This window comes from Dama dama, chromosome 18 (genome assembly GCF_033118175.1).
Source record: "Dama dama isolate Ldn47 chromosome 18, ASM3311817v1, whole genome shotgun sequence".
Taxonomy (NCBI): Eukaryota; Metazoa; Chordata; class Mammalia; order Artiodactyla; family Cervidae; genus Dama; species Dama dama.
The window spans coordinates 29,794,848-30,083,205 of NC_083698.1; the positions used below are offsets into that span (position 1 = coordinate 29,794,848).

The 288,358-nt window shown below is 38.3% G+C and overlaps 4 protein-coding genes, 1 long non-coding RNA gene, 1 other non-coding gene and 2 pseudogenes across 18 annotated transcripts; 4 read left to right on the plus strand and 4 right to left on the minus strand.

The window, feature by feature from the left end:
- Window positions 1–3,841: 3,841 nt before the first annotated feature.
- HYCC1 (hyccin PI4KA lipid kinase complex subunit 1) lies at window positions 3,842–91,390 on the minus strand. Of its 2 annotated transcripts, XM_061165059.1 has the most exons (12): window positions 91,193–91,390; window positions 51,833–51,911; window positions 46,227–46,328; window positions 41,782–41,961; window positions 40,796–40,876; window positions 40,154–40,269; window positions 39,680–39,775; window positions 27,580–27,696; window positions 24,543–24,630; window positions 23,913–24,072; window positions 9,477–9,772; window positions 8,543–8,680 (listed from the first exon to the last, which is right to left on the minus strand). In XM_061165059.1, the coding sequence occupies exons 2-11, from the start codon at window positions 51,881–51,883 to the stop codon at window positions 9,504–9,506; spliced, it is 1,260 nt and encodes a 419-aa protein (XP_061021042.1). In that variant the 5' UTR covers window positions 51,884–51,911; window positions 91,193–91,390; the 3' UTR covers window positions 8,543–8,680; window positions 9,477–9,503. The 2 variants fall into 2 exon arrangements, with proteins under 2 accessions (XP_061021041.1, XP_061021042.1); XM_061165058.1 differs by lacking the exon at window positions 9,477–9,772 and having other exon boundaries at window positions 3,842–8,680.
- A 7,025-nt stretch (window positions 91,391–98,415) lies between these two features.
- Window positions 98,416–99,075, plus strand: LOC133073013 (COP9 signalosome complex subunit 8-like; annotated as a pseudogene).
- Window positions 99,076–140,802: 41,727 nt separating this feature from the next.
- LOC133073014 (large ribosomal subunit protein uL18-like) lies at window positions 140,803–148,667 on the minus strand (annotated as a pseudogene).
- Window positions 148,668–168,448: 19,781 nt separating this feature from the next.
- Window positions 168,449–227,946, plus strand: KLHL7 (kelch like family member 7). 8 transcript variants are annotated; one of them, XM_061165063.1, is made up of 13 exons: window positions 176,714–176,886; window positions 177,293–177,387; window positions 183,964–184,094; window positions 188,603–188,705; window positions 189,596–189,689; window positions 189,962–190,086; window positions 193,405–193,580; window positions 195,599–195,773; window positions 203,967–204,109; window positions 218,826–219,066; window positions 221,299–221,500; window positions 225,148–225,245; window positions 226,534–227,946. In XM_061165063.1, exons 4-13 carry the CDS (start codon window positions 188,627–188,629, stop codon window positions 226,815–226,817), a joined length of 1,617 nt encoding a protein of 538 aa, XP_061021046.1. In that variant the 5' UTR covers window positions 176,714–176,886; window positions 177,293–177,387; window positions 183,964–184,094; window positions 188,603–188,626; the 3' UTR covers window positions 226,818–227,946. The 8 variants fall into 8 exon arrangements, with proteins under 8 accessions (XP_061021043.1, XP_061021045.1, XP_061021049.1 ...); XM_061165062.1 differs by lacking the exons at window positions 176,714–176,886; window positions 183,964–184,094 and adding an exon at window positions 171,458–171,564; XM_061165066.1 differs by lacking the exons at window positions 176,714–176,886; window positions 177,293–177,387 and adding an exon at window positions 171,459–171,564.
- LOC133072146 (uncharacterized) lies at window positions 209,561–233,438 on the minus strand. Of its 3 annotated transcripts, none has more exons than XR_009696644.1 (3): window positions 233,303–233,438; window positions 214,501–214,618; window positions 209,561–211,905 (listed from the first exon to the last, which is right to left on the minus strand). It is a non-coding gene; the product is annotated as an uncharacterized LOC133072146 (long non-coding RNA). The 3 variants fall into 3 exon arrangements; XR_009696646.1 differs by having other exon boundaries at window positions 214,501–216,173; window positions 233,303–233,431; XR_009696645.1 differs by having other exon boundaries at window positions 232,886–233,339.
- NUP42 (nucleoporin 42) lies at window positions 233,394–259,540 on the plus strand. 3 transcript variants are annotated; one of them, XM_061165069.1, is made up of 7 exons: window positions 233,394–233,524; window positions 235,966–236,194; window positions 237,553–237,647; window positions 242,912–242,988; window positions 243,731–243,817; window positions 253,142–253,211; window positions 253,852–259,538. In XM_061165069.1, exons 1-7 carry the CDS (start codon window positions 233,413–233,415, stop codon window positions 254,427–254,429), a joined length of 1,248 nt encoding a protein of 415 aa, XP_061021052.1. In that variant the 5' UTR covers window positions 233,394–233,412; the 3' UTR covers window positions 254,430–259,538. The 3 variants fall into 3 exon arrangements, with proteins under 3 accessions (XP_061021052.1, XP_061021051.1, XP_061021053.1); XM_061165068.1 differs by having other exon boundaries at window positions 253,127–253,211; window positions 253,852–259,537; XM_061165070.1 differs by lacking the exons at window positions 233,394–233,524; window positions 242,912–242,988 and having other exon boundaries at window positions 236,165–236,194; window positions 253,127–253,211; window positions 253,852–259,540.
- On the minus strand, window positions 255,973–256,077 carry LOC133073205 (small nucleolar RNA U13). Its single transcript, XR_009696911.1, has one exon. It is a non-coding gene; the product is annotated as a small nucleolar RNA U13 (small nucleolar RNA).
- Window positions 259,541–262,881: 3,341 nt separating the features above from the next.
- Window positions 262,882–263,523, plus strand: LOC133072147 (large ribosomal subunit protein uL22-like). The gene has a single exon (XM_061165072.1). The coding sequence runs from the start codon at window positions 262,916–262,918 to the stop codon at window positions 263,468–263,470; it is 555 nt and encodes a 184-aa protein (XP_061021055.1). The 5' UTR covers window positions 262,882–262,915; the 3' UTR covers window positions 263,471–263,523.
- Window positions 263,524–288,358: the final 24,835 nt, after the last annotated feature.

Consider the following 288,358-nt stretch of genomic DNA (forward strand, 5'->3'; position numbering starts at 1 on the left):
CAATATGCTGTATTCACAGTACTGACTTACAGTCTTTGAACGGGCAGAGGTAAACAGACCTGAAACCATCAGTGTCAATATGGCTTAGATAAGACTATAGCCCATCTAGTCAATATGAGTTAATTGTTTATTCCAATAAACCTTTGCCCAGGAAAGGTGATAAACAAAACAAACCAAAAGACAGAAACAATCTAATTTTTTGTTTACGTAAGTAAGTTCCTATGGGATGGAGATAATGATCTGCCTACGTGGTAAAGGGCTGGGGTATCAAACAACAGTTTTACTTATGAAGACTCATCAAGGCCCTTGTTTGCTGTGTCCACCAATCCTAAACCATTTCGTTAACTTTACCAAATCCAATCAATTCCCTGTTTTGACAGATATGCCTTAAACCATTTGTGCACAGGTCCCAAAGCAATCAAATCACTTTGGGAAATAAAATATATCACTACATTTTCCTGTTGCTTTCCTAGCCGACTAATTTTAGCTAACATCTAGTGAGTTACTATAACAAAATATTTCAGAGGTATGCCTATTCTCTCTGACGTATGTTCACTCAGGAAAAAATCTGCAAAAGTCAACAGAAATTATGTTGCTCTCATTTTTTCATGTTAGTATTTATATTTTATCATGTTAAAGTAGCTACTCAATTAGGGCTTACCTGTTTAGACTTCACTTTTGAGTACCTGAGTTTTAATTTAATCAAAGACTACACCTGATAACTTTTCATGGCAAAGCTAAAGTGTTAATAGTAAGCGTGCAAAGTGCGTTGTTTACATGGGTTTGGGCTTCAGGAACAGAGAGGGAGAATTTCATGACTCTTTGGCTTTTTAGGATGGCATGTGTGCTAAGTTGCTTCAGTCGTATTCATCTCTTTGTGACCCACAGGCTGCAGGCCACCAGGCTCCTCTGTCCATGGGGATCCCAAAACTCAACAAATGGCTAATTTTTTGGTTCTGAGACACAGGTAAGCTTATGAAGGTGATGGGCACGTCGTCTTACTACAATAAGTTTTAGTACTTAATTTTGTTTTATTAGGTCATCGGATGATAGAGTTCAACAATAACAAAATTTATTTTTGTTTTTAAGGATGTCTCATTTAATTGGCATGTACTATACAAAAGAATCATTTCTCTGTGTCAAGCCAATTTACTTTTCACTAACAGGTCTATATTAATGATGTTAATCAATTTTAACTGGCTTTATCTTAGGGGAAGCCTCATTTAGAACACAAGATCTGTTCAAGAAATTTGTCCTTCCTGAAACAACCTAAGTGTCCATCAACAGATGAATGGATAAAGAAAATGAGGTATATACTATACACACACACGTGTACATAGGAATATTATCCAGTCATAGAAAAGCTGAAGAACTTGTCATTTGTGATAACATGGTTGGATATTAAGGGCATGATATTAAGTGAAGTAAGTCAGAGGCAGGGGTGGAGAGGTGGTAAAATACGTGAAGGAAGTCAAAAGGTATAAGCTTGCAGTTATAAAAGTCATGAGGATGTAATGTACAGGATGATCACCATAGTTAATACTGCATTGCTTATTTGAAAATTGCTAAGAGAGTAAATCTTAAAAGTTCTCATCACGAAAGAAAAAACCATGTATTGTGATGAATGTTAACTACAGTTACCTTTGGTGATCATTTTGCAGTATATACAAATATTGAACCATTATGTTGTATACCTGAAACTAATTTAACATTATGTGTAAACTACACCTCAATTTAACAATTAACTTTTTAAAATATTTGTTTTTCCTAACTACAGACTACTACCAGAAAGATAATCAACTCACTGCTGTTAGCTACTAGACCAAATGTTAAGGTTACATAAGAATCAACTGAGGAACTTGTTACAAATAAAGGTTTCCATGCTTCACTCCATGATTCTGATTTAGAGGGTTCAGCACAAGGTCTCAGAATCTCTATTTTTAGAAGCACCGTTTTTTCCCTGATGCAGGCTACCACGAGATCACACTTAGAGAAATAAGTATTTTCTCCCCACATACCAGCAAACGCACATGTGCTGTATATATGCACATGTATGTATGTATAAATACATATATATCCATATTAAATGTTTTACACAAGTCTTATAAAAATGAAATTGTTCTATGACATGTTTTTTTTTCAGGGAACATTATAATTAAATAACCTTTCTGAATCATCACCTACAAACCTGCATTTTTTTCCACAGCTGCATCATTTTCCACTATAGGTATGTATGCACCATAATTTATCCAGCCCTCTATTAATGGTTATTTAGACTGCTGCTTTTTTTTTGTATTACAAGCAATGCTGCAACGAATATCTTTGCACATTTATACTAAAATTTCCAAAAAATATAGAGAGTGGAATAAACACAGAAGAGTAGGGTTGCTAGCTCAGAAGACGTATGCACTTTAAAGTTTGATAGATCCTGCTGAGTTGCTCATTAATTTAGTTGTACCAATTTAAGTCCTGCCAATGGACTTAAATTTCCCAACACCTATACCAATACTAGTTTCAATCTTTTAAATCCTTATCCGACAGATAAAAAAATAAACCAAATCTTAATGTATATTTTACCATGTTTTTAATATCTGACTGACTAGGATTCAGTTTACCATTGAATGGAACACAATTACCTAAAGTTCTACAAAAAGTATCATAATTTATTTTTAGAAAACTTTTATTTTCACCTTAAAACTTAACTGTCACTTATGGAATGAATGAATATCAAATATATAATGCAGTATCACTTAGTATCCTCTTTTACCAGGTGATGGAGAAAAAAAATGAGAGTCACAAGACCTAGCTAGCTTTCCACCCAGCAGCTCTGTGACTTTGGGCAAGTCTTCTGCCCTTTTGAGAGCTTCCGTTTCCTCTTTTTAAAATGGGGATTCTAATCATTTTATAGGACTGTTTTGAAGGTTAAATGAGATCACAATTTTAGTTAAAAATATTAGCTGTTACTGCTACCACAGTAACAACACAAGGGAAATTACCAAGTGACTAGAATTATCTGTCAAAGCCTTTCTTAATAATTATGCTGGCATTACAAATTCTATGAAGTGAGTCAACTATTTATGGGGATTGTTAAAAGTCACTAGAGGAGTTTCTCTTCCATAGGGCTAACATGTGATTTACAAAAATCACTTCTCTTGTTCTCTGTGAGGGCTCCTCTAATAGTAGTTTAGGAAATATTTCCAAAATTACTCAGTTCCTTAGATGAAGTGGAATTATCCAAATATATAATCAACTATACAACAGGATTTGTTTTTCAAGTTTCTAAGAGAGTTTTGTTTCTAAGCACACACAGTAATCCTCTTCAAGGTAATGTCATGGAGATTTCCTAGAGTCAGTAAATGGAATTTTAAAATTTTACTGCAATATAATACATTGGGGAGCTTATCCTTGATTCTTTCCCAGCACTAACATCAACCTAACTCACACATTCATTTAGTGTTATCAATATCTACAATGCACCAAGTCCTATCCAAGAGGCATATAATCTCTGCATTCAAGAGATAAAGACTCATACAACAGATGAAAGGGCAAAGCATTGTTATCTAAAGTTGCCTGTACTCTTGGTATGACAAATGTCAGTGGTGCATGACTCATGGAGTTCATCTTCTTTTTGATGAATACTAATGAATTTGTCACACATCTTATCCATAGGCCATGTAAAACATAAAGCCAAGAATGAAATGTCATTGTCCTATGGCTTACTCCCAAAAGCTCTCAATGACTCAACTCACCTAAGTTTTCCTTCTTTAATTTCTTCCTCCACATCATGACTTTTGCAAAATTTTATGATGGTTTTTTAATGAGTAAAGTGATCTGGAAAAAATATTTTTTCTGTTTTTATTTCAATAAAACAGGCAGCACTGTTGTAAAAAGTATTATATATGGAGAACAATTACACAAATATACAAAACGTCAAAAAACTAAACTCCAGTTTATTTCCATAACCTTAAAAAGGTAGGGAGCACATAAAAATATCCAAAGTCATAATTTATTCTTTAGGAATGTAAACTCTAGGAATACAATTAGAAACAAATATATTTACTATGAAAAGATTAGTATCACTATGTAATTAGAAGTAAAGATTAGAGGTACACAACAGTATGTGAAACAAGATCTTGGGTTTACTAGTAGAAACTTTATATCAAGACATTAATACTCTAGAACTCTACTATTAAAAAATACAAAAGCATCTTCTAAAATGTTCACTGCTAGTCTCTTAAGATATGCACAAGTTACAAAATACAGAAGACAACATACTTATATTCTCTGATGAAGAATTTATCAATATTAAATATAAATGTGAATAACTCAAAGCATTATATATAATTTTACTAGGCAATTAATCTAAAAGTATAAATTCATGCTAATCAAAGGACTAGAGAGTTAATTTTTTCATCCAAAGATTGGGAAGACACTATTAATACACTAATTTTTATCTACAATGCTTAAGTACTCATCAAATTATTCTTTTTAAATGGCTTTTCAAAAAAATTTTTTTCAGTTACATTATTTAACATACATATTTTCTTGATGTGCTTCCCTTTAATAAAGTGTAGACTTACAGTGCCTATAGACTCAAATGTTAAATAGCCTTATTTTAAATATTTGCTGAAAATTAAGTCTGAGTGTATTTTTCTTTATAATTTAAATGTAAAGGTTTCAACACTTTCATTTTATTCTTCCAAACAGGCAAAATCCCCTGAAAATGGGATCATTTTTATCTATTTTGGTTTAAAATTTTTATTTCCCTTTATTTCAACTCTTTTGTCTTTAAATGAATAATTTTTGCTAAGCAGTTACTTCATAATTGAAGAGAACAATGAAATATTGCTTTTTCAAAACCACTGAAATCATTTAAGGACCGAAAATTTCTACTCTTTAAATCTACAGAGTTGCCTTTAAAAGCTCCATGGTGGTATAACAAGGGATTCCAGGGTGCTCACCTGCCCTAGGACACTCCCTTTAAGTCTTTGTTTCTCTCTCCACTTGGATTCCAAAAGGCAAAATCTGGCATCCAGCTTCACTAGAATATCCTAGGTAGTTGGGTATTTGAAGAGTGAGAGGTTGGGTAATTCCAAGAATCTTTCAGAGGTTTAAAATGTGGAATGGGACTACAGGGTCTACTCAGATCCTCTGAGCTATGGGGTACAAGGCCCCAGTTTTGTGCTGAATCCTTCTTGCAATAAAAGATATTACTCTGAATATATAGAGGTGTGTGACCAAATGGTCACATCAGCATCTTCAGAAGAAAATGACCTACAAAAGCCACCCCAACTTTCAAATTTGGAAAAATAAGTGGGACAAGAATAGTAGAGACAATCACAATTGTTACAATAAGTTAGCATTACCCAGTATTTATAATTGCTATAAAAATTTTCAAATGTATAATCCTTATTTGAAATAGCATCAAAGATACTACAAAAGAATTTTCTTGTTAACACAACTCCACATAATTCCAGGTTCCAGAAAATCAACTGGTGCAAATTACTTGGAGCAAAAATTCAGAACCATTCCTTTGGGTAATCCTTCAGGGTTTTTAAAAGAATAAACACATGCAGATTTGCTGTGCACTGTATAAAAGGGTGGTACCCCTTTCATACTTAAAACTGTAGAGCTCTGATTCCATTTTTAGTTATAAAAAAATACAAAATATTAACCATTTTTACTGTAAAAACAAATGAGATTCATTAAAGATTTAGAATTAGGGGACATAAGTGAGTTGACACTGTAAAAAATTAATTAGCTGTTAAAAACAGTGAGGATTATAGTATCCAACATATTTGATCTAGGGTTGTGAGACCACTGAGAATTCTAAATATTAGCTAAGTGATTTGTTTGCACTTTGATACTGTCTTAAACTTTAATGTGCATAATAATCATTTGAGATCTTATTAAAAGACAGGTTATGATTCAGTAGATCTAAGGTGGCTCTGAAATTCTGCCAGGTGACGCCAATGCTCCTTACTGCTCCTCAGACCACAATGATCTAGAATAATACCAAAATGAGGTTCCATCACAACAGCTGAACATTAAAACCTGATCTCTTTTTGTATGCTGGCTAATGTGTCCTCAAACTAATGTTTCCCAAAAACCATCTACAACATTTCCTAAGCACCTTAACTTGCTTCCAATGCCAATCTTTTAAATTAGTTCTTAAGACTCTTAAAGACTATTAAGATTGTTAGCAGCTATGCTTAGGAAAAATTCTTTGTTAAAGAACTACAAAAAGACAATAGGAAATTCACAGTGATTGTACACAGGATTTAAATTGAACACAGGATTCTTAGTACATTAATACTTTGTCAACTTTCACTGTCCAGTTGACTTGCCTTTTTTTTTTTAAGCTATAATGTATGCCAATAGATCTTATTTCATTTCTACCAGTGGAACTAAAAATATCAAGTTCATTTATGTTAAAAACCACATTTTATTCAGGATTACTCAATGAAAACTAGTTAATGATTTTTGAAAAATTAGATTTAAAACAACAGCCAAAGTAGTTACAGTCAAAACTGCATTCATAATGTAAATTTTTTAGCAGTCTTCAAGACATACAACTTTTTCACATATTTGAGCTCTGCATAAACAGGTACAAGATGAAAACTAGCATTTTCTCTGTGTGGCCACAGCTAAGGACTCTGAATAAGGAAAACACTGTGTACTAACCACTGAAAAGGGGACAGCTCCCTAGGCCTTCCTCCCCAGTCAACTTACTGTGTCATTCTCAACCCTGCTTTTTTCTCTCTTACCCTAGATTATTACTAAGCACTTGCTTTAAAAGGAACCTCACCATAGCTGAAATTACCACCACTAGCAGATACCAAATTTTTACATCCATTTGGAAGTCACATGATCCTCTATAGCTACATGCACGTTTGTTCAGCTTCTGTTAAATTAGCTTTCTATTTTTATTTTTTTTGGCTGGGGGCAACTCCACTGATTATTCTTCATATCTTAACAAGAACATTTAAAATAGGCCTGTTCACAAAACAAGAAACACATTCAATACTTTTCATATTTAAAAATTTAAATTTAAGAACACAAACATAAATAACCTAAATTAGTTAATATATAAATGTCTTTTGTCCATATTTCACTATTTTTATTTTCTTTCAATGATATTTAATAGATGAAAAATTTACCTAATTTCCTTCATTTGTAGACAAACCATTCAACATGGTGAACACTGGTATCTTTAGAGCTGAGGTACAAAATTTACAGTGAAGTCTTCAATGATGTGTGCTCTGAATTACGGGAATCCAAACTAAGCAGTATTTCCGAAGTCCAACAGCAGAGTAAGCCAGCTTTATGGCCTATTACATCTTAGGAACTGAAAAGGATTTTCACCTGCTAAATCCAGATCAAACACTTCAAAACAACACATCTACTTGCAACCTGACTTTTGATATAAAATGTTCCAAATAAACGACGGCAACCCCTCTTCCCATTCTGTGGAATCATATAATATTTTAGGGTACTGAGTTAAGAGGCATTTTCCAGTGCTTTATGTAAACTGTTCTACTAATCTTCAAGACGATCTGGCTACAAACATTTTTATCAGGCACTTTTCATACGTGTCATTTTTGTTTTCTCACATGCCTGTTTTTCAGAGTGGCTTGCTAAATAGCCGGCTGTAGAATTCCTGGAGTTGTACCTAGACTCATCCTTGAAAAAACGGTTTCCATACACGGATTCCCTTTACATTGAAGGCCAAACATATATAGCTACCAAAATAGGAGTTATTAAAGAAAAAGATTCACAACCTTACAGGAGATGTAACCAATCTGATCACACAACCTGTCAAAATGTACTATCACAATGTCAATCTTAGGGCAACAGAAACAAGATTAAAAAAAAAAAAAAGACTCAAGCCAAGGGGAAAAAATATAACCCAAGAAATAGCAAAACCATATTTCAACTTACTACAACCTAGACATTATTCCCTTCATAAAGTCAAGGTAGCCATCAGAATTTAAGACATCAGGGCTCCCATTAGGAGCAGGGATGAACGACGACCCTGGGAACTTGCATGAAGAAGCCAAGTTGTATTTCCAGATTAACTGCTTACGTGAGGAAACCCTTACAAACTAATCTGTGGACAAAGTAATGCTAATACTAGGAGGTCTCTGCTGACCTGCTTGATGCTTCACTGGAAGTTCAGTCCTTTCAGAAGTGTATATCAGCTTTTCTTCTTGGAGACTACAAGCAGAAAACCTATTGGCATCTGTCCCAGCCCCACAGCCGACAGCAGATGACGGGTTATGCAGGGCCGAGACCCCACTGACTTGTTCAAAGGATTTACTGAAAACACTGGTGGCAGTCTTAGCCAAACCATGACTACAAGGTTTAGGCAGAGACTGGCTGGTTGTCAGTGTAAGTCTCTTCAAGGAGAGAAGCTCAAGATTCTCACTTTGGGCTCTCTGCGTTTGTTTCCGAACAAAGTGATCTTTGCAAGACTCCCCTGTAGTTTCTTTCTCTTTTCCTCCAGTTTTGTTTCCTCCTGACCGTCTCTGAGTCTTTCCTGTACTTGTCTTGTTACTACAATTTTGACTAATGTTTGATAAACCCGACTGGCTGGTACTAGAGGCAGCCCTGGAATAAAATCCCTCGTCAACTTCGGATATATCCATCAGTTCTTCTTGACCTGTTAATTCTGTATCTCCTAAACAAAGAAATAACAAGGATTAATTAACATTAAACATTTTAAGTAATTCTTTTTTTCATGATTAGTACCAAATCAAATATACTTTAATAAATTTTAGAACAATTTTAGCATAATATGTAAAGCAATAGACTACTGACCAAAATCAAAGGATAAATCAAAACATTGTATAAAATGTCAACAATAGTTTATCATTAAAATTAGAATAATTTAGAGTAAATTAAATAAAAAAGCATGCCCCACACCCCATTGTGTTTTTAGAAAAGTGTTCTTACTTTTCATGCAAGAGATCAGAGACAAGTAGAAAAATACCACACAGTAAAACTAGGGGGTAAACTCTCCCCTAGTAGCAAAGCAGTGTAAAGTCAAAGATCATACCAAGGAACTTAAAAAAAAATATTATTAAAGTATTTTAAAGATTTTTTTTTAAGGTTGCACTCCACATTCTAGATTTTCTTACTAAAAGAAAAATATATAGACCATAAATATCATAACCACAAACTTGTTAAAATTCTTTATATATTATTTTCCATATCAAAGATGGCAAAAATACAAGGATAAAAAAGTAATTTTAGATCTCAAAACACAAGCAGTAAATTATTCTGGAAACCATTTTCTGCCTCATTTTCCTAACAATTTACTCAGAGACAGTAGATATGACCATTCCAAAGAGCATTAAGTCATTGAGAAACTGTAGCACACAATTCATGCATTTTGATTAGATGACATGCAAAATTTTTGTGGCTGTGCAACAGTTGCTTAAAACATGCAGCAGTGACCCTTTGCCATGAGATACCTTGGAGTGCAGCTATAAAGTGCTCTGCTAAAACTGCACTCTGCCAGGTGAGTTTATTCCATCCTCCATCATTTTTCTTACAGATTTTTGCCTCCTGATCTCTGGCAAGCCTTTGCTCTCAGTTCTAGGATCTGTGGCTGTCTCCTGTACACCCTGTATATGCTGGGCATCAATCTCTCCTAGTGTTCTGCCTTTTTCCCCATTCCCGGTTCTCTCTCCGGCCACATTTGTGACACTAATCTCAGGAATGACAAGGATGCCCAATTCAGTAGTATCATTACTGTTGTCAGGTTGCTCTAGAATTGAAGATGATAAGACAAAATGATGGCTGAAAACAAAACAAAACAAAAATGCAAAACAAGAAAAGCAAACGATCCACAACAAAAACTGGATGACTGAATGTTAGGTATTAAGCCAAATATATGCCCTGATGGAATTCCCATAATTTACAATACTCTGACAGTACTGGAGAAACAGGGTCATGTTCTTTAATTTCAAATGACAATGAAAAAACTCAGAACATCATTTTATGTTCTGTATTTTTTCATACACATATTTGACATGGACTGTGAAACAAATTTTTTTATAACTTAAAATAGAATTTTTACTATTTTTAAGATAATACTGTGACCATTTGAACTTATGTCAAGCCTTAGGCAAGTTTTCAAGGATTTACAGCCAAAACTAGTTCCTTCCTGTCAACATGAGGAACCCAAGCCATTTAGGAATTCTTCTTGCATAATTATTTTTAATTAGATTACACTAAGTCTGCCTTAATGAACCATGACGTTGGAAAAATGGTTATTCACTTATATCACGGTTAGTACTATAGGTATGGTTTTTGTTTCACACACCAATCATCTTGTATATTAGTAAATATTAATGCAGCTGTGATATAATTAAACAGTCTATTCCCTCAGACATACTAATTCCATAAATTTAGGCTCACTTGTAACAATTCATTACTAAACTGGAAATAAATAAAAATGGATTTGGAAAATCAAAGTGGCTTGTTGGTCCCTTATTCTGAAAATGGTAATTTGTAATTAAAACAATGAAACTCCTAAATAGTTAAAACTTGTAGACATTGTTTTGTGTCTCAAATCACAAAGCCATGGTTCATTTAAAGTTGTCAGGGAAATATCTGTAACAGATGGAAAAAAATAACATGAATATATCTACCATGGGCTGGTAACGAAAGTTAAAGTTCAAAACAACATAAGACTATGTAAAACAGTATGCAGTCTTTAAAGATGTAGAACACAAATCTGAGTGAGTGATGTTACCCAACACTTTCAAATATTTTTTTTTTTTTTCAAATATTTTTCATGATAGAACATCAAGCTCTACTGAATGGAGCTACAGCATGTGAAACAATAATAGGCAGAAGAATGGAGGCCAGAGACACATATTCCCACGGGTCACCACTTTGCTGAGCATCTTGAAGAACTACTGATGCCTGGCTCTCACCCTCAACATTCTGATTTAAATAGTAAGAGCTATGACCTGGGCATTAGGATTTTATAAATTTCCCACATGACCAATGTGTGGCAAATTCTGAAAGATGGATGCCCTTCGTACTCCGTTACCGAGCAGCAACATGCACCTCCAAAGGTCTTCAAAGCTTCATGTTGCCCTGGGCTGGTAGGTCAATATGTTGGCATATTAATTTTTCAATTACCTAGTGCTTCATGAACTTTTGACTGCATATACCCTAAATGAAATCCTTTCCTAGACTGGCCAAAGGATATTGGTGAGGTATTAGTGTTTAATACACTGCTGCTTCACCTTCCCTAACAGAATTCCTAAACAAGCCCATTCACCATTGCTAATAGCTGTCTTCAAAGCGAGGGCAAGTAAAATCTAACCGAAGTAAATGCCAGAGGCCACTGCAACTGAGAGTAAAATCAGCATGGCACTTGGTCACTTGGGTGAAACCAAGACTTGTCCATTTTCGTTGTAGAAGCAGTTTCACAGAAGATCTATTGACAGGATCATTAGTCCAAAATAATTATAAATTGCTTTGTTATCCAAATTTTAACAAAGCCAATGATTACTAAAATTTAACAAAACTTTAAAAGATAAGCATAAATGGCCTAACAGAATAGAAAACAATGCTACCACACTGATTGGCACTTAATAGTTTTCTTGAAAGCGTTCACATGTATTATTCAATTATATTCTCAAAACAATGTGTTGGTGTACCCCTGGAAGCAGGCAATTTGATTCCCATTTACAGACAAGGAAACTGAAGATCAGAAACAGTTACAACAACTACTGTTTGGGGGACCTAAATAGTAGAATCTTTTGTTGACATCAAAATGTCCATTCTAACATACCACAAATACTAACTCTTCAATTCATTAAAGTCAATTTGAGTTAAATCTTCTCTGACAGACATTTTTTAATTAAAAAAAAATCTTATGTGCCTAGATTCCTGGTCATTTCATAGAAAGCAAACAATTTACTTTGAATACACAGCAAGATCAAATAAATCTCTAAGAAAACCTAAATAAGTTAAAATCTTCAAGGTTAATTTATATTTTAAATTGGGTTAATTTTTTAAAATATATCAATGAAAATGCTGCTGCAACGGTGAAAATTTAGAATTTTGCAAGAAAAACTAGAAATGACAAGAATATTATATAAAATAGCACTAGGCAGTTGGATTACTAATCACATTTACTGGGGAAATGGTAAAGATCTACAGCCCAAGAAACAGTAACACTAATTTTTAAAAATCATCTAATTAAATGGCAAGTGGTAAATGACATATGTTCTTCCACAGGCAAAAATCTTTAATAAATTTATGTGTGCTTAGTCACACAGTCATGTCTAACTCTGCAGCCTCATGGACTGTAGCCTGCCAGGCTTCTCTGTCCTTGGAATTTTCCAGACAGGAATACTGGAAAATTTCCTACTCTAGGAGATCTCCCTGACCCAGGGATCGAAACCCATGTCTCTTGCATCTCCTGCACTGTTTGGCGGATTCTTTACCACTAGTGTCACCTGGGAAACCCCAATTTATGTATATTATCACTCAAAAATGGTAAAAACCACAAAATTTCTAAACTGTTTATTAAATTCACAGAAAGAAAACCTGGAAATAAAAGAAGTATATTTCTCAGGAAAATTACAGGATAAAGAAAGATAATTAGAAAAAAACCAAACATCTGTTACATGATCTTTCTCTTATTTCTCCAACTTCTTCCCTATATAATTGTGACCCACCCCTCCTACACACAACTACTTACTGGTTTTCTTATTCCCTAGGCCTGGAACGCTCTTCCCCACATAGCTACATAGTTCACCTTCTTACTTCCTTCAGGTCTTTTTTCAAAACTTTCCTTCTCAATGAAATCTCCCCTGATCATCCCATCAAGCTTCAATATTACCCATGTTTCATATACTGTCTTTCCTACTTTGTTTCTTTTCCTTCTCAGCGCTTCATCACCTTCCAACCTACAATTATTTATTTACCGTATCTACCAGATGTAAGCTCCAAGAGGTCAGGGATTCTTGTTTGGTCACTGCTGTATACCTCATTCCTAGGAAAGTACCTTGCATTAAGTAAGTGCCCAATAATATTTGTTTGATAAGTTGAACGAGTCTCCAGTTATGCGATGAAATTATTATTAGAATAAAGGTGTGGTGGTGGTGGTTTAGTCACTAAGTCGTGTCTGACTCTTGCGACCTCATGGACTGTAGCCCGCCAAGCTCCTCTGTCCATGGGATCTCCAGGCAAGAAACCAGCTGGAGTGGGTTGCCATTTCCTTCTCCAGGGGATCTTCCTAACCCAGGGATCGAATCCACACCCACATCTCCTACACTGCAGGCAGATTCTTTACCACTGAGCCACTAGGGAAGCCCTAAATAAAGTTGAAAGAACACAGAAAAGACATGAGAAACGTAAGCTGAGAATGTGTTACTTGACTTGATAAAACAAAAAAATAACACACAGCTTAAAAGAATTTTTAGATGCAAAGAAAAACACAGGCTCTTTGTTTTAGAAAAGTGCTGTATCTGCCTCTAAATGTAGGTTTAGTAAAATGATTGTTCACATCAGAAAGAGTTATTTTTAAGTCTATAGTTTTAAGTCTACCCAGAAGATAACATAGTTAAGAATTTCTCTTTTTTGAAAAAGACGATAAAAGAGATGTTTTAAGGGAATACAAATGCATAAGAAAACAGAATCTGCTTAAAAGCCCAGATTAAAAATTTTATGTAAAATGTGTCATGATTGTTCTATACCTATAAAAAACAATACTTATATTTGACTTCAAATAATTCAAAAAGTTCAAAAAACATCCAAATAAAAACTTCTCAGAGAATATTTTATTTGTATAACCTCTATAAATAGGTCACCTTCTCTCCATATACAGAAATGAGGAGAGTTAAGGGCATTGTTTCTCCCTACAAAATGTCTTCTGGCTTTGAGAGGAAAAAAAAAGGTAAAACAAATTGCAAATATCATTAAAGCTGATTATGAAAAGTTGTGATATCTCTCATATATAGTTTTAGAATCTCAAATATCTATTCTATTATGTTGCTCATGAAACTCTTCATTTGAGCTTAAGCTTTTATTTTTTTTCACAGTTGCCCTTTTTACTGAAAGTGATAATTTAAATAAATGAACTATTTATTATTCACAGAATTTACACAAATCTATACTCAGACCGATTCGCAAGTCTAAAGGAATCTGGAAAAAAAAAAAAAAAGAATCTGGTTATGCCCTAAGGCACTTGCAAATTTATTTGCAAAATCAATCAAAATCTGTACCTCAAATATCTGTATCATACAATTATTAACATCAATAAAGACAAGTATTTTAGAGTAGACCCCAGAAGAACGTTATACACATTCTGTTATAAGATATATTTTAAAAGTCATAAAATACCTGAACAATTTCATACTATCATGTCAGTTTAAAGTTTAAAATGTATTCTATTCAATGGAAGACAAATGTTTTCTATATTCATTAAGCTATTCATTGCAGTGTTATCTATAATAGCAAAAAGTTAGAAACAAATTATTTAGCATATTAAGGAAACGGTTAAGTAAATGATGGAATATCAGCTCAATGTAATATTATGTAGCCATTAAAAAATGGACTCACTAGGAGAACTTGGGAAAATATTTGACAAGCCTAACTGAACAAAAGCAAAACATAAAAAATAATTTAAATAGAGTATAACTATGAAAAATACATATACATATGGAAAAAAAACTGCAAAATGTTAATTTTTTGAGTACCAGGATTATAACTGAATGTTCCTCTACCCAGTTTACTATTATGTTATTGCACTGTTTTTCAAGGAAAAAAGAAACTGCTCAGTCTACAGTATAAACTTATCATTTATTCACTCATTCATGCATTCAACTATTTACTGAGCCCCTATTTTGTACCAGACACTGTTTTAGACTTTGGGGATACAATGGCCAACCAGACAGAGACACTGACCTTACAAATGGGAATTAAGCAAACAAGAGAATTTTAGATAGTGGAAAATACAGTGAAGACAAGAATAATGGAAAAGAGTAAACAGGGTAGTAAAGAAGAACGTCTACTTCAGATGGATAGTCTGAGAAGACCTTTTTGAGGAAGGGATATTTGAGCTGAGATCTGAATGATAAAAAGCACTGGCTACACAATAATCTTGGTGCTAGCAGTAAAAAACCTGTCTGCCAACACAGGAGACGTAAGAGATGCAGGTTCGATCCCTGGATCGGGAGGATTCCCTGAAGGAGGGCATGGCAACCCATTCCAGTATTCAATTTGCCTGGAGAATCGCAAGGACAGAGGAGCCTGGCGGGCTATAGTCCATAGGGTGGCAGAGTCAGATACAACCGAAGAGACTTAGCACGCACACAACAATCTGGAGGAAGAGAGTTTAAGCTGACTCTTTTTAAAATCTTCAAAGCTCAGCTCAAACGTCCCCAATTGGTCCTACAAAGCCCCCAAGGTAGAAATGTCTTAGAGGGTTGAAAGGTTAGAAGGAAAGGTGAGAGTGGTCTGCAAGTGAGGTCACAGTGGTAGATAAGGCGTCACTAGGGCCACCTATGCCGTAATGTTAGAGCTTAAACTTTGTTCTGACTGCAGTAGATAGCCATTGACAAGTATAGAGATAAATTACTTGGGTACTCTATTAGTAATCTTTATCAAAGAAGTCACATTTTACACAAAATGTTATGCCCAAAGTGTGTCCTGGTTTAGAAAAAACAGCAATGTAAAAATCCATAGCCTGGGCCAGTAATTTGCAAGGCAGATTAGAAGAAAGGAGCACTGACAGAGAACCACAGAATAAGGTCCTGGCAGTTAAGAAGGTGCTGCACTCTGAACAAGGACGTGAATGAAGACTGAGGTTTAGTCATCTTAGTCCTGAAGCCAGAAGAACTTCCAGGTAAGAGAAGAGCAGCCTGGGTTACACAGAAAAACACAGTCTCAACCACAACAATTTATTTATGGACACACTGGTTAGGAAATACTACCCAATTCCTTAAGTAAAGAACAGTCAAATCTTTAACTTGTTTTTATAATTCTCCTTATTGAGGTTTTTAAATCACTCTCAGTGAGGTGATTCAATCACTCTCAGTAACTTCTTCTGTAATCTTTACTAAGTCTCAAGTATTAAAAAAAAAAATCTCTTGTGAGAAATGCAATACTGCTGCTGGATCAGGTGAATCCTTCATGATTAAAGTTCCTCATAACCAGACAGGCCAAAAACAGATAAGGAATATCTACTACAAAACTACCCATAAAAGCTAATTTCTTCCTCCATGTACATTGTGTAACAAATGCTACTTAAAAGGTGGGGGGAAGAGGTACAGCTCAATAATAAATAACAAAATAAAAAATAAGTTCTTCAACTACGAGAAGAATTATATAAGGCCTCCTTAGTAAAAAAATATAGAACATAATCATTTATTTACAAACAACCGTTTCTGTCTCATAAAACCAATAATTTTAAATACTCTGCTTCTCTGTATAGAAAATTATTTTACTTTATTTTATCTAGAAATAAATTAAGATTTTTTGTTTTCATCTAAAGTTGGCCAGGATTCTAAGACTACTATCTTTCTCTTTAAGTCTAATTTCACATATGTCAATTGTATTTCAGTTCTCTGGTTAATATGTCCTTTTTCCTTGTGTCATCTAATATTTCCTAATATGTTACTTTGTCTTCCATGAATAAAAGGCCAATATAAAAAATGTCGGTTAAAATTCATGCAATGCTGTTTGGTCAGAAGGAAATGCTTATTTTTGGTCCAAATGTTTTATCATCTATATCAGGAAAGGAAAGTTTGCTCCTCAAATAGCATTTTAGAATCTAAAAATAATGGAGTTTCTCAAAATGATTTCTTTTCTAAATTTCTTTAGTAAGTATAAGAAACTTTAAAAATAAAAACATAAGTATTATAAATATCTAACTGCAAATGCAGAATTCCAATAGCCAATTCTTTAAAGTTTGCTACTTTTTAATTTAAAATTACCATTTCTGCATTTTTCAAAATGCTTTTATAATTATTGGCAAATTTGTTTTCCCCCAAATGATTTACTCATAAAATCATAAAATCTGATTCACAAAATAAATGTTTCATTCCAAGATTTATGGCATTTACCTTCTGCACTATCTAGAAAGATCAGCTTAAATGTTTTAAATAATTTTTAAAGATCTTTAACTAAAGTGAAAGTGAAAGTAAAGTTGCTCAGTCATGTCCGATTCTTTGCGACCCCACGGACCATAGCCTACCAGGTTCCTCCGTCCATGGGATTTTCCAAAGCATACCTTTTATAATTATTCAGATTTGTTCATTAGAAAGTTATTACTACCCTATTTTATCAATATATTATATAATAGAAATTTATTAACATTTTAAAAATCAATAACCAGGTTTTAAAAATAACTGGTTTTAAATAAACTATTTTCCAACATGAACTGCATCTTTTCTATTGTTCCATTTCTTTTCTCATCTAATAAGTTAGTACTAAACCGCTGAGCAAATTGAAATCAATCACATTTTTTGGTCATTTAAAAAAACATAATCACAGGTTATCTTTGAATTCTGTCATAATAATTTAAACTCATTTATATACCTTAACATCCTTTAAACAGAAACTTAATGCTGGAAACACAATAAAGCAGCTGTAACAACATGAAACTTCACTTTCTTTAGATCCAATCTATGTGAACTGTATTGTGCTTCATTTTTCACATAAACATTCCATACAATTGACTAAATACTCTAAAATTCTCAGGGTACTGATTTGATATTACTAAGAAGACTTAAAAACATATATAATTCTTTCAAGTTTTTTTGATATGGACCATTTTTAAAGTCTTTATTGAATTTGTTTCAATAGCTTCTGTTTTATGTTTTGGAGGATTTCTTTTGGCCACAAGGCATTTGCGATCTTAGCTCCCTGAACAGGGCTTGAACCTGCAGCCCCTGCATTGGAAGGTGAAGTCTTATCTACTGGACCACCAGGGAAGTCCCTCAATTCTTTTTAACTATCTAAAGCTTTGTACTCTTGGATCTCCTAAGTCAAAATAATGAAATTCAATATTATAAAAATAAATCATTTAACATGTGCCAGGACCAAAAGTAGGGCAAAACTGAAAGAATCTAGACTATAAATATCACTTTTATTGTTATACCTACTTGTTGCAAACAGCTGTAATCATACATAAATGAGAATATAAGTTCAATTCATTCTATTTACATGTGAATTTGGAATGCAGACAGCAGGTATTAAAACAACATTCTAAAAAATCCTTACTGTAATGGTGATATATTTCTGTAATGGTGATATAAATGTCAGATAGTAGAGTTAGAGAGTACTAAACTTCAGGGTTGTAGAAATTTTAAAAATACCACTAAACTGATTATTACTATTGTATCACATATGTATCACACATTGTATCATGTATGTCTCACATATTTTTTGTCTGATATACTCAAACTCAACATGTTTGTCTCAAATTGAGGAAAGTCAATGAAAGAGTTAATCACAGGATCATTTAAATAGCAAGCTTGCTAATAAAAGCTTATCAAGAATACTATTGTTCAGTTAATAAAATGAAGCAAACAGTTTTTAATTAATAAACAATCAGGCTTTATGTAGTGTTTTAAAACATACCAAAATGCTTTTCACTGACTTGTCTCACTTATCTCACAAATGCACTAGCGGAAAAATGGTAGGAAGTAATAAAAAATTAGGGTTTCACTAGATAAGACTTTAGCAGATAACAAGCTGGTAAAAATTATAAGTACACATTATTTGCAACTATAACTTAGGGGACTTCTATGGAATGGGTATTTCAATACCATTTTAAAAGAAAGGAGGAAAGTTGACTGCATTGTTCTAAGTATAGATAATTTGAAAAAGTGGAAGAGTGAGTCATAATGGTGGTGGTGGTGGTGGGGAAACAGACAAAAAAAAAAAGAAATTAAATTTGCTCTGCAAGAGAAGGAATGGAAAAGTGAAAGGAAATAAATAAGTATAGATTGTGGAGAATTATTCAGGAATTTAAGAAATAGGACTCATAGCTGAAATGGTAGATAATGAAAAAAGCTTTAGAAGCAACATTTAAGAATAACTATAGAAAAGAAGCATTATTATAAAGAAATACCTTCTGCTTTTCTTTTAGCTCTGTTTTTTAAAAGTAATAAATATTTAAGAAAATAAAATTGCATTTTTATTATTAATTTTAAAAATTGATTATTTCACAGTTTTACCTTTATTACTGGAATTTTCATTTTGACTCTTATTATGGTCATAATCTACTCACATTCTTCTCTTACCTTACTTAGTGCTTTGAAAAATCTTTTTTCTATTATTATCATTCTCTAATTGCATTTTACTTTCAAATTATGACTTCTAAATAGCCCTCAATCTGTAAGTGGCTTGAAAATATAGGTTTAAAAAATATACACTAAATGAAATACAGTATGTTTGAAAGAATTAATAATATATATAAATAAAGCTATTAATTATGAAACTATGACCCTTGAAAGTCAAAAGCAGCAATTCTACATTATAATTTTAGTTTCTGAACATATATATTGACATGGAATTATAAATTCATTAAAACTTTCTCAAAAATTTATACACAGAATTTCAAAAGTCTGAAAACACAACATTAAGTTATGCCTCATCAGTACAATATCAAAGAAACTAAATGAAAAGTGGGGAAAATCAGGCAAAGACGCCAATGGTCAAACATGTCTCTCCAAAATAATACATCAGCAGAAACTAACTTTTCTTTAAAAATCATTCTCTTTAATCACTGTCTCATCAAAATTAGAATGACAGGGCCTTGCAACATCTCTCTTGCTTGGGGTGTTGACTGTTGGGAGGATAAAGAATGATAAAGGGTAGTGGTCAGAGGGTATCCAGGAACCCGTACTTTCCACTCAATTTTGTTGTGAACCTAAAACTGCTCTTGAAAAAATAAAGTCTATTAATAATAATAATAATTTAAAAATTGAACTTGCCAAAATATCTCTAGAAATTTGGGTTGTTATTTAACAATAATAAGGTCATGGCAAGGGATCTATGTTCTGAAATGTGTGGAAATGCTAAAGCTAAAGCAATTTTTTGTGTTCCAAAAGAATGCTTTCCATTAATATATAAATTATAGATAAATTCTTAACTTTAACAAAAGAATGGCAGATCTGGGAAGCTTCAGAGAATACTGAAATACATTCAAAAAGAGTTCAGAAAAAAATTTTTGAATGCAAATGACTAAAAGTATTCAAAATTAGTTTCATACTAAAATATGAATTGGTTTTGGCTGTAAAGATAGTTTTTTTTTTGTTGTTACAAATAAGAAAAAGAAAACATGTGATTAAGTGTTCCAATTTAATGTATTTGTTTGCATGTGCAATTTTTGGTGACTCAGCTATGCAAAAAAACAAATACATTTATATGGCTTAATTATCTATATTTCTTAATGAAATAGGGAGATGTAAAGAAAAAAAAGTCAAAAAAAACAAAACAAAATTCTGACTGACTGCTTCAGTAACCTTATTTACTCCTGCCCCTTTCCTCCCCAGCTAGGATGGAAAATGGAGAAATAAGAAGAAAGGCAATAAAGAAAGACATAAATATGGAAGCAACCTAAACAGCCATCCACAAATGAATAAATAATAAAAATGTGATAGGTTATTTATTCATAAAAAAGAAGGGACTCCTGTCATTTGCAACTATATGGATAGACCTTAAGGGCATTATGCTAAGAAATTAAGTCAGAGAGAGAAAGACAAATAACATGTGAGCTTCCTAATATGTGAAATCTAAAAAACAAACAAAAACTCTGAACTAGATACAGAGAACAGAGAACAGAGGTGGGAAATGGTAGTGGGTGAAATGGGTCAAAGTGATCAACAGATACAAACTTCAAGTTATAAAAACATAAATCATGGGATGTAATGTACAGCATGGTGATTATTCGTTAATAATAATACTGTATGGTGTATTTTAAAAGTTGCTTAGAGAGTAGATCTTAAAAATTCTCATTATGAGGGGGCAAAAAGGTAATTATGTGTGGAAATGCATATTAACTAGATTTACTTTACTGATCAGTTCACAATGTATTCATATATTGATGCCTGTCTATACACCTGAAACTAATGTTACATGTCAATTATATCTCATTTTTAAAATAAGAAGAAAAAGGGAAGAGATCCAAGAAAAGAAAAAAAAGAACAACTGCTTTCTTCTTTCCCAGCACTGGCAGTAACAAGGGAAGAAGCAAGGAGAAAAAAAAAGAATATTCCTTAACATTCATGTTTTATGTCCCTTCTCCTATCCCAACCCTCATCATCACTGAGTTCAAGTTGCATATTCCATGTTCCTACCATGTGATACAGTTCAGGGTCTGAGAAGAAATCCTTCCTTCTGGGAGGGTTGGTGTTGGAAGGGAATGATAAGAGAGATAGGTCGAACACAAAATGCATTTAGCGTTCCACCAAACAAAGAAACTGAATGTGTTTTCACATAGTCATAAACTAACCTTACATTCTACAGTGCTATGCTTTAGAAACATTATGAGAGTAAGTCTGTTGTGGATCACCCTGGAATCCACAAGCCCTTTAACATTGTTTCTGCAAAAATTAATGTATAAATTAAATTCATTTATAATTTATATATAATTCATATGTGAATATAATAAACATAATCTATATAAACACATTTAATTTAAAAATTCATTTACAAATTGAGAATTATCTAAATATTTACGAACTATAGTAAAGATACTTATCTTCCCCACAAGAAGCCAGTGTCAGCTAGAGCCAGAACAATGATAAGGTGTTCAGATAGGAATCAGGACCATGGTGATGGAAAACAGAAAAGCTTTCAGTTCAGCAAAACAATGAAAAATACTGCTCTAGGAAGGAAAGCCAAGATTGCTCTATAAAAGGAGAATGTAGTCTACCTGTGGAGATAAACAAGGATCTTGGCCTAGGAATATTTTAGAGTCCACTGGATAAAGAGAATTCACACTGCAGATGAATGGTCAAGACTAAGCTACATTCTGTTTCTGCTACATGCATCTGACTTGCTTTTCATAGTGCATTCTCTTCTAAATCCTCATCCTTGATTTTTTTATTATCATAAATAGGAGTTGCCCAAGTGCCAGAGTTTTGAAGGTTGAATAAATGTAGTGAGAAAGGCTGGAGCCTATGAGGCTGGAGCCTTAAGATACTGTGCCAACCCTTCAAGTGGTAGCCAAAATAAAATCTGGAAGATATGTAAAAATCTATACCAATACAGCATACTCAAGTAGTCTTTTCTTGTTTTGGTAATTTACTGCTATACAATATTTCTGCAAAATGGTTTCTATTTTATTGCTGGATACACATCTTATCTTGGTAAATGCATTTATGAACACATATCCAAACCTCCTCTTTCACATGTACATATATACAAATACAATTAAGCATTAAAATTTCAATATTTCACATTTTTAACTACAAGACCTATATTTTTCCCCCTAGTTCCCAATACGTCCACCTATATAGAAAGAAGCAACAGTGGAAAAGGAATTAAAATTCATTGCTGCATTTCCTGTAGTGGTAGTTTTTGAGCAATTATGGCCATAATGGACCCATACAATCTGATTCATCACCTCTGTGCCTATTTTCACCTATTAGTGCCCAAACAAAAAACTGACCTCTAGGGCAACATGGTGATATCTAATTAAATGACTTTCTGTCTGTAATCTAGTCAAACTGTAACATAAATTTCACTGAAGAAACTGATGTATGTTTAGTTTAGACCCTATATTTTAAACAATAGCATAATTTGCCTTGATAATGGCAAACATATTTCCACTTTTTTGTGCCTTCCTAAAGGACTTTCAGGAATTTATTACACCACTTTAAAAAAAGACAAGACTGAAAATGATCATTGGTTAAGTTGGAGAATACCATCATCTTTTTTTTTTGGACATACAGCCTTCTAGATTCCCTGCGAGGAACAATGGCAACTGCTATCAACTTTCTATTTCACAGTGAATCATCGCACTTTTGCATTTTCTCTATAGACATCATAGAGACAACTGGAACTATCAAATATACTAAAGGAGCTACCATTTTCATTGCAGTTTGTAGGAAGAAGAAAACAGAGAGTGGATTTTGTTTTACACCAATACATATGCTTGCTTGGGGCAAAGAAGCAGCTTTTTGTTTCCCATTCTGTGGTTAACTTCTAGAAAGGTGATAGTAGTCTTCTTACATAGATGTGCGCCCACTACAACAACTTCTAGGTAGGAGGAGGGTTATAAAAAGAACAAGAAATCAAATAAAAAATAAGGTATGAGAGAAAGTAGAGTGATGGAAAAAACTGAGAAGGTCATGGTAAGTAAAATTAACTTCCAGTAGAATTTTTAAAGAATAAAATGAAGCAATCAAGGAGGAATAATAAAACAAATAATCTTGCAAGAAAATTAACTTCCAGAATATAGAAATATCTAGAGTTGGATCAATACTATAGGATTCTTTACTAAGACTTTCAGAAGAAAATGTTTAAGTCCCTATATTATAGTTGTCCTATTCTTGTATGCAAGTATACCTGCTAAAGAGTTCAAAAATCAAGAACATTAAGGAATATTTGGAAGCAGTTGTGAATAGAAACACAAAATGTATTAATAATCGAAACATGTATTTCCTACTGTCCTATTGTGTTGAAATAAAATTTAAAGCCAATTCAACATTTAAATAAATTTTCATCCATATGTGTAACATAAGGGCTCTGTTTTCCTATTGACTGCCATTCATGGATAGTAAATGAAAAGCTAAAGGTGATCCAACAGCTCTTTATTCCATGCCACTATAATATTATTTACTAAATTTAGAAGTTACAGCACCTTAAGTATAAAGAAGGGGACAGCACTAACAATCCTCTAATCTGAAGAGTGTTTTGTTTCTTACCGTGTCTTTTCCACCTGTGACCTCTTATTGACATGCTGGTTACTGCATTTCTTGATATTCTAGAGGAAGTTGGTGTGATCTCAACTTGAATGCACCTTGTACCCTCCTTACTAGATCTCATGGCACCGTGAGGCAATGAAGCTTGTATTGCATTGGCAACCTAAGAAGGAAAAATATAGTTTAAGATTGTCATTGAATAGATGTATTATTACTCAGATAAAACAAGATGCTAAATTTTAACAGGTTTTTAAAAAGAATAATTCCTCCAAGATATATCATAAGATGATACATAAATCCTCTAAATTAAGAACAAAATTCACAGTTAAAAATATATGTGATGAAATTTAGAATTCCAAAATATTAAATTATATTTCCTAATGCTGATTAATAAATGCAGCTCTAGCATGTTAATGAGAACATTCTTACATATGAAAAGGACTATAAGGCTAAGAAGTTAGCTTAATGAAAATTTCAAATTATGTATACCTTTTTCAAGTATAAAAGTTTTCTATTACAACAGGAGCATGAATCACTGAGTATTAATAATATATTAATGCACTCCAAATGGCTTCTTAATTTATAGTTTTAAGCTGAGAAATTTTAATTTACATAAATAAGTGAGGCACCTACCAGCAATGGCTCTGGATATAATTCTAGCTGGGCTCTGTATATAATATCATCCAATGCTTTTTGAGCTAGATCCCATTCTCCATTGTAACTGTAAAATTAAGTACAATTATTTTAAATTAATTCTATATAAATTAAATAAGATATAATGAGAAACTGTTTATCTTTAATGAGGAAAATAATCGATCATATTAGCACACTTCTTAGCATTCTACCCTCATTAAAAATGTATTTTTAAATCTTTGAATTCCTTTCAATTATATCTGAAAGTCTATTAACAGAAAATTTTATAGATATGCATTTCTTCTCTAAAGAACATGTCTATTTATAAAACATGTACCCAAAAAGCTAGGCAATTTCAAAGCATTTTACTTTCAAAGCAAGTCAGAGCATAATAAATTATATACCTTGGAATAATGTTCAGAACACTTTATGGTCAAATTACTCTGTAACTCCCACAGTTTTTAATGAAAATCTACAACTACTGTGGCTTGCAGCATCCTAAGTAGTTATTTCTTTGCATTCACATAGTCAGTTAGAAGTGTATATGATATATGCTACACATAGCACAGAGATATTAGAGGAAAAAGTGTGTGTGGACTAACTTTCAAAGATATGGCCAAACCATTCCTAAAAATTGGCTCAATGATGGAATGGACAGAGAAATAATGGCTTTCTCATAAGACAACAAAATAAAGGAGTGTGAATTACATCAAGAGTACAAGTGAGGCCTAAAAAATGGAAAGAGCATTGCTCTCACCCTAAACACAAGATAAAGCCAAGTAATCTAAAAAATCATAACTTCTCACGAAAGCAACAAGGAGCTATGGTCACAGGGCAACCAAGTAGCCCAACACTCAACAGCAGTCAAGTGCCCTTGAGGAGACTCAGGCCACAATGCAGGTGGGTAAGAGAAATTCAGCTAAACTTTTCAACAAATTCCTAAAAGCCAAGTGTGGGCCAGACAAGAGTACAGACACTCTGGAAGTAGACAGAAGGGGATTCATACCCACTCATTAGCTCTTCTTCACAAGCCACATTTAGGCACTCATAAGAAAGGCTAAGCACAAAGCAGGGGACCAGAGAAAGCTGCTCTTGGCAGCGCAGGCCTGAAGGAAGAGTGGCCGCCACAGCCAAAAAGGCACCAAGGTCCAGCCAGACCCTTCCAGCAGAACAGAAGTTTAAAGCCTTTGGGGAAAGACCAGCAAACCATTTCACCCCGAGGGCAGAGGCAAAGACCAACTCTGGCTGTGAGGGGGAGAAAAAGAAAAAACCTCTACCTGCAGGGAAGAGTCAAGACCACTGAGGAACTCCTACCCTGATAAGCAAGGACACAGGGCCTGCTTAGAAATGAGACTAGACCAGAACAACAGAAAATACCACTTCCTCCTCCCCACCATCCCGAACCAGGCTAGTACATATCAGAAACATGCAACAGCACTCTACTGCTAGAGGAGAGGGAAGAACATGGAGAGAGACCCTCTCTGAGGTACAGACACACCGGGAAAGCTGAAAGCTGAGGATAGAGCAAGAATATTGAGGAGAAACTCTCCAGCTGTAAGTACCAGGTAACATAAAAGGAATCTGAAGTAGGTGGTGCAATATAGGTAACCATAGCAACAATGAAATCCAGTCCCAGCTCACTCCTCTCTATAATAACTCTACTAGTATACTAGAAAAGAGGCATATCCATCTCTAGGCATAAATAATATTTACCTCAATCTCTACTGTCCTACTCGTGAACAAAATGATGGTCAAATATTACAAAGCACACAAAAAGCAAAAGGCAAAACAACCCACTGTCAAGAGACAAAGAAAAACAGAACCAAATTCAAATGCTACAGTCACTGGGGAAAATAAAATAACTAAGATTAATATATTAAAGTCTCTAGTGGAAAAGAGGGGCAACATGCATGAATAGATGGATAGTTCAGCAGAGATAGGGACTATAAGAAAAAGCCAAATGAAAAGGCTAAAAATAAAGAATGCTCTCAGTGCGCTTATTAGTAGACTTAACACAGTCAAGGAAAGAATCAAGGAACATGAAGACAGATCAACAGAAATTACTCAATCAGAAACACAGCAAAAAAGAGAAAAAGCAAAATAGATCAGAACATCCAAGAGCTTTGGAGCAATATTACTGGTCTAACACGAGTCAACAAAATTTTTCTTAAAGGGTGAGATAATAAATGTTTTAGGTTCGTGGGGTCAGCTCTGTCACTGTAACACAAAAGCAGCCACAGACAATATATAAATGAATGTCACTGCATTTCAATAAAACTTTTTTTATTTTTTAAAGGGAGCAGATCAGATTTGGTCCAAAGATCATAAATTCTTCCTTCAGTTAAGAAGCTCATAATCAGGACTTCCCTGGCAGCCCAGTGGTTAAGACTCCATGCTTCCCCAATGCAGGGGATGTGGGTTGGATTCCTGGTCAGGGAACTAAGGTTCCATAAGCTGTGTGGTGTGGCCAAAAGGAAAAAAAAAAAGGGAAGAAGTTTATAATCTACTGGGGAAAATTAGGGTATCAAGTGAATATAATATATATAGTAAGAGAATTAGAAAGTAAAAGATCGGGTTCAAGGAAAAGTATTAACACCTAAAGCAACAAACAAGATATCATTGTTTTAGAAATTAGTAGTATATTCATAATAAACTTTGTGATGAAAGAGACTTTAAGATGTTTTTCAATAATTAAAATTTCTGGAAATGGAAAAAAGATACTCATTAGGGAAAAATGCTATTTGGAAATTACAGCAAAAAAATAAAAATAAGTAATGACAAAAGAAACTGTGAGTGTATTTACATATCAATAATTTTCATTCTGTCTTTCAATTAAAGATGACAAAGTGTTTTAGTTGGTTATATATTCTTTAGAATATTAAAAGATTTATTTTAAATAATAAAACTTATTAGGATATTGATTCATATTTTCACAAAAATATGTTATTATACTGCATTTATAATGCAGTAACAATAAAATAAGACTATAATTTTCCAAAGAGATCAAAGGTTAAGTTTGTATATGAAATAAACTTACAAGGCAAAATAAATTCCTGTTAACATTTGCACCATGAATCCTGAAGAAACTGGTACCCTGCTACTTATACCTTTATATTTTCTTACTTGTTGTCGAGGATATCCACAAACACAGATTCTAGAAAGACCAAAATAAATATATTTGCAAAATTAGTAAAAATACAGATAATATATTTTGTAACATCTGTAAGTTAACAATACACAAGGTATGCTCTCATTACAAACCAAATAGCAATGAAACAAGGAATCTTTCAAAACAGAACATTTGTCTGTAACATTTTCCTGAGTAAGTTAGACTGGAAAAATATGTAGAAAGCTAGAGGTATGTTAAAATATAATAAGTGAACCAGATTCTCAGAGTTAGTTCACTAATTCTGTTCAATCATTATCATTGATTGTATTATTAATGATTTTTGGTTATCATAAAAAACTTGAAACTCAGTGTTATTTAGCATGAATAGATCACAGTGATATGATCCTCTATTCCTGACAAAGTTCTTGACATAAACTGCAGGCTCCAAAAAAATATTCTAAAATTATACTCAAACTTCATACAGTACATTTAATAAATTTCAGACAGACTGAAAAATTTATTAAAATACCATAAATAAAAAATAAAATACTAGTCTTCACATGTCTAAACACGACACCAAAGGTAGAATCTTACAGACCAATAGATTTTACTAACATTTTTAAAAGAAACTATAAGAAGTATTAATCTTAGTAAAGAATACTTAAAGAGTATTTAGTTTAGTAAATACAAAGCCACTTCAAAGTCTAACCCTGGGGACCAATTATATATATCATTCAGAGAATAATATGAAATAAACATGTTTTGAAAGTCAATTTAAATGACAGGGAAAAAATTATAAACCCATGTATCCTATCCCATTTTATAACAAACAAGTAGGTGAAAGGCATATCACTGTAAAATAATCATATACAAGGACACAGAGTTTTCTATTTTCTTCTCTACATTTATATGTATTTTCTAAATTTTCTATGACCCACATGCACTGCTTTTAAATAAACACTAAGCTTCTATCTCTAATAAAATTGGAAACCAGTTGTTTTCTCATAATATGGTGTGACTGATACAACACAGCCCTCACTTTTTTTTTGCTTTATTATCTGATTTAATATTTACTTTATTATTCTTTCTTGAGATATAGCCATATTATTTTAAAGATATACCATAAAATGTTTGGATGTTTGTATATATGGCATAATGATCACATAATAAGTCTAGTTAACATCCATCACACACAGTTACAAATTTTTTCCTTGTGGTAAGAACTTTAAAGATTTATTTTCTTTGCAACTTTTAAATATGCAGTACAGTACTAACTGCAGTCACTATGATGTATATTACACCCCAGACTTACTCATTTCATAACTGGAAGTTTCTGCACTTCCACTCCCTTCACTCATTTTGCCCACCTCTCACCACCACCCACATCACCTCTTACCAGCACAACCTTCACTTAATATGGTACTAGAAAACAGCCTGTAATTTACCCCTCCATTCAATTACTACTTGGAACTTAATATTCCGTCTACTCAATGAACCTAAGCCTTCACTTAAACATGTCCGGGTATGCCACAGACAATTCCAAAAAATATCCCCTTGAGGATATCATTTATTCAAAGCAACTTTAAAGAATAAATATAAACTCATTCGATATTGACAGGATCTTAAAATTCTTTAGAACCAAGAGTAAGAGGGAGCAGGGATACTTAAAAACGGAATGTTTCCTTTCCCTCAAAATTTGTATGTTGAAGCCCTAATTCCCCAATATGATGGTTTTGAATGTGGGACACCCTGAGGGTAACTAGGTCATGAGGGTGGGGACCATTACTGGATTAGTGACCTTATACAAAGAGGAAGAGAGGCCAGAGGATGCTCAGCTATCTGAAGGTGGTCAGTCACCTGTAAGGTAGGAACAGGGCCTTTGCTTAGAACTAAGTCTGGCATCTTCACCTTGGATTTCCCAGCCTCCAGAACTATTGTTTAAGCCACTCAATCTACAGTATTTTGTTATAGCAGCCTGAGAGAAGCTCAGAAAAATCAGCTCTACATGAAATAAAAACTCAAATTTTGTTTTATATTATAAAAACTTATACGCAAATAAGAAAAGAGACTCCTCTTATTACCTAAAGAAGCAAACTTAGAACAATTTCTTCTTACACTTTACACCTTTATAATAGGGATGATAGTAAATAACTGAGAACCATTATATGAAAGATAAGATTTCTCAATTCATTTATTCATTCAATAAATACTTATTAAGGATTTATATTGTGTCAGACACTAGGGATATAGATAAAAGATATAGGTCCCACAGGGATTCATAATCAAATCAAAAAGACTGTAGTCAACAAATATTTGCAATAACTAAGATGACAGAGGTAGCAAAAGGAGAGAGAAGTAAATGCTAGTGGAAGAAGGAGAGGGCCAGAGCAAGTTTCCCAGAAAGAGATATCTTTAAACTACGTGTGTTCTTAGTCGCTTAGTCACGTCCAGCTCTTTGCGAACCCATGGACTGCAGCCCACCAGGCTCCTCTGTCCATGGGGATTCTCCAGGCAAGAATACCGGACAGGTTGCCATGCCCTCCTCCAGGGGATCTTCCCAACTCAGGGATTGAACCCAAGGCTCCCACTGCAGGCGGAATCTTTATCGTCTGAGCCACGAGGGAAGCCCCTTGAAGAAAAAGCGGTGTTTGGATTTCCCAGGAAAGAATACCGAAGTGGGTTGCCATTTCCTTCTCCAGGGGATCTTCCCAACCCAGGGACTGAACCCACGTCTCTGGCATTGGAGGCAGATTCTTTACCACTGAGCCACCAGGGAAGCCCTAGGTGAAAATATAGTAAAGGGCAAAACCAGAGAAAGATGAAACAGTGTGATATTGAGGAGAGTGGTAGGATTTTAGTAGGAATAGAATGCTAGGACACTAAAAAGTAAGAGAAGCTAGCTAGTTAGGAGTCAGAGCATTTTATAACCTGCTATGCTTTATCATGAAGGCAATGGGGAGCAACTAAGATTTTTGTTTTGTTGTTTTAAGCAAGGGTTTGACATGATCAGATTGGTCTTTTGATATCACTCAGGTTCTCTTGGGAGACTAGAGAGGAGAGTGTCCAAATATCCCATGAGTGAGAGGAAGGGAGCCTGAACTAAAGAAGTAATTGTGGGGAGAAGGAGAATCCATGGGACTGGAGTCACATCAATTAAGTATCAACAGGGACTGAGAAGGAAAGAATAAGAGAAGTGTGTAATTAGCCCTACATTTAGTTTGGACAGCTGACTGGCTGGCAGCCATTAAATCAATTTGGACAAATATTATATACTGTTTCGAAAAGATGCTAAGTTTCAGATGTGTTTATTTTTAGGTATATGATACAGGTGTTACTTTTGTCTGTCATGCTCTCTCTTCCACCTCCGATATCTTCCATTAATATCCCTCTATCCCTCTTACCTGTAGGAACTAGTCTTCCCCTATAAAATCAAGTACAGCCATGTGATTATGGTGAGGCTGCCAATAAAACTGCCTGTGACAAGAGATCACTACTCTCAGATCTATTTTTCCCTTCTTCCTTCTAATAATGTATATAAAGGCACACACCCCTCCACACTTCCCAACCAGCTCTAGCTAGAACAATGGCCTCCTGATGGAGCCTATATTCTCTAGCCTTCCTAGCATAAGTCTGATCATGTGACTAGTTCTAGACAACGGTTTGTTAACTGAAGTGGTGCGACTTCTGAGTTGTACCCTTAAAAAGCAGCTGCTTGCCTTCCACTCTCTCCCTACTTTCAGGATAGAAGGCAGATGTAATAGCAGTGATCCATCATCATACAGACACCGAAGAGGGACACCGAAGAGAATGCAGAATCCCAAGAAAGAAGTAGCATGAACACTTTAGAAACAGAGCCAATCTGCCCTCAGGCCATCTATTAACTTGGGATTTTATGTGAAAGAAAGTGAATAGCTACTTCCTTTAAGTTACCGTTATTTCTGTTAAAACAGTCCAACCAATATTTAAACTGATACATACAGTATTCTTCCAATAATACTGCTACACAACTTGGCCCTAGAAGGGTTTATTCAAGCCTCAGACAGCATGATCAGAAACTTTGGCTGGACTGTTTTTCACAGTGAACCTGGGAGAGACGTTCTTTTTTCTGAGTTCACTAAAGGTAGACAATGTCAGTTTTTAGCTGCCTGTGGTCACTGCTCTCACCACATGAAAGAAGCCTATTGTCAGAAAAAAAATGTACAACGCCAAGAGTTGATAACCTAACATCATTTGAGCCTGGATCTAGCTGACCCTGAGGTCAGTTCCATCTCTGCTTTTCCCAAGTTGTTGTTGTTCAGTCCCCGAGTCATGTCTGACTCATTGCAATCTCATGGACGGCAGCACGCCAGGCCTCCCTGTCCCTCACCATCTCCCGAAGTTTGCCCAAGTTCATGTCCCTTACATCGGTGATGCCATCCAGCCATCTCATCCTCTGATGCCCTTTTCTCCTCCTGCCTTCAATGTTTCCCAGCATCAGGGTCTTTTCCAAAACATCAGCTGTTCTCATCAGATGACCAAAATACTGAAGCTTCAGCTTCAGCATCAGTCCTTCCAACAAATATTCAGGGTTGATTTCCCTTAAGATTGACTGGTTTGATCTCCTTGCTGTCCAAGGGACTTTCAGAAGTCTTCTCTAAATACTAGGAGCCAAAAATTTTCCCAATGATATAATCCAGTTTTATGCAGATATCAGTCAGTTATAAGAGAAAGAATTCTAACTTTCATAAGATATTTATGGGACATTTCAGTGAAGATGTTTACTGAATCGGATACATAGGTTTAGAAATCAGGAAGGAAAGTATATGGTTTAGAAAAGAAAATATGGTCAGAAACCATTTACTGTTATTATTACACAGTTTGGTGTTTTTTTTTTAAACAACCTTGCCTTGGGTCTAGGATGGTCAATCAACTGTTAAATTTACTTTAGGTAAGAACTAAAGAGCCAGAGCTCTTAATTTACACAAGATATAGGAATCTAGGTCCTCTCATTTTCTCTACTAGCTACCTAAGGAGATAAGCAGTCATGTATTACAGGGTTTATTTACTTCTTTATTCAGAAATGCAGACAGTTAGTGTCTTAGTCCATTTGGGCTACTATAACAAAATACAACGGACTGAGTACCTTATGAACAACAGAAATTCATTTCTCATAGTTCTGGAGGCTAAAATCACAAGATCAGGGTGCCAGCATGGTCAGGTGAGGGCCCTCTTCAAGGCTGCAGACTTCTTGCCATATCCTCACATGACAGAAGGGGAGGGGGAGGCCAGTAGTATCTCTTGGCTAAGAACATTAACCCCACTCATGAGGAATCCTCATGAATGACCGGGGTACCTCTCAAAGGCCCAACCTCCTAGTACCATCACATTGGACTTTAAGATTTCAACATAAGAATCTGGGGGTGGGTGGGAACACAAACATGCAGATCATAGCCATTAGGGGTTTTTGTTTGTTTTTTAGCTGATAGTTTTTAATAGCTACTAAAACTTTACACCAACTGCCGCAAGTGACTTCAAGAATTTTTCATTTATCAATGAAAGATTTTGAAAAAACTAAAACTTAATTATTTCCTTTAATTGTAACTGTACTTATTGGATCACAAATCTCAAGTGAAAGAGATCATCTTTCATTCATTTACTGAACAAATAGTTACTAAGTTTACTGTATGCCAGACCTTTCTCTTGAGGAGACTCTGAGCAGACAGCAGTGGAAAAAAATCAAAGTTCCTGACTTCATGATAGTCCAGCAGTTGACAGGATATACCAAATGAACAAACAGGGTAATAACAGTGTTATAAGCACTAAAAGGAAATAAACTGGGGTGGGTGGGAAAGTGCTACTATAGAAAAGATGATAATGGAAGACCTCTCCAAGGAGGCGACATTGAGCCACATCCAAAATAATCTAGTCTTAATAGCTACAGCATTAACTGATAATGGCATCTCTTTACCTTCTCTTCTCCATTCTTTTTTTTTTTAATACTTAAGAATTCTGATTTACTACTCTTCAGTACTCTGATTGCTCTCTTCAAAGATATTCTTTTTGCACAGATTTTATTTTCACTGAATTTACATTAAGATATATAACAAAGCAAAAACCAACAATAAAGCTACATGTCACATGAGTGCTTGACTCCTCTAATCACTAGAGGTTTATCCTGAAGTTATCGGATTTCCCTTTACAAATCCAAAACATAAGAACTCGACCTTACAAAAGAGCAGCTGAGTGACCTAACCCCTACTGCAGTATTAAACTTACTCTATGGTCACATCTTGAGAAATCTGTATGCAAGTCAGGAAGCAACAGTTAGAACTGGACATGGAACAACAGACTGGTTCCAAACAGGAAAAGGAGTACATCAAGGCTGTATATTGTCACTCTGCTTATTTAACTTATCTGCAGAGTACATCATGAGAAACGCTGGGCTGGAGGAAGCACAAGCTGGAATCAAGATTGCTGGGAGAAGTATCAATAACCTCAGATATGCAGATGACACCACCCTTATGGCAGAAACTGAAGAGGAACTAAAAAGCCTCTTGATGAAAGTGAAAGAGGAGAGTGAAAAAGTTGGCTTAAAACTCAACATTCAGAAAACTAAGATCATGGCATCTGGTCCCATCACCTCATGGGAAATAGATGGGAGGACAGTGGAAACAGTGTCAGACTTTATTTCTTTGGGCTCCAAAATCACTGCAGATGGTGAATGCAGCCATGAAATTAAAAGACGCTTACTCCTTGGAAGGAAAGTTATGACCAATCTAGATAGCATATTAAAAAGCAGAGACATTACTTTGCCAACAAAGGTCCGTCTGGTCAAGGCTATGATTTTTCCAGTGGTCATGTATGGATGTGAGAGTTGGACTGTGAAGAAAGCTGAGCGCCAAAAAATTGATGCTTTTGAACTATGGTGTTGGAGAAGACTCTTGAGAGTCCCTTGGACTGCAAGGAGATCCAACCAGTCCATCCTGAAGGAGATAAGTCCTTGGTGTTCATTGGAAGGACTGATGCTGAAGCTGAAACTCCAATCCTTTGGCCACCTCATGCGAAGAGTTGACTCGTTGGAAAAGACCCTGATGCTGGGAGGGATTGGGGGCAGGAGGAGAAGGGGATGACAGAGGATGAGATGGCTGGATGGCATCACCAACTCGATGGGCATGAGTTTGAGTAAACTCCAGGAGTTGGTGATGGACAGGGAGGCCTGGCGTGCCGCGATTCATGAGGTCGCAAAGAGTCAGACATGACTGAGCAACTGAACTGAACTGATGGTCACATATGGGCTTCCCTGGTCGTTCAATGGTAAAGAATCCACCTGCCTGGTGGGCTACAGTCCACAGGGTTGCAAAAGGTGGATGCGACTGAGCGACTAAACAACAACATGGTCACATATAGATACCTCCCAAATTCATAATAAACCATGAAAAAATTAAATTCCTTTTGGAAGGCATATTTTGTCAACATATTTTGGGGAGAAGATCTAAGTATCAATTTGTAAGTGAGGAAAATTACTGTCATGATTCTCATTCTCTGTTGAGAGACACTACTATCTCATTCTTAGACTGAAAGAAAACCTGTGAGATTGTTGTCAATGTACTGAATTACAAACCACAAAATGATTAGAAAGTCCAATTCCAGTGGGACTGACTGGAGAGACTATTTATTTAGAACTTAAAGTAGGAAAAAAAATATATTACTACCATCATTAGCTCATAAGACCAGTGAGTAGAAATTAGTTAGAAAAAAAGGGAAACAATAATTTTTCTATTTTTTTAACTTGAGAAATATTTAAAATTCTGTCCAGTTCTATTCCATATCTATTTGGATAAAGCATATACCATGACATAAAACTAACCAATTTCAAAACCTCTTCCTTTTCTGCTCTGCTTTTTAAATAGTGAGAAGAGTGAGAAGGCCAGGAGAGCAGAAAAGTGGAAGAATAAGGGAGAAAAGAGAAAATGGAAGAATTACCTATATAGCAATGAGCACTTTTCTTTTCTCATGCTTCTGCTCTTTGAAATTAGGAGCCTAGTAAAGGCTGCATCTTCTCTCATTTTCCTAAAGAGAGTACCATATACAAAACTAGTACTGAAGTTGTTGGAGGAAAGATTATTTCAAATGGGTTGTAAAGGAATGATTTATAAAGATAGGACGGTTTACAAATTAAATAATAAGCCATGAAAAGTCAATGGTAGGTTCCTTCAACAAGGAATGACCTAGTATAAGGTATGCTCTAGAACGGATTTTAACTTCAAACAGGTGGGGGGAAAAAGAAAGAGCGTCTGTGCATCTATAGTGAAAATGCGTGTTCATTACTGGGGCACAATACAAAATAGCTGTCCTTTACTGAATGATAACAAAGAGGCATACACTGTGCTAGGAGCCTATTCACCCCCTCTCTTTTTATCAGTCACAAAAATTAATCCACAGGATGGTGTCTTTGCACAAAGGTGTCCTTAATAGACAGAAAACAAGAAGAAATCTATTAGATGATCAGAAGGCTGACTCAGAAACGAGGCATGTTCATACAGGAAAAAACACACAGATCAAGAATCCCTAGCAGTACATATTCAAGTTACTCAGTGAGGTGTCTCAGCAAGTGAACAACACCAGGACAGTTGCTTGGACAACAGGGGAGAGTTTAACTTACAGCTTAGTATAGTTTCATATTTAATATTGATATTCAACATCAAAAGGCAAGGTACGCCATTTATTAAACACACTCGTATTAAAAGAGATGCTCAAAGAAAAAATATTTTCACAAATTTACAAGAATAAAACTTATCTGTAGAATTGGTGGCTATGTTGCTTTTAGAGGGTCATATGTACTATTTGGGCTTCCCTGGTGGCTCAGTGGTAAAGAACTCTCCTGCAATGCAGGAGATATAGTTTAGATCCCTGGGTTGGGAAGATCCCCTGGAGAAGGACATGGCAACTTACTCTAGTATCCTTGCCTGGGAAATTGATGGACAGAGGAACCTGGTGGACTATAACCCATAGGGTCGCAAAAGAGCCAGACATGACTTAGCAACTAAACAACAACAATGTAATATTTAGTACTAGTAGAAGATAAAAACTTGTTGACTAAAATTCAATCAATCTAGCCTCCTTTCAGATCTCCCCTTCCAGTGGTCTGTGCACACTACGTATGAGGAAAACACAAGCATCAAACTGGCCATCAATCTGAATTAAGAAGCAAAGCTTATAGTTAACTGAACAGATTTTTGCCCAGTAGAATAGATAAGTGGAGGGTGGGAAGTGTCCAGGATTGTTTTAATTCCACAACTCATTATAATCAGAAGGTTAAAAATAGAATGGAACACATCTGTCACTGAACCTAGCTCATATATTCCAAGAAATTTTTATGTTATGAATCTGTCCTCCTAGATAGACTAGTCAATCATTTTGCATAATCATTAACAACAACCAAATGAAGCAGCAACCTGAAACAACTGCCACAGGGCCGAGACAACCTGATTAGCCATAGCACAGTGTGATCACTTTATTTTATTCTTCAGGAAAACCTGCATCAGGACTGAGGTCAACAGGAAGCTCTTATACTTTAACTATATAATCACTTAAAACTTGTATCACCTCAGTTCTACAACCAATTTCCCTTCCCTAGCTACAGACTAGGCTTTGCTTGATTGGATACTGTGTGCTTAGTCACTCAGTTGTGTCTGACTTAGCAATGCCATGGACTGTAGCCTGTCAGGCTCCTCTATCCATGGGGATTCTCCAGGCAAGAATACTGGAATGGGTTTCCATGCCCTCCTCCAAGGGATCTTCCCAACCCAGGGATCGAACCCAGGTCTCCTGCATTGCAGGTGGATTCTTGACTGTCTGAGCCACCAGGGAAGCCCATCCTAGTGCTTTCCAACTTTTATCTATACATCTTTAGAAAATGTACACCTTAATTAGAATATCTGATAAATGACTAAGGAAATGAGGAATTAAGAGAAGTAGATTTGAAATCATACAATAATAGAGACTCTAAAACAAAAACAAAAGCAAACTAAAAAAGATGGAAATGATAAGTCTGATAGAGATCCTATTATGAATGTTCTGTGCCATAAGAGTTAGCATTGTTAAATAGTTTTAAGTCTTTTGAATTACATAAATCTCTTCCCTCCTTCATTTTCTTATAGCTGGTGAATATACATCTGAGTTTTCTTGTGGCACAGAGTTAACCTAATACGTTTCTACTAAACTATTCTTTGGCCAGTATCCTGTAGACAGTTTTAAAGTAATCTGTGTTTCTCTTTGTTTTCAAAATCAGCCCCTACTTGTATTCTTAAAAACGGTTATCTAATTTCCTGCTTCAGTAAACTTGATATACTAGCTATTTTCTACCCAGAAGATAAAAGTAATTTTTTAGAAAACAGTCCATTGGAGTTAAACAGGACCAGCAACACATTTTTTCCCCTAACTTTGTCATCAGTAATTTCGGTAAAATATCAACAGTGGATCTCATTTAGCTGGATGTAGTAGAACATCTGTATGCACACACACACATGCACACACACACACATCCCTGGGTCCTGCCACCTAAGACCCTGCTTTAGAGTAGTGTGTTTTAAGTTCCACAAGTGAAAGTTCCAGCATCGAGTTACTCCTTAAGCCAATGTTTCTGAAGTGTTGGTTCTTACACTCATCTTATTGTGTAACATTTTCACTGGGCCATACTGAAATGAGAAATGAAAAGTGCTAAACTTCCCACTTTTAACTTATAAACTGTTGTCCTAGCCTTCCACTCTACCCCTTTTGGGTGTAAAAATATTCTCCTTTCATTAAATGATGTTGATGGAAGATATTTATACCACAATGACTTGACAAAAGAAAAAGTTAGCAACACCATGTAAATACCCACTTCAATTTTTCTGAAATTTTATAGATCTGTGAAATTCAAAAACCCTGGGCACTTCCGCCTTTAAAATATTTAAAACAAGAAACATATTAGGAAGAGTCAGTAATTGAGAGTGATGGCACACTGGTACCATCCTCCAAGGGGCAGGCAATGAAATTATGCTTCTCTATGCAACCTCCCTCTTATTAACTGCCCAAAGCTACATTTTCTAAGTAAGTTTGCCAAATATAAAATTATTTTACAAGTTCCTGAATTCTACATTTTCCCTTATTTACTTGAATTACAAAGGGGATTTTCTCTGTCTTGTTTTTCTTTTGTTTTTCTTAAAAAAAAAAAAAAAGGGCAGGGTTTTCCCAGTGGTTCAGTGGTTAGGACTCGGTACTTTCACTGCTGACGGCCTGGGTTCAGTGCTGAATGGGGAACTAAGATCTCACAAGCCTCACAGCACAGCCAAAAAAAAGGTAACATGTTCAACACAGAAAATTTAGAGAATGACAGAAAAATCACACAGGAAAAAAATTAAACTATAATTCCACCAAGTAGACATAGCTACTGTTAATACTCTGGTCATAGTCAGTCAATGTTGAAATCACACCATATATACTATCATTAAATACTCTTTTAAATCAGAATTCTTAAATATTTGCATATATTAATACCCAACAATCATCATAATTTAACATAATCAAGAACTTAACCAAGTTCTTGCCTCAATTTTTTTTTAACAAGAAAAGTTTAAAAAGCAGTATCTCAAAAAAAGATAAAAAATAATAAAAAATAAAAAACCTGTATCTCCTACTTATTTCTTGGTACCAAATTAGAACACAATAAAAATAACTAACTAGATAAGATAGACAAATAAAAAGCAAACAAAACAGAAACCATGTCAAAAACTGAAAGGTCATAACAGTTCCATACTTTTAACTGTACAGTATAAGCCTTTTCTCATCAAAATTTTCCATTGAATCGTTATTCAGTTTTATCCTTTTTGTTGTGTTTTTTATGACTTCATTGTGTCTTTAGAGAGTTTTCTGTATGTTGACTAGGTGCAGCTTCATATTAACTTATTTAGTGTTTCAAACAAATGAATAAACAAAAAATAACGTAGATATGTAACAAACAAGCAATACTAGATTCATATACTTCAACACTAAAAACATTTGAATTTACCTTGAACAAATTTGACACAGTGATTGAAGAGAAACACGGGGCATATAGGTTAAGGCAGCATTGTAACACAACAAAAGGAATGTCAACACTTCAAACCTAAAAACAAACCAAAAGAGTTATTTACAAATCTTGAGAATTCCAAGAAGTCAGTTATAATTAAGCAAGCACTGGGGAGGGATATTGTGTTACAGAACAGACCTGTCCAATATAATCATACCAACAAGAATACAAAACCAAAAGGAAAAAGAAGTAACAGTCATATGAAAATTACCTTAAAAATTCAATGCGCCAGATGACATCTAAAACAAAATTTAAGTGACAAATAGGGAAGATGGGGTGTCTCTCTTGTATGAAATGACTCAACATTTTAAAACTTGTTATACACAACTCATTAAACATTATTTATAAATCTACTGACATAATTTCTTTAGAAGTCTGCATGGTAGAATAGTAGGTTATGTCTCCACAGTATACCTATTCTGTGCTGTCAGCATCTCTCTTTGGGGGTGAGGTCCACTGTACACAACTTTTGACAAACCATGCTGGGATAGGGCACTCTCCGTCAGAGCCATGGACCCAATGCTGGAAGGCTAAAGACAAGACACGTGAATAAAGAAAAAGCCATTCTGTTTAAGGTGTGGTATTTAGAATATATATACTAATATATATATTTAGAATGACTGCTATAAACATCATATATCTCAGAAATATTCAGATTGCCTACTAAGCATTCTGCTCAAAGATTTAACAAATGACTAAAAACAAACCACAAATAGAAATATAAAATAGTTTAACTTCAAACATTCTACCCCAGAAATACATAATTCACACACACACACACACATAAAATCTAATCTTATTCGTCAGATAAAGGGAAAAATATTCAAAATTAATACTTTTAATAGATCTTTTACAATCAGGTTTTAGTTTAAACTTTAATGATTTTGATTTCCCATTTACTTTGGGAATAGCAAAATACTTTGTGTGAAATTTTATACTTTTTAAGGTACTAGCAAACTGATCAAATTTTTTGCCTCAATAACCAACCAAACCCTAATTTGCAGCAACTGCAAATCTTAGGACTAATAAACTTACTTTGATGAAAATGTAACTTACTTCATGATATACAGATGGTTTGGATAAAGATGGAATCGTAAAACTCAATACTTTACTATGTCCCTGTTTGTCAACTATTTCCTACAAACAAAAGAAAGTGAAAGAAAATGTCTCATAATATTTATTTTTTACACATAAATTTAAATATTTTTTACACATAAATTGTTAGTGAAAAAAAAAAAAAGACCTAAAAAGAAAGGAATTTTAAAGTCAACTAAAATCTTAAACTATGATAATCCATTATTCATAAACATTAGGAGTTAACCTTCTCCTTAAAATGTAAGTAACATAGTTTTAAGGCTGAAATGCAGATGCCTTGTCTTATTATCATTGATTTTCCTCATGTAAAAAGTTCCATTTTCTAAATCAATTAACACAGTCCTGAAACATATTACAAAATGATCCTTAAATTATTTTTCCATTTAAAAAAGTACAAACCTTGAGTATGTATCTAGAATATTTAATATAATATTAATATTATATATGAACATTATCAGTAATGCAAACTATATATTAAATCCATGGTGTGAGCTTTGGAGACAGTCCAGATTTTATATAATTATTAGTGGTAGATCTTAATTTAAATCTTTTCTCCAAACTTTTTGTGAAAGTCACAATAATTTATAGACAGTAGCTTTTAAAAAAGTTTAAAAAACTAAAAATTTAACACTGATATTTTCAAATATTTCCATAAAAGAATTTAAATGGTCTGATTTTTAAATGGTCTCCAATCAGTAAAAATGTGTATTTACATAATTGTATGTCTGGCCATACAGCCTTTAGCCTCCGTAAGGTTATTTTGGGGAGAATGAGCAATGAGTCATCTGATGTAATAAAAAAAAAAACAAACATTAGCTCTACTAAAATGAAAAATAGTTGCTATTATGTATTCATTTTTGCTGATATTTGGCTTTTATTTATTTTTTTTTTTAATTTTTCTGATATTTGGCTTTTAAAACGTTTTGTTAACTCCATTAAATACAAACCAAATTGTAAACCCCTAGAAGAAGAGCTTCAATGCATCCACTGCTGTGCACATTTCTGCTGGCGGAGACGGCGAGGTAGCACCAAATCAGTTCTGGAAGAAACTGCAGTGTAAATCGAAGCAACTGCTCCTCTCCACTGCGATAGAACTCAAAGAGCTGGTGACAGACAGGTTCCAACAACTGGAAGAAAGACAAAACATTAACTGAAGGATTGGACTGTATTTGAATGACACTGATATATAAAACATAAAGCATTTTCCTGATTGGTAATTACTGAAATATGCAACCATTTCCATTTTTGGCAGCAAGACTATTCACAGCTAACCTAGTTAGTAAACCAGGAATTTTAGTGGAAGGCCAAACTGCAAAGTTAAGTGTATACACAAGTACTCTGTAAAGTTTAAAACATTCTGTAACTCTCAAGTAGCATTGTTATTAAAACTGTATCTTTTTAACGTCCTAAAATAAATAAATTTTCTTCCTTAATGTCCTTTCTTCCAGATAAAACATGCCAATATACAAATGACTGGCTACTGAGTTGGAGAAATTGAAATGGGAATCTTAGGTAGTTACTGTCACCTGGCCTTCCTGAGCTTATAATTAGGTAGCATCTGACTCTAATGACTGGTATGTAGAGTAGCTGAATATAATATAAAGCCCCTAGATCTAGTTTCTTACTGTAACTATGATTAATTGCCCCGAGATAATCTAAACACCTCTGTCATTTTGTTTTAGACGTCATTTGGACTTACTGATAACCATTTTTCTCCCAACACCCCCACAGGTATTCATTTAATAGAGATGAGTGTATCTTTAAAGCATATACAATAATCACACACAGGTCACTCACAAATATGTCAAGAGATTCACAGGGCTATTTTTCAAACAGGCTATTATTATACTTTCAGTGAACAGGAGTTCATTCACTTCCTCAACTTAGGCAATAGATTTAGATCAACTTAGGAAACAGATTTTCTACTGCAAATAATTGGAATGAACAAAAACTGATTTAAAGTGGATGCCTTGATTTCAAAAAAGTTCAATATGTAAAGTAAACTTGATAAAATTAAAGTCAGAATTAGTTATGCAAGGTAAAGAAAAAGTTGTACTTCAATAAACATCAACAAAAAAAATAAACATTGACAAAACTGGTCTTTCCTACTGAAATACTATCTTCTTACAGTTCAAGAACATTTTTCCATCCTCAAAATGGTTGTTAGAGGGCAAGAGGTGTCCACTGTGGCACGGCAAAGGTAACGGGAAACAGAAGGGTCGGAGGCAAAGTAACGCCACTCAAAGACTGCGCGAAAAGTTTTTAGGGTAGGAATTAATTTAGAAGAATGAAGAGGTGGGTAGTGGAAGAAAGACTGCTATGGGAATGTTTAGCTTTCAGAATGGAATTTTTTAAATTTCTTTGTGGACCAGTCCCAATAATCTTGTAAATTATGGTGTGACATCGCTCATCTCTAAATACCCAGGGAATCTTTAATTAAATCAATTAATATAGTCTAACAAATATTTGCAAACTTATAAAACTTTATGCTGAAAATTTATTCAATAGTCTGCATGAGCACTCTAAACTGTCTTTTAAATTCCTTTAACATCTAAAACAGAGTTTTGATTTATGAAAGCAGAACCAAACGAAGGTAGATTCAAAATGGATGTAGCAGTTACACACTGCAGTAAGATTAGATGAAATTAAGTACGTCAAACCATTAGAGATAAATACCAATATTTATGCAGGGTTTTACACTTGCAAAGTATTTCCATATATGTAAACCCATTCAATTCCCACAATATTATAGGGTGCAATGTCTTTACCCTGACAATGTATTCTTTCTACTTAAGCAAATTGAGACAAAGAAGCTACCAAAACCAAAAATAATCACACAGTTCAGGAAGGTCAGACTGAAGCCAAGACTTTTTAACTACTTTATAAACATACCTGAAAAATGTCAGAAAAGAATAAGACAACATACACAGGCAGGATTGAACTTATCTAACCTGATTATATTTGAGACAAATAATGGGGCATTAGAATATGCTGCATTCCTAGTGTCTTGCTCAAATTTTTTAATGTATTTTCTCAAGGAAACATTACTAAACTTGATTAGGTAGGTTTCATAGTACTATTAAGAGAGAATTGTACTTCAAGTATTAATAATTTTGATATGCTAAATGGCCTTCTATAGTCTAATCATCATGTACCTTCTTTCCCTTCTAAAATACATTATAAATTCCATAACAACTGAGTTATAAATGAATTTTTACAATCATCCATTCATAAGTAAGAATCTCTATCTTAAGAGAATTTTAATGGTAATAAGAAATGTATCATAAAATGCCTTTAAATGACTAAAGAAGATGGGAAAAAGCTAACTTTGGGTAAATTTACAAGAGAATTTTCCAAACTTTTTTTTTCATTGAACAATTACTGAAAATATATGGGTAAGACAAAGATACAGAGAAGTTGGAGGGGACTACTATTTAGGTGCCAGCAGCCAGTGAACCGACTTCTCACTCTGGGCTCCCTATGTTTAGAACACCAAAAAGATTTCATGTGGCTCCTTCAAAAAAAAAACAAAAAACAAAAAAACAGCTGGCTTCCTAACAAACCTAAGCATTTTTAGCCTCTAATCCTATGCCTATCTTAAAGCTACAGTCAATTAAAAGCAGCAGTCAAGGAAACTTCACTGCATCCATAAACTGCCTCCTTACAGTTTCTTAAGCCTGACGCACACGCTTACCTCAGGGCCTCTGTGCTGTTTCCTCTCCGGAAAGCTCTTGCCCCCAGTTTTATTTTCTTGCTCTAATTCATTCAGACCTTCATTCAACCATCACCTCCTCAGTCCCAACATATACTTCCCCTACTCTGCTTTCTTATCTTCATAGTTTTACCACTGACATTTTATTATACATTTAGGTGTTTGTTTAATGTTTATCTTACCTACCAGAATATAAGTTCTAATCTATAAGATAAAGAATTTATTCTACTTTGTACATTTCTAAGTGATTTCTGATACATTATATGTGTTCAATGAATATTTATCAAATGAATTTAACCACATAATGAAAAGGTACTATTTTCAAAAATCGAAATATCAAATTTCCCAGATTTCAAATAAAGTAGAATCAATATTTCAAATGTGCCAAAAGACAATGATATCAACTTTTCAGGAATACTGTATCTCCACATTAAGATACAAAATATTCTAAAGAGCAAAAGGAGACTCTTTGTGACCCCCATGGACTACACAGTCCATGGAATTCTCCAGGCCAGAATATTGGAGTGGGTAGCCGTTCCCTTCTCTAGAGGATCTTCCCAACCCAGGGATCGAACCTAGGTCTCCCACATTGCAGGCGGATTCTTTACCAGCTGAGCCACCAGGGAAGCCCGAAAAGTAGATCATACTGTTATATCTGAGAAATACTTCTGAGTACATTTTAAGACTGAGTTTTCTCTTTAAGAATACAGGATACACACTGTCTTTACAACATTTATCAGGCTAAAAACTAGATTATTTGCTTTTATCCACATGCCATACATTTTGACTTTCCTCACCATTTCCAATCCTTATCTACTTCTACTATGAATGGTAGGATTTATAAGGACCAGAATCTGGGAGTAGAGTTCACTTTATCACTTTCAAACTAAATTTGCTATCTAAAAATGCAAAGGAAATGCAGGAGAGGGGAAGGCAGAGAAAAGCAGCAAGGGCTGGGAAAAACTTACCACCAGAACCAAACTACTAGCTACTCAGATTTCGTGCATTTTCTCAGTCCTCCATATGCTATTCCCTTCAGCTTGCAATGTCCTTTTACTTTCTACTTTCTACACCTGGGAAACGTGTGCAAATCCATCCAGACTCAGTTAAGCATTGCGCTGAAAGTATGTATTTACTTATTTTCTCCCTTTCCTCTTTTGGGACACAGGCCATGTGCTACTCATCTTTGATGAGTTTTCTGTTTGAGTTTTCTGTTTTCTGAGTTTTCTGTTGCCTAGCACTGTAGCTAACACATAATGGACACACAAATATTTGCTGAATGAATAAATGAATGCAGTGACCCAGGTTCTCCAAGATTATCCCCACAGATGGAGAGACAGACAGACACATACATAATACATAGAAAGATGAGCACTAACATGTTCAGAGATGGCTTCGGAATATGGTGATGCTATTTCTTGGCCTGAGAGATGATACATTGGAGCTCATTTTATCATAATTTTTTTTTATTCTGCCATTTTTCTGAATATAAAGTATTCTTACCTTTCTATTCATTTCTCAAAAGGAATCAGTTAAACACTCCAAAATATATATTACAGTTTTAAAAACTCTACTTATCTTACTTTTTAAAATATATGTATTACATTTCACAAGAAGTTAAAAATCAATCAAATGAAAACTATTAGCATGATGAACTCTGAGAGTACTTAGAGTACTTACCTCACTTTGTGGCTCCTGGATAACTTTATAGAGAGATGAAACTAAAGAACTCTTTTCCTTCAAATTTGTAGCATAATTTGGTAAAGATGTTTCCGGTAGCGTCTAAACAAATTTGAAAAATACACTTTACTTTTATGAAATGTCCCAAATAGGTAAATCCAAATACAGAAAGCAGATTGTCAGAAACTGGGGGAGGGGGAGTTGGGAAGAGGTAGAACTGAGAGTGACTAACTAGATACACATTTTCTTTTGGGGGTGATGGAAATATCCTAGGCTTAGATGATGGTGTTAACGGCACAACATTTTAAAACCAGCAAAAACCTCTGCATTATCACCTGAAAACAGTGAATTTTTCATTATGTGAACAATATCTCAACAAAAAAAATGGTAAAAATAAAACAAAAGATACATTTAATCCTCAACACCAACAGGGATACAAATTAATACCAACAATGCATCTTTGATCAGAGTTTGGAGTTGGAAATAAGAATACGAATCATTTGTAAAGCCAGAGATTTTTTGTAGCAACATACACGTTACCAATCTCATTAATAGTATTTTATTCTGTTTCTTAATAAACATGTTATATAAGGATCTAATGTTTCAAACCTTAAAGCCACAGATCATATAATGACTGTTAGGTAAGACTGTTCTCCTTTACAGAACTGGGGGGAAGTTTCTACTTCTTGGAACGGAGAAGAAGATAGCCACACTACCAACAAATTTCCCTAATGCCACTTAAAATGTCAACAACTAACCACAGTTTGGCAGGGTCACCCTTTCAGAAAGGACACCATGACCAGAAAGGAATGGGAAGAGATAAAACTCCAGTACTAAGTCAGACAGTTTTGGGTAAAGGTAGTAGGGAAATCTGAAAACAACAACAACAACAACAACTTCACTATAACAAATGACAAAAACCTATCCTTCTAGAGTATGACCTTCTTTAACAACTTCTGTCTTCCAAGTCTTTATTTTTTCCTAGGAAAAGTATTTCTATCAACCAACCAACTAATCAACAATGTTCATCCTGCAGCAGATATAATGTCTCAAGATACTCCTAATAGTCATTGTAAGATATACATCATTTCTTCCATGTCCCATATCCTAGTATTTTATGATTTAAAATGGGTTATGGTTAGTGTATATAGGTGTATGTGTGCATAAATAGACATAGAAAGTCAAACAGCATGTTTATAATAAGGATATTTGGTTCATTTTAACTTTACTGTGAATTCCTCAAAGGCAAGAACTATCTTATCTCTCCACCCACAGGATTTAGCACAAGGCCTTGTACTCAAATCTTTGCTGCAGACATTACATAATAGATGAACAAAATAAGAAATAAATACTGTCACTGTTACTCTTCAGTAGATTCTTGAAAAATAGGTCACATTTCACCTTAGGATATATAAGTGAATAGACTGTTTTTTTAATTTAATAGGACAGTTTTATTTACCAGAATGGTTAAGTAAATGTGAACTATCTGGGAACCTTCCACCATTCTTCAGGTGGGGAGGAGAGAGTTTCACTGCAACTGCTTACATAAAGAGGAGATTAGGGCTTTCTTTAATATTTCAAAAGCATGTAACAAAAGATCTCCAGGCAACATTCCATTTCTGTTATTTGATCAAGAGTAACCTAATACTGGTGGAATTTATATAAAAGGGAGTAACTGTCAAATAAACAACAGATGTCTAATTGCCTGGAAGATAATGAACCTAAGCTATATACATAAAACATATTAATGTGTGTGTGTGTGCATGTGTGCACATGTGTGTCTAAACATAAAACTTCAAACTAAGTGAATTGAAAAATAAATCTTAAAAAATGATTAGTGAATAAAAAGATTTTTACATGCACTATCTAGCCTAAAACTGAAACAGTCATTAAAAGTGTGAATTACAATTTTCAGTTATGTACCAATTAACCCTCATGAGGTAAAATGTTTTTTGTGAAATAGCCAAAAGTAACAGGACAGTTCTTTTCCGAAAAGACAAGTTCTAGAAAATATTCTGGGCCTAGGCTACTACTGCTAAATGAGAGGAAAGGTCTCCTAAAAAAAATTCTGTCATTATTTCATTTTGTGAATGTGAGAAAAGTTAACTTTTGTCAATAGAAGGAGAGAAAATACAATTGCTGTGTTTATGAACAGTGCTTTGAAAACCTTAAGATCTAAAAGAGCCTATGGATTTAAATATCATTACAACAAACCTTTAAATTTACATTGTACTAGTTCAAAGGTACTGGCCTTCTTAAGTACTAGTTAAGTTTTCTCACTTTGAAGAAGGCAGAACTAGAGACAAAAGAAGTAATAATGGGATAATATGGTAAGAAATTAGCCTTGGCAAAATTTGAAGACAGATGCTTCATATTAAAGTATCATTTGGCAGATGGCTTTTATAAAATATAAGGAAGTGATACAGGTTAGATGGAAGAGAATTAATGAAGATGGACAGATGGATAGAGAACCAATAAATAAAACAACTCTGACCAACAACACTACATATAAGACTAGATTTTGAGTCACATATTGTGATTCAGTGACTACCAGAAAATAAAAAAATCTGCTATATAAATCTACACATAACATTAAGAAAAACACAATACAATCTATAAGATAACATTTTATAAATAAGTATTTGAAATATAGAGATTGAACTAACAACTCATGAAATCTTAAAATAATGAAATCTGAGTCTAATCACTTTGTTGGTATACTAAGAGAATATTAATGAGGGCCCAAAGCTGGAGTAGATGCTAGTTTGTCCAAAGGCAAAAAAGAAAAAAGAAGAAAAAAAAAAGCACAACACAAACTACGTCATCTTGTGCATTTGAGAGAATGCTGAGTGAGGTTCAGGCTGCACCCATGGAAAAGTGTAGAGCTAAAATCATCTTCACACACCACCTATTTCAGTTTTGCTGGTGAGGATATTGAGACCCAAAGAAATTATGCAATTTGTCCAACATTGTAAAACCACCTAGAGGAAAAATTTGACTTCTCAGTCTTAAGTACCCTGTACCACTTATTTTATCAATCATGATGACCTTGGCTTATTAGCACCATGGTTATTAAACAACCAAGCAGAAACTCAGATAGAATGACAGATAAATAATCTCTAAATTTTATTTCTTAAATATTTTAACCAAAATATGTAACTAACATCACAAATCATTTCAAAAGACAAGATACTTTAATTTTAAAAGTAAGAGATTTGTTCTTATGTACTTTCCTATTTTCTATTATTTTTAGTATGTTGCTAACTTTGTCTGGTAACCTTAACCTCTTTACCAAACATAAACAGAGCTGAATTCAATGCACATTAACACAATTCAAGATAATTTTCAGAAATGCCTACCATATTAAACCAAAGAGTAGGAAATATCTTCCCTTATACTTGACAAAAATTTGTATCATTTGTTATATCAAATTGACTATATTTACTTTTGGATGGTTAGGGGAAAGTTAAATAACTTTTCAGTTCATGGGGTCCAGGATTTTACTTCTCTTCTCTCAATGAAAAAGTTTACTTCCCAGGAATGGAAGAGAATAAACAAACAGATGATAAGGGAAGAGAATTAGCCATAACTTTCAATTATTTGCCTTAATAGTTGACTCCTCCTCTATGTTCCCCATCCTTCATCATGCCCTCTTGCCACAACTCCCATTTTAAAAAATGGCTTAATGGCTATATTTCCTTTTGCAAATTTTACTTCACCATTAAACAGAAGAATATCCCAGAAGTGGTACTCAGCTGTTAAACTTGACAATTTTCATCAACTTGCCAAAATAATCATGATAATGAACCATATTAAACTCTCATGAAACAGAAAAAAAGCTTAACAACACAAGACAACTTATGTAAGAAAAAAAGGCACACACCAGATTTATTCAAACTGTTAAAATATGTAGACAGCACTGTATGCAGTGGACTATAGACAGTGAACTTCTATAAGTGCATGCATAACTACATCACTCTATGAATTAGGGGATCCATGGAAAGATAATTTATGACTACAAAAGCTGACAAAATGAAAATCTTTTTCATTCATCAGGATGAGATAACAACAACGGCTATGGCCAGCTACAAAATTAACAGGAAACATTGCTTCTCTCAAGGACATACTACAGCTGAAAAGTGTCATAAAAACTTCCATTAAAAAAAAAATTAGTTTTTAATGGAAGGATAATTGCTTTACAGAATTTTGTTGTTTCCTGTCAAACATCAACAAGAATCAGCCATAGGTATACGTATGTCCTCTCCTTCTTGAACCTCCATTTTTGAATGACTTCTGTATTCTTACTCAGTGAGGAGCTTTGTTATCTAAAATCAGAGATATCAAAAGTTTTGCTTTTTAAACATGTATCGATAAGAATGAAATATCCCACTCCTGCCTGGAGGATGTGAGTCACCTAGACACAGAGAATCAGGCTTCAGATTAGGGGTTTCTGAACCCAACATTCCACACAGATGTTAACTTTGTAGTTTCTAAGGACAATATGACCATGGGTCCACTTCACAATCCAGGTCTGATTTTAACCCCATTACACATAGCTCTGCTTTGTCTTGAGCCTATCAAAATACTATTTCATTTAAACTTCATCTGAACACCTTTCCTCCAAATCCTGTAATGATTTTACTTTTTTGTTTGGTGAGATGCCTACACAGTACCTATTGTATGGTGTCCCTCATTGAAGCAAGCTAATAACTCTGACTTTTGTCCAAGGTCTTGGGCTAATCAAGTTAGACAAAAAAACAAAAACCAAAGTGTCAGCCCAAACTTTTCATTCTTGTGGTTCCTGATCAGGAAGTTCACATAATTATGTGTAACAGTGAGACAGAGGACAAAAAGAAGGTGGTTAATTGGTTAATGTTTAGTCCCTAAGTCATGTAACCCCTTGGTCTACCACACACCAGGCTCCTCTATCCATGGGATTTCCCAGGCAAGAATACTGGAGTGGGTTGCCCTTTCTTACTTCAGGGGATCTTCCTGACCCAGGGTTCAAACCCATGTCTCCTACATTGGCAGGTGGATTCTTTACCACTGAGCAACCAGGGAAGCTCCAGTTTAACTGGTTAAAGAAACATAATTTTAGCTATCATAGAAAAGAGTTCATAAGATAACCAAACAGAGGTTTTGTTTTTGACCCACTAACCAAAAGTTATATACCCCTTTACAGGCACTGGGTTAGCCAACTAAAGAAAGATGCATTGATAGAAAGTTGTGCAAATATCTTCCCATCTTCTCCTCATCGCTGATCATGTCCATTTCCCCTGCCGCCCCAAACTGGGAGAAACATTTCAACCATGAATCGTTCATGGTGGTTAGGGACAGTGGCATCAACTTTCAGAGACCTGAATCATTCTTTGTGATGTTGCCATTAAAGGGAAAGGACAAACCTTTAAACCACTCGGCAAAGAAGGAGTCAATTTCCTCAGAAAGATTATTATGTGTAAATAATTCCCCAATAAGTTTTTTGGAAAATTCTTTTGCTTCCATAGATATTTAGCTTTTTAGTCATTAAAAAAGAAAGCCACCGGAATTTAAAACCCAGATAAAACTTCTTTGGAATACAGTTATTATAGTAAAACAGTAAATATTACCTTAAACTCCGACAACCATTCCTCCACAACCCCTTTCTCTGAAGTGAACATCTTTCCACATCTGTTCTAAATCTTCAATCTGAAAATTAACATAGAAAAATGCTAAAATATTGAATACATTTTCTTTATAGTCAGATTACCAAGGATAGAAGTGATCCTATAAAATTTAGCTACTTTTTTATTGAGAAATTAAAACAGTTTCAAACATAAGTTACTGAGTTAATATCAAAAATCAATGTACACAAATAGCATTGAAATGCAAGAATCATGACAAAAGTATAAACGATTATAATATGATGAAATTAGCTCTACAATTTTCATTCAGCTTTTAGTAATGTCAGCTGCAAAACATACTGGACATTTTTCCTTAGTTTAAATTAAATAATTCCAAAGAGATAATGGAACTGAAAAAAATATTTTAAAATTGTGAAAATATAAAAGACATGCATCCAAACTTGACTTTATAGAAAACATTAAAGTACTTTAATTTGCTCATATTTCAGTTCTTTAGTACAATAACTATCTAGGCAAGCCACTTGGTTTCCTGGAAGCTTAATATTCATAAAACAGAAGTAAAAGTGGTAATATCCAAGATAATGACTATATGCAACAACAGCTATTCATAAGATTGAAATTTACTTAAGTATAAATAAAAAAAAAAAGGTGAAGTTAAAGGAAATGCAAAACAAATTTATCTCAAGCAAAACTTCTGTCAACGTACAATATAGTTTTCTTCACACCTCCATCTATAACAGAGTGGACTGTTTCTTGAGGGGAAACTTTATTAGTTCTATCTGAACTTGCTAAACAGCTAAGTCAGGCACAAACCCTGCATTAACCTTCTTAATATTCATCAGAATTATCATGTAGAAGAAACCGAGGGAAAATTGACAGAAACTGAATCTTAATTCTATTCTTACTTGTAGTATAAACTTGGGCAAGTTATTTGCCTTCCTTTTTTCATTCATGAAATAGTAAAAACCACAGTACATACTTTCAATGGATTACTGTGAAAATTAAATGAAAAAATGTAAATAAAAACACCTGGCAATAAAAGTGTTGTTTTACTACGCAATACTATTATTGAAGACGATCAACTCATACAACTTTTGCTTAGTTGTCTATCAAAGTATACAGATACATCTTAAATAAAAAACACAGGTTCTTGCAAAGAATACATTCTAATGTTTCTACTGTTTAATTTCTATTAAAAATGGTTAAGAAAATACATATATTTGTTGATTCATTTATTCATATATGAAGAATTACTTGAGAGAGATGCATTTTACTTTTTTAGGATTAAAAAATAGCCCTTTTATTATTCTAAATTTTATCCTTTGATCAAGCCAAACTATTAAAAAAAAACACATTATTTTTACTGTATTATTCATTTTATAGTATTGTTCATTCACATAAACCAGGCTTTGAGTTTATGCCCAAAATGTTATGAAAACCCTGCTTGATCATATGTTATCCCCTTTAAAATCCAAAGGAGCAAAACATTCACATCTTTGGTTTTCAATACCATGAAAAATTCTTCTTTAGAGTAACTGGTTTGCTTTTATATTATGGATACTGTGAATCTCCTAGCAGATTCTCTTTGCTTTGATTTTAATAAAATGGGAGTCAAAGTTTCTGCCCTAACTCTACCCACAAAAAAGCTGGCTAGGATTAATTCTATTTATAATATTATATTACACACGTTCCCTTATTTTCTTTCTACCTAGATCTACTTTTTTTTTAATCCTGTTATACACATTTGTGAAGCAAAATGAAGCAAGGTAAATATAAGTACACATGAGTTTTCTTTTTTACTTATCCGCAGCTCATCTAGCAAATTAAGACAGAAAGCAATCACAAATAGAACCAGAAGTTACAAAGAATTGGGAAGATAAAATTTTTACAAAAGTTCAAAATAATTCTCTAATTAAAATTAATTTTTAAAAGGTTAAAATCAAGGGGGATATGCAAAAGGATCGAGAATAGTCAAAGCAATCTTAAAGAACAGCAGTGCTGGAGGACTTGGACTTCTAAATATTAAGGCTTACTACAAAACTTACTAAAAGCATGGTAATTAAGCCAGTGTGGTATTATCATATTATTACTATCAATAAAACCCAACGGAACAGAGCAGAATGGCTAGAAACAGACCTATACAAACATGATGATCTGACCTATGACCAAAGTGACTATGTAATTCAGTATGGAAAGAGTAATCTTTATAAAAAATGGGGTTAGGTCAACTGGACAGCTACATGGAATAGGGGGTAGAAAAAGAACCATAACCTACTAGCTAACACCATATGCAAAAGGCAGTTGCAGTTGGATCACAGATCTAATTTTAAAAAGCAAAACAAAGCTTTTAGAACATAAAAGAATACCTTTAAAACCTTGGGGTAGGCAAAAAAAAAAAAAATTAAACAAGAGACACAGAAGCACTAATCATGAAGGGATTGTTATAAACTGGACTCCATTAAAAGAATTTCTGTCTGCCAACAAATGAATGGATAAGGAAAATATGATATACACACAAACATACAATGGAATATTATTCAGCCTTCAAAAGAAGGAAATTCTGCCATTTGCAACAACATGGATGAATCTGGGAATCTTACGCTAAGTTAAATAACCCAGACACATAAAGACAAATACTTCAAGGTCTCACTTGTGTGTAGAATAAGTCAAACTCATATTAACAGAGAGTAAAGTAATGGTTTCCAGGGGCTGGGAGGGGGGAGGGTGGGGGTTGGAGGAATGTGGAGATGCTGGCCAAAGGGTACGAATTTTCGGTTATAAGATTAGTAAGTTCTGGTAACCTAATGGGCAGCATGGAAACCATGCTAATAAAATAATGTATACTTGAAATTTGCTAATTAAATAATGTATACTTGAAATCTGCTAGGAGAGTAGATTTTAAGTGTTCTCACTACACACATAAAAATTGGTAATTATGTGTAGTGATAGATTTGTTAATTAACTTGATTGTGGTATACCAAAACATCACATATACCTTAAATACATAATTATTTGGCAATCATATCTCAGTAAAACGGGGGCGGGGGAAGGGAAGAACTTCTAGTCACCAGAAGATACCACTAAGTGAATGAAAAGGCAAAACCAGAGTGGGAGAAGATACTAACAATTCTGTCAAAAGTCTCATATTCAGAAATAGAAGGAATTCATCAATTATTAAGAAAAAGGCAGAAAATTCAATAGGAAAAGCAAACACATCACTTATCCAAATGGAAATATAATATATGAAAGGTACACAAGATTGTTAGTCATCAGGGAAATATCTCACACACATACACACACACACGGTGAGAATGTAAGAGACAATACTAAATGTTGAAAAAGATATGAAGCAACCAGAATATTCATACACAGTTGGCACGAATGTAAATTGATACAGCATCTTGGGAAAACTTTGTTAATACCCTCTAATTGAACACATGTACACTCTAACAATTCCATGCATAAAAATGTACCTTACAGAAATGTGGATGTATGTCTCTGAAAGATGTGTTCAGGAACATTCAGAGTAGCAGTTTTTATAAATAGTCAAAAACTAGAAAGAAACCAAATGTCCACCAAGAGTAGAAATGATAAATTATAGTACATCATACATGGAGTTCTATACAACAATGACAATAAACAAACTGTAACTACATTAAGGTCACAATATTGGGAAATGGAAGGAAAAAAATATGAGTACATGCTACATAATTACATTTATATAAACCTGCAGAACAGGCAAAATTAATCAATTGTGTTAAAAGTTAGGAGAGTGGCTATTCTTGAAGGAGTTAATTCTTGGGTTCTAGTAATTGAGCTAAGAGCTGGTTATACAAGAGTGTTCATTTAGTGAAAATTCATCAAACTGAACAGATGATTTGTGCATTTTTCTGTGTGTATATTACAGTTAAAGCTATGTTTTTTCTAGTAGTCATGTATGGATGTGAGTTGGACCATAAAGAAGACTGAGCGAGGAAGAATTGATGCTTTTGAATTTGGGGGTTGCAGAAGACTCTTCAGAGTCCCTTGGACTACAAGAATATCAAATCAGACAATCCTACGGAAATCAACCCTGAATATTCACTGGAAGGACTGTTGCTAAAGCTGAAGTTCTAACACTTTGGCCACCTGATGCAAAGAGTTGACTCACTGGAAACGACCCTGATGCTGGGAGAGACTGAGGGCAGGAGGAAAACGGGGGCAACAGATGATGAGATGGTTGGATGGCATCACCGACTCAATGGACATGAGTTTGAGCAAATTCCTGGAGATAATGGAGGACAGAGGAGCCTGGCATGCTACAGTCCAAAGCGTCAGACACAACATAGAAACTGAACAACAGCAAATTACACAGTAGTAACACCAGACCACCCCGCGCCTCTTATTCACTTGCTAGATGTCAAATGGGAGCCCTCAACCGCAGACCTAAGTTTACATGAATACTCAGTGAAATTGTCCCTCCGCATGCTTCTTTGCCTTCCTCTGCAGAGCCCAAAAGAACAGCTCCTCCAGAACACCTCCTCTACCCTGAAACTTTCACAGCCCCACCACCACTTCTTACAGCAGGTCCATCAGGATTATTAATGTCATCGCCCCCCCCCCCCCAGTTGATGTCAGGAACCACTAGAAACTACAGCTCCCAGGTTACACTTGCACATGTTCATAGCTCTTTGAGGGCCCTCTATTTCATCCCCATCTCCTATTCCACTCTAATTCTGGAAGGAAGTTCTCTTTCCCTGAGCCTTCTGAAATTAACAATCTGTCACCAGCAAAACCCTCTAAACCTTCAACAGTTTTCTGAATGTCACTTTCTTCTTGTTCTAACAAGAAGCCTGGCTCTTCTCTGAAGATATCCGCTTTCCCTGAAAGCTTCTCAAAGAGTGACTGCCTTTCCTCTCAAATCCCTGGAAGAAACCACTGGCCCTAAAGGTAATATTACCATTTCAGATCAATCTCCCTCTCTCCCATCCTCCCAACGCTGTTCCGAAACACATGTAGCTGTCATCTATCAATCAATCCCTCCCCTCCAGTCATCCCTCTCCTTCATTTCTAGATGATTTTAGCTCGGCTCATTGTCATGCTTTCAAATTACTCTTATTTAATATCTTAGTGTTTTTTCTTCTCACTCAGTGAACTCTTAATTCCTAAAAATCTCCTCCAGCAATACTGTCTTCTTCCCTGTCTCAGCAACTCAGTCATATGATTATAACCTAGACCAAAAATTCAGGTCAGGACCATTTTTTAAAATATTTTAAATATTAGCATTAATTCATTGAGCTGACCTGAGAGAACACCCAAGAGTCAAAGCTGGAACAACTTGAACAACAGAACAAACAACATAGTAGTGAATTATTATCCAAAGTATAAAATAAATATACAAGTCTATATTGAAATAAATAAATGACTAAATAAACAAATATCAGAGAAGAAGAGACAAGCCTTGCTTTCAGATAATATATGTAGATACATCCCTCTCCAGAAAGTTTAGTCCATGTCTCCCTATGGACCAAAATGGGCTGGTCATAGTGATTTGCTTCCAAAGATGAGTATTGAGAAGGGGAAAACAGTAACTTTATAGCAGAGAAATCTGATAAACACTGGCTTGACCAAGGTTAACAACACCCATGATGGCATGTGAATATCATGTACCCTTGATATGATGAGAAAGGCACTTACTTTATCTCTGTGATATTCCTTCTAAAAAGCAATAAACCCAGTATGATCATGATACAAACATTAGAGGAAACTTAATTTTGGAGACATTTTACAAAATATCTGAACTATATTCCTCAAAATGAACAAGGTCATGAAAAATAAAAAATACTGAGAGACTCTAATAGGCCAGAGAGCCTATTAGGTGACACTACACAACCATAAATGCAATATGGTCACCTGGACTGGATCATATTGAACAGAAAAGAAAAGGGACAGTTTACCAAAAAAAAAAAAAAAAAAGCCCTGGTGAATTTCTAATAAAGACTGAAATTTAGTTAACAGCAATATAATAGTAATGACAAATATACAATGATAACATTACATTAGGAGAAACTGAAACTGGGTGTGGAGTACACAGGAATTCTCTGTACGATCTTTGCAACTTTTCTAGAAATTCAAAATTGTTTAAAAATTATTGAAGTTCTGATGTATTTCTATTCTAGGATCCAATCCAAATGATACTGTATTCAAAAACAAAATACTGAAGTACATCAACACACAAGCACATATTCATATCTTCTGATAACATTCTACACCATTCGTTAAAAGCTTCAATTTCAATACTTTCATAATACTTCATTATACAAAGGCTTCTCAAACCTAAGGAGCAAATTCTCTTCCATTACACCTTACTCTCTGCACTAATCGGAGATGACAAAAAAACTAATTTATGAAGAGATTTCTTATCTAGTTGCTGAAAGTTAAAAAAAAGGGAAATAATTATAGTACTAAATTACAAACATGCATGAAAATTCAAATCATGTTTACTTATCATTAGTTGTGTTTTAAACACAGTAATAAACTCAAGCATTTTTGTTGTCTTCCATGGGGTCAAAAATCCTCAGCACAATATAGAAATATTTTTAATTAAATTTGTAATTTCATAGAAATATTAAACTATACCATAAAATTATAAAAAGTAAAAATTTCAACTGGCATTCATGCAGTTTTAAATTACCAAGTCAAGCCAGTTTGAAACAAATCTAAATACGATAAAGCTTATAAATTCTTTTAGACGACAAGTTTTTTAAAATTTCATAAAAGGAAAAAGTATATTAAGAAAAATAGAAAATGTACAAATATTTAAAATGAGACTGGAAACAAAAATGCATTACACAAGGAAGAGGTTAATGAAATTTTATAAAATGTAGAATAAGTATCCAGAGAAACAGAAGATGAAAAAGCAAGAGTGTGTGCCAGCTGAGCGAAGTTTTTCTTTGTCTTTCCCACACATTGCAACACTCTAAAAAATCTCTCCATTAGTCCTAGCTTCCATGATGAATAACAGTTATGACTAAAGGTACCACTAACGACTAGCTAGGACAAGAAGCAAACGGACCACAAAATTGAAACAGGGTTTTAAAAACTATTTCTGTCTACCAGCACTCAGCAAGAAGCTCTCTACAGTCGCTATCTCACCCCCACATTTCATATCTAAGATGTAATAATCTTTTAACATTTATGGCAGTCTTGATTATGTAACTTTGAAGTTTTAGGAAACTAATTAGATATCTCAAGTAATATTTTAAAATATATTCTCACATTAAAAAAAAATCTTTATTCTTCTCAAAGGCAAAAGGAACAAAATTAGGTATTTCATACTGTGTAACTAACTTCCTATTTTTCTCAAACATATCTTGGAAAAGAATATTTAAAATTGTATTAGAAGGCTTGCTAAGATTCAATGCAGTAGTTCACAAGCAGAGTTAGTCTGTGTGAAATTAATTTTTTATATTTTCAGTATGTAATAAAACATTTATAAATCTCTTATTCTTTAGTCGCTGCATTATATTTTAATTTTAACTCTGATAATGATTCCTGAATTCCTCAAGAAACTTTCCAGAAAGCATATCATAAAAGTGTTGTCACAAAAGGTCTATACCTTATTACATTTTACTCTCATCCAATTAAGGAAGAACACAAAAAGAAAAAAGAATACTTATAATTTTCACTGCAAAACTCTAAAAAATATTTTTACTATTATTTCTCATGCATCATGAAGTATTAACTAGAAATTAATACTGAATCTTCTAAAACCATTTGCTTTATATGTCATGAAAATCAAGTTTCTATAAATCTAAAGAATAAACAAATTTCTGTAAGCAGATAATAACATATCACAAAGTTTTAACTTTTCTGTACTATGAAATAGGGCCATTACAAGTAAATTAGGTGCTATCAGATTATCAAGATTATTAGTTGAATTTTAGGAAAACAGAGCAGAAGGAAATGTTCAGATTATGTTATAGAATAAACTTAGTTTAATCTCAGTGATTTTACTGCTTAGAAAATGACCAACAACTGGAGAGCTCTATGAAACTGGGGCACCTGGGCTGTTGCTTGAAAAGAAGTGGTGCTGGCTGCCTCCCTGCCCACGTGTGTTCTCAAGTGAGCAGTTTCCTCTCAGGGCACAGGGGGAAGAAACAGAATTTACAGCCATAGCAGAGGTGTGGGAAATCTTTCCGAAGACCCATAACTTAGGCCTATTTTCCCCACAAATCAAAAATATCTGGTTATTAAAAATATAGCAGAGATTTTGACTATGGCAAATGTCTTTCAAATTCAGCATCTTTTGCCTACCCCAAGGACAAATACAACTGTGCTGGGATAACCAAAGTATTATGGCAACCAGGCCAGTGTATTTCTTTTGTAAAAGGTAGGACAACTGGAAGAAAGGTAGCAATCCCTCTTCTCATTCCCCACTTCCAGCTTCCTATTCTTCTCAAAACTTCCAGGACTTCAGAAGAATCTTTTGTCCGGGGAAAGGATATCTGATTTGAACTCAAATATTTTTGTAAGTGAGAAAAATTAAAAAAAAAAAATTTTTGTCAATAACAACTTTGGTATCTGGATTGTTCCCATGAGCTGCTCTCACCAAAAGAATGCAGTGAACACATGCTGCAACTTGATCTGCAGCTTTCACTTTTTTTTTTCTCAATTGGGGAATAATTGCTTTCCAGTATTGTGTTGGTTTCTGCCATACATCAAATGACTCAGCCACAGGTAGACATACGTCCATACATCCCCCCTCTTGAACACCCCTCACATCTCCCTGCTCATCCCACCCCCGCAGTTGTCACAAGGGCACTGGGTTGAGCTCAGTTTACTGTGTTACACGGCAAATTCCCACCTGCTATCTATTTTACCCATGGAAAATGTATATGCTTCCCTGGTGGCTCAGACGGTAAAGAATCTGCATGCAATGCAAGAGCCCCAAGTTCGATCCCCGGGTCAGGAAGATTTCCTGGAGAAAGGAATGGCAACCCACTCCAGTATTCTTGCCGGGAGAATCTCATGGACAGAGGAACCTGGTGGGCTACAGTTCATGGGGTTGCAAAGAATCGGACACATCCGAGCAAATTTCACTTTCACTTTTTTCACTTTTCAAATTATATGTTCCCATGCTATTCTCTCAATTTGTCCTACCCTTTCCCTCCCCAAGTCCACAAGTCTGTTCTCTATGTCTACATCACCATTATGCAGCTTCCACTTTCATGTGTTTAGAATCCAGCCACCATACTATAAGAAGCCCAAACTATCATGAAAAGTTGCAAGGGAAAGAACTGAGACCCTGGCTGAGAGTCAGTACCAAGTACCAGCCACAAGACTGAGCCATTTGGATATTCCAACCAAGCCAAGCCTCCAGATGACTATAGCTTCAGCTGACAACATGAAGCAGATCTGCCATGCTATAATTAATCTAGTCAAGCTCAGATTTGTGAGAGATCAAAAATACTTGCTGTTTGAAGCCACTAAGTTTGGGGATGGTTTGTTAGGCAGCAACAGATAACCAGAACACCATCTTAATCAAATATCTAGGGTATACCTTTTTCATACAAGGCAGTGTGCTCTTATTAGAGAATATCGGATTTTTCAAAACATGATCCCTGCCATCAAGGAATTAGATTTTTCTCTAAAAAGTTGTAGTAAAACTTATTATAAATGGAACATAACCTACAAATGTTCAATTAACATGTTTACATTTTGCTAATGTATACTTTTTGCCTATCCTACTGTTAATGATGAGACATTGTGATATAGTTGGCCAGAATTCAAAGTTTGGAAAAGTCCATAGCCACAAAGCAAAACAAAACTCAATTAATAACTATCTTATCTTAAATGCTATGCTTAATCAACAGAGCCAGCTTATCAGAGTAACCATCACAGTCATTAATACGCTATGTAAAAGTTGCTTTTATTCATTAGGTATAAACTATTTCATTTTGTACATATCCTTATACCAGCACCTCTGGATTTTCCTAAGACATCAAATGATTTCACTTAAATTTTCAGTTAAAAAAATGATGTTGCATCTTGGTTTTCTTCTTTATAGTACTGCTTGTTGTTTAATTGCTAAGTTGTGTCTGACTCTTTTTGCGACCCCATGGGGTGTAGCCCGTCAGGCTTCCTCTGTCCATGGGATTTCCCAGGCAAGAATACTGGAGTAAGATGCCATTTCCCTCTCCAGGGGATCTTCCCAACCTAGGGATCAAACCTGCATCTTCTGCATTGACAGGTGGGTTCTTTACCAATGAGCCACCAGGGAAACCCTCTTTATAGTATAGGAAAAGGAAAAAGGAAAGAGAAGTTGCTCAGTCGTGTCCGACTCATTGTGACCCTGTGGACTGTAGCCTACCAGGCTCCTCCGTCCATGGGATTTTCCAGGCAAAAGTACTGGAGAGGGTTGCCATTTCCTTCTCCAGGGGATGTTCCCGACCCAGGTATCGAACCTGGGTCTCCCGCATTGCAGCAGACTCTTTACCCTCTAAGCCACCAGGGAAGCCTCTTTACAGTATAGATCTTTGCAAATTTTGAAATAATAAAAAATTTTAAATGATACAATAGGGATTCAGGTTTGACAGAACAATTAATTAATAACCCTTATTATTGGAAGCCCCAATATAAAATAGGCTATTAACAGAAAACATATAATTTCCAAAATTATAGACTATGATAGATTTTTCATCTGTCTAGGATTTTATAAAGTCTCATGAAAATTGAAAGGTAAACTAGAAAAATTCTTAAAGTCCCTGCTCATCCTACATCGATATATAGATTAATTATTCAAAAAAAAGTTGAGTAAAATGTTATAACAATGTACCACCTTAAAGTTACAGAAAGGGATATATGCATAAGACTACAAAACCCATGTGTCCAATAGCCACATCTCAAAGCACAGGATGAACACAGGCTGCTTTCACAGTGATGATGTTCCATTCTTTCTTTGCTGAATGCCTTTCTAACTTACTCATCTTGTCTATGTCCCCTATAGCTATCCTAGTCCTATCACAACTTTTATGCTCCAGACACATACTCTCCTCCGCACCACATCGGCATTTCTCAATTCCCAAAACTAAATTCTTCAAGTAATTTTCTGTACCAGTTCCTTATTTTGATCCTGCCCACAACTCAAAGCCAACCTGGAAACTGGCCAGCCTGAGGACAGATATCTCCACTTGGTCCAACAGTTGAGATCAAAGATATAGACAAATATAGATGCAAGTTTATTTTGAAGGGGCTTTGTGTGGGCAAAAACAGTAAACATATCTAGAATCTACTACAGATATAATATCCCAGGAGAAATCTAACAAGCTGAATACCAGGACACAACATTTCAATCAGGAAAACCTAATTTTTTTTTTAAACTTTCCTTTGTAATCATGTCTCACAGAAAGATCTCATATGCTTAGAGTCAGTTAAACCTCAAGACTTTTTTCATACAAACTGTTTCCAAACCAGGTCACTCCTATCTTATACTTAACCAATCAATTCTTAAGAATCTAAGTGACAATTTAGCATTTTAGATTGATTCACACATCACAGATACATAAACATCTGCTCAGTGAATGAATAAGTGAGCAAACCTTTGAAACTTTGCTGATTTGGGCCCTGAATTCCATTGTTTTTTAAATATAACATTTACCTTGTTATATTAGCTCTCCATCATAGCTGACATCATAGCATACAATAAAAGTGATCCTGAAGGCAAGGAATTTTGTACTAGAGGAAAAGTAAGCAAATGGGGTTAGAGATACGTTGTAAAGCTATCCATATGTAAGAAATTATTAGTGCAATAAAAATAAATAACTTTTCCCAAAGTAGACACAGGCTAAGTACAGAAGGCACCAAACTAAGTACATATACATGATAAAAATCTATTTTCAATGTTTAGAACGGAGAAGGAATAGGGGCCTAGGCTGAACAAAGTTCCAGATCAGCCAATGAAATAGGAATCTCTGAAACAGATAACAGGAGAAACATCAAGGAGAAAATCAAAGTATACAAGAATTATAACAATGAATCTTATGACTGTGTAAGAAGACAACAAAGAAAACAAATAGTTCCAATGAAATGAAAGCACTGAAAGCCAGTGCTTTCATTGGGATCTAATAGAGAAAAAGGAAAAAAAAAAAAAAAAAGACATAGGCAGTATAGTCACAGAGTTTTTACAATTAAAACACAAGAAAAACTACTTTTGCTTGTTGTCAATGAAGACAATTCCATTAAAATGGAAATTTTCCAGTTCTTATAATCAAGAAACTAAGTGAAAGTTGCAGTCATGGCCAACTCTTTGGGACCCCATGGACTATACAGTCCCAGGAATTCTCCAGGCCAGAATACTGGAGTAGGTAGCCCTTCTCCTCTCCAGGGGATCTTCCCAACCCAGGGATCGAACCCAGGTCTCCCACATTGCAGGGGGATTTTTTATCAACTGAGCCACAAGGGAAGCCCAAGAATACTGGAGTGGGTTGCCATTTCCTTCCCCAGGGCATCTTCCCAATCCCGGGATTAAACCCGGGTCTCCCATATTGCACGCAGGCTCTTTACTGTCTGAGCCACTAGGGAGGCCCCCTCATTGGCTTTAACCAGAGAAAATGACCTTGAACTTAAAGTATCAATGCTTTTCAGTTCCTTTTTTAAAATCTTTATTTATTTATTTATTTTTGGCTGTGCTGAAACTTCGTTGCTGCAAGAGGGCTTTCTCTAGTTGCGGTAAACGGACTTCTCACTGCAGTGGCTTCCCTTGTTGCAGCTGATGGATACTAGACATGCAAAGTCAGCAGTTGGCAGCACACAGGCTTAGTTGCCCCACAGCATGTGGAATCTTCCCAGACCAGGGATCCAGCCTGTGTCCTCTGCACTGGCAGGTGGATTCTTAACCACTGTACCACCAGGGAAGTCCTCAGTTTCTTTTAAACCAACAACCTACTTTAAGCATTGCTTGATGCAGAAGTCATACTAACAAGATGCTAGAAGTATGGCACAGTAATAGCTGGTATTACAAGACTATAATGAAAAGAATTTTTATACACAAGAACATTCTTAGTCTTTACAAATAAAAACATAAGGTTTCTTAAAAAATAAAGCCCTTTGGTTAAGAACTTTCCATTTGCCTGCCAAATGATTTCTTATATCTATAATTAAGTGGCTGGTTTCAATTTGTTAATCAAATAAAGTACAAATTATTTTGGAAGATTAAGAAAAAGTTTTTGCTCTTCATCTTGTTCAGTTATGTCCAACTCTTTGTGACCCCATGGACTGCAGCACGCCAGGCTTCCCTGTCCTTCACCATCTCCTGGAGCTTGCTCAAACTCATGTCCATTCAGCCGGTGATGGCATCTGACCATCTCATTCTCAGTCGCCCCCTTCTCCTCCTGCCCTCAACCTTTCCTAGCATCAGGGTCTTTTCCAATGAGTTGGCTCTTCGCATCTGGTGGTCAAAAGATCTGTAAGATTATTTTTTTTAATTACAAATGACCTGAAAAGAGAATATTATGAAGAACTTCACCACTAGTGTATGTAACTTCAAAAGTTTAAGACTGTATGGTAATTACAGGCAAAGTTCAGTTCAGATACTAGAAGCAGGAATATATACAGTCAAGTATTCAATAAAGATTTGTTGAATAGAGAAATAAATTTCATCCTTCATAATGCCTGTCAAACATGCCATCTGCTCTCCATCTCTACGGCAACACCCTCAGTCTCGGTTTTTATTGCCTCTGTAGGCTCCAATCACACAGCCTTCCTGCTCCTGTTTCTTCTCCAGGGCACTATACATATTACCACCAAACTAATCTTCCTAAAACAACTGCTTTTCTCCTGAAACATACTATGACACTTTTCCATATCGTATTTGTCAGATCTTCTACCTCAAGCTCCCCTTATAATACAGCCACAATTTATCTATCTAAATTTTACTTACTGCTGTTCTCCAAAATGCATCTTGTCATTCCAACCTCCATGCCTGCCTATGCCTTTCCTCTCTACTGTATCTTCCTTTTATGCCTCAGTTTTTTATAGCCTTCCCAGGAAATACTCAGGGCCTGCACTGATGAAGGGCTGGCAAGGCAAACTGTCAGGAGAGAACTATGGCACGACATCTGTGAGCCACAAAAGCATCATTTGATTGACTTGTTTAAAGACTGATGGATTAACTGACTGACCTTGACTTAGAAAAAAATCTTACTAGAATTTTTTCAAGAATATTTTTACAAGAATTCTAGATTCCACTAATAGAAGTTATGCATTTCATTAAAAATAAAAGTACCAGACAAACTTATTTAGAAAAGAGAAACAGAGTCACAGATGTAGAAAATGAACTTATGGTTATCAAGGGGGAAAGGAAGGGTGAGATAAACTGGGAGACTGGGTTGACATATATACACTACTATGTATATAAAATAGACAACTAATAAGAACCCACAGTATAGCACAGGGAACTCTACTCAATACTCTATAATAGCATGGAATCTAAAAGGAGTGGATATATGTATATGTATAACTGATTCACTATGCTGTACATCAAAAACTAACACAATATTGTAAGTCAACTATACTCCAATAAAAAGTAATTAAAAATAAAATAAAAATAAGGAATATAATAACAAAATAAAAGAATCAGAAACTGAATTATTTTAAATTGAATACTGGGAAGAAATCTACAAGGGCAATTATTAGTTGAATTATGATTTTTCCAAAATGTTTGTAGCATTCTTTACAAAACATAATTACAGTATATACTAAATGATTCAAGTATTACTTCACTAAATCAAAGTCCGTGATACCCTGACACCTAAGACACAAACTGTAAAGTTTATGTTGACACATTATAAAAGTTTCAAACTACAAAAGTTACCTCAAAACCATTCACTGATGTCATTATTGTATAAGTTAAGTAGTATAGTGATCAGTAATGCTTATTACATATTCATTGGACCAGGACCTCAAGTTGACAGATTATATACCCATTCCCTGTCTAGCTCATACAATTTATCCAGACAGCAGCCAGACAGGGCCTGAATGGGAAGAAAAAAAGAGAACAAGACTAGATAAAAACAGACATAGGATGAGAATCAGTCATATGTATAATTTACTCAGTACTTTTATACATGCAAAAAACCAATATTATCATATATTAAAACTGCAATATTAATAATTCAACAAGCCTTGAGTGCCTACTGAGTATAATACAAAGTGTTTCTATGACTTTGTATTGTTAGTAAAAGAACAGTAAAATGTGATCTGTGTCCATAGGAGCCAGTAATCCAGATGGCAGAGGAAGTGGGGAGGATACTGAGAAGGAAAATGAACCAAAAGTGCACCCTATATTTTATAGAGGAATAATTACAAGTGCTAGAATCATGATAAAATTATGAGAAATACACAAAATCAATAATGTAGAGCATAAAACAAGGGCTCTACTTATTATGAAAATACCAAGATACTATAAAATTTTCATCAAGAAAGAAAACAAATAAACCAAAAAAATTATAAATACTTTCATAGAACATTAATCTTTCATTTCCACTAATATTTTTCTTTATTAAAGTATCTTTTCATTGTTACACTTGAATCTTCTTCACATAATTAAAAGAAATATTCATCCTTCTCACTGCTTCTATCCCACTCTTCAAAGGAAAATGCTGTTGTATTACTCTGTATTATTTCAAACTTTCTTCTAAGTATATATATAATCAGCAGTTCTCAAAACTGTTTACTATTAAAAAGTATTGAGAACACCAAAGAGGTTTTTTTTTTTACAGTAGATATATTTACTGACATTTATAATATTTGAAATTTTTGATGATAAAATTTAAATATTACAATGACAAGCCTATTATGTATCAACATCTTTATTTCTAATAATCCCTAAACAAAAAAATTACTCAGAAGAGTGACTGGTCTTGTTTCACATTTTTTCAAATTTCTTTAATGTCTTGGCTTAACAGAACAGAGGTGGACCTTTATAACTGTTTCTGCATTCAAATTGATATGGATATGATGATCAGTTTGTGTTTTGACTCCCCTCTCCTCTCTAAAATAGAATCTTAGAATCCACAGAGCCTTAACTTTTCCATCTAACATATCCTGGACACTTTTCTTTATGTGTGTGACTATTACTATTATATTTAGGGCCTTCAACAAGCAGCCCTTCTTATCATATACACCTTTGTGTAGTTCTCTTCCACACAGATGCTGGGCTTGGCAATGTGACCTGTTTTGACCAGAAGCCTTTATCAAACATGAGAAGAGGCTAAATAAAAGTTTGCACCTAGGGCATGTCCTCTTGAAACACCATCATAGAAGGTAGCCACCATGCTATAAAGGCTCATCTGAATAAGAATCACATGAAGAAAGACCTTGCAGGATGAGAGGCCATCTTGGGGATTTCAGCCACAGCCAAGCTCCCAGATGAATGCAGCTGCACGGTGATTTCGGCTCGACTGCTTTTAGCTATGCAAAGGCAAAACTGCCAGCTGAATCCAGTCAACCCATAAAATTATGAGAAAAATACATCTTTGTTATTTTCAAGCCACTTAGTTTTGGGGTAATTTGTTACACAGTAACAGATAATTAAAACACCATTAAGACACATTTAGAGAAATTAGGCTTTCCTGGGGGGGGGGGGGAATTCTGAATATTACAATTTTAGCTAAGTCTATTAAGTTACAGATATTGCCCAGTTTTGAAATTTTTTTCAGTCCTTTAAAATGGTTGTTTCCATTTTTTTTTTTATGTGAAAATGCTGTGACAAACTTTCTTATATTTCTACAAGTACTTCTATAGGATAGACTCAAGAACACTGCTGGGTCTAAGGTTACTTGTGCATTTTGTTATCTAATAGGGTTTAGTTCACACTGTTATTATAAATGAGCTTTTTTTACACCTTCCATTTTTTCTTTTTAATTATAACTGCTTATTTCAAGTATTTAGGAAAGCCATTGTCTTCCTCTGCATTCTGTTTATTTCACTTCTAATAATCCAACTGAAACAGTTATCTAAAGTTCATCCCACACAACAGTTAAATTTTTTATTCCCCCTCAGCGTTAATTTAATTTTACCTACATGAATTCTGTCATATTTTAAATGTTCAAGTATTAAAGTTTGCTGCTATGGAAATGATATGAAGAGATGCTGACAATGCAGCTCAAAGGACAAAAGTTTCAGGTTACTTTATGAAAAGATTTCTGAATTTTTCAAAAATAAATAATCCAATAAAAAAACATAAACCTATATAGCTAATAAAACTGCTTGCTTATTTAGATCACAATCAAACGAGAACTATCACTACCACAGACAACCTATGACAATTCCTTCTCACCCTTTGCACACTCACAGACATAAACATTTTAGTCATGTTAATACCTATACAAAGGACACTCTTGTGACAGCTTGGTATCATGCACTTAATCTCAAAAGGTAAAGCTGAATGAAAATTAAGTGAAGATCACATAGCTAACTCTAAAAAATGAACTGGACAAACAAGGATGGGAGATATGACTACATACAGAAATTCAGGTACTTAAAAAACAGTAAGAGGATTTTTAAAACACCAGGATACATTAATAGGAAATTTTTAATACAAGAAATTTGAATGGGTGACAGTACACAATATTCTAAGGATGCCAAAGAACAGCAGCTGGGGCCATAATTCTGTGTCTACCAATTACTCCATGACCAGGCAAACATGGAAACTAAGGCTCAGAAAGTTTAAGTGATTTAAATTTTCTGTGCAAAAAATAATAGCTGTCCTACGTACCACATAACAGAAAAATAAAGAAAATAAAGCATGTGAAAACACTCTAAATTACAGTATGATAAATAAATATAAGTATCACTACTAGCTTAGGGAAATGCTATTTGACAAATGATCTTTATTGTCTGTAGAGGGGTATAGCTATTATTTTTTTTAATTGAAGTATAGTTAATTTACAAGGATGTGAGGGCTTCTGGTGTACAGCAAAGTGATTCAATTATATATATACATATACATGTATGAAAGTGAAAGTCACTCAGTAGCATCCAACTCTTTGCAGACGGCGTGGACTAGAGAGTCCCCGGAGTTCTCCAGGCCAGAATACTAGAGTGGGTAGCTGTTCCCGTCTCCAGGGGATCTTCCCAACCCAGGGATCGAACCCAGGTCTCCCGCATTGCAGGTGGATTCCTTACCAGCTGAGCCACCAGGGAAGCCCTTTGAGTAACCCTTGTGTCACAGGCTTTCAATAGATCACAATGAGGGAGCTGCTCTGCTACATACGAAACCCCAACCCAGAAGCAGGTCACCTACGAATGGTTTACATGTATGTATCTACTCAATTTAATATACATTCAGTTATATATATATACATATATTCTTTTAACTATGGTTTATAACAGGATGTTGAATATAGTTACCTGTGCTATACAGTAGGAACTTGACCTTGTTGTTTAACATCTATTTTATATATAGTAGTCTGTATCTGCTATTCCCAGACTCCTAATTTATCCCGCCCCCACACCGTTTCCCTGTGGTAACTATAAATTTGTTTTCTATGTCTGTTAGCCTGCTTCTGTTTCATAAATAAGTGGACCTATATAATTTGTTTCCACATATAAATGATATAATGGTATTTGTCTTTCTCTTTCTGTCTTACTTCATTTAGTATGAAAATCTCTAGGTCCATCCATGTTTCAGCAAATGGCATTATTTAATTATATTTATGACTAAATAGTATTTCATCAGGCTTCCCTGGTGGCTCAGATGGTAAAGAATCCACCTGCAATGTGGGAGATGTGGGTTCAATCCCTCGGTTGGGAAGATCCCCTGGAGGGGGACATGGCAACCCACTCCAATATTCTTGCCTGGAGAATCCCCATGGACAGAGGAGCCTGGAGGGCTACAGTCCACGGGGTTGCAAAGAATCAGACACAACTGAGCGACTCAGCACAGCACAGTATTTCATCATACATATGTAACACATTTTCTGTATCCATTCATCATAAATGGACATTTAGGTTGCTTCCGTGTTCTTGGCTATTATAAATAGTGCTGCTACGAACACTAGGGTGCATTTATCTTTTTTATTTAGAATTTTCTCTGAATACATGCCCAAGAGTGGGACTGCAGGATAATATGACAATTCTTAGTCTTTGAGGAACCTCCATACTGTTTTCCACAGTGGCTGCGCCAATTTACATTCCCACCAACACTGTAGGAGGGTTCCCTTTTCTCCACACACTCTCCAGCACATATTTGTAGACTTTTTAATAATGGCCAGTCTACAGGTATGAAATAATACTTCACTGTAGTTCTGATTTGCATTTCTCTAAAAATTAACAAAGTTAGACATCTTTTCACATGCTTATTTGCCACATGTATGTCTTCTTTGAAGAAATGTCTACTTAGAACTCTGCTCATTTTACATCTTCTACTCATTTTGTTTGTTCTCTTTGCTGTTGAGTCGCGTAAGTTGATTGTATATTAGGGAAAGCAAGCCCTTGTCAGTTGCACTGTTGGCAAATATTTGCTCCCAGTCCACAGACTGCCTTTTCATTTTGTTTACAGCTTCCTTTGCTGTGCAAAAAGTTGTAAGTTCGATTAGGTCCCATTTGCTTATTTTTGCTTTTTTTAAAAAAAGTATTTATTTTTGGCTGCACTGGGTCTTCGTAGCTGCCCATGGGCTTTCTCTAGTTGCAGAGAGTGGGGGTCCACTCTTCACTGTGGTGCGTGAGCTTCTCATTTCAGTGACTTCTCTTTTGGAATGCAGGCTCTAGGCACAGGAGCTTCAGTAGTTGTGATATGTGGGCTCAGTAGTTGCAGCTTGCTGGTTCTAGGGTGCGCAGGTTTCAGTGGTTGAAACACAGGGGCTCAGCAGTTGAGGCGCATGGGCACTAGAGCGCAGGCTCTGAAGTTGTGCATGGGCTCCACTGTTCTGCCCCATGAATCCTTCTGTACCAGGGACTAAACCCACAGCCCCTGCATTGGCAGGTAGATTCCTACCCACTGTGCCACCAGGAAAGTCCTGTTTATTTCTGCTTTTATTTCTACTGCCTTGGGAGACTGACCTAATAAAACATTGTTACGATTTATGTTAGACAATATTTTGCCTATGTTCTCTTCTAGGAGTTTTATGGTGTCATATCTTATATTTAAGTCTTTAAGTCATTCTGAGTTCATTTCTGCTTAGAGAGTGAGAGTGTATTCTAACTCCAAAGATTTACATGTAGCTATCCAGCTTTCCCAACACCACTTGCTGAAGAGACTGTCTTTTCACCATTGCATATTTTGGACTCCTTTATCAAAGACTGACCATAGATGTGTGGGTTTACTTCTAGCCTCTCTATTTTATACCATTTATCTATATATCTGTTTTTATGCCAATACCATGTTATTTTGATTACTACAGACAATCAAATGTGGTACTGTCTAAAGTCTGAAACTATTATGCCTCTAGCTTTGTTCTTTTTCTTCAGGATTGCTTTGGCAACTTTGGGTCTTTTATGGTTCCATACAAATTTTAGGATTATCTGTTCTAGTTCTATGAAAACTGTCATGAGTAATCTGATAGGGATTGCATTGAATCTTATAGATTTCTTTAGATAATACGGCCATTTTAACAATATTAACTCTTCTAATCCAAGAGCACAGTCTTTTCATTTCTTTGAATCATCTTTAATTTCCTTTATCAATATTTTATAATTCTCAGCATATAACTCTTTCACTCCTTGGTCAGGTTTATTCCTAAGCATTTTATTTATTTATTTATGGGCATAATTTCTAAAGGATGTTTTTCAACTTTCCTTTTATGATATTTTCTTGCTGGTATAAAGAAATGCAACAAATTTCTGTATGTTAAAAATTATCTCTATTTGAGGACAGATTTTATGATTTTTTAAAATAAGTTAGGCTACAAACTTATCAGAATATGACAACGTAATCTAAATCAAGTTTGTTTAAAAACAAAAACCTCAACTTTTTAACCAAACACAGCATTTGAACTTGTCAGGAACATAGCTCCTATTCATATAACTTATTTGCAATGCTGGCTGTATGACTAAGTTGGTATTAAGGCTGGAAAAAAGTTAAATCTAACAGGCAAGTCATTTCAATGACAAATCTTTAACATAACTAGCTGCTTACAATCATTTTTCTCATTTATTTTGTTACGTTTAAAGGGGAGAAAGATATATTCTTTGAAATCTCTGCGAAGCCCAATAATTCAGAATTTCTGAGGTAGAAGAAACAACTCTGAAGATATAACCTATCCATCTCCCACTAGGAAATCAAGGCACATATACAAGTTAAATATAAGATCACTCTTCCACGCAGTTACAGAAATACTAGAAGAATACCAAACTCCTGGCTCCTTTCAAGTACACATCATATTCTTGTTGTAGAGTACAAATAATCAGGGAAAATAAAAAGATCACTGTCCTTATTAATGCACTGAACCAGGTAAATGCACTATAATTTAAGCAGTGCTTCCTAAATTGTTCTTAAAAGTGTTCCAAAAGATATTAACAGTAGTACCAAAGAAGAAAAGGCTTTTCCTGTGAAAATTTTATTCAAGAAAGTTAAAGAGTTTTCTTTCTTTTTAATCAAAGGATTTCTCAATGCCTTTTAATGTGCTAAATCTGTGTCCTGAACCTCCAAGAACGATGTTTAGAATGAAATATTTTCCCAAGGGTACTGGACCATTAGATCCTTTATGGTTCAGGTATAACTGGCATCATCAGGAATATAGTCTAGAAAACAGTGCAATGTGTCAACAACAGATGTCCAAGGATGATGTTGGGATAATGATTAACATTTCTCAAGCCCTTATGTATCTGGCACTTTGCTAAGTGCTTACGGGAATTTCCAGTTAATACTCACAGCCTTCCTAAATGGTAAATTAAAATAATCTCCATTTCACAAAAAAAGGAAGATGAAGCTTAAAGAAATAACTTGTCCAAGGTCACACACTAATAAGTGGCTGAGTTAAGATCAGAACCCAAGCAGCCCAACTCGAGAGTCCCCTTTCTCAATCACTCTTCATGCTCTCAACAATCCCTACCCACAGCACACAACAGTTCAAAGTTTACAGTACAGTGTCTCTTAGAATAATTTACTCTTTTATCCTTTACTTCTTCATATTTTTATACCAAACTGAAAACTAGAATATTTTCATTTCAAAATAAATTGGTAGGGGAAAATAAATTACATGCATGATTCTGTTTTTGCAGCCAAGCTGGGAACTATAGGGTCACAGAAAAACATGGTAGGGTAACCAAGCAAAAGTCTTCTTCATTTTACAGGGAAACACACCTCTGCCACTTGGTAGCATGTGACTGAGAAAATTCTTGGTTTCAGTGCTTTTCTCAACAACTAAAATGAAGGTAAAGAAAGGGAATGAAAAAGTATATTACTGATAATTACCACAGTAACTACAGACTGTTAATAAGGGTGTTCCAGACTGTGTGGATATGTTGTTGTTGTTCAGTCGCTAAGTTGTGACCCCACAGACTACAGCACACCGGGCCCCTGTGTCTTCACTATCTCTAGAAATTTGCTCAGATTCATGTCCACGGAGTCTGTCATGCTAAGTGAAGCTTAAATGCCAGAATTAAGTTACAATTTTTATTTGCCCATAAATTGGAGGGTTTTGTTGTTTGTTTTGGAAATAATTTTTTTTTAATCTAGGACTAAGACTTTTATTCAATTTGATTATTTAGTTTACCCTATTCTCAGTACTCTGGTAAACTACTTCTAAATGATAAAAAAGCAAGTGTTCTTTTTTTGTACAGGTCCAAAATTTTCTCTTTCAACTAAGTGTCTCAAAACACTATAAAAGACACAGTGCTCTGCCCTGCTATTATTATAACACAGGCAAAGTAAGGTGGCTGAGATTATGTACAAGCAATTAGTTCAAATTAATGTCATAATAAAAACTATTTTATTCAGTCTTTCTCTTCCATCTCCATACTTTGAAAAAGCAACCAGGTTTATTGGCAGAAGCTTCTGAACACTTAAAACATAAATAACTCATAAATACTTCCTCCATGCCAAATCAAACAAAATTCAGTTGAACTAGAGAATGAGCTAGCTGCTTGCCATTGACTGTATTTATAAGGAGATGGAAGGAGACAAACAGTTATCTATTTATTTATTTGAGACAGTTATTACACCTTCTCCATTAAGCTGTACAAATTCCTCTCTCCCTTGCCTTGCCTAGGGGAAGATTAAAAAGTTCTAAGGTTTTGGCACTGAGTTTAGCAAATTGCTTCTTGGAGATGGACAAGTTAAAAGTATCTGAGATGTTGCTACAACCAAGCATTCAAACTAGCTGTATTAGTTCCTTATGGTTGCTGTAACAAAGTACCATACATTGAGTGACTTAAACAATAGAAATTATTTTCTCACAGTTCCAGAGGTTAAAAGTCTAATAATCAAGGTGTCAACAGGGTTGATTCCATCTGAGAGTCGTTAAGGAAAGGATCTATTCCAGACCTTTTTCCTTGGTTTAAAGTCATCTTCTCCCTGTGCTTTCCCATTATCTTCTATCTGTAAAGTCATAACTAAATTTCTTCATCTTATAAGGACACCAGTCACATTGGATTAAGAGCTATCCCAATTATCTCATTTTCACTTAATTACCTAAATAAAGACCTTACCAACAAATAGTTACATTAGGAGGTACTGGGGATTAAGACTTCAACATATGAAAGAGGGGCTGGAGTGGGGATTCAGCCTGTTAACACCATCAAAGCTACCTGCAATAAACTAGGGTTGCAGCAATTAATCTCTTGTACTAGAGTTGCTGAAATATCATCTATTTATTCATAAACTATTAAATGTCTTCTAAGTCCTAGATGCTAGATTTACAAAAATGAATATGATATAACTCCTGACTTGAGGGATTCATAGGCCATTAGAGGAAACCATTACAGTAAACCTAAACAGCAGAAATGAGTGTCCTTTCATCCCTTTTGAAACAAATCAAGGCAAATCAGGGTATAAGCAAACAAAATAATAAAAGCAAACACTATGAGGAAAAATGAGAAGGAATGTTGAAGGAAGTCTAGTGGAAATATTATCTTGCAATCATTTTGCTATCACTTGCCCCTCTTTCTCTTTCCCCAAAATAACAGCATAAAGAAAAACACTTTCCAAAGCACAGCTCTACTTTAATTCCTTCAACGTTTTTCTGCATTCTTAACCAGCAGTTTTCCTTTTTCTAGTGTTTAAAGAAAAAGGAGAGAGAAATGTTAAACAAATTTGAAGTGACTCATGGGTTAGGTTGATGTCTTAGGGTGAGTCACTGCCCTTTCAAAAATTGGAATGAGATGTTCAACCATTAGTGATGTCTGCCAACAGAAGTTCAGATGTTCAATTAGAAACTGATGAGGACAAACGGGGGCTGCGGGGGGCAGGTTTATAATGATAAAATGCAAATAAACACAGTTGATGGTGGTGATGTGTACTAACAGAGCCATAATAATAAAAGCACAGATCTTGACCACACTACAAAATCCTACTTGCCTCAACAGAAACCCAGTGGGTCTTATTAATACAGCTGCTTTTCCTTGGTTTAAAAAATTACAGTAACCAAAGATAAAATAAGCAGTTCAGTAAGATCATGTTGATTCACGGGGGTAATAGTCAATTTGCTTTAGCAGAGGCTGAATTATAAACTTATTTTTTCAATAAAGTTTCTAATAATGTTAAGCCTTATGGTAGTAGTATAACTGATGTTGCTTTGCAGCTGAATGTGAAACTAAAATTAGTACAGCAAAAAATTTCTATCTTGGTTCTCTCAAAGTATTTGAAAGTCCTGTAAGAATGTTTAATCCCTATAGTAGTTTAAGTATTTCTATTCAATTATGCAGTGTTTCTGAAGAAAGGGCTTATAACAGAAAATTAAATATCTTTGGATTCTGTCACCAATAACCAATTTTTTTTTTTTTTTACCAATAACCAATTTTTAACTGATAAACCCAAATTTAATAAATCACATTATATTACAATAAATTCTGGAGTTTTATAACCTGGTGTCATGAAAAATATCTGCCCTGATTACCATCCAACAACCAGTTCAATACAATTTCCACAAAGAAGCTGGTCTTTCTAAAGTGCTACTGGAAAAAATTTTAAAAAATTAAAAATAAAAAAAATAAAGTGCTACTGAAAACTGTATAACATATGTGTAGCTCTCACAGTGGAAAGAACAAATTTTCCCCTTACTTTTCTTGACATCATCCTTCTTGGACTGTCCTTCCTTTAACCTCAACATACTATTATCACAGATAAATTATCACAGATAAATTATCACAGATAAATTATCACAGATAAATATCATCTCCAAATAAAACTGTTAAAATTTAAATAACATACATATGATAGAAGAGTTTATTGAAAGGAATCCTTTTATGAAACATTTAAAATAGAAAATATATTAATAGTTAACACAAATTACAGCAAACATAACTAATTTTTATCTTCCACTTCTTTCTATGAGGAAAGGAATCATACCTTACATTCCTTTGACAACCACCCCCTTCTCCAAGTGTTTTAACACAGCTCAATAACAGAAGCAACATGGCATAATGAAAAGATTCCAAAAAACTAGGAATCCCTAGGGAACCTGACTTTCAAGGCCAGTGGGATTTGATTTCAGGACTTCCACAGGACTGGGGAAAAGAGACACCACAAACAAAATCTAGAATGTACCAAGACCCAGGGGAAAGGAGCAGTGACCCCACAGGAAACTGAACCAGACCTACCTGCTAGTGTTGGAGGGTCCCCTGTGGAGGTGTGGGTCATGTAGGTCACGGTGGGTCACCATGGAGACAGGAGCACTAGCAGAAGCAGTCCTGAAAGGTGCCCCTTGGCGTAAGTCCTCTTGGAGGTCACCATTAACCCTACCATAGAGGTGGGAGACCCCAGAGCTGGGCAACCTCAGGTCAAACAACTAACAGGGACAAATCTATCAGCAGATAATTGGATTAAAGTTTTACTGAGCACAGCCCTGCCCACCAGGGCAAGATCCAATTTTTCCCATGGCCAGTCCCTCCCATCAGGAAGCTTACACAAGCCTCTTAGTGTCATCCACCAGAGGGCAGACAGAAGCAAGAAGAACCACAACCCTGCAGCAGCTAGAACGAAAACCACATTGCAGATTTATCAGAATGAAAAAGCAGAAAGTTAGGTCCCAGATGAAGGGACAAGAAAAATACCAGAGAAACAACTAAATGAAGTAGAGATTAGCAATCTTCCAGAAAAAGAATTCAGAATTATGACAGTGAAGATAATCCAGGATCTTGGAAACAGAAAGGAGAAGATGCTAGAAATGTTTACCCAGAAGACCTAGAAGAACTAAAGAACAGAGATGAACAATACTCTGGAAGAAATCAACAGCAAAATAACTGAGGCAGAAGAATGCATAAATGCCCTGGAGAACAGAATAGTGGAAATCACTGCTACAGAACAGAATACAGAAAAAAGAATGAGAAAAAAAAAATGAAGACGGCCTAAGAGACTTCTGGGACAGCATTAAACATAACAACATTTGCATTATAGGGGTCCCAGAAGGAGAAGAGAGATAGAAAGGACCCAAGAAAATATCTGAAGAAATAATAGCTGGAAATTTCCCTTACAGGGGAAAGGAAAGTCAACTAAGTCCAGGAAATGCAGAGTCCCAGACAGGATAAACCCAAGGACGAAAACACCAAGAGACACACAGTAGTCAAAATGATGAAAATTAAAGACAAAGATAAAATATTAAAAGAAACAAAGGAAAAATGACAACCTACAAGGGAACTCCCATAAGATTATTAGCTGATTTCTCAGCAGAAACTCTACAAGTCAAAAGGAAATGGCATGATATATTTAAAGTGAGGGAAGGGAAAAAAACGACAACCAAGAATACTCTGCCCAGCAAGACTCTTGTTCAGATTTGATGGAGAAATCAAAAGCTTTCCAGACAAGCAAAAGTTGAGAGAATTCAGCACCACCAAACCAGCTTTAGAAATGCTAAAAGAACTTTTCTAAGCAGGAAACCCAAGAGAAGGAAGGAACCTACACCAAATAAACTCAAAACAATTAAGAAAATGGTAATAGGCCCATACATATCAATAATTATTGTAAATGTAAATGCACCAACCAAAAGACATAGACTGGCTGGGTGGATGAAAACATGTGCACGTATGCACTTCCACTTACCACATCACTCTGCTTGACCCCCCAAATTGTAGGTAATTACTGTATATTGTTAGGTTAATCATGTTTTCATTATAGTTTGCAATTGTAATTGTTTTATTTATTGTCTGGTTAATCATGTTTTCACTATAGTTTGCAATTGTAATTATGTTTCATTTATTGTCTGGCTATGGATTATGAAAACTGATAAATATCTTTTACTACTATGATTATGTAACTATCATTCTCTTAATACCATTGTATCATGATTGGTCAGCAGAAAATAATAGAATTCTATATCACTAAAACTACCATTTAATATGAAAACCTGTAATCACTTTTTAAAATCCAGATGCATATCAGAATTATCTTGTAATTTTTTGAAAAACACAAATGCCCAGCTATTGCTCTTTTTCTCCAAAGCTCCAAATGTATTTCTAATGAGCAATCAAGTTTAAAAACCACTGGATTATATGATGACCTTTTACTTTTATCTAGTTTGTTTCATTTTTTGTATTCCATATTTAGTACTCCCATTGCATTTAGTTTATGTTTTCCAATTTCTTCATCTTTTTCTTGTTGCTATTCTTTCTCAAGCCTTTATCAAGCATAGTAGAAAATCTTTGTATACATATACATATAAATCGCATGTACAATAGGTATATTTTAGAAAACTTGTGAATTTTTGCATATCTAAAAAATTTATGACATTTTGATTCCACTTGTTTGACTTAATATGGATAGAATGCTAGACTTCTAATATATATTCACTAAAAACTTTGATATAGTTCCATGTATTTTGGCATCTAGTATTACTGCTAAAAGTCTAGAAAATTTATTACCTTAGTGATTTAAAAATAAATTGAATGAAGCTTGAAACTTTTAATCCAATTCTGAGAATATGAAGAAACACTATGTTGTTAAAAAAAAAAAAAACAGGAAATTAACATGTGATACAGTATTATTAACTAAAGTACAGATTTTGTTCAAATTTCACACACACAAACACACACAAAGAGCCCAAAAAACCTATACCCACTTTCCAGCAAGTTACTTAAACTTTCCTCCCCTGTGAAAAGTAAGTAATAACATCTGTATTACAGGAACGTTCTAAGGATTAAATATAAATAAAGCACTGGCATATCACAGATGATCCATAACCATAGCTCTATCACTAAAATATATATTTTCAGCTGGACAATCTGCATTTCATTCAACTGAACAAAATGCATTTCAGAATCTGTGGAGAGCGGGTTAAGGGATTAGGATGGAATTGGGAGAGAAGTTTCATTAGCTTCTAATACCCTCCAGTTACAATACTTCAATCTTTATTTGTTCTTCACTGATTAACTTTCTGATTTAGTAGCCTTATCTACTGCCACTGCCTCCAATTATTCCAACACCAATTTATTCCTTAACCCCCTTTACAATATCTATTTGGTTCTCATCATACACTCTCCATGACTTCAAAAATGACAATTCTATTAGTTCTGTCTCAGTACTCATTCTTTCTCTTTAATCTTGACACAAGGGATCTTCCTTTCTGAAACCCTACTAAGACTTCACTGACTTCAATATCCTACTTCCATCATCCATGTAACCCATTCTTCTGATTTTCTGTACTTCTCTAATAGTCTATTTGATATGCATATTTCTACTTTCATACTTAATGGATGGTCTCCTCTCACCTATTTCTAAAATACTTCCACCTTCCACCCCATTCCTTTATCCAAATCCACTCAAAGTTTCATAATTTCCCAAAATAGTCTCTCCCTTTTCTAAACTACTAAAGTGTGTACTGCTTTGAGGACTATGTGGTTACTCCGTCCATCACAATAATATCTACGGATTAACAGAGCAACAGGAACTTTGACATTCAGATCAAGAGTATATAAACGCCAGGTCAGACTAGCAGATTTTCATGCTTCTCATCAGTGAAAGGTGGTGACTATAGTCTGTATGTTGATTACAACCAATAATGAATTAATTAAACATGACTTACATCTAAAGGGGAAAAAAAACAGAGGAGCTCAGAAAGATAGAAACAGCACTTACAACTGCTTGCCCAAACTAAGCATTTTTAAGGCTTACATGATTCTCTTAAATTGTCAAGCCTCTAAGTTCCTTCATAGAAGAGTAATGTATATCTTCCAAATAGCTGAAACCTCAAATAATTTTGATTGTACAGCTTAAGAAAACTCATATGTACTGTTTTCCTTAGGTCCAGTGCAAATAACTGAATGAATGTTTACGCGTTTACATGAGAAGGCAACTAACGGTTCATCTGCTACTCAAAAGACTCTTTGTTCCAGAAAGCACACACCAACAAGTATCATTTAACATTTACTACTAAAAGGCTACCGTGATGCAAGCTTCGATAGTGACAAATATTTAAACCAGAATGGAAAAGTACTAAAGCTCCTTGATGTGCTGTGCTTAACATTCTTTACTAGGTACAAACAGTATTTAGGAATGCAAACTGATCTTGAATATCCAACATATTAAAATGTGAATTATATAAAGTACATTAAATAAATATCATCCCATTCCCATTCCAGTATCTTCTATCATAACCATACTGGACTGTTTGTTGAAACAGCAGAAAATATGATATCAACACAGAACAGACGAGTCATAATCATGATAGGGTTACCAAAAACTGAAACTAATTGGGCAAAGAGGAAAACAGTTCGTAAAACATTCAAATAAAATAATTATGCCTACTTCTCAGTAACAAAGAATAAAGAAAGTGTCTTAATTAGGAAAGCAATTAGGATAATTAAAAATCATGAGTTATGGCATCAGAGAGGAATTGAGTTTAATCTCTACCACTGTTTGTTGCTTTTGAACAAGTATCTTAATCTCTTTCATCTCAGTTTCTTTATCTGAAAAATAAGGATAACTAATACTTACCTTGCCAAGTTGTACACAGATAAATGAAATCAATTATGCAAAGTACTTAGAAAGTGGACTTCCCTGGAGGCTCAGATGGTAAAGCATCTGCCTACAATGCGGGAGACCTGGGTTCAATCCCTGGGTCAGGAAGATCTCCTGGCGAAGGAAATGGCAACCCACTCCAGTATTGTTGCCTGTAAAATCCCATGGATGGAGCAGCCTTGTAGGCTACAGTCCATGGGGTAGCAAAGAGTCGGACACTACTGAGCAACTTCACTCACTCACTTAGAAAGTAGCAGATATTAAAATATCAACAAACTGTTTTCAATTCAAAAAGACCTGGACATTTTCATATAGCTAAACTACTGTGTGTGTGTGTGTGTGTGTGTGTGTGTGTGTGTGTTATTAAAGTACGAAAAGGGACAGAGCAAGCTTCTGACACAGACATCAGAAGGGGGATGGAGAACGCCTCCCTCGCTAGTGTTAGCAAGGAAGTTGTATTACTTCAGACCTTCAAGGAAGACAGTGCTAGAACTTATCAGTCCCCATTCTCTCTATTTCACAAAGCTAGCATATTCAAAAACCAAAACCTGAGAAAGATAATACAAAAGGAACACTAGAGATCTTACAGAGCAATCAAATCTAGCTTTAAAGATGTATGCTATTACCAAGTTGTCTTCATGCCAAAGAGACAAAACTGGTGAAATCTATTAGGAAAACTTTTAATATGATTCATCAAACAACAGGCAAAGAAGAAAAGCCATATAATCATATATTATGAAATTCATGTGATCCAATTTAAACTTAATTCTAAAAAGGGGGAATTAAAGATTACTTCCTTAACATACTAAAAAAAAAAAAAAACTGTCAAAAAGAATACACAACTATGAAAACCCTAAAGGTATTCATTCAAATAAGAAATGAGCCAAAGATGCTCACTATTCATTACTATAATTTAACAATCTTCTAGACACCCTAATCAGTGTAATTCTTTTTAAAAAAAGAAAAGGTTAAATATTGGCAAGAAAACAAAATTATCATCATTTACAAATTCTGTAACTGCCTTATTATAAAATCCAATAGAAACTATTACAATTAAGAATCTCATAAAAAATAAATTTAAAAAACAGAATTTCATAAGATGACTAATTAGAAAATAGTACAACAAATCACCAACTTTTCTATGTTCCATCAGGAGGATGTAACCCTCTTTAAAATACAATGAAAAAGTATTTCACTCACAATAGCAACAAGAGATTTTAAAATACCAAAAGTCAACTTTAAAAATAGGCAGAACCACATGAAGAAAACTACAAAACACTGAGTCATAAAAGATGACTTGAAGAAATGATGAAAATACTGTAAAGTATTTCATAGCTATCTCTAAAACAGATCATAAGATATCATAGCTATCTCTAAAAAATTAGTTTATATTTTCAATTAAATTCTTTCTTAACAAATTGGATTAAAGGTAATCTGAAAAAAATGAGAAATTATGAAATGTTTTGAAAAAGATAATAGGAATTCACACAACCATATAGTAAGATACATTAAAAAGTTACAGTAAATAGAACTGTTTGGAATTATTGGAGCAAAAAATATAGTCAAATGAAGCAGAACAGAAAATCTCTGGGGAAAGACAATTATTCAGTAAATAGTATAAAATAATTGACTTGCCGCTCTACCTTAAAATACATTTCAAATAGATTAAAGATGTAATTTTTTTTTAAAACTCTCAAAGTAATATAAGGAAAAAGAAGTAATTACTTATAGAATATGCAAAACCAAGAAAGTCTAAGCAGGTAGATACCATAAAAGAAAAATTTGATAGATTTAGCAACACTAAATGTTAAAAATTTGTTTAAAAATTAAAACTTCAAGCCAAAAACAAAATTAGGATGCAAATGACAAAGTGGAGAAAATATCTGCATTGCAATTTGACCAACACCTAACAGTTTTATATACAAAGAGGTTTTATAACTCGGTATTTTAAAATCCAATAGCATAATAAGCAAAGGACATTAATAGATAATTCACAAAAAATACAAATATTTAAAGTCACTAATAACAAATGAAACAAAGAAATTTATAGATTTTTTCATATCAAAATAGCAGTTTTTTAATATGGAGAGATTGCTGGCATTCTCAAGCACAATTAATAAAAGTGACTATCACAACTTTCTGGAAACCAATCTATTAATATCTATCAAAAATAATTATGTGTATCCTTTAACTTTAGAATTTATCTTAATAAAAGATATAAGCAATGATTAATCCATCAAATTATTGGAAAGAGCTTAAATTTTTAACAATTGAAATGTTGGTTAAATAAGCAATGGAAAATCCAAATGCTGGACTACTAGCCACACATTTAAAATGATGGTATGCTATAAAAGAGTAATGCTTTATTGACTCAGGTAAGCATTCATTCAATTGTGTAAAAATAACCTAGAAACAAAACAGTGTCAACAACAACAAACAAAAGAGTAGGTACAATATGTGGGGGGCGGGGGGAGGCAGTTGTTGAAAAAAAAAGAGTAAATCCCATCAAAAAGGACCTATGGGATATTCACCAGTGTTAAAAATGATTATCAACAGGTGCACACACACTCAGTCACTCATTCATGTCTGACTTTTTACAGCTCCACAGACTATAGCCCACCAGGCTCCTCTGTCCATAGAATTTTCCAAGCAAGAATACAGGAGTGGGTTGCCATTTTCTACTCCAGGGGATCTTTCCAACCCAGGGATCGAACCACCGTCTCTTGCATTTCTTGCATTGCACATGGATTCTTTACCACTGTGCCATTTGGGAAGCCCATCAATGGATAAAGGCATTATAGATGTTATTTATCATTTATGCTTTCCTGAATTTTCCAAACTTCCTACAATTATTATATATTGGATTAGTAACTAAGAAAATACAGAATGTTTACAATATTGCTTTGACTTTAGTAACAACAGTATCCAAAATCATGTTAACACTGATAGTTGTACTCTTTTCAGTTCAGTTCAGTTCAGTCGCTCAGTCATGTCCGACTCTTTGCGACCCCATGAATCGCAGCACGCCAGGCCTCCCTGTCCATCATTAATTCCCAGAGTTTACTCAGACTTATGCCCATCGAGTCAGTGATGCCATCCAGCCATCTCATCCTGTCATCCCCTTCTCCTCCTGCCCCCAATCCCTCCCAGCATCAGGGTCTTTTCCAACGAGTCAACTCTTCCCATGAGGTGGCCAAAGTATTAGAGTTTCAGCTTCAGCATCAGTCCTTCCAAAGAACACCCAGGACTTATCTCCTTCAGGATGGACTGGTTGGATCTCCTTGCAGTCCAAGGGACTCTCAAGAGTCTTCTCCAACACCATAGTTCAAAAGTATCAATTTTTTGGCGCTCAGCTCTCTTCACAGTCCAACTCTCACATCCATACATGACCACTGGAAAAACCATAGCCTTGACCAGACGGACCTTTGTTGACAAAGTAATGTCTCTGCTTTTTAATATGCTATCTAGATTGGTCATAACTTTCCTTCCAAGGAGTAAGCGTCTTTTAATTTCATGGCTGCAGTCACCATCTGCAGTGATTTTGGAGCCCAAACAAATTAAGCCTGACACTGTTTCCCCATCTATTTCCCATGAGGTGATGGGACCAGATGCCATGATCTTAGTTTTCTGAATGTTGAGTTTTAAGCCAACTTTTTCACTCTCCTCTTTCATCAAGAGGCTTTTTTGTTCTTCTTCACTTTCTGCCATAAGGGTGGTGTCATCTGCATATCTGAGGTTATTGATATTTCTCCCAGCAATCTTGATCCCAGCTTGTGCTTCTTCCAGCCCAGCATTTCTCATGATGAACTCTGCATATAAGTTAAATAAGCAGGGTGACAATATACAGCCTTGACGTACTCCTTTTCCTATTTGGAACCAGTCTGTTGTTCCATGTCCAGTTCTAACTGTTGCTTCCTGACCTGCATACAGGTTTCTCAAGAGGCAGGTCAGGTGGTCTGGTATTCCCATCTCCTTCAGAATTTTCCACAGTTTATTGTGATCCACACAGTCGAAGGCTCTGGCATAGTCAATAAAGCAGAAATAGATGTTTTTCTGGAACTCTCTTGCTTTTTTGATGATCCAGCAGATATTGGCAATTTGATCTCTGGTTCCTCTGCCTTTTCTAAAACCAGCTTGAACATCTGGAAGTTCATGGTTCACGTATTGCTGAAGCCTGGCTTGGAGAATTTTAAGCATTACTTTACTAGCGTGTGAGATGAGTACAATTGTGCGGTAGTTTGAGCATTCTTTGGGATTGCCTTTCTTAGGGATTGGAATGAAAACAGACCTTTTCCAGTCCTGTGGCCACTGCTGAGTTTTACATAGGCTGCACCAAAACTAAGGAGGTCTACCCTCTCTATATCTGATCATATTTTTACACTTTAATCATAATGAAAGATTTTGTAGGCAAAAGTAGAAGGGGGCGGCAGAGGGTGAGATGGTTATATAGCATCACCAACTCGATGGACATGAATTTCAGCAAACTCCAGGAGATAGTGAAGGACAGGGAAGCCTGGCATGCTGCAGTCCATGGAGTCACAAAGAGTCAAACACAACTTAGTAACTGAACAATACAATGAAAGAGATTTTCAGAACTCTAGGAAACAATCAGACAAAAGTTTTCACTCCCATCTTTATTTATGGTCAAGTGCAATGTCAAATAACATTTAGATATTAACTATTTGCTTTCAGCTCCTACCAAAGGTAGTAAGAATCAAGTGATGAACAAACCCTGGACCTCAGAACCAGCAGGGCTCAGCTTTCACCTACATCTAAAACTTGAGCCTGAAATTTTAAAAAAAGGTGGAAGGGACAGTGTGGAATATAGATACTACCTTTCTCAGGATACAAAGTGTGGGCCTTTGACAATTTCCAATCACAACTCTTCTATGTCTCCCTTTGTAGAGAGAAGAATGATTTTTTTCCTCTAATTTGTTTAAAAGGCATACATCCAAAGGGCAAGTAAGCAGGATTTCTTCTGAACAAAGATGCTTTAAACAGGAGATTTGTAAATGTTAAATGTTCTCTTTCCCCAGTACGGACATGCAGCCTAACTCCAAGGGGGTCAAAAAGATTCTAGCAGTACTTGGCTCTCAACAGTAAGCAATAGTCAAACTGTTAATTCCATCTGCTCCCCTCCAAAAAATGACAAAGCATTACATGGTAGTGCCAGGGCCTACATTTAAGGGGTTTTTCTACGGGGCATTCATTTTCATAACACTAAGATGCTAATTATTTCTGAGTACTTCTGAGAACCAATCTTGATACTACATGATGACAACCTTGATGCTGATAGCAAAAAAATACACTATCTTTAATATCATACTCTTTGTTAAAGATATTGTCTTCCTTTCTTTACTGGTCAAAGCTCTGAATTCCATCTACTATTTCCTCAGGAACTTAGTTCCAATAGATATCTCATTTTTCCTCTTACTTCTCACTTTCCTTATGCATATTAAAAAAAAAAAAATCCAAGCACAATATCCCTTCAACTCATATCCCTCTGCAGCAGTTTCAACTATGCCTATGGAATTTCCTAAGGAACTGTGAAATATCTACGTAACTCATCTATAGTAATAAAAAGTAGACCAGTGGTTTCAGGGATTGAGAGAGAGATTACAAAGGGGCACTAGGAGACTTTTGGAGGTGATGGATATATTCATTATTTTGATTGTGGTGATGGGTTTAATGAATATAAACATGTTAAACATTCAACGGCACACTTTAAATATGTGTAGTTTATTACAGGCCAATTTTACTTCCATAAAGCTATTGAAATAAATACTGAAGTCTGGGTCCTGTTCCACTCCTCAAATTGGTATAGGGGTTCCCCCTTGAAATCAGGACTCAAAAACTCTCTCAGATGATTTGAAAATGTGTAGAAAAGATTGAGAACCACTGCTCTAAGGCTGTCATTCTCTCTTCCTTCCTTAGTTTTCGTAAAATGCTTCATGCAAGCATGTCTACTTTTCATCATCCATTCCTGATGCAAAGAGCCGACTCACTGGAAAAGACCCTGATGCTGGGAAAGACTGAGGGCCGGAGAAGGAGGAGGCAACAGAGGATGAGATGGCAGGATAGACTCAACAGACATGAGTTTGAGCAAACTCTAAGAGATAGTGTAGGACACGGAAGCCTGGCATGCTACAGCCCATGGGTCACAAAGAGTCGGACCAAACAACATTCTTTCTCAGTCTTCTGGAGACTAGTTTCTGAGCCACTACTCAGCTAAAACTGTACTTGTTAAAGTCACCTATGAACTCCTGACAAATTCACTGGTCCCTGGAGTCCTCTTCTTACTTGACACCTCTTTAAAGCCTTCAAAATTGTTGACCCATTCCTCCTCTATTTGAAAACTGCTCCACCCTTGGCATCCTTCTTGAAGTTCCTCCTATTCTTCTAACTAATACTTTCTAACTAATTCTCTTTCACACTATTCTTCCACTTATCTACCTTTTATTTGTCTATTCTCCAATTTCTGCTTTTTATTATGCTAAAGTCTTTTCCAATCTGAGTCATTTCAACATACCCAAGTCAATACAGCTTCTTCAATTCAACCCCCCCATTTTCCCTCTATTCCTGATTTCCTTTACAAGTTCCACATCCTACATTCAAACACCTATCTACATCTTCATCTGAATGTCCCATAGTTTCCTCAAATTCAAAAAATCCAAAATAGAATGCATCATCTTCCCTCTATCTACGTGCAACTCATTTCCAATCAATGGAACCCTCAAGATTCTTGATACATCCTCTTTTCTTTCCTGAGGTGACAGGATCTATCAGGTTCTACCTCACTCTACCAGAATTAGAATCCAAAACACAAATCCATTACGTGGTTTCTTATTCATCATTTTCAATGCAATCCCCTTAGCCAAGGATACAACATCCTGGGTTGGCCCTCTATCACCCTCACTGTTCTCATCTTCCACTCTTTTCCCATCTAACCCTCGCATTCAAGTCAGGACCAATGTTACTAACTTTGGACTTGTCACCAACAATGACTTCTCTAAACTGCCAGGGTTGCTCCTGCCTCCTTGTTTTCTCACTTACTCTACTTTCCTGGAAAGGTATTCACTCACCTCGTGCACTTGGCAAAATTATACCATACTTTAAAGCCCTACTATGTGCCCCCAACTTTACATACATCCATGCTGAGTTAGCCATCTCCTACTCTGCTCACCTACAATGCTAGGCAAATCTCTATTCACACTCATCACAGAGTATTATAATTGTTATTTTATTTACCTGTCTTGTATATGACATAGTAAGTTCCTTGATGACAAGAGCTGTGACATTCATTTTGTATACCTATTCGGCCTGGGGTAATGCAAATTTATGTCTGATATAATTTCAATTATTTACAAGATGCAAACTTGATAGTGCCAAAATGGTCTTGATACTAACATTTTTTAAAAGATCTCCTAATATTCATTATAAAATAAATATCAGGCAACAAGATCCTGAATAAAACAGTTGACTACAAGATATAATTAAACTCTGACTGTCAAAACACCACTGCTCTAAAAATGCAATGGAGAGCAGATTTCATCAAACAGGAATACAACAAAAAAACGAAGCACAGCAGGGATAACACACTGACTTAACCAATGCTTCATCTGATGTCCATACCCAGATACTGTGAATGCTGGTAACTAAGAGGGTTTAAAACCCTTTGTTGTTATAACTATAGTAAATCAAAAAAGGATAAATAGGCCAAATCCAGAATTTATTTTCCAAAACAGGCAATGATTTTCTCCCTTGCCACTTTGTTGAAATGAATTATTACAACAGCCGGCTTTGAAGCTACTATTGGCCAGCCAAGCATATCCTAAAGATTTTTTTTTTCTTTCTTTCTTCTTTCTTGCCTGCACTTCAAAAATATGGTGCTCTGAGACTTAAAATGTGTTAACCTAAAGAAAAATGCTTAGAAATTGGGGGACGGGGTGGGGTGGGGGGCACTCAGAGCAGTGATCTATGGATGTTAGGAGAATGTTCTTAGGGAAAACAAGCCTCCCAGGACAACTACACTGACTCAAGGTTACACCAATATTTTTTTTTTTACACCAATATTTATGACTTTATGCAGATAAGGTTTTAAAAGTTGAAAATTTCAAACTGTAAAGTGATACACGAACCAAAGAGGCGGCATACCTGCTACAAAAACTACTGTGTGATCCAAAGGACAAATAATTTGCCAAAGGACAACCTGGCCCTAACAGCCGGTAGGACGGTCTCTGAAGATAAGCAGCAGCTGCCCGCTGAACAAACTCCCCCTACCTGAAGAGCCGAGCGGCTGCCCGGCGTGTGATAATGTATCGGAGAACTGATTCTGTGCAGTACGAAACTACCAGGGCAAAATTTAAAAATTTCAGAAACGTCTATACTCCGAGGGAACAACGCACACCTGTGCACACCGAAGCGGGGGATACCCATTTCTGCCAGAGCGTGCCAACTTCGGCGGGTCTTTCAATGCTACAATTTTCGGACAAAACCCTGACGATTCTTGAGTATATCAGAAGAGTCGGACACGACTTAGCGACTAAACCACCACCACCTGGGGAGGACTAACTCATAATAAAAAGAGGGTAAGGACTGATGAAGAGCTCACCAGTGTAAATAACCAAGGAAGGAATCGTGGCTGCTTTGTGAATCTCTTCGACTTGTGGGGGAACGGGGAAGAATGTTGCTTTCAAAGACAAGGGGGGCGACAGTGACCATTTTGGCCATTAGACCGGACGGGTAGTTGCAGCCTCGCTGCAGTGGCAAGGAGGAGTCGGAGGGGTGGGAGGGGTAGGAGAGGTCGGACCGGAGCATCAGCCGCTGCAGGGCGGTGGGGGTGTCCCACCCCAGGCAACCCGGCTGAAGGGCTGCTGGTCCGCGCGAGGCGGCTGCACCCAGGTCACGCCCGGAGGTCGGAAGGATCCTCGCCGGGGAAGGAGAAAGACCCTAGTCCTCGCGCACAAAGCTGCCGCCGCCCAGGCAGCAGGCGGGCTGCGCCCAACTTCGGGGCGAGAAGCCGCCGGCCGCAGCCTACCACCGAGTTCCTCCCCTCAGACCCTTGGACGCCTGGGCGTCCAGCAGAGTCTAGCGTTCATCCGCGGCGCCTCGCGCTGGAGCCGTTACCCACAACGAAGCCGCCGCCCCGGGGACAAAGTCCCGGTCCCGTCGCCTAGCCCCGGCTCCTCCCTGACAAAAAAAGTTATCGGTCGCCGGCCGCCCTGGGGGCCCGGCGCGGTTCTCTCTGCGGGACTTACCAGAGCGGCTCTCCAAGCTCGACCTCCAGAACCTCGACGTGTCTGGCTCGCAACGACAGCGACGGCTACTGCTCCGAATAAGCAGCACCACCTGCCCCCCCACTTCCTCCTAGCAGAACGGGTCCTGGCGAGCCATCTTCCCCCTCCGCTCACTGACTGACAACCCAGTCCCGAGAGCAGCCACTGCCGCCAGCTACTCTGACGGGCAAGACCAGGGACCCGTCCCCAGGCAGCCAACCACCACCGCCCCACGCCAGCTCGGCCTATCGCCGCCCGCTGGGGCGGGATCAGAGCAACTTCTCCACCAATGAAAATCTTCTTTTGCTAGGCCCGGGGCGGGGCCATGAGGTGGGCGGGAGGGAGACTTGGTGGGCGTGGTCTAAGCGATAAGGCGTGGTCGGCGTCCCCAAGGGGAGATGATTGACTGTTGAGATTGAAGCTGCAACTAGGCGATAGTGATCAGAGAAGGTCTGTTGGACTCAGCCTTTAGTATTCACAGCTCTTCCAGAAGAAAATAAGCCTTTCGGAATGACGTTCACCATAATCGCAGAAGAGAAACTAATTGATATTTTAATTTCTTTATTTCTTGGTCAGGAGGATTTACTTCACAGTAATTTGAGTCACCAGAATTTCTCAAAATCTTATCAAATCCTGAGGTAGGGGGTGGGGGGGTGGGAGGAGGAAAATGGTAATAAAATACGTTTTTGCAAAATGGTAATAAAAACTCTTCTCCTCTTACATCATTGCTTTTGGCCTTAGTCTGGAAAAAGTCAAACACAATTCCACAGTATCCGTTCCATCAGCTGTTTTTGGTGGTTTTTTTTTTCCTTCGTCTTCCCTCCCTTCTCTTCTCCTAGATACTAAATATTTTATGTAACGACTGGAACCTAAGCACATCCAAACTGTTTCCTACATATAGTTACTCTGTTTTTGACCTTGTCAACTTCTACCACATCCCTCTCAAGTCTCATCAGAATTAATTAAAAAGAAAATGAACTTTCAACCTGAAAGACAGGAAGCCACTCTAGTTTTTAAGAAAGAAGAACTTCTAAAGCACCAAGATCTTTTCCAACAGAACGAGCCCACAGTAAGAAAGCATATTACTTAATATTGAAAGAGCATCAGGCAAACAACTTCAGGTATTCATTAGGGTAGATCTATAGAACAATCAGGATCTGCCATCCAAGAGAATAGACAGATTTATAAGCAAATAATAAAATATGGTGATAAGGGCAGCAGAGCCAGGTTCAATGAACCAAGGGAACGCAGGAAAAATTATTGTGTTTACGAAAGTCAGGGAACTTCACAAACAAGGTAATATTTGAGTTGGATCTTAAAAAGGTGAATAGGGAATTTCCCTGGTGGTCCAGTGGCTGAGACTCCAAGCTGCCAATGCAGGGGGCCTGGGTTCAATCCTTGGTAAGGGAATTAAATCCCACATGCTGCAACTAAAGACCTGGTGCAACCAAATAAATTAAAAAAAAAAAAAAAAAATAGGGAAATAGGAGTTTGCCAGAGAAGAAAATCAAAAGACATTTCAGGAAGCAAGAACAGCAAGTTCAAAGATGCAAAGCTGTGAAAGGGCTCTGAGTAGCTGGGGAACACTGAGAAAGTTGGTAGGCTTGAAAGGTAAGTAGCAGCCAAAAATTAAGTTAGAACAAAACATTATAAAGAGAGATTATAAAGGCCATAGGATCTACACTAAGGTATGTAGATAAGCATTGTCCAACAGAGACTTCTGTAATGGTGAAAATGTTCTATATTTGTGTTGTCCAATAGGATAATCACAAGTGGCTATCCCGCACTTGAAATATGGCACAGCATGCTTGCTAAGTCACTTAAGTTGTGTCCAACTCTTCACGACCCTATGGACCATAGCCCACCAGGCTCCTCTATCCAAGGGATTCTCCAGGCAAGAGTACTGGAGTGGATTGCCATGCCCTTCTCCAGAAGATCTTCCCGACCCAGGGATCAAACTCCCATCTCTTAATCTCCTGCATTGGCAGGCAGGTTCTTTACTGCTAGCACCACCTGGGCACAGAAGAAAAACTCAATTTTTTATCTGAATTTTAATAACTACCATATTGAACAGCTCAGGCTTACGCTTTATTCTACAGGCAATCATGAACCAACAGAAGCTTATAATCACGTGAACAATACAATCAGTTTTCTTCTAGAGAGTGAGAATCCTAAAGACAGTGCCTGTCTCTCCTTTGACAGGAGCCTTGTCACTAGATTCCTTGTCACTCTCACCTCCACTAGACCAGGGTACTAGTGGAGGATTGGCAGTATAATTTAGGGGAAGTGTTGGCTGAAGGAAGAGGGATAAGAAGATCCGGAGAGTGTGTCGTACTCTAACATTCTCACAGAAGGCAAGCAGTCAAATCCCAGGAACTTGAATTCTGCCATCAAGTCCTGAGAGGATAGGGAGTAGGAGAGTGAAGGGTCAGAGAGGGAAAGAAAGCCAAAACCTCAGCTGGATCAAAAAATAGAGAGAGAGCAAGGGTGAGCAGAGGAATACACACGCAATCAGTTTTACTGGCAATCAGCCCTCTGGGCCACTGGATATGTTGGCCTGATTTAAAGAGCCAGAGAGTCTGTTGGCAAGAAGGCCCAGTAGGAGCAGGGCAAGACTCCAGCAGAGACAAAGTGCCAAACCACACCTTCGGAAATGGGAAATGGAGGCAAATACCTACTGACTTCCTGCACTATACACAGAACCAACTTGTCAAGCATACAAAGGAATGCCAGAAGCTCACAGTATAGGTCCTTGGGTAACAAAGAGGTGAAAAGTAGAGCAAAGTTTCATCATTTATCACAACAATAGGAGAGATGGCACAGAGCAGTACATGACTGATTCATTGTTCAGTGCTAGGCAATAACTGCTGTGTGACTTCAGATTAGGGAGCAAGCCTTCCAGGTGAGGGTGGTTGGAGAAAGCAAAGCATCACAGAGGGAGGTAAACACTGAGCCATGTCTTGAAAAATGGGCAGAAATTTGAATTCGGAAAGTGTGAGAAGGAAACTCTTGGAATTCCTGGAAAAGAGACAGAAGAAAAGAAATACAAGCAGCGTACAGAGGACATGGGAAGCCTTTGAACTGGCCAGAGCCTGGCAAGCTAGGTTTGAGGAAGACAATAGAGTGCCTTGAAAGCCAACTCCAATGTTCAGATTCTGTCAGTTTGCCTAGTAGCTTCCTGTCTGTTCCTTAGAATTGCTTGGGATGACTTTCAAAAATAGAAATATCCACATCAAATAAATCAGAAAACTGGGGTACAGGGCCTGGATATAGAGTTTATTTTAAAAGCTTTCCAAGTGAATCTAACATACTCCCAGGGTTGTAAACAGGGGAATGACATCATAACATTTCACTAACACTAAATCAAGATTGTACATAAGATGGATTGAGTGGCAAGAAACTGAGACTGCCTGTATATATTTATATATTTGTTTCCTTTCTGCAAAAAGAGAGGAAGCAATTTATTGGCTGACTTCACTTCCTGTTTTACAGTGGTAAGATGATACAGAAGGCAGTTTTAGTCACCTTCCTTCTAAGTCAGAGTAAAACCAAAACTCAAGTTTATGTTTGTGGTCCACTCTTCTGTCACAATTTGTGCACACAAAAACAATTTCCAACAGTAACACTCTGCAATTAACAGTTACACATAACCATTTATATTTTAGTAGCAAAGCACTAGGAAAATGCCCAAGAACATTCTGTTTCAAAAGGAAAATGCTTTTAACCTCTTTATGAAAGTCAGCATATTCCAAAACTTAACTACCCATCTTTGCTAGTCTCTAGTATCCACCGGCATAATTCTACACTAACTATTAAAATGTTTTTACCTTCTTGCAAATAACTTTATTAAATGCCAGTTGAACATTATATATTTTGTGATATTAAATTTCAGAAACTTTAAGAAAAATTTAGCTCAAATATATTTCTATTAAAGTTAACTGTAAAACATCTGGGTAATATGACAATTTTCTTCCAAGTTTTTGAGATAGAGTTGACATATAGCATTGTGTAAGTTTAAGATATGTGGCATGATAATTTGATATACACAGACTGTGAAATGATTACCACAATAAGATTAGTTAATACTTCTACTACTTCATATAGTTAACTTTCTTTTCTTTTTGGTTGCTGTTATGAGAACATGTAGGATCTACCCCCTTAGCAACTTCCAAGTATACAATACAGTACTGTTAACTGTAGTCAGCATGCTGTACATTATATCCCAGAACTTATTCATCTCATAACTAGAAATTTGTACCCTTTGACCGGTAGTAACTCTCCATTTCCCCCAGTCTCTAGTCCTTGGTAACCACCAGTCTATTCTTTGTTTCTATGTACCATGACTATTTTAAGTGAAAGAGTTAAAAGAATTTTACCTTGAAAAAAAATATGAAGAATGTGTTACATTAGTGGCAAGCATGTTAAAACATATTTTTAAAAAAACTTAAAACAAAAAGAATGTGCTGAGAGTTCATTCTGTCTTGCTGTGCCATGCCAGATTCCCCTAAGAAAGCCGCTTCAGCCAGTGCCTCCGGCAGAGGCCACAGGCATGATCTACGCCACACAACCCCCTTCTTAGAACGTTCCATGCTGGTCAAGGGAAGCCAGGCCTAATGATGTGAACACTCCACCCAAACAAGGGTGGCGGTGACTACCTAAGCCCGTTCTCTTTCAAGAATATGAACTGGAAATGGGAAGAGAAAGTCAATCACGTGGTGGGTGCAGAAGCTAGGTGTAGAAAGGCTTTTCAAGGTGTAGAAAGAAGCCCTGAGGGGCCTTGAGAGGGGCAAGTTCTGAGTAAACTGAAGCCATCAGGCAGAGAAGAGACGTACAAAGTAGGGGATGAAGTAATTAGTAACAAAGGAGCGGTAGAAGTAGAGCCCAGGTAGAACAAGTCACCATAATAAAGATGGGACCAATGCAACTCTGCTATTGAGGGAACAGTGAAATAACCCATTTTCCCCTGCTGCCCTGAATCACTCCGGTTCCCAGTGTTTGTGTTCAACATCTGTAAGAACCAACTGCAGCTGTTTCCAGAGTCCTACAAGGTTCCCCTCTGCATCACCTAAGACATTCTAAGTAAACTGTGGGGCCTGCCATGCTTGTATAAACCAATAAGCAGTCTTCCAGAATCATGGAACAAGTGAAAGAAGCTGGATCAACTGCATTTTGCAAAGAGAATTTTATCCTCCAAGGCTGGTTCCAGGTTTTTCTAGGACTAACATCCTAGAAAGAAAACAATATTCTCTATAGCTTAAAAAAAATCATAAGTTAAAATTTCAATACCTTTGTAACAGATATTTTAAGGGGAAAAATCTTTTTTTCTCTTATCTTTTAGCAGTAGAGCCAATCTTGTTCATATTTCTAAAAAGTCATATAGATAGGGATGGAAAGCCTAATTACTAACTACTACCCTCAAGTGATTAGAAATAAAAAATATCCACATGTATCTTCTAAAACATTTTATTAACCAGTGTTTTCTAGAAGAATTATTGTTGAGGGGGTCCTGTTTTGCAGGTTTTATAAATCATGTTTCTGAAAAATATTTTATGACATGGGAAAAAGATGGGTACAAAACTCCAATATGATATATTTGGAAAGTCCCCTAACAAAGTTATTATTTTAAAAAAAAACTTTGTGTTTTGATGTAAAAAAAAAAAAAAAAACTCCAATATGACATGGTCACAACTGTGCAAATATTCATGTCTGGGAGATATGTCAGGGACATGTAAGCATGGAGAAATTATGGCTGAATTTTATTTTCTTCTTCACATATGTTTTTAATTTACCAAATGTTCTATAATAAACAGGTGTTAGTTTTGCAACCAAAAAAAAGGTACATTATTTTTACAGTGAAAAGGCAGCAGACTGGACATCACTTATTGTTAATTCTGCCCAAGCAAACCTCGGTTAAACACTCTTTCTCTTACTCTTAGCCAATGAATTATTCAAAATTCTTTAAAGTGCTCTCATAAATCCCGCAGAGAAGCTCTTGTTATTGCTGACAAGCAAAAGACCCCATCAGTGCTTATTTAAGAGACGCATAAACTTGTATGCAGATTTTCTTTTCCAAATGAGGTCCCAGAAAACACAGAAAATATATATAGACAACTGTGACAAACACAGCTCCCAGAGGAAGTGGAAAGGTGTTGTGCCATCTTTGGGTGCCCCACAATAGTAAAGAGGAACTTTAGAACACAGATTAAAGGAGAACCTGAAAAGACAGCAGTTTTCATCCTCTGTCTTCGTTTGGTTGATGAATCTTTTTCAGGTTTTCACACCTATCTACATGTCCATACACCAACTGGAAACTTGATTTCTCTGCTTTTCAGCCTACTCACTGCATTCATCAGATGCGTATTTCAGTTGTATTCAGTGTAACACTTCATTATGTATCAATTGTTGAACAACTGATTGAACAATTTTGCTCCAAAACTGTTTCTCATGTCTTAATCTCTCACCCAGAGAAGAGAGGCATCAATAGAGCCGCACACTTCCTTGGTTCCCTTGCCCAGTGCTACCCTCGAAGCAATTTAACAAGCACAAGTACTGGTTGAAGAGTAGATGAGTCTGGGAAGTCGAGGCCCAGCTGCAAGAAGGGTAACAAAGAGAGGCAGGAAGCGGCGCATCCGCAAAGAGTTTTGCCAACCCGTTCACTCTGGTCTGTGACTCTTGAGTTAAGAGAGTCCAATGTAAAAATAATACTTCTATTTTTCAACTTTGCTCTCATTTACTTAGTCACTATCACCACACCCTGATATTTATGCCAAAAAAAAAAAAAAAAAAGTTCCAGTGAGCAAATTCAACCAGTGTTCAGTAAGGATAAGCCCATCACCCTTTTTTCCTCCACCATCATATTAAAGTGACTCAGTCCTCCGTCAAGCTGTTCTCTCTTGATACCCATTATGTCAGCAAAAACAAGGAACACCTTCTCTAGACTTCTCTGTTTACTTGAGGCAAGTCCTCAGCACAGGCACGGGACGCATGTCCAGGCCCAGCACCCTTGTGTCTTTTAAAGGGTGTCGTCCCAAAACCTCTACCTCTGTGGTTTGAATCGTGATACTAATCCTTAAAGTCACTCTCAAGGATTTTTTTCAAATTTGAATTATACCAGGAAGAGAAGATATCACATTGGTCACAAATAAATTAGCAGAGTTTGGGGTCTGGCTCTGCGGGGAGGTGCGTCGGCAGGACCAGCCAGGAAAATGCCAGTGGCAGTGATGGCGGCAAGTTCCTTCAGTTTCAGAAAGTTGCTAGATCAGTGGGAGAACCAGGAGCTTGAGGCTCCAGGAGAAACTGTTACACCCCCAGTGTATGGTCAGCTTCTAAATTTGTATCTGCTCCATAATAGCATGAATAATGCAGGATACTTTTGAAAAAAGGATACTGCATGCTATAAAACCTGCAAATTCTGAACTTGGTCAGTAGGACAAAGAATTTGGCAGAGAGATGTCCCCAGAATCTATTCCACATCAAAGCTCACCAGTGGTCTGAGATGATCCAGCCAATCATGGAAGTGCTTAGAGATGCAACCTGGAGAAGAGCCTTCTCCCTGGTCTCTCAAGCATATACATCTATCGTCACCTGCTATTTTGCAGCCTTTGTTGGACTTTCAGTGGAAGAGGCTGTGAAAGGTATACTAGAGAAGGACGGCAGGCTGATTCCACCACAAGGATGGTCATACCCAAAAAGCCACTTGCAGGGGCCCTGGATATTCCTTTAACAGATTTATTCCCTTATCACAGCCTGCCCCTGTTCCACCCATTCCCAATGAGCGGCAGTTAGCCTGACTCACCAACTATGTGGCTTTCCTTATCATTTATCATTCTGAGTTCAAGATCCACCTTCTGCATCCTGAATGCTGACAAATAGAGAAACGTAAAGTGTTTATTTTCAATTTTATCAGATGGATTAAGCACCTTAGCATTCCTAAATATTTGATAAAATACCTATATAATATAAACTAGATTATAACAGTTGTTGAAACAATTCTCATTTTTTAATACTTGACAGTTTTGATGGAGCCCATCAGTATTAAGCAGTCAGTTTATATTTCCTACCGACTCATAGAATACTGCCTTCCTGCTTCATGTAGAACAGTGGTTGTCAGTTGTCTTTTCCTGCCCCAGTGCACATCACACGCCCATCTGTACCATAGGCTGATAGCTGCACCGACAGTTTGAGTAGGACTATCCCCAGGGGCAGTATCTGAATTGCTGAGGACCCTAATTCATCCTCTTTGGAGATTATGCTCTTTTCCTCTCAGCTGCTAAGAATCACAAATATAAAACACTGAGAGCTGAGGAATAAAAAGATCATTTCCTTAGTAAAACAATTTGTTAACTTTAGATTTTTTTTCTGAGAGTGTGACTACATCTATTGCTGGCAGTGGAGGACTTGCCACGAGAATGAGCTTAAGACATTCATGGGAAGTATTCATTTGTATTATTTCCTTTCAGAAGAAGAAAGTATATGGGTGGAATGCATTATTTGGGAAAGAAGCTATTAAGTGATACACTTTGTACACCTGTCCTGCAGCCTGTTGATTGCTTATATTTATCCCTTGGGTCAAGTTCTGCCCTTGGGAGAGATACTGAACAAATCTTGCATTTTTGTGTGTGACAGCCCTCTGAATATTTGAAGTTGTTTATTGTATCTTCAGGCTTCCCTGGTAGATCAGACAGTTAAGAATCTCTCTGCAATGCAGGAAACCCAGGTTTGATCCTTGGGTCAGGAAGATCCCCTGGAGAAGGGAACAGCAACCCACTTCAGTATTCTTGCCTAGAGAATTCCATGGACAGAGAAGCCTGGTGGGCTACAGTCCATGGGGTTGCAAAGGGTTGGACACGACTGAACGACTAGCACTTAACACTTCACTTCATTGTATCTTCAGGTTAAAACCACCTCACCTCCTAATTCATTTATTCTGCATTTGTTCAATAAACATTCCATTTAATTCTTCAACTAGCCTGTCTTCCTATGAATGCATTCTAGTTTGTCACTGGTCATTGTCTCTGTTAACGTAAAAATGTCTTAATTAAACAGAAATGAAATATGTAATGGAAAAAAAAAAACTTAGCAGAGATTGGGAATTCCCTAACCAAGTCCAGTGATTAGGACTCTGCAAGAATCCTGGAGTGGGTTGCCATGCCCTCCTCCAGAGGATCTTCCCAACCGAGGGATTGAACCCAGGTCTCCTACATTGCAGACAGATTCTTTACCATCTAGGACTGTGCACACTCACTGTGAATGGCCTGGGCCAATCCCTGGTTGGGGAACCAAGATTCTTTAAGCCCCAGGGCACAACCAAAAAAATACATAGAGATTATTTTATCCTATCTCTAAGACAAAGCAAGGCATTAGGAAAGACAATGGGGAGGACAGATGGCAGGAACGTAGATATATGAGACTGGGACAGTATCTAAGAAGCTCCATGGGCAGTAGGATGCTATGTGGAGATGAGAAGAATCAGGTGGATCATTGATGAAAATAAAAAATGTTAAAGGGGTCAAGGAGGGACAGGATATGTTGACGTGGAATAGTCCTGCCAGCTCTGCAATGGCAATTTTGCTTTAATTGAGGTATAACATACATATAGAGAAACAGAGAAAACAAAAATACATTGCCTCAGTGGATTGTCATAGGTGAACAATGCAACCACTGATCCAGGTCAAAAAAGCTGACAACAATTCAGAAGCTCCCATGGGCCTGCTCCCAATCACCGCTTACTCCTTCCTTCCCAAAGACAACCTCCTTTTTAAAAAATTAGTTAATTTATTTTAATTGGAGGCTAACTACTTTACAATATTGTAGTGGTTTTTGCCGAACACCGACATGAATCCGCCATGGGCGTACATGTGATCCCCATCCTGAACCCCCCTCCCCCCTCCCTCCCCACCCCATCCCCCAGGGTCATCCCAGTGCACCAGCCCTGAGCACCCTGTCTCATGCATCCAACCTGGACCGCGAACCTCTTCACATGTGGTAATATATATACACATTTCAACATTACCCTCTCAAATCATCCCATCCTTGCCCTCTCCCACAGAGTTCAAAAGACTGTTCTTTACATCTGTGTCTCTTTTGCTGTCTCACATATAGGATCATCATTACCATCTTTCTAAATTGCATATATATGCGTTAGTATATTATATTGGTGATTTTCTTTCTGATTTACTTCACTCTGTATAATAGGGTCCAGTTTCATCCAGCTCATTAGAACTGATTCAAATGCATTCTTTTTAATGGCTGAGTAATATTCCATTGTGTTTATGGACCACAGCTTTCTTATCCATTCCTCTGCCAATTGACATCTAGGTTGCTTCCATGTCCTGGCTATTGTAAACAGTGCTGCAATGAACATTGGGGTACACGTGTCTCTTTCAATAATGGTTTCCTTTGGTGTGTACGCCCAGCAGTGGGATTGCTGGGTCATATGGCAGTTCTATTTCCAGCTTTTTAAGGAATCTCCACACTGTTCTCCATAGTGGCTGTACTAGTTTGCATTCTCACCAACAGTGTAAGAGGGTTCCTTTTTCTCCACACCCTCTCCAGCATTTATTATTTGTAGATTTATTGATAACAGTCATTCTGACTGGCATGAAATGGATAACCTCCGTTTTGACTCCTATTACTTTAATGTAGCTATGCTTATTAAATTTGATATAAATGGAATCATACAGAATCTATACTCCAGAGTCTGGCTTTCTTTTCCCTCTGGGTTCCATCCATGTTTCTTATTGTGATATAGCTTATTCATTCTCATTGCTGTATGGAATCCTACTATATGAATATGTCAAAATGTATCTGACTGTTTTGCAGCTGATGGACATTTGGGTAGTTGTCAGAAGGTGGGCTTCCCTGGTAGCTCAGCTGATTAAAAAAAATCCGCCTGCAACGCAGGAGACCCCAGTTCGATTCCTGGGTCAGAAAATTCCCCTGGAGAAGGGATAAGCTACTCACTCCAGTATTCTTGGGCTTCCCTGGTGGCTCAGATGGTAAAGAATCCATCTGCAATGTGGGAGACCTGGGTTCAACCCCTGGGTTGGGAAGATCCCCTGGAGGAGGACATGGCAACCCTCTCCAGTATTCTTGCCTGGAGAATCCACATGGACAGAGAAGCCTGGCGAGCTACAGTCCATGGGGTCACAAAGAGTCAGACAGAACTGAGCGACTAAGAAGAGCAGCACAGAAAGGGGGGCTGTCACAAATAATGCTGCTGGGAGCATTCTTATACTATGTGACTCTCAGCACTCAAGTATGTGTACTTTTGTGGTAAATACCCAGGAGTGGAACTTCTGGTTATAGGGTCAGCTTATGCTCTCCTTTACCGTGACACTATCAAATCATTTTCCTAAGTAAATGTATCATTTACATATCTATCAGTGGAATATGAGAATTCTAGTTGTGCCATATCCTTGTCAATATTTGTATTATCAACCTTTTAAATTCTAGCTATTCTAGCAGATAGATAATGGTATCTCATTGTGGTTTTAATTTGCATCTCCTGAATAACTAATGCAGACCTTCCCATGTTCAGCAATTTTAAAGAATCTCTGCCTGTCTGTTTCATTGCAAATCACTGCTCAGTCAAATGTGGATTCAGAATCAAAAACCCTTTTTCAGTTCAGATATGTTTGACATGTGGGTGTATGCTAAGTGGCTTCAGTCATATCCAACTCTTTGTGACCCCATAGACTGTGGCCTATCAGGCTCCTTTATCTACAGGATTTTCCAGGCAAGATTTTTGGAATGGGTTGCCATCCAGGGGATCTTCCTGACCCAGGGATCGAACCCACATATCTCATGTCTCCTACATTGGAAGGTGGGTTCTTTACCACTAGTGCCACCTGGGAAGCACATATTTGACAAGCAACTTTGTAAATTTAAGTTGTATAACATGTTGATTTGATACATTTTTATGTAATATGATTACCATTGTAGCTATAGTTAGCACCTCTGTCATGTCACATAATTATTATTTCTTTCTTGCTGTTGAAATAATTTAGATCTAGACTTAGCAAGTTGGATGATTATAATACAATACTGTTGTCTATATTCCCCATACCATGCATCAGATCTCCAGGCCCTGTTTGTTGACTAGTTGCAAGATTGACAGTCATTCATTGAGTTCCTTCTCTGAATCTGAGACTACATATGTTCGTTGTCTCCAATCACGTGGTCAGAAGATGGTGGTGAGAGGTTTTTCTGGACTAGGTTATTTCTGGTCCGATCTGCTGGCTTAGTGCCAGTGTATTTTCACTGACATTCCAGGGAGAACATTACTGGAAGAATATGCCAGCAGGGGCAGGGAAAGAGGAAAGGAGTTGAGTATAAACAGTGAAAACCAGCTGGTTTTTCAAATTTTACAGCTTGAAAATAGTTGATGACAGTTCCCACAATGAAATAATTTAACCTATCAGCCATAAAATCAGAGGATCATTAATACTGATACCTATTATACCAGTCCTCATGAGCAAAGGAAAAGTGAACTTTGACAGGTATTTGATGGTATTGAGAAATAGAAATCTCCTAGAAAGATCTTCATTTGATTGACTCACAGGACAGGTTCTCTAAAAATGTCAGTGAACCTCTGGGAAAAGGAGGTTTTTTTGAAGGCCAAGGAAAAGTTTATCTGGCTTCAAATTCCACCTGGCAATTCTTTCCAGAGATAGCAATAGGGGCTGGGGAGAAGCTCTTTTCTGTTCTAGAAAAAGAGACTGCAAATTACTTTCCTCTGCACCTCATTCAAAAGGAGGTACTAGGTGACATTTCCCTGCTGCCTGTCACAGGTTGACTTGAGTGTATGAATGTGCCACTCTGCATGTGCCACTCTGCATGTCCACGTTCGGTCGCTCAGTTGTGTCTGACTTGCAACCCCATGGACTGGAGCCCACCAGGCTCCTCTGTCCCTGTGATTTCCCGGGCAAAAATATTGGAGTGAGTTGCCATTTCCTTCTCCAGGGATTAGCAGCTGGATACTTTACCACTGTGCCACGTGGGGAACCCATGCCACTGTAGGCTCTACTTATCGTTGGGATGCTGTCTATGTGCAAACAGTGGAGAGGAATGAGAATATGGGGAGAGTATTCAGGAAGAGTAACATGTGAACAGGATGCGTAACAACCTAGAATAGTTAGACACACCTTTGTTTAGCAGATCTGCTGAAGAATCACTGAAAGGAAAATCCTAAAGGACAAAACAGGCCCCAAAGGCCGAGACAGTCTGAAACTCCAGAACATTTAAGGGGACAGGTAGACCAGCTCCTGACTTAGCTGGTAACTAGTTTTTGATCGGGAGTGAAGGGGAGGAAGCAATCTGGGAAGGGGGAGTGAGCATGAAGCAACTTAAGGCAAAGGTCAACCATTTCCCAATTTTCCCTAAGGCTGACCCTGAAGTATTGAAACTTAAGTGGCCTGAATTCCCTGCCACTGAAGTTAAAAACAGGCCTGGCATTTTGGCCACCTTAATTACCCATTCAGATCTCTCTCGAACACTGATGGCGCAATTGGAAGGACAAGCTGACCAGGTGAGCCAGGTTTTTCTTAGCCACCCAGCTTACCCAAGGGCCTATAGTTGAGCTTAAATATAATCACATTTTCAATTCTATGCAATTTGCACTTTATTCAAGTGAATAACCTGGTGTTGGTGGCATATATCTGCCCAGAGATGAAATCTTCATCTCTCTTTTCCTTCTCTAGAAGACACAGGAGAACTGAGAAACTAAATTTTGAGGGAGAAACAAGATAATTAGTAGGCCTAGAGGGTCTGAAGGGTGCAAAATGGCCAGGTGGAAAAGCCGCACTGTGGAACTAAAGACAGAATTGGGCTGAAACCTCATAGTGATCTTGTGTGGCTTTGCACAAGCTCTGTGGGTCTCAGTTTTCTTATCTATAAAATGAGGGGATTGGACTCTGAGCTAAAAGTAAAATGTTCCTTTATTTAACATACTGGGGTTTTGCTCAAAGTTTTTACCCAGAAGTTAGATTATGGGAAGAGATGCCTGGTTATTCTCCATTTTCTCCCCAAAGCCTTGTGCGCTGTGTTTTCAGAGAGGCTCTCACTACTCATGTTGCATCTCCTGCACTATTTTGCTCTCTGGTTCTGTCTGAGTTTGGCCAGTAGGTGATATCTGCAGGAGAACTGAGAGCTGAATGAGATAGAGAGAGAGGGTTTTTTTTCCCCCTACTCCTTCCTGCTTTGATGTGCTGGGTCCACAAGTCCAGCTTCTATGGGGCACCTTTACTCTCTTTGCCCCCTCAGACCTACTAATGGTGATAGCTTCCACCTGTCACTAGTCCCTGGGTACCTTATCATATTTACTGGCTCCCTTAACCTTGCCCTCATCACTGTAAACACTCCTTTTACTAAAACCTCTTCCACTGAACAACTTTGAGTGGAGAATTCACTTTCCTACCAGGATCCTGGCTCATAAAAAAAATTTCTCTTCAAGAAAGGAAGTTTCAAGAACTCCCTATGTCCCCCCTCTCCCTACCTGATGCTAGCTAGCTATTACTCTCTTTCTCATTTCTGGAGAATGATGAGGTCTGATGGATGTATTTATTTGAAGGAGAGAAAGGTATACAGAGTTAAGAGGTTTCCTTTTTTTTTTTTTTATTGCTTCCATAATTTTTTCCTTTTTATTGAACTGTAGTTGATTTACAATATTATGTTAGTTTCATATATTGTGTGTATATATATATGTCTATATATATAAATATATTTAAAGATAAATATATATAAAGATATATAAATATCTATATAAATATAGATATTCTTTTTCAGATTCTTTTCCATTATAGATTTTTACAAACACCGTTGTTTTTCAAGTGGACTTTACCAGTGCAGCAACTCACAGCAACATGCAGTCTCACACGTCACACAGAAGAAATCCAGGTAGGAAAATGGTTAAGTTATTTGGCTAACATAAATGCCAAATTACATGGTCCAGGTTTCAAAGACCACCCCCTCCCTCTCCCCATCTTCTCCAACAATAATTATTGGACTTGACTTTGAAACATGACCAGATTAAGCAGGCAGTTTCCAAGTTTTCTCTTTCACTTTGCATCCAAGATAAACGCAATGCATAACTCCAATTTTTATACATTTTAGTTTCAGTCAGGAGTTGGCAGTTTTTCAGAAGGACTGTGCCAAGTTTCATCTATTTACTGAAATTTACAGTTTTTTAGCCTTTCTGATTATAACCTTTTCCCCTATGTCTTCTTCTTCCTTCCTTCCCCATTCCTTGTGGATTGAGGCCACTACATCATCCAGGAATGAAGAAATTTGAGAGGCTAAATGTCTTTCATAGATATCTCAGATTTTACTAGAAATGTCTGTGAGTTCTGAAAAACTAGATGTATTGAAGACATGGAAGATTGTCAGGGAGGTGGGGAGTTTGCACTTGTGGAGGAAAAAACCTGGAGCTTTGAGAGCACTAGAGAGATTTGAAGTAGGAGGAGGAATGAAGAAAGTCTTATTTGAAGTAGAAAGAGGAATGAAGAAACTTTTAAAAGCAGAAATACCTTACAAGAGTCTTTTATAAAGTGTGTGCCAAGGAGCCTGAACACTGTGCCTTCTGTGGGGGTACAGATTTGGGGAACATTATGATCAAATAAGTCTGAGAAATAACGCAACATGTGGCACCTCTTTGGAAAGCCCCAAAGCATACTAAAGGTACTAAGAACTCCTCTAGTAAAGAAATCTGTTTAATGATTGAGTCCTTACATTTCCCCACAAAATTCTTGGTCATGGAACTTTTAAAAATCACTCCTATTATCATCTTCTTATGGAAATATCAAGGAACAAACTTCAGAAAACATAGTCTATCATACTGGGAACAGAAACTCAGGGACAGGGGAATTCCAGTGGTTAGAACTCTGCTCTTTCTCTGCTCCACTGCAAGGCGGCGTGAGTTCAATCCCACAAGCCGTGGGACACAGCCAAAAGAAAGAAAGAGAAAACATGATTTATATCGTCTTCATCTCTTTCTTACTTCCTGGGAAACAAGGCTCTCACCCTAGGATTTGAAGTCAGATCACTACTCTTTTTCCAACCTGTTGAAAAATCTAGCTGAAAATGGTCTAAATGGTCTATATGGTATATGGCACCAGATTGGCAAACGTTAAGTGTTCTGCAAATGTTTGTTGAATGAATTCATGATTAAATAAAATGAGCTAGTCCCTATAAATTATGCAATGCCTGACACAGAATAAGTAGCAACAGAGGTTATTATTACTATTCATCATGATCTCTGGTTAAAGGAAACAGAAAAACTCAAAACTTCCTATTAAAAAAAAAAAAAACTTGCTATTGCTCCGCTTCAAAATAACTTAAAGACTTAGATGGGCTCTGTCATGGGGTAACATACATTTTCTGAAGGAGAACTGAATGATTAAGCCACAATAAAATGACCCTTCACACAAAGAAGTCTTATACGGAAATGTATCACAACCACAGATAAAAATTTTGTTTGCTTAGAGTCACAAGCAATGAATGGCATGTTTCTACAAGGAAGAAATAAACTGGATAAATAGATATACATATATATTCCAGTTCTGTGATGTCAGAAGAAAGAGATAGTTTGTTGAGATTTTGCTTTTTTATTTTTAATATTCTTACCATAGTTGTAATTACAGTAATAACGTAAAGCATGAAGGAGATTTGAAGTCATTCATTTCACTTCTGCTCCTACTTCAGCTTATAAACAGAATGGAGGTTCTAACAAGCTGCAATTGTTACGATTATGTGAATAATCTTCTAAGCTTCCTGAGAAGAAATTTATCTTCTCTGAGAATCTCAAGTGTTTCTTAATTTAGGGATGTACCAGAGTTTGTTTCTCACTGACAACTATTAACAAATCACATCAAATCTTGTGAAAGAGAATTGTCTTTCCTGCCCACAGTATACCATGAAAGCATTAAGAATAGGATCATGCTTTTATTGAGCACTTTCTGCCATTTAAAGCATAGAAATAGATTTGTCTTTACATATGTATTATCTCATTAATGAAAGATAAAGTTATCAGTTATTTGGAAGAGGAAGAGATTGAATAAATTAAAATGTTACAGATTTCAAATGCATTTAGTATCATTTCATTGAGTTTTAGGAATATATCTGACATCGAGTGGTTAAGCATGGAGAAAGTAACAGATGCTGTGATTTGAAGTTGCTTAAACAAGGAAATTTGCGTAACCTCACATACCAGGAGGTACAGAGGAAGATCAAGTCTCTGACGGGTAATTCAGTGTCTCAGTGATTTCATCAGCCTTGGGCCCTATCCCTCTCTCTGCTCTGCCATCTGCCCCACTGTCTGTTTACTGAGACTCATGATAAGATGCTTGGAGAAGGAAATGGCAACCCACTCCAGCATTCTTGCCTGGAGAATCCTGTGGACAGAGGAGCCTGGTGGGCTGCTGTCCATGGGGTCACACAGAGTCAAACGTGAGTGAATCGACTTAGTAGCAGCAGCAGCAGCAGCATGATAAGATGGGTGCCAGCAATAACTGTTCATTACTCAACTGCAACAGGAAAGAGTAAATCTTCCAACTAAGGTATGTGCACCTTTGCCTTTCGTCTGATGGGGGCAATTTACTGTGCAGTGCTTGGTCACTCAGTCATGTCCAACTCTTTGCCACCCCATGGACTGTAGCCCACCAGGCTCCCCTGTCCACGGGATTTCCCAGGCAAGAATACTGGAGTGTAGCCATTTCCTTCTCCAGGGGATCTTCCCAACCAGGGATCCAACTGGGGTTTCCTACATGGCAGGCCAATTCTTTGCCACTGAGCTACCAGGGAAGCTTGGCTACTCCAAGAACAGGGAAATGACTCTGATTGTCCTAAACCAATGATTCTCACAGGACAGTCCCCAGATCAGCAGTTTAAGCAGTTCCCAGCTGCTGGGAACCTGAAAACCTACTAGAAATGCAAATTCTCTGGCCTCACTCCAGCTCTCTTGAATCAGAAATGCTGAGGGGAGGGGCCAGCAATCTGAGTTTTAACAAGCATGCCATGTATTCTAAAGATTGAGGATCACTGCTTTAGACTAAGAAGAATCTCTCCTTGAGATGGGGAAGGAGTGGACACCGGGACCAAACTGGGATTACGTTAAGAAGGAGGAGGTGGAAGTTATGCCTATTGAACTACTAACAGTGTCCACATCCTGGATTTCTTTAAAAAAAAAAACAAAAAACCCTGGTTTCAACTATTTTCTTCCACTGGGGTTGTAAAACATGATCATCTTTAAGATGACTATTTCAAAACTCTCTCGAAATCCTCTGGTGAATGTACTGTGTCCTGGAAAGACAATAAGAATATATCAGAACTCAAAAGAGCTGAGGTCTAATTCTAATTGTGTCACTGTTTAAGCCAGTGTCATTGAGAAATTAACTTGGGACTCTCTGAAACCCAGCTTTTACTTCTGTAAGGGTGTTGAAATAAAGTCTTCAAATTCTTAAAAGCAAAAATGACTGTAGCCAGCAATTACTTAGCACTTACTCTGAATCACACATTGCCAAGGATTTTATTTAGCATGCTATCATTGACTACTTAAAATAGCCTCAGGAATGACGAGTGGATGGGGGAATAGATGGGCGGGTGGGTACATGGATAGGTATGTGAGTGGATAAATAAATAAATTAATAAATTCAAAAAAAGAAAAACCCCGATAAAGTCTGTGGTGGTGGTGGTTTAGTCACAGTCATATCCGACTCTTGCAATCCCATGGACTGTAGCTGGCCAGGCCCCTTTGTCCATAGGATTTCCCGGGCAAGAATACTGGAGTGGGTTGACATTTGCTTCTCCAAGGAATCTTCCTGACCCAGAAATCAAACCCGGGTTGAATTCTGCAAGCAGATTCTTCACCAACGGAGCTATGAGGGAAGCCCCAGGCTATAAGGTCTGTAACTTGCTCCATCTCAGTAGGCTACTGAGTGAAAAATCTCTGAAATTCGGGTCTATCTGACCTCACAGTACACCTGCTAAGCCACTATTCCACATGTACTGGCCCACTTTCCCTAATCTCTATCAAACTAATTCTTTGTGATTCTGTAATTCATATGGTTTCTTATGGTTGAGTTCATTATGCTTTTTAGGAAAGACAAATTTTAGCATAACGAAAAGAATGTGGGCTTTTCATTTAGGCTATATTGGAATCTTGGCTTCACCACTCTCCTGATATATGACTTTGGGAAAGTTATGTAACTTCTCTGAAACTTTAATTTCCAATCTGTAAAATAACATTTTGCATAGCATTTGTGAGGATTAAAGGAGATAATACATTTAAAGTTCTTGGCACAGAGCCTGGACTATAATAGATACTCGATAAATGTTCATTTCCTCCTCTGCTTATTGCCTGGTGGGAAATGTTATCTGCTGAATGAATAGCAAACATTTTAGAACATTTGTTTATTAATTTCCCCAAATATTTTCATTCATAAGTGTCCTTATTAAGTTATACCAGAAATGGAAAAATTCTGCCTGTACCTCTTGGCTGAAATTTTTCTAGATATAAAAACCCAGAAGATGTAAGAACAGAAAGAAGACCACATCCAGGACAAGAACAACACTAGACTATATATATCCACACTATCAGTTCCCCTATATCCACACTATCCTAACAATCTCTTCCCAAAGTTTTTTCAAGTGGGCTATGTGGGTCTACATTTGAATTTGGAAGACTGTTTCCAAATTTAGAGGAGTAGTCCTCTTAACCTGTGTTAATCTCAAAATAAAACTATCTCTTTGAGGTAAGAAGTCCATTCTTTCCTTTCACAGTGCCCCCCCAAATGGAGGGGTAACAACACCCACAGACAGAGTTTGGGGAAAGCTATTTATTTGATTCATGACAAGAAAAGCCATGGCTCCCAAGGAAAGACTGCTCCCTTTGAATCAGCTACATTAAGGAAAAAAGAATTTTATCCTCCAAGCTCAGAAGGGTGTGTGTAGTTATAGTTCATGAATCACTCGCATGGGATTTAAAAACTTGTTTCACTGACAAATTTTCTGTGGCTCTATCATCACATCACTTTTAATGGTGAAAAGTCATAGAATTAGAAAACACAGCCCTTTCAAATACTTGAAAACTGGTGTTTGCTTTAAAATCTAATGTTCATGGTAGGCTGTTTAATTTTGCTAGCTTGAAGAATAACAAATTTTGGGTTTAGTCACTCAGCGGTGTCTTGCTCTTTGTGGCCGGTGGACTGCAGCCCACCAGGCTCCCGCCTCCCTGGGACTCTCCAGGCGAGAGCACGGAGCGGGCGCCATCGCCTTCTCCAAGAGCGGTAGTAGCAGTGGTAGTGGCAAAGTTCTCTGCTCTTTTTCCAAATGATACTTCCTTCAGACCCAACAAATGAGACTGAATAAAGCATAACATATGGAACAAAAATAGAAAACCCCTTTCTCCATCATCATTGGGACCCCAGGGCTCTCCAAAGTGCCGTTCTAAAATCTGCCTCTCAGATCCTAGAGAACTTGGCTGTCTCACTTAGTAGTTACTGGGATAAGACTCGCCTCTGGTGTGCCAGCAAGGGCCCCAGAACAATGTGCTGAATTGTACAACAAGAAGCTCCACCCAGGCAGTCCTGGCTCAACCTCTGCTTGCCCTTAGCCTGGCTACAAAACACCAGTTACTGTGAATATTTAGAATGTTTTTCCTCTCCAGATCCTGGTATGGATAGTCCCAGGCACAATACCATGTGCTTCCCTCCCTGCTGTTCCCCTGCCTCCAAATCAGGGACTCCAAATCAAAAGTTTTAATCTTAAAACCAATGCTAAAGAACTTAACCAACTTAAGTTCACAGAGTGATGGAGATGGGATTCTGCTCCATGACTGCCTAGTTTCAAAGTCCATAGGTTTTCTACTGCATTTGCTTGTTCTTGAGGAAAGGGGTTTTGATTGGAGGATATGATGAAAGATGGACAGTTTTAGAGACAAGGTGAAATTGGAGTCACACCAGGCCTAAATAAGTGCTTTATTAGAGGTCTCTAGGAAGACATGGGGAACATACAAGGGAATTGGGGAAGAAAGACAAAGAGAAGGAGGAAACTAGAGACAAACATCACCTAATCCAAAAACTTGAACACTATAAAGCCAGTTCTGATACTTGAGCATTATTAGATGTTGTGTAGGAACTAAATCTCTTACATTTTTTACTGTGTGACATTTTAATCTGATGGAAGATATACATTCAACTTCTGCACTCATTTAATTCATCTTGTTTCTGAGGCAGTTAGCAAAGGGATCCAAGATACTGGATCTGGTCCTAGGCAGATAAACACTGTGAATTTTTTTTACGTTGGCTCAAGTGCCAAAGTAATGATTCATTTTACACAGATAGCCAATAGGATTGATTTCCAATCATGTCTGTCTTGGTCTATATCAGAAATAGGTAAAGGGGATCAAAAGTTACAAACTTCCAGGTGTAAAATAACTAAGTCCTGGGGATGTAATATACAGCATGGTGACTATAGTTGATAATAATGTTTTGTATATTTGAAAGTTGCTAAGAAATTAGATATCAAAAGTTCTCATAAGAAAAAATTTTTAACCATATGTAATGATAAATGTTAACTAGACTTATTGTGATGACCATTTTGTAGTACGTACAAATATAAAACCATTATATTGTAAAAATATAATGAAACTAATATAATGCTATTGTAAAAATATAATGAAACTAATGCTATATATCAATTATATTTCAATAAAAACAAGAGAAAGAGAGACCTGCAAGTCTGAAAGTATTGTAAACTTACTGTAAATGATTCCGTAGTTCATTTACAAACTTGCCAGGAAGTTCCTGCTGTGTCTGTGGGTGTAATGACAGATGGACCAAATGAGGTGGAGTTTTAACTAGTTTAAACAATGTACCTCAAGTAAAATTTAGCTCCAATCATTCTAATTCAAACAACCAACTGTTAAAAAAGCAATACTTAAGATATCAGGGAAATATGAACACTGTATATTTGATGTTAAGGATGATGTTAAGGAATTTATCGCTTACTTCTTTTGGTGTCATAATGGTATTGTGGTTAGTTTTTGTTGCCATTGTTTTAGGATAGTTCTCTTTTAAAGCTACATACAAAAATATGTATAGATGAAATGATAGGATACCTGGGATTTGCTACAAAATAATTCAGTGGTAGAGGGAGGGAGTGAAGAAAAATTAGATGTGTAAAAATGAAACTAGATCGGCTATACATTAATCAATGGAGAAGCTGAATGAAGAGTAAATAGTGTTATATTATCCTCTATCCTTCTTTTTATGTTTAAAATTTTCCATTAAAAAGTTTTGCTTTTCTATATATAAATTTTATGAGTGTAACATATGGAAATTTCAAACGCTTCAGAGGCAGGTGAAACAGAGTGCAAATACTAGTTCTTTTCACTAACCAGTTAGTAAAGAGGTTCTTAAACTCATGGAGCTTCTTTTTTATCTTTAAAATAATTAAAGATTTAAAATAATTAACTTAATAATTAAATAAAAACTTTACCTCATAAGAATATTGAGAATTAAAAGAAATATTATCTATAATGCACCTCACACAGTGCCTGATAAAAGTAGACACTCAGTAAGTATTGTTATAATTGTACAAGACACTGAAGACACAGGCATTTCAAAGAAACTTGGAACAACATGTTTTGAGATTTCAATGGAAATCTCAAAGCAAAAAGAAGTAAACTAAGAAAACAAAAGGTGGTACCCTTTCATCAAGAGCCGGAGGTTAAAACTTTTCCTAGGCAACAAGACAATTATCCCAAACACAAAAGAAAACAACTTTCCATTTATCTCATTTCTAAGGTAACCATTGCATCATTAGTAAAATGATCCAAGGATAAACTGGACATGGTTTGCAAGGTCTCAGATTCCATTCTGCTTCAGCATTTGAATGGAAAGGGGGAAAGAAAAATGTCCTTGGCTGGGAAGAGGAGAATAGAATCCAGAATTTTTTTATTGACACATTTCTCTAGTTTACAGTTGTACTTAAATTTAGTTTATTTAATTATGTGTGTATCCAAGTCACATGGATCTCTTATATGAAAAGTGATTGCTATTAATAATGATCAATAAAAATGATTATTGTTGTCACGTTTGTTGTCATGTTTATAACTTGCTCCTTTTTCTATAATAACTTAACCCAGTTACTGGCTTTACCATTCAGCTACTCAAACCAGAACTCTGGTTCAGTTCAGTTCAGTAGCTCAGTCATGTCAGACTCTTTGAGACCCCATGAATCGCAGCATGCCAGGCCTCCCTATCCATCACCAACTCCCAGAGTTTACCCAAACTCATGTCCATCGAGTCGGTGATGTCATCCAGCCATCTCATCCCTCCGTCATCCCCTTCTCCTCCTGCCCCCAATCCTTCCCAGCATCAAGGTCTTTTCCAATGAGTCAACACTTTGCATCAGGTGGCCAAAGTATTGGAGTTTCAGCTTCAACATCAGTCCTTCCAATGAACACCCAGGACTGATCTCCTTCAGGATGGACTGGTTGGATCTCCTTGAAGTCCAAGGGACTCTCAACAGTCTTCTCCAACACCACAGTTCAAAAGCATTAATTTTTCAGCGCTCAGCTTTCTTCACAGTCCAACTCTCACATCCATACATGACTACTGGAAAAACCATAGCCTTGACTAGACGGACCTTTGTTGACAAAGTAATGTCTCTGCTTTTTAATATGCTATCTAGGTTGGTCATAACTTTCCTTCCAAGGAGTAAGCGTCTTTGAATTTCATGGCTGCATTCACCATCTGCAGTGATTTTGGAGCCCAAACAAATTAAGTCTGACACTGTTTCCACTGTTTCCCCATCTATTTCCCATGAGGTGATGGGACCAGATGCCATGATCTTAGTTTTCTGAATGTTGAGTTTTAAGCCAACTTTTTCACTCTCCTCTTTCACTTTCATCAAGAGGTTTTTTAGTTCCTCTTCACTTTCTGCCATAAGGGTGGTGTCATCTGCATATCTGAGGTTATTGATATTTCTCCCAGCAATCTTGATTCCAGCTTGTGCTTCCTCCAGCCCAGCGTTTCTGATGATGTACTCTGCATATAAGTTAAATAAGCAGGGTGACAATATACATACAGCCTTGACGTACTTCTTTTCCTATTTGGAACCAGCCTGTTGTTCCATGTCCAGTTCTAACTGTTGCTTCCTGACCTGCATACAGGTTTCTCAAGAGACAGAACTCTGGTAGACATACGCATTCCCTTTTTTCCTCTCACCACTTCTCTCCCCACACACTTTTAACTGATTCCCAAGTCATCAGTTTTATCTCTCTGGTGCCTTAGGCAAAGTCCTCAGCATCCTACAATTAAATTTTTGCAGCAATCATCAAACTGGTTTCTTTACATCCAGTTTCTTTTTTATTTAATTATATTGCAAAATGCTGGCAAAAATGGCATTTTAACACTCAAATCTGATCATTTCATTACTCTGGGTAAAATATTTCTGTAGCTCTCAATTTTCTGCAGAACAAGTTCAAATGCCTTAGCTTGGAAACAACCCTTGTCTGCACTTCCAACCACATCTCCTCTTCATCTGTGCATTCAAATGCACCCTGTCCCTTGCTCTCAAGCTTTACTAAATGACTTGCCATTTTCTACAAGTGCCATGTTTTCTTCTGCTTCTGTGTTTTTGCACATGCTATTCCCTCTGTCTTACAAGACATTCGTTCCCTGTTTATTTGACAAACCTTGCTCATACTTCAATATGCTTTTGGTTTCTTAGCCTTTCACTACCAGTTGCTCACAGCCACCATGTTGAGTCAGACCCTCTATTCTCAGAGCAACTTGCACATGCATGCATATACTCCTGTTTAAAATCTTATAATAGTAACTTGTGTGTGTGTGTGTGTGTGTGTGTGTGTGTGTGTGTGTGTGTGAAAGAGAGAGAGATCCCATGAGCTCCTAGAGAACAGAAACTCCAGCTTATTTATCTTTAACTCCTTAAATGTTACTCAGTACATGGCATGAAGTAGGTGCTCAGAAATACGTGCAATAAATGAAGGGAACAAATTAAGCAAGAGAAAAGTTTAAAAGTTCAATATAATGAGTAACTGTACTTAAATCTTTCAAAAATACCTATCTTTCTATGAAGACTTCCCTATAGCTCAAACGGTATAGAATCTGCCTGTGATGCAGGAGGCCACAGTTTGATCCCTGGGTCAGGAAGATGCTCTGGAGAAGGGAATGGCAATTCACTCCAATATTCTTGCCTGGAGAATTCCATGGACAGAGAAGCCTGGTGGACTACAGCGCGTGGGGTCACAAAGAGTCAGACACGACTGAGAGACTAACTCACACACCCCTTTCTGTGAAATATAAAGCTAAAAAAAAAAGCTATCTTTCCTACTACACCTTCCTCCCTCAAGCCTTAGTTCATTAGGTTATTCTTTCTGTCTAGAATGCCTTTCTCTTCAATTTTATCCTTGGCTCATCTTTTAAGAGGGCTTCCCTGGTGATTCAGATGGTAAAGAATCTGCCTGCAATGCAGAAGACCCAGGTTCAATCCCTGGGTCAGGAAGATCCCCTGGAGAGGGGAATGGTAACCCACTCCAGTATTCTTACCTGGAGAATCCCATGGACAGAAGAGCCTGGTGGGCTACGTACAGTCTATGGGATCTCCAAGAGTCTGACACGACTGAGTGGCTAACAGTTTCCTTTAAGTTTCAGTTTCCTTTAAGAAGCTACTTAAAAAAAAAAAGAAGCTACTTAAGAGGTAACATCATTTTCTCTACTAGGCTTGTCCTGATCCTCTAGGGAGAGTTACCAAACTCCTCCTTAAATGCTTGTAAATCTCTCATGTGAAAAATAGATTCTTATTAGACTCTTGTACTTTATAGCATATACCAGAGCCCCTTGATATTCATAAGGTATATGCCCAGAGACCTCACAGATCCAAAAGTTTGACTCTGCAAAAGTTTATATGGGTTTCTGAATTTCTTCTAAATTAAATCTCTAGCTTGAATTCTGAATTTCCTCCCAACACAAGATAGTCAGCTTTTTTACTTTCACTTGAAATCCTTCTTTTACTTTATGGCCACTTTTTAAAATTCATTTTTATTTATTTATTTATTTGGCTGCACTGGGTCTTAGCTGGAGCATGTGGGATCTAGTTCCCCTACCAGGGATCGACCCCAGGCCCCCTGCATTGGAAGTGTGGAGTCTTAGCCACTGGACCACCAAGGAAGTTGCCTGGCCATTTTTAAGAGTCAGACTTACTGGAATATGATTTACAGAGAGTAAAATTGACCTTTGTTTTTGGCAGCATCTCAAGGCTGAAAGCACAGGCCTGACCACTGGACCTCCAGGGAATTCCCCATATTCACCTTTCAGATGTATGATTTTATGAATTCTGGCAAATTATCCAGTCATATAACCACTATCACAATTTATGATAGAATATATTTCTACCACTCCCAAAAGTTCCCGTGAACCCCTTTGTGGTCACTCCCTGGCCTACCTCTATCCCTATGGTTTTAACTTTTCCACAGTGTCACATAGGTTGAGACAGGTAGCATGTGGCCTGATAAGTTTGACTTCTTTCAGTTAGCATAACGCATTTGACATCTGTCCTTTGTACTGATGAGTCATAGTCCATGGTATGGAATTCCATCGTATGGAATGCATCACAGTATGTGTGTACACATTGCAGACATACTGTTATTTACTCATCCTTTCACACGTAATGAACATCTGTGTTGTTTGCATCTTTTTTCTGATGGTTATGAATAGGCTTCTATAAGCACTTATGTACAAGTCTTTTGTAAACATATATTTGTATTTCTTTTGGGTAAAAACCTGGATGATGAGTTAAGTCATATAGAAAGAACATGTTTAACTTCATAAAAAACTGTCATGCTCTTTTTTCAAAGTAGCTGCACCATTTTTCATGTTACCCATAGTGTATAAGAGTTCCACTACCACAGCATCCCCTCACCAACACTAAGAGATCTATGATGATATCTCATTGTGGTTTTAATTTATGAAATGCATGAAATTTCATTATGTATGAATTTATGTATGAAATGTCTGTTCACATATTTTCTCCATTTTTTAAATGACATTGTCTGTTCATAATTATTGAGTTGTTAGAGTTCTTTACACATTAATGATGGAGAAGGCAATGGCAACCCACTCCAGTACTCTCACCTGGAAAATCCCATGGACAGAGGAGCCTGGTGGGCTGCAGTCCATGGGGTGGCTAAGAGTTGGACACGACTGAGCAACTTCACTTTCACTTTTCCTTTCATGCATTGGAGAAGGAAATGGCAATCCACTCCAGTGTTCTTGCCTGGAGAATCCAGGGATGGGGGAGCCTGGTGGGCTGCCGTCTATGGGGTCGCACAGAGTCAGACACAACTGAAGTGACTTAGCAGCAGCAGCAGCAACACGTTAATAAAATCAGTCTTTTACTAGATAGTGTTTTATAAATATTTATTTCCAGTCTGTGGCTTCTCTTTAATTTTCTTAATATTGTTTTTTGAAGAGTAGATGTTTTTAATTTTGATCAAGTCCTGTTTATCAACTTTTTCTATTTTGGTTTGAATTTTTTTTGGATGCTCTTTACAAAATTTTTGCCTAACCCACATTCACAAAGATTTTCACCTCTTTCCTCCTAGAAATGTTATACTTTAGGTTCTACATTTAGGTCTGTGGTCTATTTTAAGTTAAATTTTTACTATAGTGTAAGGTATAAGTCAAGGTTCACATTTTTTGTACATGTATGTCCAGCATCTGTTATTGCAGCAGCAACATACTGAAAGCCTAGAATTTCTACATCACATGATTGCATATTCTTCTCAGTATGTTCGTCAAAAATGAGTTGATCATGTATGAGTTGTTTTATGTTTGGATTCTGTTCTAGGGTTTGGCCAATTTTTCCTGTAAAGGAATGGATAAGATTTTAGGTTTGCAGGCTACAATCTTTGCTGTAACTAATCGACCCTGTCATTACAGCCTAGCAGCAGACATGGACAATATGTAAACAAAAAAGCCTGACAATTTTTTGGCATCAACAAAACTTTCTTTTCAGAACAGAGAGCAGGCCAGATTAGGCTTTTAGGCTGTAGTTTGACAACTCTTGGTGTAGTCTGCTTCATTATTCTGTGTCTATATTTTTGCCAGTACCACACTGTATTGATTACTGTGGCTTGTAAGTTTTGAAATCAGGTAATGATGTGATTCTTCCAACTTTTATCTTTTTTCATAATTGTTTTACCTTTCATTTATTTTAGCCATTTTTCTGCAGAATTGTTTTGACTCTCCTTTTCACTTTCCTATAGAAGTTTAAGATATGCCTGCCAGTTTCCAGAAAAGAAAAGAAAGAATGCTGAAATTTTTTTAGAATTACACTGAATCTACAACAATTGGGAATAATTGGAATCATAACAATATTGAGTCTTCCAGTCCATGAACACAGATACTTCTTTCTTTAGGGATTTTGATTCTACTATCAATATTTTGGACTTCCCTGAAGGTTTAGACAGTAAAGAATCTGCCTTTAATGCAAGAGACCTGGGTTTGATTGCTGGGTTGGGAAGATCCCCTGGAGAAGGGAATGACTACCCACCCCAGTAGTCTTGCCTGGAGAATTCCATGGACAGAGGAGCCTGGTGGGCTACAGTCCATAAGGTTGCAAAAGGTTGGACATGACTGAACAACTAATACCTATCAATATTTTATAGTTTTCAGCATATAAAACTGACACATATTTTGTTAGGTTTATACCTAACAAACAAAGTTAAACAAAGTATTTCATGGTTTTAGTCCTATTGTGACGCGGTACTTTTTATTTCACCTTCCAACTTTTGCTAACATATGTACACAATTGATTTTTGCATATTGAGCATGTATCCTACAATCTTGTTAAATTCGCCTGTTAGTTACAGAAGCTATTTTGTAAATTCTTTGGGATTTTTTATGTAGACAGTCATGTCACCTGCAAATAGAAACAGCTTAATTTCTTCTTTTTCAATCTCTGCATCTTTTTCCTTTCCTTATTGCACTGGCTACAACCTCCAATAGGGCAGTAAATAGCAATGATGGGAGTATACAATCTTCCCTTGTTCCTGAAAGCAGAAGAAAACACCCAGTCTCTCACCATTAAGTATGTTAGTTATAGCTTTTTCATAGATCTTTTATTAAGTTGAGTAAGTTTCTGTTTCTAGTCTGCTTAGAGTTTATATCATGAACAAATGTCAAATTTTGTTTAATGCTTTTTCTGCACCCATTGGAATGATCATACAGTTTTTCTTCTTTAGTCTATTGATAGTGTAAATTACATTGATTTTGTTACAATATTAAGCCAACTCGCCTTCCTGGGACAAACTTCCTTAAACAAGATGCATTATCCTTTTTGGATATGCATTATCTATATTGTTGGATTTGATTTGACAATACTTTGCTGGGAATTTTATGCACAATATTAGTCAATAGTTTTATTTTCTTAAAATGATTTTGTCTGATTTCAGTATCATGATAACGTTGGCCTCATAAAAACCATTTCCTATGTCAACCATCCCAGTACAAATTAGACAGCTTTTCAATTTATACCCACTTACTTGATGAACATTGAAAAACAAAAGAGCCTCTTCAAAGTGACTCCCTTTTCTCTGTTTTTAAATTTTTGGCCATACCCTTCAGCATGTGGGACCTTAGTTCTCCAATTAGGGATTGAACCCCTGCAGTGGAAGGCAGAGTCTTAACCTCTGGACTGCTGGGTAAGTCCCCCATAGTGACTCCTTATATGAAAAATAGTGTGCATCAACAAAGCTTCTTTAGGATATAGATGACAAGCAGTAAGGTAGACATACTCATTGGTTCATTAACTGAATCTAGAACCTCAGACACTTAGTATAAAAGAAAAGATTCTAAGTCTCAGCACAGTTGTATATTAATATACCTCATTTGTCTCTTACTGGCTTGAGAATAGCCAAAAAACACATATTAAATATAATTGTCTGTGTTTCTGTAATTGCTACCCTAATTTTTGTTTTAAAAAAATTATTTCACACTGGAATATAATCTCTTTACGGACATGGCATATAATTTATTATCTTTGTATTTGCAAGGCTAGTGCTAGGCTTGGAAAATCTTGGGCATTAACATAATTTATTTAATTAATGAATGAGCACTAGAAAAAGCTACACTTTGTACAGCTTTTCCTTGTACATAACTCTTATTTCAGAACAGAATAATACTCTCTGAAACAACATATATGTCATAAATACTAAAATTTAAATCTTTCACTTTGCTAGAAGTATTCCATTTGTCTTTGGGTTTTACAGTAGAATAGCCAAACTGTATTAAATGTAAGTAATAATAATTGTTGCTTTCTTTTATGGAAGCTTTAATAAGCCTCAAGATCATATTGAAAGCATAATAGTCTCAAAATACACATTACACTATGCGTTACAATAGTACAGGTTAGGTATATTCTTTTTGCAGAAATATTTTTTAGTTAGGCTTTAAAATCTCCTTTAACTTTCAAAATAACCACAGTTTTGTACTTAGGGCAGTTCTATGTCTGTGTCAGTAAGAGAAAGAAATCTACATGAAAAATCTGCATGAAGACTTTTATGTATGTACCTCATGCATCAAGACAAAAAAAAAAATCTGAATTCCTTGTCTTTGAGGTAGCTGATCAGTGAGCTGGCCTAGACTACAATGACATCTACTGGCACAAGTAGGACTGAACATCCAGAGGTAATTTTAATACAACATAGCAGTATTTGAGTTTTCCTTTATGATTACTGACTGATAACATGAGCTGCACTAGCCAGAATTTCTTAAGAACAAAGCTCATGTGGTTTTGATCTTTGACTCTCTGGTACCTAATATTGTGCTTCTCACAAGATGCTCCACAAATGTGTTGGAAGATCATGAACGTAATAGCTGGTAGTAACCTTTTTAAATGGCAACCTGCTCCAGTATTCTTGCCCAGAAAATTCCACAGACAGAAGAGCCTGGTGGGATGCTGCCCATGGGGTCAAAAAGAGTCACAAATAACTGAGTGACTAACACTTTCACTACTTTCACAACCTTTTAAAAGCATGAAATCTGATAATATTGTAACTGTGATTTACATTTTTTAAAAATAATAGAATACAATGGTAGCCCTTCATCTTTGTGATTGATAAAGCTCATAAATTCTAACAATAAAAATAGATCCCATGTTCCAGAAAATTCACATACAATTTTACAAGCCATTTCACAAAGGTCCTGAATCCCATCTCTCACCTCCAGGTTAAGAATCCCAGTTCAGGAGGGAGCAATATGCTTTAAGATACTTCAATATGAATGTGGACAAATTAAAACAGCAATGAGTGACTTCCCGGATGGTCCAGTGGCTAAGGCTCTGATTCCAACGCAGAGGGCAGTGCTCGCTTCGGCAGCACATATACCAATGCAGAGGGCACAGGTTCAATCCCTGGTCAGGGGACTAGATCCCACATACCACAACTAAAGATCCCAAGTGCCACAATTAAGATCCAGTGCAGACTAATAAATGAATAAATAAATATATAAAACAATCAGATGTCACTATGTACCTTTAGAAAGGCTAAAACCCAAAACATGGACAACACCAAAGACTAACAAATATGCGAAGCAACAGGAACTCTCATTCGTTGTTGGTAGGAAAGTAAAATGTTATAGTCACTTTGGAAAACAGTTTTGCAGTTCCTTATAAAACTAAACATACGTTTCAGTTCAGTTCAGTTCAGTCGCTCAGTTGTGTCCGACTCTTTGCAACCCTGTGAACCGCAGCACACCAGGCCTCCCTGTCCATCACCAACTCCCGGAGTTCACCCAAACCCATGTCCATTGAGTCAGTGATGCCATCCAACCATTTCATCCTCTGTCGTCCCCTTCTCCTCCTGCCCTCAATCTTTCCCAGCATCAGGGTCTTTTCAAATGAGTCAGCTCTTCACATCAGGTGGCCAAAGTATTGGAGTTTCAGCTTCAACATCAGTCCTTCCAATGAACACCCAGGACTGATCTCCTTTAGGATGGACTGATTGGATCTCCTTACAGTCCAAGGGACTCTCAAGGGTCTGCTCCAACACCGCAGTTCAAGAGCATCAATTCTTCGGCACTCAGCTTTCTTCACAGTCCAACTCTCACGTCCATACATGACCACTGGAAAAACCATAGCCTTGACCATACGGACCTTTGTTGACAAAGTAATGTCTCTGCTTTTTAATATGCTATCTAGGTTGGTCATAACTTTCCTTCCAAGGAGTAAGCATCTTTTAATTTCATGGCTGCAGTCACCATCTGCAGTGATTTTGGAGCCCAGAAAAATAAAGTCTGACACTGTTTCCACTGTTTCCCCATCTATTTCCCATGAGGTGATGGGACCAGATGCCATGATCTTAGTTTTCTGAATGTTGAGCTTTAAGCCAATTTTTTCACTCTCCTCTTTCACTTCCATCAAGAGGTTCTTTAGTTCTTCTTCACTTTCTGCCATGAAGGGTGGTGTCATCTACATATCTGAGGTTTTTTATATTTCTCCCGTTTATGTATACATACGTTTATGTATGACCAAATAGTCATGCTCCTTGGTATTTACCCAAGTGAGTTAAAAACCTATGTTCACACAAGAATTTGCAAACAGATTTTTGTAACAATTTTATCCATAATTTCCAAAAGCAACAAAGATGTCCTTTAGCGATAAAGAATGGACAAACAAAAGATAAACAAATGGTTGGAATTTGTGCAATGAAACATTACTTAGCAATGAAAATAAATAAACTGTTAAGTCATGCAAAGACTTGGATGAACCTTAAGGATGAAGAAAATTTCTTATGTTCTTCTAGGTTCTTCTGGCTGGTCTGAGAACTAAATTGACATGAGACAGATTAATAGGAGAAAAATCACACAAAAGTTTAATAACGTGTACATGGGACAGACCCAGGAAAACTGAGTAATTCTGCAAAATGACTGAAACCCTCACTGAAATGTCGTCTTCAGCTAAATACAAGAGTATATTGGGGGTAGTAATTTGGGACTTGAAAGCAGAGGAAGGCAATTCACATGAAGTTGGAAGAGCAAATATTTGGTAAACAAATGTATGCCGGACCACTCAATGGCAAGGGGACACAGAGTGGACTCTGATCTTTAGGCCCTGCCAAATTTCCCGCACCACGTCTCACCCATGTTCTTTTCATATATTGCTAGTGATATCTCTATTCTGGAAACAGACGCTTTAAATTCTTTAGGCAACGAATGCATGCATGCTATGCATCCTAAGTCACTCAGTCATGTCTGACTCTTTGAGACTCTGTGGTCTGTAGCCTGCCAGGCTACTCTGTGCATGGGTTTCTCCCAGGCGAGAATACTGGAGTGGGTTGCCGTGCCCTTCTCCAGGGGATCTCCCTGACCCGGGGATCAAAAGTGCGTCTCTTAGGTCTCCTGCATTGGAGGTGAGTTCTTTATCACTAGTGCCACCTGGGTCAAAGTTTCTTCCTAAGTCTCTCTGGCCTTGATTGTTTTCAGCTCAAAATAAACCACAAGCCCAAGAGATATTTTGGGCTGGCAAAAAACTATTCTGTAGGATACTGTAATGATGGGTATGTCATTCATTATCTTTATACATTTATTCAAACCCAGAGAATGTACAACAGAGAGAGTGAATAGTATGGTAAACCATGGACTTGAATCAATAATAGTTGATGACTATTGGCTCAGTTTCAACAAGTGTATCACACTAATGCACAATCTTATTAGTAGGAGAAACTCGAGGGAAGAGAAGGCAGTGAAGGAGGTGTATAGCAGCTCTGTGCTTCCTGATTAATTCTTCTATAAACCTAAAACAATTGTAAGAAAAAGTAGTCTGAAGGAGTGGTAGGGAGGCTCAAGGGAGAGGAGATATATGTATACGTATAGCTGATTCTCTGTGTTGTACAACAGAAACTACCACAACATTGTAAAGCAATTATGCCCCAACAATTAAAAAAAGGAAAAGAAAAAGTAGTTTATTAATTTAAAAAATATGAAGAAATAAACTGTCATACTGACATATGATTTGTTACAGTGAAGAAAGTGCATGTGGTCCTATGAGGGATGAATTGAACAAGTCTACCTTCTAATGTTATTCTCTGCTACAATTTTAAATGATACATAATCTTTTGGGGTAACGGGGTTTGCTCAGTCGTGTCTGACTCTTTGCAGCCCAGTAGCCTGCCAGGCTTCTTTGTCCATGGAATTCTCCAGGCAAGAATACTGGAGTGGGGTGTCATTTCCTACGCCAGTGGATCTTCCCGGCCCACGGATTGAACCCGCATCTCTTGCATCAGCAGGCAGATTCTTTATGACTAGCACCACCTGGGGAGCCCACATACTCTATGCAAAAAGTTTACTTTTTACATACTCCTGTAATCAAGTCTGTCTAACAGAAGGCTATTATAAACACTACAGAGAAAAAGACGTTGTACTTAATTCTTGGGCTGATGAAATTAAACACTTCATTTGGTGTGCTTTTCATTTTGATATCCCTTCGGACTGAGACTTGCCTTTCTCAGAAAGTACTGTAAATCAACTGTGGTTTGCTGATGTGATAGAGGGAAAAAGGATGATTTAATGATGGCTTCCGCCAAGAGCTCTCAGGCCCGTCTAGCAAGCTGTTGCCAAGAAATGTTTAATCGTGTGGTAGAGAGTACTACTCCCTGGATCTTTGTGAAAAACTGAAAATTGCTTTTGGCCTGTCAGTTGCATTGTAAAAAGTCTTAGGCTTAAAAATTGATCTTCACTTTATCTTAGAAAGCAGAATGGCTGTCTAGCAAATCATGATTCCTACAAGTCCTCTTTTGAACCCCTGGTGCTTACCAAAGTAGAAATATTTTTAATCCTTCCCCATAAATTTCAAAGGGAGGTGAACCTTTGGGCCATAGCTTGAGCAATTTCAAAACAGAAGTTTGTCTTCTGGCCTGAATTACTTGAAGTTTGGGTCTTTTTTTTTTTTCCAAAATACCTTCATGTCTTCACCAGGGAGCAGGCCTAACCTTAGGTAACCGGGGTAAAAGTAAATAATAGTAAGATAAGCTTGGGTTTCCCTGGTGGCTCAACAGTAAATATCTACCTGCAATGCAGGAGATGAGGGAGATGCAGGTTCGATCCCTGGGTCAGGAACATCCCCTGGAGGAGGAAATGGTTACCCACTCCAATATTCTTGCTTAGAAAACTCCACAGACAGAGGAGCTTGGTGGGCTACAGTCTATAGGTGTCACAAAGAGTTGGACATGACTGAGCAACTGAACACGCACACAAATTAAGCTTACAGCTATAACTGCTCATATTATTTAGGTGTAAAGATATTATTTTGCTGTGACTAAATGTACTTGGTTTGTGTCTAAGGAAAAGACCCTGCCCCCAAATGAAGAGATAAAGCCAAAGGAAGTGGATCTCTGCTCTCCCACTGGAGTTCTAGCTTGTGCTTAGCTTGCTGGGTGTGTATATACAGAAGTCTAGTCCACCAGGGCCAAGGGAAGCTTTCTGATGGAGAGCAGACCCCATGAGATGTGACCAGCCTCAGAGAGTCTCCTTTAAGACCTCTATCTATATTAACATCTCTACCTTCCCAGACTCCTGTTAGAAATGCATTTATCTTGTTTTGTTAGTTGCAGTTCTTTCTGCTCACTCTCTATAATACTCTGGAACGAATTCATCTGTCAGATTTCACTCTTATAGCCTCTGGTCAAAAAAAACAGGACTCTAAAGAAACTAATGTGCTCTTACATATCTATTGAAGATAGGAAGGAGGAATGATTTTGGAAGAAGAAAGTATTGGAATTGCCCAAAAGCACTGTCACAGCAGCACTTCTGCTTAAAAGTATTTATTACAATCTGCAACAGCAACTAGGCAGGTGTGTTTGCCTGTTACTCAGTATCTAGATTCCTTTGCTGAGAAATTCAGAGGGTGAAATACCTAGTAGATAACTGTTAGTGATGTGGGAGATAGATGGGCTTCAGGTTAGACACTCACAACCGGCCTCCTGTTTACACTTCACGGGCACGAAGAAGAAGGCTTCAGGCTGGATACTTAAAACTGTTAGCATTTTCTGAGACAAGACATTGGTGGGCTCCAGTTTAAGGTATTTACAACCAGTCTCCTGTTTGCTCTGCAAAATGGAAGTAACAGCAGAAACAAGGTAAATAGCCAGTGTTTGTCTCTTGTAAACACCTTAAGGTAATAGTCATGGCAAGGACAAAGAGGGGCAAAACCCTGTTTGGGTAAAGGATTAAGGAATCTCCGCTCTCCCCTTATCTGGGACAAGGGAGACACTATACATGCGCAGAAACCTCCTTGTGGGTCAAAAGTCAGGGTATAATGCCGCCATGATGAGTCTTGCTCCTCCCAGAAGCCTTTACTTCCAGATCAGTCTTGGCTGAGGGCTGCATGAGCAGCCAGGGGAGGGTCTCAGAGTAGCTAAGGTATAGAGAAAGAAACCAGATAATTGGCCTGAAAGAAGACAAAGACCCGGAAGAACTGACTGACATAAATGACTTTTACTGCCTCTTCACTGCATCCCTCCTCACTGAGGACACCCACACCCTTTCTCTCCAGGTGTGCATCTCTGCCTCGCTCTGTCCTAACTGAAAAAACCCTTTCTCTGTGTGTCTCCCAACGGTTGTTGTGCTGTCTCTAATAATAAACACTGTACCTGCTTTTACAGTTTACTGTACCTGCTTCTGTGAATAATGCATGTTTTACTGGGGACAAAGCTCCAGGGAAAAAAATAGCTTCTAGCGTCTAACCCTTGCTGATCTGGTGACTAGGATTCCTGGTTTTCATCCAGGCTAGCAAAGCAAGCAAAGTTGCTCAGTCGTGTCCGACTCTTTGCGACCCCATGGGCCTACCAGGCTCCTCCATCCATGGGATTCTCCAGGCAAGAATACTGGAGTGGGTTGCCATTTCCTTCTCCAGGGGATCTTCCCAACCCAGGGATCGAACCCAGGTCTCCCGCATTGCAGGCAGACGATTTACCCTCTGAGCCACCAGGGAAGACCCATCCAGGCTACCCAGGTTCAATTCCTGGATCTCACTTCACACCACTGCTCACTGCTGCCTCGCCGAGATCATTGGCACCTTTACTAACCTTTCCCCTTCCTTTCAGCACTAAATGTTTACCTTGTGAAAGTCCTTTGGCCAGACATTAATTTGAGATACTATCTGCTTAACTTTAAGGTAGAGAAATCTGAGTTGCTATACTCAAAGCAGCATCAACCTGATTTTAATAAGTCACTTGTTGTTAATTAGACCTATCAAAATAGGAAGAAATGATTATAGAGAAAGGGGTAATGTTGTAGACATACTACTAAAACAGGTCATATTCTTAAAAACTATTTATTAACATAAGCCATATATTTGATACTGAGAGTCTGATATTTTGGCCTAGGTCACACAATTGCTAAGTAACAGAGTCAGGATTCAGACCCTAAGCTCATCTGACTCACATTATCTCCCCCATTATTACAGCATCTGCTCAATGACTCATTAAATTTCAGTCACTGTTTTCATGGTTTGTGTCCATTAACTCATTTAATCATCCCTGTAGTTCTATGAAGTAGGGACTATTATTATCTCCATTTACACATGAAGACCCTTGAGACAGTGACAGCAGAAATAATCTGCTTCAGGCTCTGCAGCTAGTAAATGGTAAAGCTTGGATCTGATCCCAGATAACCTTCCCTGGAGGTGATGGAATTCCAGTTGAGCTATTTCAAATCCTGAAAGATGATGCTGTGAAAGTGCTGCACTCAATATGCCAGCAAATTTGGAAAACTCAGCAGTGGCCACAGGACTGGAAAAGGTCAGTTTTCATTCCAACCCCAAAGAAAGGCAATGCCAAAGAATGTTCAAACCACCACACAGTTGTATTCATCTGACATGTTAGTAAAGTAATGCTTAAAATTCTCCAAGCCAGGCTTCAATAGTAGGTGAACTATGAACTTCCAGATGTTCAAGCTGGATTTAGAAAAGGTAGAGGAACCAGAGATCAAATTACCAATATCCGTTGGATCATAGAAAAAGCAAGAAAGTTCCAGAAAAACATCTACTTCTGTTTTATTGACTATGCCAAAGCCTTTGACTGTGTGGATCACAACAAAGTGTGGTAAATTCTTCAAGAGATGGGAATACCAGACCACTTGACCTGCCTCTAGAGAAATCTGTATGCAGGTCAGGAAGCATCAGTTAGAACTGGACATGGAACAATAGACTGGTTCCAAATAGGAAAAGGAGTACTTCAGGCTGTATGTTGTCAACCTGCTTATTTAACTTATATGCAGAGTATATCATGAGAAACGCTGGGCTGGAGGAAGCACAAGCTGGAATCAAGATTGCCAGGAGAAATATCAATAACCTCAGATATGCAGATGACACCACCCTTAATGGCAGAAAGCGAAGAACTAAAGAGCTTCTTGATGAAAGTGAAAGAGGAGAGTGAAAAAGTTGGCTTAAAACTCAACATTCAGAAAACTAAGATCATGGCATGTGGTCCCATCACTTCATGGGAAATAGATGGGGAAACAATGGAAACAGGGAGAGACTTTATTTTGGGGGGCTCCAAAATCACTGCGGATGTTGATTGCAGCCATGAAATTAAAAGACGCTTGCTCCTTGGAAGAAAAGCTATGATCAACCTTCATAGCATATTAAAAAGCAGAGACATTACTTTGCCAACAAAGACCCATCTAGTCAAAGCTATGGTTTTTCCAGTAGTCATATTTGGATGTGAGAGTTGGACTATAAAGAAAGCTGAGTGTCAAAGAATTGATGCTTTTGAACTGTGGTGTTGGAGAAGACTCTTGAGAGTCCCTTGGACTGCAAGGAGATTCATCCAGTCCATCCTAAAGGAAATCAGTCCTGAGTATTCATAGGAAGGACTGATGCTGAAGCTGAAATGCCAATATTTTGGCCACCTGATGGGAACAACTGACTCATTTGTAAAAACCCTGATGCTGGGAAAGATTGAAGGCAGGAGGAGAAGGGGATGACAGAGGATGAGATGGTTGGATGGCATCACCGACTCAATGGACATGGGTTTGAGTAAACTTTGGGAGTTGGTGATGGACAAGGAGGCCTGGCATGCTGTAGTCCATGGGGTCGCAGAGTCGGACAAGACTGAGTGACTGAACTGAACTGAACTGAACCTTCCCTGGGGGCTCAGCAGTAAAGAATCCGCCTGCAATGCAGGAGATGTTGGTTCGATCCCTGGGTCAGGAAGATCCTCTGGAGGAGGAAATGGCAACCCACTCTAGTATTCTTACCTGAAGAATCCCACAGACAGAGGAGCCTGGAGGGCTACAGCCCATGGGGTCGCAAAGAGTCAGATATAACTGAAGCAACTAAGCATTCACAGACAGCCTTGACAATACAGTAATGTTTCTGTAAAATTCCAACTTGAGATTTGTCTTCTTACAAATGAATTTTGAATTTTCCCCCATGGTGATCAGTTTCAGCCTTTATGCGATGTCTCGCTTCCCACTTCCTTTCCACACTGTCATTCTTCACTTGTAGCTGGTGAGTTTAGTGAGAGCTCACACCACCTGCATTTAGCAGGCTCTCTCTGAGTCATTGACGGGATTCAAAGCCTAACTCCCAGCTGTGTAGAAATGGGCATGTTTCAGAACCTCTCTTGTCTGTAAGATGAGGATGTTCTACCTTATCTCACATAATTGTTATGAAGATTAAAAATGCAGGTCTGCATGCACCCCAGTGTTCATAGCAGCACTATTTGTAATAGCCAAAACATAGACGTGACCTAAGTATCCAACAACAATGAATGGATAAAGATGTGGTACATATATATACAATGAAATACTACTCATCCATAGAAAAGAATGAAGTGATCCCATTTGCAGCAACATGGATGAACCTAGAGAATATCAAATTGAGTGAAGCAAGTCAGACAGAGAAGAAATATACTGTATGATATCACTTATATGTGGAACCTAAGAATTAATACAAATGAATTTACTTACAAAACAGGAGCAGACTCACAGACATAGACGACAAACTTATCGTTACCAAAGGGGAGAGGGGGGAGGGGTAAATTAGGAGTATGGGATTAACAGAAACACATCACTATATACAAAATAGATAGGCAACAAGGATTTACTGTATAGCCCAGAGAATTATATTCAATATCTTATAATAACCTATAACAGAAAATAACCTGGAAAAAAATATATATGTATATATGTAGGAAGTATATCAATATAGCTAAATCATTTGGCTGTACATCTGAAATTAACACAGTATTATAAATCAATTATAACTGTACTTCAATCAAAAACAAAAAAAAAATGTATGTGTGTGAAAATATTCTCAGCCCAGTGACTGGCTCCACCATTCAGTAAATGGTAACTATCATTATTATTAATCATTACTATTGTGATTATATTACTGCTCTACTGCTGTACCAGGAACACAAAACGATGAATGCTTGCCATTTTCAGTTACATATTTGTGTGCTGTTTCCAAAGGAAGGTATTCACATTTTCAATCCTGGGAAAGATGACTCATATTATTCTTTCCTCAAAAACATTTGAAGCAAAGCACCAAGAATTTGGAATAATAATATGCTTTAGGAAAAACATCATATACCAAAGAATGACAGTTATTTCTCACAAGTGCAAAGTCAGAAACTGGAACTTAACTTTTTGCATTAAGCGAACAGATCAGGGATGACAGAGAAGCAGTAGTTATTAAGGAGTATCGTCTCCAACCCATAAGCAACAGTGACTCAGCACAGTGACACTGCCTATGCAGATCCACCGTTAAGAGCCATTCATTGGTAGTAGACTTTAGCACACGACCCTGTAGCAGACACTATGGATCCAGCTGCCTTTCTTCCTTTCTCCATCACTACCAGAAAGCCAAACTCCATTAAGCATCAGGCAGCAAAATGCTCAGGGAAGTTCAATTCTGCCTCTGGGAATTAATCATAATTGGCCTAAGCCAGTACTGATAATCTTATTTCCCTTAAGTTCACTGGCTTAAGGATGAAAGAGTGACACAATTGGGGTCAATTAATTATAATGGAAAATCAACTGAAGGTTGTTTTTTAAATTCTCTGATAAAAGAGTTGAAGAAAAAAGAGAGAGAGAGAAAGGAAAAAAAAAGAAAAAACAAAAGAATTGAAGAAGGAATTCATAGGGCCTGGACTCCATCTTAGGCCTGTTCATGCTGATCATGCTCGGCCACCTCTCCAATGGACTCTGAGCTCTGTCTTTAGTGCCAATGGAAACAACAACAGAAGGGTAAGACCCCCTCCGGACAGGGGACCCTTGAAGATCGTATCCAGATTACTCCTCGCGTAAGAGAACACATACACTAATCACCCCTTCCTCCAGACAGGCCACAAATTTTCTGTACCTATTTGAGTGTAACTTCGGGCTTATTGATTATTGGCTAATTGTTTAACTGTCTAAGCACATGGGACATGAATGATGGGGTTATTGGGACTGTATTTACCCTTCTTTTGTTTATGCAAGTCTCAAGGAATTTGGGCTGGTGGGTTCGGACAGGTACACATGGGGTATAAAAGATTTTCACAAATGCTGGTCGGGGTCCTTGGTTAAGAGGAGACTCTGCCTTGGGCCCGCCAGTGTAATAAACTGCACTCCACTATCTGCATTGTCCTTCTGAGTGAGTTTGTTTCCCAGAACATGTGGCTGCAACAGAGTCAAAGGAAAAGAAAACACTTTCCTTTTGCTCATGTCTGATGAGGGCATACTGTTTAGAATGTTAGCAATTATCTTATGAGCATGAGGAGAAAAATAAGAAAATTGCAGTGTAGCTGATCAAGAGCTCAAACATTATTAATTCTGGAACTTCCCATCTCTAGAGTTTTTATATAAGATAACAGACTTCCATTGTTTAGCCATGTTTAGCCAGTTATTCCCATTACTTGCAACCAAAACCTTCCTAATTAATTCAAACCATAATCCATTCGGTTCTAAACTAAAATTTATGGGTGAAGTTAGAAGAGTTCCTAAATTTCTCTGTGAAAGTGATGTATTATGGGGAAATAAATAAAACAATTAACTCTGGCTTATAATAAATATCCCAAACATTCCTCATACATTAGGATGGGAAAAGAATGAAAAGAACATGAATTTTAGGATGAGACAGATATGGACTTGAATGGATTCCATCACTTGACAGCAGTGTAATCTTAAGCAGTGTATCTAACATCTCTGAGCCTCTCTCTTCTGACCATGCGGATACTGGCACATGGTTGTTATTCAGTCTCTAAGGCATGTCTGGCTCTCTGTGACCCCACAGACTGTAGCCTGTCAGGCTACTCTGTCCATTGGGTTCTCCAGGCAAGAATAGTGGAGTGGGTTGCCATTTCCCTCTCCAGGGGATCTTCCCGACCCAGGGATCAAACCCAGATCTCCTCACTGCAGGCAGATCCTTTACCATTTGAGACACCAGGGAAGCCCATTGTATAGTAGGTTATTTAAATCAGGACTGTGTTTAGTGGTTCAGTATATCATGCCCCCTTTAATATACATAAGTGTCATGGTCCCAGAGCGGGTTGGAAAAGAATTTCCAGATGTGAGAGAATGAGAGGGAAATAAAGTATGTTAGAGTGGGATACGGTGTTAGGACAGCGGGCCAGCTCCAGCGAGATCCGATTTTGAACAGTGATCCTTAGTCCACTTTTATAGCCAGGGTACAAGGAGTGGGATAGGGGTCTTGCAGGTCATTTGCTAATTGGATTGTTGTAGCCACGCGTTCCAGGAAACAAACTCACTCAGAGGGCCATTGCAGATAATGGAGTGTAGTTTATCACACCGGCGGGCCCAAGGCAGAGTCTCCTCTTAGCCAAGGACCTTGACCAGTTTTTGTGAAAACCTTATAAACCCTAAGTGTCTGTGCCCAAACCCACCTCCCCAAGTTCCCTGAAACTAGTCTGAACAAAGGAAAAGAAAGATACAAACTTAACCCATGATTCATATGCCTTAGGTCTAGGTAGGTAACAGTGGACAATTATCAATAGGCCTGTGGTCATACCCCAATAAGCATAATAGAATTTATGATTCTATTTGGTTGCACAAATAATTAGGGTATTCTTTCAGGTGATGGAGAGTCTAGGTACAAGCCCTGGGGCTCTTCCATGGGCTGGGGTGGGGGGTGGTCTGGTTTTCCAGTTGGCATGTTGTTTCCACAGATACTGGGCATAGAGCTCAAAGTCCACAGTCCGGCCCAAGATGGAGTCCTGCTTTCAAGATGGAGCCTATTCTGTCTGTTTCCTCCAGGATGAGGCATGTAATACTGGGTAGGGGAAGAGTAGGGCAAATACCTTCTCCCTATGGGGTAGGAGGGGAAACAGGTTATAGTGTTCCATTAATAGTTACAACATGGGGGAGGGAAGAATGTCAAGGGTCTGGTTTTTCCATTCCTGCATTCTAAGACCCTCCTTGGTTTTATCTGCTCTTTCCTCCTTGGGTCACCACAATAAGTATCTCAACTCTTTCTGTAGTTTGCTTTAGGAAAAATATATAAAATATATATATTAAAATTTAAAATTATAACCAGTGTACTGAGCAACTGAACAACTGCAACTGAACCCAGACTCCACAGGGAGCAAGCAAAGAACAATATAGTGTTTTTCTCCCCACTGCCCTTTCAAATATTGTTCTTTTCTGTCCCTTGGATAAAACCTGTGGCAGATCTCAAAGCTTTTTCTTGCCATTCTTGGTAAGAAAGGAATGTTCTCCTTATTTTCAGGTCTTAAATAATTCAATTGAGTGAAATATCAAAACTTTAAACTCTCATCCAATTGAAAACGTCTCTTTTGCCTCCTCTCTGCTAGGATGGAATCAAGACCTGCAGGAGTAATGCCTCTGCTTCTTCTGTCTCACATCATTTCCTCCACCTGCTGGCTGCCATATAAGATCTCTTAAAGGTTTGGAGCAGGGGTGAAAGAGAAACATAAGGCACAGGAACAATCCTTGACCAGTAGTTTTAATCTGACTGTGCTAATTTCCAAAAGCACCCTCTTTCCCTCTGGGGCACCATCTTGGGATCTCTGGTGAAGCCGCACCCTTACCTCCTCTGCACCCACCTACATCTGGGACCAGCTGTCTCCACATCTATCGTTGTAGGTGATGCATCCTCAGATGGCCCTGACTTTGCTTCTGAAAGGTTGTTGCTGAACCACAAAAGACATTGGGATTCTTGGCCTCTGGAGGAGAAGAATTCAATCTGGAGCCAGTGACAAGGCTTGATCACTCAGAGTTTTTGTGTAATAAAGTTTTATTAAAGTATAAAAGAAAGCTTCTGACATAGATAACAGAAGGGGGCAGGAAGAGTGCCCCCCGCTAGTCTTTAGCCCGATGTTATATAGCTACTTCAGTTCAGTCACTCAGTCATGTCCAACTCTTTGCGACCCCATGAATCACAGCACGCCAGGCCTCCCTGTCCATCACTAACTCCCGGAGTCTACTCAAACTCATGTCCATTGAGTCGGTGATGCCATCCAGCCATCTCATCCTCTGTCGTCCCCTTCTCCTCCTGCCCCCAATCCCTCCCAGCATCAGGGCCTTTTCCAATGAGTCAACACTTTGCATCAGGTGGCCAAAGTATTGGAGTTTCAGCTTCAGCATCAGTCCTTCCAATGAACACCCAGGACTGATCTCCTTTAGGATGGATTGGTTGGATCGCCTTGCAGCCCAAGGGACTCTCAAGAGTCTTCTCCAACACCACAGTTCAAAAGCATCAATTTTTTGGTGCTCAGCTTTCTTCACAGTCCAACTCTTACATCCTTACAGGACCACTGGAAAAACCATAGCCTTGACTTACAGTCCGCTAATTACAGAAAGGAGATGTCTCAAAACTCAGAGACTGGCATGGGCCCCTCATCCACAAGATGCATTTTGAGATAATATTGGCACCAGGTTAGTCATCCCGGGCCATAAAACGATTGACATGAATCTTGAAGAAAGGCAGGTTTCCAAGCAAGTACAGTCTCATTAATATAGCTTAAGAGAATATTTGCATGAGCAAAACATACTAGTTTGTCAAGGCAGTTCTGAGTCTTAGCTGGAACATTAAGTACATAGTTCATTAACAGAGCTTAAGACAAACATTCCCATAAGAAAAATGCATTGGTTAGCTCAAGGTCTGAGAAAAGTTAATTAAGTTCAGGTGGAACCAGGTGTCATCATTGCAACCCAGAATTTTAAGAGAAACCTCTTTAAATTTGTATAGAGAAGGGGAAAAAAAAATCTAACACTTGTTTGTTTCCTCCTGCCACTTAAGAGAGAGAGAAAAAATGTCTGATACTTGCAGCCTATTTCCTCCATTTGGAGACCCCTGGCCTTCCTGCCTGTTACCCTCTCACTTCCGCATCTGAAAGTTCATCTGTAGCTTCTTCCCACCTTGGTTCCCTCTCCCTTATCAGGAGGTTTCTTGGGCATGGCCAATTTCAAGATAATAACCCATGCCCAGATTTAATCTGCAGCATCCACTCTAGCCCAGAGAAAACATGCTTGTGTTTCTGACCTGCTGAAACACTGTCTACCCTGTCAAATCCAGGTGCAACCATCAACTTCAGAATTTTCAGGTGTGAGTCCAGCATCAGTTGTTATGTCTGTGCCCCAACTCCAGGGACATATGCCAAGTTCTTCAAGTGGCTCCACTATTGTGCTGGCTTCAGATGAAGGTTCAGTCTCTCCCTTCTTCATCCCTCCTTCTTGGAGGCAAGAAGAAATGTACAGAACTCCACCCTCCTCCCAAATCTCTTTCAAACTTGAGGGCCCCCATTTTCTGTGATAGCCTGAAGTGGGACATGGGCAATGGCAGCATACTGATGTAGCCATACTGATGTAGCCTTGTCTTTTCTTCAGGGTGTGAAAGTTGTTAGTACCTGCTGTATTATTCTTGGCCTTTGAAACTGAAGGGATTCAGAACAAGCCTCCCCAAAATGTGCCAGTGTGGCCAATGGACTATTTTGAGTTGAAGACAACAGAGGCTCAAAAGACTTAGGGAGAGTTTTTTCTCTCCCTCCTCATCTGCCTAAAAGAATTTAGATAAAGGACCTGATCCAGGAAGAAAACCATCACCAGAGGTAACTACAAAGAACGTGGGCTAAGTGTGATGGGCTGGGAGGAACTCGGCAGGGCCCATTTGTTCAACTGCATAGCAAGGCAAACATTTGTTTACCTAACATTTGCTCTTGCCATCTTCTGGTGAATTGTTTTCCTTCCCTTAGAAGTACCAGGACCCTACCCGCATCTTCTTAGCTCAGAAAGGCATCAAAACCTCAATTGTCTAACTGTCAGGAACATCTCACTGTCTTTGTGGGACTCCCATAATATGTAATTAAATTTGGTTATCTCCTATTCATCTTTCTTATGTTAATTTAGCTGATAGGCCAGCTGAAAGAACTGCAGAGGGTAGAGAACAATTTTTCCTCCCTTGCAAAACTTCTGCTAAAACTTTGAGATAACAGGAAATGTTCATTCAATATCCAGTTCCCAAGGTATATTATACTATTAAATGAACATTATAAATGAATATTGTCTCTTGGAAATTGCTTAATGCTCCTTCCAGGGGCAACGCCCACCCCCTATGTAGTTGAGAAAGATCACTGTTTCATACATGCTTGCGCTTGTGTTCAGTCGTGTCGGACTCTTTGTGACCCCACCGACTGTAACCCACCAGGCTCCTCTGTCCATGGAATTTTCCAGACAAGAATACTGGAGTGGGTTGCAGTTTCCCCCTCCAGGGGATCTTTCCAACTCAGGGACTGAACCCATGATTCCTGTGTCTCCTGCATTGGCAGGCGGATTCTTTACCACGGAGCCACCTGGGAAGCTCTGTTTTATTCATAAAAAATACTTAATCTTCTCGAGGTTCTTCTTGGGGCCCAAACGTGTTTGAATCCACTCAGATTTGGTACCTGGGATCAAGGATCAGTAGAGACCTCTGCCCAGATATAATATCTAACTTTGGTGAGCTGTAACTGGTAGCTGAATTTAATGAGGTTTACAACAAAACTGAAAATGCTGAGATTCTTCAGCCATGGTAAGTTAGGGTTCCCTAGGTCATTAGAACAGGAAAGACTCTGTCTAAGGGATCAGTAAGATCTGAACTTTAGGATATCACCTCAGCTATTGTTTCCTTTTGCTATGATCAGGAGCATCTTGGGGGTGGAATGCTCATATAAAGCCATGAAATTGAATCAAAATGACTGGAGATGTGAACACATAATTTTATCCTCACTGGCTTCATGGTCATGACAACTGAGTTCACATTGCAGAGACCAATCCCTAGAATGCTGTTTCTCATTTTGCCTAGAATGGTTGCAAAATATTTGCAGTTCTGCTCTTGACTAGATAATCTGAGTCTGGATTTTCCCATAAAGTCTGTATCAATATGATTCTGAGTTTTGAAAGGATTTTAAAGGCCCAAAGATATGGATAAGGGAGAAAATATTCTACCAAGAAGGTTATAACCCTCAGAGTATCATTCCACAGGACATGATGCTAGCAAAGTGTTTTTTTATCAACGTATCTCTGCTAACCCTGGGTGCCAGCACAGTAATGGAACAGACACAGTAGCATTTTCTCGTTGGAGGAATCAGTTCATTTCCCAGATCTTATCAAGTCCTGATGGAGTTAGAAATTGGTTTGAAAACTCCTCTAGGAGTTTCTACAACACTCATCTCTGGATAGGAGCCTGTATGAAGTGATTTCCATTTCTTAAAAGCCCTGAAGATTAGGAGCAGGATTAATTCTGTGAGTTATGGCTCCTATTGGGATTCCCAGGTGGCGCAGTGGTAAAGAATCTGGTCGCCAATACAGGAGATGCAGGAGACTCAGGTTCCATCTCTGGGCTGGGGAGATCCTCTGGAGTAGGAAATAGCAATCCACTCCAGTATTCTTGCCTGGAAAATTCCAGGGGCAGAGAAGCCTGGTGGGCTACAGTCCATGGGGTCTCAAAGAGTTAGACAAGGCAGCGACTGAGCGCGCATGCGCACGCGCGCACACACACACACACACACACACACACACACACACACACACACCCCATATGGCTTCTGTTAGAACAGTGCTTCTAATCTTCCCAGATGTCTGTCAACCAGGAGATTAGGCAGTATCTCCTTCTGAGATGACAAATGCCACAGTGTGGCAACTCATTGTCCTAAAGTTGTATATCCCAGAGTCTGACCGCCATGGGTTGCACAGGTAACATAACAATGTGAATGAGACTTCTTTTGATCAGAGATTAAGGATGGGTGATAAATGAAAATGATTCCTACTGCCTAGCCTATAGTGACAAGTAATTTGGAGATAGCTAATTTTTCTTTTGTATTCCTGAATAAGCCTCATCACTCCTGACTGCCACCCAGCCTCAAAGCACACAGGCACTTAAAAGTAAATGTCAACCTTCAGGTCATGTATATCCTAAGCTGTGCTCCACCATGTTGTCTAAGAATATATGAGACCTAAGAGTGGAATGCAAATCTGATTTGCTAAAATATTATTCAATTTGAGCACTGACAATGCAAAGTGTCAGTGTAACAGCAGCTGAACTTTGAAAAATCCACATACTCTTCTCTTTTGCTTTTCCTAGTCACGACCTTCTCTTTAAAGAGCTAAACATTCATCTTTGGGAACGGGTGGTAACTAGGAATGAAAGAAATAACAGGCAGCTTCTGACATGGAAGCTAGGATTTTACAATGAGAAACAGTCAAGGTGAAGAAGATTTTTTTTTTTTCTACTTCTCTTTGACTCCTACTTAGCATGCTAGGAGCTAGACTTGGCAAACCACATCATAGAGGTTTTCCTATTTTGCTTAAACACTGTGCCAAGAAACTTCTTACTCTATAGGTGGGTGGAAAGAAGATGTGATAGAGAAGAAGTAAAAGAAAACCGTCCTCTTGGCCTGGGGGATGGTGAGAAGGGAAAGAGGGATCAGAGGAAGGGAAAGTGGACAGTGAGAAACTCATACTCCAAGGTAGTCATCTTGTCCATGTGGGATTCTGGGAGAGTTATGCCTAGTGGCTCCACTTCAACAGGCTAGGAGGCCTCAGTGCTGAGGTCCCTCCCTGGGAGAAAGAAAGAGAAAGAATTTAATTTGCACTCCAAAACCTGCTGTGGTACCCATGACATGGACACAGAGTTGGGAGCCAGAAGCTAGCCATGGGACCTGTTGTGGCAAGGGGATAGATGATCCCACAGTGCTTTCAGGATGGACAGCCTGGCCAGGGGCTGGATGGGGAAACACCCAAAAGGTCTGTAGCCAGAGAGAGTTGAAGGAAGGCCAAGCAAATAAAGAAGGATGACCAAGCCCTGACAGAATCAGGGGAAAATAGACCACTTTAGGAGCCACTGAAATCTGTAGACAAAACTTGGATGAACTGACCAGTACACAATCAAGAACCAGGACAAGACCACACAGATCCTCTCTCCCTACCTGTTGGGAGCCATTATGGGAGAACCCACCCATGACAAGGTCATGAGGAGAAGACCTGAAACGCAAGGCTGTTCAGGCTACAAGGGACCCTCCAGGTTGACCCCAGCCTCTATACCACCCTGTAGCCTCCCCCTCTTGCTGTTGTCCTTGTTCATCCTGTTGCGGATCTTTGCATTGCCTGCCGAGAGCTCTCCTGCTCATCTTTCACTAAATAAAGACCAACATAGAACCCTAAGTAATAAATCTCCTGGACGCTGGTTCCCTATGAAGGGGCCAGGAATGAAGGAAATGTTTCAAGTAAAAACCCATTTGCTGGCACTCTGGCTTGTTTGGCAAATGCGTACTAATGCACATGACTGCTCACAACACCTTAATCATAAACAGCATAAAGAACCTGATCACAGAAGGCCCTGATAGGCACAGAGCCCTTCGGGGGGCAAGGAAGCCCTATTAGAGAACACAAAAAATATTATTTTAAAAGTGGTTATTGGATCAATGTTTGATTGCTGTTAATGTGCTGAGGTTGTGCAGTAAAAACTATTGTTAATATAGTTAAGGATTTAGAAAAATAAGAGTTTATCCCTAGTGTGGAAACAATAAGATAATTGCTAATTTTAATCAAGAGTGCTAAAACAGAGGCTGCCTCATCAGAGCCACAGAGTCTTTGTGTGCTAAACTTTTTAGATAAATAGCTGAGAACTTTTGCAAAAAAGGCTGACATTTGCGTTAACAGGATTGTATTTCTACTATGTTGCAACCTGTTGTACCATGAGACTGCAACTTTTCTGTTTTCTGCTAAACTCAAGGCAAAATAGAACAAGAAAGAACTACGGAAAACAGTTTTGCCTTCACCTAGGTCATAAAATGTTAATAGGCCCCAAGGCCAGAAGATAATGTACAAAGATCCACTATGAAAGAAGACTCTCATGAACAAAGAAGTATGCAGAAAACACCCTGGTTTCATGAAGGAAAAAATTGACATAATATTAAACTAAACTTTGTATGCTTATCTTTCACCTCCCCTTAGAAATGTACTAACTTAGGGTATAAAAGCTAAGGTAAAAAATAAAGCATTGCCAGACTCTGCTGCACATCCTGGTCTGGTCTCTTTCTTTCTCTCTCTCTCTCTCTTTCTCTCTCTCTCATTCGCCAACGCCATTCATCCTGAGGGTACCCTTGGATCCTGCTGGGGCTGGACCCTGGCACCTACCCCAAACCATAAGAATACAATAAGCTGTAATCTTCCCCATGTACTTTCAGGTAAAAGAGCAGTGAGAAGTGAAAATGTGAAAAACCTGAGAACTGAAAAATTTTCTAATGAGGTAGTTAAATTACTGGTTGAAATATGAAACCAGATCAATCAAGTTAGTCTTGTTTCATTTTTTCTTTCCCACCACCTACCAGGCCACAAGACCAGATCAGCTATAGACAAAATAAAGAAGCTGAATTTTTTCTAAATTTTTGTATTGTGAGTATCTTGCAATCCTGCTACAAAACACTGAGATGAAATAATAAGTTCACATCAGACTGCATTTAACCCCACAAAAATAGTCTTTTATTCCTCAGGACTTTGTTGTTAATAAAGGTCTTTATTTATGAGAGATTTTAGTACATGAAATTGGCTTCCCAGGTGGCACTAGTGGTAAAGAATCCACCTGCTAGTGCTGGAGATGCAAAAGACTTGGGTTCAATCACTGGGTTGGGATGACCCCCTGGAGCAGGAAATGGCAACTCACTCCAGTTATTCTTGCCTGGAGAATCCCATGGACAGAGGAGCCTGGTGGGCTACAGTCCACAGGGTTGCAACAACTCAGACACAACTGAGCACATGTGCACTATTACTACTTAGTACATGAAGAATGGTCACTACTACTCGTACTGTGGTTAATAGCCAATATTTTAATCTCATGGATGTAATAAGAGTGGTAGACTACATTACTTGCTCACAAGTCTTCCTTCCCTCCCCTCCTTTGCCATGGTTCACTGCAGGCAGAGCGTTCCTTACCTTTTTGATGTTGGCCTTGGCCATGTGACTTGCTTTGATGACGGAATGTGGGTAGACAAGAGAGCCTGTCAGTTTTGAGTCCAGATAATTACCCATTTCTACTCTCTTCTCTTGTACTTCAGTCATCTGACTTGAAAAGACCCTTGAGTATTCACTGATCCCACAATAGAAACACATGGAACATACTTAATGCAGAGTTCAAAGGAGACTCACCAGTCCCCACCTACAGGCCGTGAACATGAAATAAGAGATTCGGGAGTTGTATTTTATACATCAGTATTATAGCAGGAACCTGACTGATGCATTAAGCAATACTAAGCAATAAACATTATCCAAAATATTCATACATTCAAATTCCCAATAAATCACAGATTTAACAAGTCAAAACTTCTCACTCAAGCATTGATTACAAATTTATTTAAAATTATAATGTCTAAATAATGGCTTAGGGACTTCACTGGAGGTCCAGTGGTTAAGAAACCACGCTTCCAATGCAGGGGACCTGGGTTCGATTCCTGGTCAGGGAACTAAGCTCCCACAGGTCACATGGCCAAAAAATAAAAGTAAATAAATAATGATTTAAGATCACAAATTAACATATCAGATTCTTTTTTTTTAATTTATTTTTTATTTTATTTTTTTTTGCGGGGGGGGTTTTGTCATACATTGATATGAATCAGCCATAGAGTTACACGCATTCCCCATCCCGATCCCCCCTCCCACCTCCCTCTCCACCCGATTCCTCTGGGTCTTCCCAGTGCACCAGGCCCGAGCACTTGTCTCCTGCATCCAACCTGGGCTGGTGGTCTGTTTCACCATAGATAATACACATGCTGTTCTTTCGAAACATCCCACCCTCACCTTCTCCCACAGAGTTCAAAAGTCTGTTCTGTACTTCTGTGTCTCTTTTTCTGTTTTGCATATAGGGTTATCATTACCATCTTTCTAAATTCCATATATATGTGTTAGTATGCTGTAATGTTCTTTATCTTTCTGGCTTACTTCGCTCTGTATAATGGGCTCCAGTTTCGTCCATCTCATTAGAACTGATTCAAATGAATTCTTTTTAACAGCTGAGTAATATTCCATGGTGTATATGTACCATAGCTTCCTTATCCATTTGTCTGCTGATGGGCATCTAGGTTGCTTCCATGTCCTGGCTATTATAAACAGTGCTGCGATGAACATTGGGGTGCATGTGTCTCTTTCAGATCTGGTTTCCTCAGTGTGTATGCCCAGAAGTGGGATTGCTGGGTCATATGGCCGTTCTATTTCCAGTTTTTTAAGAAATCTCCACACTGTTCTCCATAGTGGCTGTACTAGTTTGCATTCCCACCAACAGTGTAAGAGGGTTCCCTTTTCTCCACACCCTCTCCAGCATTTATTGCTTGTAGACTTTTGGATAGCAGCCATCCTGACTGGTGTGTAATGGTACCTCATTGTGGTTTTGATTTGCATTTCTCTAATAATGAGTGATGTTGAGCATCTTTTCATGTGTTTGTTAGCCATCTGTAACATATCAGATTCTTATAAATGCTTTAAAAACCTATAATGAGGACAAAACATACACACATATTATGCTGATTATTAGCACTGAAGGATTTGGTTAGGCAAATTGTTGCTTCTCAGTTGGATTTGGAATTCAATAATACAGTTCTACCGCAAACTAGTGATTCTACCCCAAACCACAGGTTACTAAATTAAACCCCTATTATAGTCAAAATTCACTTTTACTTTTAATTAATTGCCTCTCATATAGATTTTAATGTTTTGATACATAGTTTTTCTCTACAAAATGTTACTTTTTTTCACATTTTCTATGCCTGACCATGTAGAACCAAATAGCTTACCACTCTGACTTAACAGTTTAACGTGAAGGTTTAATTGAAGGCTTCCATTTCATGTGTCTCATTATAACTAACAGAATATGTAGATTAGGGTTTTGCAAACTTTAAGGTACATGCAAATCACCTGTTCAGTTCAGTTCTGTTCAGTTGCTCAGTCGTGTCTGACTCTTTGTGACCCCATGAATTGCAGCATGCGAGGCCTCCCTGTCCATCACCAACTCCCGGAGTTTACTCAGACTCATGTCCATTGAGTTGGTGATGCCATCCAGCCATCTCATCCTCTGTCGTCCCCTTCTCCTCCTGCCCCCAACCCCTCCCAGCATCAGGGTCTTTTCCAATGTTAAACTACAGACTTTGATTCTTTAGGTTTATAGGACCTGAAATTCTACATTTCTTTTACTTTCTTTCCTTTTTTTAAGATTCTACATTTCTTGCAAGCTCCCAAGTGATCCTAATGCTACTGGTCCTTGAATCACACTTTGCATAGCAAAGATGTAGATATATCTTCTCCTGGGTGGTTAGGGGTTGAGTCTATGTAGCCAATTCTCTTTGGTATAAATGGCTCTTTTATTTTCTTGGAATACATTATCTTCTTGCACAACTGATGGGTACGCTGAAAAACTATCAAACCCTCATTCTATTACTTCATGTGGCTGGTGGTGTTGATCATTTTTTCTGTTTCTTGTAACAATATCTACCTCTACTATTGCCTGTATATATTCTTTCCTGTATATAGACATAAAAATAAGGACATTTATATACTTTATACAGAGAAGGCAATGGCACCCCACTCCAGTACTCTTGCCTGGAAAATCCCATGGACGGAGGAGCCTGGTAGGCTGCAGTCCATGGGGTCATTACGAGTCAGATACGACTGAGCAACTTCACTTTCACTTTTCACTTTTCATGCATTGGAGGAGGAAATGACAATCCACTCCAGTATTCTTGCCTGGAGAATCCCAGGGAGCGGGGAGCCTGGTGGACTGCTGTCTATGGGGTCGCACAGAGTCGGACATGACTGAAGTGACTTAGCAGCAGCAGCAGCATATACTTTATAAACAGACTGTGAGGAAAAATTGTGAAAGACTTTGAAATTGGAAAAAAAAAGTTGTTAACTGTCCTGTCTAGCACAATTTTCTATTGATTCATTGATGGAGTTCAGGACATACTACCTCAAAATATGGCACCTTGGCATATTGAATATATTAAGCTGAAGAAATCTGAGAGACAGCATGTGCAGGACGGGCTTTGCCTTACTCTGAAGCAGTTTATAAGATCCTCATGTGAGGGCTCCCCACTCCAGTACTCTTGCCTGGAATATCCCATGGATGGAGGAGCTTGGTAGGCTGCTGTCCATGGGGTCGCTAAGAGTCGGACACGACTGAGTGACTCCACTTTCACTTTTCACTTTCATGCACTGGAGAAGGAAATGGCAACCCACTCCAGTGTTCTTGCCTGGAGAATCCCAGGGATGAGGGAGCCTGGTGGGCTGCCATCTATGGGGTCACACAGAGTCGGACACAACTGACGTGACTTAGCAGCAGCAGCATGTGAGGGCTTCTCTGGTGGTGCAGTGGATAGGAATCCACTTGCCAGTGCAGGAGACCTGAGTTCGATCCCTCGTCTGAGAAGATCCCACTTGCCATAGAGCAACTAAGCCCCATGTGGGCCACAACTATCGAGCCTGTGCTCTAGAGTCTGGGAGCCACCACTACTGAGCCCACATGCCACAACAACTGAAGCCCTCATCCCCTAGAGCCTAGTCTCTGCAACTAGAGAAGCCACAGCACTGAGAAATTCACATACCACAACTAGAGAGTAGCCTCCGCTCTCCATAGCTAAAGAAAGTCCATGCAGCAACAAAGACCCAGCATAGCCATAAATAGATAACTAAAAATAAAATTAAAAAATAAATCCTTGTGTGAGTGGTACATTCTCAATACTTCGGGAAAGGAACACCCTTATCTCCAAGAGAGGAATCTGAACAGTTTTCTATACTTGGCTCATATCCTTTTTTGTCCTATCACATTGTTCCACCACTCTCTACTCTTCATCAGACTTAGCCTTAAAACACTCAAGTACAACCACTTCAGGTCTTCATTTCCTAATGAAGTGTCCCATAGAACTTATATTAAACAAATTTGTATGCTTTCTCTTATGAATCTGTCTTTTGTTACAATGGTCCCAGCAAAGAACATAGAAAAGTAGAAGAAAGTCATATTTTTCCTCCACAATAAACCATTTTGTAGTTGTTGTTCAGTCTCTCGGTTGTGTCTGACTCTTTGGGACCCCATGGACTGCAGCACACCAGGCTTCCCTGTCCTTCACACCAGTAGTATCTCCCAGAGCTTGCTCAAACTCATGTCCATCGAGTCGGTGATGCCATCCAACCATCTCATCTTCTGTTGTCCCCTTCTCTTCCTGCCTTCAATCTTTCCCAGCATCAGGGTTTTTTCTAATGAGTCAGTTCTTCCCATCAGGTGGCCAAAGTATTGGAGCTTCAACTTCAGCATCAGTCCTTCCAATGAACACTCAGGACTGATCTCCTTTAGGATGGACTGGTTGGATCTCTTTGCAGTCCAAGGGACTCTCGAGAGTCTTCTTCAACCCCACAGTTCAAAAGCATCAATTCTTTGGTGTTCAGAATTCTTTATGGTCCAACTCTCACATCCATACATGACTACTAGAAAAACCACAGCTTTGACTAGTCAGGTCTTTGTTGGCAAAGTGAAACATTTTATGACTCTGTAAGTTGTAGTGAACTAATATTTCAGTACAAAGGATTTTTTCCATAGAAATGGAAATTAACAGTTGAATGTAATTTATTATTGCTGTAATTTATTATTGCTGTAAATAAACCCATTTTCATTTATTCGTAAATTTACTTTGGCATTCCTTATTGACTGTGTGTGTGTGTGTGTGTGTGTGTGTGTGTGTGTGTGTGTGTGTATAGTTCTTTGAATTCTCCTTTGATCAAGTGGTAACACAGGGCTGTTTCCCTCATTAATTAATGAGTCACATAGATTCTCTATCTACATAAGAATGCCATATAGAAATAATGGCTGCTTTTTTTAATTTATTTATTTATTTGCTTGTTCAATAAGTTTATTATTGTCTTATCTGAAAAATCTTGATAGAAAATTGTGGTTTGGTTTAACTCTCGGCAGCTTGTTCCTGAGCTCTAAGGAAGCTTGCCTTCTTCTGAGCTACCCAATCTTTCTTCTGGGCAAGTGACATTTTGGGATGGTTCCACCTCTTCTTTTTAACTTCTTTCTTAGGCTTCTTCTCAAACACTGGATTCTCTCGTATTGCAGCATGAGCTTTCTCCCATCCAAGTACTAACCAGGCCAGACCCTGCTTAGCTTCCGAGATCAGACGAGATCGGGCGCGTTCAGGGTGGTATGGCCGTAGACAGCATGAGCTTTCTTATACATCTCCTCCATCATGTCTGGAGTTACATTGTTCTTTATGTACTGAGAGAACTGTTTCTTATAAGCCTCTTCATCTTCTTCAATCAGGTAACGCATGTAATCTGTAATGTTCTGCCCCATGATGTGCTTTCGGTGCACCTCGGCACTGAATTCTTTGCTTTCTGAATCATAACCAGGGAACCGTTTGGTACTGTGAGGGATAGACAAGCCTCCATTGACAGCTCCCTTTAGGGCCCCAAAAACTTTATTCCCAGTAGTAGTTCTGGCAAGTCCTACATCCAAGTAACAGGTGAAGGCACCAGGTTGACCATCAATACTTTCCACATTGTATTCATCTCCAGTCACTTCGACTTGGCCTTCATAAATTTTGTCCGTACCAAACCTATTAAGAAGCCTGCGGGCCAGCAGCAGGCCAGTACAATATGCTGCAGCATAATTTGTCTGGCCAACCTTCACACCATATTTTGGGAGTTCGCGAGCATAAGCTGCACAAACTATCATATCTCCTTCTATACGGGCATAAGCAATCTGACAAATGATATCTCTGTTCGTTACACGAACAATCATTCTGTATTTAGGTGTGTTGTACTTATTTTTATCTTGGATGACCAATCGTTTCCGAGCATAGTAGTCAGTATTTGCCCTCTCGCCTTCTTCTGAATTTCACTTGGTATCTCTTGAAGTAGGCCTTGTTCTTAACAACTTTAACAAACCCCATCCTGCGGAACAGAACCCTGACTCCGCGGCTTGCCACAGAGCTGCAGAACCAGCACGGCTCTGGAATGGCTGCTTTTAAAAATTATCCTTTAGCAAGACATAGAAACTGGAAAGGAAAAGCTACCTACTGTTTTATTCACTATTTAATATCATTAATAAGTAAAAATTGGACAGATCTATTCATCTTTACCATTCTTTTGTCTTGTATCCATCTTTTTTCTTACATTTTAATCTTTTTCTTTTATCATTAGAAACTCAAAAAATAATCATTTGACTGTGAATTTTTCAAAATTTTGACAACAAGTGCTAGTTGCTCAATCATGTTTGATTCTTTGTGACCCCCTGGACTACAGCCCACCAGTCTCCACTGTCCATGGAATTCTCTAGGCAAGAATACTGAAGTGGGTTGCCATGCTCTTCTCCAGGGGATCTTCCCGAATCAGGGATCTGACCCAGGTGGTTCAGTCTGAACCACCAAACAAGAACACCTTTAATATGGTGCCTATGCCCTTTTAGCACTAACTCAAATGTATTTTTAAAGAATTCTTGTTTTCTGGCAATAGAAGGATATTTCCTGACCCATTGCAATTTTTTTTCCTGTTTCTAATCTTGGAAAATGCTACAGTCCAAGAAGTGCAGGCTCCTTTTTGGTGAAAAAATCAAAGACCCAAATATTGGCATTATAAGTACACACGAGAGTTAGTGGTGAGTGAATGCTACTGCTGCTGGGGCACTGAAGTCAGTGTCAGAAAATGTATATGTTTTTGAAGTCTTGAGTTCATACTCATTTCCCCGTGTATTAAGTTGCTATGTCATACTTTTCTTATAGGCTGGGGATTTACTGACCCCGGAGACCCTTCACCATATTTCTGCTAGAGAAAACATGCTATGCCCTAGAAAAACACATAGCTTTCTAGATGCACAGAAGGTGGCTTGGGGGAAAGCTGCAAAACAAATATTTGTATCTTAATTCTAACTTATTTCCTTGTCCTAATCTTCTACATACAGTTATTCACATATGACCAGAGAATGGAAGAGAGTTGGAAATCACAAAGATTTAGGAAAATCACTCAGAGACAGAATGAGGACAAGATATGAATCAGGAATAAGAAATCAAAGATTCTGTCTTAATCTCCATTCCTCTGAGTTCGAACTGGATTCCCACACTGGATGAAGTGAAATATTCATTCTGACCTCTCCCTTGGTGGTGACAGAGAGTCAGTGTTCTCTGAGAACACTGGAACTGTGGCTTAGGCTCCCCTGGAGCTTTCTCTAAAGCAGGGAACACACTTTTCTTTTTTACTGTAGGAGGTTTTCTGCTTTGGCTATGAGAACCAAGTACCACTTGATTCTAAAGAGTTTTCCTCTTTCCAGCTCATTCCCCACTGAGCTTCCTTCCCTTAGTTACCTTTCAGAACAAATTGCATCTTGCCTCACCCAGAGAACTGGAGCCATGACTAATGTCAGATTTTTGGATCTAAGCATTAAATACAGCTGCATCTGAGTTCATAGACTCAGGCATCCTCTTAGTCCCCATGTGAGGCAGCCCAGAGGGTGAAGCAAGCATAGCACCTGTCCATGGATTGGTTGTGCCTTAACACAGAGTTCATGTGACTTGGGACCAATCTCTTTCTTAAAATCTAGATTATTTCTCAGACGATCGAATCAACATTTAAGTGCCTACCTCTTCCACACACATACACACATACACAAACATGCACGAATACACACACAAACACACCTCAAATAGTTAAATGCTTTTGTGCTATAATAAGATTCTTCCTAAAACTATATCACAAATAACCAGGTAAAGAATGGACTTGAATGATTTCTATACACTTTGTGAGAATACTGTAGGGCCTATCAACCAATAATGATATTTCTGTCTTGAAAATGACTTCCTCTCTCCTTGTCTCTGTGAAGCAAGTCATAGTTAATGCCCAGTAAGTACAAAGCAACAAAGTGTTCTGTTCACTTCTGATGGCTGAGAAATTAATATTACTCTCAAAGAAAAGTTGTCCTTTAAGAACCACAAATGAGCCAAATTTGGGGACACACTTGGTTACTATCTCTTTGAATCATTTGTGGAAGACAAAATTTAGAGGACTCAGCCTCACAAAAGGAGGAAGATGAGGAAACGTATAGAAGATTTTCACTGATCAAAGACATGAAGGTGAGGGTAACAGGATACCTTATTGCCTTACTTCCTGAAAAGATGCTGAAACATGAACAGGCAATTCACAAACTCCATTTAGTATTAGGTAGAGTTTACAGACAAGAAGCATTAATGTTTATCGTCTAGTTAAGCTTGTATATGTTTACTTCATTTTACTGAGTGTTTGCTATGTTAGGACTAAGGATACAAAGGTAAGAAGGAAGAACAAAGCCCTGCCACCATAATTTCACTTGGTCCTGACTTTACAAGCAGTTCTTTGACTCATTTCTTTTTAAAATTTATTTATTTTTAATTGAAGGCTAATTACAATATTGTTTTGGTTTCTGCCATACATCAATATGGATCAGCCATAGGTATACATATGTCCCCTCCCTCTTGGGCCCCCCTCCCACCTCCCTCCCCATCCCACCCCTCTAGGTTGTCACAGAGCTCGAGCTGGGTTTGGCTTCCTGGAGTCACACGGCAAATTCCCACTGGCTATCTATTTTACATGATTCTTGAATTTAAAAGCAGCAGCTTTGGTTGTGAAGGCAGCTAGAAGGGAATGATCATTTTGCCTAAAGAGCTCTCACTGGGGAACTAGCTGGTGGATAATAGATGTTTCTGAGCAGCCAAAACCAATTTCACACGTTCCAAATACTGAAAGTCACAGGATGAATCCTTAGGTGTGCCTCCTGGAGCCTTTATTCCTATTTTATACACAATTCTAGCCATGGTGGTACATGAAAATACTGGCTCCCTTACAAAGACACATTTTGAGAACTTTCAAAGTTAATACTGGAGGGAGATTCTTCAGTAGGGAGGGAGGGGGGAACCATGCAGTCCTGGTTTACCCTTATCTGATGCTAGTAACTTTGTTTTCAAGGTATATTTGACCCACACCCACAACTGACAAAAGGGCAAATGGTGCCATAGCCCTAGAAAGTTAGAGGTTACCCTGAAGGATTTGATAAGGTGTTATGATTTTATAACCTTTAGAGAAATTAACCCAGAAGATACTATGGTTTTATTACCCTGTAGAGTGTTACCCAGGTTTGTATCTCACTTGGCCACATTTCCTTTTGCTAACTGTATACATGTTTGTGTGTGTGTGAAAGCAAGGAAACCAACTCTACTGTCTAATTGCTTAATTCCTGATTCCCTCACTAATAAAAATTAGTTGCGTGAGTGCTAAGTTGCTTTAGTCATGTCCGACTCTTTGCGACCCTATGGACTGTAGCCCTCCAGGATCTTCTGTCCATGGGATTCTCCAGGCAAGAATACTAGAGCCCTGCTCCAGGGGATCTTCCCAACCCAGGGGTCAAGCCTGGATCCCTCATGTCTCCTGCATTGGCAGGCAGGTTCTTTACCACTAGAACCACCTGGGAAATCCAAAAATTAGATACATTCTAACAAATAACTTCGTTCAAGAATTTTGCTTTTAAAGTTCTGTATTCTTGTAGCTAAGTTGATAAAGAATCTGCTTGCAACGCAGGAGACCTGGGTTCGATCCCTGGGTTGGGAAGATCCTCTGGAGAAGGAAATGGTACCCCACTCCAGTATTCTTGTTTGGAGAATCCCATGGACAGAGGAGCCTGGCAGGCTACTGTCCATGGGGTTGCAAGCGTCGGACACGACTTAGCAACTAAACCACTACCATTTGCTTTTAAAGCTCTGTCACACACATTATCTGAGATACTTAATGAAAGGTCGGGGCATGCCCCGGGGAAGTGCTGCAAGGCAAATTCCGGAGGCTGGCTAAACTTCCAGGGGCTGGCCCCCTGCAGGCTGGTCCAATCAGGTACCAACATAGAGCCCTTGGACACTGACCACCGCTGTAGCCCGCGCTTTCTTCCTTATATGAAAAGACCTGGCCTGGACGCCGGCTCGGACTATAAAACCGCTCCCCACCCCTCATACCTTGCAGACTCCCTTTGTCTCCTCACTCACCCGCCCCCGGGAGTTCTGCCCGAGAGCGACGCTTAATAAAGGCCTTTACCACCGGTCCTTAGAGGTGGCTTTTTTCCTCCCGCGGCGTTTTTTCCTAACACTTAACTGTTCTTCAAAGACTGAGAGAATTTCAAGGATATCTCATCTATGTTACCTTCTTCTTAGCTCCTACCGCATCTACAGGAGGCAACCATCTCAACATTCATTCCAGAGTATGTTTTATTGGTAGTTTTGATGGCTTTGTGGTTGGGACCAGGAGAGATGTATTCTTAGCTCACGGCAGCTCCTTAGGCCTCTCCTTCCCAGCCTCTCATCAGTTGATTGGCACCATGAAGGACCTGATCAGGACCTTTTAGATACACCAGTGTAAGTATCTGAACGTAACAAAGTGCCAAACTCTGTGCCAAGAAACATGTACCCAGAAGCCTTTCTTAATGAACTTTGTAATATTTGTAACTCCAATATATTTGCTGTTTCTATTACAGCTTCCCTGGTAGCTCAAATAGTAAAGAATCTGCCTGCAACGCAGGAGACTGGGTTCAATCCTTATTTGTTTCTCTAAAACAAGTGTTAAAACTTCAAATAAGAAGAGCCTATGTTGAGGGATCATGAGAATAATTTTTCCTTTTTTATTTCTGTTCTTCCTCTATAAATTAGCACTGTTAGCAATTTGATTTATAGTTGGGTTTCCAGACAGTTTTTCTATGTATTTTCAATATGTTCTGCTATCTTTCCATATCATAGGCTATCTCTTTGAACCCCTTCCTCACAGTTATGAAAGATTTTTGCAAGACTTTGAATGTTGGTACCAAAATGGAATACTTGAAAATTGTGCTCAACCTATTTGGGGATTTAGAAAAGAATTGCTTGTAATTTTTCTGCTTTGTCTATTGTTGGAAAGACTTATGAAGTATGGGGAAAGGTTGGTGAAAACATGGAGAAGACGATAGAAAAGAAACTTAGAGAAACTGGAAAGAGTTACCTAGAAAGTCTGGTCTATAAGTCTCCAGTGAGAAGGGGGTGTGGGGGCAGAATTCTCACAGACTTTACAGGGTCACTCCCATCTGACAAATGGTGAGGACAGACATATGTGCAGGAGAACACAACTGTCCTTAAAAACATGGGAGTGAGTGCAGCTGAGAAACTGAGAGAAAAGAGCAGCAGATGGCTATTCAACATAAGCTGGACAAAGATGTTTGTTACCAAACTCAGCTTCCGGTGTTCACTGCTCTAAAGCCAGTACTGGAGAGGGAAGCACTGATTGGAAAAGGAAAGCTTACCTTTATTCAGGAGGCCAGCAACCTGGGGAAAAGGCAGGCTTGTATCCCAGAACCAACTCCAAAGATTCTGCTTGGCCATGAAAATTTTTCACTCAAGAGACCTGAACACTCTGATGGATTTCAGGCAAGTACCTATGCGAATGATAAGCATTTGAAGGTGGTCAGGCCGAGTCATACTGGGTGCACATCCAGTTACTATTTATAGCAGAGGAAGTTTACTCATGAGGCAACCAAGCAAGGAGATGGGAGAACAAGTCTCAGATCTGCCCTCTGGAAGGCAAAATATTTATGGGATAGTAAAGCAGGGCGGGGCTTCCCTGGTGGCTCAGTGATAAAGGATCCACCTGCCAATATAGGGACATGGGTTCGGCCCCTGATTCCAGAAGATCCCACATGCTGCAGAGCAACTAATCCCGTGCGCCACAACTACTGACCTGTGTTCTAGGGCCCAGGAGCTGCAGCTACTGAAGCCTGAGCACCCTAGAGCCCATGCTCTGCAACAAGAGAAGCCACCACAATGAGAAGCCTGCAGGCAGAAACTAAGGAGTAGCCCCTGCTGGCCTCAGCTAGAGAAAAGCCTGCTGAGCAACCAAGGCCCAGCACAGCCAAAAATAAATAAATAAAATAAAATAAATTTTTAAAGCAGGGTGGTTTTAGTTGTGGGGAAAGGTGATTGGAGGTAGGGGAAAGGTGAGATAATCGTTGTTCTGCAGAGGTGTTTCTGGGTTACGTGCTTCTTCATGGGATACATGTTCAAAAATGGTGCAGTTTTTCGCCTCCTGACGTCAAAAGGTTATTCACTGGACACCTGGGCAGGCCCAGTCTGGGGGCTGGTGGTCCCCACCACTCTTGACCAGTTTGAACTGGGTAAGAGTCAACTCTAGGTTTCTAGAAAACAACTTAAATCCACCTGTTACCATAGTGACCCATACGTCAGAGACGTTATCTAGAGGGGTGGTTAAGGAGCCCTGTAATATATTATCTGGGCTACATGAAGCTTGAGGGGTAGACAATTAAGAAAAACAACAACTAAATTAGTTGTTTAAGAAAAACAACTCATTTACTAAGTAGTGAAGGGAGGTTACAAACAGAGAGGGTTTTAATAAACCTATTCGCTTATCTACTGTTTTGTAAGACACACTTGGGATTTAAGATGCCAGTTTCTGTTAACCCTATAGGGTACAGTTTCAATTCTACATGACAACAAACTGTGCATTTCTCCTTTGTACAAAGAGAACAACCATCGCCTGGGCTAGGATCTGTGGTGTAATTACAGCCACTGCGTTGGGTTGGCCTGGGTCAGCAGACAGCAACCGTGAGGTTCAGGGTCAGCCAGAGCAGTGACAGTGCAGATGGTCTCTGGGTGTTAGAGCCACGCTTTCCGGGAAACAAACTCACTCAGAAGGACAATGCAGATAGTGGAGTGCAGTTTATTACACCGGCGGGCCCAACGCAGAGTCTCCTCTTAGCGAAGGACCCCGACCAGCATTTGTGAAAATCTTTTATACCCCATGTGTACGTACCCAAATCCACCACCCCAATTTCCTTGAGACTTACATAAACAAAGGAAGGGTAAATACAACTACTATAACCCCATCATTCACGTGTTATGTGTTCAAACAGTTAATAATCAATAAGCCCGCAGTTACATTCCAAACAGTTAATAATCAATAAGCCCGTGGTCACGTTCCAACCAGTTAATAATCGATAAGCCTGTGGTTACATACCAATAGATATGGAAAAAAATTTATGACCTGTCCGGAGACAGGGGTGATTACGGTATGTTTCCTAGTAACCTGGATGTGATCTTCAAGATTCCCCTGCCCAGAGGGAGTCTTATCCTTCCATTGTCACTCCCATAAGCGCTAAGCACAGAGTTCAGAGTCCACTGGAGAGGTGGCCGCCCACGACCAGCACGGACAGGCCTGAGATGGAGTCCAGGCCCTATGAATTTCTTCTTCATGGGTAACAACAGCGTGGGCTGGTCAGGGCATGCCTTCGGTCTGCTCAGGTTTCAGAAGGCAGTGTACCAGGCATTTCAGTCAACAAAGAAACAGCAGCACATTTTGGAGTGTTACAACATCAGGGCTGTTCTGTGGAATCCTCTGACCTCAAGGGGGTACACTGAGTTTTGGGTTTAAGAAGGAAAATTTATAGCTAGACAGACAAATATTTGGGCATGAATCAGAATGCCTGGGGCTTCTTGTATATACAGTTCTTGGGGAGTAAAATTCAAAAAAGACTGGACTTCTGCAGTCATGCATGCCACACTAAATTGTATAATACAGGGAAGCATGGCTGGTAAGGATCACACGAGGCTATGCTTATCCAGATCACTGTGAATACTTCATTTTTTGCTTCTGCTGAATTCTTTTCCTCTTCAGGCTCAAATCTGTACTCTATTTTGCCTAGTGAGTATTCTTTTCTTGTTGGCCTTATCCTGTGTTGTTGAGGGAAACTACACGACTGCCTTGAGGAGAAGGTCCTCACAAGGAACTGGTGAAGGACCAGGGCCGCCGGGCATGTCTCGATGCTTTGCCCTGGGAAACATTTCCTGCACCTTCTAGCTGGTCATCACACAAGTTTAGAGCACTAACAGACCTTGCACCTAATGAACTCTTGTCCATCTGGTTCCAACTGGATATCTGAAAGCCACGAGGACCAAAATGCAACGCTCTTATCCTAGGTGTCAAAACCAGGACTTAAGACCCCATGGACACTCCATACCCTTGAGCTATTTTCAGACAGCTGCCCACCGCCCCTCCCCATCTCCTCCTACAAGATAGACACATCTGCGACCCCATCCTGAGGGAGCTGGGAGGGAAGAAAGGAGGGAAGATGGAGACTCCCCAGCACAGACAATCAGAGACTTGGCCTTGACTTGAGTTGTTAAGATAGGACTGCCTCCCTTCTCCAGCTGGCAGGAATAATGACCCTGGGGAGCTCAAGCCCCCGGGGGAGGAGGAACTTATGGCTTTTACGACTGCCTGAGAATAGTGCTGAGAATAACAAGCTTGCCTTGAGGAAAACAGATTGTCTTTTGATCCTGAGAAAATAGAGTCTATGTGTCTCATGAACTTTGTAAACTTGCTGTTATCAACTTTGTACATGCTCAAGCTCCATCTGTGTAACCTTGGTTTTTGTAAGCTATTTCCTTGCTCTCATGTATAAAGACTCGCTGTAGAAGTAAAGTTTTGTCAGTCTTCCATAGAGGCTGTCCATGTCCTTTTCTCAGAGTCTGCTCCACCGAGCCTTTCACATGTGGCGCCCAACGTGGGGCTCGAAGTCACGACGAGTTGAACACGGAGAAAGATTCCTGCAGAAGGAGGTAAGCAGACAATGGGACACCAGGCAAATAAGATACCTTTTGTTTCACTTATGCATCATTTTTTAAAACAATTTGGCACTAACGTTTCTGTTGATCAGTTAACTGAATGTTACCAGCTTGTTTTAGAATACAATCCTTAGTTTCCTGAGGAAGGGACTTTAAATGAACAAGGATGGCAATGTGTTTGAAATAATGTCTTAACTGCATATCGCTGAGGTGCTCAAATTCCTCCCCGATGGTGGGTTACTTGGGCATTGATTCGGACTGTTAGTGAACAGCTTGATGGCAAAAAGGTTGATGTAGAAGTAGAAACGGTGCAATCTTTACATGAATATGAATTAGATGAAAAGGATATGCAAGGTGCTTTACATCATAAGAATGTTCTTTTTAATCAGAAGGGACCCACTGATGTTGGCCATGAGAGCAAACAGCCATCTGCTGTTTGTGATTTTTGGTCTCCTAAAACCGAAAGTAATTTTCCTCCACCGCCGAAGGAATTCCCTAGCACCGCTCTTCCGTCCGCCCCTGCTCAATGCTTTGCCACCACGGGACCTAATTAAACGCGCATTCCCCATCATATTTAACCAACCACAACCAGGTCATGTTACCTGGAACCCTGCTAATTTTACTTTAGTTTCTGCTTTCAAAAAAGCATGCACTCTTCATGGGCCCACTTCTCCGTACTGTCTTGAATTCCTTCGGAACTGGGCGGATCATTGGCTCCCCACCGACTTTGCGGCGGTGGATAAAATGGTTTTGGCTCCTCAACAATTGTTGCGATGGCAAATGTGGGTTAATGATGAAGCAAAAGAAATTTTACAGGAACAACAAAGTCACAAAAATCCTGTTCAGCTCACTTTTGACATTTTAACAGGAACCGGCACTATGGCTGAGATGGGGGCTCAATTACAAAATACTGCCCCACCCATGGTATATTGGATAAAGGAGGTTGCCTTGCATGCCTGGGCAAAGGTTGACAGTGCTCTGTCTGATGGATCTTTCGTCAAAATATTTCCAGGGCCACGGGAAGAATATGCCCAATTTCTAGGAAAACTTAAAGACGCTATAGAGAAATCCATTAAGGATGCTAATCTGCAGCAAATGTTGCTAAAACAGTTAGCATTTGAAAATGCTAATGAGGACTGTCAGAATGTGATCCGACCAATTCGAGAAACCGGATCTATTATGGATTATATGAAAGTCTGTCAAAACATTGGTTCCATTCAGCATAGAGCTAAAGTTGCAACCATGGAAACTCTCGCTGCACAAAAAGGCTATGAAGTTGAAGCGTTTCAATTGTAGGAGGCCCGGCCATTTGAAGAAGCAGTGCCACCTCCCCACTAGACCAGGGCAGATCCTCCTACTATGAATTTCAAAGAGAAAGGGAAACCTCCCGGGCCTTGCCCGCGATGTAAAAAGGGGAATCATTGGCTAAATGAATGCAAGTCGAAATATGACAAAGCGGGGAATCTACTATTGCAAAAAAAGTACTGTCAGTCAGGAAACTAAATACGGGGCTACCCTTCAGCCCCGCACACAAAGAGGGGAATCCTCATAATATTCTTCAGTTGCAGGCAGCTATGCAGCATAGTGCTTATGTTGATATTCCTTGTCCTAAAGATATGGAACTTTTGATGATAAATTCTCCTTATAAAATGAACACTGGGTATTACCGCCGGATACCCCCTCAAACCGTGGGACTAATTTTAGGTCGAAGCAGTTGTACCATGCAAGGGCTCACAGTTATGACTGGAGTTATTGATGAGGATTACGTAAGGGAAATTTCACTAATGGTTCAAGTCACCTGGAATTTACATTTGCAGAAAGGTGACAGGTTTGCTCAGTTACTTCTTCTACCATATATAAAACCACAAAAGACTTCTACCACTGCCACAACGGGGGGTTTCAGTAGCACTAACATTACTGCAGGATTAACTACTTTATTACATGAACTTAAAAAACCTTTATTACAACTTAATATTTGGGGAAAAAATTTTGAGGGCCTGCTAGACACTGGAGCGAATATCTCCATTATATGCCGCTCTGAATGGCCCCCAGAATGGCCCATGCGACCGGCCTCTAATAGAATAATTGGTGTAAGAGAAGCTAATTCCTTAACCACTTTCGAAAGTGTTTCCTATTTACAAGCTCATGGTCCAGACCAAATTACAGTTTATATAAAACCCTATATTACTGAAGTTCCTATTAATCTTTGGGGCCAAGATTTCTTACAACAAACTAAAGCAAGACTTGTACTTAATGAACCTTTTTTGATCGGGGCCACTGAGTTATCGCCAGTTATCGCCGCTACGCCTACGATGGAGATCTGATGCACCTGTGTGGACTGCCCAGTGGCCCCTGACTACAGTAAAATTAGCGGCTTTAAAGGATTTAGTGAAGGAACAATTGAATTATGGGAGAATTGAACCTTCTTTTTCTCCATGGAATTCTCCTGTATTTATTATTAAAAAGAAGTCAAGTAAATGGAGAATGCTTATTGACCTGCGCAATGTTAATGACACCATGGTAACCATGGGAGCATTATGGCCTGGTCTTCCAAATCCTGCTATGATTCCAAAAAATTGGTCTGTTATCATTATAGATCTTCAAGACTGCTTTTTTACACTGCCTCTTCATGAGGAAGATAGGCAACGTTTTGCCTTTTCTATTCCCACGACAAATAATATTCATCCTGTTCAGAGATATCATTGGAAAGTTTTACCTCAAGGCATGAAAAATTCCCCCACCATCGGCCAATATCTTGTCACCCAGACTTTGCAGCCTGTGAGGGACACATACCCTAACGCTTATATTGTACACTATATGGATGATATTCTGCTGGCTGATGCTTTGCCGCTCCAATTAGACAAAATTTTTTCAGACACTGTTCAGCAATTACAAAGTCATGGCTTAATTGTTATCAGAAGAAAAAATCCAATGTACAGAGCCTTTTAATTATTTGGGCTATCTTTTAACAAAAAACAAAGTAAAACCACAGAAAATGTCCATTAGAATGGATTTCATGGAGACTTTAAATGATTTTCAGAAATTGTTGGGCAACATTAATTGGTTGCGACCCTCCCTGGGCATTCCCACATATGCTTTTCAAAATCTTTTTAAAACTTAAAAGGACCTCCAGACTTAAATAGTTCTCGCCATCTGAGCTCTGAGGCAAAAAGAGAACTAGGATTAGTAGAAAAACATATTGCTGACGGCTTCGTTCATCGTATCCAACCTAATCTTCTTTTTATATGTTTTTCCCACTATTAGATCTCCTACTGCTGTTATATCACAAGCAAATCCCCCAAGAATGGATATATCTCCATTCAAAACAGGCCAAAAAAATTGTCCTTTATCTTGAGCTTATTGGCACTATTGTTCATCAGGGTCGTGCTCGTAAAGAAGCGCTCACTAGATGTGATCCTGATGGTATATATATCCCCATTTCAAAAACAGAATTTAATGCAGCATTACAAAATAATATCATGATACAGATTGCCTTTTCTGATGTTCAAGGAACTTTACTTCCAAATTTGCCTAAAGGTAAACTTTGGGACTTTCTGAAAACAACTCCTTTTGTTGTCAATTCCATCATATCTGAAACCCCTATTCCAGAAGCACCTACCTACTACATAGATGGAAATAAACAAGGATATTCTGGAATAGTGGTCCTCACTGGATGAAACAAGTAAAAAGTCCTTTTTCCTCTGTTCAGAGAGCTAAACTTTATGCTTTATATCTTCTACTAGACTATGAATCTTCCCCTTTTAATATACTTACAGATTCATTATATATTGCCTCCATGTTTCCTAATTTTGTCACAGCTCTACTTTCTTCTTCAGATTTGGAATTGACTCAATTGTTTCTGTCTGTTCAGACTCTCATACAATCACGTTCATGCCCTTTCTATATTAAACATATCCGTGCTCACTCAGGTCTTCCTGGACCTTTAGCAGCTGGAAATAATAAGGTTGGTAAATTAATAAGTGCTCTCTTCTCCTCTCCAAAAGAAGAACATGAGCTCCTTCATACCAATGCTAATCGCCTACATGGCCACTATCATATACCTTTATCTGCTGCTCGAGATATTGTACGATCTTGTTCTGTCTGTTTCCCATTACATCAATGGATGTCACCATCAGGAGCTAATCCTCGCGGCCTTCATCCTGATGAATTGTGGCAAGCTGATTTTACCCATTTTTCTTTGCCCCTTCCTCTCTGCTTTTCATTGTAGTTGCACCCATTCAGGCTTCATCTGGGCTGTTCCTGCCTCTTCTGAGTCAACTAAAGCAGCAATCCAGGGCTTACTGTCCGCTTTTTCAGTGATGGGCCTACCTCATACTTTGAAAACTGATAATGGTCCCACTTTTACTTCAAAGGGTTTTGCGACTTTTCTTTCGGATTGGAACATCCTTCATCTTTGTGGAATCCCCTATAACCCCCAGGGGCAAGCCATTATCGAACGGGCCCATAGGACCCTTAAATTAACTTTAAATAAATTAAAAGGTGGGACACTCTATACAAAATATGGCCCAAAAGGATATTTACCTCTTACTTTACTTACCATAAAGTTTTTGAACGAATCTTCAGAAAAGATGACTAGAGACAAAAGGCATTTTGTCTTGAATGTGCCCAAGACTAATGTTTCTGAGCAAGTTTTGAATTTGGATGTTTGGGTTAAACGATTTAATAACTGGAAGCCAAGGGTATTAAAGCTCCTAGGCAGAGGATATGGTCTTGTCTCTACAGATGGAGAAGACATCTGGGCCCCGCAGCGGTATATACATCCTTGACAACAAGGATCCCTCGGGAGCAAAGAAATGGGTGACCCACATCACCAAGAGAATGGCCACAATGTCACTGAAGGAAGAGAAGCAACGGAAGAGAAGGAGAACTGCCCCAGCTCAACCGTATCCCACTGGGGCACAGATCAAGAACCTGACCAGAAAAGCTGAAGATGCACTGAAAGCAACTGGAACCCCTTTGACTCCTGATAAACTTTTCTTGGGTATGCTAGCTGTATTGTCCTGTACATTGGCAGTGAGTGCTAATTATACATACTGGACTTACATTCCTGCTCCCCCTCTGTTGCAATTTGCTGATTGGAGTGAACCTAGCCCTCTGGTCTTCACTAATGATAGCCAACACTTCCCTCCTCCATGGTCTAGAGCTGGACCTACTCACCCTGATGAAGAGGGGAAAGCAGTCAACATATCCATAGGGTATAACGTTTTACCTATTTGCTTCGGTGCAAGTCCTCCTTGCATGTCTATATTCCCTCAATGGTGGGGTTATTCCTATAATAATGGCACAGGTCTTAGGATGGGTTTTTTTGTTGCCACTTCATTTCTGTTAAATCAATCTGAAAGGTACTATCATGGGCAAATTTCTAACAGTACAGATGCTTTATTTTTGCCTGGTGAACCTCCCTGTGAAACAGTATCCTGGCGAAAGAAACATCAGGGTCCTTCATTATTATGGTCTGAGTGCCGGGGAATTTTTGGAAAAATATCTCGTTATTTGAATTTTACCTTTGTTGATTGGGGACCACATGGAATGTTTGTTAATTGCTCTGAATGGGAAGTGGAAACCTGCAATGGGACAAAAAATATTAGATTTAATCATTCTTTGAGTGGATTATGGCATCAACAGAATGATATCCTCAACTGGTATAATGGTGGCCTATCTCCACCCAGGCCCCGTATGATCCATCCTCAACTTGGGCCCGAACATTGGCACATCTGGAAAATACCCGCCTCTTTACACCAATTTGCTACCCTTGTAGGACATGCTCGTACTTCAGGCCCCCAAAACTATACTATCACTTATAGTGGCACTGGGTTTATTCAAGCATGTGTACGCCCTCCTTTTCTGTTTGCTATAGGAGAATTCATTATTACAAAGTCTACACAACTAGTACATTGCACAAACTGTAAACTCTACACTTGCTTAAACCATAGTTTGCCATTCAATCATAGTAGGGAGGGAATTTTCCTTATGAAACAGAGAGCGGAATTATGGATACCTATTTCTCTTGATGAACCATGGTCTGACGCTAGGTTTCTATCATTTTTATTAAAAAGAGTTGTTAAAAGAACTAAACGCTTTATTGATTGGGTTATATTGGGCATTGTTAGCCTCATAACAGTCGTGTCTCTTGGCACTGTGTCAGGCATGGCCTTACATAATTCTATTCAAAATCATGAGTTCATCACTTCATGGCACCACGATTCCCATGAGCTGTGGACACAACAAGCAAAAATTGATCAGCAGATCCAGGCCCGGTTAGATGAAATAGAGGATGCTTTGATATATGTAGGAGACCAAATAAATCAATTAAAATTACAACTTAAACTGAAATGTCATTGGAAATCTACAGACTTTTGTATTACTAATTTACCCTACAATGCCTCTGAGTACCCTTGGGACTCGGTTAAAGCTCATTTGCAGTTACAGAAAACTAACATGAGTCTTGATATTGAAAAATTGAAGAAACAAATATATGACAGTTATTCTCACTCACCCCCAGAATTATATAGTTCGAAGTTTTATGATGCATTAACCTCCGCCTTGTCATCACTAGACCCTCGATCTTGGTTTCCATCTGCTCATATTGTCTCATATGTTCTAATAATTCTCATTATATGCATTGGTGTTATGGTCCTCCGACCCTCTAGGTAATACCCTCCCAAACCCAAGCTACAGGAATAAAAATGATGGCTGCAGTCCTAACACTAAAAAAGAAAAGGAGGAAATGTTGAGGGAAACTACACGACTGCCTTGAGGAGAAGGTCCTCACAAGGAACTGGCGAAGGACCAGGGCCGCCGGGCATGTCTCGATGCTTTGCCCTGGGAAGCATTTCCTGCACCTTCTAGCTGGTCATCACACAAGTTTAGAGCACTAACAGACCTTGCACCTAATGAACTCTTGTCCATCTGGTTCCAACTGGATATCTGAAAGCCACGAGGACCAAAATGCAACGCTCTTATCCTAGGTGTCAAAACCAGGACTTAAGACCCCATGGACACTCCATACCCTTGAGCTATTTTCAGACAGCTGCCCACCGCCCCTCCCCATCTCCTCCTACAAGATAGACACATCTGCGACCCCATCCTGAGGGAGCTGGGAGGGAAGAAAGGAGGGAAGATGGAGACTCCCCAGCACAGACAATCAGAGACTTGGCCTTGACTTGAGTTGTTAAGATAGGACTGCCTCCCTTCTCCAGCTGGCAGGAATAATGACCCTGGGGAGCTCAAGCCCCCGGGGGAGGAGGAACTTATGGCTTTTACGACTGCCTGAGAATAGTGCTGAGAATAACAAGCTTGCCTTGAGGAAAACAGATTGTCTTTTGATCCTGAGAAAATAGAGTCTATGTGTCTCATGAACTTTGTAAACTTGCTGTTATCAACTTTGTACATGCTCAAGCTCCATCTGTGTAACCTTGGTTTTTGTAAGCTATTTCCTTGCTCTCATGTATAAAAGACTCGCTGTAGAAGTAAAGTTTTGTCAGTCTTCCATAGAGGCTGTCCATGTCCTTTTCTGAGTCTACTCCGCCGAGCGTTTCACATGTGTCTTCAATGACTTACAGGATATCTTATGCATGTATTATCTCACACTTAATTTGCCTAAAACCCACCTTAACAAACCATGCTTGTAGCTGAAATTCAGCTTCTGTACCCTAGTACCAAACTGAATCTCAGAGACAGAGCTTTGGGTGAAATAGAAAACAACAGATTTATTGCTTTGCCAGGCAAGGGGAACCACAGCAGACTAATGCCCTCAAAACTATGTGGTGGCTCCAGAGGAGGTAACGAGTTTTATAGTAACAGTTCAAAGAGACGGGTGTGATCAGCTCATAGCCATTCTTCTGACTGGCTGGTGATGGGGTAATTGGGAGTCAGCATTGTCCATCTCTGGTCCAGCCAATCTGGGGTCTACATGCTTGTGGGAAGCACATAGTTAACTTTTCTGGTAGGGGTTTCAGTATCTGCAAAATAGCTCAAAGATATTGCTGGGTATATTCATTGAGTGGGGGAAACCTTGACCCTGTCCCAAGGCTGTACCGCTGTTTCTTGATTGCTCTTCTCCTGTTTCTGCATTTCCTCCCGTCCTTGATTAGCAACTCTTTGAACCTGCCCTTGGGAACTCAGGGAAGGTCATGGAAGCTGTATGAAGACTATTTCCTACAAATAAGAAATAGGCACAGAGAGACTTTTGTGCCCTGAAGACCCACAGGGTCCTGCTTGGTTTCATGCTTACAGATCAACAAGAAAAAAATATCCAAAAGAAAAATGAACAAAGGACATAGACAATACAGAAAATGCATGAAAGAAAAAACATAAATGACCAATAAACATGAAAAAATGTTCAATCTCATTACGAATTTCTAAAATAACACACACACAAAAATCACTTTTTTGCCTGTCATATTAATAAAGGTTTCTAAAACCTAGAGTTCCACTGTCATAATGTTGTAGTGAAAAGGAAAAGAGGAATGAATTTTTCTTTCCCTTTCCTGAGAACAAAGAATATAAAGAAAACAGTGAGCAGGCCTGAACATTCCTAGTTTTTTAACTTCTGCACGTCTTTAAGTTTGCTTTTCTGCCCCCTAACTCTGCAGGAGTTACAATTCAAGTTTTCTCCTTTGATTCTATGCTAAATACATCCCCTATCTGGTGTTTATCCTTACAACACCCTTCCCCTTATAGTTACATATCGGAAAGGAGGCCACAGAGCCACAGAACTGCCAGACTCAGATACTGGGTTACTGATACTTTATGACTATGTCTGAAACAATGCAAGAGGAAGAAATCAAGATCCTGTCACCTTTGTTCCTCATCACTGATCCTGAATACGAGCCCTTGCCTTATATAAGCCCCTAGACTCCTCGTGGAGGGGGAGTACATTTCTTGAGGCATGAGTCTACTGTGTTCCCTTCTCTGATGGCTGAGAATAAAAGCCATCTTTCTATTTCTTCAAGCTCTGTCTCCGCATTTTTCATTGGGCCTCAGTGGGCAGAGAAGGCAAAGATTTTGGCTGGCAATAATGATCCTGATTTAAAGCTCTTTTTCAGATAGTGATTCCAACGTCTCCAAGCCTGAAGTCAGTTTTCAGGTCTGCCTGGGATTCTTCCCTCCAGGTGAATGACCCCTCCATTCATTAGTTATCTTTACAAAAGAAACAAGGGAGGTTTTCAGACATTTAGAAAAGCTAAGAAACCTCAAAATGTCATCTACAACAGCAAATTTTACCCAATCAAGTTTCAAGCAATAGGGATAAGTCTTCTGCAAACACTTAACATACAAGTATACTTGAGATTTTTCTCTGAGAAGGACACATTACTAATTTCCCAAAGTAGTATTCCCAGGGATCCTATTTCAGGACAGAGGAGGGGGATGGTTTATAGAACTGGTTTCTGAGGAACACATTTTGGGAAATTCTGGTTAAATAACAATAGTTAATATTGTCAACTCAGTAAAGTAATACTCTTTGCCTTGCTCTGGCACCAAACTAAGTGTTACAAGAAGCACACTGACTAAAACCACCCACCCTGGCCAGGTACCATAGTAACCATTTGCATAAATTATTTTACAACAGGAGGTCCTGGTAAGGAACATGGAAGTAATAAGCCACCACCAACCAGAAAAGTGAAGTGAAAGCCACTCATTCGTGTCTAACTCTTTGTGACCCCATGGACTGTAGCCCACCAGGCTTCTCTGTCCATAGAATTCTCCAGGCAAGAATACTGGAGTGGGTTGCCATTCCCTTCTCTAGGAGATTTTCCTGACCCAGGGATTGAACCTGGGTCTGTTGCATTGCAGGCAGATTCTTTATCATCTGAGCCACCAGGGAAGCCATGTGAGACACCAGGGAAGCCCCACTGACTGGAAAAGTTCGGGAAAGGTCAAAAGGAGATGCCACTATGACCTCCCAGAATCCCTCTTGCTGACATCCATCTCGGCCGAGCAACACACACAACCACCAGGAAGGATTCTGAGTCAGAATGATAGGCCAAAGACAACCCGGAAACTAACCCCATCACCATAAAACCTGAGACGGTGAGCCACGTGGCACGGCAGTTCTGGCTTCCCTTAGCCTACTACTCATCACCCGGGTACCCCAATAAAATCTCTTGCTTTGTCAGCACATGTGTCTCCTCAGACAATTCATTTCCAAGTGTTAGGCAAGCTCCCCCTTTCGGGCCCTGGAAGGGGTTCCCCTTCCCACAACCTAAGTATTTTTGCAAACCTTATAACAGTCTCATGGTAAGTTTTATGTTTACAGATAAGGAGACTTAAACACAAGAGAGGTTAAGCAACTTGTTCAAAGTTGGTAGTCTAGAGAGTGGCATACTTGACTCTGCATCCAGGCAAGCCTTCTGCCTAACCTCTGCCGGGGTCCAGCCTCGGCAGGATCCAGGGGATACCCTCAGGATGAACGGCGTCTGCGAGAGAGAGAGAGAGAGAGAAGACACGTGAGACCAGCCTTGATAGGGCCAAGTCTGCGAGGGAGAGAGACAGAAAGAGAGAGACAGAGAGAGAATGACCAGACGGGGGTGTTTGCAGGGTCTGGCAGAGTCTGGCAATGCTTTATTTTTTACCGTGGCTTTTATACCCTAAATTAGTACATTTCTAAGGGGAAGATAAGTTTAACATTACACCAGCTTGTTCTGCATGAAACCAGGGTGTTTTCTGCATACTTCTTTGTTTATGAGGGTCTTGTACATTATCTTCTGGCCTTGGGGCCTATTAACATTTTATGCAAGTCAGATGAATGTAAACCTATTTTCTGTTTCTATGGTGACCTTAGCTGAAAGGTAGCAGTCTCATAGGGCAACAGTATAGAGTAGAAGTATAACCTTGTTAACACAAAAATTAATCCTTCTGCAGAAGTTGTCAGTTGCGTTTATCTAAGAAGTTTACCCCAGACTGACTCTGAGACTTTGGTGAGGCAGCCTCTGCCTAGCACTCCTGGCTGACAATTATCAACCATCTCATTGTTACCACACCAGGGCTAAGCTCTTATTTCTCTAGATCTTTAACTATATTAACAATGGTTTCTATAACACAACCTTAGCACATTAAAAGCAAAAAACACAGCAAGCAAAACACAGCAAACAAATGTTAACCCTATAGCTACTTTTAGAATAATTTTTCTTGTGTTTTCTAATAGGGCTTCCTCACCCCCCGAAGGGCTATGTCTGTTAGGGCCTTTATATGATCAGGTTCTTTATGTTATTTTATGATTAGGGTATTATAAGCAATCATGCATATTAGTACCAAGGGCATAAATGCATTTGCCAGACAAACTAAAATACCAGCAAAGGAATTTAAATTAAAACACTCCTTTCACCCTGGATAATCTCATAAAACACCACCACCTGGGAAACTTATTGATTAAAGTTCTAAGTAGATTCTTATTTGGGAAGAGATTGGGGAAGGCTTTCTGCCTGTGTCACAGAAATTAGGGAGTAGTCTATTGAGGCAGGCATCAGAAAGACAGATATCATCTTTAAGGTGAACGCCAGGGGCAGCTTTTCAAAATCACTGAAAACCTGATCTGCCTTGCCTGTCAGGCTTTCTCCCTCATGACCTTGTCATGGGTAGGGTCTCGTGTGTTGGCTCCCAGCAAACCTCTGTGCTATATAACTTCCATGGTCTCTTTAAGCTCTGAATCCTAAGGCTCTTCCATGACCTTTAGTGTTCCATATTCTGCAGTATGTGAAAGGACTTTTTCCAACATCAAGTAGAGAGGATGCTGTTCCTTGCTTCCTTTGCCTTATTACAGAACAGCTTTCTACCTCATCGCCTACATTTCTGCCTTTGAATCCTGGATCCTTGGTGTTTTCCAAGGCCTTAGAGTAAGAAGACAGGTTTCCACTTCCTTTCAATTAAAAAAAAAATGTTTAAGTATACTCGTTCTTCACTATTCTAGGTTATTTGATAAAGTAAACAAAATTTTCCTCTAATTCCATTAGGGGATAACTGGTTTCTATTGTCAGGGTCCACTCTAAAGTCTCAAATTACAGTTGATTCTTTAACAACAGGGGTCTGAACTGAGTATTTACACAATGATTTTTATTTTAATAAGTACATGAAGTACTACATTGGAGAAGGCAATGGCACTCCACTCCTGTACTCTTGCCTGGAAAATCCCATCGACAGAGGAGCCTGGAAGGCTGAGGTCCATGGGGTCGCTGAGGGTCGGACATAACTGAGTGACTTCACTTTCCCTTTTCACTTTCATGCATTGGAGAAGGAAATGGCAATCCACTCCAGTGTTCTTGCCTGGAGAATCCAGGGAAGGGGGAGCCTGGTGGGCTGCCGTCTATGGGGTTGCACAGAGTCGGACACGACTGAAGTGACTTAGCAGCAGTAGCAGCAAGTACTACATGATCCACAATTGATTGAATCACCTGTTGCAGAACCATGGATATGGACGGTTCACTATGGGATTCTGAGCATTTGTGGATTTTGGTATCCCCAACAGCTTCTGGACCCAACCCCCTGCAAATACTCAAGGATGACTGTCTTGACTAGTTAAAACCAAAGATCTGAGAACATTTAGATCAAAAAAAAATTATAAGGTACACAGAGGTATAAATGTCTTATTCTTTTGTAAGAATGCTTAAATTTTGTGGTTTTTTTTTTTTTTGGCTGCACCTTCCTCCTCCAGGGATCCAACCAGAACCCCAGATGAAAGCAGTAGAAGCACAGAGTCTTAAACATGGACCACCCGGAAACTCCCTTTTTTAAAACATTTTTTTGCTTAGATTTTTTGTTTGTTTGTTTTTGGAGGGCCTTATAAGCCCGGCGGGCTGCCGTCTATGGGGTGGCAGAGAGTCGGACACGACTGAAGCGACTTCGCAGCAGCATAAGCCACTTGCTCTTTCATTTGATTTATACTATATTGCTTTCTCCTAATCAAGAGAAAGCATAATGCTTTGACAGAGTAAATTATTTTACTTAAAGCATGTTTCTATATATTCCTATATGCTTGCATGCATGCTAAGTCGCTTCAGTCGTGTCTGACTCTGTGCGACCTTATGGACAGCAGCCCTCCAGGCTCCTCTGTCCACGGGATTCTCCAGGCAAGAATACTGGAGTGGGTTGCCATCTCCTTCTCCCATATTCCTATACAGACCTAGGTAGAAAATTAAAGGGATATGTATAAGTTTTCAAAGTGTAAATTTCAAATAATCTTATATTATAGATATTATATGCTAGAAATAATATGACGTATAGGTACAAAAAGCATCTCATGAGTTCTATGATTACTTGGGGAAGCCTAATTGGAGGTTTCTGGAGCTGACACCTGATCGTTTCAAACTCTGAAAAGTAAACCAGCCTAAGCAGGCAGGCGTTCCACATGAAGGAAACACCCATGGGGGCTGTGTATCCTTGCTTTATGACTCCCAGGCAAATAAACCTTGTTCTCCATGCGATAAACCTTTAACTTGCAGTACGTGGTAGTCTTCCCCCATTTAATACTGAGCGCCTACAGCATGTCATTCAGCCGTGAAGAAACACCAACGCTGGTCCTTACGGAGTTTACGCTAACGGGACGCTCTTTAATGCCTTCTATCACCCAGTTATTCCCAAAAGATAATCTCGCCACGTCAGCCAAATTTGTAAAACCTTCCTTGGGCAGAGGGAAAGGAACGCGCAACTTCAGACCAGCTGGAAACGCAAACAGCCGGCGCACGGAATGGACGTTGGGCACCTGGCCTGCAGCCGCTCCGAGCGGCGCGCGGCTCTGACGCGCAGACCCCGCCCCCAGTCCTCCTCAGCGGCCCCGCTCCCTCGAGCTAAGTGCGCAGGCTCCGCCTCCGGGCTCCGGTTCTGCTGGAGACGCAGCCCCGCGACTACATCGCCTTCCAGCGATCTTCTGAGCGCGTCGTCTGGTCTTGTCCTACCGCAGTGGCTGCGCTGTCGCCTGCGCGTTCGCAGGCAGGGTGGTACCGCCAGCCAGTCTCCAGCCTCGGGGGTTTGGTGAACACGAGCCGCAGCGTGCCTGGAGAGTGCAACCCCTCGCCCGGCCCGGCGAGTCCCGGGCGTGAGCCGCGCTGACCGAGGGAGGATGGCAGCCTCTGGGGTAGAGAAGAGCAGCAAGAAGAAGACCGAGAAGAAACTTGCTGCTCGAGAGGAAGCCAAATTGTTGGCAGGCTTCATGGGCGTCATGAATAACATGCGGAAACAGGTACCGCCTCTGTGGGAGTGACCGTCGGCGTGGGGGAGGTGGTCCGGGGCTTGGGCCCCTGACGGACCCGGCTGAAACCCGCGCCCCGTGGATCGCGACCCTCTTCTTCCTCTGCCCTCGCCCTTCCTTGCGTTTTCGCACGCCGGCGAAGCAGCTGCTGGCGGAGGGTCGCGTTAAACAGCTCTCCAGCAGAAGTGCCTCGTTGTCCGCCGATGCTGTGGCTCCCAGGTCAGACTCCTAGGGGACCTCTCGGGCTGGCGTCCGGCGTCGAGTATCGGTTGTATAACAGCTGTGCCCTAGTTATCTCTTTGTGAGCCGAGCATCCCTCCATTGGCCAGCCGTTTTTAGATGTCGTGAGATCTCGTGCGGAGAATCCCATTGGCACAGCCCAAACCGAAGCCCTCGAGGAAGGGAGAAGCGTTGCTGGCCCTGACATCAGCTCCTCTTAAATAAGGATCCCCGCCTCCCTTCTGTGTTACCGGGGTGGAGCTAGGAGAAGACAGAGTGTCCTGTACGTGTTAATTTAGAGCAGAAACAGTCGTGGATAAATTTCCGTGCCATCCATTAAGGGTCCCTTGCGCCTCTGTTATTAAGAGGAGTCTTTGTTCTGTCTTTGATGTGTGGCGTTTTAGTGACAGTCTTCAGCACGTCGGCGAAAGGTGGGTTGTGAAAAGAACGGGTTTTAACGCCAAAGAATGTAGACCAGAGACTCTGTTTGTTTGGAAATGCTTCTTAGACCAGTACGCATAGAAAAGTCGCTTGGTCATTTTCTCATCCTGGAAGCTTTGTTTCTAGAAATGTGCGTCCAGGGAGCTCTGTGGGAATGTTTCAGTTTTGTGTCTGTGGTCCTGTTTTTCATGACAAAAGCAGGATGTGAGTGTAACTGCAAAACCTAGCTTGCTCATTTGGTGGTGCTGAAACTGCACAAACCAGATCGGGACTTAATTGAGAGCAGCTGGTCTCAACTTAATTGAGGGCAGCTGGTCTCCGGACTTTAATGAAGGTCAGGTTCTTCTTTCCTGCGGCTTTGTAGAACCTTAGTTCCTCAGGTAGGGATTGAACCAGCGTCCCCAGCAGTGAAAGCCAAAGTCCTAACCCCTGGGCCGCCAGGGAATTCCCAAAGCTCAGTATCTTTGTCTTATGGCAGAAGGAATTCAGTGAAGTGATAGGTAAGAAGTGGATTTCTTTAGAAATGCACAACCCATAGACAGAATGCAGTCTGGCTCAGTACCTGAAAATGCACCTCGAATATCATTAGTTTTCCTGGGCTCGATCATTTCATAGGCTAATGAGTGGGAAGATTATTCCAGCGGTTTCAGGGGAAGGGGTGGAGATTTCTGGGAGCTGGGCCGTCACCCACTTTTTGGCCTTTTATGGTTAACCTCAGAAGAGTCAGGGCACTGGTGGGTGTGTCATTTAGTTTGTGCTAATGCGTTACAGTAAGTGTGTAGTGAGGCTCAAGGTCCACTGGAAGTCGAATCTTCCACCATCTTGGACCAAGTTGGTTTTAACCAGTTTTTGTCATGTCGTGTGGCTCTGCCACCCTTTCCTACCGTATCTGTTCTGATGGGAATATGGACAATAGTAGAGGAATTTTAAGATTTTTTTTTTTTTTTGAAGATAATAATCAGTGGTGTCTTTAAGCAAACTCTGCTGGCATCTTGTTTTTGTTCATTAGCTCCTGACATTGTGCATGAGTGCAATAGATGGTAGTGGGAGTGCATTTAAATCTTTCCCGGTCTTTGGGCTGAAGTAGCTGTGAATGCCTGAATTCAATATTTTATGTAACTTTCATGCATGTATTTAAATGTATACATTCATGTTCCTTTCTTTTTTATTTTATTTTATTTTATTTTATTTTTTATTAGTTGGAGGCTAATTACTTCACATCATGTTCCTTTCATGTGAACCTTTTTTATATTTACGACACCACTGACTTCACATTACTGGTGCATTTAACTAGTGTCTGCCTCTAAAAGGTAAATGAACCCTAGATAACTAGTGCCCAGATTTGTTTCCAACAACCCTTCCATTCCCCCAAATACGTGTTTTTCATATGCAGAGTATAGCATTGTAAAGCATTGCCTCATTCTGTAAATAGGGTGCAACTGGGTTGCAGCATCAAATGTCTGCTTGAGAAGGAGGGGATTGTCCGAGACTATGTTTAGCTTTGGGGGTTTAAAATTGATTCATAACCATTTCTTAGACTTAGCCTTAAGCAATATGAGTATCTGTTTATTTATTGTTACAATAGAAATACAGTTACTAAAGTACCAGGATTCTGTTACTGAGTGGGAAGGGAAAAATGGATGCTGGATGAGCCATCAGGAATTTCTTCCACAATGGTTAACTGGCCCTTATCCGCCAGTTTCTGCTTTTTGTCGATGGCTTTGCTAACAGTTCTCCAGTAGCATTTTTACCAACTTCTTGGAATCCTGCATCTTTTGTAAGATGTGCAGTTTGACTTTGCAGTTCATTTACGTTGTACACGTATTGTTCTGTTTGACATAATACAGAAGAGGCTCACCAAGAAGGACTGACAAGGGCAGTTGATGGGAAGTGGCAGGAGGAGAAGCTAGGGTAAGCTAGAGGAGGAATGTTGGAGTGAGGACCAGTTTTAAAATTGTCATTGTTCTCTGGTGAATACTTTTGTGTTATTACTATTTTTCGCTTTCCCTTATGTCCTCATTACTTTGAAAATGGGATGACAAGGGCCCGTCTGTACACACCGAGAAACATCCCTACAAGAATTGAAGACTACTGTGAACTTATAATTCCTGAATCCAATTCCTGCTCTATCATTAAGTAGTTCTGTGATCTTAGACAATAGGATTTAGGTCATTTCATCTCTCTGTGGCATTGCAGCCAATCTGTATGTAGTGGTGAAAGGGGATGCTGCTGAGCCAGCAGCCTCAGCTTCCTGTGAAGCCTTTTCTTTCATTATCCTTGCAGTCATTCCTAGCCTCCTGTTTTTAAGTAAACTTGACGATGAAGTGTAAGATTCACAAAAAGGATCCAGATCATAAATGTGCAGCTCAAAGAATTATTGCAAAATGAACATACCCCCTCCAAGAAAAAGAACATGACTCGTACACCAGAGGTCTCCCTCTTATGCCCTTCTCAGTTGCTACCTCCTCAAAGGTAACCACAATTCTGATTTCTACTACCATAGACTTGTTTTTCCTGCTTTTGAACTTGTGTCCATGGAATCATAGAGTATTTACTCACGTGTCTTGGTTTCTTAAAGCTCACATCTTGTTTGTGAGATTTATATATACTGTTGTGTGTTGCTGTAGTCCATCTTCATAGTATGGAGTTTGCATACATACAAACTTGCATGAACATTGCATGAACACACTGCGATTTATCCCTTCTATCATGTTGGGTATTTGGGATTATTAAAACTAGTACTACTTTGAACATGTCTTTTGATGTGTACCCGCATGCCTTTGTTGGGAAATACCCAAGAATGGAGTTGCTGAGTCATAAGGCAGGCTACATCCCACTTTACTCAGTATAGGGGTACAATTTCTGAAGTTGTGCCAGTTCACACTTCAGCCAGTTCTGTATGACAGAGGCTTTTGCTCTGTCTTAGCCAACACTTGGTATCGTCAGTCTCGATGATGTTAGCCATTCTAGTGGCTGTATGGTAGCATCTTATTTTGTGGAGTGCCTTGTCATTTTTCCAGCTTTTTGTTTAGGTTCACGTTATCTGTTACACTCGAAAGGGGCTCTTCAAAGCAGGGCAGGGTCCTTAGTCACTACTGCACATCGCCAGTGCTGATGCTGTTCGGTAATGAAGTCCAGAAGACCCTTATCAGCTGAGAGATGTTTTGAGAACTTTGAGTACCACTATAGTTCAGTTTCCTCAGGTTAAATGAGTTGAAGAATAATTAGAATGTAAGAGCTTATGTCAAAGCCCCATTGAGAGTGAAGTGAGAGAACCGCAAAGCTAATTTTGAGGACTGGATGCTTGCTGAGCAGTCACCCCAGTGCTCTTATTATTACTAAAATAACTCAGCCTCTGTATACTCACTTCTCCAAGACTGTCAGTTATAACACGTCGGTAATCCTCAGGGTCTCCTGCAATGATCTAAGCCTTCTGCATCAAATCCTCAATAATAGAAACACTTCTCAAGCACTTACTTTGGATATAGCAGCCATTCTGCTAAGTGTTTTACATGCTTTTCTCATTGAGTTTTCATAACAACACCCATTGACAACTCCCTATTATTCAGACCTCCCTATCCTTAACTCTTCTCCATTTTCTCTTGTTGTCTGTCCGGTTTAGGAGATATCTCTCTCTCTCTTTGCTCTCTTTTCAGTGTCCCGAGCTTTCTTGGCCCTCTGTCCTTTTTTTCACATCCTTTGGGCAAACAGCACTGATGACTGTTCACCTTTGTGCAAGGCTTCCAAGCTCAGCTGAAGAATATCCCATTACTGGGCAGCCCTCCACCGGGTGAGTCCTGACTTCACCTGGCCTGGCAGTACTACTTACTGGTGAGCAATCCCACTTATCCATTTATTTTACTGTTTCCCTCTAACCTGAACCCTTAGTCTGTATCCTTACTTTCAGTAGATCATCCCTCTTTTGACATCACAAATAAATAGAAGTCATTCGTCTGGAACTATCTGTCTTTCATCTTTCCACCACCAAATCTGTAAACTTGTTTTTGGCACTTTTTAAAAATTCTGCTCCTGCTAGTGACTAAGGCCATTGAAAGCCAGTACTTCCATCTGGGCCTTGACTTTCTCAGTACTAATCAGAAAAGTTGCTGCACCATTGATTACTCTATCCTTGTTAGGCGTCATTAACTTCTCCTCTGCTGGAGTCTAGCTATCAGCATTTAGGCATGTTTTAACCTCTCTAGCTTTTTTTTTTTTCCCCTCTCTAGCTTTTAAACCAACCAACAAACCAATCCTCTTATTCTTTGTCTCAGTAAGTAAGTAAGTAAGTAAAGTCACTCAGTCATGTCCGATTCTTTGCAACCCCATGGACTAGCCTACCAGGCTTCTCCCATGGGATTTTCCAGGCAAGAGTACTGGAGTGGGTTGCCATTTCCTTCTCCAGTTTGTCTCAGTAGTTCCCTGTAAATACCTCTCTCCCTCTTTGGCTCACTGGTTATCGGTTCTCCTGTTTCACTTTGGCTTTTTAACTCATCCATTCAGGTGAATATCTGTTGAGAATCCATTGTGTGAGACCTACTTAACATAAAATGGCAGGTACCAGAGACTGGTAAAAGGCCAGAGTGACTGGAGCACAGAACATAGCGGGAAGATGGTGAAAGATGAAAATGGACAAGTTACTAGAGATCTACCCAGGTATAGCCTCATAAGTCAAGTTAGTGGGTTTTGCCTTTTTTTCTGATACCCTTTCAAATATGTGAGAAGAGGAAAAGGTGTTATCAGTTTTTCTTTTGGCAAAGATGATTGACTGCTCTTTGAATTAAGTGAGTTAACTCAGTAGTTGCTGACAGACCTCAACAGAAGTTCCCAGTGAGATGGTCCTTTGGACAGAGGTGAGAGCAGCAACAGCAATATCAATGAAGTTGTTGTTCAGCCACTGAGTCTTGTCCAAGTCTTTGCAACCCCATGGACTGCAGCAGACCAGGCTTCCTTGTCCTTCTGTCTCCTAGAGCTTGCTCAAACTCATGTTCATTGAGTCAGTGATGCTGTCTAACCATCTCATCCTCTGCCACCCCCTTCTTTTACTCTCAATCTTTCCCAGCATCAGGGTATTTTCCAGTGAGTCGGCTCTTCGTGTATCAGGTGGCCAAAGTATTGGAGCTTCAGCAAAGGTGATATGTTCAAGAGATTTAGGAGGTAAGATCAACAGGTTAGTGATAATAACCATCCTGTGTGGTTGTGATGACTAACTTAGATAATCAAATTCAGATAACTTAAAACAGGACCTGATAATGAGTAAGGTCTCAATAAAAGTTGGCTGTTTTTTTGTTTTTGCTTTCGTGAAGGTGGTGATTGATTGAATGCTGAGGACTTCTGTACAGGATGTCATTCATGGTCCCCAGGGTTCTAGAGTGCATAACTAAATGAATCATGACATTGTTTACTAAGAGAGGAGATATTAGAAATGGACCACAGCTTTTTTTTTTCAGATTAAGGCTTTGAGGAAAAGGTAATTTGCATTTTAATTGGTTCACAGTGCTGCTGAGACATTGAGGTATCTGAGTTGACAGGTCTGGAGAGTTGTGGGTTAAAAATAGGAATTTATGGATTACCTGAAGATAGAAGATAACTTCACTGAAGCTGTGGAGAGTTAAGAGACTAGGATAAAGGTTGGATAGGGAATGAGCCTGTAAGGAAAACAAAAACGGAATGGCCAAAAGAGTAGGAGGAAAGTGAGAGTTCTGAGACTCAGAGAAGAAATTGTTTCAGAAAGAAGATGGCAAAATTTGAAGCCTATGAGGAGTCAGTAAGATAAGAACTAAAAATGCTTGTAGGATGTATTAACAAAGAGGGGTGTCTTGACTGTGATGAGTTGTTTTGACGAGACAAATGGAAGTCAGATTAGTGTGAGTAGGCTATCAGAAAATCGAGACAGTTCATTTGAGAAATTTGACCCTAAATGGAGAGAGGGAGTCAAATGAAGGCTTTTGATGTTACTTGTTTAAATGGGAGATATGTATATGTGGGTTTAGAAACTCAAATGAAAGAATTCATTTGAGATGGAGAAGTTGAGTTTATGTGAGACAGAATGGGTAGTTGATAATTCCTGAGATGAAGTCCAAAGTAAAGGTGAGTAATCTCAAATGGAAGGAGGATGGTCCCTCTTCCATAGGAATAGGAAGGAAAAGAGGGTTGTTAAGTGTGTAGATGGGTATGTTTGGAATCAAGAGACTGAGGGAGTTTCTGTCTAGAGACTTTTGGGAGCTTACTGCATTCACTGCAGGCTGGAAGCTGAGCAGGCATGGCAAACAGGGGGAACAAGGGATTCTTTGGAAACTAGGCTGCAAAACCCCGGAGCCAAGGTTACCACGCAGGGACAGTCTTGATGACTAGCTCATGCCACCATAAAGACATCTCCGTCCCCCACACTCTGCCCTATCTTACCATCATTCACTCAGGTTTCAAAATCCTGGAAGTAGGTGTCTAATTGGCTGGCCTTTGATTATTTGCCAGATTAGGTCTTTGCTAAGGTGTGAATAGAAGAACTGTCTGACTTACAGGTTCCATAATGAGAGGCAGACTCTGAGAATTGCCCTCTCTCCAGGATAGTTCATAATGAGGATTTTTTTCCCCAGAAATGAGAGTTTGGAGTTCTAATGGGTGGGGGAAATTGGAAGCTAGATTGCCAGGATCCACAGATATCTACTATGACCTCTACTTTCGGCTGTCCAATACAAACATGCATGCTCTTATTCTCATTCCTATAATTAAAAAATATGTATATATACCACCAAATTTGTTTTTCACTTATAGCATCTAGCTCCAGGATCACTTAGTGATATCCATTCCTTCTAAGTCACTTTAAGATCCTAAGGGCTATATATGATAATTGACACTTTATATGATCTTAGAGGGGAAGGGCAACTTTTATGTAAATATTTTATAAAAAAGAAAAAAAGTAGAAGCCACATTCATTGTTTATCATGGTTTATTAATTGTTGTATGTGTGACTTCTTTCTTCACTGGCCATCCTGTTCTTTGTCTTTAGCCAACCCCTCAAGTTTCTTTAGCTGATGGGGTGGTGACCTGATCTGTTCTTCCTAGGTATCTTGAACCTTTGAACTTCCCTGTATAGGTTTACTTTAGTCTTAATATTAACATTTACCACTACATTTGGCAGTATCAGTGTTGCCTCTGGGATTTGATTTTCTGTTACTTAAAAGCTGACTAGTTGGCCTGTTACTGTTGGGTGGATGCTGGCAGAAGACGTGAGACTCCTCGGTCCGGGGCAGCAGACTTGGTTATTCACTGCACAGCATCCGCAGCCTCCGAGTGTATGCACCAGTCCCCCTTCCCCAGAAGCACCACGAGGGTGACGTGGTGGGCCCGGATGTATATTACACGCACAGTGGGTTTGTGCTGGAGCTAAGAAATGAACACTGGGTTTAAGGAATCTGCCAATTTTATAGCAAACCACAGGCAAGCTTGCTTTTTATCCTGGAAGGGCGACATTGTCTCACCATCATGGTTACTTTCTGCCAGCAAAACCCTGAGAAATGTTGGCTTGGGTAGAAAGAGACAGAACCTTGCATTCTTGGCCTGTCCAGGACCTCGAGAACCATAGAGGATTGTCTCTCCCAACAACCAGAAGGAATCCAATGGGGGTCCCTTGAGTTCCAGTCATCTTTTGTCTCATGGAGAAGAGCAACAATTTTTTTTCTTGATGGCCAGGATCAGGCACCTACCCCACTGTAGTAACTTTTTACCCAGTGGCACAAGGAGGCCAGAATGGCCAGGTCACAGTTTTAACTTTGAATTCTGTGGAAATGCTGTTTTATCACTTCATTAAATGATTCTTTTCCTAGGTCCCCAAATCTTTAAACTGCTAGCAGAACCCACCTCCAAAAGGACTAATTGCTGAGATCAGAAACAAAAGTTTTGTAAATGAATCATTAAGCATATTCCATACCTTGGTTGCCAGGCTAGTTCTGGCTAGAAACCATTCTGTCTGTACAAATTAAATGAAATCAGATCATTTGAAAGTGGATTCAGCTGCTTAAAGAAAAAGCTTTGAAAACCACTGATCCAAGGTTTTTCCCTGAAAAAAAAGAATAAACTGCGTGTGTCTGTGTGGTTTTTGAGAACAGAATATTTCTGATCATCACTTCTCTCGAAGGAAAAGCACAAGGTATCTTGAGTTCACATCTCTCTTCCTAATTTTACCCAACAATAGAGAAGTTGCTAGTAAAATTAAATTAGAACAAAAGACATTGCTGTTTTATTAATGATGAGATTCCTCACATACTTCTGCTTGAGTTCCCCATCTGCTCAATAGGACAGGTAAGATGTGTCTTACGGTGGACTCTGTATGCTGGACTTGGGCCCAGCCATCCACCCCACTGCCCCCTTTGTAGGACACATGAATATTCAGATTATAAAATTTAGATTATTGGAGTTTACAAGGTGTTCTTCTCAAGCAAAGCCTCATCTTCCAACTTTATTTCACTAGAGAAGCACTGACTATGGGGGATTACCAGGTAGTTGCTCATCTGTCAGCAGGGTGTTTTATTATGTCTCATTTGGCTGTTGATCTTTATATAAACTCCCTGAGTTGAGAATCTTAGAGCTGGACAGTAGAACCCAGGCACCAGATCTCTTCCCAGACGTTAACTGGACAAAGTACTGTGAGCTCGTATTCCCAGGGCTGCTTCGTCTTCTCGGTGTTCTGTTACTGGCACACGGAGCGCTTTGCTCTGTCTCAGATGCTGACGAGGCATCCTCTATCAACTGACTGTTCCTTTGTGTAGCCTCTGAAGAACAGTTCAGGAAGTTATTTAATTTTTCACTCCAGAAAGCTGTGGAATGCAGAAAGGTGTGAAATGGGTAGATACCTATTAACTCTAGACTTGAAAGGTCACTTGCGTTTCTCATCTCAAATTTTTCTCAGCCAAGATGTCATTCATAGCTCTCTAGATTGTCTACAGTGAACAAATGACAGTACTGTCTAATTCCACACTAGCAACAAAATCCCCCAAGTCTGTCTGTCACGAACCCCCTTATTGTTGAATTCCCACATCTGTAATCTCCCTGTCAATTAAAGCAGTTGAAATGCAAAAGTCTGCTCTCCCTATTTTCTTATGCTGCTTAGTGTCAGCCATAAGGCATTCACTTAAGTGTTAAGGTCAAGTCAGGATAACTTCTTCAGCATCTTCAGTGTAGGCTGTCTTCCATCAGAATAGATTGTTAATTGAGCACTTGCAGAACTTTTCCAATTTCAAAGTAGTTTGTGTCACATTTTCAGTATGGCAGAGGGTCTCTAGGACTTTTAAGATTAGTATAGTGTCATCCCCATCCCCACAAACTTGAAACTATACAAGCACATCTCCCATCTCTCAATAAATAGTAAAGATGTTGACACATTATTATATGGTCCTAACCCACATTATTGTTGCCAGCCAAAAACAGAGCAGAAACTTTGTTTCTGGTGAAACAGTTTTCAAAGAAAAGAAAATCTTGGCTTTTGATTTTGACAGATTGCCAGCTTTTGTCAGCTGTCTGTAATTGATAGACCCTAAGACTAAACTCAGCCTGGAGGAATCACTTTGATCAGGAGGCTAATGGGCACACCGTTTCCTGGAGAAGGAATTTCATCTATGCATAATAATGCTTTGTTGGCATAGGATACATTGTTTTCCATGGAAATTTGCCAGCGGAGCCTCTCAGCTGCTGGGTCTGCTAGAGTGTCTCTTTCAAACCCTTGTGGTCCATCCTGCGCCTTTAAGATTAATTTTCAATTCTTTTTTGAACCCTGTGTCCCTGGCAACTCAGTGCCAAAATAGTTGAGTTTTGTCTAGTGACAAAGTCTTCCCTCCTGTTTGGGAGGAGAGGGATTCACATTGTAACGGGCGGTTGTGCAGAGCAGTTTGTGGCCTTGAATCCTCTACAGTTCTGATCCTCCTGGTTGTTCTGCACCTTTTTGTCCTCATTACAATCCTCACCTGCTGTGAAATTCCTTATATATTCAGATATATGTATGTGTAAAATACATTGAAGTATAGTTGCTCTACGGTGTAGTTTCAAGTGTACAGCAGAGTGATCCAGTCTCCTTCTATGTATTAATCTTAGTTCATGGAAGAGCCTTTTCTTTTTTTCCCCTCCGTTTGTCTCAGCTGGAGCGAGACCTTTAACAGACTCCTCTAAGGCCTGCGTCCTTTACAGTGTGCTCTTCGAAACCTTGCCTTTCTTCATCTTTTGTTTGCCAGGCCTTGAAAACTTGGTGGTAGCAGACACATTCCTTTCTGTTTCCTATTTGTGTCGAAGTGGGCGGTGTCTTTGTGTCCATTTGTTCCTTCCAGACAACTCCAGCTGAGTTGTTAACGTGTTTAAGTTGAATACTTTCCTATCCTGTAGAGCTAACATTGCTTAGATCAAATGCCTCTTTTCCTTTTCATTTTGGCCCCAGATGTTTTGCTAACCTACTTCTTCTACTGCTGCTAAGTCGCTTCAGTCGTGTCCGACTCTGTGCGACCCCATAGATGGCAGCCCACCAGGCTCCCCCGTCCCTGGGATTCTCCAGGCAAGAACACTGGAGTGGGTTGCCATTTCCTTCTCCAACTTCTTCTGCTAGTGCCTTTCAAAGTCTATAGACATTGCCATGGTAGAAAATATAAGAGGTCTGTGTTAGGTTTACTGCCAACCCTTAACCACCCTCAGTAAGGTAATTTTAATTATGGGGAAGCCCAGCATCTAACTTAGGTCTGAATTATTTGGCTCTCCTTAACGGGCTTCCCTGGTAGCTCAGATGTTAAAGCGTCTGCCCGCAATACGGGAGACCTGGGTTCCATCCCTGGGTCGGGAAGATCCCCTGGAGAAGGAAATGGCAACCCACTCCAGTATTCTTGCCTGGAGAATCCCATGAAGCCTGGTAGGCTGCAGTCCCCAGGGTCGCAAAGAGTCGGACACGACTGAGCAACTTCACTTTCAACGTGACCTAGTACTCTCCCGTAGTCTTAATTTCCAGAAACTTCGCAGATACGTTCCACTAGAGCATTTACCATTCCTGTCTTCTCACCAGATCACCTTGCAGATTATTTAATAATGCATGCAATACTTTATTGCTGATTTTCATTTCCCCTTTTCAAATCGATCTGAACTTACTGTAATCACCTACTATAGCTGTCCCAGTCTTTTGAGGGCAATCCTTTAATTATGTGTTTGATTTCTTACCTTTAGCTTTAAAAGAAATCTTATAAAAAATTCCTAGGTCAAACTTCTTTCTGAGAGAGACTGTTCAGTCTGCTCCTGAATTCCTTCTTCCTTTGTTATATATCTCTTTGGTCCACATCACCCTCATTGAATAAATAACAGCAAAAGTAACCTTTTTCCCCCTCTAATCTCATCTTTTAAAGATCAGTTGCACCAAAATTTATCTGCTTTCCTTTTCAAAGCTGTTTGACTGAGCTTGTCATATATTTCCCTTAAGGAAGGAAATCTCCTTTATTAATCTAGGTGTGTTCCTTTGTTTTTCTTTTACTTTGCCACTTGCCTTATCCTCATTATACATGTATTTAAACCCAGTGATGTTTTTCTTGCTTTTCTGAACAAATAAGATTTCTAAAGTCATGTAAAGTATTTTTTTCTCTTAACCTTTGCGTTTATTATTGCTTTGTTGAGGCTTTTCTGGGCTTCCCTGAGGCTTTTCTTGTAAATCTCAATCCAAAATGATGATTTACTCTTGTGTAATAAGGGTTCCGTTTTCATCTATCCTTTCAGTGATTTAAATCCACCACCCAACTATAGTTGAATCTACAGTCTATCCAGGGATCTGTACCCAGGGTCAACTTGAATTCACACTGGGAGGGACTGATTGCAGAACCTTGTTGACAAGCCACATAAATCCAAAGGTCAGTCATTCCTCAGTCCTCTCCTTGGGATACAGTGAAGAATAGAATTTGGAACTGCTGCTTGCATGCCTTCTCCTAACACCAACACATACTGCTGAAAGCTAGAACCTCATGCAATGCTGTGGAACTTACAGGAACCTAAAGTGCCTTTTTGCAGTCCTGTCTGGCAAATACTTAAAGAGAGCAAAAGGTCATTCCACAAACGTGTGTCTAAAATGATTGCCTTTAGGGGAGTTTTGAGGGGAGTCTTTTGAAACCAAAGGACTTTCCCCACAAAAGTGCCTAATACTTGCAAACCCTAAAGCAGCCCCAGAGTTGCTGTTTGGCTTGGTTTGAGTGTCTATCCATACTGGTTTGAGGGACCCTCTTCTGGTTATAAATATTTCAGAAATAGACACAGGAGACAGATAATGGTGACGACAGACTAGTGAGCATGGCCTTGACTTGGGCATAAAATGGGCTTCCTCCTCTTCTCCCCCTTAACTAAAAACTTTCCTACCCAACCTGAGGCAGAGCAGCTGAGGAATGGAAACAGTCCTCTCCTGCCATAGATAGAGGCAAGCCTGTCCCAGTGAATTCAGCTCTGCTTTGGGAGCAGATTCCTGGAAGAGTGAGCTGGGAAATCAGGCTCCGTGTGGTCAGTGACCTCTGCCACGCTCTTGCTCATCCTGCGGTCACTCTTCCACCAGCGACGGATGGAGAAAAGGACTGAGACTTCTTCCCAGTACTTAGCTTCACCAGAGGAAGAGAGAGCACTTTATGAGAGAGAAAACTGTTATTTATTTTCTCATAAATCGGTATCAGCCACTCCAGTACCATTTTGTCCCAGTTCTCAAATCTCTCACCACCTTTTTAAAATTAAACTTAATTTTTTTAAGAGTAGTTTTAACAGAAAAATTGAGCGGAAAGTAGTTTGCATTTACCCCTTTGGTCCCCCTGCCCCAGTTTCCCCTCTTATTAACATCTTGTCTAAGTGTGAGGCATTTGTTAAAATGGATGAGGCCTTGTTACATTATTAACCATAGTGTATCTTAGAGTTCATTCTTTGTACACTCTGTGGTTTTGACAGATGTATAATGACATATATCCATTGTTAAGAGTATCAAGCAAAACAGTCCCACTGCCTTAAACATTACCTGTGCCCCACCTCCTCACCACATACTTGAAATGGCATCTTTATCATATGCCAAATTCCCATTAATGTAGATCCCTCACATTGTTTAGGTTTATTTCTCAATATTTAATTATTTTCTTACTGCTGTGATTAGGATTTTTTTCTCATTTGTGTGTTTTTTTAAATGACATATTACTCACATCTAATTACCTTTTCATATTTATCTTCTTTGTCTAGCCACCTTACTGACTTTCCATATAAGTTCTACTAGTCTTAAATTGATTGATCTTTATTTCCGTAGTGATATGGCTAAAAATTGCAGAAAAATGTGACAGGATGTATGTATATATGTGTGTATATTTCAGACTTGAATGAGGATGCCTCTCCTGTTTCACTGTTAGATGTGATGTTTGCTGTTGGTTCTGATGAATGACCTTAAGCATACAGACACATCATTCTCTTTATTAAAGAATCTCAGGAAATGAATTTTTAATATTATCAAAGACCCTTTTGCCACATATTGAAGCTTTTCTACGTGAAAAATTTCTCTTTTAACCCATCAGTTTGATGAATTACATTAATAGAGAATATTCTTGAACCCTTCTTGCGTGCCTAGAACAATATCCTGCTGGACTCAGTTTGCAAATACTTGACGGATCTCTATATAAATCCCTGAAAGAGGAAAATAAGCAAAGAAAATGTGACCAAAATAACAACTGACAGTTTTTTTTAAAAAATGAAGGTAGCAAGGAAATAATAAATAGCATTTTATTTATTTTTTTAATAAATAGCATTTTAAAAGATAGCATATGTAAAATGAAATTAAGTTATTAGTGATAAACAGAGATTATGTTAAACTCTATTAAAAATTATCTTTGTGGGAACCTCAGGCAAAGTTACACAAAAATTATGCTTTTATAAGAGACTTAAGATTCAAAAGCTGGAAATAATAAATATAAAGATCTAACAAATATGGGAGGACATAAACAGAAATTGCAAGGTTTTTTGGTTTAATCCAATGAAGATATGTTGTTCAAAAGGTAGTTTTGTTTAAGTTTCTGTTCTTTTCGCCTCAGGCCTTTTACCTTTCATTCTCCAGCTTCCTGCCTCTCTGTCTCTTCCCATTTCCTGTTTTTTGTGCATACTCCTCTTCCCCAAGGATACATAGCTGGAGGGACCTCTCTCTTTAGGTCAGACCCATTTCTTGTTGAATAGGACCTATTAATCTATTGTAGTCCAGTCAAATAAATGTACCATTTGAATGTAAACGATTGCTCCCATTTCACCTCCTCCCATTTGCTGTATACATTAATATCCAGCTACAGATTAATCTTAGACTAAGACTAAATTGTACAAAGATCCCTCTGATTTCCCTGACTTCCTTCTGTGTCTGTTAATTCACTACACTAACATTTCCCATCCCCAAGTGTGCCTTGGGAAAGTTTTTTGCTACTTTTCAGTTTAACTTGACATTTTTCTGGAACTTCCCTTCAGCAGCCATAGGTCCCTCTCCTGTCTAATTTGCTTGCTATTCTGTCAGTATTCTTTCTTCCTCTTTTTTTCTTTCCTTCCCTCCCTCACTTCTCCCTGTCTTTTTCTCTTTCTTCCTCTTAAGCAAACTTGATCAGCTTGTTTTTGATGGTAACTGAATAGTTGGCTTGGTTTTGCTACCTAGTATTTTTTGGTGCAGCAAAACCACCTGCAAGCTATGCCTATTCTGTACCCCTTCCTCAAATAAATGGAAATAAAAATGTAAGACATTATTGGAATAACAGTGGCTTTAACTATGATCTGCATGCAATGTCTAAACAATAGTCTATAGTTCCTAGTAGTGTTAGTCGCTCAGTCCTGTCTGATTCTTTGTGACCCCATGGACTGTGGCCCACCAGGCTCCTCCATCCTTGGAATTCCCCAGACAAGAATACTGGAGGGGATTGCCATTTCCTTCTCCAGGGAATCTTCCCAAACCAGGGATCAAACTCTGGTCTTCCACATTTGCAGGCAGTTTCTTTACTGTCTGAGCCACCAGGGAAGCCCCTTTAAAAAAAAAAAAAAGAGTCCTTAAGTAAGCTGTAAGAATGACATGTTCATTTCTTAGCTTGCTAAGAACCCATTTTTAGGGCTCTAAAAAAAATGGGACCCATTTTTTTCTCATTCTAAGTGTTACTATTTTATTTGGGATTTTATTCATGGAATAGTAATGTAGGAAATAGTGATTTATCTATCAGAAACTATATCAGTAGTTTTAGTAAAATACCTAAATTTGCAAAATGTCATATCTTCTGAGCTATTGGGCCATTATTTAAATTTGTGAGTACTATTACTCTGAAAATATTATTTGCCTCGTATTCCCAGTGCCTAAGAGAGTGCTTTACATTTTTTTTTTTTCCTGAGCCAAATCTATACATTATATCTTTAACTTCATTAAGAAATTGAAATTTTATTTGATAAACATTTCTTTTTTCTTGAAATTCATCTTTAAGTAAGTAAAGTAAATCTTAAACTTTAATGTTCCCCATTTTTCTAACACTTTAAGTATACAATGTAGATTTGTCTTCTTTCAGTAACCTACAGTGACACATTTGTCCTTGGTTAGATATCACAATTTAAAAGTGGCTGCTATCCAGGTCTTATCAGAAGTGCATATTAGAGAAGTGTTATTTAAGGAAAGAGTGCTAAATGGACACTGGGTTCATCTACTCTATGTTCTGAATTGTTCCAGTTTCGGGTTAGGTCTATGAAGGCAACTTTCTTGGAAAATGCAGTGTGTACTCTACATTTTTATCAAGGAGAGTTTTTTATTTATTTATTTATTTTTAAAAATATTTTATTTATATGTATTTTTATTTATTTGGCTGTGCTGGGTCTTAGTTGCAGCATGTGGGATCTAGTTCCCTGACTGGGGATCGAACCTGGGCCTCCTGCATTGGGAGCACAGAGTCTTAGCCACTGGGCCACCAGAGAAGTCCCAAGGAGAGTTTTCTTAAAAGCAGATTGCATTATTTGAAAAACCACACTGTCTTTGTTTGAAAAAGGACATTGTCATTTACTGTCCCCGTAAAATCTCACCATGATAAACATCTTAGAATTAGTGTCAGATAAAAAAAAAATTGGTTTCCCCCAAAGGTTAGTACTTTTTTTCTGATTTTAAAGATTTTTTTTTATCCTGACTGTTGGGAGCTTTAGTGCCAGATTTTGATACACCAAACTCATGACAGCAACTCTGTAAGTCTTTCGTAAATAGATTTTACATTATAAACAAGATCTGTGCTGGGAAAATATTGGATTTAAATGGAAAATAGAGATAAAGCATTTGGTCAGCACCTGTTTTTTTCCTTTGCCTAGCCATTCCCATTGAGCCCTTTTTAATTGCATTTATTTCTCTCTTGATTAGAAAACACTGTGTGATGTGATCCTTATGGTCCAGGAAAGGAAGATACCTGCTCATCGTGTTGTCCTTGCTGCAGCCAGTCATTTTTTTAACTTAATGTTCACAAGTAAGTATCTGAGGATAAAACATAATATTTTTTCTGTAAGATTTAGGTGAGGTCTAAATGAAAATATGCCATTTTCATATTTAACATGCCAGTTTTAAAAGCACTTAAGACCATAGAACAGTGAAGAGATTGAAAAGAGGTCATGGTGATGATTGCTCGAAGGAGAGCAATCCTTTTGTTAGCCCTAAAGGGCCCTAAGTGTTTTTTAATGAATATACAGCTTCTAGTTGAATACTGGGTTTTTTTCTTAATCTCAGATTAAAAGACAAAGGAGCAGATAAGTCTTATGGCATTTTATCTAGCAAGTTAAATGAAATATAACATACTAGAAAAAACCATATTTTGGAGTTAAGAATTGGGTCCAAGTCCTGGTTCTTCTACTTAGTACTGCTTATGAGCTTGATCGAGTTATATAATATATCAGCCTCAAGTTTTCTCTTTAATGCCCTGGCTACCTACCAGGGTTTTGGGGAAGAATGAGAGCCTTGCTGTTGAAAGCTGACTATGTATATTTAATTGTCATTGTTTTTATAGGTCTCTTCCAACTATATCAGAGGCATTTTCCCCATAGCAATTTAAGAGAATGCTACCAAATTAATTTAGGAGTTGGGGAAATACTAAATCGAGATTTATGTCTTTCTGTTTACTTGGCTTTTTTTTTTTTTTAAGTACACTAATTGAGTAATATTTTAAGGCACATCTCAAGTATGGAGAATTAATTTGCATTTATTATAGGGGAGTGCTGGGTGGGCTTTCTAGGGTATTTTCTTTCAGAGAGGTGTCTGTCATGCTATTTTTCTCTAACGTTTAATACAGTCGAGAATGATCTGGTTCTTCAGTTAGACTCATGGAAGTACTCATGCCATTTATGTTTCTTCTCTTTGTATTAGCTAACATGATTGAATCAAAGTCCTTTGAAGTGGAACTCAAAGATGCCGAACCTGACATTATTGAACAACTTGTGGAATTTGCTTATACAGCTAGGTAAGTTAAGGATCATTTCTGCTGTGGAGAAGGAAGGTCAGGATCTGCCATGCAAAGTATTATTGTAACAAATTGGTATGCTCCACATTCTTCAAAATGAAAAACTATAAGGGTGGTAGGGGTGGGGTTTGAGGAGCTTATGCTATACTACTTCAAAGGCTGAAAATCTTAATTTTTTGTTTAATTTTAGGGGCCAGTAGGATACATTTTACAGCGGCATTATTTAAATAATAAATGGTAGGAAATTAATATTCATTTCACCTTATTTACAGAATTTCTGTGAATAGCAACAATGTTCAGTCCTTGCTAGATGCAGCAAACCAGTACCAGATTGAACCTGTGAAGAAAATGTGTGTTGATTTTTTGAAAGAACAAGTTGATGCTTCAAACTGTCTTGGTAAGAAATGAGATTCCTATTAAAAAAAAAAACCTGTAATTTGTATTTTAATAAAGAGAAAAGGCATGGTTATAAGTATCCTCATTTAATCTTCTTTTTTCCTTATTTAATCTTGGGATGTTCACTAAAAAATTTTCCAGTAATATATTTTAAGAGGAGGTTAGGGAGATGCTTATTAACCTCAGCAGAAACAAGCCATAAAATACTGTATCAGCATTTTCCAAAATAAAAAATAACCTCAGCAATGATTTTTTGTGTGTAAGAAGAGGTGCAAGGATTTACTTTAGAAATGCCAGAATGATTCAGTGTTAAAAAAATAAACATAATTTACTACGCTGACATGCTATACTTATATAAAAATACTTAAAGCCATAGCAAAAGATGCTGAAGGCACTTTTGTATTTCAGTACTCATTCCTATTTTTATAAAAACTCTTAAACTAGAAATAAAATAGTTAACCTATATGTGTCTGAAACCGATAGCAAATGTTCTTTGCATGGAAACATGCTAGTGTTCAATTTTGTGCTGAAGGTTTCCATCCGTGCAGTCAGTCAAGAAAAAATACAGTAACAGTAACAATAGAAGTTTCCTTATCTGGCATAATCAGAACAGTAGTTAGTTGGCTAATTTAAATTTCATTAATGTAGTAAGTGGTTAAAGAAGGTTTTATCAATTGTAAAGGTTTTAGTGTAATATAAATATAGCAATCTGCTACTGTTTGATGCTAAGCCCAACTCTATAAATACTGATTTTACCTAAATCTGTCTTACCTAAGTCACACCAATAAAATATCATCTGATTTTTTATTCTTAATTTCCTTAAAACAAATTGATAACTCAGCAAGAAGCTGATGACAGAATCCTTCTAGAATTTTGCAGTGTTTTCTCAGATTTTATCAATTGTCTTGGTCATGCTTGATTTAAGCTATTTCAAGACTGTCTTAAACCTTAGAATTAGTCTTCACAGAAACAACTACTTTTCACATTCATATTTTATTGATCCACATGACATTTTTTTTTTCTTTTCTCTCTTTTTTTTTTTTTTTCATTTTTTTATTAGTTGGGGGCTAACCACTTCACAGCATTTCAGTGGGTTTTGTCATACATTGACATGAATCAGCCATAGAGTTACACGTATTCCCCATCCCGATCCCCCTTCCCACCTCCCTCTCCACCCGATTCCTCTGGGTCTTCCCAGTGCACCAGGCCCGAGCACCTGTCTCATGCATCCCACCTGGGCTGGTGCTCTGTTTCACCCTAGATAATATACATGCTGTTCTTTTGAAATATCCCACCCTCACCTTCTCCCACAGAGTTCAAAAGTCTGTTCTGTACTTCTGTGTCTCTTTTTCTGTTTTGCATATAGGGTTATCGTTACCATCTTTCTAAATTCCATATATATGTGTTAGTATGCTGTAATGTTCTTTATCTTTCTGGCTTACTTCACTCTGTATAATGGGCTCCAGTTTCGTCCATCTCATTAGAACTGATTCAAATGAATTCTTTTTAACGGCTGAGTAATATTCCATGGTGTATATGTACCACAGCTTCCTTATCCAGTCATCTGCTGATGGGCATCTAGGTTGCTTCCTTGTCCTGGCTATTATAAACAGTGCTGCGATGAACATTGGGGTGCATGTGTCTCTTTCAGATCTGGTTTCCTCAGTGTGTATGCCCAGAAGTGGGATTGCTGGGTCATATGGCCGTTCTATTTCCAGTTTTTTAAGAAATCTCCACACTGTTCTCCATAGCGGCTGTACTAGTTTGCATTCCCACCAACAGTGTAAGAGGGTTCCCTTTTCTCCACACCCTCTCCAGCATTTATTGCTTGTAGACTTTTGGATAGCAGCCATCTTGATTGGTGTGTAATGGTACCTCATTGTGGTTTTGATTTGCATTTCTCTAATAATGAGTGATGTTGAGCATCTTTTCATGTGTTTGTTAGCCATCTGTATGTCTTCTTTGGAGAAATGTCTGTTTAGTTCTTTGGCCCATTTTTTGATTGGGTCATTTATTTTTCTGGAATTGAGCTTCAGCAGTTGCTTGTATATTTTTGAGATTAATCCTTTGTCTGTTTCTTCATTTGCTATTATTTTCTCCCAATCTGAGGGCTGTCTTTTCACCTTACTTATAGTTTCCTTTGTAGTGCAAAAGCTTTTAAGTTTCATTAGGTCCCATTTGTTTAGTTTTGCTTTTATTTCCAATATTCTGGGAGGTGGGTCATAGAGGATCTTGCTGTGATTTATGTCGGAGAGTGTTTTGCCTATGTTCTCCTCTAGGAGTTTTATAGTTTCTGGTCTTACATTTAGATCTTTAATCCATTTTGAGTTTATTTTTTGTGTATGGTGTTAGAAAGTGTTCTAGTTTACAAGTGGTTGACCAGTTTTCCCAGCACCACTTGTTAAAGAGGTTGTCTTTTTTCCATTGTATATCCTTGCCTCCTTGGTCGAAGATAAGGTGTCCATAGGTTCGTGGATTTATCTCTGGGCTTTCTATTCTGTTCCACTGATCTATATTTCTGTCTTTGCGCCAGTACCATACTGTCTTGATGACTGTGGCTTTGTAGTAGAGTCTGAAGTCAGGCAGGTTGATTCCTCCAGTTCCATTCTTCTTTCCCACATGACATTTTATTTGGTCACATAATCACCACAAATTCAGCTGCCAGAAATTAACTAACTAATAAATACTGGTTTTTGGTGAAAGTATCATTTCCCTACTGGGAGCCTAGACATTCATATGTAGCTGACTGCTCACCATGAGTACATAGCATGCCATGTTATTCGTTAGTATATTCCCCTCCTTCTTTCTCTCCCCTATGCTCCCTTTTTTCACAACCCTTAAAAATATTCTTAGCTGCTGACCCTACAGCTAGAGGTGAGTGATTTGGCTCATGACAGTACTTTGCAGATTCCTGATACAGAACATTAATAATAATTAATTACATTGAAGATAATTTAAAAAAATCTTAAGTGGAGATCTGTCAACTGTCCCTAAAGTAATCCAAATATTTAGCAACCCTAATTGAAGTCATATTAGAATTTTTAAAAAGTAGAACATTATAAGCTTATTTTAAAATTTATTTGCAAGAGAAAATGCTTTACTTATAGCCAAGAAAAGTTTGAAAAAACATTGAAGATGGTCTGTCCTACCAAGTACCAAATTCAGCTACATATAAGGTAGTCTCATTCTGGCATAACAATAGACAAATCAATGGAAAAGACTTATGAAATTTATTATCTCATTTTCCTAGAGTCAATTACTGTATCTTCACTGTTTTTTTTAAGGTATTTTGGTTCATTTATTTTCTTTCTATCTTCAGGTATAAGTGTACTAGCGGAGTGTCTAGACTGTCCTGAATTGAAAGCAACTGCAGATGACTTTATTCATCAGCATTTTACTGAAGTTTATAAAACTGATGAATTTCTACAACTTGATGTCAAGCGAGTTACACATCTCCTCAACCAGGACACTCTGACTGTGAGAGCAGAGGATCAGGTAACTAAATTGCCTTCCCACATTATTCTTAGTAAAAATGCTCCTATGGATTTCTTACACTTCATTTTTGGATACATGACAAAGAAAAGAATCGTATTAGGAGAGATGGTATTTACACTAAATAGAGTATTCCAAATTCTGTTTCATAGGAAAAATAAGTTTTGGATGCTCCTAGGGGCTGGCGATTTGAGAGACTGCTTGTAGAGATGCTACTGGGTAGACAAAACAGTGCTTCCCCCCAGTGTTGCCCACATCCTAATCCCTGGAACCTGGGAATATGTCACCTTACATGGCAGTTGAGACTCTGCAGATTTGGTTAAGGATCTTGAGAGGAGGAGATTATTGGGTGGGTCCAGTGTAATCAAAAGCATCCTTAAATATGGAAGAGGGATACAGAAGAGTCAGTGTCAGTGATGTGATGTGATGTGAGGTAGAATTGGCCGGCCATTGCTAGCTTTGAAGATGGAGGAGGGACCACAGCCCAAGAAGACAGATGGCTGCTGGATGTTAGAAAAGTCAAGAAAACGGTTTCTCCTCTAGGCCTTCAGGCAGCCTTGATGACACCTTGATTTTTGCCCAGGGTGTGACCCACTTTGGACTGTGATCGCCAGAACTGTCAGATAAACTGTCAGAGGTGTAAGCTGGGTGCAGGCGTTGGGAGCTAGATGGGGTAACACTTTAATATGCAGACATTTAATTAATCTATTTTCAGTTCCCCATCCTTCTCTGTAATTTAAGTCAAAAAGTTTGTGATAATGTATTATATAATGGAAATCAGTGATACCATGTTGATAGCACATACCATGAATATAATGAGGCTGGCATGTCGTCTCTGTCTTCCTCCCAAAAAAACTACAGCCCCAGCCTAATCATGAGATAACCTAGATTGAGGGACAAACCTAGACTGAGGGACAGTCTATAAAATACCTGATTAGAACTCACAACTGTCAAAAATCGTCAAAAACAAGGAAGGTCTGAGAATCTGTCATAGTCTAGAAGAGCCTAAGGTGGTATAATGGCTAAATGTAATGTATCTTCTTTGGAATTGAGGAACAGAAAAAGAAAATTAGACAAGCTAAAGGATTTTTTTTAAAGTATGGACCTTAATGTAGCAACATTTATTTGTTAGTTATGATGAGAATTTTATACTAATGTACCAGTTAACATCTAAGTGTAAGGTATATGGGAACTCTCTTTCCAACTTTTCTATAAATAAAAAACTATCCTAATAAAGAACTTATTTAAAAATAAAAGGCTAATTCCTATAAAAAATTGATCCATGGGGAAATTAAATTTAGGCCTTATTAATACGACCTAAAAGTGTGTGGTATATGAAATAATAGATTTTTTTCAATGTGTTTAAACTAGTGATTTGTAGATCAGATTATGTTAATAAACTTGGCACTGTTTTGGTACAGTTAAATGAATTATTTTATTTTAGAAAGCAATTCTTACATAAATACTCTAATTTACTTTTATAAATATAGAATTTTTATATCATAAAGTTTGTGGAAAGCACATAGGTCTATCAGTTCATAATTCAGGAATATTAGATTGTAACAAAATCTTAGATGACCTTCATATCTCTTGGGATAGAAGGCCACTGAGGAAATAACCCATTTTCCTGGTACCATATAAGCAAATATTGAAACTAGTATTGATCAATAGATTTTTTTCAGTGGGAAATGTATATCATATCTCCTTGCAAAACAGAAGTTACATTTTGTTTAAAAGCAATTTAAAAATCTGTATTCAACATCATCTTTATCGTTATACATTATGCTGTAGTAATAAGTTCTATAAAGCATATTACCTAGAAGAATCACTAGAGCATTGTGTAAACTGTTCTGAAGTAAAGATATGGGCATTTGGGGATGAAAACAAGTATCTGAATAAGATATTGGGGGTAAGCAGTTATGTCTTAATGAGATTCTTTCTCTTCACTATGAGAGTAAACATAGGTAATTGGAAGTACTGCTACCATCTAAAAATTTACCATGCTGTTTTTCTCCCCTTAGGTTTATGACGCTGCAGTAAGGTGGTTGAAATATGATGAACCTAATCGCCAGCCTTTTATGGTTGACATCCTTGCTAAAGTCAGGTTTCCTCTTATCTCAAAGAATTTCTTAAGTAAAACAGTACAAGCTGAACCACTTATTCAAGACAATCCTGAATGCCTTAAGATGGTGATAAGTAAGTTTCCTTAATATCCATTTATAACCTGATCATGTTGCCAGTTTCTCATGGACTTAAAACCCTTCAGACTGGATCAGATGGGGCAGCCACGGAGAAACACTTGAGACTTAGCCCTTCTGTATAGTTAATCTATTGGGATTCTCGGCTGTCTATCTGGAAGGAACTTAGCCTCATCCCTTATTCTATAGGAACACCTGTGATAGAAGGTAAAAAATTAGACTTTGTTTCCTTTCATGTACAGCAATTTTCATTTTATGTGTTTTATTTCCTTTTTAAAATAATTGAGCCAAGTAGTGTACTGTGATCACATTTTCTTTTTTGAAGAAAAATGTTGGTTTGTTGCACCTGAAGCACATTTTTTGCCACATTCTTTTTTGATTCACTTAATTTTTCTTAACTTTTAGACTTGAGTTCCAACCCCTCTGTAAAATGCCAGTTAATAAGATTGTACTATTAAACAATCTGTTGCTTTTCTTTCTTTGGCAACACTGTTCATAGAGCCTTCTTTCTGCCTGTTCCAGTATGAAGTGTTTGCACTGTAGGTGTAAACTTAAAGCACAGTTCTTGTCCTGGGACTTCTCTGCCATCCTGGGATGTTCTTTCACTCCTTTCCTAAGTTAGATTCACTATTTTCCTTAAACCCAGGTCTTCCCCTTCCTAAATTCTGTTTGATTGAACATATCCTTAAAAGTTTCCTGAGAAAGAGTATATGATCAGTAAATATTTGGAAATTTGACAAATCACATCTTTATTTTATCACAAAATGTTGAAGGATAGTTAAACTGGCTATAGAGTTAATGTTGAAAATGATTTCTAGTTAGAATTTTGAAGGAATTTTCCATTGTTTACTAGCCTCCAGTATTACTTTTGAGAAATCTGATGCCCAGTTTATTTAGTACGCCTCCTTGTAAACATGTAACATTTTATTTTATTTTAATCCCTGGTGTTTTGACGGTTCACAGTAATGTACCTTGGTTTTCATCTTTTAGTTATCACACTGGCTTCTCTATCTATTCAGCCACAGATTTCTCAGTTCTTTATTGCTGGTATTGTGATTCTTTAGGGATTGAGTCTGTAATCTTTTCTTGTCTCTCCTATCCATCTTTGTCTTTGCTATTTTCTTGGAAATAGCCTTAATTTTTCTTTTAGCACTTTTATTTCAGTTATTTTTTATTTCTGTGAGTTTTATTCTCTTCTTATTTCATGGCTATAATATCTTATTCCAAAGTAGCATTATAATGCCTTTAATGTTTTCTTATCTTGCCTGCATTTCCTGTATTGCCTTCTTTTTTCTTTCTTTTTTTTTCTGTATTGCCTTTGTTTTGGTTTTGTTTTTTCTGTTTTTATTGTTGAAAACAAATATTTCATATCATCTGTGAACCATAAGAGTGTGTTATTATAAAATTGATAATACTATATATGTGATTGGTCTTCTCATTTATTGGGCTAAACTGTAGGATAATCAGGATAGCCAGACAGTTTTTAAATTGGGGACCCCCAGAGGTCATTAATCTTTCCCTGGTGGCTCAGACGGTAAAGCGTCTGCCTACAGTACGGGAGACCCGGATTCGATCCCTGGGTCAAGAAGGTCCTCCGGAGAAGGAAATGGCAACCCACTCCAGTACCCTTGCCTGGAAAATCCCATGGACGGAGGAGCGTGGTAGGCTACAGTCCATGGGGTCACAAAGAGTTGGACATGACTGAGTGACTTCAGAGGTCATTATCTGTAGTTATTTTCTCAGGCAGTTGGGTTAGAGGCATTTGGGAACTGAATGGGGGAACATTTTGACTTGAAGGCTTTCACTTAATCCCTGTTTTCAGTTTTACACCCTTTTCTGTGTGATTTTCTGAATCTGGACATCTCTGATTCAGAATCTCTGAAAACCAACCCTTCTGTCTCCTGTAGTGGGAAAAACATAGTTATCTGACTACAGTAGGGAAAGGAGACCTGGCAATTCAGCGGTCATTTATTTTAGAATTTTAGAGTTCTCTTGATTTCATCCCCACTGTCTCATACCTACCTCTTTGGGGGTACTCTGTATCATTCCAGGGTTCTGCAGGATCATTTGGCTTGTTTCTCATTGGTGTCTCTTGCCATAACTATTCAGGTTTAACATTCTGTCTGCTAGCTGTCTTCATTAACTGTTAACAGGAGTTGCAGATCTTCTAGCATTATCAGAGGTAGAGTTTGTTTGCTTCTTCTTTGCTTGTTTTTGGAGAGTGGCTTTCAAGAGAGAGGAAGGAAAGCGTCTTGAAATGGAAAGTCTAATCTCAAGTTATTTTTGTATTGATAAATCTTAATCAATCTTTTATATCCAGGTTTAGAAATATGTTTGGAAGGGTCTTTCTTGGTCCAAGATTTTTTTTTTAATTTCCTAAATTTTCCTTTTGTGCATTTGTGGATTTTTTTTTTAAATTTCTAAACCTTATATGCAACTGAGATTGATTTCATATGAAATAATCTCATGCCACCCAGAATAATTAAGAACCTAGCTTTATTTTCCCTCCTAAATGTTTGGCAAGATTCTAACCCAGTATTATTGTTGAATGATTCATCTTTGCATTGCAGGCAGATTCTTTACCATCTGAGCCACCGGGGAAGCCCTTAATTATTGTTGTACTTCATTTAAATTGTCATGTGTCCCTAAAGAACTTGTAATTTTCTTTTTTTACATTCTATATTTCTTAAAAATTTTTCAGATATTTTTGTTGTTGCTATTGTGATTGTATTTTTTTCTTTAGTCATTATTGATCTTTTAAAAAAAAAATTTCAGTGAATTTCTTTTTTCTAGGGAAATAATTCATGATCTGCAAATAATGATTTTAGTTTTTGCCCTTAATATTTATATTTTTTTCTTTTGTTATATTGCATAATTGCATTGAATAAGTTTTTAATTGAACAGTGTTCAATTAACTGTGGTGGTGATAAACATTAGCCTTGTCTTTCCCTTACTCTGATGGGAATACCTTTAGTTCTCACCTAGAGCCATGGACCTGGCTTTTGACATTAGTTGGGTACATGTGTTGGGGTATGTAGGTAGATATGAGTGGAGTAGGTAGGAGATGTTTATAATTAAGAAATTAATTTTGTTTTCCTGAATTTTAAACTTATTTCTAGTGGATACTGATAAAAGTTACTTCTTTTTTTCTGAGAGTTTGAGGATTTTGACAAATATTGCTATAGTGCTATTTTAAAATTTAGTATGTGTATTTAAGCTGTACCTAAAGCTATAAAGAATAATGCAAACACTAAATGTTTTTTGTTCTGTATTTGTGTGTTTTTTTTTTAACTTTTCAAATGGGACTTAATTTTTTTAATAGTATTTAAATTTATCCATATTTGTCAATCTCTTTGCACACCATTTCTTCTTGTATCTTAGATCTTCTCCCCATATTCCTGAAGAGCATCCTTTATAAAGTTCATACATTTACAGTCTGATTTTAAATTGTTTCAGTTGTTGGTTATATAAAAATATATATTTTTTCTTTTACTCTATTCTTAAAGGTGAACTGGGCATATAATTCTAGGTTGAATATATTTTCTCTCAATACTTTGAAGATATTTCACCCCACCTCCATCGTTACTATTGATGTCTCCTGTCAGTGCAGTTGTCATTCTTTGTAGATAGTGTGAATTTTTTGCCTGTGTCTTTTTAAAAGGGTTTCTGTTGGTTTTGATGTTTAGCATCAAATATGGCTGGGCATTTGTTGGTGTTTATCCTGCTCAGTGTTTGTTCACTTTCCCTAGTCTGAGGAATCCATGTTTTTCATCAGGTTTGGAAAATCCTCAGCCATTTTCTCTTCCAATAGTGTCAACTTCCTCAGGAATTTTAATTAAAAAGATGTTGTCAGTTCTCCACTCCATAATATCTAAGCTTTTCGTTGCACTTGGGGTGATTTCTTCAAATCTGTATTCCAGTTCACTATTTCTTCTTCATCTGTTTCTTCTATTTTTGGCTACGCTGTGTCTTCATTGCTGTGTGCAGGCTTTCTGTAGGTGTGATGAGTGAGGACTACTCTAGTTGCAACACATGGGCTTCTCATTGTGGTGGCATCTCATTGCAGAGCACAGGCTTTAGGCACTCATCCAAGTATTAAATAGTATCACTTTCCCTTGATTTGGAAGTAAAGTAAAATTTCTGTTAGACTTATCACATGGCTACTAGTTAATAATATTATGGTTTTAGGGTAAGTTGACCCAATACTATCCCCTAGTTTGGGAAAGTATTATGATATATCCATACAGTGGAATGCTCTATATTTACTAAAAATATCTTAGATGAGTATAATAATAAACATTTTTCATGAGTGGCAATAGCATAAAACAGTGCATGGTATAATACCTTTTGGCTCCAGTTAAGGTGTTGAGGGGGGGAAAGGGTATGAATCAAGAACATATCCCTTAAGGGGTGATGGGAAAAGAACTGGAAAAGGAGAGTTCACCCAGGCTGCTATCTTTAAAACCAAGGTGTAGGGAGTTTAAAGAGGTAGATTATAGGTAATACTTGATTTTCTTTCACCTCCCTGTACTTAAAGAAACTAAGACCAAGAAGACACCTTTAGATTAGTGCTTTCATTATGTGGATTTCATACGTGTTAATATTGGACTTTTGTTATATCTTTATTTGCATACTGTGTCATATTTCTGGTTTCACTGGGTGGAGACCTGCATCTGTTTATTCACACATGGAGTAAGCTGTTGAAGATAAATTAGCCAGTCTAAATGAAGTATAGTGTTTAGTTCTTATGTGGATTCTGAATTGACTCAGACACAGAGTATCTGGATTATTCCAGAAATCCAGCCAAGTGTGGGGTTAGGCTCTTGAGCAGGAATCTTTGTTACATTTTCTTTTTTTCTTTGTTTTGTCTTGTTCTAATGGAGAACAGTTCTACAACTCCTTGACTAGGCACAAGCAGGTTTGAAGCCTGAATAAAGCTCAGTGGAGAGAAGGCCTCCCTTCCTCAGACTGTCAGTTACCTCCCTACCATGTGACCTAGAGGCTGCCTTCTGAGAGTAGAAGAAAAACAGAAAAGATGATAGGAATACAGAATAAAACTAAACTGAGAGAATTTACGACTAAAAGAAAATGAGTCCTAAAATGAAGATCACAGTCAAAGCCACCACAAAGGGTCAGACCAAGTTCTTACTCAGAATCTTCAAATGTACCTGCCTCTCAGAGGATTAACTCCCAAAGGAATAAGCCTAAGGAGCAAGGTGCTTCTCAGGGAAAGGTCCCAGAGAGCTTGTCCTCAGCCCTGTCCTGGGAGAGAAACAGCCCATCAGTGAAGGAGCCACAGTTTGTGCTTTCTCCGGGGGTGGACACAGTTGGCCACAGTCAGCTACTTGCAGCCATGGCCTGTTGCTTGGAACCTTCCCCTCCTGTATCTCTCCTTCCCCACTGCCTGTGTTCTCTTGTTGGGAGAATTGTGTTCATAGATTCCACAGGACACATCCGCCCTGTGTGGAGCCCTCCTAGAGCAGTGGCTCTCAAACCCCACAAGATCTGTTCTGGGGTAGTGTTCAATAATTTGGATTTCTAACAAGTTTCCAAGTGATGCTGCTGGTCAGGGAACTACACTTTTGAGAACTACAGTCTTAACATCTAGAGTGGGAGAGGAGGGCATGAGGAAAAGTGTCTTTTTTACAGTTGTAAAGGATTGTGAAAAAACAAATCAAGAATATATGACAGAAACCAAATGTGACTTACAGAGCCCAGAATATTTGCTATCTGGAGAAGGTTTGCTGACCCCTGACTGAGGGTGGGTATCTGAGTCTTGGCTGCTGAGTGTGCCAGCTGCTCTAATGCACATTGCTTCTACTGATGCTCTAAAGTAGAAAGAAATGCTAGAAATACTGATACTGATTTTCATTCATTCACAACCTGTATTCCTCTTATAAAAGCCCAACACAGCATCATGAACAGAAGTGTTTTCTGCATGTATTGAAGATTGCTTATCTTATTTTACTTTTGAACTGGTAATACTGTACATCATACACAGTTCAGGGTAGATAGTGAAAAGTCTCACTGGAGGTAACCATTATTATCTTGTATATCCTTCTAAAAGTAGTCTTGAATCTGTGCACACACAGTAATTTATTGACAAATGCTTATATATATTATGTGTAAATATATATAAATAAAGATATAAATTTTTAAAATAAATAATGTCACACTCTGTGTACTCTTCTATGTCTTTCTCCCTTGCCTGCCTTCCCATCAGCTTGTGGGATCTTGGTTCCCCAACCAGGGAATTTTCCCATCTTGCTTTTTTCCATTCCACATTATTTCTTGGAATTCATCCTATGTGTACATATTACCCTTCCTTGTTCATCTCAATAACCATATTTAGTATTCCAGTGTGTGGATAACCATAATTTTTAACCACTTCCCTGACAATGAACTTTAGGTTGATAAAATCCTAAAGGGGGAAATAGCTGGCTCAAATATGTGAAATAATTTCACAGATAATTTGCACTCATCCACATTCCCACCAGCAGTGTAGGAGACTGCTGCTTCCTTTATCATACCCTGTGTTCCAGATAGTTTGATCTTGTGCAGTCTGATGTATGAGAACGTTTGATTTTAATTTGTATTTCTCTGACTAGAGCACATGAGCATCTTTTCATATGTTTCAGAGTTATTTGTAATTAGTTCTTTTTCTATGAACTTTGTTCAGATACATGATCTAATTTTCTGTCATTTGATCATCATAATGTTATTGAGTATCTTATATATGTCTTTTATATGATTTATAAATTCTTTTCTAGTTTGTCATTGTTTTTTTCTTTTAACATTTACTTATTTTTTTGACTGTACTGGGTCTTAGTTGCTGCATGTGGGATCTAGTTCGCAGATGAGGAATCGAACCTGGTCCCTCTGCATTGGGAGCGCAGTCTTAGCCAGTGGACCACCAGGGAAATCCTGCCATTGTCTTTTAATTTTTCTGTTTTTTTCTTTTTGCCATGAAATAATTTAACTTAAAATTTTGTAGTTCTGAATTTTTTTTTTTTTTTTTTTTTAGCTTCTGTGTTATTTGTCTTTTCTTAGGCTTCCTTGGTAGCTCAGACGGTAAAGCGTCTGCCTGCAATGAGGGAGACCTGGGTTCAATCCCTGGGTTGGGAAGATCCCCTGGAGAAGGAAATGGCAACCCATTCCAGTACTCTTGCCTGGAAAATCCCATGGATGGAAGAGCCTCGTAGGTTACAGTCCGTGGGGTCACAAAGAATCCGACTGAGCGGCTTCACTTTCACTTTCAGGCTTCCTCATTCTGAGCCTATTTTTTTAAACTTTTCCTATTTTTCTTTTAGTTCATTTATAAGGCTTTTTTGTAAAAAAAAAAAAAAAAAAACATTTTACCATATTCTGTTGATTTGGAATTTGCTTTAGAGTAAAATATGAAGTTGGGTATTTTCTTCATATCACTGTCTATCATCATTTATTGAATAATATACTTTTCCCACACTGATTTGAAATGACATCTAAAGTTTTTAATCATTGAGTGTCCCTTGACTTGACAAAATTAAGTAATTGCTGAAAGAAAGATTTTAGATCACAGTAGTTATGAATCTTCATTGCATTTTAGGATCATCTAAGCAGTAAGTACTTCTCCAAGTTTTATGTGCATCTGAGTTACTTTCAGATTTTGTTAAATATGCAGATTCTAATTCAGTAGCTCTGGGATTCAGTATTTCTAACAAGTTCCCAGGTAATGAAGTGGCTGATCTTTTAACCACATATAAGGGGCAATACCAGTGCCTCCATCCTTCCACCAGAGGTTTTGATTTAACTGTGCTGAGATAGGCCCAGCGATAGTTTCTGAGATTTTTCTAGGTGACTCTAATGTACAGTGAAGATTGAGAACTGCTGGGTTAGGAGATCTGAATTTCAATAATTAATATTATGGCTCCTGTTGCTTGAAAAGCCAGATGATTCACTGATATTTCCTAAGTGGGTAGGACAATCTTAGCATTAATGGTGATGACGGAGAATAATAAATTGATTAGCACTCAGATTATTATACATTTCTCCTGCCTCATTCCCACTCACTCTTTCCATAAATGTTAGAGAGAGGATAGAAAAAAAAAACGGTTACAGAAATAAGAGTACTGCTTTGTTTGGGTGTTTCCTTTTCAAAGTAAGTATTAAAGTGCCTGAAGTTCTTGAAGAGTTGCCATGTATTTTTCTCCAGGTGGGATGAGGTATCATCTCCTTTCTCCAGAGGATCGAGAAGAACTGGTAGAAGGCACAAGGCCCAGAAGGAAGAAACATGACTACCGCATAGCCCTGTTTGGAGGCTCCCAACCACAGTCTTGTAGATATTTTAACCCAAAGGTAACTAACTTTTATCCTTGTTTTTGTTTGTAAAAGCACTGAGCAGATAGACCGGCACCTACCACCGATAGTAATGCCTCAGAGATGTTATAGTTTATGGTGTTCTTTCATAGACCTTATGAGATACATAGTTAGATCTCATTTTACAAATAAGGAAACTGAGGCTGAGTCATATTTCAAATGTCTCTGTGACTGCTCTGGAGTGCTACATAGTAACCATTATCAAAGAAAAGGGAAAGCAGTTTTTCTGATTTGTTAGGAACTCCTTGCATTCATCTCAACTCCTTTCTTTACTTATGTGCCACTTTGAATGAAAATCTGCTTCTGGAGCTATGGGGTTTTTTTTCCCCTTTAGTAATTATGTTTGAATATAAAAGAATACAGTCTTTCTAGAAAATGTGAAAAATCTAGACCATCATGAGGAAAAAGATAAAATTATCTTTAGTCCAACCATCTAGATATTATTACCAATTTTAATGTGCTTTACATTATGCCAGTTGGGCAGCAGAGTTTGAGTCATAGGTCTAGGAACACAATTTTTAAAAATAGATTATGAGAAAGTCCATTCATATTTCTATCTCTTGTTTCTTAGACCTGTGACTTTTGGCTGTTGGAGAGATAATACTACAATTTGCTATTGCAACATATATTGGCTAAGCAGAACACATACCATAATCTTAAAAAGATAGCACCTGACCTTGCAAGATGGTACCCAGAGCTGATGTTGAGTCTCAGCACTTAACGATCTCGTTCATCATCTTATAGGCCCATTTTTTGTTGATGATAGATACCTGATGAGTCCAGAGCATCCTTTACATCAGGATACTTCTGATACTACTTTCTCTGAGAAGTGGGTCCTTGGAGGCTTTCTATATAATATGATAGTGGTGATACACATATGGTAGTATTGTGAAGAGTGCAAAAGACAGCATGGGCCAGTCCAAATCCAGAATAAACATCAATTCCAATGAGGACGGAGCTTTGTCCCTTCAATAATGGGACGTTCCAGTGTAGTTAGCATGGCATTAGGTAACTAACTAGTTCCCTCAAGGTATGATAACAAATCAGGTTCTTAAAATCGGTCAGTATTGCCCACAAAGTGGGTGCTAGCCAGTAGTGGATAGCCACGTAGGCCTCAGGTAAGGAAGGGCCATTAGCTGGTTTTTTGGGCTGTTTTTTTTTTTTTTAACTTTTTATTTTATATTGGAGTATAGCCGATTAACAATGTTGTGACATTTTAAGGTGAACAGCAAAGGGACTCAGCCATACATATACATGTATCCATTCTCATAAAGGTTCATTAACTTCTGTAGCCACTGACTTACGTAGATACTGCATGCATCTGTCACTGCACTGTAGCCACTCATAAGCCCGTTGAGTAAGCATCACATTGGGGAGGAAAGATGCAGACACAGTCCTCTCCACATGATTACTAAGACTTTGCTGCAGCTGTGGGCACTCCAGTAAGAATTCATGTGGGCTTCTACTTTATCCTTCCTCAAATCCCCTTGTCAGCATTTTTTCATTCTTGCTTATTTCAGGTCTATAACCATCTGGGTAAACCATTAGTCACTGTCTGACAGTTGATAAAAAACTGACCTGAGGCTTCCTCTACTGAATGACATAATGAACAGTTGAAGGAACTGCTTGAAAATCTGCCATATCAGGATGTGTCTTTTCTGTATTATCCCTCAGTACCATTCCTGAAGGGACTGTAATGCTTAAGCTAGTACTTTTGGCTAGTACTATCACAGATGAACCAAGCACAGATCTCTCAAATTTGTCAGTTGATGTGTAGAGACCACCTCCAAGAACACATAACCCTGGGTGAGGGAGAAGGCCTACTAAGGAAGGGTTGTGATTATACCATTTGGATGTTCTGTGCCTTTGAGACCTCCAAAAGCCCAGTTCTGTGTCTAAATACTAGATCATGGATTGAAACCATGCTATTGGTGATGTGGTAGGTCAGGTAATACTATTCAAAATGGGTTAACAATATGCTCACCTGGTTTCCCTTGGTGTCAGACATTTGCCGTCTGTCAGACCCTAGTGGCCAGCCAGGAGCTATTTACTGAGAAAATGGTACCTGCCTAAAGTAGGTTGGCCCTGCTCTAGAATCCCAGGGGTGTACTCTGTGATCATCTTGGGACATGCCTCAAGTTATAAGCAGCAACTCAATGCCCTCGGGTCACAGGCTCGCCTGAGCAGCTGAGCTGTACTTCTGTCACCTGTCCCACTTAGAAAGCTGCTCCAGGTTTTGCTCACAACTGGCAGCTTTTTGGTTTGCCCAGTTAGAGTGTAAATGTAGGACACCCAAACACAGGATATGTGTCATCTGTAAAGTGTTAGAAGATGCTTGGGGCAACAAGCTGTCCTTCATTTCCAAGGGGTTATACCAACGTGATGTAGATCAGGGCTTGGCTAACTTTTTCTAAAAGAGATAATAAACACTTGCAGCTTTATAGTCTACATATTCTCTGCTATAACTGCTCAAACTGATGCTGTAGCCAGAAAGCAGCCATAAGTAATACATAAAAAAATGGGCATGGCTGCATTCCAATCAAACTTTATTTACAGAAACAGTCAGTTGGTTGGATTTAGCCTGCAGTTTGCCAACCCCTGCTGCAGACCTGTGGACATCTAGGAACTCTGTTATGAGCAACACCATACTTTAGGAACTTTTGTTTTGGGAACACTTGTCTTCCCAAGACATGTGGGATCCCTTCTATTTTCTGTTCATTTCTGTTTCCAGAACTGATCAGTGTTATAGGCATCCACATAGGAGATCTTTGGCAAGGGGAGATAGACCAGGGCTCCTGCAGCTGAGATTATAGCATAGAGTTAGCGTCTAGAGATCTTGAAGTCAGACTATGAAATAACTTTATCTTCTCTGTCAGTTGAAAAGAAATTCCATCTAATGATCTGGGTAGATAGTAACAGAAGTACACACTAGCCAGAGTGTAACCTATAGACCAAGTTTGAATGGTTGCTTCAGTCTGGTCCAGTGAGGAGACCTCACCTGGCCCTCATGCAACAATCAGGAGTCACCAGTCAGTTCAGCTGCTCAGTCGTGGCTCTTTGCGACCCCATGGACTGCAGCACGCCAGGCTTGCCTGTCCATCATCAATTCCTGGAGCCTGCTCAAACTCATGTTCATTGAGTCGGTGATGCTATCCAACCATCTCATCCTCTGTCAATCCCTTCTCCTCCTGCCTTCAATCTTTCTCAGCATCAGGGTCTTTTCCAATAAGTCAGTTCTTCCCATCAGGTGGCCAAAGTATTTAAGTTTCAGCTTCAGCATTAGTTCTGCCAGTGAATAATATTCAGGACTGATTTCCTTTAGGATGGACTGGTTGGACCTCCTTGCAGTTCAAGGGACTCTCAAGAGTCTTCTCCAATGCCACAGTTCAAAAGCATCAATTCTTTGGCCCTCAGCTTTCTTTATAATCCAACTCTCACATCCATACATGACTACTGGAAAAACCATAGCTTTGACTAGATGGATCTTTGTCAGCAAAGTAATGTCTCTGCTTTTTAATATGCTGTCTAGGTTGGTCATAGCTTTTCTTCCAAGGAGCAAGCATCTTTTAATTTCATGGCTGCAATCACCATCTGCAGTGATTTTGGAGCCCCAGAAAATAAAGTCTGTCACTGTTTCCATTGTTTCCCCATCTATTTGCCATGAAGTGACGGAACTGGATGCCATGAACTTGATTTTCTCTGAATGTTGGGTTTTAAACCAGCTTTTTCACTCTCCTCTTTCACTTTCATCAAGAGGCTCTTAGTTCTTCTTCGCTTTCTGCCATAAGGGTGGTGACTCATATAACCCACAAAGGATATATGCTGCCAGGTACCAAAAAGACCTCCGGGGAAGGAGTGGGCAGGTTAGAGTGGTTAAATATCATCATATTTGGACTGTCCCTGTGACCTGCTTTTGGGTCATATATCTATCTACAGTCCAGAATATAGGCTGATTTTTTTTTTTTCTTTAAAGACATCTGGTTTCCTTCCTTAGTAGAAGACGGAGTGAATGGCAGGTACCATAAGGCTGGATGGCCTGTGCAGCACCGTGCAGTAGGCACAACGTCAGTGTGCTTAACAGGTTGATACACCTACACATCTGTTTCATACTACGTAATGTTAAGACTGTTGACATTTCAGTGGCTATTTAATTTCACTGTTTTTTAATTTTTCAGGATCCTTCTGAGTCAGGAGCAGGAAACTTACCAGTTCTTTTTTTTCCCCCCAAGGAAAATCTGAAGTCATAGGAGCTTAAATTATAATTCTATGAACCACAGCTTTCAGGTTGATGATAGTTGCATCCCTCCTAACTTTGGTGTTGATTTTGACAGTTAAAAAAGCAATTCAAGTATGTTTTGGTAAATACTTTATCTTATAGTAGATGTCTGGTTTGATGTACAGAGGTAGAAGGAGAATACTGATTTCATTTGGGACACAGCATTGTTTTTAGAGTAAGGCAAATATAGAATGACTACTAGCACATGTTTCTGGTCTGTAGTTGTAATAATTTCCTTGATTTTTTTTTTATTGAACAGTTGAAAAAAGATGAGTGTGCTGCACGAGCCTGGAAATGAGACTGTAACTTCAGAAATCTCATTTGATGTCTTGCTTTGCTTTTATAAATGGCACATACTTGGTGCTCTTCTGTATACTCAATCACAAGTTCTTAGACTTACAGTGGAAAAATTTAAATAATTGAGGATATAACTACCAATATAAACATTCTTTTTTTTTTTAACATTCTTATTTCATCAATTATTACTTGTTTCCTAATGTTAATACTATTAGCAACCCATTATAATATTTATTAAATATTTCTGTTGGAAGTTCCACCCTCTCCTTTCTTTTTGCTAAAAACTACATCTTAAAAATTTTTACCATTTACTCTTATTTCGTATTTTAATATAAGTTGATTGTCTTTATTTCTAATATTAAAAGTCAGGAGACTGATTTCTCTATAAGTTATTATTTACCTTGAATCTCCAAAGTGAACATTATTTCATCTTCCATTTCAAGTAGACTGCTTAATAATAAATACTGTATAGGAATTGTTTTAAAATTCTTGAATTTAACATTTTCAGAGATGTTAAAATGGTTCTATCATTGACATGTATCCTATACCTGTCTCAAATGAATATTTTCACTGATCTCCTTCAAAGAGACAATTTAAGCAGTACTACTTAATTGAATTATCTAGAATTAAGCAGTATCCCTATAAAGTGTTGTTTTTAGATATTTCTTGGATATCACTCATGAGAAGCAGCAAATATTTATATTAATTGCTGGTTGAAAGATGATAAGAAAAATTATTAATATTTTTTCTAGTAGATAAGTAGATAAAATAGTAGAAATCTTGGGTTGCTATATTGAATTGAAATGATACTGTTCTTGTCGTGGTCCTTTCATGAATTTTGCTGAGTCTTCCCCTTCCCCACTGTCCCTGTGTTTATCAAGTGTTTAATGATTACTGAAGAATTATTTGTCTGAATCCAGTGCTCTGTTCTTAGAATTTGTGTTCTCAAATTGTAGCATATTTTATATGTTTTATAATACTGATGCTAAAATAAAAGTTGACTTAATTGACCAGATTATTTGGACTATTCCTGTCAGTGAAATGATAAGCTTTGAGGGCTTAAAAACTTTGTAGGGGTCTTGGCTCACCACTTTCACATGGTGGAGAAATAAGAGATGCTGCCCCAGAGAAAAAGGGATTCTGCATATACCCTGCTAAAACCAGACAAGGAGTAAGAACAACACAGTGAGGACCATTCCCGGTTGCAAAGGCAGAAAACCAGTGGTGCCATGTTTTACAGAGCCGTCAGATTCAAAAGGTCTATGCTGAGTATCTTTTTCTTTTGGCTTCACCGCACACTTGTGGGACTTTTAGTTCCCCTACCAGGACACTCGGCAATGAGAGAATGGAGTCCTAACACTGGGCCGCCAGAGAGTTGCCTCTAAGTACCTTTTCCTGCTCACAACTCTGAAGTAGACTCATCACTGAGCTTAGTGTCTGGCCCAGCGTGTACGGAGACAGTGCTACACTATCATCAAGGTGGAACCTGGCAATTGTATGTTGCATATGATTTTAAAAGACTTGTGCGTAAAAGAAGTATAAGCCTTATAGGAAAATGTTGTTACATTAAAAAATTAGAGAGGTTTTTGTAAGAGGGCATCAGTGGTGTTTGTCACCAGCAGAGTGTTGTACAAGCAGTGTACTGAAGTCCAAGAGTAAGTGCTGCTGAAATGATCAGGAGCATCTGTCAGAACAGAATCTCCACAAAGGACAGCAGTAATCCCAGGTGGGTTGGACCATAGCTATATCCCCCAGGGACTGACATTGCTGGAATACAAGGATGGGTCAACATGGGTATCCTTTAAGCATTCTTAGTTGTCACTATAATAGGTACCAGTGGTAAAACCAGTGTTCTTTGCAGCTTATGCACATTAGGCATTTCTCACACCTGATTGTTTGCAGGCACTTTGGTAGTTCTCAAGTTCAGACAGAAGAGATTGGAACACATTCTGAGGTGAATTCTCAGTAGAGTGCCTTCCTAAAACGTTTTCCAAAATAGGAATATTGATAGCCTCTTTTTTTTCCTTATCAAGCATCTCCATAACACACTTTTGTAGTTTTGTTCTAAAGTCTGCCTCACAGCCCTTGTACCCCACACAGGTGTGGTACCTGAAGTTCCCTACTTCAGGGATCACTTCCTTTTGTGTTTAATCACTGTGTCTGCAAGAAACCTTGGTGAAAATACAACTCACCATGGGAGGGATGACTTCAGAATTACTCTCATAAGCCACAGTCAGCCATAATTACTACCAATTAACAGATGAGTCCCCTTGAAAGACTGAGAGAAGACAGAAAAAAGTTGTAGGCATTTGATTGAGGGCCCTGGGTGGGAAAGGATGAGGAGACTAGGAAAGATAAATCTATGTGGTGTTTTGAAGGATTCTAGTCATCCTGGAATTATCTAGAGGGTAGTGGGTACATAAATGCAATGCTAGTGGGCCAAGAGTCAGGCTGAAGAAAACCACCTGGGAGTGAAAGAAATTATCACTATTTTTACTATATCATGTCACTTGGAATTTACTATTGGCTACCTTTGGTAATTGTTCACATGATGATCCCAAGGCACAGTAAGAACTATTATTCTAGAAGGATTAAATCGTGCTCAGATAGGTTTCTTGTGATGATTTTCTTTGAAAATCGGTAATCAGTATAAGAGATAATTAACTTCAGCTGTTATAAACAACAACAGGTTGTACAACAGCGTATTGTACAGTCAGCTGGTTGTAAAGTGCAGTTTAACCAGAATTTGAAAGTTTGGGGTTGGGCAGCAGCGGGGATTGTGAAGGATATATATCACAGTCCTGTCCCTCAAACTCAAAGTGTGTGAGGTGTACACAACCTTGAAGCAGTTACAGAAGATGGAGACTGAGGTCAGTGAAGCAGCCACTGAACGTAACCAGTTAAAGTCGTGACACTGATAGCTTACACTGAACCGTGTCAGATTCGTGATCTCTGAAGAAGAAAATTTAGCTTCGGAACCAGAGACAAGGCTTGATCACTCAGAGCTTTTGTGTAGCAGAGTTTATTACAGTGAAAAAGGGACAGAGAAAGCTTCTGACACAGACATCAGAAGGAGGCAGAGAGTGTCCCACTCAGTCTTATCAAGACCTTATATACTTTTTCAACTGGTTGCTAACAATAGAAAGGTCTTACCAGGCCCACTCCTAGGACATAAGTCTTAATAAGATGAGTCAGAAGGTTCCTGTTAAGAAGGAGAAACATGTCCTTGAGCAAGATACATTGTTATATAATCATTCAGTTCAGTTCAGCTCAGTGTCCCAATCTTTGCCACCCCATGCACCACAGCACACCAGGCTTACCTGTCCATCACCAAGTCCCGAGGCTTATTCAAACTCATGTCCATTGAGTCGGTGATGCCATCCAACCATCTCATCCTCTGTTGTCCCCTTCTCCTCCCTACTTCAATCTTTCCCAGCATCAGGGTCTTTTCCAATGAGTCAGCTCTTCACATCAGGTGGCCAAAGTATTGGAGTTTCAGCTTTAGCATCAGTCCTTCCAATGAACACCCGGGACTGATCTCCTTTAGGATGGACTGGTTGGATGTCCTTGCAGTCCAAGGGACTCTCAAGAGTCTTCTCCAACACCACAGTTCAAAAGCATCAATTCTTCGGCTCTCAGCTTTCTTTATAGTCCAACTCTCACATCCATATATGACTACTGGAAAAACCATAGCTTTGACTAGACGGATCTTTGTCAGAAAATTAATGTCTCTACTTTTGAATATGCTATCTAGGTTGGTCATAACTTTTCTTCCAGGGGGCAAGCGTCTTTTAATTTCATGGCTGCAGTCACCATCTGCAGTGATTTTGGAGCCCAGGAAAATAAAGTCTGTCCCTGTTTCCATTGTTTCCCCATCTGTTTGCCATGAAGTGATGGGACCGGATGCCATGATCTTAGTTTTCTGAATGTTGAGTTTTAAGCCAACTTTTGCATTTTCCTCTTTCACTTTCATCAAGAGGCTCTTTAGCTCTTCTTTACTTTTTGCCATAAGGGTGGTGTCATCTGCATATCTGAGGTTATTGATATTTCTTCCAGCAGTCTTGATTCCAATTTGTGCGTCCTCCAGCCCAGCGTTTCTCATGATGTACTCTGCATATAAGTTAAATAAGCAGGGTGACAATATACAGCCTTGATGTACTCCTTTCCCGATTTGGAACTAGTCTGTTCCATGTCCAGCTTCCTGACCTGCATACAGATTTCTCAAGAGGCAGGTCAGATGGTCTGGTAGTCCCATCTCTTGAAGAATTTTCCACAGTTTGTTGTGATCCACACAGTCAAAGGCTTTGGCATAGTCAACAAAGCAGAAGTAGATGTTTTTCTGGAACTCTTGCTTTTTCGATGATCCAGCAGATGTTGGCAATTGATCTCTGGTTCCTCTGCCTTTTGTAAATCCAGCTTGAACATCTGGAATAAACGGTTCATGTACCGTTGAAGCCTGGCTTGGAGGATTTTGAGCATTACTTTGCTAGCCTGTGAGATGAGTGCAATGGTGCAGTAGTTTGAGCATTCTTTGGCATTGCCTTTCTTTGGGATTGGAATGAAAACTGACCTTTACCAGTCCTGTGGCCATTGCTGAGTTTTCCACATTTGCTGGCATATTGAGTGCAGCACTTTCACAGCATCATTTTTAGGATTTGAAATAGCTTAACTGGAATTCCATCACCTCCACTAGCTTTGTTCATAGTGATGCTTCCTAATGACCACTTGACTTCGCATTCCAGGATGTCCGGCTCTAGGTGAGTGATCGCGCCATCGTGATTATTTGAGTCGTGAAGATCTTTTTTATATAGTTCTTCTGTGTATTCTTGCTACCTCTTCTTAATATCTTCTGCTTCTGTTAGGTCCATACCATTTCTGTCCTTTATTGTGTCCATCTTTGCATGAAATATTCCCTTGGTATCTCTAATTTTCTTGAAGAGATCTCTAGTCTTTCCCATTCTATTGTTTTCCTTATTTCTTTGCATTGATCACTCAGGAAGGCTTTCTTATCTCTCCTTTCTATTCTCGCTATAATTTGGCCTTGGAGTACAAAATGAAGCAGGGCAAAGTCTAATAGAGTTTGCAAGCACCCTCTTCCAACAACACAAGAGAAGACTCTAGACATGGACATCACCAGATGGTCAATACCAAAGGCAGATTGTTTATATTCTTTGCAGCCAAAGATGGAGAAGCTCTATACAGTCAGCAAAAACAAAACTGGGAGCTAATGGTGGGTCAGATCATGAACTCCTTATTGCCAAATTCAGACTTAAATTGAAGAAAGTAGGGAAAACCACTAGACCATTCAGGTATTCCTTATGATTTTACAGTGGAAGTGAGAAATAGATTCAAGAGATTAGATCTGATAGAATGCCTGGAGAACTATGGACGGAGGTTCGTGACATTGTACAGGAGGCAGGGATCAAGACCATCCCCAAGAAAAAGAAATGGAAAAAGGCAAAATGTTTGTCTGAAGAGGCCTTACAAATAGCTGTGAAAAGAAGAGAAGCGAAAGGCAAAGGAGAAAAGGGAAGGTAGACTCATTTGAATGCAGAGTTCCAAAGAATATAATCATTAGTATAGGGCTTAAGGGAGAACATACCCTTGAGCAAGATGAGTCGTTTTGCTGTGTAATCATTAGTTCTGGGCTTGAATAAAGTTGGTTAGGCAAAATAGATTGTTGCCATAATAACTCAGATCTTAAGAAAAAAAAAACCATCTTATGTGATTAAGGTGAAGGAATGTAGAAAAATAAAACATTTGTATAAGGAGGGCCCCAGACTCCTTATCAACCTACCTCAGAATTAACTCTTAGTACAAAATAGGTAATGACAGCAGCAGTGGTCTGAAAAGAAGAGATCCCTCTGGGATGGATTTGTCCAGCAAGCTTCATGGAACTTCTCGAGGGAAACTTACTGATAGAGTTTAGATAGAAAGAAAGAGAAAGAAAAGAATATATTTAATCTTAAGTATGAATATATCTTGTTAAATTTTTTCATAAAAAGAAAAAGCATACAACATATTACCTGAATGGATTCTATTTCCTTTAAAAAAGGAATTTAGATATAGGTGTACTTTTCGTGAAACTGTCTAGGAATGCTGTGGCATCTGGCAGAAACCTCCTTTCTCCCCTAGTTTTGCTTGATTTTCTCTCAAAATGATACAAAATAAAATTCTCAAGTCTTTATTTTTAAAAAGTTTCTTTCATACTGCATTTTGGTTATCTTATTAAAATTTACATGTGTAGTGTTTCTGTTATTTGAGGATTCATGTGTTTTCAGAATGCAGATTATATAAAATCAGTCATTTCCCTTAAGGAAAATATCAGGCTCATATTTTGCCTTAAGGTATTTGAAGAAAAATACTACATCCTATCAACTCCGGAAGCTTTTCACTTCCTGCAGCAGTGTCCTACAGCTGAAAAATCACGCAAGATGTAATGAAGTGCTCTGTTGTCAACTCCAGACTTTAGTGTGGTAGGAATTCAGAAAAAGGAAATCAGAGAAGCTTGCAAAAACAAAGTCTTGATCCTGAAAAAAGTCTAGAATGTGATGTATCACAGCAGAGGCAAGAAAGGTTGACTGGGACCGGGAAAGATAGGACTTTATACTTGGGTGTGTCTCTATAGTATGTGGGGATGCATGCATAGGTGATTTGTCAAAACTTAAATCCTTCTACCTGTGTTTTTTCTAGACTTGCCAGTTTTCTCATTTTAATATCTTCTCAGCAGCTAAGCATAGAACCTTGCCTAGTTCAGTTCAGTCACTCAATCGTGTCCAACTCTTTACAACCCCATGGACTGCAGCACATCAGGCTTCCCTGTCCATCACCAACTCCCAGAGGTTACTCAAACTCATTTCCATCCAGTCAGTGATGCCATCCAACCATCTCATCCTCTGTCGTCCCCTTCTCCCCCCTTCAATCTTTCCCAGCGTCAGGGTCTTTTTTTTTTTTTTTGTCAGGGTCTTTTCCAATGAGTCAGTTCTTTCCATCAGGTGGCCAAAGTATTGGAGTTTCAGCTTCAGCATAGTCCTTCCAATTAATATTTAGGACTGATTTCCTTTAGGATGGACTGGTTGGATCTCCTTGCGGGCCAAGGGACTCTCAAGAGTCTTCTCCAACAACACAGTTCAAAAGCATCAATTCTTTGGCGCTCAGCTTTCTTTATAATCCAACTCTCACATCCACACATGACTAATGGAAAAACCATAGCTTTGACTAAGACAGATCTTTGTCAGCAAATTAATATCTCTACTTTTGAATATGCTGTCTAGGTTGGTCATAACTTTTCTTCCAAGGAGGAAGCGTCTTTTAATTTCATGGCTATAGTCACCATCTGCAGTGATTTTGGAGCCCCCCAAAATAAAGTCTGTCACTGTTTCCATTGTTTCCCCATCTATTTGCCATGAAGTGATGGGACCAGATGCCATGATCTTAGTTGTTTGAATGTTGAGTTTAAGCCAACTTTGCCTAGAATGGATAATAAAACTTAACTGAATTAAATTATATTTTTGGGGTAACAATCTCCCGCTCACACATACACACTGTGACTCTAGTGCTGTTCACCCATCTGCTGCTAACATGAAAGCTCCATGTGCTTTTACCTTGCCCACAGTCCATGTGTGCAGAGAGCCGTAAGTAATTCTTCCTCCACCCCCAGGCCCCAGATGGGGAGTGGTCCCATCAGTGGAATAAGACTGGCACTCATATCCACTAAGCTGACAGGCCTGACTTCCCATCTGTTGTTTTCCCCTCTCTGCTTGCTTCTTCAACTACGTACATCTCCTAGGCAATATATAACTTACATAGTATAAGTTATTAAAGGGCAGATGTTAAATCACATTCTCTATTTTGGATGAAGCGTAGATTGAAGGAATTGGGCATATTTCCAAGGGAGGTTGGCTCACATACACACAGGAAAAAATACCGTAAACTCCCCTGCATACAATCTAAGCCAGATGATACAGGTGCATTTAACACCTGACAGATACATATAATGAACCCAAGTATAAAACATTACTGTTTATGTGAAATGAAGTCTTATTTTTCATTCTAGGTAGAAATTCTTGCAAAGAAAGATCATTTCACTTATCTGCCTAGAAGATGAACTATTAGGCAGAATATTATATATGGCTAATATTTATCAAGCATGATGTTTCACATGTATAGTGGAAGAGTTGGAAAAGATTTAAAAACTTTGAGGACTTCTTAAGAAATCAGAGCCCAAATTGCAAGTAGATAGAAGCATGTGCCTATTCCTGTGTCTCACACACACACTGCACACACACTAGCTAATCAGTTCCCTTGGACTTAAGAGTTCTGACAGAGCAATTTATTTTAATTCTTGAGTATGAAGCATAACCTAGCCCTGGATCATCCATTCCCTACTCAGGTCCTTGAGTAGTACTGGAAAGTTAGAATTATTGTCACCAAGCTCTTTCAAATTACTTCACTCTTCTGAACCTCATGTCCTAGTGTCAATGTAAGTTCACTGAGCTAAAAGAAGTAGCATTTTTGTTTTCTTAGATCCAGCATCTGCATGGGGAGCTCTTTTTATTTTGAAAAGTAGCAGATGTTAGACACCACTTCAAAGAATGTCTGACTAACTTTCTCATCCTGAAATTAAGGAAGAGCTTGGAAACATGTTCTTAAAGATGTCTTTGGAATTGTTTGCATATTACTTTCTAATATCAAATAAATTGGGTATAAGAGGGGCAAGACTTGAGGTTCACTAAATATAACAGATCTAATTAATAAAATTGTATTTCTCTACTATTCAGCCTGGTCAGGTAGGAATTATGAGTAATTTGAATAATAGGTAAGAGATTAACTTTGTTTGCTTTTGAGATATTACTCCCTGTAGAATATTCTATTGCTTACTTTTTCCCATTCTGTACCATGCAGTTTCCCTAAGGAAACAAATTTCTAAAATATTCTTCCTCAGTTTTTCAAATCCATTGAGTAAAACTGAAATTTCAGGACGATGTTTACCCTACAGCTTTGTGAGCCTACCAATAAACATACCACTGAGCAGCCCAGGGGGACTCACTAGACCCCACTTTGGGAATAAAAAGGGATTAAGGCTCTGTTTCTCCGGTCACCTAAGAAGCAGAATGTTTATCATTACTGGGAGTCAAGATACTCGACATCAGGTGCTCTTTTTCCTGAAGAGATCATCCCTTCTGTCCTATGATGCTTTGATGAGCTAGCATGATAGATATCAGTCAGATTTTCCCAAAGGGAACTCGGCATTAAGCAATCACACACAGTGCTTTGCTTGGTAAGATTGGGAATTGTCTGGATTTCGGTCTGACCCTGATTATTTTCAGCCATTTTCAGAATGCAGCCAGAACACTGTAGCTTCCTTGCTTTAAAAGGGGGAGGATCCAGCAAGCTGTAACTTTGGAAGCATTCCCCCACATATTTTCATAGAAAGGCACGGGCTTCAAACAAAAAGTGGTGGTGCTGTGAGCAGCCTTTTTTGTGAAGTGCTGACAGGTGCTCATTTCTTCTCGTTGAGAAGGAAAAATTTGAGCTTCCAGATTATTCAGATTATCCAAGTATATCATAAATATCACAACTTTAAGAGTCTGGCTGACTATACTGACTCAACTGAATATTTACAAAAAATATCTCTCAGAAGTCTACAAAATGCCTTTGTCTTTAGACATCAGTAGGATAATGGCAGTTAAGCTTCAAATTATCCATTAATTCTTTACATCACTATACATCTGGCAAGGAAGGAATGCACTATTTCCTTTTTTAAAAAGTCTTTCTTTAATAAAACTACTTATTTTAGAATTTTCTTGTGTTATTATCCTCAGTAACAGAAGGAATAGAAGACTGGGTGGTAGTGATGAATGCAAATGTATTATAGTTTATTTTAGAGCCAGAAAAGACCCAAAGCCATCTCTGTCTTCCTCTTGCCTTCCGCCACAATTAACCAACATTCTGAAGAAGAAATCACACAAAATTAGAGAATAGTTTCAAGCCCAACATTCTTATATATACTGATAAACTAACATATTCTTATGTTTTGTATATTCTCAGCTGTATCTTTGCTTCCTCCTTTTCAATTATATTTTTCCATCATTGAAAGCTTCCTGTCCTTTCCTATTACAGGATTATAGCTGGACAGACATCCGCTGCCCCTTTGAAAAACGAAGAGATGCAGCATGCGTGTTTTGGGACAATGTAGTTTACATTTTGGGTGGCTCCCAGCTTTTCCCTATAAAGCGAATGGACTGTTATAATGTCGTTAAGGATAGCTGGTATTCCAAACTGGGCCCTCCAACACCTCGAGACAGCCTTGCTGCGTGTGCTGCAGAAGGCAAAATTTATACATCCGGAGGTTCCGAAGTTGGTAAGGACTTATTCAGTGTTTGTATTTGTGCTTTAAAGCCGAGCGTATATATAGGCTTTTATATCTAAATAAAGAGTTGGTATTATTTGTCCAGATACTTTTTGACATAATTTAAATACATAGCTGTCATATTTTAGAGCACATTTCCCTGAAGGTTTACCTTACTCTATATAAATCATTAAGAGAACTTCATCTTAAATTAATGTTAATTATCCAATTTCTGCCATGATAAAGCTTTCATTGACATCATCTGGATTTGAATTTCATTGGTGCCATGTGAATTAGTTATTTTATATACCTAATCTTGGAGAAGGGAATGACAACCCGCTCCAGTATTCTTGCCTGGAGGATCCCATGGACAGAGGAGCCTGGTGGGCTACGGTGCCTAGGGTCACAGAGTTGGACATGACTGAAGTGACTTAGCACGAATGTACACATGCATACATATTATTTGCTTTAAAGATTTCAAATTTCAGAATTTGGCTTACTTGTAGACCCTTTAAGATCTCTTTATTATAGTCAAGCTTTTAAAATCTATTATCTTTGCTTTTTTTGTATCAGAAAAAGGTAAGACGAATCTTTTTCATTTGCTTCATGCTTTCACTTTTTAATGTAATGACTGATAATCGTATCTTAGGCTTTTTTGATCAGAACAGGGTGTGAGTATGGGTATAAAAACCATTTTCATTGATAATTTGTTAGTGTCTACTAGTGTTCCTTTTCTAAGTGAAAAAATTTTCTAAATGAATATTCTACATGCAGACTAGATGCATATTAGCTTTTATATGCTTCCATCTTTTCAAGTAATTTCTTTAGCTAAATAATAGGCTTATAAAGAAAACTAGGAAGACCAAGTAACTATAAGGTATGGAATTTAAATGTTAGTCTTTTTATTTTCTTTGATTTTTATATTAGCCCAAAGAATGTTTTACTTTTGATTAGCATATTTATTTTTTACTCCCCACCCCCAAATGTTTGTAAAATGAATACAAGAATGGTTATATTTTCAAAATGTGATTTTAGGAGGTGACCTTTCCCCTCTTTAAAAGCATTCTTCACAGAATGTCTAATTCAGCATATTTGAAATAACAATAATAAATCCTTAATATAGTAGGAAGTGTTTTATAGATATACTTTTTGTAGAAAGTATAGTAAATAACTTCATTTCTTCATCATTTACTCTACTTAGTTTTTCACTTAAATAGTAACTTTTTTTGTATCTACTATATACTGTTTATTTCCCTTGTGTCAACGGACTGAATCTACTAGATTGGAAATGTTTAAAAAGTTAAAAAGATGTTACTGTTAGTCATGATATTACTTCTTCCATTTGGTATTCTTTGATATTTGCTCTTTGTAGGCTTTGGTTTTGAAAGAGAATTACAAGGGTACTATTGTTTTTAAATATTAGAAAAGTCGAGAAAACTGGGAGATGAGCAATAATTTCATTAAGTTCTAACTTCTTTTTTTCTTGGGAAAGAAAAACACACTTGACCTTTAATAGTATCATTTCTAAAAAAAAAACCTCTTTACTGAGCTCCTGTAATGTGCAGAAGTTGTAAAACAGGATGAGTGTGTTTTACCATTAAAATGTATAATCAAAGAACACCAGAAACATAACAATGCTATGAGTGTATACTTAAGAATGGACTGGCATGATTTCAGAGCCTTCTTATACTACAATATTCTCTACACAGCTGATAACAGTGAGGAAGAATAGTTTTGTTAATGATGCAGTGGCTCTTCTAGAATATTAAATGACAATCCTTAGGATACTCTCAAATAGTAGCTTTATAATTTAAGGTATGGATTTGCCATCTGTAAACAGCTGTTTTTCTCCTCTGTAGAAACATTTAGTTAATTCCTGTCATGCATAACTTGGCTGGAAGACATAATAACGTTTCTTACTTAATTTGAAAATCTTCTGAAATCAAACCAGCTTCTTCTCTGAAAGTTTAATTACCAATTAACAAGGCTCTCTGACAGATCCTTTTTTGAATATTTTCCAAGGCCTATACAAACAAGCATAGCTTTTTCTTAAACTATTTCTATGTTTTGCTGCTGTTGTTGCTTGAGATTAGAAAAGACTCTACAACCCTCAAATCTTTCCTCTAGGAATTAATGATTCAACTCCTCAGTCAGCTCACTCCAAGCTCCCCCCACTACCACAACCCCACACACACACATACACACACACTCAGCTAACCAAGATGGGGTCCTTTTCTTTTTCAGGAAACTCAGCTCTGTATTTATTTGAGTGCTATGATACGAGAACTGAGAGCTGGCACACGAAGCCCAGCATGCTGACTCAGCGCTGCAGCCACGGGATGGTGGAAGCCAATGGCCTGATCTATGTTTGTGGTGGAAGTTTAGGGAACAACGTTTCTGGGCGAGTCTTGAATTCCTGTGAAGTCTATGATCCTGCCACAGAAACGTATGTATCATCAATTTAAAAATCTTACTTCACTATTAACTGTATTCTTTAAGCTCCAAGGAGGAAAATCTTAAAAGGCAGAAGGAACCTGACAGAAGGATTTTGTTCTTATATTAAGAGTATATTAATACATACACTTTAGAATGTGCTAGGTTCAGGGGCATGTGTATAGGTTGGACCCTTCCTCTACACCTTAAGATATGGCTTGACCTTGTATCTTGTGGGAGCCCCTCTCTTTCTTTCCTGCTTGTTCAATAAATAAATGCCTGAGGATGAGCAAATATGACTGATTCATCAGATTCAAAATGCCTTTTGTTTTTTGGTTTTTTTGAGATATCAGGAAGTGTAGAGAGGGGAAAACGATGTACAATCAGTGGTAAATTTGCCTTTAATTATAAACATTATATATTGGTTCATAGCTTTAATGAATCATAGCCCTAAGTATAATGTCTTTTTTTAAAAAATTTGTTCTTACTAAAGTATGTTTGGATTCACATTTATTAAATAAAATTATTCCTAATCAACTGGGAAGTAAACTCCTTTTAAAAAAGCAAAATATAAAGAAATAAATGGTTAGCTGATCTTGTTAATGATGGAACCCATCCAGTACAGCCAAAGGAAATGTGCTAGTTACTGAATAGTGGGAGTGGTGGAAAGTATAGTGTAATTGACTAATGAGAAAATGAACACAGGTGATACTCCAGTCAGACCTTTTATTAATAATCAGAAACATACATAGACCTTTAATAAGAAAATTCACTTGTTCATTTGAGGATTGTTCTTCCTTTACCAGAAAAAGTTATTGGGTAAATATGTTCAACTTAAATGTTATGCCAAAGAACTGCACCAAAACTCTTGTGCTCAATGTTTGTATTTAGAAAATACTGCCGGGCTACAGAACATACAAGCCTTCTACTCTAGCTATCGCTTTTTTTAAGTTAAGAGTAAATATTTAATTATAAAATATGATTGTCATTTGCAGCTGCTTATTTGTGCTTCCCACCTACTTTTGAAGGATTTAAGGAAGCAAAACCATTAACTCTTTTCCCAGACAAAAGTGCAGTTGCAAGTGTTCTTTTCTCATTTTTTGCTCTACTAGTGTCCCGTGTTAGGAACAGAATTGAAAGAAGCTTATCTTGAAACTTGGGGCTTCCTTAGTAGCTCACACAGTAAAGAATCTGCCTGCAATTTAAGAGACCCGGGTTTGATCCCTGGGTTGGGAAGATCCCCTGGAGAATGGAATGGCAACCCACTCCAGTATTCTTGCCTGGGAAATCCCATGGACAGAGGAGCCTGGAGGGCTACAGTCCATGAGGTCATAAAGAGTTGGACATGACTGAGCAATTAGCACTTCTATCTTAAAACTTATCTTTTGCTAAACTGTTGAGACTAGGAAATCTCTTGAGATCATCAAACTTAATACTTCTCAATGTTTTTAAAAAATGTACCTTTGTACTGGCCAGGGCTCACTGGGGATACCCCTTATCGTAATCTACCGTCCATCCAGCCAGTTAGCTATCCAGCCCCTCTTGTCCTAAACAGTAGGAGCAGGGTGTATACAGATGGTCCTCCCTCCTGTATCAGTCTCTACTTTGCCTCCCATAGATTCTATACTCAGAAAGCATACAGGTGGAAAACTGTAATCTCGTTCACTCTGCTGCCTAATTATTGTTTCATTTCTTAAAAAGGTCTTAAAAGTAGAACCCATACCATATAAACTCCAGGCTTCTAAATTTTGAGATCTGTATTCAGGCAGTATCAGTGTAAATCAATATATTCTTGTTCATAGTAGCGGGGGAAAAGTATAAAGGAATCTACAACATCAATATTTTTTTTAAAAAACTAGGTGAATATAATCAGTTTGGGGAATATTTTTAAACTTACACAACTTAGCATTTCTTTTGTATGTACTGAGCTTATGTATTAAATTTGAATTCTGTATATTTTCTATTACATTTAAATTCCTTAAATTTTCCTAAGTGAAAAGCTAGTGTAAATTCTCTTATATCATAAAGAAGGGGTATGTGTATTGAGTTCTTCCCAGTCAGATACTCTGTTTAATGCACTTTGACAGCTCCCTGAGTGCAGAGCCTGTCAGAGGTCGAGTACAGGCTCTCCCACTTTTGAGTTGTATGCTGACCTTTTCCCCTGGGGGGTCCTGTGTGTTTATCCTGAAAAATGGAAGGTCTTTAACCAAATGCTCAGAAAATGAGAATAGTGACTGTCAGAACTATTTTTAAAATAAACCAGAAGTATGTAAATATAAGGCTACAAGAGTTGTTGATATTTCAGAGTTCTTCATTATGCTCTAAAAAGAAGAGTTATAAATAACCATATTAGAGAGTTATACTTATGCCAGATATCCCCCCCTCCTTTTTTTTGTGTGTGTGTGATTGTCTGGAGCCTTTTGATTTCTATCACCCATTAAGAGCACCACCTGCACAATCACAGGTGTCAGTTATATGTCTGGGAGTTTAGGCAAAAAGAGAGATTGAATCTCATAGAAAAAGTAACAAAATTGTGTGTTTAAAGCTACCTGTGAATTATTCTCTGACATATGTCCACATTATATTCTCAATCTCATTCTTTATAATAGAGCCTGTGAACACAGCAATGTGCTCAGTTCAGTCACTCAGTCGTGTCTGACTTTTTGCGACCCCATGAATTGCAGCACACCAAGCCTCCCTGTCCATCACCAACTCCCAGAGTCTACTCAAACCCATGTCCATCGAGTCGGTCATGCCATCCAGTCATCTCATCCTCTGTCGTCCCCTTCTCCTCCTGCCTTCAATCTTTCCCAGCATCAGGGTCTTTTCCAATGAGTCAACTTTTCGCATGAGGTGGCCAAAGTATTGGAGTTTCAGCTTTAGCATCAGTCCTTCCAATGAACACCCAGGACTGATCTCCTTCAGGATGGACTGCTTGGATCTCCTTGCAGTCCAAGGGACTCTCAAGAGTCTTCTCCAACACCACAGTTCAAAAGCATCAATTTTTTAGCGCTCAGCTTTCTTCACAGTCCAACTCTCACATCCATACATGACTACTGGAAAAACCATAGCCTTGACTAGATGGACCTTTGTTGGCAAAGTAATGTCTCTGCTTTTTAATATGCTATCTAAGTTGGTCATAACTTTCCTTCCAAGGAGTAAGTGTCTTTTAATTTCATGGCTGCAGTCACCATCTGCAGTGATTTTAGAGCCCCCCAAAATAAAGTCTCTCACTGTTTCCATTGTTTCCCCATCTATTTGCCATGAAGTGATGGGACCATATGCCATGATCTTAGTTTTCTGAATGTTGAGTTTTAAGCCAACTTTTTCACTCTCCTCTTTCATCAAGAGGCTTTTTTGTTCTTCTTCACTTTCTGCCATAAGAGTGGTGTCATCTGCATATCTGAGGTTATTGATATTTCTCCCAGCAATCTTGATCCCAGCTTGTGCTTCTTCCAGCCCAGTGTTTCTCATGATGTACTCTGCATATAAGTTAAATAAGCAGGGTGACAATATACAGCCTTGATGTACTCCTTTTCCTATTTGGAACCAGTCTGTTGTTCCATGTCCAGTTCTAACTGTTGCTTCCTGACCTGCATACAGAGTTCTCAAGAGGCACTTTCTAAACACTCTCTAAACACTTTCCTTAATTTTTTTCAGGTGGACTGAGCTGTGTCCAATGATTGAAGCCAGAAAGAATCATGGGCTGGTATTTGTAAAAGACAAGATATTTGCTGTGGGTGGTCAGAATGGCTTAGGTATGTGATGTTAATTCACTGTTCAACATTATCAGTGAATATGCTGATATTTCCTTATCCTAAATTATAAAAATGTTTCTTGAGATCTTGATACAAGCTTTAATTACATACATCATTAGATTTATTTTTATAGTTTCTGGGAACTAACATTTTATGAAATGTCATAATACATTTAACATTCTTGTCTGTGAATGTAGGTAATAGCCAGCAGTCACTGTGACAGTCTCAGATGGCTTTTGTATATTTCCAAATACCCTCTGGGGAATGGCATCACTCTAACTTAAGAACTGTTGAGTGACAGAAATATTTGAACTTTAATACAACTTTTAAAACTTTTAAATTTAACTTTTAGGTCTTGTATCCAGGCTCTGAACGGCACTGTTTCCTAAACATTTTTAAACACTTCATGAACATATCAGTATTACTCTTCTAATTGATTATATTTGATATTTTTATTTTCATAAATAATGTTGTACTAAAGAATCTAAACTTATTGCTTTAAAAAAAAATTGTATTTATCTATTTTTGGCTGTGCTTGGTCTTCATCGACACGCAGCCTTTTCTCCAGCTGTGGCGAGCGGGAGCTACTTTCTCGTTATGGTGTGCAGGCTCCTCTGGTTCGGAGCACAGGTTCTAGAGCACATGGCTTCAGTAATCGTAGCCTGAGCTCCAGAGCTCAGGCTCAGTAGTTGTGGCACACAGGCATCGTTGCTCTGCAGCATGTGGGGTCTTCCTGGGTGAAGAATCAAATCCATGTCTCCTGCATTGGCAGACCACCAAGTCACCAAGGAAGTCCAAGAAATTGCTTTTCATAATGTAGAATTTGGACTGAATCTACAGATAGATTCCACAAAGCTCATTTTAGTCAGTGCTTTTAATCTTTAAGAATAACAAAGAAATAACTTATTTTCCTTCTTCTGTCTCTTTCCATTGCTATTTTTCATAAACTGCTGACAGATGGTAGAAGGAAAACGAACATTTGAATAATTATAATCAAACTTAATCAGAAAGGAACTTCATTGAGTGGTTTCCTTTTTAATTTTTCCAAGCAGATAGAACATTTTTATAGAATAAATTTTAAGTATTTATGGTTCTAAAATGATAAATAAAAAGTTAAATCCCTATTGTGTTATAGTCAGAATAAGAATTTAGATAGTAGATATGTAACATTGTTACAACTTTTCTGTATGTTTGAACTTTTTCATAAAAAATGTCTGGAAAAATATGAAGAATTAATACTTTAAGAGATTGTAGAATTGTTCACAGTTCATGTTTTTTTCTTTTGAAGGTGGTCTGGACAATGTGGAATATTATGATATTAAGTTAAACGAATGGAAGATGGTCTCACCAATGCCATGGAAGGGAGTAACAGTGAAGTGTGCAGCAGTTGGTTCTATAGTTTATGTCTTGGCTGGTTTTCAAGGTGTGGGTCGACTAGGAAACATCCTTGAATATAATACTGAAACAGACAAATGGGTCGCCAACTCCAAAGTCCGAGCTTTTCCAGTAACAAGTTGTTTAATTTGTGTTGTTGATACTTGCGGAGCAAATGAAGAAACCCTTGAAACATGAAAAATGAGTGAACTTCAAGATTCATTGGAGGCTCAAAAATATGGCCACCGTGCTTTGTTCCAAGAGTGCAGTTACAAAGTTTTAGTTTGGTATTTTGTTGTTGTTGTTGTTGTTTTTAAGGAAGTTTCAAGTAAAGTAAGATTCATGTAAAATAGATTTTCTTTTATATGAATTTCCTTAATTAAAAGACCATATTTCAACTGGCCATATAACCAAGAACAAATCTAGCAAGAAAACTTGTAAAATTATAAGCACTTGGTGAAAATATGAATTCTTAAATGAATTTCACATTTGTTTAAGTATGATTAGGGCAGAATGGGGGACTGACTCATGATTGAAGCAGTCTCATGTTAGCTCTAGATTCTATTTTCATACATCATAGAAGTGCTATGTAGTTATGTCTGTTTCTTTTCAGTCAAAAACTAAGAAATAGTATGAATTGTAAGTCAAAGATAGTTCTGATGGAGCAGCTTAGTCTCATATAATTTTGCTTGTCTTCATTTGTTCCATTTAGTGCCAAATGTATTCCATTTTAAAAGCAAGCCAGAGTGAGTCAAAGCATACACTTATATCTCATAAAACCTCATAAATACATTTTGGGAGTTAAAATGTAATCAACTCCTCATGAAATATATTCAGTACAATTAAATAATTCTATCTTTTTAACACAAAATGTGAAGCTTAGCACCCATCATTAATTTACGTCACTTTTTTAACCCAGGGATTAAAAAAGGATTATACCTCCTCAGTGCTCACTCTGTTAATATTACCTAGCAAAAGAAAGCTACTTATAGCAAATTCTAGGTCACTAGAATATCACTGATAGTTATACACTGTCAATGTTGAATCTGAACTTCTTATAGATTAAAAAGGTACATAATTTCTCTTCCTTAGCATAACATATCAGCAAATTTGACCCAGTTGTCTCTACAAGTTTTGTAATTGAGTTAAATATTTGTCATATTAATTACTTATATGTGATCAGTAAATCCTTTACAAAACCAACTGTTCATTTCTTTCCTAGTAATGTTTTACCCTTTTACATTATGAAATGTATGGAATGAGCCATGTAAAGCTGTCACCATGAATGTTTTTAAACCTGATAATATTAAATATTTTTAAACTTCAAGTAGACTGCTAAGTTCATTCTTCACTTTAAATGTGTTAGGTAGTTTTTGTTTTTAACTTGTGAAGCAATGCTTCTTTTTAAATTTTTATTCTTTATATGAGGGTTATAATCTTAAGACCTAAAAATGTTTAAATGAAAAGGGAATTATAAAAGATTATGGTAGATATATTTCCATTTATGTAAGGGTTTATGTACATTACATTTCTATTAATTTGTCATACAATTCACTTGTTTAAAGTGTACCGTTCATTGATCTTAAATATATGTAGAGTTATGCAACCATCACCCTAATCATGGACCACTTTCTTCACCATGAGAAGAAACCCTGTACTTATTAGCAGTTACTCCTCCTTTTCTCTGTATTACTTTCTAATGGCTCTTATAACAAGTTACCATAAACTTCATTGCTTAAAACAACAGAAATTGACTCTTTCACAGTTTGGGAGGCCAGAAATCCTAAATCAAGGTATTGAAACGGTTGATTCCTTCTGGAGTTCCTGAGGGAAAAACTTCTCTTGCCTCTCCCGTAGCTTCTGGTGGCTGCTGACAAGCCGGATATTTGTTGACTTATAACTGCATCACTCCAGTCACTGCCTCTGCCTTCACATGGACTTCTTCCCTGTGTGTCTCTGTCTTCTGGTACTGTTAGAAGTCATTGGATTTAGCTCACCCTCCTCATTGGTGAAGGGCATGGCAACCCATTCCAGTACTCTCTCCTGGAGAATCCCATGGACAGAGGAGCCTGGTGGGCTACAGTCTGGGGTCACAGAGTCGGACATGACTGAGCGACTTCGCACACACTTAGCATGCACGCACGCACCTCTTTATATTTTTTAAAATTTGTTCTGTAGTTGAAGGATAATTGCTTTACAGAATTTTGTTGTTTTCTATCAAACCTCAACATGAATCACACATCGTTTTATCTTAACCAATGACTGTCTCCAAAATAAGGTCTCATTTTAGAGTTTTAGGGAGACATTACTCAACCCATTTCTGTCTCCCAAAGGACCCCATCCCTGGGTAACCATTAATCTTTCTTTTTCTAGATTTGGTTATTCTGAACAATTTTATGTTGGGTTTTGGCCTTTGCTCTCTGTTGGGAAAAATGTGTAATATTTTTGAGGGCAGAATATTGATTTGTCATATCACAATTTGGTTATATTATGTGGTTACTTAATATTACATAAATAATTTCCCATATGGAATATACAACTGTTTAAAGTATTCTAAATAGATTACCCATTTCTTTAGGCTGTATCTGCTGACTGGAACACACTATGATAAGTATGCAGATAGCTTTGATGTAGGTTAAAATGAAGTGTGTGTGTCTATTTCCTTAGTGACCTTAGTAATTCTAATATTGTCTGTTTTCTGTCCTGGAAATAGTCTATGACATTGTTGATATCAGGATAATGAGTATAATATGTTGGTAAGTACATTTTCTATTGCTCTCCCACCCAAAATTCCTATCCTATAAAGTGCTCTATTTTCTTTTTAGTAGACATGTGATTGTTAATATTATATTTTTTGCAGTGATACTACTTAGATGACATAACAATTCAGTTTATACTTTTGAAAATCACAATGTGAACATAAAATTTTAATGTCTTAAAAAAAGTTGTTGCTATCAAAAACATTAATTACAATTGTGACCTAGCTTTGAAATACCTGAAAAATTTAGTCATGAAAAGGAGCCATTTTTAAAAACCAGCAGTCTGTATTTCTGTTGAAATGTCACTCTTACTAACTAGAAAGCTTTTTTACTTTCCAGAGCTTTAGTCTCTTCTGATAACAAAGCTGTAAAATGGGATTCAAGGTCTGGTTTATTCAGTTCTTTCAGGGGATTTCCCTGTCTTCCAACCATCCATTGAATTTGTGAGCACTATCCATGTGTAATCTCCAAGAGCATTTTTCTATTTATGATTGTCCTCCTCTACAGCATGTTGGTCTTGTTTCAGGTTGTCCTGAGGACATTTTAGTTTGCTTGCGTGTGTCACTCAGTTGTGTGCGACTCTTTGCAAACCCATGGACTATAGCCCGCCAGGCTCCTCTGTCCATGGAATTCTTCAGGCATGGATCTTCCCCACCCAGGGGTCAATCCAGGTCTCCTGCATTGCAGGCAGATTCTTTACCATCTGAGCCACCTTAACATTACTTATGCTATTGGTGTGTTTCTCTTTCTTCTCACTTCTTTTTCAATTGCTTTGATCTTTTCTTTTGGAATCTTTCCTCAAATATCTGGTCCTTGGCTATGCATTTATATTTAAAATGAGATGTTAAAAAATTGTGAACTTTCATGTACAAGTGTGAGCTGAAGTGTCAGAGAACTTCATCATATGATAAGGAAATGGCTGCCTATTTTTGTTGGAGATTGGTAAAAGATCCATAGATACTTTTCTGGGATGTCTGATTCTCCAGAAAATAAAACTTCCAAACTCCCACCCTTTGTGAGGGGGAGGGCAAACTAGGAAGAGACTGTCCTCCTGGCTGAAGGATTTCTGAGCTCAGGAAAAGCACCATTCAACAGGCATAGTTTGGTTCCTCTTTGTCAGTACCATAACCTGCCCCTCTATATTTACCTCCTAGACTCTGAAGCCTCTCTTCTTACCTTTTTGTCAAGAAAAACACCTATTTCCCATCAGGTAGGGGTGAACAGTTAACCCTTTTGCAATACCTGGTGGTTCTTAATTCTTGAGGCCTCTTAATTTTCAACCTTTTCTGGGGACATCAGTTGTCCACCTTAAAGGAATATGACTCTTCCTCTAAGAAATTTACTATGTACTCTTCTATGTACATTCAGTCTTCATAAATTGTGGTTTGAAATTATGGTTATCTCCTAGTATAATCAAAGACAAAGTTTTTGCTTGTTTTACCTCTTATTTTGAGATATTTTTAAGCGGAAAGGGAGGCAGAGGTATTTTTAGTGTGTCACCTTGAAATAAGATATTTTCTTCCTATGGCCTCATTCTCCTGATTTCCATCTACTCCTCCCCTATCACTACTGAGTTCTACATGCCTCAGCCCTAGACTCTCATCATCTCACACAGCACTTTATCTTCTCCACCATTTTAAAGCTTCAGCCTAACTGGTATTATTTTAGGTCTTTGATGTCAGCAAATTCCTTATACATGCTGGCATCTGCATGGATGAGAAGTCATTGGCCACAAAGACAGATTGGTTACCACAAGGGGACTGCTCAAAATACATATGTTAAGAATAATGGGAGCCAAGTTTCTCACTATGAAAGAGAAAAAAAAAAAAAACAGAAGGGAAATAAAATGAATTCTGTGATCTTGGATTGAAATTGGAGGTTATCAAAGTGTGAGGTCATACATATAGAAACCAAAATGTACATTGATGTAAATGTATCTGTCTATAGTATATATCCTCTAGCAATGCCCATGAAAGGATTTGGGAACAAAGATATTACAAAAGCAATGAACAAACTTAAGAGCTCAGATCTTGGCTTCTAAGTACCACCAAAAAAGACCCAGGTCTCCTTGGAGAGCAGGGAAAGTGTCAGATGACCCTGGAGCATCTTTTAGGCCAGGAAGTGAAGTGCTCAAAGAAGCATGAGATGTTTCAGTTGGGAATGATTTGCACATGAAAATAAATGATATTAACAAAGTATAATCCAGTGAATAAAATCAGAAACTCTTAAGTCCATACTGATAGGAATAAATAAATGAGTGAATTAAAAGTTTGGTGAGGAATGAGGTTTTACATACTTTCAAAGTCTCTACCTTTTGTTATTACTAACAAAGAGGAAAAGAGTAATTTTACAGTGCAGCAGCTTGCCAGATAACACCTAAAGTGACCAAAGTGAACATCACAATTAATGGGACAAACTGATGTGCACAATCTGACAGGTGCATTGTGAAGACCATGGATGCCAAAGATACATAATCTAAATCTAATTAACAAAACACTTAAGTCTGCATTAAGGAAATTCTATAAAATAGCTGTAATCTTTAATAGAGTCAAGGTAATGAAAGTCAAGGAGAGACTGAGAAAATAGTCCAGAATGAAGAAGCCTGAAGAAATATGAGTAAGGCAATGATAATTTTGAACTGCATCCTTGTCGCTTAAAGGACATTATTGAGACGTTTTTAAGGCAAAATATGAATAGAATCTAAGGATTAGTAATATGCAGCAATACTAATATCCTGATTTTGGTTATTATTTTGTGGTTAAGTAGAATGTCCTTGTTTGTAGGAAATAAAATGGGTGTTGGGGCATCAGGTCTATAATATAGTCTCAAGTGGTTCAGGAAAACGTTCTTTGTATTATACCTACATGTAACTCTCCCACAACTTTTTTTTCAAGAGAAATGAAACGAATTAAAAAAAATATATATACTAGATTGCACCAGTTACTCTCAGTGCTCTGTAGATTCCACTGTCTTCCAAATCCAAAGTATATGAGCAAGAACAATGGCTAATCTTTTTATTTTAAACTATCAGGGACAAACCTGTAATCCAACAGATCTATCGACTCACTGCAACCAAGGAGATGGCACACTAGAGGAACTGTAGTGTGTCTCACCACACAATGGAAAAGGTAGCTGTACGATTAGTGGGAAAGGTGGAGTTCAGGTAAAATCTAAATGAAACAGTTTTGATACTCCCAAAGCATAGCAGAGCAGTGTAATGATGCATGAACACCACATCAGGAGTGAGAAGTGGATCTAGGGTCATGTTTCCTTGGAAACCACAAAGTTAAGATGATATGTACTGTTTTTTGTTGTTGTTTTTCAGGAATCCCCCTATCCTCAGCTCTGCACCTGGTTAGAAATAGAAGCTGCTTCTCTGTGTCAGGTGTCTTAGATCCACTAGGCAACGAGTGGAATGTTTCATTATTACTGATAAAAGTTCACATAGCAACGTTCACGTGGGTTTTAAAAGAACAAAGTTTCTCTGTGTAAGAATGTAGTACTCACCCAAAGATGCCGGTTGTTATACTTTTTAGTTGCAGTTTGTCCTTAATCTGTTTACTGTAAAAGTTACTACTGGCTTACATTGTTACCCATCCTGATGAACGGCTGGCCAGGTTTTTACTAAGCAGTTACAAATGAAAATACGACTATGCTTCTCAAACCACAGCTAATATTCCTCCCAGGGCTGAAGTCCTTGGTTTGCCTGACCAACTTTCCTTTCATTTGAGATCTCAAACTACTTCGAACGAGACCCTGCATCAAGCTCTTAAGCGCCTTTCTTCGCAAAACCATTCAAGCATCCCGCCCTCCCAAGGTTGCGTTCAACGCGTGCGGGGCGGGCCCACTCTTCTCAAATCTTATTGGGTAAAATCCTCGCCTCTCATCACACTATGGGCGGGACAATAGAGAAAGGGCCTTTACCAGGCGCAAGAAGATGACATCACAGTAGACGAGCCGGGACCTCCGGTTGCTCTGGGCTCTGCTCGCCGAGGGTGCTAAGTGAAGACCGCTCCGTTCGCGACACCGTCGCCATGACCATTTGTCAGTTCTTCCTTCAAGGCCGCTGCCGCTTCGGAGACCGGTGCTGGAACGAACATCCCGGCGCCAGGGGTGCGGGCGGAGGACGGCAGCCACAGCCCTCAGGTGACGTTTTCCTCAATCCTTCGCAGCTAGCCGAGCAGGGGAAGGCCTGACGTGGGGCCGGGCGGGCGAGGATCCGACGTGTCTCCTGGGGCCAGCCGCTGGGCACAGCGCCGCGGCGTACCAGTCAGGTGACGCGGACGTGCCCGCGCTGTGCCCTCTCCCGCCCCGCCCACTGACGTTTTCGCCTGTGATAGGAATTAGGGCTGATTTTGTTAAGCGGACTGCAGCTTATTCGTGGTTACAGTGAGAAACAACGAATTTTAAAGTTGGAATTACATATCAAAACTACCTAGTCTTTGCACGGCAGTGGTTCCAGAATTGGCGTAGGTCGACCTAGATGCCTCCTTGCTGTAACATTATACTACTTTTCTGCGTACTTGTTTTTCCCGTTGATGCTTTCAATGTAATTTTTTTTTTCTAAACTTTTTTCTAGGGAGAGGCTATAAGTGGGGTCAGAGTCAGGGCTCTTTGGGGAAGTCGTGAACTCCTTTGAAAATCTAATAAAAGCTACAGAGCCGTAAACCTCATGTAAATGCACATGCTTATAAAATTGGAGGTAAGATCGGGAGAGTGGGCTGCTCAATTAAGAACTCTGGGCTCTGAGGGAAAGGTATGCAGGACTGCGGTGACCTGCCTTCAGGGCCTAAGTCATTGTCGAAATTGGAATATTTCACTAAATCAATTGTGGATAATGCAAAGGAACTGTCTTCGAGGAGAGGAGGGGTCCGAAGTGAATCTATAGTACAATGCAAGGTTTTAGAGGTCAAATGAATAGTTAGATTTTCTTAGAACTGAAACTTAGTTCTTAAAAAGTACCACAGGATGCTGACCACTCGCCTTTCTCTTTCCTCCTGTAGGCTACTCATCTGACGTTTAAACCGTTTGTTACACTGTGGTTTCACTCTTATACCTCTTCTAGAAGACAATCTTTTTTTTTTTTTTTTTAAAGACAGTCTTTTTTAATTCCCCACAATTAGTCTAGTGAAATATTCCAAACCAAAAATTAGGACTCGGGATCAGACAAATGTGAGTACTTCCAGGAACAACAAAACGTAATATTTAACATTCTGTGGAGACTCACTCTAAATACAGTACAGAATAAATGTTGAATGGATAGATTGATGGATTTTAAAAGTGTAAATAAAACTAGTTAAATAAACAGTGTATCTAATGCTCAGAAATAAATAAATGCTTGCAGAATCAGTGAGTGTGAAGGCCAAAAGCTATCTCCAAATGATGGAATGAATTTCTTCCGTTGTGAAGGAAAAAAAGATCACACAAAAAAAGATCAAACTCTAGAAAAATGCAATATTATTAACCCCTACTTGCGGGATCTGATCTAGCAATGTGCCCTCTTTCCTCTTTGGTTTTGTTAAGTAGTTTTAGAATTGGGAGATGAATTTTTTAAAAGAGTGTATCTCCCATCACTCCAGTTTTATTATACATATTTAATAGCATGTCTCCTAATTCAGTTAGAAACATGGTGAATTATCTTGGCCCCAGCTGAGAAGTGATGAATAAATGATATAGTTGAAGTGATAAGATGTTTTTTAAATATAGAGACAGAAAGGAGAAAGTCCTTTTGGCTCATTTTGATAGTTATAAGAATACTAAAAATATGCTTATAATAGAGAAAGTCAATGCACTTTATTCGTATGTAAACTACCGCTACGATTCTCATATGGAAAATAAGAGGATAGGTGTTTTCTTTCTCAGAATACTGAGTCAAATAGATTTACCCATCTATGAAGGACAGAAGGTAGAATCGAATCTTTTCAATTAACTTCTTAATACATTGCTCTTTTTTCAGATTTTACTACTATATAGGGCCCAATTGGGGAGCAAAGAATGATAGAGATACAGCTTTTTACCATGAAGGAGCTTATGATATAGGTTACATGCCTTCTGTCCACTCCATTATCAAACAATTGTTTATTTAATAAACTTACATCAATTGAATTTAGTAATATAATTTTACTGTGGATTTACAGTCCTCTCAGTCTTGTTAAATGAGATCATTGTGTGATTTGTTGCTATTGTGTATGTGTGTTTGTGTGCTCAGTTGCTCAGTTGTGTCCGACTCTTTTGCGACCCCACGGGCTGTAGTCCTCCAGGCTCCTCTGTCCATGGGATTTCCCAAGCAAAAATACTGGGGTAGGTTGCCATTTCCTTCTCCAGGGCATCTTCCCGACCCAGGGATCAAACCTGCATCTCCTGCACTGCAGGCAGATTCTTTACTACCAGGGAAGCCCCTTTGTTGATATTATACTTAATTCTATAAATTGAAAATGAAAAGTTTTGTAATTTAAAATGAGTGGGCATGTAGTGCCTGTTGAATCTTTACATAATATCAGCATATAATAAGACAAAATATAATGAAATTTTTAGAGATTGAAAGCATGAGTTGCTAGTAAAATTGTTTATTTTGTTGTTTATTTCAGGTAGTAACAGAAGAGGATGGAATACCACCAGTCAGAGATATTCCAATGTTATCCAGCCATCCAGTTTCTCCAAGCCTACACCATGGGGGGGCAGCAGAGATCAAGAAAAGCCATCTTTTGCTTCTTTTGATTCTGGAGAGTCCGCTAGCAAGAACAGGGGATTTGGCTTATCTCAGAACCCATTTGCTTCACCTGGCTCTGATGACCAGAAAGATGATAAGAAGCTTCTGTAAGTGAAAGCCTTCAGAAAAATTACCACCCATTTGCTTATTTTTTTCCAAAAGCACCCATAATATTGCCTTAAAAAAGAAGTAATCTTATTACTTTATTAAATTGTTATAAAATCAAAATAAGCAAAAGGAGAAAAAGCATCTGTGATCAGAGGTAATCTCTGTTTTGCAGGTGTCATGCTAGACTTTATTTCAACTTAAAATGTGATTCTTCTATATCGGTGCAATGTCTTCTTGGGGATAATTACTCTTTTTCCACTTTTCTATCCATGATACTATACTGTGAATATTTTTCTGAGGTAATCCTGCTTATGTTAAATTATGAGTTCTTTACAAAGTATGAGGTGATTTAAAGCAGTTTGTGATTTTGGAGGTCACTTACAGCATCTTGTATTTTTCTTTCTGTAATAAAACTTTTGCTTCAGTTACCTCATGCAAACTGATTTCATTTGATTTTCCTTCATTATTGTGGAGTACATTTCTTATCATTTATTGAGAACATTCGTAGTAGAATTTATGACTGGTGCTGGAACAGTGCCTGGCTGTGTATAAATGTTCCCTCAGCTCCCAGCAACTAGGACAGAGCTTAAATATATTCATTAGTCTTTTATATCCCATAATTAAATTAGAACTAGTTGTAAACATTTTGAGCCATGTATCATACACAATTGAGTAAGTAAAATAAAACAAATGAAACATTCCTTCCTATATTTGATGTTGTTGTAAAAATCCTAAATTTTAGTATTATTTTATTATCAATTACCATTCTTACTTCATTAATTGTGCTATTCTGGGTAAGAGGGAAATATTTAACTTAGAGCTGAATATATCCATGACTTCTAACAAATTAACCATGGACATGAGTCTGTTCCATTTTTGCAAAATGTGAGTATTAGACAAAATGATCTCTGAAGTCCTACCTACTTAAATATTTTATGGTTCTTTATTATTTACTGGTTCTTTCTTTCCCAGTTAAATGATCATTGATGTTAATTATAATGAACAGAGAAAGTTAAAGTTTAATATTGGGTATTTTAAAATGTTAAAGTTAATATTGTGTATTTTATATTTCAGTTCTTTAAGATGTATATAGTACTATAGTGAGTTCTCAATAAATATATTGGTTAATGGTTCAGTGTACTGGAAAACCAAAATTATAAATGTCTTTGATATTATAATATTTATAATCATGAAGTGCAGCTCATATTTTTGTCAACTTCTGCTTTGAAGGACGCTTCAGAAAAGATAGTGGAAAAATCTAAAATTATATATTTGCTATAACAATCACTGAAAGTTATCAATGATAAATTTTACCAAGCAGAAGAAATAGATCTTTTGCCATTTTTTTTTTTTTCAGGGAAGGAATTGTTAAAGATATGGAGGTTTGGGAATCATCAGGGCAGTGGATGTTTTCTGTTTATTCACCGGTGAAAAAGAAACCGAATATTTCAGGTAACTAGAAATTATGTGTTTTTAAAATATGTTTTACCACTATTATTTTCTAAAACCAAGACCAGGTCAAAAAAAGAAATTAACCAAAAATTTAACCAGTTAGGGGAGTTTGAACATTGTTTAAAATACCTGAGTATTCTACCAGAACTTTGTAATTCAGAAATTGAGGTTGGAAGATATAGTTCAAGATATATTGATCCTGTGAGAAAACCAGTAAAATGTGGACTCGCCACTCGCCACATTTCTAATTCTGTAAGCCTAAGAAGAGGCTCTACTATCTTGGTTCCCTGTAGATACTACTTCAGAACCTTTAGCTGCCTGCAGAGAATAGAAGAATCATATTATGCCTGTCATTAGGCTTTCATTCTGTTCTCTTTCTTTCCTCTTTTTTTCTAAGGATAGTTATTTTTAATAAAGCATGTTGATACCTCTTCTGGAGGTAATGTTTGAAGTTAGGGAGCCTTAGAATACTCCTTTCTTTCCCACTTTCTTTTGTCCATAGCTCATTTGGGGCTGAAAGCTAGACCACCACAGTTTTCTAAGCCTGCTCTGGGTGGTCCTAGGCCCTGTGAAGTTGAACAGGAAGTCATTGGAAAACGAGGGCCCTTTCAGTCTCTCAGAAATCTGGAATTTCTGTCTTTGCTCTACCTGCTCATTCTTTGTGAGTATTTGTGTCACACCACTCCTTAGTCATTTATTTACTAATCATTCAACAAATACTTATTGAATTTCTTTTTTGCCAGGCCTCATAGAATGAGGTGGTAGGGATATAGCAGTGAGTAAGATAGCTCATGAAGTTTATGTTCTTGAGGGATGGAGGTTATAAGCAATACAAATAAATAATTTTAAATAATGATTTTTTTGTAAAGGTAATAAGTGTTAAGCCTTTTTTAAAAATTTCAGAATTGGACATGGCTAACCAGTCCATCCTGAAGGAGATAAGTCCTGGGTGTTCATTGGAAGGACTGATGCTGAAGCTGAAATTCCAATACTTTGGCCACCTCATGCGAAGAGTTGACTCATTGGAAAAGACCCTGATGCTGGGAGGGGTTGGGGGCAGGAGGAGAAGGGGACGACAGAGGATGAGATGGCTGAATGGCATCACTGACTCGATGGGCATGAGTTTGAGTAAACTGTGGGAGTTTGTGATGGACAGGGAGGACTGATGTGCTGTGATTCATGGGATCGCAAAGAGTCGGACACGACTGAGCGACTGAACTGAACTGAACTGAATGTCCTAAAGCAGTGGTTCTCAGTGTTAAAATATAGATCCTCAGCAGCATTGTTAGATAAAATATAGGGCGTCCAGTTAAATTTAAATTTCAGATAAGTAATGATATTTTTAGTATATGGATATCCCATGTACTGTTTGGGACATACTTATACTTTTTTGTTTTTTGGCTTTGGCCTTAACATATGGCTTGTGGGGTGTTAACATTCCCTGACCAGGATTTGAACCCAGGCCCTTGGCACTGAAAGCGTGAAGTCTTAACCCCTGGACCACTAGGATATACTTACCTTTTTAAGTATTTGTTTGTCAGAAATTCCAATTTAATTGGGCATCCTTTTTTTGTGTGTGCTAAATCTGGCAACCCTACTCCTGAGATCCTTTTTAGGGGCTATACAAGTTTAGAAATATTTTCATAATAATACTGAGACATTAATTGCCATTTTCACTGTGTTGACATTTGTACTGTTGGTGTAAAGCTGTTGATGAGGTACAGGCAACAAACTACTAGTAGATTATAGTAGTCAATAAAAAAAAATTTTTTAATGACATTTTCACTTAAGAATGTCCCTGATGGCTGGTGCACTAGGATGACCCAGAGGGATGGGATGGGGAGGGGTGTGGGAGGGGTGTTCAGGATGGGGAGCACATGTAAATCCATGGCTGATTCATACCAATGTATGGCAAAAACCACTACAAATTGTAAAGTAATTAGCCTCCAACTAATATAAATAAATTTTTAAAAATTAAAAAAAAAAAGAATGTCCCTGATGAAGAGGTAAAAGTTATTAATTTTATAAGGGTACACCTTTTAAGTATTCTGTGTGCAAATGGGAAGCACACATAGAGTAACATTAACAAATACAAATTTTTTTCTATTGTAAGATGACATGTGCTAACATTTGGAAATTCTGGATAACTCAGTAAACCAATATTTTCCAAATGACCAGTGTGTGAAGTTACAAAATTGTGCATGGTTGAAAAATTCATTCTAAGTGAAGTGATGTGAAAGGCGCTCAGTTGTGTCTGACTGTTTGTGACCCCATGGACTATACAGTCCATGGAATTAACCAGGCTAGAATACTGGAGTGGGTAAACTAGTTAATAGTTTGGTTCATTAATATGATTTGAGTCCACATTATAGCTAACCTTTAAGAAACTATTGCCTGTCAAGTTTTGGTATTGTACCAAAGACGAATATCCACAATTATCTGAAAAGACCACTAAAGTCATCCTTTCCCAGCTACATATCTGTGTGAGAAGAGTGTTTCTTTATATACTTGAACCAGGCAATGTATTGAAACATATTGAAGCAGATTGAATAGCAGAAGCAGATATTATAATACAGCATCTTTCATTAAGCCATGCATTAAAGAGATTTGCAAACATAAAACACTGCCACTTATATCACTAAATTTTTACTTTTTGTTTTGGAAAATAGTTTTTTCATTTATGTTGACACATTGATTTCTTTCTTTTTTTTTTTTTTAAAGTTCTCCCACTTTATTGCTACCAACCCATCTCCCTCCACCCTCGTGCACACATGCTCAGTCATGTAACCCCATGCACTGCAGCCCGCCAGGCTCCTTTGTCCATGGACTTCTCCAGGCAAGAATACTGGAGTGGGTTGCCATTTCCTTCTCCATGATTTCTTAAGTGAATTAATATTTTCTACATTTTTCAGTTTTCATTTCAAATTTGGTGAATATTGATTTATGTAACCTATGTAAGCAAAAGATCTGGAATCCTTAATTATTTTTAAGAGTGTAAAAGGGTCCTGAAGTCAGAAAGTAGGAGAATCACTGTCTGTAGGCATCCTTTATAATGAATTAATTTTTCCTTTGCCACTAGAATGATACTGTATTTATACTTACCTTTGAAAGAATTGAGAAAATAGTTACCCAGATCATTTTCTATCTTTGTGGTTCACCATGAGTGACTGATGGAAGGAAGAGAAAGTAACCAGAGGGACAGTGTTTCTTTACATAGAGTGGTTATCTCTTTTTAGGAAGCAGTATTGAAACTGAGTCCTGAATGAAGAGATGTGTCTTCTGGGAAGATTTGAGGGGAAATGTTCCTGGCCATATAATAGGTAGTACAGAGCCCCTTGTACAAACACGATTGGCGTACTTGTAGATTAGTGTGGCCTGAATTGCTGGAGGAGGATAAACAAGAGAAAGAGTAATATAACATTAGGCCAGAGAGAGGCAGCCAGGGGCCAGATCACGTTGGGCCTAATTGCACTAGGAAGCCAGAGAGTTTTGAGCACGAGGAGGGATGTGATCTGAATAGAAAACGCTCACTTAGACTGTTATGTGAAAAGAAATGGTTTGCTCGGAACAGGGGTTGGGGGCACAAAATAGAGGAAGGGAAATGAGTTAGGAGACAGCTGCTGTTGACTGAGAGTTATTTGCGGTGGAGACAGAATGGGTCAAATCCGTGTTCTGTTTTGGAGCTAGAACTGGCAGGAGGTTTATTAATTAGATATGGGCAACAAGAGAAATACAAGGTGATTCTTGGTTTTATGGCCTGAGTAGTTTGTAAAGATAAGTTGTTAGAGAGCATTGAGGGTTCTGATTTGAATGTTTAGGTTTATTCTAAGGTAGGAGTCTTTGGAGTTAGTGGTATCTGGTTACCAGTAATCCTCTGTAGAAAAATATCCCGAACATATTTCTTTCTTCTTTTTTTTTCCTCAAAAAGTTTTCCTATTATGGAAGTTATATCTGTTGCCATAGAAAATTTGAAAAATACAGAAATATGTAAATAAAATAAAGATCAACTGATCTCAGAGATAACAGCTGTAACATTTTAGTGTATTTCTTTCAAAACATGTACACACTTATTATATATATAATTAGGAATCATAACCTAGTGTTGTATTCTGCCTTGTTGTTTTCAATGTTTCTATTACTAGAAATACTAGAATGAACATCTTTTTTATGTAACACCCTTTGTTTACATGTTCAATCATTTCCTGAGGTCAAATTCTGGAAATTCTGTTAGAATCAAAAGGTATGAGCATTTGTAAGGCCTTTGACATTTATTGACAGCTTTCCTCCCAGAAAAGTTTTACCGTGATTTCCATAATGGCAACTTAGAAGAATGTCCATTTCACCACATCCTTATTAATAATTGTCCATTTTTAATTTTTGCCAATCTGATAAATAAAACATTGAATCTATTTTAAGTGGTATTTTTATTAAAAAAATTTTTTTTATCTACTTATTTTTTCCTGTGTTGGGTCTTCATTATTGCACAGGGGCTTTCTCTAATTGCAGTGAGTGGGGGTTATTCTCTAGTTGCGGTGCATGGGTTTCTCATTGCAGTGGCTTCTTTTGTTGAAGAGCACATGTCCTGGAACATGCAGGCTTCAGTAGTTGTGGCATGGAGGCTCAGTAGTTGCACTTGAGGGCTCTACATCTCAGACTCAGTCGTTGTGGCACATTGGTTTAGTTGCCCTGTGGCATGTGGAATCTTCCCTGACCACCAGGGAAGTCCTAAGTTGTAATTTTAAATTGAACTTTTCAATTTCATTTGTATACTGGCTATTTGAGTTGTTTCATGAATTGCTTGTTCATTATCTTTGCCCATGTTAGCTTATTTTTCTTAGTGATTTGTAAGAACTAATTATACATTCTCATTAACTCTTCTCCTGTCATATATGTTGCAGTTATGGTTTTCCCAGTTTAATTTTTTGTTTGCCTTTTAATTTTGCTTATTAGAGTTTTTAACATACAGAATTTTTTTTATAAGTTCAAATGTATATGTAATCAACTCTTTCTTTTTCTTTTCTGTATTATTCCTTCCACTCCATTTATCTTTAGAAAATTTTACCCCTTCAAATATTAATAACAAACTATATTTTATTCTAATTTTATACTTTATTAAATAAAGTCTATGTTTTGAATTCTTTCCTTATGATTATGAAATTTTTCTAGTGATCAAGATTAGCATATTTTCCTATCTAGCACCTCTCATTTTACTATACTATCAAAAGTATTGGTATTTAAAGATTCCAATTGATTCCTCACTTCAGGTTTTACAGACATTTCACCAGAGGAGTTGAGACTTGAATACCATAACTTCTTAACCAGCAATAACTTACAGAGTTATGTAAGTTTGTTTCCTATTCATCTAACTAACAGGTTAGCTGTTAATTATTGTCTTCTCTATAGTGGCTCACTTGTGTGTTGGCAAAGTGGATGAAGTCTGTTTTTCAGAAGACTATTTTTATATTCTAAATTATTTTCTTTACAATTGGTTGGTTATCTAAAGTGATGAGAATATACTTTGACTGTAGTAACTACCAGTGCTTTTATTTTTATTACCAATTATCCAGAAATCATACCCTTTCATCATTTGACAGACATTTATGGTGCATCTCTTACATGCAGACACCATGACGACTGCTAGAAAAACAAATAAGATGCAGTGTTGTATGCAGATTAGCCTTCTCATGTATCAAGTATCAAAAAATTGAAAAACTGGGTGAGAATAAGTTTAGTGCTTAAAGGAAATGACATAAACTCTGTATTTTTCTTTTGTCTACTGTCAATATCATATATTTTGACCAGTACACATGTTTGTCTCCCATCCAAATATAACTATTAATAACTTTGTGCTGCCAGGTACTTGGGATCTTAACAAGGAGCTGGAGAATAGGGAAAGGAAAAGGGGTCTACAGCAAGAGTGTCTGTGGCAAGTAGGAGTAGGTCAATGCAAATTTTACAAGTTATGGGCCATAAAAATATTTTATAAATTTATTGTGACTTTGGAAATAAAGACATGAAGTTGTTGAAGAGATTACCTTAAACACTCAATACTGACACATTATTTTTCTGTCCTCTTTCTTCAGCTAAATTCTGTCCAGCAGTTAATAAATCAGTGGAGGAACAGGGTGAATGAACTGAAAAGTCTAAATACATCAATGGCAATAGCTTTGGTGAGTATTGGAGAATTTTCTACAGGGAAGTATCTATTGCCTTTTTGCAGAATTTCACTTTGGATTTATGAAACAAAACTATAATTCTCTGTCAAGAATTAGGATACACACATTCTCAAGAACCATAATATATTATCATTTAGAGTCAAGGTTCTGGAATTCCTTTCTCTGTTCCTTAGTCAGAAATGCAGAGATAATTATGCTTTTCTAAAACTATTCTTAGGATTAGGTTCTTAATTTTGGTAGTACTAGTTTTGAAAATTGGGAAATAAAATATAAATTGAAGTATTCCAGCTTATCAGCATTTAAAAAGAAATTGCTTTGAAAAATGATATGGGGGAGGAGCCAAGATGGCGGAGGAGTAGGACGGGGAGACCACTTTCTCTCCTACAAATTCATCAAAAGAATAACTGAACGCAGAGCAAACTTCATACAACAACTTCTGATTGCTAGCTGAGGTCATCAGGCGCCCAGAAAAGCAGCCCATTGTCTTCAAAAGGAGGTAGGACAAAATATAAAGGATAAAAAGTGAGACAAAAGAGCTAAGGACGGAGATCCGTCCCGGGAAGGGAGTCTGAATAGAGGACGTTTCCAGACACTGGGAAACCCTCGCCCTGGCGGGCCCGGGGAAGTGTTTGAATCTCGGAGGGCAACCTGACTGGGAGGGAAACAATAAATAAAACCCACAGATTACGAGCCTAAAAGCAACTCCCAGCAGAAAAGTACCCCAGACACCGGCATCCGCCCCCAGCAAGTGGGGGCGGAACGGAGAGGAGCGGGTGGCATTGCTTGGGGTGGGGTCGGGCCTGAGTGCCCTGAGGACAATCGTAGGGAGCTTTTGTGAGTTACCAACTTAAACTGTGGGACAGCAAAAGAGAGAGAGAAAATTAACTGGCCCAAACACACTGCCGGCCATTCGCAGAACAAAGGCACAGAGAAAGTCTAGAGAAGAGCTCGCAGGCTGCGGACCAGCCCAGCCCTGCCGGAGGCAGGAGGCAGGGGGGAGGGGAAAGGGGCAGGCTCAGCCCCAAGGACGGCAGCCCCTGCCGCACTGCAAACAGGCCTCCACTTTCTAATCAAAGGCCTCCTGAGATTCTGGATGGTCGACATCCGCCAGGAGGGTGGCAGCGAGACACAGGGCGCAGGAACCTGACCGGCGCGGGCGGGGACTGGGGCTGGGGACTCGGAGGGCAGAAGGCGCACGCACCCGACTGGTGCCGCCGGAAACTGAGTCTGGGACCGCGGAAGGGAGTGGGCGCGCCGCACCTGGGGAGAGTGCACCTGTCAAGCCCCTGGCTGCCTGGACCGCTCTGACGGGGAAGGCACAAAGAGCAGGCTCAGCTTTTTGTTCCGCGCTTTTGTGAAACACCCGAGGGCTGGAACCGCGCGCAGCGCGGGGCGTGCTCCGTATAGAGCAGCCGGGAGCCTGAGCAGCACAGACGGAGAAAGCAGCGACAGCCCCTTCCCGCAGCACCGGCCCCTCCCCGCAGCACCGGCCCCTCCCTGCAGCACGGCGGAACTAGCTACCTGAATAAGAGTCCACCTCCGCCCGCCTACGTCAGGGCGGAAATGAGGCTCTGAAGAGACCGGCAAACAGAAGCCAAATAAACAAAGGGAACCGCTTCAGAAGGGACCGGTGCAACAGATTAAAATCCCTGTAGAAAACACCGACTACACCGGAAGGGGCCTGTAGATACCGAGAAGTGTAAGCTGGAACGAGGAGCTATCTGAAACTGAGCCGAACCCACACTGACCGCAACAGCTCCAGAGAAATTCCTAGATATATTTTTATTTATTTATTTATTTTTTTAGTAGGAAAAAAAAAATTTTTTTTATTTTTTCTTTTTTATATTTTCTCTTTTATTTTCCTTTAAAATTCCCTATTACTCCCAAATTACTCCTTAACTTTCATTTTCATAGATTTTTATGATTTTTTTAATTAGGAAAAAAAAAATTTTTTTTCTTCTTTGTTTTTTTTCCTTTTTCTCTTCTATTTTCTATTTTTCTTTTTCTCTTATTTCTTTTAAAGTCCTCTAGTACTCCTCTACTACTCCTTAATTTTCATTTTCAATACACTATAACCTTACAAAAAAAAAAAAAAAAAAGCCCTATTCCAGACACAGCAATCTAAACAAGATGAAAAGGCAAAGAAATACCCAACAGGTAAAGGAACATGAAAAATGCCCACCAAGTCAAACAAAAGAGGAGGAGATACGGAATCTACCTGAAAAAGAATTTAGAATAATGATAATAAAAGTGATCCAAAATCTTGAAAACAAAATGGAGTTACAGATAAATAGCCTGGAGACAAAGATTGAAAAGATGCAAGAAATGTTTAATAAAGACCTAGAAGAAATAAAAAAGAGTCAATTAAAAATGAATAATGCAATGAATGAGATCAAAAACACTCTGGAGGGAACCAAGAGTAGAATAACGGAGACAGAAGATGGGATAAGTGAGGTAGAAGATAAAATGGTGGAAATAAATGAAGCAGAGAGGAAAAAAGAAAAAAGGATCAAAAGAAATGAGGACAACCTCAGGGACCTCTGGGACAATGTGAAACACCCCAACATTCGAATCATAGGAGTCCCAGAAGAAGAAGACAAAGAAAGGCCATGAGAAAATACTCGAGGAGATAATAGCTGAAAACTTCCCTAAAATTGGGAAGGAAATAGCCACCCAAATCCAAGAAACCCAGAGAGTCCCAAACAGGATAAACCCAAGGCGAAACACCCCAAGACACATATTAATCAAATTAACAAAGATCAAACACAACAAATACTAAAAGCAGCAAGGGAAAAACAACAAATAACACACAAAGGGATTCCCATAAGGATAACAGCTGATCTATCAATAGAAACCCTCCAGGCCAGAAGGGTGGCAGGACATACTGAAAGTAATGAAAGAGAATAACCTACAACCTAGATTACTGTACCCAGCAAGGACCTCATTCAGATATGAAGGAGAATTCAAAAGCTTTACAGACAAGCAAAAGCTGAGAGAATTCAGCACCACCAAACCAACTCTTCAACAAATGCTAAAGGATCTTCTCTAGACAGGAAATGCAGAAAGGCTGTATAAACGTGAACCCAAAACAACAAAGTAAATGGCAACGGGACCACACCTATCAATAATTACCCTAAATGTAAATAGGTTGAATGCCCCAACCAAAAGACAAAGATTGGCTGAATGGATACAAAAACAAGACCCCTATATATGCTGTCTACAAGAGACCCACCTCAAAACAAGAGACACATACAGACTAAAAGTGAAGGGCTGGAAAAAAATATTTCACGCAAACGGAGACCAAAAGAAAGCAGGAGTCGCAATACTCATATCAGATAAAATAGACTTTCAAATAAAGGATGTGAAAAGAGACAAAGAAGGACACTACATAATGATCAAAGGATCAATCCAAGAAGAAGATATAACAATTATAAATATATATGCACCCAACATAGGAGCACCGCAATATGTACGGCAAATGCTAATAAGTATGAAAGAGGAAATTAATAGTAACACAATAATAGTGGGAGACTTTAATACCCCACTCACAACTATGGCTAGATCAACTAAACAGAAAATTAACAAGGAAACACAAACCTTAAATGACACAATGGACCAGCTAGACCTAATTGATATCTATAGGACATTTCACCCCAAAACAATCAACTTCACCTTTTTCTCAAGTGCACACGGAACCTTCTCCAGAATAGATCACATCCTGGGCCATAAATCTGGTCTTGGAAAATTCAAAAAAATTGAAATCATTCCAGTCATCTTTTCTGACCACAGTGCAGTAAGATTAGATCTCAATTACAGGAAAAAAATTGTTAAAAATTCAAACATATGGAGGCTAAATAACATGCTTCTGAATAACCAACAAATCATAGAAGAAATCAAAATATGTATAGAAATGAATGAAAATGAAAACACAACAACCCAAAACCTATGGGACACTGTAAAAGCAGTGCTAAGGGAAAGGTTCATGGCATTACAGGCTTACATCAAGAAACAAGAAAAAAGTAATATAAATAACCTAACTCTATACCTAAAGCAATTAGAGAAGGAAGAAATGAAGAACCCCAGGGTTAGCAGAAGGAAAGAAATCTTAAAAAATAGGGCAGAAATAAATGCAAAAGAAACTAAAGAGACCATAGCAAAAATCAACAAAGCTAAAAGCTGGTTTTTTGAAAAAATAAACAAAATTGACAAACCATTAGCAAGACTCATTAAGAAACAAAGAGAGAACAACCAAATTAACAAAATTAGAAATGAAAATGGAGAGATCACAGCAGACAACACTGAAATACAAAGGATCATAAGAGACTACTACCAGCAGCTCTATGCCAATAAAATGGACAACTTGGATGAAATGGACAAATTCTTAGAAAAGTATAACTTTCCAAAACTGAACCAGGAAGAAATAGAAGATCTTAACAGACCCATCACAAGCAAGGAAATCGAAACTGTCATCAAAAATCTTCCAGCAAACAAAAGCCCAGGACCAGATGGCTTCACAGCTGAATTCTACCAAAAATTTAGAGAAGAGCTAACACCTATCTTACTCAAACTCTTCCAGAAAATTGCAGAAGAAGGTAAACTTCCAAACTCATTCTGTGAGGCCACCATCACCCTAATTCCAAAACCAGACAAAGATGCCACAAAAAAAGAAAACTACAGGCCAATATCACTGATGAACATAGATGCAAAAATCCTTAATAAAATTCTAGCAAACAGAATCCAACAACATATTAAAAAAATCATACACCATGACCAAGTGGGCTTTATCCCAGGAATGCAAGGATTCTTTAATATCCACAAATCAATCAATGTAATACACCACATTAACAAATTGAAAGATAAAAACCATATGATTATCTCAATAGATGCAGAGAAAGCCTTTGACAAAATTCAACACTCATTTATGATTAAAACTCTCCAAAAAGCAGGAATAGAAGGAACATACCTCAACATAATAAAAGCTATATATGACAAACCCACAGCAAGCATCACCCTCAATGGTGAAAAATTGAAAGCATTTCCCCTGAAATCAGGAACAAGACAAAGGTGCCCACTCTCACCACTCCTATTGAACATAGTGTTGGAAGTTTTGGCCACAGCAATCAGAGCAGAAAAAGAAGTAAAAGGAATCCAGATAGGAAAAGAAGAAGTGAAACTCTCGCTGTTTGCAGATGACATGATCCTCTACATAGAAAACCCTAAAGACTCTTCCAGAAAATTACTAGAGCTAATCAATGAATATAGTAAAGTTGCAGGATATAAAATTAACACACAGAAATCCCTTGCATTCCTATATACTAACAATGAAAAAACAGAAAGAGAAATTAAGGAAACAATACCATTCACCATTGCAACAAAAAGAATAAAATACTTAGGAGTATATCTACCTAAAGAAACAAAAGACCTATACATAGAAAACTATATAAAACACTGATGAAAGAAATCAAAGAGGACACAAACAGATGGAGAAACATACCGTGTTCATGGATTGGAAGAATCAATATTGTCAAAATGGCTATTCTACCCAAAGCAATCTATAGATTCAATGCAATCCCTATCAAGCTACCAACGGTATTTTTCACAGAACTAGAACAAAGAATTTCACAATTTGTATGGAAATACAAAAAACCTCGAATAGCCAAAGTAATCTTGAGAAAGAAGAATGGAACTGGAGGAATCAACCTGCCTGACTTCAGACTCTACTACAAAGCCACAGTCATCAAGACAGTATGGTACTGGCACAAAGACAGAAATATAGATCAATGGAACAGAATAGAAAGCCCAGAGATAAATCCACGAACCTATGGACACCTTATCTTTGACAAAGGAGGCAAGGATATACAATGGAAAAAAGACAACCTCTTTAACAAGTGGTGCTGGGATAACTGGTCAACCACTTGTAAAAGAATGAAACTAGAACACTTTCTAACACCATACACAAAAATAAACTCAAAATGGATTAAAGATCTAAATGTAAGACCAGAAACTATAAAACTCCTAGAGGAGAACATAGGCAAAACACTCTCCGACATAAATGACAGCAGGATCCTCTATGACCCACCTCCCAGAATATTAGAAACAAAAGCAAAAATAAACAAATGGGACCTAATGAAACTTAAAAGCTTTTGCACTACAAAGGAAACTATAAGTAAGGTGAAAAGACAGCCCTCAGATTGGGAGAAAATAATAGCAAATGAAGAAACAGACAAAGGATTAATCTCAAAAATATACAAGCAACTGCTGAAGCTCAATTCCAGAAAAATAAATGACCCAATCAAAAAATGGGCCAAAGAACTAAACAGACATTTCTCCAAAGAAGACATACAGATGGCTAACAAACACATGAAAAGATGCTCAACATCACTCATTATTAGAGAAATGCAAATCAAAACCACAATGAGGTACCATTACACACCAATCAAGATGGCTGCTATCCAAAAGTCTACAAGCAATAAATGCTGGAGAGGGTGTGGAGAAAAGGGAACCCTCTTACACTGTTGGGAATGCAAACTAGTCCAGCCACTATGGAAAACAGTGTGGAGATTTGTTAAAAAATTGGAAATAGAACTGCCATATGACCCAGCAATCCCACTCCTGGGCATACACACTGAGGAAACCAGATCTGAAAGAGACACATGCACCCCAATGTTCATCGCAGCACTGTTTATAATAGCCAGGACATGGAAGCAACCTAGATGCCCATCAGCAGACGAATGGATAAGGAAGCTGTGGTACATATACACCATGGAATATTACTCAGCCGTTAAAAAGAATTCATTTGAATCAGTTCTCATGAGATGGATGAAACTGGAGCCCATTATACAGAGTGAAGTAAGCCAGAAAGATAAAGAACATTACAGCATACTAACACATATATATGGAATTTAGAAAGATGGTAACGATAACCCTATATGCAAAACAGAAAAAGAGACACAGAAGTACAGAACAGACTTTTGAACTCTGTGGGAGAAGGCAAGGGTGGGATGTTTCAAAAGAACAGCATGTATATTATCTATGGTGAAACAGATCACCAGCCCAGGTGGGATGCATGAGACAAGTGCTCGGGCCTGGTGCACTGGGAAGACCCAGAGGAATCGGGTGGAGAGGGAGGTGGGAGGGGGGATCGGGATGGGGAATGCGTGTAACTCTATGGCTGATTCATATCAATGTATGACAAAACCCACTGAAATTTTGTGAAGTAATTAGCCTCCAACTAATAAAAAAATAAAAAAATTTAAAAAAAAGAAAAATGATATGAATGCACATTTTAAAATTTATTTATTGACTGCATTGGGTCTTAGTTTTGGCACATGGTATCTCCGTTTCAGCACGTAGACTCTCTGATTGAGGCATGTGGGCTTAGTTGCCCCGTGGTGTGTGGGATCTTAGTTCCCCAACCGAGGATTGAACCTGCATCCTCTGCATTGGAAGGCAGATTCTTAACCACTGGACCACCAGGGAAGTCGCATGTAGACTAATACACACTTCGGTGACTAAAGGACACTTACCATAAGTTCCTGTCTTAAACAGAAATGCTGTTAGGAGATATATACGCACTTGTCCCCAAAGATGCATGATACTACTGCAGCATATTCATTATCTCTGTTGATAAAGTTTATTTTTCTACCCTCATAAAATGTTCTTAAGAGCATTATTTTTAAATAAAATATTTACATTTAGAATTTAATATTTCCAGTTTCCTAGGTGATTTTTCTTTGTACTTTCTGAAAAAAGCTGTGAGAATAGTAGCTTCCTGTGAACTTAGTGAATGACTGAAAGTCCCAGTACCCTACTCCTTAAATATCTGCTTGTAAATGACTAGACTCTTGTGCAAGCTAGTTTCTGCCTTTCAGTTGTTGTCATGCCATTTGAATTCAGTAGGACTTCTTGGAAGTACTTTTTCTCTAGATGAGAGGTGGCCCACCATCACCAATGCTAATGTGGAAGGGGTAACTGAGTTCAGAGAACTAGGGAGATTCCCTCAAGGTTGGAAGTTCTGTGTTGTTTGACAGCTTCCAAGGGGCCCTTCTGTAGGTGAGAATCTTGAATAGCCCACCTATGACTGGCTTACCATGCATCAATTCTTTATGTCCAATTATTCTTTTAATCCATATGGATATAATTTGTTTATCCACTTTCCTTATATGATAATTTGTTTATCACACAAGCTGAGAGAGAGAAGCTAGCCCCCCCCCCAAAAAAAAGCTAAAAACTGTAAACTATATGATTCTGTTTATATGAAACTCTAGAAAAGACAAATCTCATTTCTAGTAATAAAAAGTGGATGAGTGGTTCCCTGGGACCAGAGGTTGGGAGAGGGTTGCCTTGAAATGGACGCATGAGAACTTTTATGGGTGATGGGAATATTCTAAATATTGATTGTAGTGATGGTTATAAATTTATAAAAACTCATTGAAAAATAAATTTTTCAATGGATGCATCTTATTTTATGTAAACTATACCTCAATAAAGTTGAGTTTTAAAAAATGCTAGGGACTTCCCTTGGTGGTCCAGTGGCCAAGACTGCATTCCCAATGCAGGCAGCTGGGGTTCTATACCTGGTTGAGGAGCTAGATCCCGTATGCTGTAACTAAAGGATCCTGAGTGCCACAACTGAGACCCAATGCAGCCAAATAAACTATTTTTTAAAAACGATGCCAATAGGGTTTTCAAATGAAAGAAATAATATATGCTTGTATTAATGAGGAAGGACTTATTAGAGGTCAGAATTAAGTGAAAAGTTCATTGAAAAGGAGATTAAGATTTCAATAAGCAGAGATGAAAGATATTTCTACAGCAGAAAATAGCAAGAACATAAAATATTTTAAGGGAATAGGGAATGTTTAATAGAGTTTACTGGTAAGCTTTTAATAATGTAATTGTGAATTAACTTCGAGTCAAGCATTTGAGTAAGTCAACTGGGGTAGCCTCTAAAGATCCCTTACCTTGTATCTAGGTTTCTTGATTAATGCAGATCAACCTGTAGACACTGAAATCTAGAATTAAAAAGTATTTTTTTATTTTAATATGTGTTCATTGAAGACATTTAGAAAATATTTTAAAAGCATAAATAAAATTAAAAACACTCACAATTCATCAGCCAGACAATCACTCTGCACTCCCTGAGAAAGGCCCATTTTTTCCATGCATATTCACTTGTGGGCATTTTTCTATGTTAAAAAAATGAAGACATTTTAGAGTGCACATTTGAAAAATTTAATTTGGCTAAAAGTATACAGAAAAAGTACTTGAGAATTATTCACTTGCCTACCTCTTTTTTAATAGCTCTCCGATTTACAGGATGGAGTGAATCAAGCAGCACCTTCATTTGGTTTTGGCAATAGGCAAACAGTAACATTTGGGTCACCAGGTAAGTGACAGAGTCATGCAAGACTTGACTGATATAGAAAAATGGGATTTTATGGGTTTCAAATACAGAGCCTGAAGGTGTCTCTAGTGCCATTTTAAGTCACCCTTGCAAATTCTACCACCTTCCATAATAGAGCTTTAAAGAATTTGGCTCATCTAGCATTTGTGAAATGGTGTCCAGAATGGGCACGTTCTTTGAAAGACTCTATGGCTCAGGTTTTAGATGTATATTTTAGGAATGGTTTTTCTAGAGTTTCATAGGACTACATAGCTATGATAGCAGCACCTATGAGGACTTTCTTGTTCCTATACATAACAACATAGTTTTGTCTTCAAGTGACAGCTCCAGTGAGAGGAGAGGACAAGCTGAAGTGAAGGTTCACTCCCTAATCCCTGAGATTTCTCAAGAGCTCCCTTCTTAATGTAAATTAGAGTGCAAATGAGATCAGTGTAGCAGAAAGACAGGCCAACAGAGTTTAGTGAGTTTGTCCTAACTTCTCATTTTCACTTTTCTTCCTTCCAGTAAGTTTCTCATCATCTATACATGGCAGAAATAAGAACAAAAAAAGATGGGGGCAAGGTAGTAATATAGCTACATTTTTTGACTAATAGTTTCTTTTTTCTTTTTCTGGTTTTTGTAGGTTTTCCAGTGAATAACAGCAGCAGCAGCAGCGCTCAGAATTTTAGTTTTAAACCAAGCTCTGGATTTGCTACAGCCCCTTCTGGAAGTCCTCCTGTGTTTGGGAATACTCCAGCCTTTGGAGCTGTACCTGCTGCCAGTTCTGCCATCCCTGCTGCTACTCCGACTTTTGGCCTTAGGAAACCCGAAATCACATCTGCTGCTTCATTTTCATTTAAAACCCCTGCAGCTTCTGGTTTTGGATCATCTGGATTTTCAGGATTTTCGCCTTCTATGGCAGCAAGCCCTGTTGGATCTCCAGTGGCCCTAGCCTTTGGAAGTGGCAGTTCTGCAGCTGGTTTTGGTAGCTCAGGCTCACCGCCTCACACTGCTTTCTCTAAGTCATCCAGTGATGCCTTCGGAAACAGCAGTGTACCCACTTCTCTCTCTTTCTCACTTGGCAGCGCCACAACAGATAATGCATTATTCACACCCAAGGATCAACTAACAGCAGAAGAACTGGAACAATTTCAATCAAAGAAGTTTACTCTGGGAAAAATTCCATTAAAGCCACCACCTGTGGAACTTCTAAATATTTAAAAGGGCAACTTTAAATACAGAACAGCTTTTAAAATTGTTTTGAGTGGTTCATATGAAAGAGAAGGAATATACATACACACACACGTGTATATGCATATATATGCATATATATTTATAAAAAGTATAAATTTTCAATAACATTAGGAGTTCTTAAATTTAACATTTTTTCCTTGACTCTAGCTATTTAAGTAAAACAACAAAAACTACTCAGCAACAGATTTTTTCTTTTTTTTTTTACTGTAATGATGAATGGAACTGAAAAACCTGTCAGGGTGCACTGAATAAAGTACTTTTCTCATTCTGTATCACTTTATACTGTCTTACCATTTAAAATTTTACCTTTAAACTTTTTTTTTTTAAGGAAAGAGATAATTTCTAGAACAAGTAGGGAAAAAATGCTTAAGTGTTTAGTCTGCCTGCTGAATAAACATCAGCAGCATGGTGACTTTCTTTTGTGTTAAAGAAGATTCTCTTAAAGAGAGAAATATAATTTTTAAAGGGTAAAAGCTTTTATTTTTAGTAACTAAGAAGCATTTTTGCCTCATAATTTTTCCTCCTGTTTTGGCTATCTCATGAACCATTTGAGTTTTTGTCAACAATTTCATGCTAGTTTTTATCTTGGCCTAATTTTTATGTAATTCTATTTTTTCCTCACATTGTCTCATCAAGTGGATGGATTGTAAGAGGACTAGAAATTATGATCTCATGTAGATGAAGAGCATATGTGTATATATATATCCTTTGTAGATGCATAAGACATTTCTGGAAGAATAAGAAACTTGCTAATAATGATTACCACTGGGAAAAGAATTGGTGTCCGAGTTAGGAGAAATACTTTATATACCATTTTGAACTGTTTGAATATTTTACCATGTACATGTGGTACTTTGTTTTTTTAATTAAAAGAAGATCATGAAAAATTAGGAAACTTTTTCCAATTAAACATTATTGGCAAGTTTAATAATATGTATGATCAAGCTAGTTTTTCAGGATGCATTTTTGAAAAGAATTTTTTTTAAACAAGTATTCAAGATGCATCTTCTCTAGGCTTTTTTCTTTTCAAGTAACAGAGAAGTAACTTTATAACTGGAAAAAGGTCATTGAAGAACAAGTCTAGGCTTTCTTCCACCTCCATTTACATTATTAAGGTATGCTTTTATTCCTTTTGGTGTATTTCTTAAAACCTTTTTATAAAATATGCTTATTAAAACAACTTTGGAAACTTACAACAAGGAAATTAAAATTACCAGTAATCTCTTCCCCCCAAGAATAGTGTGTATAGAGGGATGAGGATTCACCAGCTGTTTTTCTAGAGTTTCTATTAGATTTTTCAGATGTGTTTGGGTCTCTCTGTGTCCTCAGATTGAAGGAGTAGTATCTTATATATATGGTTGATCCAAACAGCCAGAGACATCATTAGTTGAAGCATACGTGTCAAGAGTCCTGTGTTCCTTTTTCAAGCCTCAGAAAATATATAACTAGCACTGCAAGAACAGTTTCTTTACACAGATCAGGTGTTGAAGTGATTTTTTTTTTTTTTAAACGTCAGACGGGTAATGTACCGGTGTCGTAAAAAGGTTTGGAGGGAGGCACATGTCATGCAGCAGCGTGAACACCCAATCATCACACTCATGAACTACAAAAGGATCTGAACTGATTTTTAAGTGAAAATCTTACCTATTAAAGATATATGCACCACATGATTTTAGCATATATGCAAAGGATTTGGTCCTCAGGGGATCCAGATTCTCTGTTGTACACTTTTTGAAGAACTTTATAACTCTTTAAGTTTCGGAACCCCAGCACTCCAAATAAGAGGTGTATGTTTGAATTTTAGTATATGTGCTGCTGAAGCAAGCACGAGGTGTATGTTTGAAACCATCCTTGGTATAGAGATGATAAGTAGACCCCAAGTTCCTGTTTTGATTTCAAGTTCTTTATAAGGACTTTCCAATATTTGTTTTTTTTTTTTTTTCAACTTACAGTTCACTCCTAGAGTTCTCCTACCCTGATGGAACGAACCCTGCATAAAGGTAGATTAAGTTTCAAGACCCTAAAAAGGAGTGAAGGGAAGAGGCAACCAAAAGGTACAAGATTTAGATTTATTCAGTGAGGCAAGAACCAATTCTGACAGAGCTGGTCATATTGAAAGTACACTCCCAGATAGGCACAGACAGACGCATTTCACAGCTTCTACAATGGCTGCCCCTTTTCCCTAGGACTTAGAGCAAGGGACAGAATTGCATAAGGTTTTATTACAAGTAAAATGATCTAACTAGCTTGATTATTTGATCACAGAAGGATAGAAGTATAACAGCTGAGAGCTAATTAGAAAGAGAAGCTGATATTAAAACTATTTAAAAGGTATAATATGGTTTAGCTATAGAGTATGTATTGTTCAAGTATTGTTTATAAGAGTAAAAGAATCCAATCTGTTGTCCAACAACAGGAAATTGGTTAATCTGGTAGATTCATATATTGGAGTACAGCTTTTCTAAATGACCTGGGTTTCACTCTGTAGTCAATGGGCAAAAGCTTGTTATTTATTTATTATTATTTTATTATTATTACTCTAATTGCATTGACTGGGACACTCAGTACTGTGTTGAATAGTAGTGGTGAGAGGGGGCATCTTTGCCTTGTTACTGATCTTAAAGGAAAAACTTTCTTTCATGCTGTGGCCTTTTCATGTATGGCTTTTATTATGTTGGAGTAGTTTCCTTATTTTCCCCAGTTTGTTGAGTGTTTTTATCCTGAAAAAGTTTTTACTTTGTCAAATGTTTTTTTATGCATCAGTTGAGATGATCATATGGGTTTTGTCCTCCATTTTGTTAATGTGTATTTATATTGATTGATTTTGTATGGTGAACCATCTTTGCATTCCAGTTACAAATCCCACCTAATCATGTGTAAATACTTTTAATGTGCTATTGAATTCAGTATACTAGTATTTTGTTGAGGATTTTTGTATCATTATTTATCAGGAATATTTGCCTACAGTTTTCTTGTGTCTTTTTTTTCTGGTTTTGGTATCAGAATAATGCTGGGTTCATACAGTGAGTTTGGGGATGTTCCCTCCTCTTCAGTTCTCTGAAAAGATTGGTATTAATTCTTTAATTGTTTGATAAAATCCTTCAGTGAAGTCATCTTGTCCTGGTTGGGCAGTGTTTGATTACTGCTTCAATCTCCTTACTGTAGGTCTGTTCAGATTCTTTACTACTTGATGATTTAGTTTTGGTGGTTTGTATGTTTCCAGGAATCAATCCATTTCTTCTAGGTTATCTAATTTGTTGATATTTAATTGTTCACAGTAATCTTTTATAAAAATCCGTTTTTATTTCTGTGACATCAGTTATAATATCCATTCTTTTGAATCTAATTTAGTTATTCAAATCTTTTAGCTCTTTTTCTTAGTTAATGTAGCTAAGGATTTGCCAATTTTTTTGGTCTTTTTAAAAGACCATGTCTTAGTCTGCTAATGCCACCATAATAAAACACCATAGACAGGGTAGCTTAAAAAATAGACATTTATTTCTCTCAGTTTTGGAGCCTTGAAGTCCATGTCAGGGTGCCAGCATGGTCAGTTCTGGTGAGAACCCTTTTCCTAGTTTGCAGATAGCTGCCTTCTTGGGTACTAAGATGACCTTTTCTTGGTACATGTGCATGAAGAAATAGATTTCTCTCTCTTCCTCTTCTTACAAGGCCACTAATCTTGTCATGAGGTTGCCATCCTCATGACCTAATTTAAACTAATTATCTCTCAAAATACCCCCACCTCCAAATACCATCACTTTGGTGGTTAGGGCAGCAACACATGAATTTGGGTAAAGGACACAAACACTCAGTTGGTTTTATTGGTTATTGATTTTTCCACTGTTTTTCTATTCTCTATTTCATTTACTCTCCTTTCATCTTTATTATTTCTTCTGCTAAATTTAGTTTTTTTTTCAAGGTATAAAATTAGATTATTGATTTGAGATCTTTCTTCTTTTTAATGCAAGCATTTATCTCTGTAAACTCCTCTCATCACTGCTTTTGCTTTCTTATCACTGCTTTTGCCTAGGTTTTGATGTGTTGTATTTTGTTTTCATTTGTTTCTAAGTATTTTCTAAGTTCCCTGTGGTGTATTCTTTGACCCATTGGTTGTTTAAGAATGTGTTGTTTAGTTTTCACATATTTGTGTTTTTATCTTCTGCTGTTGACTTCTAGTTTCATTCCATTATGGTCAGAGAAGATAACTTTGTATGATTTCAATTTTCTTAAATTTGTTAAGACTTGTTTTGTGGCCTAATATGTGGACCGCCTTGCAGAACAACCATGTGTACTTGAAAAGAATGTGTATCCTGCTGTTCTTGGGTGAAGTGCTCAGTATATGTTTGGTTCAGCTGTTCTTTAGTGTTAAGTCCTCTGTTTTTTTTTTTAATTGATCTCCTCTTTGTTCTATCCATAACTGAAAGTGAAATATTGAAATATGCTACTGTTACTATGTTGCTGTCTATCCCTCCCTTCAGTCCTGTCAATGTTTGCTTTATATATTTGGGAGTTCTAATGTTAGGTGCATGTACATTATAATTGTTATACCTTCCTGGTGAATTGATACTGTTATTATATAATGTCCTTCTTTGTCTCATATAATAGTTTTGGTTTTAAAGTCTGTTTTATCTTAGTATGGCCACTTCTCCTCTCTTTGGATGCTTGTTTTCATGGAATATTTTTCCATCCTTTTAGCCTATGTGTATCTTTAGATCTATAGCATGTGTATCTTTAGATCTATAGCATGCCTCTTGTAGACAACCTATTAGTTGGTTCTTATTTTTTATCCGTTTAGCCCATCTGTGTCTTTTAATTAGTGTATTTAACCTATTACATGTAAAGTAATTACTGACAGGAAAAGACTTACTATTGCCATTTTGTTCATTGTTTTCTGTATATGTTATAACTTTTTTGTTCTTCCTGCTGCCTTATTTTGTGCTATGCTGGGTTTTTTTGTTGTTGTTGTTGTTAGTGACACATTTGATTCCCTTCTCATTTCCCTTTGTGTATATTCTATAATTTCTCTGTGGTTACTGATGTAATTACATACAGTGTTTTAAAGTTATAATATATATTAAGCATAATTTAACTTCAGTCACATAAAACTGCTCCATTTCAGTTCTGCCTCACCCACTTTATGTTTTTGAGAAAGATTACCTATTTTAATATTGCATATTTATTAACAGATATATAATTACTTTTTATGCTTCTTTTGTGTTTTAAATTCCATACCAGATTTAAAAGTGATTTATGCAGTTACATTACAACACTACATAGTTATAAATTTATCTATATTTTTACCTTTGCAAGGGAGTTTTATATTTTTGTCTGGTTTTCATCATCCTTCTGTTTTAACTTGAAGGACTCTCTTCAACATTTTTTTTTCCCAGCCAGCTTGTTTTCTGTTGATACCACAGTGATCAGATCTTGACCATGTACTTCCACAGTGGTCACAACCATTCCTTCCATTGCTGCTGTGTGGTCTTCAAATTCTCTTCATGCATATTGAGCTGGCAGTACATAGCACGTATTTTCTTGGGCTGCAGTTCCAGGGGCTTGTACTTTGTGCTCTTGTAGAATTTCCTAAGATTCTCTTTCTGAGTCTGATTAATGGTAGTGAGAACAAAGGCAATAGATTTGCAAACAACTCCAGTCTTAAGATAGTTAGGATGTTGTGCTGCCTGGCAGTTCAGAGACATGCAGCTGGTACAGCTCCACCTTCAGGTCATCCATCTGTTTCAGCAACTCATCTTTCTAGCCTGAAAGTCTCAAGACAATCTTGGCTATGGCTGTACAAGTTTGTTTTTAAAGTATGAAACTGGGGAGGAGCCAAGATGGCGGAGGAGTAGGACGGGGAGACCACTTTCTCTCCTACAAATTCATCAAAAGAATAACTGAACGCAAAGCAAACTTCGCAAAACAACTTCTGATCGCTAGCTGAGGTCATCAGGTGCCCAGAAAAGCAGCCCATTGTCTTCGAAAGGAGGTAGGACAAAATATAAAAGATAAAAAGTGAGACAAAAGAGCTAAGGACGGAGATCCGTCCCGGGAGCTCTTGGGCGGCATTGCTTGGGGTAGGGTCCGGGCCTGAGTGCCCTGGGGACGGTCAGAGGGAGCTTCTGTGAGTTGCTGGCTTGGGCTGTGGGAGACCAGAAGAGAGAGGGTAAGTTGGCCAGCCCGAGCACACTGCCGGCCGTTCGCAGAACGGGGAGACCGAGGGGGTCCGGAGAGGAGCTCGCAGGCTGCGGACCGGCCCAGCCCCGCCGGAGGCAGGAGGCAGGGGGGAGGGGAAGGTCGCGGCGAGACACAGGGCGCAGGCACCCGACCGGCGCGGGCGGGGACTGGGGCTGGGGACGCGGAGGGCAGAAGGCGCGCGCACCCGACTGGCGCCAGCGGAAACTGAGACTGGGTCCGCGGAAGGGCGTGGGCGCGCCACACCTGGGGAGAGTGCGCCCACCAAGCCCCTGGCTGCCTGGACCGCTCTGACGGGGAAGGCAGAGAGAGCAGGCGCAGCTTTTCCTTCTGCGCTTTTGTGGAACACCCGAGGGCTGGAGCCTCGCGCAGCGCGGGGCGCGCTCCATATAGAACAGCCGGGAGCCTGAGCAGCGCAGACGGAGAGAGCAGCGTCAGCCCCTCCCGGCAGCCCCAACCCATCCCCGCGGCACAAGCCTGTCCCCACAGCGCCAGCCTCTCCCTGCAGCGCAAGCCCCTCCCCACAGAGCTACGGAACTAGCTACCTGAATAAGAGTCCACCTCCGCCCGCCTGTGTCAGGGCGGAAATGAGGCTCTGAAGAGACCGGCAAACAGAAGCCAAATAAACAAAGGGAACCGCTTCAGAAGGGACTGGTGCAACAGATTAAAATCCCTCTAGGAAACATTGACTACACCGGAGGAGCCTGTAGATATCGAGAAGCGTAAGCTGGAACGAGGAGCTATCTGGAACTGAGCCGAACCCACACTGACCACAACAGCTCCAGAGAAACTCCTAGATATAATTTTACTTTTCTCTCTCTTTTTTTTTTTTTTTTCCTTTTTTCTTTTTTATTTTTTCTCTTTTATTTTCCTTTAAAATCCCCTATTACTCCCCCATTACTCCTTAACTTTCATTTCCATAGACTTTTATGATTTTTTAATTAGGGGGAAAAAAATTTTTTTTTCTTTTCTTTTTTTTTTTTTTCTTTTTCTTTCTTTTTTTTTCTTTTTTTTCTTTCCTTTTTCTCTTCTATTTTCTATTTTTCTTTTTCTCTTATTTCTTTTAAAGTCCTCTAGTACTCCTCTACTACTCCTTAATTTTCATTTTCAATACACTATAACCTTACAAAAAAAAAAAAAAAAGAAGAGAAGCCCTATTTTTAAACCGAAGATTATTCTCTCCCAATCTTGACTCTCTGTTTTCTACCTCAGAACACCTCTATTTCCTCCTTTCCCCTTCTCTTCCCAATCCAATTCTGTGAATCTTTGTAGGTGACTGGGCTACGGAGAACACTCTGGGAACAGACAGCTGCGTAGATCTGTCTCTCTCCTCTTGAGTCCCCCTTTTTCTCCTCCTATTCATCTCTATCTCCCTCCTCCCTCTCCTCTTCTTCATGTGACTCTGTGAACCCCTCTGGGTGTCCCTAACGGGGGAGAATCTTTTAGCCATTAACCTAGAAGTTTTCTTATCAGGGCTGTATAGTTGGAGAAGTCCTGAGACTACAGGAAGAATAAAACTGAAATCCAGAGGCAGGAGACTTAAGCCCAAAACCTGAGAACACCAGAAAACTCCTGACTACATGGAACTTTAAGTAATAAGTGACTGTCCAAAAGCCTCCATACCTACACTGAAACCAACCACCACCCAAGAGCCAATAAGTTTTAGAGCAAGACATACCACGCAAATTCTCCAGCAACGCAGGAACATAGCCCTGAACATCAACATACAGGCTGCCCAAGGTCACACCTAACACATAGACCCATCTCAATACTCATTACTGGGCAATCCATTGCTCTCCAAAGAGAAGAAATCAAGTTCCACGCACCAGAACACTGACGCAAGCTTCCCTAACCAGGAAATCTTGACAAGCCAATCGTCTAACCCCACCCACTGGGTTAATCCTCCACAACAAAAAGGAACCACAGACCTCCAGAATACAGAAAGCCCACTCCAGATACAGCAATCTAAACAAGATGAAAAGGCAAAGAAATACCCAACAGGTAAAGGAACATGAAAAATGCCCACCAAGTCAAACAAAAGAGGAGGAGATAGGGAATCTACCTGAAAAAGAATTTAGAATAATGATAATAAAAATGATCCAAAATCTTGAAAACAAAATGGAGTTACAGATAAATAGCCTGGAGACAAAGATTGAAAAGATGCAAGAACTGTTTAATAAAGACCTAGAAGAAATAAAAAAGAGTCAATTAAAAGTGAATAATGCCCTTTTCCGGTAAGCGGCCTGAGCTGACCCTTAAAAATGGTGCGCTATTCACTAGACCCAGAAAACCCCACAAAATCATGCAAATCAAGAGGTTCAAATCTTCGTGTTCACTTTAAGAACACTCGTGAGACTGCCCAGGCCATAAAGTGTATGCATATCCGAAAAGCCACCAAGTATCTGAAGGATGTCACTTTAAAGAAGCAATGTGTGCCATCCCGTCGTTACAATGGTGGAGTTGGTAGGTGTGCACAGGCCAAACAGTGGGGCTGGACGCAGGGTCGGTGGCCCAAAAAGAGTGCTGAATTTTTACTACACATGCTCAAAAATGCAGAGAGTAATGCTGAACTTAAGGGCTTAGATGTAGATTCTCTGGTCATTGAGCACATCCAAGTGAACAAAGCCCCCAAGATGAGGCGCAGGACTTACAGAGCTCACGGACGGATCAACCCCTACATGAGCTCTCCCTGCCACATTGAGATGATCCTTACTGAAAAAGAACAGATTGTTCCTAAACCAGAAGAGGAGGTTGCACAGAAGAAAAAGATATCCCAGAAGAAACTGAAGAAACAAAAACTTATGGCCCGGGAATAAATGCCACAGAAAATAAATGCAAATAAAAGTAAAAAAAAAAAAAAAATGAATAATGCAATGAATGAGATCAAAAACACTTTGGAGGGAACCAAGAGTAGAATAACGGAGACAGAAGATAGGATAAGTGAGGTAGAAGATAAAATGGTGGAAATAAATGAAGCAGAGAGGAAAAAAGAAAAAAGGATCAAAAGAAATGAGGACAACCTCAGGGACCTCTGGGACACTGTGAAATGCCCCAACATTCGAATCATAGGAGTTCCAGAAGAAGAAGACAAAAAGAAAGGCCATGAGAAAATACTCGAGGAGATAATAGCTGAAAACTTCCCTAAAATTGGGAAGGAAATAGCCACCCAAATCCAAGAAACCCAGAGAGTCCCAAACAGGATAAACCCAAGGCGAAACACACCAAGACACATATTAATCAAATTAACAAAGATCAAACACAACAAATATTAAAAGCAGCAAGGGAAAAACAACAAATAACACACAAAGGGACTCCCATAAGGATAACAGCTGATCTATCAATAGAAACCCTCCAGGCCAGAAGGGAATGGCAGGACGTACTGAAAGTAATGAAAGAGAATAACCTACAACCTAGATTACTGTACCCAGCAAGGACCTCATTCAGATATGAAGGAAAATTCAAAAGCTTTACAGATAAGCAAAAGCTGAGAGAATTCAGCACCACCAAACCAGCTCTTCAACAAATGCTAAAGGATCTTCTCTAGACAGGAAATGTAGAAAGGTTGTATAAACGTGAACCCAAAACAACAAAGTAAATGGCAACGGGACCACACCTATCAATAATTACCCTAAATGTAAATGGGTTGAATGCCCCAACCAAAAGACAAAGATTGGCTGAATGGATACAAAAACAAGACCCCTATATATGCTGTCTACAAGAGACCCACCTCAAAACAAGAGACACATACAGACTAAAAGTGAAGGGCTGGAAAAAAATATTTCATGCAAACGGAGACCAAAAGAAAGCAGGAGTCGCAATACTCATATCAGATAAAATAGACTTTCAAATAAAGGATGTGAAAAGAGACAAAGAAGGACACTACATAATGATCAAAGGATCAATCAAAGAAGAAGATATAACAATTATAAATATATATGCACCCAACATAGGAGCACCGCAATATGTACGGCAAACGCTAACGAGTATGAAAGAGGAAATTAATAGTAACACAATAATAGTGGGAGACTTTAATACCCCACTCACAACTATGGATAGATCAACTAAACAGAAAATTAACAAGGAAACACAAACCTTAAATGACACAATGGACCAGCTAGACCTAATTGATATCTATAGGACATTTCACCCAAAACAATCAACTTCACCTTTTTCTCAAGTGCACACGGAACATTCTCCAGAATAGATCACATCCTGGGCCATAAATCTGGTCTTGGAAAATTCAAAAAAATTGAAATCATTCCAGTCATCTTTTCTGACGACAGTGCAGTAAGATTAGATCTCAATTACAGGAAAAAAATTGTTAAAACTTCAAATATATGGAGGCTAAATAACACGCTTCTGAATAACCAACAAATCATAGAAGAAATCAAAAAAGAAATCAAAATATGTATAGAAATGAATGAAAATGAAAACACAACAACCCAAAACCTATGGGACACTGTAAAAGCAGTGCTAAGGGGAAGGTTCATAGCATTACAGGCTTACATCAAGAAACAAGAAAAAAACCAAATAAATAACCTAACTCTACACCTAAAGCAATTAGAGAAGGAAGAAATGAAGAACCCCAGAGTTAGCAGAAGGAAAGAAATCTTAAAAATCAGGGCAGAAATAAATGCAAAAGAAACTAAAGAGACCATAGCAAAAATCAACAAAGCTAAAAGCTGGTTTTTTGAAAAAATAAACAAAATTGACAAACCATTAGCAAGACTCATTAAGAAACAAAGAGAGAACAACCAAATTAACAAAATTAGAAATGAAAATGGAGAGATCACAACAGACAACACTGAAATACAAAGGATCATAAGAGACTACTACCAGCAGCTCTATGCCAATAAAATGGACAACTTGGATGAAATGGACAAATTCTTAGAAAAGTATAACTTTCCAAAACTGAACCAGGAAGAAATAGAAGATCTTAACAGACCCATCACAAGCAAGGAAATCGAAACTGTCATCAAAAATCTTCCAGCAAACAAAAGCCCAGGACCAGATGGCTTCACAGCTGAATTCTACCAAAAATTTAGAGAAGAGCTAACACCTATCTTACTCAAACTCTTCCAGAAAATTGCAGAAGAAGGTAAGCTTCCAAACTCATTCTATGAGGCCACCATCACCCTAATTCCAAAACCAGACAAAGATGCCACAAAAAAAGAAAACTACAGGCCAATATCACTGATGAACATAGATGCAAAAATCCTTAACAAAATTCTAGCAAACAGAATCCAACAACATATTAAAAAAATCATACACCATGACCAAGTGGGCTTTATCCCAGGAATGCAAGGATTCTTTAATATCCACAAATCAATCAATGTAATACACCACATTAACAAATTGAAAGATAAAAACCATATGATTATCTCAATAGATGCAGAGAAAGCCTTTGACAAAATTCAACACTCATTTATGATTAAAACTCTCCAAAAAGCAGGAATAGAAGGAACATACCTCAACATAATAAAAGCTATATATGACAAACCCACAGCAAGCATCACCCTCAATGGTGAAAAATTGAAAGCATTTCCCCTGAAATCAGGAACAAGACAAGGGTGCCCACTCTCACCACTACTATTCAACATAGTGTTGGAAGTTCTGGCCACAGCAATCAGAGCAGAAAAAGAAGTAAAAGGAATCCAGATAGGAAAAGAAGAAGTAAAACTCTCACTGTTTGCAGATGACATGATCCTCTACATAGAAAACCCTAAAGACTCTACCAGAAAATTACTAGAGCTAATCAATGAATATAGTAAAGTTGCAGGATATAAAATTAACACACAGAAATCCCTTGCATTCCTATATACTAACAATGAAAAAACAGAAAGAGAAATTAAGGAAACAATACTATTCACCATTGCAACAAAAAGAATAAAATACTTAGGAGTATATCTACCTAAAGAAACAAAGGACCTATACATAGAAAACTATAAAACACTGATGAAAGAAATCAAAGAGGACACAAACAGATGGAGAAACATACCATGTTCATGGATTGGAAGAATTAATATTGTCAAAATGGCTATTCTACCCAAAGCAGTCTATAGATTCAATGCAATCCCTATCAAGCTACCAACGGTATTTTTCACAGAACTAGACCAAAGAATTTCACAATTTGTATGGAAATACAAAAAACCCCGAATAGCCAAAGTAATCTTGAGAAAGAAGAATGGAACTGGAGGAATCAACCTGCCTGACTTCAGACTCTACTACAAAGCCACAGTCATCAAGACAGTATGGTACTGGCACAAAGACAGAAATATAGATCAATGGAACAGAATAGAAAGCCCAGAGATAAATCCACGAACCTATGGACACCTTATCTTTGACAAAGGAGGCAAGGATATACAATGGAAAAAAGACAACCTCTTTAACAAGTGGTGCTGGGAAAACTGGTCAACCACTTGTAAAAGAATGAAACTAGAACACTTTCTAACACCATACACAAAAATAAACTCAAAATGGATTAAAGATCTAAATGTAAGACCAGAAACTATAAAACTCCTAGAGGAGAACATAGGCAAAACACTCTCCGACATAAATCACAGCAAGATCCTCTATGACCCACCTCCCAGAATATTGGAAATAAAAGCAAAACTAAACAAATGGGACCTAATGAAACTTAAAAGCTTTTGCACTACAAAGGAAACTATAAGTAAGGTGAAAAGACAGCCCTCAGATTGGGAGAAAATAATAGCAAATGAAGAAACAGACAAAGGATTAATCTCAAAAATATACAAGCAACTGCTGAAGCTCAATTCTAGAAAAATAAATGACCCAATCAAAAAATGGGCCAAAGAACTAAACAGACATTTCTCCAAAGAAGACATACAGATGGCTAACAAACACATGAAAAGATGCTCAACATCACTCATTATTAGAGAAATGCAAATCAAAACCACAATGAGGTACCATTACACACCAATCAAGATGGCTGCTATCCAAAAGTCTACAAGCAATAAATGCTGGAGAGGGTGTGGAGAAAAGGGAACCCTCTTACACTGTTGGTGGGAATGCAAACTAGTACAGCCGCTATGGAAAACAGTGTGGAGATTTCTTAAAAAACTGGAAATAGAACTGCCATATGACCCAGCAATCCCACTTCTGGGCATACACACTGAGGAAACCAGATCTGAAAGAGACACGTGCACCCCAATGTTCATCGCAGCACTGTTTATAATAGCCAGGACATGGAAGCAACCTAGATGCCCATCAGCAGATGAATGGATAAGGAAGCTGTGGTACATATACACCATGGAATATTACTCAGCCATTAAAAAGAATTCATTTGAACCAGTCCTAATGAGATGGATGAAGCTGGAGCCCCTTATACAGAGTGAAGTAAGCCAGAAAGATAAAGAACATTACAGCATACTAACACATATATATGGAATTTAGAAAGGTGATAACGATAACCCTATATGCAAAACAGAAAAAGAGACACAGAAATACAGAACAGACTTTTGAACTTTGTGGGAGAATGTGAGGGTGGGATATTTCAAAAGAACAGCATGTATACTATCTTTGGTGAAACAGATCACCAGCCCAGGTGGGATGCATGAGACAAGTGCTCCGGCCTGGTGCACTGGGAAGACCCAGAGGAATCGGGTGGAGAGGGAGGTGGGAGGGGGGATCGGGATTGGGAATACATGTAAATCCATGGCTGATTCATATCAATGTATGACAAAACCCACTGGAAAAAAAAATAATAATAATAATAAAAATAAAAATTAAAAAAAATAAATAAATAAAGTATGAAACTGATGAATGAAGACATTTTCTTTACCCAGACATTAGTTTATGTTAAAAATTATTGCAGAAGAAACTTAAGAGGTCTGACTTCAATAATATTCATCAGATTAATACAATTTGATCAAATCAATAATACTTGGCAAATTAATATAACAAAATACCACTTCCTGTCTATTGGCAAAAATCAGAGTCTTGCAATGATGGTGTTAATGAAGATGTGATATTTTGGAGACTGTTGTGAGCTGCTGACTGGAGTGTGGATAGGTGTAGGCACTTCAGAGACGGTTTGGCAATATCTAGTAACATTAAAGATGATCATCCTCTACAATCCAGAAATTTTTACTCCTCTTCAAGGCCCTTGCTCCTTGAAGTGTGGTCCTAGGAACAGCAGCATCAACATCATCTGGGAACTTAATACACATGTAGAATCTCAAGCCTCATCCCAAAGCTACCAAATCAGAGTCTCTATTTTTATGATATTTATGGGAGGATGGTATGCACATGAATATATGAGAAACTACTGCATGTGGGAAAAGGAGAGATATAAGACTAAATAGTACTATTCATAGTAGCAAAATATTGGAAACAATCAGAAGTTCATGCTCAAGGTAACAGATACACTTTGGTATAATGTGATACATCTGTAAAACTTGAGTTACACATATAAACAGCCAAAAAGGCACAGGTGGTTTAATATACCACTGAAAATAGAGTATAAAACAATACTATATGTTGTTTTTTAAATTTATAAACATAGTAAAGGAATAACAGCCTGAGAAAATTAGCACCAGATTCAGAATAGAGTTTGTCCAGGAAAGGGGGAAAAAAAGAATGAGATTTAGAAGGCATATATAGGGAGCATTATATCTGTGATTTTTTAAAATTTTATTTATTTATTTATTTATTTAATGTAAAACATGACAATAGTAGAATTTTATAGAGTAGGTGGTGAGTACATTATATTATTTTCTATGTTTTTCTATATACTTTAAATACATTTACAAATTTTTAAAGATTTAATTTAGAAAAAAGAAGTATTCTTTCCCACCCTAAATTGTATTATAAAGTTGCTTTTAGATTTCTGAAGTAATCACTATGAATTGAGTAGTTTGTCAGATTGTTTCCAAATCTTGAATTAAATATTCTACTCTGATGATACTTGTCATTCTAGTACTAAAGTACAAGGAGTACAACTGCTCTAAAGAACAACCAACTGTGGATGTAGACCATGTTATTTTTGCTGCTAATGAAATCCTGAAAGTAATTCAAATATTTGTGGAGCAAAATGGAAATTATTTTTTATTCACTTGTTTGGGAAAGAGTATGTGTTTATCTCTCTACTTATACCTGACGAGGAAGATAATGTAGAATCAATATAACTGGTTACCTTGAGGCTCTTTTCTCAACCACATATTATCAACCAGCTGGAAATCTATTCTTTTTTTTTTTTTAAATCTATTCTTATTTACTTGGTCACTTATAATGTAAGCAGCATTTAACCCTGTTAGCTCTGAAACAGAGAAATAGAGGAATTATATATATATATATATATTGTAAACACAGTAAGTATCAAGCTTTTTCATTTGGAAAACTTCCAGTGATTCTATATGACTCACACCTCCCCTACACTAAGAAAAAAAAAGTCAAAAGAAGACATGACTTTATTGGAATTATTAATTCAGAAGCTACTCAACTGAAGGACACTTATATACATAATTCAGTAGAGAAAACATATAGTGCTATGTAAGAAAAAGTTTGCTTGATTTACAGGAATTGATGATCATCAATATTAAGAACCCACCAAATGCAAGTATTACATTAAGGATTCAGTCCTAAAATCTACTGAGAAGGTTTAGAAACAGGCTATGAAGGATTATCATAAGTTCTAAACAAAGTGTCAAGTTCCTCACCTGGAACTCATCCTCAAAGATGAATGAGAATCAGTTCAGTTCATTCGCTCAGTGGTGTTCGACTCTCTGTGACCCCATGGACTACAGCACACCAGGCTTCCCTGTTCATCACCAACTCCCAGAGCTTACTCAAACTCATGTCCATTGAGTTGGTGATGCCATCCAACCATCTCATCCTCTGTCGTACCCTTCTCCCGCCTTCAATTTTCCCCAGCATTAGGTTCTTTTCCAGTGAGTCAATGCTTCACATCAGGTGGCCAAAGTATTGGAGTTTCAGCTTCAGCATCAGTCCTTCCAATGAATATTCAGGACTGATTTCCTTTAGGATTGACAGGTTGGATCTCCTTGCAGTCCAAGGGACTCTCAAGAGTCTTCTCCAACACCACAGTTCAAAAGCATTAATTCTTTGGCACTCAGCTTTCTTTATAGTCCAACTCTCACATCCATACATGACTACTGGAAAAACTGTAGCTTTGACTAGGTAGACCTTTGTTGGTCAAGTAATGTCTCTGCTTCTTAATATGCTGTCTATGTTGGTCATAACTTTTCTTCCAAGGAGCAAGTGTCTTTTAATTTCATGGCTGCAGTCACCATCTACAGTGATTTTGGAGCCCCCAAAAGTAAAGTCTGTCACTCTTTCCCCATCTATTTGCCATGAAGTGATGGGACCAGATGCCATGATCTTAGTTTTCTGAATGCTGAGCTTTAAGCCAACTTTTTCACTCTCCTCTTTCACTTTCATCAAGAGGCTCTTTAGTTCTTCACTCTGCCATAAGGGTGGTGTCATCTGCATATCTGAGGTTATTGATATTTCTCCCAGCAATCTTGATTCCAGCTTGTACTTCATCCAGCCCAGCATTTCTCATGATGTACTCTGCATATAAGTTTAAAAAGCAGGGTGACAATATACAGCCTTGATGTACTCCTTTCCCAATTTGGAACCAGTCTGTTGTTCCATGTCCAGTTCTAACTGTTCCTTCTTGACCTGCATATAAGTTTCTCAGGAGGCAGATCAGGTGGCCTGGTATTCCCATCTCTTGAAGAATTTTCCACAGTTTGTTGTGATCCACACAGTCAAAGGCTTTGGCATAGTCAGTAAAGCAAAAGTAGATGTTTTTCTGGAATTCTTTTGCTTTTTTGATGATCCAGCAGATGTTGGCAATTTGATCTCTGGTTCCTCTGCCTTTTCTAAAACCATCTTGAACATATGGAAGTTCACGGTTCACATACTGTTGAAGCCTGCTTGGAGGATTATGAGCATTACTTTACTAGTGTGTGAGATGAGTACAATTGTGCGGTAGTTTGAACATTCTTTGGCATTGCCTTTCTTTGGGATTGGAATGAAAACTGACCTTTTCCAGTCCTGTGGCCACTGCTGAGTTTTCCACATTTGCTGGCATATTGAGTGCAGCACTTTCACGGCCTCATCTTTTAGGATTTGAAATAGCTCAACAGGAATTCCATCATGTCCACTAGCTTTGTTCGTAGTGATGCTTCCTAAGGCCCATTTGACTTCGCACTCCAGAATGTCTGGCTCTAGGTGAGTGATCACACCATCGTGGTTATCTGGGTCATGAAGATCTTTTTTGTATAGTTCTTCTGTGTATTCTGTGAATGAGAATAGAACCATGCAAATTCAAATGGTAGAAAGTGAAAGTTGCTTAGTCATGTCCGACTCTTTGCAACCCCATGGACTGTATAGTCCATGGAATTCACCAGGCCAGAATACTGGAATTGGAAGCCTTTCCATTCTCCAGGGGATCTTCCCAACCCAGGATTGAACTCAGGTCTCCTGCATTGCAGGCGGATTCTTTACCAGCTCAAGTGGTAACATATATGCAAAAGCACAGTGGTGAGTACATCAGAATGCTACAGAGAAGTTAATGAACCAGGAGTCTGTGGTAACTTCCCAGAGGAAATGAATTTTAATAGTTGTGTGAGAGAAGTGAAATCACAATGGAAAGGAGAAGTAGCCAAAAGAGCCAGCTTCGAAAAAAAGAGAAGCTGGGCCTGGGAAGACTATATTCACTTTATGATACATAGTTTGAAAAGATTATCTCTTTAGATAAAGAATCTAAACTTGGGCAGGTTAACTTTCCTAATCCTCTTATCTGTAGAATAGGTAATATACACCACCTATTCATTGTGTGACCAATAATTAATGTAACATGCTTAGCAGAGAAATTATGTTCAAAAATTCCATTAGTCACTAAAATTATGCTTGTTCACTATAGAGAATTCAGACCACATAGAAATACATAAAATGAAAAGTATACTCCGCATTCCCGATAACATTGTCTTTAACACTTTTGTGTACATTTCTTCAATCTTTATTCCTTATACATAGTCTAATAGTAACTATCGTTATCAATGCCATAATACTATTTTGCATCTTTACACTGAACAGAATGTTGTGAAGAAACTTCCACGTCAGTACATACAGGTTTACCTCACTGTTTTTTTTTCTCTTAGATAAGAAGTAGGTTTATTAATATAGGATACTTGTGAATGATAGAAGCAGGCAGGCAAGAGAGCTCCTCCCCAAGAACTAAGTGAGCTACATTTTTATAACATAAAGAAAAGTGGGGAGGGAGAGAAAACCATCTTCTTCTGCTTCCTTTGTAAAGCTATTGCAGGAAAATTGGTCCCAAGGGGATGGTCATGTCCCAGGTCTCTGACAAGTTCCTGGGATGGGCCCCCAAGTGAGAATCCTTGGCTTTACACAGGAAAGAATTCAAGAGCAAGCCATAGAAAACAAAGCAGAGATACACATTCCATGGGGCAGCATGTGGGCCATCTTAGAAGGCAAGGGCAGCTTACTTCACTATTTTTAAAGGTCATATGAAGTGAAGTCGCTCAGTCGTGTCCGATTCTTTGCGACCCAATGGACTGTAGCCTACCAGGATCCCCAGTCCATGGGATTTTCCAGGCAAGAATACTGGAGTGGGTTGCCATTTCCTTCTCCAGGGGATCTTCCCAACCCAGGGATTGAACCCAGGTTTCCTGCATTGTAGGCAGACGCTTTACCATCTGAGCTACCAGGGAAGCAAAGGTCATATAGTGTTCCAATGTGTGTCCATTCCTTAATTTACCTAACCAGGCCCCTATATATGGGCCAACAGTCTTTTACTAGGACATTCTAGAGCATACATCTTTGCACTGTGGGAGTACTTTGTAAGAAACGGAAATGCCGAGTTGAAAGTATGAAAAGTTTTCTTTTTAATAGAATTTGCTAAATTGTTCTTTGAAATGTCTTATTGATTTATCCTTCCCCGCTTTCCTTCCCACAACATAGGTCCAGAAAATAGAAAACAACCTATTCACATTTCAAAGGATAGTAGATGATATATTTGTTATTGAAAATGCGCATTGATAAGAGCCATGAAGACTGGGAGCTTGATCAGCAGCATTTCCGTGAGTCCCTTCCCATGAACTCCTGGACCAGTCCAGTATGGACATTGCTTCAGGTCTTAGTGCTTTTTTTCATTAAAACAAGAGATCCTTATACATATATATGTAATATAAATGCATAAGCATGCATTATCAGATACATTATTGGTATTATTATTTTGAACAAACTGATATCTGTTAGACCAATTAACGATAAGAAAAATAATTATACTTTCGAAAACAAAGAAACTGGAGACTTCCCTGATGGTCCTGTAGCTAAGACTCCATGATCCCTATACAGGTGGCCTGGGTTCCCTCCCTAGTCAGGGAACTAGGCCCCACATGATTCAACTAAGACCCAGAGCAGACAAATAGATAAATGAATAATATTAAAACATACACACAAAGAAACAATCCAGAGACCCAGAGAGACAGGATTCCCAACTCTTCTGAAGATGCCATCTGCCCTGTATACTAGTTTTTGTGCTTGACCACAGAAGCTAAATCTCATCAAAATGAAAAGGAAAAAAATAAAATCAATTATTGGCAGAAAGTACCACCTTAGGCAGCTCCCTGGTGGGGGCAGAAGTGGACAGAGGTGACTTTAAGAAACAACTCCAGCTTTCTAACTGATTAAGCAGCTTCTAACAAGCCCAACCTGAGACAGAAATGAGTAAAGGCTGTCAAAAGGTGAGGAAATGAAATTCTGTCTGGGAGGAGAGAACTATCCCCAAGTGACTGAGGCACCTTCTGGCCTCATGGGCTTCTTTGTCTAGCTTGGATCCCAGGGCCCATCAGTCAGTCACTTTTTTTTTTTTTAACATTTTAGTTTATTTATTTGACTGTGCTGAGTCTTAGTTGACAGCATGTGGGATCTAGTTCCCTGGACAGGGATCAAATGCTGGTCCCCTGCACTGGGAACTTGGAGTCTTAGCCACAGGACCACCATGGAAGTCCCCAGTCAGTCACTCAAAGATATGTACCTATTCTGCACCCCCTTCCTCCAGGTGCTTGCAAAGTCAACCTGAACCTCCAGGAGCCTGTCTTCTGTGACCATCACACCAGCAGGGCGGAGTGCTGCTACAGACAGCTGCACTGTGAGTCCCGACCTGCGTTCTCGGTGACACTGCCCTGGAATCCACACAGTTCCTCTTGGGTGTTGGGCACCTGTTCCCACCTAAGCTGTTCTCCACTGTCACCTGATCTAGCTTCTCTCTGAAGGAGGGATCCCTCCTCATGCTTCACAGAGAATTCGAAGCCATCCAAGAGGACATTGGTCATTCTCTTCTGCACTCCAGGTTCAGTGCTTCACACATGCTGTATGATACCACTAGTTATCCACTCCCCCGCTTTATGGAGTCTCCTGGAAACGTCACACGTGCTGTAGCATCTTCTTGCTTGAGAGGGTAGGGAAATAGATGCAAATGCTCTCCATCTTCTCGCCACCGTTCCAGCTCTCTACTCCCTGTAATAGCCATGCTTCTCTGAATATTCACTTCACTTGATCACTCCCCTCCCCAACCCAGTCTCACGTCACTCTTCAACCCATTCTGATTTGCCTCCCACCCACCATTCCACTGAAACTGACCTTGCAAAGGTCTTACTACCAGTTAGGCTTCTTTTCAGACTACCTTTACTTCTGACAGCATTCCTGCCACAGCTCCAGACTCTACGTCTTCTCTGAGAGTCAGTGAAGAAAAATGATCCCCAGGATTCCCAACAAAATTCTTACAACCTCTGATCCTGGATCAGTCACGGAACACACAGGCTCTTCTGATATCCTGGCCAAAGAGTTTCATATGTACATATGATATGTAGCTTTTTAACAGTTACCTAGTATTCTGTTGCATGAATGTGTCATAATGTATTCAACTTCTCCTTTGATGATGGACATTTAGGTTTTTCTAGCAATTTACTAACGTAAATAATGCCAGGATGCACTTTCTTGTACCTTGATCACCCACATACACTCTCATACTCACATTGTTCTTTCTTCACCAAACTCACCAACTTCATAACTGCTGAATTGTGATTTTTGTGTTTTAAGGAACTTTCCATCACACCACCAACATGTCACATTGTGTGTTCCTGTGACCACTTTGAGGAAGGGAAAGGGGGAGGGGACACTGGAGGCTGCAATATCTAGACTTTGTCTTCATTCTCTTCGGTTCACCAAATATAGTCCAGCTGTAAAGATATGTGCTCTATGAAGTTTACTCTAAAATTAGAAGAAAGAAAAGGTCCAATTTTCTGTAGAAGCCCCACTTGCCTTCTCATCTCCCTGGGCCACCTGGGAATGCAGGAGGGGTACCTTTCTCCTAATCTGTTCTTCCTCATAGCCTCTGCTTCCACCCTATCAATTCACAAGAACTGTTAAAAACTTTGACATTTCCCATTTCCCTTGTTTTTCCATTGTCTAAGAGCTGCTGTGCCCCAAGCCACAGAAAGCCCCTACCACAACCCTCCAGCCTCTAGCCTCAAAGAGGTGACATTGCCCCCAGACCAATGCCTGACTTCTTAGCCCTTGTCTTGGTCCTCTGCTGATGGCCCTGGCCTTGCCCATCCCGCACTGCCTCTGTCCCGCCAGTCCATCACTTTGAAGCTGTAAGTCAGCACTTCTGGCTAGCTAAATGCAGCATCTCTCAGAAGAATGTCTGAGAGATGTGTTCTTTCTGCTTCTGACGCCTGATATTTTAAAAATAATGTCATTTACAAAAATAATGTCTTTACAAACCTCTCTGGGCTAACTTCAGTTTAGAAGTCCTAGAACTTGGCTCTCACACCCTCCAGATCTCCAGTTACTACCTGGTTACACTTTCTGTACTTTCATTGCTGATAAATAAGCTTTCTCTTCCTTAACTTGCAGAACATTTTTTCCCATTTTTTTCTCTTGAGCTTCCACATTCCCAGTTCCATGACAAAACACTATCAACCCCTTTTCCAGTCCTTAGAACAGAAGTCCTCTTCCTCCTCCTCCCTCCATGCCCAGCAGGGAGTGAAAACACGGACTGAAGCTGTCCCCTCTCCGACCCCTGCTCTTCATCAACGTTCTCAACTCCACAGGGGCTCCCAGGAAAGCTCCCAGCCCACTTTGGAATATAGTCTTCCTTCAGGTCACAACATTCGCTGATATTTTATAAATAAAACTTTCTTTTACTGGTACTTGGTAAACTGAATGAACAAGTTGTTGTTTAGTTGCTAAGTTGTGACTGACTCTTTTGTGGTCCCCTGGACTGTAGCCAGCCAGGCTCCTCTGTCCATGGGATTCCTAGGCAAGAATACTGGAGTGCACTTTCATTTTCTTTTCCAGGGGAATTTCCTGACCCAGGGATTGAACCTGTGTCTCCTGCATTGCCAGGTGGATTCTTTACAACTGAGCCACCAAGGAAGCCCAAATGAACAAGTACTACTCATAAAATAAAGAGGGAACTTGTAACTGCCAGCATTCAGTAAACAGTCTGCCTGCAATGCCAGAGACCCTGGTTTGATCCCTAGGCTAGGAAGATCCCCTGGGGTAGGAAATGGCAACCCACTCCAGTATTCTTCCCTGGAGAATTCCATGGACACGGGAGCCTGGTGGGCTACCATCCATGGGGTTGCAAAGAGTGGGACACAACTGAGTGACTAACCCTTTCTCTTTTCACATTGTTTCTAAAGGGTATTACGAATGCTGCACTATTGGCATTAGTAGATATATTTGCTTTAAAGACTCAATTTTATCACAAGCTTCAAAACAGAATCAGGAATGGTGTACAAGTTACGGTCCCTACCTTGTGATTTTTTTGGTTTTCCAAAGCCTAATTTTTTTTTTTTCTAGATCTGTGTACACGAGTGATTCTTTATCCTGTGAAGGTAGCATTTTATCTCTGCATGGGTCCCTAATTCCTATTTACTCATGAGATTGAGAAGAGAGGAGCTCAAAAAGAATGTTATTCAAATTGAAACAAAATTTTTACTGAGAAAATAAGGCTTGAAGCAGAAGAAATCCCAGCTGGCCTTTTTCCATTACCTAATTAAGAAGGTAAATCAAGGGACTTCCCTGGAGATCCAGTGGTTAAGACACTGTGCTTCCCTAACTGAGCTACTAGGGAAGCCCTCCAGTGCAGAGAGCATGGGTCTGATGTCTGGTTGGGGAACTAAAATACCACATACTGCATAATATGGCCAAAAAAGAGGGGCGGGGGGCAGTGGATCAGTATACAAGTGTTTGCTGATTTGATTAATTTGAAAAGTGAAAGTGAAGTTGCTCAGTCGTGTCCGACTCTTCGCGACCCCATGGACACTAGCCCACCAGGCTCCTCCATCCATGGAATTTTCCAGGCAAGAATACTGGAGTGGGTTGCCATTTCCTTCTCCAGGGTATCTTCCTGACCCAGGGATCGAACCCAGGTCTCCCGCATTGCAGGCAGACGCTTTACCATCTGAGCTACCAGGGAAGCCCCAGATTAATTTGGGGAGAGATCAATTACGTTTATGGTATTCAATGACTCAGTCTAAAATAATGCATGTATGTATATATGGCTCTTTTAAAAGACAGAATCTCTAGTCTCCCCAGTTCTACTGGAACCCACATTTCTATGCTGTCCTGTGAAACCCAGGATAGTTTCTCCTCTGGGGTGTCCCAGAGTGTGGCACGTTTACCGCTAGAGATGCTCGAGATGACTTTGGGAGGTTTGTAAACATATTTTAAAATTTCATGTGGTTCCCAGTATTTATCTTACAATAGATTCCTTTTCTTTAGCTACAGTGGATCATTTTTCTACTGATATTAATAGAAAAAAAAATAGTTCGTGAATCTACAGGCACTATTGCTTAGGATGAGATTAAGGTGTCACTAATAGATACAAAGATAAATATTAAGTAAAAGCTACAATAAAAAGTACACAAACACGACAGAAACCAGGAAGGTAGTACAAGGGTGACTAAGGCTGAAAAGACCCTGCTATCTTGTGCTGCCTGAAATATTGTGAGTTCAGAAATGTGATACCTGACCCTCACCCATCCATCTTCCTGCAATATTCCAAACAGCCAAGGTAAGTTAATTTAGTGGCTGGCTCTCTGTGTTCCCCGTTTCCTGCATAGATGGTGCAGCAAAGCAGAATCCACAGACCGAACTAACTGTGCTGCATTTAGGAATCAGAGGAGACACCAGGGGTTTATCTGTTCGGTGGCCAGTGATTTCACCTGGGTTTACTTTACTTTTGAGAAAGACGAAGAAGGAGGTAGTAATCTCTTCCCCAGGAGCCCCAGACAGCTGATTTGGGGTCACAGGACTTGCTGGCCTGGAGGCATTTCAATATCACGCTCGGGCCCTCGCAAAGCAAACCTCATGACTCCACGGGACTGCCCCCACTCACTGTTGCGCCAGAATGCCTCTGTGAATGATACAGCTGAAATGAGTAGGTCCTGGAAAACTCTTCATATTTTACAGGAATTTTATGGGAAGAAGGTGCTCAATCTTGTTGGATTTAGTTTAGTTTAACAATTGTCACTTATTTATTGAAGTAAAACCTTTTCCAGAAAGGATATGAGATGACTTAGAAAAATACGCATAATAAGATTAAAACTTTAAACAAGTACGTGAGGAAACCAGAGCAAAAGGAAAGTGAGAAAGTGAGAGCAGGAAAGATAAAATGGAGCCAAGAGTGAGCTCTGTCACCAAAATGTATTGAGAACAGGCTCTCCGGTTGCTAATGGTGGTGGCGGCGTGGCCTCTTGGCTTCCTCATAGCAAGACAGTGAATCAGTAACAAGTGATGAGCCCATGGTGACCCTGATTTTTTTCCTAAAAGGAGAACACAAACAAGCAGCTGCTCAGGACAAGGCTAAGCATATCATGTGCTGAGATCAGCGGAGCTTCTAGTGGACACGTGATACCTTCAGTAAAATCCCCAATAATGCCCCTAGGATGCACCACAGTGACTTCACAGGGCCGTTTACTACCAGGTTCTTAATCAGAGGTGGCCAGTTGATTTTTGATAAACATCTGAAGCCAGTTCAGTAGAGAGAGGACAGTTTTTGAACAAATGGTGTTGGAACATTTAGATATTTACATGCAAACGATGAACTTTGAGCCTTGCTTCACATATAAAAACTTCACATCATATAAAAACTCAAATAGATCATATTTTCATTTTAATTTAATAGCTTTATTGAGGCATAATAGATAGTGTATTGCTGATACTTATGTGTGCACTTACATAACTTTGACACAAACACCTCCCCCCCCCCCAACCAGGAAAAATGGAACAGCTGCTGAGGGAAGGCAGACTATCATCATCAGTCAAGGTTCAGTTGCAGAGAACAAAGTCTACTCTAACAGAAAAATCCACTCTAGTTTACACAAAAAAACATATTTCAGGGTATAAAATGACATATGGGATCATTACAAGGGCAACAATATAGGCTCTATACTGAGCTTCTAGGAACAGCTCAGTCTCATGACCATAGTTGCCACAGTTAGCAGGCTGCCTCTGACTAAGCTAGGAAGCCACCCAAACTTCTGCTGGCCTCAGAGCTGTGCCTCTTCTGCTGGGCTCCTCATTAGTAAATAGATGCATGTGTCCTGCCTCTCCTCACATCAGTTCCAAATTCAGGTCTTGCATCTGATTGTAGAAACCTAACTGACATCTCGAAATTTAGCTTCAAGAAAGTCTGGGAAATGCAGTTTTTAGCTTTCTAGCTTCTGTAGTGTTGGAAGGCACTTTAGAAGGAGCTTGGGATAGACGTTGAATGAGCAAATCCACGATATCCCATCATGCTGTGGAAGCAGTTGGTTTGAGGGGGGAAATAAGAAGTTCAGTTTTGTACATGATAACTTCAAAGTATCTTTTAGATATACTAGTAGAGATGTATAGTAGGCAGGGGAAGAAAATGCAGCATGATGTAGTGGTACAAGCACAGATTCTGGGTTTGGGTTCAGTCTGGGTCTTGAACCCAGTCTGCTTGAGTTCATATCATACCTCTATCATTTATTGGGCTTCCCTCATGTAAAGAATCCACCTGCAATGCAAGAGACCCTGCTTAGATTCCTGGGTCGGTAAGATCCCCTGGAGAAAGCATGGGCCACCCACTCCAGTATTCTTGGTCTTCCCTGGTGGCTTAGACGGTAAATTTGCCTGCAACATGGGAGACCTGGGTTCAATCCCTGGTTTGGGGAGATCCCCTGGAGAAGGGAAAGGCTACCCACTCCAGTAATCTTGTCTGAAGAATTCCATGGACAAAGGAGCCTGGCAGGCTACAGTCCTTGGGGTCGCAAAGAGTTGGACACGACTGAGCGACTTTCACTTTCTTATATTAGCTGTGTGACATTGGAAAAGTTACTTGACCTCCTGTGCCTCAATTTTATCACCTGCAAAGTGGGAGTAGTAATAGCATTTGCCTAAGTAAGGTTGTTATGAGAACTTTAAATGAGTTAAGGTTTGTAAAGTGTTGTTTAAAACAGTACCTGTCACAGAATGTGTATGTGTTTGCTATAGTACTACCTACCATTGTTTTAATTAATAATACATTTGGCCCTCCATACCCATGGATTCTGGGAGATAATGAATTTGTGCTGTTTTAAGCCACTAAGTTGGAGTTGTTATACAGCAGCAGATAACTACAGTGGACTAAGTATGAAGTGATATTAAGGAATTAATAAATTAGAACTGTTATAATTTGGAGTTACAAGAAACATTCTTTTTAACCTGGGGTGCTGCCTACCTGCCTCTCCCAGGGAGCCTTAGGCCCCGTGTTGGGCCCCATGATGCCGCCTGGGTAGTCTGTGCTGACCGAGGCAGCCCAGTCTGTTGCCACACGTACCGGTTCTATACAGCCCCAGGTCCTGGTGGCTTCTACCCCTGCTCCAAACTCTGAGCTTTGCATGTTCCACTAACCCAGGTGGGGGTTGGGGGAGGGTGCGGGGCAGGTGGAGAGCAGAGGTGTCAGGCTTCGGCCGCCTCTTAGGGCAGAGCACTAACCCAGCTATGGCGGCCTTGCAGTGCTGGCCCCAATAAAAGCAACTTCAACCTTGAAAAAAGTATTCTTTTTAATAACACATATGGAAATATACAGGAAGTATCTGGGATTTATTTTAAAATAATGATGAAGTAAATATCAAAATATATGAAGAAAATACACTAAAATGTTAACAATCAGTAGATCCAGGTGAGGGATATACAGAGAGTCTTTGTACCATTCTGCTTTTAGACATGTCTAATAATTTCCATATTAAAATGTAAATATACATACATATAGATAGGTGTCTATAGAGAAAGAATTCTGTCTTAAAGCCCCTTTCCCTCCTCTTCCTCATGCCTCTCCTGCTCCTCTTTCTTGTTCATGTTGATGTTCCTAATTGTTCCTTTCATTTGTCTCACAAAGGTATCCCTTTAGGGCAGGCTGTATTTCTGAAAGATGTATATAGCACAGCGTGTTTTTATAATCTCCTCTTAAAAGTTGGATTAAGGCTTCAAAGCCCAGCTCTGTGTGTCCCAGTCTCCAGTGTGAGCCACCCCAGGGGGACCTCCTCTCCGCAGGTCTGGTCGAGCCCTGGGGGGCTGAAATGTCATTGAATAATGGCCCTTATTCGCTGCCTTTCAGGGGGCCTGCTGTGCTCTCCTGGTGCCAACCCCAGCTGTCTTTTTCACCATTCTGAACTCTCCTCCACCACCTCAGCCGAGCCGTAATTCTTTCTCAGAAACCCAATTCCTTAGGCAGAAGCCACGTGTTCCGCTCAGGCCCCATCTGACAGCTGTGGCCCCCAGCCTGGCCCCACAGACATCCAGTGTTCCCTTTTACAGGCCGTGGCGCGTTCCTGCCAGAAAAGTCCACTTCCTTCACGAGTCTCTTTTTCATGGTGTCGCTCTTTGTGGCCTTGAGTGTCATGCCAATTCCTTGCACACTTGATGAAAGGATTTGGGGGCAGAAAACTTGAATCAATGGGGTCTTTTTATTTTTGAACATCAGTAAACAGCACAAATCAGTTCAATGAGTTCAGACTCAGTTATTTCCATGCTTGCTGCAGTCTCTCTACCCAGCATTAAATCCCACTGAAAATGCCTCTTGTTATCTCCGGCTAATGAAGAATGTCGCTCTTTTTTCTTGGTTTGAACACACTCCAAAACATTGGCCTGAAAGATCAGTTTAACACTGGACAGCTCTGAATACAAAAATCTTTAACTTTCCCTTTTCTTCAGCTCACTGACATTATTCTAATCATTTTCTTTTCATTATATTCTGCTCACTGACAGTATTTTTATCTGTTTGGTAATACAAAATGCAATCATTTGTTTTTGAGATTAATGAAGGCATGCCAGGATCCTTTCCATTGATTAAGTTACAAATAATATAATTAGAGATTAAAAGGTTTGTTAACCAGTTAATTTGTCATAGTTGTACCTCCATCAAAACCACTCCTCACCTATGTCATTCTCAACATCCAAATTCAGGATCCAAATTCCCAGTATATTTAGTGGTGCCAGCCAAGAATATGGCTCTCAATATTTTTTATTTAAAGATAAATTGGTGGCATATGAGTTTACTGAGAAATAAAACCACAGAACAAATATTCCTGAAAGATTTTAAGGCAAAAAAATCTATATATTGCTCCCTGTAATACTGAATGCCCCCCATATTTTGAAAATTCAACTTTGATAGTTAAACTAGTAATACCACTCAAGCAGAAGTTGAGTGGCGCCAGTGATACAGCTTTATCAGGTCCTTCCAACATGTGGTGAAGACTTCAGCCCCGTGAGAGCGTTCCGTGGCCGAGTCCAGAATCAGACTGCAGATGTTCAGATCTCAGTTCCAGTACTTACTGTGTGACCGTGGGCAAATTCACCGCTCTGCGCCTCAGCGCCTTCATCTGAAAAATCAGAACAATTAGAGTAACTATTCTCTCACCACCTCGCCTTGGCAGGTCATTGTGAAGGATGTAAAACAGTATTGTCCAATATATGGAAAACAATCATTGTCATTGCCGTTGTCATCATTCTGGATGGATGCCAATTAACTCTCTGATCTAGCTTCACAACTCTGCCAAAATGGCCTTCCTACAGCCCTGCTCTCATCGTTTCTCACACTTGGCACGCTTGACAAAACCTCTGGCATTTTTTCACTCACCAAGTAATCTGCCACGCCCCCTCAGAGGAATTTTCCTTTCTGTGGCAGGATAAGTCTGCAGGCTCTCCCTCGGAAGGCAGTAATGATCTGGAAACCCCAGGTCACAACATGAAACAGATCTGGTTTTTCAAGATCCTCATTAACTTAAGCTAGATGAAGAGTTGAGCTCATTTTATTCCTCTGTTTGAAGCACATTCTCATTAGTCTACACAGAAGTCTATTCCCTTGTTTTATATTTTACTTACTCTCCTACTCACTTTTCCTCCCTCCCATTCCACTGCCCACCCCCCATCCCAGCATTCCAGGTTTAAGGTGACTCTCTTGTTTTGGGCTTTGTAAAAAGGCTGTGTGACAGTGGTGAATGCACATGTTATATGTGTGTTACTTGTAATGTTCCCCCTACAGTCTTAAGGTCCACACTGCTGTGAGGACTTCTAGGCTTCTCTTCTCCCCGATGCCTGGTATCCTAGAATGCCCATCGATACATCTGACTCTCCTAGTCCCCAGGTGACAGACACACAAGTTGCCTCCAACAAACCAGGTTAAAGAGGGCTTCTCAGAAGATGGTCCTAGGAAATCGTGCTACTACATGAATGAAAGTAAAATTGGATCCCACCTACCACTACACACCAGGTAAACTCTAGATTGATTAAAGACCAGTATCTGAAAGCTGAAACAATGGGACTAATAGAAGTAAGTGTGGGTGGATATCTCAGTGACCTGGGGGAGTAAAGAACTTCTTAAACTAAACCTCAAAAGCATGAAGGTCCTTGAACACTTTTTCCATTCACCTTGGTTTTCCAGTGCTCCCTCACTCTTAATCTGCCTTTCTCAATTGCCAAGAGATCATCTTTTGTTTAAAAATAAAAGTGGTACGTTAAAACTTTCAACTCTCCCTTCCTATGAATAAAAAATAGTCTTTTTTTCAAGGCTTTTCCTTTGTCCAGAACAAGGGTCAGTAATCTAGGGCCCATGAATCTTAAGTCTAGCCTATCTCACAGTTGGTACAGCATGCTACACAAGATTTTTACGTTTTTAAATGGTTGAGGGGAAAAACAGAAGATTTTGTGACACTTGAACAACCTATGAAATGTCAGTGTCCATAAATAAAGTTCTATTGGAACCCAGTCAAAGTTACTCATTTCCATCTCATCTACACCTGCTTGTTCACTAGCTGCAGAGCTCAGTAGTTGTGACAGAGACTGTACAACTCACAAATCCTGAAGTATTGACTCTCTGGCCCTTCATCTGCCAACTAGATTGCACGCCCCTTAAGGATCGAAGTAGTATCCAATATTTCCCTGATGTCTTAGCACAGAGCCTTGCAGGTAACCAGTGCTATTTAACACCTAGGGCTATTTAACACCTAGTGCTATTTATAGCACTGAGGGCTATTTTTGGCTTCAAGTAGCAGAATACCCTATTGATAGGGTTTTTTATTCTAATGTAACAAGCGAGCCAGAGATAAAACTGGCATTGATTCAACAGCTCAAGGTCTCTTGCCCTGTCCCCTCAGGGTTGCAACAGAATAGAGACAGCTCCTCAGAGAGTTTCTTCACGTAACCATGTTCAAAGGCAGAAAACTGGCAGCAACATGGGTAAAGAAATGACCCAGTATACCCTCCTCTTATAAGAGAAGAAAATATTCCCTGAGATGCCCCATCCCTGAGACTTGCACCCTTGGTATTAGCCAGAAGTGGATTGTGTGCCCACTTAGGCCAGTGGCTGGACCCCCTCTCTTCAGAGCTAGAGATCTCCACCCAAAACTCAAGTGGCATCAGAAAATGAGGAATAAGCAGCAGTGACTAGTGGCTGCCTAAGAGTTAACTAATGAGGCTGATCTTTGAACTTGGAAAGGCAGTCCAGAAATTTGAACTATTTTTTTTCTGAGTGGGACTAAGCAGTAGCTTGATTCCAACCCTCCCTACCATTGATAACTCATTTTAAAAGAGAATGACTTTTCTAAGTTGTTTCAAATGGTTTTTAAACTGTAGAAGCACTTAAGTTAGCTGAGTAGCTTTTACAAGTTCTGCATGGTCTTTTCTAATAAAATTTAGTGGTCCACAGCCAGGACCCTTCTATAGCTGCACAGGGTCACATGGAGTGAGGTCATAAATCTAATAGCATCCCACAGCCTGCCCCCTTCTAGTCAGAACTCTTACATGCATAACAGCTGGTCCATCAGGATCACAGGGGCGCTGTTTTGCAATGGTTAAACAGAAGGATAGTAGTGGCTTTCAACCAAAGCATGCTGTTGCATGTAGGAAAGAAAGGCCAGGATGTGAACGCACAGGTTCCAAGGAGACATGAAGCTGGTGCTCAGCATGTGATCCAGGCCCCTGGCGTCAGAGCCGCTGGCTCTGGGAGCGTGCCACAACAGGTAGTCCCTTTGATTCTCCAGCCTCACATGTTTCACGTTCTGTTTATGAACCTCTGCACACTCAATTGAGCAAATGAAGGCACAATCAAACAAGGACAAGTAACAACAAGAAAAGTAATATAACTTTTAAACCTAGAAATCTCGAAATGCCAACTCTATAAAGAATGTTACGATGTGGTGGGTTTTATATACTTAAAAATTTTGGCTGCTCTGCTTGCTGCGTATCAGTGTTTCCAACTTTTTTTCAGTCTGACTTTGTGGGATCTGTCCCCCTACTCTTGTCCCATCCTATTCTGATAGTCACACCTGCCTGTAAGACCCAGGCATGAACATAAATGAGCCAATCTACTCAGTCATCCCCCACAGAAACTTGAGGGAACAGGGCGCAGTGGTGAGAAATTACAAATTTATAGGTAGGGAAAAAACATTGTTTTCACAAAGGCAACTTCTTTGGACAGTTCAGTGCATAGCCTTGACTCTGTAGATAAATGTTTCCAATGTCAGAAACTGGCCAAAAGAAAAACAGCAAAACATATTTAAAAATTTCAACCCTAAAACATTGACTCCTGCCATGAACCAGTCTATCCAAACTTCTCCCAGAAATTCAAATATGGCTATGGAGTTGCTTTCTCTGCTTCAAGTCAAACATTACACTTTTTATGACCTGTTATTATTGGCATCCCCAACACACATACACACACTTAAAAAGTGTAAAAGAATTTTTGCTCTGGCAAGTGAATGAAAAGAAAGGGGATTCTTGAGAGCTGATGTCAGCTTCCAGGTGTAACCCCTTTCCCTGGGTCCCCGGGAGAAGCAGGGGACGAGGCCCGTGGTGCTGGGACCTAAAGCTGACTCTGCTCATAGACCTCAGCTCAGGGGCAGAGTGTGCAGCTTGGCATGCTCTTCACTGAACTGGGTTTCTTTTGCATTTCTGTGTTTAGTTCAAGGTATTGAGCAAAACATTTGTATGATTTTCAGTCATTTCATGTAAAGGATTAATGAATATATACCATTTAGCTCTAAAGCTACATAAGCTTTAAGAATTGATGTGATTAATAAAAGAAAGGTAAGTAAATGTGCGAGAAAGTTATTGTCCAAACCCACTGAACTAAGAAAATGCTGAAGGTAAAAAGAGCAAGTTGGTCAGATGGTACAGCACCCAGTTCTATAACATGCTATGATCTGTGTTTGGAAGGAAATCCTGAACAGAACATGCATGATAAGTCATGTCATAGTTTCAAATTATTCTATGCCCTTTCCTGATGCTAATTCACACAGCACTGAATTTGATAATTCAGTGTCCCTGTTCTCCCAGGAAAGATGGATATGAGTGAACCACACCTAATGAAGTCAGCCCTTCATCTGTGATTTCTTTGCAGAGACCATCACCAAAAAAGAGAGAGAGAGAGAACAAGTTAGAATGTGGCCTCCTTATAAAAATGGATCTGTTCTTACAAGAGAAAGTGTGTGAGATGAGGTTTGTTTCATTCCATTTATGTAAATGTCTTCAATGAAATAACAGTCTAAACATTTTCAAAATTTTCCCATGTATAATTAAATCAGAAGCTTGCCACTATTTATGTGAAGGAAACTTCAGTTTGTTTTATAAATTTCAGTGAGAACTGTCAGTTCAGTTGCTCAGTCATGTCGGACTCTTTGAGACCCCATGAACCACAGTACACCAGGCCTCCCTGTCCATCACCAACTCCTGGAGTTCACCCAAACCCATGTCCATTGAGTCGGTGATGCCGTCCAACCATCTCACCCTCTGTCATCCCCTTCTCCTCCTGCCCTCAATCTTTCCCAACATCAGGGTCTTTTCAAATGAGTCAGCTCTTCGCATCAGGTGGCCAAACTATTGAAGTTTCAGCTTCAACATCAGTCCTTCCAGTGAATACCCAGGACTGATTTCCTTTAGGATGGCCTGGTTGGATCTCCTTGCAGTTCAAGGGACTCTCAAGAGTCTTCTCCAACACCATAGTTCAAAAGCATCAATTCTTCAACACTCAGCTTTCTTTATAGTCCAACTCTCACATCCATACATGACTACTGGAAAAACCATAGCTTTGACTAGATGGACCTTTGTTGACAAAGTAATGTCTCTGCTTTTAATATGCTAAGTTGGTCATAACTTTCCTTCCAAGGAGTAAGTGT

Excerpts from the sequence above, each read along its gene's own strand:
- NUP42 (XM_061165068.1), top strand. The coding sequence starts at position 233,413 with ATGACCATTTGTCAGTTCTTCCTTCAAGGCCGCTGCCGCTTCGGAGAC. Across the intron at positions 236,195-237,552 it reads AAAGATGATAAGAAGCTTCT|GGAAGGAATTGTTAAAGATA; the intron begins GTAAGTGAAAGC and ends TTTTTTTTTCAG. Across the intron at positions 242,989-243,730 it reads GCAATAACTTACAGAGTTAT|CTAAATTCTGTCCAGCAGTT; the intron begins GTAAGTTTGTTT and ends CTCTTTCTTCAG.
- KLHL7 (XM_061165060.1), top strand. The coding sequence starts at position 171,445 with ATGGCAGCCTCTGGGGTAGAGAAGAGCAGCAAGAAGAAGACCGAGAAG. Across the intron at positions 193,581-195,598 it reads CTGTGAGAGCAGAGGATCAG|GTTTATGACGCTGCAGTAAG; the intron begins GTAACTAAATTG and ends TTCTCCCCTTAG. Across the intron at positions 221,501-225,147 it reads TATGATCCTGCCACAGAAAC|GTGGACTGAGCTGTGTCCAA; the intron begins GTATGTATCATC and ends AATTTTTTTCAG.
- LOC133072147 (XM_061165072.1), top strand. The coding sequence starts at position 262,916 with ATGGTGCGCTATTCACTAGACCCAGAAAACCCCACAAAATCATGCAAA.
- HYCC1 (XM_061165058.1), bottom strand. The coding sequence starts at position 51,883 with ATGTTCACTTCAGAGAAAGGGGTTGTGGAGGAATGGTTGTCGGAGTTT. Across the intron at positions 46,329-51,832 it reads AATGGTTGTCGGAGTTTAAG|ACGCTACCGGAAACATCTTT; the intron begins GTAATATTTACT and ends AAATTTGTTTAG. Across the intron at positions 24,073-24,542 it reads TATATCCAGAGCCATTGCTG|GTTGCCAATGCAATACAAGC; the intron begins GTAGGTGCCTCA and ends TTTCCTTCTTAG.